Genomic DNA, 231,441 nt, shown 5'->3' with positions numbered 1-231,441 from the left:
CATATTTTCATAAACAGATCAAAATAGCACACCTTTCTGAAATGTACCTTTATAATTTACCATCTATACTTCATATTGATGGCATTTTGGGAAGCCCCTCCACAGTTTACCTCAGCCCTCCTCAGCAACCCCCCCCCCAACGAAAATAAAATATCCTGGCGCCGTCACTGAATATTTCTCTGAATTACACCAGCACCATTTTGGTCTCTAACAAATTCCCACTGAAATGCCTTTTCTAATAAAGGCCCAAATGGATATTATCTCCAAACTAACATCTTTAACTTGAACATGACGTAACCCACATTTCATATATAAACCCACTTTTCTCATCTCCCTTTAATATTCTATTCACATTAAATAGCCTGAAATTCTCTGTTTGAAAACTTCTGTACCAAAATCATCTACGTTCAGCTATGTTTCAGTTATTTCCATTGTATCAAAATCCTCTGTTTGAACCAGTGCTATAAAGTCATCTATTTTATTTCTTATATTTCGAGCATTATAATAATAACAATTAAGCTTATTACTCATTCAAATTCCTCTACTAAAGACTTTCTTTTATTGTACTTCAGTTTAGTTGTTCCTGGTCCTCATTACTGTTTAGTCCTATTTTAAATCTTCTCTTACAACTAAGTAGCCTTGTTAAACAAGCCTGCTCCTACCCTATTTTAACGTAAGCCATCCATTTAAAAAAATCTCCCTTCTTCCACTGAATTGATCCAATAAGTCCAACCAGCCACTGTGTTCATCCTTACATACCAACTTCAGCCTAGCATGTAGTCCTAATTACCTATTTATAACTTAATCTCCACAGTTAGTTTTGCCGAGTATCCTTGACAAAATTTGTTGTTTTCCTTTAAACTATTTTATCAACTAACTACATTTCTGCTTGCTCCCTTTATTAGATTTTTGCTCTGTCAGTTACATCATCTATCTCTGGCCTTGTGTCGTATAACCTTATTCTTTTCTTCCTATTTACCACACTGGTTATTGTACCCACATGCCTTTTCAAGCAATGTCTTATAGCTATAACCTTCTTATTATCCATACACTTCTCTGACTCTTTGGCTTTCCTTCCATCCAACAGTTTCTAATCTGCATAAGCCAAAGTCTGAAGTTTATTATTCAACAAAATAGGCTCATTATAACTAATTCCGTTACTTTTCACTCCAATAGTGCTCTTTCTGCCTTCCTGAAAGTCATCGTTAGCTCATATGTCCCTTGTATGTAAAAGCTTAAACTCCTCATGAAATTGTGTTTCCATTCCTCACAGTCTGCTCTTGTGTTTATCTATTGTCTCTACTTCATTAGTATTCCTCTAACTTCTCCGATCTACAAAATGTACAGATAAATTGCATATCTTCGTTACTAGTTTTCTTAAAAGTATATGACCGTCCAACATTCCTAAATGAAACCCACACATTACACTCGTTACATCTAACAAACTGTGAACACTTTACTCCTACACTGGTCTTAACCACTGCATGTATACTTGTGGCTTGAAAATAACTAGCCAGTACCAAATGCTAGTAGCCTATTCTTAACACTGTTCCTGCTAAAACTAATGTTTAAGAACCAGTTATTAACGAGCTATTTACATTAAAATATTTCACAACAAAATCATGAACAAAGTATCATTATTCTGTCTGCGGGATCTAAATCTATATAGCGCTTTTATTTTGGCATGTCGACCACAATAATATATACACTGTATACAATATTGTCCACATTACAGCCTTTGCAGTACATCTAGGTTGTAAGTCCACTTTAAACAGTTCTTCTTGACGAAATTTCTTATTTTGAGATTATGTGAAGGTAGTCATAATAGATCAAAATGTTCTCCTTGTTTATTTTAACTGGAGTGAACACAGGCCTAGTGATTACTGAGTTTATTATTTAGATCACGATCGACAATATATAACAGTTATTCTGTATGGTCAGTTGTTGATTACTGAGTTTATTATTTAGATCACGATCGACAATATATAACAGTTATTCTGTATGGTCAGTTGTTGATTACTGAGTTTATTATTTAGATCACGATCGACAATATATAACAGTTATTCTGTATGGTCAGTGGTTGATTACTGAGTTTATTATTTAGATCACGATCGACAATATATAACAGTTATTCTGTATGGTCAGTGGTTGATTACTGTGTTTATTATTTAGATCACGATCGACAATATATAACAGTTATTCTGTATGGTCAGTGGTCAGTGGTTGATTACTGGTAAAGATGCTTCCAAACTTTTTTCTTGTACATTTTGTGAGAATATTATAAAAAATCTCAGTAGTCTTTCATATGTCAGATAAAAAGTTTCTATGCTCATGAATTTCTATATTATAGTATTAGGTAAGGCACAACCAAGTCGTATTTCAATTCGTAAATTTCCATGTTTTACCACGTTAAAGTGAGAATAGCCAACAGATAGATAAGGTGTAAGATCAAAGACAACGACTGTATATCCTTCTGAGTATTAGTTACATCCTATATCAATTCCTTAATCTTAAATTCGTTTTCCTCTTCCAATACATAATTTATAAAATTCTTTTAGCGTTGACTCTCACTCAATGAAAGGCATCTTGTACATCAAGACAAGAAACTTTTGTCTGGTTCTCAATGAAATTAATTAAATCTGTATAATTAGGTTTCATTGTCTTAAACATTTGCTTCCATATTGTTACGATCTTGTATCCCTGAGCTTCGAGCTGTTTCTGTTTCTTAAATATGCGATTTATAATAAACCACAGGGGAGTATTTTGAACTACGTTCTTTGTGTCATTGTCATAATATTTATTGCAGCCATGACAATATCACCCGTAAAGCTGGTACATCATGTTTTGTTCCATGCAGAAACCACCTACTCAATAATTTAGGATTTGTTTCTCACCACTATTAAGGGCATGTTGGATTGTTATTTCCTCGGATTTTTGTACCTAATATAACCGTTAAATATTTATTTGGCTGTACTTGTTCGTGGTAAAGTAAGTATCCATGATTAGGCAGGAGAGCTCTCAATCTTGGTGATATAAACTTCCTTCTATATACAGCCACACATAAAGAAACAATGGTTGAGTACATAAATGGACCTACGTTATCGATTGTGAGTAATCTTCCCCAGACCGAAAGCAGCACCATGGATTACATATACATTTGATCGACAGTATCTAAACATTAATAAGAATCAACACCGAGTGTTCTCTTTCGTTGTTAACAGTACATCTCTATTTAAAAGACGTGCTCTTCCTCTCATTGCTCAAAGTGACGATCCAGAAACTTTTGTCTTATGGATGTTAGCATTGGGTCAGAAGAGTAAAAACCTGTATCTAGTGTAGGTTCCGAATATTCCTGGTTTGACCCTATATTGAAATGATGAGGAAAATATCCTATTTCTAGTTCCTCTAATACAAATATTTTTGGTAACAATGACAAATACATAGATATAAAATCGTGACTTTCAAAAATTCTAATTCTGAAGTTTTTGGACAACCATGATCATAATTTTTCATTATTTAATATAATTTCGAGATTTATTCCTTGACGAATAAGATAAATTAAGATAAAATGTCCGTCTCAATCTTTCTTATTATGTACTATAGCTGCATAGTTCGTATGTTATTTCTGAAATAAGAATGAACAGGATTCGTGAAATAAATTACAATAGCATTTGGTTTCCTGATCTCTCCCAAAATAAAACTTTAAAAAAGTGTGTATTTGACGAATCTATGAAATGGTTATTTGAGACACATGTTTAATAACTCACATGTGTGAATATGCCATATCGATGAACTTCATTGTTATTGTTGTTTTTTTGTCAGTAATGAAAACAATATTTTTGTGTTGGCAAAATTATCACACAAATATATCGTTTGTTTACCATTTATTCTTGGATTCATGTCTCTTTTAACATTTTATAAATTTACAAACTCTATTACAACCACTACAAACTATAGGTTGAACTAGCGTGCCTTAATTAGTATCACAAACACTAAAATATTCAGAACAATTATACTCATTTAAATGCCTATATGCGTTGTCACATTCTAAACAGTAATAATTTACACCAAGGTAACTTTTGTCTTGACGTGAAGAACCTCTTTATATTACACAGTTGAAATTTTCTGAAGATATCACATGTACTTCAAAACTTAGCTGACTTTCAAATGTAGAAATGTCTTCAATACTGAACAGTCCTTCTGAACAAGGCCCGGCATGGCCAAGTGTGTTAAGGCGTTCGACTCGTAATCCGAGGGTCGCGGGTTCGAATCCCTGTCGCACCAAACATGCTCGCCCTTTCAGCCGTGGGGGCGTTATAATGTGACGGTCAATCACACTATTCGTTGGTAAAAGAGTAGCCCAAGAATTGGCGGTGGGTGGTGATGACTAGCTGCCTTCCCTCTAGTCTTACACTGCTAAATTAGGGACGGCTAGCACAGATAGCCCTCTAGTAGCTTTGCGCGAAATACAAAAAAACAAACCTTCTGAACATTAGATGAAGTTTGCAAGTCTTTAGCTATAAATGTCAATAAGGGTCACTGGTGGTTTATAGTTCTATTGTATTTTGGGTCATTTTTGGGCAATGCTAAGACTGGTACTATGGGAAAGGTTATTGGTATGACATATAGCAGTCATCAAAAGTAATTCAACAAATTAAAGTGGAAGTGAATGGATCTTTCTATATGAAAAATAATTCTAAGCTCACTGAAACTTATTCAACTGCTAACAATATTTTCGACACTTTTTATAATAACTGTAGGCTAACTGAGTGGCAAAATAAAAATTTACTGTTTTTAACACTATATAAAAGATTATGTTTCCTGACTTTTAAGTTTCAGAAACATAAAAAGACAAATTAACGTATAGCGAGCATAAACTGTACGTAGAGCTAAATTTTATTATAAAATACGTTGTCTTTAAATAATGACATTGTACTATAATTTTTAATTATGAAATGTTCTTTATATATATGTGATGATTATAGTAAGTGATATTCTTAAGTATATATGATAGTATATTAGGTTATGACACTCACTGATTTCTATAATTCACGTTATCAATATCTTTAAAATAATCACTTGATTTATAATTTGAGATACTTGTTTGCATTTAGAAAACCAGGTTTAAAATTAAGGTAGTTTGTTTATTTTTGAATTTCGCACAAAGCTACTCGAGGGCTATCTGCGCTAGCCGTCCCTAATGTAGTAGTGTAATACTAGAGGGAAGGCAGCTAGTCATCACCACCCATCGCCAACTCTTGGACTAACTACTCTTTTACTAACGATGGACTGTCACATTATAACGCCCCCACGGCTGAAAGGGCGAGCATGTTTGGCGCGATAGGGATGCGAACCCGCGACTCTCAGATTACGAGTCGCACGCCTTAACACGCTTGGCCATGCCGGGCCGAAATTAAGGTAGTGAATTAAACATCAAGAAACGAAAGTGTTACTCAGATTATATGAACACAAAGTGAACTTTGCCTTCAAGTATTTTCAAGGTTTAGCTAGTACTAAAGGCAGGGCCGGAATAAGGGCAACTGATGCCCTAAGCACAGCCTAACAATGGTGCCTCCCTCGGCCCTTCCATTGTTTAACTGACAAGACATTAAGGCTCAATAAGTTTTGAAAGTGAAATAAAAGTTTGAACTTTTATAACCCTTCTTCAGTTTTCTTCCAGGTCAGACCTCACAACTATATTAAATAAAAACCTTATTATTTTATTTATTTAACGGATTGGGTGTGGATCAAAATCAAACAATGACTGAGGCCTTTTATTTAGAAATGATTATGGAAATCACTTCTTTGATTAATTATAATTAAAAATAATTATTTTTATTGTATATTTGTTTTCACTCTGAGTTACCAATTCTCACTTTGATGTTAATAAATTCACACTTTGATGTCAACAAATTCTGCGAGTTAAGTATGTTAACATAGATAGAGTCTCGGTGAGTAGTGCTTCTTTTATGATGATCATTTACAATAGTATTTCGCTAGCCATTGAACTCTTCTCTGTAAACAAAAAGCTTACAAAGCAGTATACTGACCCTGTTGAATACAATAACCACTCTCCCTTGTATTGCTCACTATTGGCTTTTACCCCAAAGAAAAGTTTTTACGAACATTATCTCGTTGGTTTGCAGCTATTGAAAGTACAGCAAGATTTGACAAATGGCCAATTGTGTTGACAGTCAGTGGGTTTACAAGCAATCCAATAAGTCACATCATCAGCAGAGAAATCGAGCCACAACCCTGGATCTTTTGCTTTAGTTTCTTCATCTTTTGTAGGCTGAAGCATTTTACCATAGTTCAGTAGATTTTCATTTTCAGCAATTATTTCAACTTCAGACTCTCTTGTAAAACAACTTGCATCAACATTAACACTAAAGATAACAGGAGAATTTACAGACAGAGTGAGATCAGCTGTGAGACTTGTGCCAGTTGAGCCAGCCTGTGACACCTCAAAGTTATCATGATGTTCTGACCTTGAAATGGACAAAATGGTACTTGTAGCTTGGTTCAACTTCAATTTTGTTAGCGTCAGATGCAGCACAAGTGTGAAGGCAGCACAAGTGACTTCTGATAGCGGAGATGGGTTCTGATTTGAAAGATCATGTTGTGTTAGTTGAATGGAAATAATTAGTGAGCTTTCCAGTCTTGCCCACTTTATGTTTTTAATGTGGCCCTGCTATTCAGTTGCAATAGATTAAAGTTAACTGAATAAGTTGTATGTAAGTAACAAAAATAAATAGAAATCATACTTTAAAGATGGAAATTTTGCATTAGATTCAGTTTGATAATACATATGTTGTTTGTCAAGGCGAAATGCGTTTTCAAGCGGAAGTTGGACTTTCATTCTTCGAAATACAGTTACCATCCGGACCTCTGACAAGCCCATTTCCCAGATACTAATACATATATGTATATATAAATTATTGTACACTACTTATTAAATAATTTTCATCTTAAATAAAGTTTGTAATTTTCTGTTGATTTTAGAGAAGTCCTGAGAAACGGTGTTTCTGCAGTATTACTAATTTAACTCCAGATATTTTTTATACAAAATGTTTTAAATAGAGATTTATAGGTTTTACTGACTTCTACTTCATATCTCTCGACTGTTGTGAGTAAAGTATAGGTTTTACTGACTTCTACTTCATATCTCTCGACTGTTGTGAGTAAAGTATAGGTTTTACTGACTTCTACTTCATATCTCTCGACTGTTGTGAGTAAAGTATAGGTTTTACTGACTTCTACTTCATATCTCTCGACTGTTGTGTATAGGTTTTACTGACTTCTACTTCATATCTCTCGACTGTTGTGAGTAAAGTAGGTTTTACTGACTTCTACTTCATATCTCTCGACTGTTGTGAGTAAAGTATAGGTTTTACTGACTTCTACTTCATATCTCTCGACTGTTGTGAGTAAAGTATAGGTTTTACTGACTTCTACTTCATATCTCTCGACTGTTGTGAGTAAAGTATAGGTTTTACTGACTTCTACTTCATATCTCTCGACTGTTGTGAGTAAAGTATAGGTTTTACTGACTTCTACTTCATATCTCTCGACTGTTGTGAGTAAAGTATAGGTTTTACTGACTTCTACTTCATATCTCTCGACTGTTGTGAGTAAAGTATAGGTTTTACTGACTTCTACTTCATATCTCTCGACTGTTGTGAGTAAAGTATAGGTTTTACTGACTTCTACTTCATATCTCTCGACTGTTGTGAGTAAAGTATAAGACTTCTACTTATCTCTCGACTGTTGTGAGTAAAGTATAGGTTTTACTGACTTCTACTTCATATCTCTCGACTGTTGTGAGTAAAGTATAGGTTTTACTGACTTCTACTTCATATCTCTCGACTGTTGTGAGTAAAGTATAGGTTTTACTGACTTCTACTTCATATCTCTCGACTGTTGTGAGTAAAGTATAGGTTTTACTGACTTCTACTTCATATCTCTCGACTGTTGTGAGTAAAGTATAGGTTTTACTGACTTCTACTTTATCTCTCGACTGTTGTGAGTAAAGTATAGGTTTTACTGACTTCTACTTCATATCTCTCGACTGTTGTGAGTAAAGTATAGGTTTTACTGACTTCATATCTCTCGACTTCATATCTCTCGACTGTTGTGAGTAAAGTATAGGTTTTACTGACTTCTACTTCATATCTCTCGACTGTTGTGAGTAAAGTATAGGTTTTACTGACTTCTACTTCATATCTCTCGACTGTTGTGAGTAAAGTATAGGTTTTACTGACTTCTACTTCATATCTCTCGACTGTTGTGAGTAAAGTATAGGTTTTACTGACTTCTACTTCATATCTCTCGACTGTTGTGAGTAAAGTATAGGTTTTACTGACTTCTACTTCATATCTCGACTGTTGTGAGTAAAGTATAGGTTTTACTGACTTCTACTTCATATCTCTGACTGTTGTGAGTAAAGTATAGGTTTTACTGACTTCTACTTCATATCTCTCGACTGTTGTGAGTAAAGTATAGGTTTTACTGACTTCTACTTCATATCTCTCGACTGTTGTGAGTAAAGTATAGGTTTTACTGACTTCTACTTCATATCTCTCGACTGTTGTGAGTAAAGTATAGGTTTTACTGACTTCTACTTCATATCTCTCGACTGTTGTGAGTAAAGTATAGGTTTTACTGACTTCTACTTCATACTTCATATCTCTCGACTGTTGTGAGTAAAGTATAGGTTTTACTGACTTCTACTTCATATCTCTCGACTGTTGTGAGTAAAGTATAGGTTTTACTGACTTCTACTTCATATCTCTCGACTGTTGTGAGTAAAGTATAGGTTTTACTGACTTCTACTTCATATCTCTCGACTGTTGTGAGTAAAGTATAGGTTTTACTGACTTCTACTTCATATCTCTCGACTGTTGTGAGTAAAGTATAGGTTTTACTGACTTCTACTTCATATCTCTCGACTGTTGTGAGTATAGGACTTCTACTTCATTTTACTGACTTCTACTTCATATCTCTCGACTGTTGTGAGTAAAGTATAGGTTTTACTGACTTCTACTTCATATCTCTCGACTGTGTGAGTAAAGTATAGGTTTTACTGACTTCTACTTCATATCTCTCGACTGTTGTGAGTAAAGTATAGGTTTTACTGACTTCTACTTCATATCTCTCGACTGTTGTGAGTAAAGTATAGGTTTTACTGACTTCTACTTCATATCTCTCGACTGTTGTGAGTAAAGTATAGGTTTTACTGACTTCTACTTCATATCTCTCGACTGTTGTGAGTAAAGTATAGGTTTTACTGACTTCTACTTCATATCTCTCGACTGTTGTGAGTAAAGTATATGCAAGAAGACTTCTTTTCTTTTTATCGTACGTGATTTATATCGTATTATGTCAACACTGTTCCAGTTTGTTATATAATCTTCTTCCTAGGCATCACGAGTTACGACATAGTCCAACACGCTTGTGAATTAAAACTTTTCTTGGTCCTCTTGCTTCTCTGATCTATCACAAGGTATCTGGTACATCTTCTCCACTGAATCTTTGTAAATAGTTTTGTGTATTCTAACTGGGAATATTTGTGTTGTGCTTCTGAATGTGTGGTGTTTACACAACCTCTGTATGTTGGCAAAGAGGGTTGTTGTGGTATTTGTTTGTTTGTCTTTTTGACATCTCCAATATTATAAATCCTGTTCATTTTCTAAACTGGGCAGTCAATTACATCCATCTTCATGATATTTAAATTTATGGAGAAAGTAGTGATACGGGCATCTATTTCACAGTTAATTCTTTACAAATCCATAATTGCATTAAGCTATATTATATTGTTAGTTTGTTTTTAATTTCGCGCAAAGCTAGCAGTCCTTAATTTAGCAGTGTAAGACTAGGGTGAAGGTGGCTAGTCATCACCACCTACTGTCAACTCGTGGGCTACTCTTTTACCAAAGAATAGTGGGATTGACCGTCACTTCTAACACCCCCTCGACTGAAAGGGCGAACATGTTTGTTGTGACTATTATAATTTGTTAAACTATATAATTGTGTTTTATTCTGGCCCTGTTATACAGTTGCAATAGATTAAAGTTAACTAAATATGTTGTATGTAAAAAATAAAAGTAAATAAAACTTATAGTTTAAAACGGAAATAAGCTAAAATGTACTCAAGAATAAATGGACGTTTCTCAATATGACTCAAGTATAAGTGAAGAAAACCAACGATTTGTTGATAATGAAAAAACATGGAAGCAAGAACGATATTCGAACTCTTTGAAAAAAAGGAAACGAATATAACTGAAACCGTCAAAAATTAATCTGATTTATGTAGTTCATAAGTCGCAGACCTAGTATGCAAAGGCTTGTCCTTCTGCATAGCCTTAGTAAAGATATCCTATATAAGGTGGTAATTTATCTTTTTACGATATACATGTATTACTTCACGTCGGACTTGAACCAAAGACACCTTCATATCAAGTACTCAACCAACTGATTTAAAACGGTAACATATTGAGGGTTTTTTGTTTTTCTTTTTAATTCTGCACACAGCTTGTTTTTGTTTGTTTTGGAATTTCGCACAAAGCTACTCGAGGGCTATCTGTGCTAGCCGTCCCTAATTTAGCAGTGTAAGACCAGAGGGAAGGCAGCTAGTCATCACCACCAACCGCCAACTCTTGGGCTACTCTTTTACCAACGAAAAGTGGGATTGACCGTAGCATTATAACGCCCCCACGGCTGGGAGGGCGAGCATGTTTGGCGCGACTCGGGCGCGAACCCGCGACCCTCGGATTACGAAGCGCACGCCTTAACGCGCTAGGCCATGCCAGGCCCTCTGCGCACAGCTACACGAGAGTTATCTGCGCTAGCCGTCCTTAACTAAGTAGTGTAAAACTAGAGGGAATGCAACTAGTCATCACCACTCACCACCAACTCTTAGATTACTCTTTTACTAAGGAATAGTGAATTGATCGTCACATTATAACTCCCCACTGCTGAAAAGACGAGCATGTTGGGTGTGATGGGGATTCGAACTTCCAACCCTCAGATTATGAGTAAGCGCCTAACCACCGGACCCTACCCTGAGGGACTTATTAAGCACTCAAACAACTTTATTTGCAAAAGAGTATAAGATATAATATAACCACTTATTGAACATAACCTTCTTTTCTGAATCTGCTAATAACACTTATTAGCACATAACCTCCTCACCTTACCGAGCTTAACGATGAATGAATTTTAAAATGTGAATTAATGTGTTCTAATAGCTTAACTATTTTTTATAATTACATGAGTTTGGTCAGCTGATAAAAAATGATTCTAAAAATTAAACAGATTGTATTAATCATTGAATTAAAAGTGCTTTGAATCGACAATACTTTTGTTCTTAAATGATGTCTATTTACTTTGAATATATTGTATCGTTGATGGAAACCAATATTATACTGATGCTGTTAACCAACACTGCATTTGGTACCGTTAAATATAAACGCGGTTATATTATCAACTGAATATTTTAAAGCATTGTTAATTCGTAATGCCATTGTAATGTTATGATCATTGTAAAATTACTAACTCTTTTTCTTGTTTATTTATTACATGTTTGTATTTTTTCAGAAGTGCACAGGTGTTTCCAGTAAAATGTCACCAGGCAAACCACTCCAAGTGAAAATACCGTGCGAAAATTTATGGATCATAATCGCCCTCCAAGTGTCTTAATAATTCCAATTCTTCATAAAACATAATTTAGGGAAGTAGAGCGGTAAAATATAACGAAATATGTTAGTCCCAGCAAACTGTCTCGAAATAATATTTTATACGTTATGGTATCTGAGTATCATGCTTAAAAACTAACAAACGTTACATCTATTTTACACACTAGCTACATCCACCAATCATTTATGGTGTCAAAATTGAAATACTAATTACAAACAGCTACAGTAAAAGTGTTAGAATAAAGATTATTTAATCCAATTCTCATCGTAACAGAACCATTTACAGAATACGTGAAACGAAAACGGTTCGTACGTAATTATGTAATTTTTCAGCCAATAGCGAATAGAATTTGAAACAGATTTTTAAATTATATTATTGAACGATATTTATTGGTATGCACGTGGTAAAAGTACAACTTAGAGTTTGAATAAATCGTTAAAGATGGAAGTGTTGTAAAACTTCAGTTTGATAACACATATGATTTTTAAATTATATTATTGAACGATATTTATTGGTATGCACGTGGTAAAAGTACAACTTAGAGTTTGAATAAATCGTTAAAGATGGAAGTGTTGTAAAACTTCAGTTTGATAACACATATGTTGTTATTTGTCAAGGCTAGAGGCGTTTTCAAGCGGAAGTTGGACATGCATGCTTGGAAATACAGTTACCATTCGGACCTCTGACAAGCCCATTCCCACAGAAGCATCCAATAATACACTGCAGTGTGCAAAATTTCTGTGGCTCTAAACGATTCTTCAAGACGTCTGCACACGTATAAATACCACAGGCAGATCCACAGGACAAGTAAATTTCATTGGGTTTAGTACACTCTCTTCCATATTTAAGATGAACACCGTGACCTTTTGAAAGGAGGAAGAAGTAATTTTTACTTTCTGTAAAATCTGGCCCCTGGTATATTGTAAAATTGCAAGAACACAATAAATAACCGAAAATAATTCTTGGTATGTATATTATTAGTAAACCTTAGTACCACACATGTGTATATCTTAGTTCTCCAAATAGATATGTTTTTTTGCTTTGCTGTTAAATAAGATATAAATCACCATAAGTTGTGATGACCACGAGAGTCGAACGATTTAGAACGACTTTGCGTGACATGTTTCGTCCGGTCCATCACTAGTACGCTGTCTATCATCTTTATTGGAGTTTATATCTTATAGCTCCTACAAAATTTATGAATTTTCACATTAAAGACTAATGTAATAGGTACTATGATTTGCACTTGCCATAGGTTTCTCAGTTTCACTTAATAGGTAAAGATTAAAGGTAATTTAATACACACGTAAGCTAGTATAAAGAATTTCAAAGTTACACAAGGACGATCAGCGCATAATAATCCTTAATCTATAACTGGAAACTATGGAGATGTTATTGACTGACAGACTAATAGATTTAACAGTCCTCTATAGACCACCCACAGTCCCTGGGGAAGTAAGCTTTTGATACAACATTAAGCGAACATTTTATTCTCAGATTTAACCGTCTCAACAGCTAACTATTAGGTTACGTTCAGTCCAACACAATGGTAGACAAAAACGACAAAAGTTTAGAGACAGATGTGGCCTTACGTTTAGTTTGTTGGACCGTGAAATCAAAGGTTCATGATTTGCGGCACGCTGTTGTTAATCCACTCCCCGCCCTCAGGGGTCGTTGTTACTCTATAACAATGAAGGTTAAATCTCATTGTTCATTTTGAGTGGCTGCTACTGACTATTTATTTCTCTTTCAGTATGTTAGTTCAAAATTAGGAACAGCTAGCGCAGATAGCCCTTGTGTAGCTTCTCAGGGAAATTCTGAAACTAACAATAAAGATATATGTTTATTTGTATTTTAGTTAATTTTATCAGCAAATCTTAACACGTGAAAATAATGTGAAAGGTAATTTTTAAATATATTATGGTGAGTTCAAGTACACTAAATTTTCCTGTTCCAACAGTTAATACATAAAACACTTACCATGAGCTACAAACATCACGACAACTATAAACAGCAAGGTACTAAAAGACTTCATTTCGTATTTGTTCTTTACTAGGTTTCTCCCTGACAGACCAATTTGTGTATGACAGTTATCTATATCAGAACGGGAAACGTCTGTCTTTTTATACTAAATACATAGTCCTGCCCCTGTTACTTGGATTTGCCAATAGGGTTACGAAATTAGCCAAACTAACTGGAAACCAGTCTACAATTTCAAAATCGTGTGAAAGCTATTTTTAAAGAAGAGACGAAACGGTTTTCGTCACCACTTCAGGTCCGCTTTCTGCTAAGTTCCAAATTATTCTCTTTTATTTGTTAAGCATGGTACCGAGTTTTACTCCGTTTTGCTATAGGGCGTTTCCGAATGACAGACGTGTGAAGATGTGTGATGTAAAATCGTATGCATTATTTGATTGCGCAACTCACTGGGACACGTATAGTCGCCATGCCCAATCAGCATTCGCGACACTGACAAGATGTTTAACGTTCAATGTCACCAAAGCTGGCAAGCGTAGCACAATGGCAATAATGTTGTCAGAGTAAAGAAGATCTTAAAATCTACAAACATATTTCGTAACTGTTTTTAAAAACTGTGATTTTTTTTTCATCAAATATGACAGCGTTTGTTAACAGTAAGTTCTTACGTCATAAATGTTTAATAAATTACGGTTGCTTTCTGTATATTGTTGTAAGTTATTTTTAAAGTATTTTAATTTAGGTATGTAGGAAGGTTGGCTTAACCTAATGATGACACAATATCTAGAAGCTTCGTGTAATAAATAGAAAACAAGTAATGATATAAAAATACGAGAGTAAAATAGCTAATTAGTGAGTTATTACTGAATTAATTCAATTAATAAGTTCAGTGTCAATCACTCAGGTAGATTGAGAGTCTATTCATTTGTGATAGAGTTGGTAAGCTAATGGGTAACGTATTCAGCGTCTTGTATGATGTGTGTGCTTGTTATTGATTGATTGGTGAGAAAATCCTACAAGTAAGTTAAACGTTAGTTAGTTTGTTTATTTTTGAATTTCGCGAAAAGCTACATGAGGGCTATCGGCGATAGCCGTCAGTCATTTAGCAGTGTAAGACTAGAGGAAAGGCAGCTAGCCATCACCACCCACCGCCAACTTTTGACCTACTCTTTTACCGACGAATAGTGGGATTGATGGTAACATTATAACGTCCTCACGGCTGAAAGGGTAAGCATATTTGATGTGACGAGGATTCGAACCCGCGACCTTCAGATTACGAGTTGAGCGCCTTAACCACCTGGATATGCCGCGTCTAGGCGTTAGTACCAGATCCAGGACAATGTCTTACCTCCATGATTTCTGACTTTCGCTTTAAAACAGACTAACTTTGATGTAACATTCTTATTCATAATTACAAAGTTTTGAAAAAAAAATTGGTGAATTTGGCATTACTCTGATCAATCATAAGAAACAAACTTTGTGAAAGTTTATAACTATAAGACTTGAGTGTAGTAATCAGTTGAAGTCCACCGCCAAATCTGTTATAATTTTTATAAATATTCATGTTTTTAAACGATTTTTTAATAGTGGGAAATTAAGTTTTTCTTTACATGAACCGAATCGTCATATTTTCTATTTTGTGTTCAGATAAAACTGTTTTTTTTTTTCGTATGTCTTTTGTATTTTTCAATCATTTTTTTGAAAATTTTTGAGTTTCTTGTATTTGACAGAAAAATATGTTTGACAATACTTTTATTGCAACAAAACCATTTCTTTCTAACGAGTCACCGATTTTATGCAACAAATCGCCGAATGGTTTACAACAATGTGTAGTGAAGTATTGGCCGGTGAGGCTTTGTCCGTATACCATTACCATTGGTATTGAAAATTCTTTTCTAATTGTCATTGTGAGCTTAATACCAGCAGTTAATGCAACCTGTAGCAAATTTTACTGAAGAAGTAAAGTAATCCATTATCGTCAGGTAGACTAAACTTCGTATATTTTTACCAAGTAATAAAAAACAGTAAGCAATATACCACTTTACAAAATATTTTTATTTAAAGTTAAACCTTTAGAATAGTACACTAAAATAAAGTATTATGCAATAAATAAAAAATAACTTATGAAGAAGCAATTTTTTTTATTTTTAGTAGTTGTGAGAATAATACACGTTCATTATGTTTTTATAATTATAATCAATTAATAATGTAATTAATAATTTTATAATTAATTTAATAATTTTTTTTTCTCTGTACAAATTATTTTAAAAAGCTAAACTTCACTGAACATGGCCTGGCATGGCCTAGCTAGTAAGGCGTGCGACTCGTAATCCGAGGGTCGCAGGTTCGTGCCCGCGTCGCGCTAAACATGCTCGCCCTCCCAGCCGTGGGGATGTATAATGTGACGGTCAATCCCACTATTCGTTGGTAAAAGAGTAGCCCAAGAGTTGGCGGTGGGTGGTGATGACTAGCTGCCTTCCCTCTAGTCTTACACTGCTAAATTAGGGACGGCTAGCACAGATAGCCCTCGAGTAGCTTTGTGCGAAATTCCCAAACAAACAAACAAAAAATCACTGAACATACACTAACTATGTAGTACACCCGTAAAGAGTGCATGTAAGTACATATTTTGGTACAACATATGTTATACATATTTAAATGCTAATTGTAAGTGGCAATTTGAGATACATATCTGATTTCTTTACAATTTAATGGGCCCGGCATGGCCAAAAACAAATAAATGGTAAGAATGTTTTTCCTTCTGCAGCCTTTTGTTCTGTGATATTTCAACTACCAACGTTCTTTATTGTCCGTTCTAAGAATGAAACCCAACACCGAAATACATACCACTTCTGTATATTAGCAAAGACAGGTGTAGAAATTAGTGTGACTTCCTTTATATTTCTGCAGTAAATCCAGCTATAACAGGCTAATAAGAAGTTATTTTATATTAGATTACTTCCACAAATCATAAACGTAAGCTTTTATTGTAATGTGACATTATACTAAGAAGTGCAAATCATATATCAGGAGCTGAATTAAAATGGTAATTTCTTTACCTATTCTGTGAACTCTTTTATATTCCTTTCACCATGTACCCAGTTATCTGTTGTTGTTTTTTATAAATAGACCCACAATTATCTTACACAGATTTAGCTTTGGAATTTATCGGTCATTTAAACCTAAAACTACTACCACTCACACTATTTAATTGTTAGTTATCCAGTTAAAGAGATGCAAACCTGTTATGTAATCCCCCTTTCAAGGACTTTACTTGCAGGAACATGAGGTGATGTGTGACTAATGCGTTTCACATCCACACTACCATTATCACCTGCACATCATGGAAACTAAATATGGCATTATGCACTTTCCCTCTCTCTTTTTCGGACATGGGGCGTTGTAATGTACGGTCAGTCCCACTATTCGTTGATAAAAGAGTAGCCAAAGAGTTGGCGGTGGGTGGTGATGACTAGCTGTCATTCCTCTAGTGTTCCCTGCTAAATTAGGGACGGCTAGCGCAGATAGCTCGCGGGTAGTTTTGCTCGAAATTCAAAACAAATTCTCTCTCTCTTTCTATATATATGTACACGTGTGTGTGCGTAAACAAACGTAAACGTACGTACGTACTTAAAGAAATTCGCTCCAGTACATTGGCGACATCAAATTGGAAACATGAGAAAGCTTGACCCTTAAGTATTTGTTGACGTATATTGATATGTTTTCGAAATATGCAGGAGTTGTTGTTCCACTTAAAGATAAGAAAGGATCGACGCCTTTGAACAGAAAAGAAAGGTAAAAAACTTGTATAAACTTCAAACGATGCTCAAACAGAATTTACTAATCGACAAAGAAAAACATATTCACTTATTTAATACAAATAATAAAACAAAAACCTCCATAGTTGAACGTTTTAACTGTTCTCTTAAATCTAAAGTGTGACGCTGTTTTTGCCTATCATGGAACATATAAATACATCTCGGTGTTCAAAAATTTTGTCAGTGCAAAATAGGTTGTATTAGCGCAGTGATCAATGTAAGTTAATCAGACTATGGTGTGGAAGTCTCTCTACAAGAAATGCAACATCACTGTATTCTGTGATATCGAAGATGTTGTCAGAGTTCATTTAACTGTTTTGCTATAAAATTAACTAAAATCAACGTGTGCTTAAAAAGTTGTCATTTACTACGTAATATAGTTGTTCAGATCTCCTTAAAACTAATATAAAAAATACAATAATTTTGTTTCGCCTGTTAGACAGGTTACAGTTTCTTTTTTTCTTTTTCTTTCGTTTTATCCGCAAATACGTGATGTTATATAATTTCTGTTATACTGGTATGAGGGCTTTATTCAATAACTTAACATTGCGCCCCACCAGTGGCATGTTTGCGGACTTACACTGCTAGAAACCTGGTTGCAATACCAATGGTGGAAAGAGCACAGATAACATTTTTTTGTAGCTTTGTGCTTAATAACAAAGAAAAACAACAAAATATTTTTGCATATAAGCAAAATCCAATATTGGTTGTCGAACTGCGTTTGTTTATAGGAAAGGAACAAATTCAACATAAAGGATCAATAACCGTGTATTTTACTATATCATCTTGGTGAATAGATACAATATTCCACATCAGACTATTTGGTGTGAGTGATTATATACCCTCAACATAAAATATGACATTCTAACCTTCTTCAACTTATTCAAAGTCTTCCTTTAATTATCATTTATTTTAAAGGAAAGCTATCTGTGCTCGGTCCACCGAAATGAATCGACCTACGAATTTTAGCATTACACGTCTGTAAACTTATCCATGACCCATCACTTTTCATAATAATTCATAGTTCACAAATAATTTTTCCGTTCATGAAACGTTTGAAATTTCTAGTTGATTTAATATAACACTGGGACTATTATAACAGAAAATAATAGGTATGAACATCATACTAAAATATTACTTTTCTTAAAAAGCTTTATTGTATTACTAAGTAAGAAAAATTTGTTTGTTTGTTTTGGAATTTCGCGCAAAACTACTCGAGGGCTATCTGTGCTAGCCGTCCCCAATTTAGCAGTGTAAGGCTAGAGGGAAGGAAGCTAGTCATTACCACCCACCGCCAACTCTTTGGCTAATCTTTTACCAACGAATAGTGGGATTGACCGTCACATTATAACGTCCCCACGGCTGAAAGAGCGAGCATGTTTGGTGCGACCGAGATTCGAACCCGCGACCCTCAGATTACGAGTCGAACGCCTTAACCCACCTGGCCATGCCGGGCCCGTAATAAAAACATTAATGACACATTCAATTTAAAGAGGAAAATTAAACTTCGTTCAATGTCCATATTGGATATCCCGTTACGTTACTGACAATTTTTACAATACACTGTTTTTAATTTAAAGTCCATATTGGATATCCCGTTACGTTACTGATAATTTTTACAATACACTGTTTTTAACTTAAAGTCCATATTGGATATCCCGTTACGTTACTGATAATTTTTACAATACACTGTTTTTAACTTAAAGTCTATATTGGATATCCCGTTACGTTACTGATAATTTTTACAATACACTGTTTTTAACTTAAGATCTATATTGGATATCCCGTTACGTTACTGACAATTTTTACAATACACAGTTTTTAACTTAAAGTCTATATTGGATATCCTGTTACGTTACTGACAATTTTTACAATGCACTGTTTTTAACTTAAGGTTTATATTGGATATCCCGTTACGTTACTGACAATTTTTACAATGCACTGTTTTTAACTTAAGGTTTATATTGATATCCAGTTACGTTACTGACAATTTTTACAATGCACTGTTTTTAACTTAAGGTCTATATTGGATATCCCGTTACGTTACTGACAATTTTTACAATGCACTGTTTTTAACTTAAGGTTTATATTGGATATCCAGTTACGTTACTGACAATTTTTACAATGCACTGTTTTTAACTTAAGGTCTATATTGGATATCCCGTTACGTTACTGACAATTTTACAATGCACTGTTTTAACTTAAGGTTTATATTGGATATCCCGTTACGTTACTGACAATTTTTACAATGCACTGTTTTTAACTTAAAGTCTATATTGGATATCCCGTTACGTTACTGACAATTTTTACAATGCACTGTTTTTAACTTAAGGTCTATATTGGATATCCCGTTACGTTACTGACAATTTTTACAATACACAGTTTTTAACTTAAAGTCTATATTGGATATCCTGTTACGTTACTGACAATTTTTACAATGCACTGTTTTTAACTTAAGGTTTATATTGGATATCCCGTTACGTTACTGACAATTTTTACAATGCACTGTTTTTAACTTAAGGTTTATATTGGATATCCAGTTACGTTACTGACAATTTTACAATGCACTGTTTTTAACTTAAGGTCTATATTGGATATCCCGTTACGTTACTGACAATTTTACAATGCACTGTTTTTAACTTAAGGTTTATATTGGATATCCAGTTACGTTACTGACAATTTTTACAATGCACTGTTTTTAACTTAAGGTCTATATTGGATATCCCGTTACGTTACTGACAATTTTTACAATGCACTGTTTTTAACTTAAGGTTTATATTGGATATCCCGTTACGTTACTGACAATTTTTACAATGCACTGTTTTTAACTTAAAGTCTATATTGGATATCCCGTTACGTTACTGACAATTTTTACAATGCACTGTTTTTAACTTAAGGTCTATATTGGATATCCCGTTACGTTACTGACAATTTTTACAATACACAGTTTTTAACTTAAAGTCTATATTGGATATCCTGTTACGTTACTGACAATTTTTACAATGCACTGTTTTTAACTTAAGGTTTATATTGGATATCCCGTTACGTTACTGACAATTTTTACAATGCACTGTTTTTAACTTAAGGTTTATATTGGATATCCAGTTACGTTACTGACAATTTTTACAATGCACTGTTTTTAACTTAAGGTCTATATTGGATATCCCGTTACGTTACTGACAATTTTTACAATGCACTGTTTTTAACTTAAGGTTTATATTGGATATCCAGTTACGTTACTGACAATTTTTACAATGCACTGTTTTTAACTTAAGTAGCCTAAACAGTTTTATACTAAAAGCTTAATTTCACCTCAATATATACGGATATTTTCATTTAAAATTAACTTACACACAACTAGAAACTAATAAGCAGCAAAATATAAAACGTTACTACACGTGGCACGAGAAAGAGGAAAATAAAATGACCTTCGTTGGTGTTTATTTTCTGATAACAATATCTTGCAGGTAGTCACGTGCTTAAAATGTGACTGATAGAACTGTATACAGTTGACTGAAATACTGACGCTAACAATAAGTATGGGATAATGAGTCATTGATATACTTAATTAATTATTATCATCACTGGTATATAACGGAAATTGACGTCTTTATTTTAGAAGCAAACTGTTATCACCAAAAATTGCAGCGTAATTTCAACAAATCCCAAAAGGCTATTTAACGTTTTTTCGTGTGGTGGGGCCAAACAACATCCGGTACCAGTTTAAGATACGATGAGAGATTATTCTTGCGAAAAGTGACAGAAAAAAGTTTAACTTCGAATTATTTTCCTGTCCCAAGGGATATTTGCTTATCTTACAATACTACCTTACGAGTCACATTAGAGAGAACGCAATGATGAGCGTTGGAAAAACAAATGTCAAGTTTTAACACCTTTTTGTTAACCGTAGCTCAGTACTACCAAGGGCAACATGGCTACACTACGAATGCGCCTCACATCGTTCTGACGGCCCGGCATGGCCGAGCGCGTTAAGGCATGCGCTCGTAATCTGAGGGTCGCGGGTTCGCATCTGAGTAGTGCTAAACATGCTCGCCCTCCCAGCCGTGGGGGCGTTATAATGTTACGGTCAATCCCACTTTTCGTTGGTAAAAGAGTAGCCCAAGAGTTGGCGGTGGGTGGTGATGAATAGCTGCCTTCCCTCTAGTCTTACACTGCAAAATTAGGGACGGCTAGCACAGATAGCCCTCGAGTAGCTTTGTGCGAAAATTCAAAACAAACAAACAAACATCGTTCTGATATCGAACTTTGAAGATAGGTAATATTTATAAGGTTCACTTAATATATGGCGCATTCGCAAACACATAATTTGTGAAATAATTTGGTAAAATAAACTATAAATAAAACTTTTATAAGTTATACACACGATATTAATTGTTGTTTATAATTCAAAAATATATAAACTAAATAATAATGATAAAAAATTCCCTATTTAAAGAAACTCCTAACTTGGATAAATGAGCTAAACTACAAATGTGGGTGCATTTTAAAACGAAGTAAAATTGCTGTCAGTCAGATTTCGCGTTACATTTGCACGTGGTTTGAGTCAACGGTACTCTGTATGAATAAGCGAATATTAATTTCTGATCAAAACAAGTTACTTACACAGATAGAACTAAAATGTATACGTAGTTATAAGCCTACATAAGTAACTATAATATTGAAATTATCCTAATTATAATGTATTATTTTATCAGTTGGGCAACATAGTTTTTAGCAGTATTTTCGACTGTAAATCCAAATAAGATCTTTTTAATCTTTCAGATTAGTTCTCAAACCCATATGCCAAGCAAACAATGGAGAATAATATTTATACTAAAAGAATATACATAAAGTGAAATTTAAAATTATACAAAATAAAGGTATATATATATATATATATATATTACATATTCCAGCCACCAATGTGTGTCTGCTCTGTATTAAACTGTTCCAGCCGTTTAGGCCAATGTCAGAATATAAATTATGATGTTGGAGTTATACATGGTTCGATCAGTTTAGTGGATTTAAATTAGTTCTAAATTTAGATATTAAGCGGACAAGTTTATTTTATATAGTGTAATATTATAATTTATATAAAGATTGATTGAATGAACTATTGAAAAGTAGAAATTGAATAAATATTATATACACAAAAGCTCAAAGATTTTATTCAAAGTAAAAATTACCCATACTATAAGAAGGAAATGTGAGAAGAAAAATAACCTTACTTTATACGAATGGCGTTTCTAGTTATTTTTTACTCAATACAGTGAACCGATATTTATATAGAATTTGACGAATATGTAGTGTTGATGCTATTAATTTATTCTTCTAAGGTATTCAGCAGACAAACTGTTTAAGGTATTAAAAATAAATATGGAGCCTAATCTATCGTTTGATCCATCACTTGTCACCAATATATAGAAGTTTTGAGGAATACTGTCCCTCATCAGTAACTTTTGTAATGTTTGTCTTTTATATGAAAGTAAACAGCAGTTTGCTTGTTGTCCCCCCCCCCAGTGGTAGAGCAAGCCGGGGGCGTAGCCAAGGGGGTTGGGGTTAAACCCCCCATGGGCCCAAACTTTTTAGACAAGTTCAGTTGCCACCTGTGAAGTTTCATAAAGATTCGTGATTGCATGACAGATAATTTCACACACGACAAATGGTCAAATGCAAATTTCTGATTGAACACTCTTTTAATACAGCAAGTTTTGTCAGAACTAGAGAAATACAATCGAATATCTATGAAAGGCTCAAACACTTGTTCGTTCTTGCCAGGACATCTACAACACAGTTTGGTTCAACTTTAATATCACGGTGAATGTAAAATGAGGCCAAGCCATTCAATCGATCTTCAATGGTGGTATTTCTCAAATACATTTTGAGTCTTCTGAGAGTTGAAAACGAACGCTCCCCTGAGCTCGTTGACACAGGCAGCGTGACAAATACTTTCAACAGTCTAGAAATGACTGGAAACATTTCTGCATTGCACATTGCATATGCAGCTATGACATTTTTTGTATATTGTACGCAAGTGAATTGTACCAAACCCTAAGTTCACTTACTGCAGCTAGTGAAGTGCTGTCAATGTCAGCTTTGTATATATTGACCAACTCTTTAATTTGGTCACATTGTTGTGCTGTAGGTTCTGACCGTTCTGTGGTAGATCCTGATGATAGTAGACACATGAAGTGCTTTTGTTTGGGTGTATTGAGAAAGTTTTCAATACCAGAAATTACTCCCATGCAATTTCGCACAGGAACTTCTTTACATGCATTAGAAATTGCCAAGTTTAGGGAATGGGCACTGCAGTGTACATAGGGTGCAAGTGGGAATTTATCAGTTATGTGTCTCTGGACACCATTGAATTTCCCACTCATAGAGGCAGCACCGTCGTACCCTTGTCCTTGCAGGTAAGCCATGTCAATACCATATTTTGTCAGATTGTTTATGATAACATCAGCCAAGTTTCTGCCTGTCACATCATAAACAGGTATAAATTGCAAAAAATCTTCTCTCATTGCAACAGAGTTGTCATTGGCATGCAAGTATCTAACATACAGCGAAAACTGTTCAATGCTTGATATATCTGTTATTTCATCAGCTAATATTGAGAAACACTTTGCAGCATTAACCCTGTTGACCAAAGCATCGAGAACATGAGTATTACAGGCATTGATGATTTCATTTTGAATTTGAGGACTCAGATATGTAGCATTCCTTTTTGTACCCTTAAGGCTTGCTGAAAGCTTCACATAACCCTTTGCCCTGTAGTGCAAAATTGCCCCAAAATTCCCATCATTATTGATGGGGTTCTCATCAGTTTCACCAACAAACATTGGACTAGAATCATATTTTCCCCTCGAAGCTAAACCCATACAGCAATACAGTATCAATAACAGGCATTAAATATTGCCGGTTCTGTTCAATTTCTTGCTTGTATGTTGCATCAAGCTGCAAGTGCACAGATGAACATGTAGAAAATTGTTAGCTTTTTCTTTGCTGTCTTGGTGGTACTGTTTCAATTCATGCGCCTTGAAGTCTTCAACAGCTTTCTTCCAGTTTGTGTATGGAAATTTCACGAGTTGTCCCAATTTCTGGCTTCCAACACCAGCACCATCAGGAGCAAAAAGACAGCAGCAGTTGCAGAAAGCACCCTTTGCATGTTGACTGTAGAGTAGCCATCTCCACTTTGAAAGCCAACGATGCTGAAAACGCAGCTTTCTTGGATCACACTGGGGGAAAACATAATCACTCCCTGGCTTCCAGGCATTCTTAAGAAGGCATTTTTTGGTTTCAGCGTTTATCTAAAAGAGACAGAAAGATATAGTTCTAATTAAATTATTTTGCACATAGGAAAGTTTGTTATGAGAGTATAATAACATCGAAGAGAAAGGCTTAGAGCTGTACTTCACAGAGCAGGCCTAACATCCTGTGGCTGTAGGCCTACAATCACTAGCAGCAATGAATATTCAGTCTAAAACTCATCAGAGTATTTGCATGATTTTTAATACAAAATTATTATAATGAGGAGTCAACTTACCAGTTTACCAATGCTGACATCATCAGAAATGTAATTTCCAATGTTCCAGACTGAACCTGAGGTGGTAGTGGCAGCACTGATAGAAGGCCACAGTGATGACTCTGACAATTCAGTTGACAATTCTGATTCAACCTGATTGGCTGAAGCAGATTGATTAGGTTCAGCGTCATGAATGGGTTTAAAGAACCCATGCAGTGCCTTTGCTTTTTTAAGTTTGACATAGTGAATGATTATTTATCGCAACTTCTTTTTGTCAACGCCACATTCACAGTACAATTGGCTCCATCTATAGTGAATGATTCATTATAGAAGGCGCCAATGGTACTAGGTTAGTGCCATGGTGCTGCAAGCCGGCCACGGTGCCACCCACTGTTTATTTTTGAAGTTAATTCTTAAAATCTAGAAAATCTGAACATACACTGTCCATGATATTTTAATACAGATTATAAACATTATACATATATTTTGCACTGTCATGAGCGACTCTGTATTTTATATGTTGATGACAGGACTGTAGGCCTACTTTTTTGGGCCTGATAACTTTAAGTTATATATTATATGTATAGGCCTATATATTTATGATTAAAAAAATAAGATAAACACCTCAGTGTGCCATTCTGAAATTTGCCGGAAAGGTGGTCTCAAAATGCATAATTCAGGCATTTCTTTTATGTTTTTATTTAAAATGTCCCGAGGGGGCCATGCTCCCGGACCCCCTGTTATGGCTTCGCGTCTGCGGCGCTTGCACGAAGCACTCAAACTAACCTTCCCGATGGCCATTTCTGCCTACGCCCCTGGTACTTTGCGTTGTTTTTACCGAATAATAAAAATTAACCCGTTCAACAATAGTTTGTGTGTTTGTTTTGAATTTGGCACAAAGCTACTCGAGGGCTATCTGTGCTAGCCGTCCCTAATTTAGCAGTGTAAGACTATAGGGAAGGCAGCTAGTCATCACCACCCACCGCCAACTCTTGGGCTAGTCTTTTACCAACGAAAAGTGGGATTGATCGAAACATTATAACGCCCCCACGGCTGAAAGGGCGAGCATGTTTGGCGCGACAGGGTGCGAACCCGCGACCCTCAGATTACGAGTCGCTCGCCTTAACACGCTTGGCCATGTCTTCAAGAATAGAATACGTTATAATAGAAAGTTGTTAAATAATTCATTAGTTGTATTTTTAACACTATGTGTGTGTGTTTGTTTATCAAAGCCATATCAGGCTATCTGCTGAGTTAACACTATGTAGAAATACTTTGTTCTGATACAGTCTGGATTAATATATCGGGTTTCAAAGTTAAGCATCGACGATTAGTCAGCTAGATAACTATAATAATATATTGTAAGAATGGTGTGACATTGCACTTTGTGTTGTGTATAATCCTTTTAAAATGTATAAGGATACCAGTTAAGATATCACATATATGGTAAATATGTTTTAAATCCAAAGTTAAACCATAGACTGTCTTCGCTGTACTCACCACGCGGATCGAATCAGATTTTTAGTTGCAGAAATTTCTACATTTAGTTAGATGATTTTGTCATAAAAGTTGGATAACTCGTGTAAACGTATCTGCATCAGCTTTTGGTTTTCAAGTTTTTTATACAATTGGATTTGTAAAGAATATATATATATATATTTATTTCTTCATGTCACTTTTAATAGTAAATTAAAAATAATCTTTACAAAATTTGGATAAAGATATTATTTATTTGTTCACAGTTTAATTATTTGTATTTTGCAAACATTGAAGACATCTTTTTAAATACATAAAGGAAGCATTGATAATTTTTTATATTAATTACAATTGATAAAATAAGAATAAAAGTTTAAATTATTAAGTTTGAAATTTTAAACTGATAAAACTCGTAATCAGTTTTTAGCATGTAAAGTGCACAAAGTGTATTTAAAACAAACTGAAATATTTGGTGCTGTTGATAAAAGAAGTATCTAAATTCATTGTGAACATTTCGTCTGTACAGTCTCCTGGGTGCGAGAATAACAATAAAGATTAATTTTAATAAATTAAAACGCAGACGTAGTGAATACTTCACTGGTTGTTCAAACCCGTTTATTCATGGAAAGACTCCTGCTCAAAGTGTGAGATGTTTTTATTAATCTGTAATTTTCTTTTACAAAACCTTAAGAACATTTTAAGATATCATATACTACTATATCCTGTAATGTGATTTTTACACTACATGTAGTAGATAGAGGTAAAAGTATTCTAAGAAAAGTTTCCAACAAAAGAGACATTAACTAATGACGTGTATACCGTATTCATCATATTTAGGTATGGACAACGAGCAGCCTTTGTCCTCACAGTGGTATTTCTTACACAGTATGGTTCTCCAAACATAAATTCACAAACACATAAACCACACGAATTTTGTTTTGTTTTTATTTTGATACATGTATTGTTCTGAAACATTCTAAACCCTAACATAATAACAAAAGTGAAACATAAATATTTTATCAAGATACAGAAATAATTAATTTATAATAATAGGACTATCTTGACTTTTGTTATACGCAATTAATTTATCCAAAGCTGGAATAACTGGTCTAACATTGAAGCGCCAAACCACGTACAGGCTCTCAAGAATCTATAGTTGTGTTACAATAACACCTTCCGTGTCTTCACTTGCATGGTGTGTAGGCTTTTTATTCATTCGTAATTTCTCTACCTTTTCAAATATCTGATTCGTAGGCCTATCGTTTATCTTTTCTCTTCTCACATTTTCTCTGAACTCGACTTTTTCATAAATGTGTTCATCGGTTTCTCTGAAAGACAAACAGTGAAATCTTCAGAAACAGTTATAATAACCCGTTAACAGCATCTCTATAGATTGCTGAGCTATTTGAAACTGTGCAAAATATGCACCTAACACGTCTAATCAGTTAGAACACTTGGCGCTAATGCTCTCATTTCATAGCTGTGCGAAGCTCATATCAGAGATCAACGGGTTATTTTCAATATAAATATAAGCGATAGCCCAGGCATGGCCAGGTGGGTTAAAGCGTTCTACTCGTAATCCGAGGGTCGCGGGTTCGAATCCCCATCACACCAAACATGCTCGCCCTTTCAGCCGTGGGGCGTTATAATGTGACAGTCAATCCCACTGTTCGTTGGTAAAAGAGTAGCCCAAGAGTTGCCGGTAGGTGGTGATGACTAGCTGCCTTCCCTTTAGTTTTTCACTGCTAAATTAGGGATGGCTAGCGCAGATAGCCATCGCGTAGCTTTGCGTGATATTCAAAAACAAATAAACAGAAACAAACGCTGTACAACTGTTTTAAAGTAGCAAGTATTTATTTTGACTGTCTGTAAACAGTCACAGACTTAAACATGAAAATATACATATTATGCCATCACAAATATATATTACTGACATTTTCTTCGAATTCCTTCTTCCTCTACCCCACCAAATATTAGACTGGTGATTGATTGGACTTATCGCGCCATAAACCTTCTATACAGTACCGTAATGTATGAGTGATTCACAGAATTTAGCATCTGATTATAGTGACGAATACGGTAGCCATGCTCATCCCATTGACGGTCAGTTGAATTAGTGTCTGAAGAAGATGTTAGCTAAGATGTACAACCGTAGTCACTGTTTTGTACTCTAAAAAAGATTCGGGAAATAAGACCAGGAATTGTCCATTTGATTTGTAAAAGCCCTTTTTTCATCACGATAGAGAAGTACATTACTTACACTAAATTGTCTTACATATTCAAAAGACAATCACAAAACAATCACATAGTCAGACTATTTTGTATATGCATAGTACCTTGTTCCGTATGTGTGCATTAAAGTGTGCGAAAGTATTTGTATGTTTAAACCTTTAGGTTTTACAATTTGTTTAAATGAGAGTGAAACAATTTACTTACGAGTCTTCATATTTGTGAGAAGAATCATTAGACAATAACTCGTCATTACTGGTAGACAGAGGTTCAAAGTTAAAACTTATCCTTTTTGCCAAATTTGCTGTTGTTTCTACGTTTATGGTCTGATAAGATACGTTGGACTGTACCTCACTGCTACCGTTTTCTAAAGCAAGGTAGAAAAACAATAGTAAAGAATTCACACACTTTAAATTAATACAGCATATTTAAATTTGAGTGTAAAACCATAATAGATATTCCACCAGTTTCGTGAAATCAACGTTTGTTCTTTTAAAGATATATTTTATTAATTTTAATAAAAAGTTTTTATTTGGATTTACAGCTATCGTTAAATATCTCCCATGGAGCCACTAAGCACTTTTCTTTTCCATATTTCGATGTCATTTGTTATTTAGTGAAGTTTGAAATTTTCTGTAAACTCTTCGAAAATTACAACATAAGAATAGAAAAATTAGATAATTGCAACACTCTCTTTTAATTATCTTGTGTACATTCCGTTTGTACAGCCATTTTTAATATTCTTCCATTCTGAAAAAATAACTCACTCTTAATAATTATTGTGATTAATATGAGAAAAACAGGTTTTATTTATTGTTAAGAAACGTAATTTTGGAAACTCTTTCTTAGAGTTGGCATGGCCTAGTGTTTAGGGAACTCGAATAGCAAACTGTGGGTCATAGGTTCGGATTTCGTCACAGAATATGCTCGTCCTTTCAGGCATCAGGAGGACATTATAGTTTGACACTAATTCTCACTATTCATTGGTATAGAGTGATTCATGTGTGTGGGTGGTATTGACTGCCTTCCTTCTGGCCCGGCATGACCAGGTGGTTATAACACTCGATAGTCCTCGTATAGCTTCGCGCTAAATTCAAACCAAACCACACCTTCCTTCTAGTTTACCATCATTTCAATATTAGGGACAGCTGGTATAGGTTGCCTATTGTGGAGCTTTGCGCAAAATTCAACAGAAACAAACAAGAACTGCTTAACCAATAACAATACAGTATGCATCAAAAGTAACTTTGTTTTGTGTTTAAATATATCGAAACTCGTTTTTTCGTATATAAGCTTTCAATCGTAAAATAAAATTAAAACACTTTATTTATTCAATACTTAAAGGTAAGACGCTAATTGGTTGGAGACATAACTATTGCATTATGATGTCAACAAAAGAACAAAATAGTCAGTGGAAAAAACAAGCATGAAACAACACAAAATTCCATTAACAAATCTCGACTTCATTGCAATTACTGTAAACCTACTAATTCTTCTTTGTACGTGACCAATCAGTTTGATGTGTTTGTTTGTTTTTTTTTAGAATTTTGCGCAAAGCTACACAATGGCTATTTGCACTAACTGTCCCTAATTTAGTAGTATAAGACCAGAGGGAAGGCAGTTGGTTATCACCACTCACGCCAACTGTTGGTTTAGACTACTCTTTTATCAACGAATAGTGGAATTGGCCACACATTATAACACCCCCCTGCTAAACAAACCAGCATGTTTGGTGGGACAGGTATTCGAACCCGCGACCTTGAGATTGCGAGTCAAGAATCCTAAACACCTTGCCATGCTTAGCCACTGACCAATCATAAATCTTTTTTACAGCTATTTGAAAACTGTTTCACGGGTCAGTAGTCAACAAGTCTTATATAGTTAGGCTTGGTATAAACATAATAGACATGATTTAAATGTTTTTTATCTTTTTTTACAAATTCGTGCCTCAAATGTAACTTACTGGCTTTATGATATATTATCATACCTAGTGATAAATTACTTAAAACAGTTCCTTGGCAAGTTTAGAGTTTAGGACAACATTTAAAACATTTATATAAATATTTATTTATTACGACAGAACAACCTGTTGGTACTTAAATTCTTTGTAACTGACCATAAACTGTATTATCGTGAAATCACTTTTTAAGGAACATAGAAGACACCGTTAAGAGATTTTCTCTAGATATAGGGTTTACTAAATCAAAATCACTGGTAATAGTTCTTATGAGCTTGATAATTACTCTCTTATGTGCTACTCGGGAAAGAAGTTATAATTATACCTTCTTCATCACACCGCTGAGGATTGTCGTTCACCAAATCTACATACGAGCCCACATCTTCTCTGTTATTCGTAGGTTTAAACGTGCTGAGTTCCTCGATGAGAAACTGTTCGTATTCTTTGGTGCCTTTTTTCTTCCAGTGCCTAGTTGTAAGTCTTAAGTTAATTATTAACTTCAGAGAAACAACTTTAAATATATGTACACGCATAAGAATATTACAGGTGCGTTAAAAGAGTGAAAACAATAAGAAATATGATGCATTTCAAAGAGAACGAGGTCGACTGGAATCGTTTAAAACTTTCTTTATAAACATAGAATAAAAATGAAGGTAGAAGAAAAAACAAAAACAGGCAGTGGCGAAAAAAATAAGGTTAATACAAAACAATTTAAAGGAATAAAAACTGTGAAAAGCACTTTCAAAATGAACTGAAACATAAACTATTTATTAATTAGAAAAATAAATGAAACTAATAAAAATTAATTCCGATCCTAAACTAGGATAACACTGAGATTAATTCTTGCATGCAGTTCTCGATAGGTATTTGATTGTTTTTCTTACTGACAAGTTCGCCGAAGGGGGCGCCACCGACAAAATCAGTTCCAACTTAATATCTAAAAGACGACCGATTCAAACAACTTGAACATTATACCCCAGTAGAATTCATAGGCGATTCGTGTTGCTCACCGTTAGTACAGCGGTAGGTCTACGGATTTACAACGCTTATTAAAATTAGCGGTTCGATTCCCTTGGGTGGCCTCAGCAGATAGCCCGATGAAGCTTTGCAATAAGAAAACACACACAACTCGTGTTTTCGTTTTGATAAATGAAATAATTTTATTCTATGATTACTCTCTGGGGTAAAGCGAAACGTTAATGTTTATCCTTATGAAATTATTCTAACTGGTTTGTGTAAGCTGTTTCAGTCAGTGGCGGTCTCGACTTGTAATCCGAGGGTCGCGGGTTCGAATTCCCGTCAAGAGCGAACATGCTCGCTCTTTCAGCCATGAAACGTTATAATGCAACAGTCAATGCCACTATTCGCTGGTAAATGAGTAGCCTAGGAGTTGGCAGTGGGTGGTGATGTCTAGCTGCCTTCCCTTTAGTCATACGCTGCTAAGTTGGGGATGGCTAGCGCGAATAGCCTTCTTGTAACTTCTACGCGAAATTTAAAAAAAAACAAATATTCAAATAAACCAGTCAGTGGTCCTATTGTGGTATGCCTGTGGACTTTCAACACTATAAACCGGGTTTCGATACTCCTAGTGGGCAGAGCGCTTAACTTCAAGAGCAAACAAAAAATTTAATCATTGTTACCAAGTGTCTTATGTTCATTGTACTAAGAATAAACCTCTGGCACTTTGAAGTAGAACTTCGTTATCCAAACGCATATGTTTTAGCTAAAACCACGAAAACAGTTTTTTTAAAGTTTTATTACATCTTGTTTAATATTTTCAAAGTTACAGTCTCTGAAAGGGTGGCAAGTCAGTCATAATGTCCCACAAAATGGTAGGCCCATTATCGTAACGTTCGAAATTTTTCTATTAAAAAAATTCGTTATGAAAGTTATAGCAGAGAAGCAAACAAACTTTGATATATATTTTTCTAAAGATGGTAACGGAGTAAATGAACTCCTTGATAACTTTATATTAAAATATGTGATTGATTATGGACCTAAATATGTTTCCGGATATTCATGACAACAAACTTGAACACCAACTGTTTTTGTTTGTTTGTTTTTCAGGTACAATACCACTTCAGCAGCACTAGAATAAAAAAAAAAAAACGTGGTACAGGAATTTAAGGGGTCTATCAAATATTACATAACGTGTTGGAAGGGGATATCCTGAATGTTATCGAACATCACAGGAGCGGAAAAAATATATTTACGTTACGTAATAAACTTTTGACAAACTTAAAACTCGTATTTTAGACATGAAAGACGAAAATCTACTAATAAAATTTATTCTAGGTTATATTAATCTATGACACGCTATTATCGGACGTCACTTTTTACGTTGCTTTGTAGTGAGACCCGTGCGCTTGTATGTACAGCGCTGAAATCAAAGACCAACGCAAAATGAAGAAAGTTGGGTTAAAACAAGCCAGTTCCTGATAATAACAGTCAAGGCCCCCGCAGTATGATATCATTTGTAGCGTATTATTAGTACGTGTATACGTACTAATAATACTTTGGTCAGTGTTTTTGTTTCGGAATACAACAGGGTGTATTTTTTGGCGCGTAAATTATTTGGAGTCGTTGTTGACCTCTACTATTAAATACTACTGTACTTAGTACGTATCACAGACGTTTGTAATAGATTAAACACAGGAACTTGTTTAATCTTCAGTTTTAGAATGCAACCTAGTTAGTTTTCATTGATTTATGGAAAAAACTTTCTGTTCCAGAACACATATTAGGAATATCGTATTTGAAAAATATCAAATGAGTAATCTTATTGAAAACAATAACAACAATATCTTAAGTTATTATTATTACGATAATTATATATTAACAAAAGGTATTCTGCAATCAAACATAGCTAAGTTACTGAATAATGTGAAGTGTCTCCCTCTGCTGACCACTATGAAGTTTAGTTATTATAATTAATACAGTTATCGAATATTTTCTTAAGTCGTCCCCTACTTTTCGATCGAGATTTGTGTCTATGCGTTTTAGTATTATAGACTAAAATATATTATTATATATTATATATATAGTTTTAGTATTATAGACCTTTAAGTTTACCGATGATCCGTTAGGGTGCTTGCGGACAACAAAAAAACACATGATTGTAAAAAAAAATAAAAAATAATAAATTTGGGATAACTTTGGCCTTAACAAGAAAAGTTCGGCAACTGAAGAATTCAACAAATGTTAACAGTCAACTGCTATGAAAAGTGAACTAATGAACGTTTTATGTGCGGTAATAGTTTTTACTGTTTGAAACTAAACGGAACTTACGACAACTGTCACCCACAGTCACTAACAAATACACAAGCGAGAAGAGCCCATTACAATAACCGTACCCACTATAACAATCGAACACAAACTAGTTAAACCATAAAAAAAAACGTAGAAACAGTTAATATAATTGTCACATTTATTGAAGGCAAATCAGTGTTATGTATGAAGAAAACAGAATAAAACCGGAAGTTCCTAAACAAAGCAGTTTAGAAAACGTGAAATTATTTTACCTGATTAAACTAAGAACGTATTTCCCCCATCCTATTAGGATGAAGATGAAAGCTGAAAGAAGTGAGCAGATGATTCCTCCTATCATCCAATAAGAAACGTCAAAACACGAACAATCTGATGTCTGAAATGAAGTAAATTTGTTTGTTTTTTTAAATTACGAACACTAAAATATGTCGAATTATGTAGGACTAAAAATGTGTAAGTCATGCTACTTCCAATTTTCTTGGATATTTTTTTTCTTACAGAATTGGAATATTTGGCTTTGTTTCGATCAGGATAGGTTTGTTTGCACATTCATAAAATGCCTCTAAATATCTCTCTGATTGTGTAGTTCTAAAGGTTCGATTCAAGGAAGAGTACCTATTTGTCACCTCAACTAAAAATCCTTGGTCACTTCAATGTTCCATTTAATAAAATATGTTTGAATTTTCCAAGATGTATATTTGTTGTTGTTTAATTTAACAGAATCACTTAAATCTAATTGTCGCTGTTTAATATAACTGATCAAAATACGTATACTTTAGTAATTAAAGAGTTATTACTAAATATTCTGATATAGTAAACTAAATAGGCTTAGGAAGTGGCAGATGAACATAAGTAATATTTCACTGTTTGTTACAAATTATACACAGTGTTAATACACACATTTCTCTGACTAGTATCATACATTTTCAAGAGTTATTAAAATAAACTATAACTACACTTGAATCTATTAAAATGAACTGGAATCATTCTTTAAGTTAATTTTCCAAGGTTAGAATGAAACAATACCACATTTTGAATTCTTTGGAAATATTTCTGGTATAGGTTAATTATTTCGAGAAGCTGCATGGCGCTGAAAATAGGAATATTGTTGTCTTCTTTTGTCACGATAACAAATACAATCTTAAACTTTTCCCCATTCTTATCCGTGACGTTGTCCAATATCTGTATATCTTCAGGGCTGCAATACGCATTTGAAATCAATTAATCTTTTAGGCTTAAAAGTCCCATGCTGTTCCTCTTATATTTTAAAGCTACAGCTCTGAAAGAAGTATCTTTGAAACAGAAAGGCCACTAAGCATATAAATAGTTATAAAATAAATTATCTTTTCTCTGTTATTTCAAAATAAAACTGTAATATCGAATACACATATTTTATTATAAAAATACATCTGAATTCTATACAATACATTTTTGATTGATACTTCTAATTGCATAATACCTTTACAAAATTACCGAAGTTTATGTAAATATTAGGTACTGGTTAATGAAGCAAACCATTTACAACTTTAAGTCTGCTATAATCTCAGTTTAAAATAAGTTTAAAAGGACAATGGCCCATAGTATGAGTTTTCAAGCTTAGAACTTAGAAGTTTTAGAACTTAGGACTTATTTTATTAAGATATGATATGTCTAATTTATACCACAATTCAACCCCCTCTCCCCAAAAAGTCACCAAGAAATTGTTTATAATCTTCTGGTAATCCACCCTTATAATTTCACATGCCGCGTATCGAAATATTTTGGTTCGGTCAGACTGTGGGCCGAATAAAATTAGGTCTTTTTCACACATAATTTTATTCTAATACATTGAAGAATTGAGTATACTCAAATTTAACTTACACTATAAAAGGCCTGACATGACCAGGTGGGTAAAGGCGTTCGACTCGTAATCTGAAGGTCGTGGGTTCGAATCCCAATTGCCCCAAACATGCTCGTCTTTTCAGCCGTGGGAGCGTTATAATGTGACGGTCAATCCCACTATTCGTTGGTAAAAGTAGCCCAAGAGTTGGCGGTGGGTCTAGTCTTACACTGCTAAATTAGGGTCGGCTAGCGCAGATAAACCTCTTGTAGCTTTGCGCGAAATCCATGAATAAACAAACAAAAACAATACAATCTAAAAACAAAGTGCTACTGAATGCACGAGATTACTGCCTTTATGAAAGCACAATACACATTCAGTACTATCACCAAACATGTAAAAGTAATTCTTAAGCAGTTAGAGCTCCCGTTTACCACTTCGGCAGTGATAAAAGATCAAAGAGTTCCACTCAGAGGGGAGATGATGTATCTTTTCAAGACCAGGTGGTAACTTAGTGTCATAGGTCTTTACAAATTAATCAGTTTTCATTTTATTTCATACAATAAAAGTCCAGCTATTTGGTATGGTAGAAAAGACGCACTTATTAAAGGCACTTTCATAGTAAAGCGTTTTAAAACAGAATTATAAACAAATATATCATTTCTGGTTTTAACGGATACCCGCCCGGCATGGCCAGGTGGGTTACGGCGTTCGACTCGTAATCTGAAGGTCGCGGGTTCGAATCCCAGTCGCCCCAAACATGCTCGCTCTTTCAGCCTTGGGAGCATTATAATGTGATGGTCAATCCCACTATTCGTTAATAAAAGACTAGTCCAAGATTTGGGAGTGGGTGGTGATGACCAGCTGCCTTCCCTCTAGTCTTACACTGCTAAATTAGGGACAGCTAGCGCAGATAGCCCTCGTGTACTTTTGTGAGAAATTCAAAAACAAACAATTTAACGGATACCATGTGCAGTACCCGTCCGTTGAACGAGTGAAACAAAAACTCGTTTGTAAAAAATGATAGAAAATTTAGCTTTTATTTTATTTTATTTTTCGTAACATAATAAATATTAAAAATGTAATAAAAATACATAAAAGTATCAATACTGAAAAAAGAGACACTGTTCTCAAGAATTCTACCAATATGAAATCAGATGGGGTTCAACCCCCTCCCGCTCATGGACTTCCTCATATCATCCTGTATCACTGTGTCAAGTTCGATGCTGATTAATCAAGACATATAACAGGTCATCCCTTAAGTAATGTCGGACTTTAGGTTCAGAAAAATAGAAATGATTTCAAACGCTTTTAATATTATTTAATTAATAACGTATATTTCATTATTATTCTGAATGTCACGTCCATGAAATTCTTCTGGTTTGGAGGAAAAGAATGTAGAGAGGATAGTTTTGACATCTTCATGTGTTCCAAGCTCTTTTTCGTCAAGATAGTTCTGCAAACTTCAGAATAGATGATAATCAGATGGTCCAAGGTCTGGAGAATAAGGAGGATGTGGAAGCTTTTCCTAGTCTAGCTATTTAATCTTTGCAGATGTGATCCTTGCTGTATAGGGACGTTCATTATCCTGGTGTAACACAACACCTTTACGATTGATCAAAGCAGGCCTCTTTTCTTTCAGTGCAACATTCAAGCACTCTATCTGTTGACAATAGAAGTCTGATGTAGTCGTTACATTGAGCGGCAGCAACTCAAAGTGGATCAAACCAACAATATCCCACCAAACACTTAACAAGACTTTCCTAAGATGGAGGTCATTTTGCGCTGTGGTTTACCTGCAATGAACCATTGTCTGCGGGCTTAACATTTTTATAATAAACACCATAAACACCTTGAATGTTTCGTGTAGATTCTGCTGCACTATTGTCTTTTTAAACTTATAAAGCATAATATGCCTATTGTGTTCCTCTGACTCATTCATCTTCATAATGCCCCCCAGTGGCTCAGCGGTATGTCTGCGGACTTACAACGCTAAAATCCGGGTTTCGATACCCGTGGTGGGCAGAGCACAGATAGCCCATTGCGTAGCTTTGTGTTTAATTCAAAACAACATCTTCATAAGGGTTTATTTGATTAACGATCTGAAAAAGTGCAGTTTGGTTAGTATCTTATTTGTCTGAACATTTTTATACACGTCCTACGACATATTTTAGTCATTCTACAAAAAGAGAAATGATGATGCACTTTCTGTATTAAATTTTCGGACATTACTTATGGAATGACCTGATAGAAACGTAAAAGGTGTGTTTGTGCGTTTTTCTTATAGCAAAGCCACATCGGGCTATCTGCTGAGCCCACCAAGGGGAATCGAACCCCTGAACGTAAAAGGAACAGATACATAAACACACACATAGATAAGTTTAGTTATACAGTTTAGTTTCGATACACATCGATAACGACAATTCACACAAAAGATACAGTATTGTCCACACAGACGAATAAGGTCCTCGTTATACTCTTGTATTGTAAGTCCTCGTTCTTCATGATGAGTCTTCTAGTACCGACGTTATGAGTTGATATTCCATACATATAAAAATTTATCCTTTATTTTTATCTCAACCAAGGTAACTACAAACCAATGGCTGCCTGGTAAGTGGTTAGAGTTCAAATTATTATTTAGATCTGTTTTGCTGCTTGATCAGGTCACTTGCAAACATATCTCTGAGTTTGTCTTGTGAACGCATATACTGTGAGGGTATTGAATACATTTGTGTAACGATATATAAAATGGACTGAAATTCTACACAGACGAGAACATTCGTGTTGCTTGATAATTTTCCGCAAAAGCATATTTGAAGTCGTAAATGTCATTGTTTTACCAAGTCAAAATAAGCATTTTCAGCATATACGTTGGGGTGTCAGGTCAAAGGCAAAGGACGCATAGCCTCCTGAGTATTCATCATAAACAATGTTAATTCTTTGATAATGAAACTATTTTCCTGTTAAACGGAATAGGTTTATGTTCTCCAAACCTAGACAGCTCCCGCTTTCGGTTAACATCATAATCGACCAACCAAAGATATTTTAACAATAACCTGTTCGACTCAGGTTCTATACATAGTACGAAACATTCTTACAGACAAACAAGAGGGCAAACAAAAGAAGCAACTGTAACAAAGCAAAGAAACAGGTTTCCATTACGACAGTGCAGAAACTAAACAGCTAAAAGAAATTAAAAAGACGAATTTATACCGATACAGGAGGTAGAGAGCACATGATATGTCCCGCATACCACAATCCTCTTTGTCAAACCTGTCCTCAGACCAACAATTAAATTTAACTTTAAAACTAATCACATAAACAACACAAAATCTTTAACAAAGAACAAGCAATACACAAATACACACTTAGAGAGACAAACATACCTTTTAATGAAAATAAGAATATAGCACCAAAGAAAGGAGGCTTAACATTGAAGACGCATAGTAAAAACAAACCTTATTAATAAACCTTTATATGCAAGCATATAAAAATATTAAAGCCCTTATTAATAACAAACATTATTAATAAACCTTTATATGCAAGCATATAAAAAATATTAAAGCCTCTTAACAATGAAAATTGCATATCATAGACCTTCTATCACATATAATAAATCAATAATTCATGTAATAAAAAACATATTCTAACTCTTATACATAAAACTGCAACATGCATGGAAAGCCAGAAAACTAAACCCTTCAATGGCGATACCGATATTAGAAGCAAAACCGTTTACCACTAAAATATGTATATAAAATGAAACCATCTACAATGAATGGCACAATAAAATGCACACAAAATATTAGGCAAACAATAATCAAAACAGCTATGCACACACATATATAGGTCAGAATGTCCCATTAAAGTATCCATGTATAAAACGGAATAAACAACTATCAGAAAACTAAAGAAAAATAATTTACCATATAAATAAAATCTTGCACAACTTGTACAGAGTTCCTAAGTAGACGCTGCAATAATCGTCTGATATTTGTGGACTTCAAGCTGTATATCGTTTTGCCTATCACGTGATATGGAAGATGACTGGGATGATTTGAAGTGATTTTTCAGCAAAGCTGGCTTCTCCCCTCCATGATCTTCAAGTTGTGTCAGCAACAAAGAATGAAAAAAAACTGCTGGCTAGCCCAAAACTAAAATAGCTTGACATATCCAGAATTTGATCATCGATACAAAAGTCCAGATTCAGGTCAGAGGAGTTCCACTGTTCAAAATTGCAGCCAGGTGTGTAGGCTAAAGTGTAAGCGTATGGTTACACCCATAAAGTAGGTACATGCCAAGTGATACACCTTAACATGTACTGACGGTCACATTATAACACCCCCAAGGCTGAAAGAGTGATCATGTTTGGTGTAACTGGGATTCGAACCCGCGACCCTCGGATTACGAGTTTAACAGTTATGGCGTAAAATATAAGATTTCACTAAGCAAGTCGTGCCTCTCCTTCTCCGTATTACACTCAAAGTTACCATTTTCATGCTTAAGAGACGTTATTTTCTAATGAAACAATGTTAAGAAAGTAGTCGATGATATTTAATACTTATTAATTATAGATCGATCTGCCTGACAACCAAATAAAACACTGATACACTATGTGTATCAATGAATTCCTTTTATAAAGCAAATTTCATATGCTTGTGAATATTTCTACTAAATGAAGTCAAAATGTTGTTTGCATTATGCTATAAGCAACAAAAATTAAAGTCATGCTATTACAGTTACCGTCAAAACCCCCAGTTAAAATTATGTTTTTCTAAGTAGCCGTAGTCTAATTGTTGTTCATTTTACCTTCTCTATGAAACATTCACTGCCTAACAACATTCTTTCACTAGTGTTAATGAAAATAACAGTTTGGCTTGGTTTGAATTTTGCGCAAAGCTACACGAGGGCATTTTGAGCTAGCCGTCCCTAATTTAGCAGTGCAAGGCTAGAGGGAAAGTATCTAGTCATCATCACCCACCGCCAACTCTTGGGCTACTCTTTACCCAACAAATAGTGGGATTGGCCGTACATTATAACGTCCCCATGGCTGAAAGGGCGATCAAGTTTGTTGTGACGGGGATGCGAACCCGCGACCCTCGGATTACAAGTTGTGTACCTTAACCACCTGGTCATGCCGGACCAGAAAATAACATATGCACTGAATTTCCAATAATACCATCTACGTCAGTTATCCCAGTTAACCTTGTACTTATCAGTCATTAGCACTGAACCCAGTTTTTATCTCCATACACTTGCAGATGATTATTCTGTTTTTAGAAAACACATAACCTTCTCATATCTTGTAGGTTAGGCACACTTTTCAGGTAAACAAGTGCAAAAATCTAGATATTCCACATGAAAAAATCACTTATTGGTTCAGAAAGCAATAACTCGATCATCGTAACTGATAGGTGTAAATCACACAATGTAGTGCGTATATTATAGTGTGTAAAACTTGATATCTTGGAAAACAATGAATGCACTTTCATTCAGTCATAAGATGCTCAACGTAATGGTTTTCCCACCTTTTATGATCAAACAGGAACTCTACAATGTAGTGTATAAGTTCACTATTGCTCATTGGCTCAGAAGGAAGAAAGGGGTCACTACACCCTTACAGTTAGCTGTATTCTAGTTATCTGATCATCCCAGCTTTGAAGATCGAGTAGGAATCATAAGGTGTTGTACATACACCGTATGTCACGTTACAATTCGGGGTTTAAAAAGCGAAGGTAACTGGACCTTTTTCGTCAGCTATCCTTCACCCACCTAACAGTCCTAGATATGAGACGTGGATACTCAATTACTCTCCTAGAAGTGAATTAGCTTTAGCGTATGGATGTCATCCAGTTTCTTTTGTCTGATCATCTGTGGTTTGGACCAGAGCTGGAATAAATTGGTTTCCTATATTCTCTACCTTAGTTATCATGAGTACTTCTAGAATCTTAATAAACAATTCTTTCATTAGAAGCATTCTTTCGAAACGTTCCAACAAAAATTTTGAGACATTTCACAGTAAATGCTAATGATATGGAACCAAAATGTCTTCTTCCTGTTACTTGTGGCATTTTTTAATAAAACCAATTTCCCAACAACTGTCAAAAGAGTAAACCCACAGTAACAGCAGATTCTATGGACAGGTATGACTAAGTATTAATTATGGCAGCTTATTTGTCCAAATCAAATACAGTGGAATAAAATCTCTTGCAAAAGTACAATTAGTTGACTGTATTGTTTTCGTTACAGAAAAACAATATTTTTCCAAACCCCAAAATGTAGACTTGTCAACACGTGTTTTACCCAATCATTTTACTTCTGCATGTGTGCTCTCACTCGCACACACACACAAAAACACACTAAGATTTGTTTCTACTTTTGTACTGAAGCATATTATTGCGTGGTAAAAATCGTGTTTAAGATTTATTGTTTGTTAAATTAATAAGTTTATTCTATTGCAGTTTCTTTGGTCTTTAATTATTGGCTCTATAATCTAGCAAGGATTGGTCACATTGTGTGGTCTTTAATTATTGGATCTATAACTTAGCATGGGTCTGTCACATTGTTTGGTTTTATTATTGGCTCTATAATCTAGTAAGGATTGGTTACTTTGTTTGGTCTTTAATTATTGGCTCTATAATCTAGCATGGGTCTGTCACATTGTTTGGTCTTTTGTTATTTGATCTATAGTCTAGCATGGATCTGTCACATTGTTTAGTATTTTATTATTGGATTTATAATCTAGCACGGGTCTGTCACATTGTTTGGTTCTTTATTATTGGCTCTATAATCTAGCAAGGATTGGTCACATTGTTTGGTCTTTTGTTACTGGATCTATAGTCTAGCATGGATCTGTCACATTGTTTAGTATTTTATTATTGGATTTATAATCTAGCACGGGTCTGTCACATTGTTTGACATTTTGTTATTGGCTCTATAATCTAGCACGGGTGAGTCACATTTTTGGTCTATTATTATTGGATCTGTAACACTATTTAACAAAATGTTTAATTTTTATTGTTCCCCATTGCTTATGCTTACAGTAAATGGAAATGACCTATTTTCTCTTCAAACTTTGCATTTGTGCACTGGGTAATGAAATTTTCAAATTTATCTATTTTCCAAAACTTTCCAGGTAGATTCAGTGCTGAGGAAATTGGAATTGCCTCTAACCCAAACGAGTGGCACCTCTCACCTCTTCATTGATAGTTCATCCAGAAGCCTCAAAGTTGTACTGCTCCATAACGGGAATAAGTATCCGTCTCTTCCCCTGGCTTATTCGGTGCACCTCAAAGAGGAATACAACAGCGTCAAGACCTTGCTAGAAGCCTTGAAGTATGATAAGTATAGCTGGAAGGTTATCGGATACTTCAAAATGGTGGGATTCCTGATGGGTCTCCAAGAAGGCTTTACCAAGTTTTCCTGTTATCTCTGCCTTTGGGACAGCAGGGACACCGCAGCACATTACAACAGAAAGCACTGGCCACAACGAGCTGAGTTCTCTGCATGGAGGCACAATGTCATGTGTGAGCCACTAGTGGACCTCCAGAAGGTGTTGTTCCCACCATTGCACATAAAATTGGGTCTTATGAAACTATTTGTCACAGCTCTTGATAAGGAGTCTGCAGCCTTCAAATACCTTCGAGACTTCTTCCCTTAGCTGTCTGAGGCAATGGTCAAAGCTGGTGTTTTCGTTGGACCACAAATAAAGATCCTGGAGTACACAAAATTCCCCAAGAAGCTCAGACAGAAGGAAAAAAAAGCTTGACGCAGCTTTTTCGCGATGGTTTGGGGCTTCTTGGGCAATCACAAGACCGAAAATTATGTGGAACTGGTTGAGGCTCTCGTGAAGAACTACGGCAAAATGGGTTGCAGAATGTCCCTGAACGTCTATATCCTTGACGCTCATCTTGATAAATTCAAGGAGAACATGGGAGCACACTCAGAGGAGCAAGGCGAGCGCTTCCACCAAGATATACTTGACTTTGAACGCCACTACGAAGGAGCGTATAACGAAAACATGATGGGAGACTATATTTGGGGGCTGATACGTGAAAGTGATTTACATTACAGTCGCAAATCTCGAAAACTACTCACTTCTAAACATTTTGTTCATTTTTGTATAACTTTAGTATAAATACTTGTAAATATTGATTCATATGTTGTTTTATTCAAACCTCATGTAAATGAAAATGTACAAATTTGCCTGTTTTTACATAAAAAAATAGGTTAATTTCTAAATTTCATTATCCAGGCCACAAAAGCAAAATTTGAAGGGAATAATGACCATTTTCTGTACTTTTACAACATGAGCAATTAAGAAATAACACATACTATCCAGGAACAAAATTTGTGTTACATAGTATACTCTAGCATGGGTTAGTTACATTGTCGTTGGTTTTATTGCAAAGCCACATTCGACTATCTGCTGTGTCCACCATGAGGAATCGAATCCTGGATTGTAGCACTGTAAGTTCATAAACTTACCGTTGTCTCACTGGGGGTACCCAGTGGCATAGCATTTGTCTTCAGACTTACAATGCTAAAAACTGGTTTTTAGTACTCGTAGTGAGCAAAGAGCAGATAACCAAGTGTGTAGTTTTGTGTTTAATTACAATCAAATAAACAAAGTCACTGTGGAACAAGTCAGTTACAAACCACTTTCAATCCACGTGACTTTTGCAGTAGCAAGGTATATCACCCATGACAATATGATGCGTAACAAATATTCAACTTCGAATCGTCCAAAAATAGTCTTAATACTTTAAAATATGACAAAAGACAAATCGTGAGACTTTAGCACAAATAGTGAAGAAAATAGATATCGACACCTTTCAAATTCTTTGCAGATATATATCACGTCTTATAACGTTTCGAAAAATAAAGATGGCGACCATATTGAAAAACGAATTAAAAGTTGTTCAAATGAACTTCAACTGTAAACGTCCACATACAATTGTATTTGATACATGTGTTAAGTACATATATTATCCCATAACAGGCAGAGCATTGTGATTATATTAAATGAAAAAGGTTTTCATTTAGCACTAAAGATTTTTTGTTGTTTGTTTTAGTTTCCAAACAACATAGTTTTAACCGTATTAACACAGATTGTGATTCATCAGAAGCTCTACTTTTTACAAACATATTTTGTTGATTATTTACTGAATTACCTGAAGTCTGGAATTAGCATATTTCTGTCCAAGGCATAAGTCTTGGCAATCAAGGTCATTTCGAGCTTGAAAAGGGTGATGGCATACGTTTCCTGGTGGAGAACGCGTGGAGAAGAAATGATTTAATATGTATTTCAAACTACACACTAAAATCAGTTTGTTTAATCAAAATACACACGTATCTCGATTATAAGATGTTCATGTTAATTAAGTGCTTTAAATTAATTTTACATGTGTAGTAATAATATTACTATCTGATAATGAAAATGAACACACACATATATATACTGCGATTAGCGTCTTCGATAGGGGGGCGAAGACCACTTGCTTATCTGTTTTACCTACAGTAGTGTGTTATCTAATGGCCTTACATTATGTCACATAACTGACGCTTAACGTTGGAATTTGTAATGTCGTGACAATCAGTAAAACATGAATGCTGTATGAATTACACAAATAATTATGTACTCTGTTGGCTGTAAACTTCAACAGCAAGAAATAAAAAAAAAAATATGTGTTACTTTTAACACCCCAGTGAAGTTAAAACTTTAAGTTAATCTATGAACTTAAAATTATTTCACGGATTTTAAATATGTTGTGTTGCACTCTTGGTTTCACTTTGAGCCTAAGCTCTGAGGTACTTACATACACCGTCCACTACTAAAAGTAATTGTTGTTGAATATTTTAGCCCTGCTAAGAGTCACTCAACAGTAACATATGGTTAATCTACACTCAGTTTTCTTTATGTTACGTCACAGTTTGGAACTTGAACGATAATGTGATGAGTTCCTAACAGTTTAGTGTAGAATATCCTGTTTGTGAAATAACATTTGTCATCAACGTTATTAATGTCTGTTCTCCTGTCATTTCACAAATGAATGTTGAGTTTTGTCTGCGTGCACAGCTTTTCTATCGGGAGGCAGAGTAACGATCTGATAGACACTACGGTTCGAAATATAATATTAGATCATATCATTCTTCAATGTTCTCGTAACTTCAGTTATTGTGAAAATGCAACACATAGAATCGTTTCGGAACAATCTATGTTCGATCAATCGTGATATTGACGGCCATGTTTTCTTTGTCAAGTGATGTCCGTCTTTATTGGATCTGAATTTCTTAGTAAACAGAAATGATAGACATGTTTGGCATCTTATGTTCTCTTCCAGGATATTGAACCACCCTTTCTCGTGGACCATCTTAACTATTTCTGAATATAAGATGTTAATAAACAGAATAAAATTTCCTACAATCCCTTAAGTATCACATGATTCAAACATTGTTCGAAACAAAATGCAAAATAAACTGAAATGGACGAAATACAACATTCATTGTTTGGTTTCTTCCCTCCTTCCGCTAAACAAACGGAAGTGGACTAAATACAACACACAGTCTTTCGATTCCTCTATCTTTACGCTAAAGAAAGGGATGATGACTAAATACAGCACCCAGTGTTTGGATTCCTCATCTTTCCGTTAAATAAACGGCAACTGACGAATTACAACACTCAGATTTAGTTACTTCCACCTTTCTGCTAAATAAACGGAAATGGACGAAATACAACACTCATAATTCGATTTCTTCCCTTTGTCCCATCAATAAGCGAAAGTGGACTAAATACAACAGTCAGTGTTTGGTTTACTCCATCTTTCCGCTAAATAAATTGAACTGGACTAAATACAACAATCAGTGTTTGGTTTCCTCCATCTTTCCGACAAATAAACTGAAGTAAACTAAATACAATAATCAGTGTTTGGTTTCCTCCATCTTTCCGCTAAATAAACTGAAGTGGACTAAATACAATAATCAGTGTTTGGTTTCCTCCATCTTACCAACAAATAAACTGAAGTGGACTAAATACAACAATCAGTGTTTGGTTTCTCCATCTTTCCGCTAAATAAATTGAACTGGACTAAATACAACAATCAGTGTTTGGTTTCCTCCATCTTTCCGACAAATAAACTGAAGTGGACTAAATACAATAATCAGTGTTTGGTTTCCTCCATCTTTCCGACAAATAAACTGAAGTGGACTAAATACAACAATCAGTGTTTGGTTTCCTCCATCCTTCTGCTAAATGAACTGAAATGGACTAAATACAACACTTAGTGTTTGGTTTCCTCCATCTTTCCGGTAAATGAACTGAAATGGAATAAATACAACACTTAGTGTTTGGTTTCCTCCATCTTTCCGGTAAATGAACTGAAATGGACTAAATACAACACTCATAGTTTGGTTTCTTCCCTCTTTCCGCTAAATGAAATAAAATGGACTAAATACAACACTCATAGTTTGGTTTCTTCCCTCTTTCCGCTAAATGAACTGAAATGGACTAAATACAACACTTAGTGTTTGGTTTCCTCCATCTTTCCGCTAAATAAAATGAAATGGACTAAATACAACACTCATAGTTTGGTTTCTTCCCTCTTTCCGCTAAATGAACTGAAATGGACTATATACAACACTCATAGTTTGGTTTCTTCCCTCTTTCCGCTAAATGCACTGAAATGGACTAAATACAACACTCATAGTTTGGTTTCTTCCCTCTTTCCGCTAAATGCACTGAAATGGACTAAATACAACACTCATAGTTTGGTTTCTTCCCTCTTTCCGCTAAATGCACTGAAATGGACTAAATACAACACTCGTAGTTTGGTTTCTTCCCTCTTTCCGTTAAATGAACTGAAATGGACTAAACACAACACTTAGTGTTAGGTTCCTCCATTTTTCATTACCGATTCTTATCATCAAGTTGGTTCAACGTCTAATGTTTTATTAAAATAGCATAAATATATAAACATAAACACACACATGTATTTCTTGGATTTTGTTTATATATACATACTGCTATAGTTTCACCTATTTTAACAGTTTCGAAAAGACTTACATTTATTTGGTTGTTACTATCTGTTGCATGGTTCTTACGAAGAGTAAAACACACACAAATTGCTTCCCACAGTAAAGACGGAAATGCAGTGTTGGAGGACACTTCTTGAATGACAGTTGTTTTATGAGACTCTGTAATCCAGACGTTAATAAAATCTATTTATCTAGGATCCTTACCCGTTTGTTTAAATATTCATTTATCTATTTCAGATTTTAAAGCATTGTAGGTGAATTTGTTTGTTATCTCTCTATTTGTCTAGCTATATAAGTGATAGATTTCTATGAATCTTACCAACAAGTTTCTATTTCACAAAGATTAACACACTAGCTATATAAATGATACGTTTTTATGAATCTTACCAACACGTTTCTACCTTACAGAGAAGAACACACTAGTTATATCAATGATATATTTTTATGAATCTTACCAACACGTTTCTACCTTACAGAGAAGAACACACTAGCTATATAAATGATACGTTTTTATGAATCTTACCAACACGTTTCTACCTTACAGAGAAGAACACACTAGTTATATAAATGATATGTTTTTATGAATCTTATCAACACGTTTCTACCTTACAGAGAAGAACACACTAGCTATATAAATGATACGTTTTTATGAATCTAACCAACACGTGTCTACCTTACAGAGAAGAACACACTAGCTATATAAATGATACGTTTTAATGAATCTTATCAACACGTTTCTACCTTACAGAGAAGAACACACTAGCTATATAAATGATACGTTTTTATGAATCTTACCAAGACGTTTCCATCTCACAGAGAAGGACATGTTTTTCAAGGAGTTCCTGGTTCTGAGAATGCAGTATACATCTTGTTCAGATGGTAGAAAAATTATCTTATCTTTATGTTCACCTGTCATGAACAACGATGACGAACCATTCAGTATTTCCCCTATTTCAAAAACAAATCTTTATTATTACTTTTATTATTTTTCCATCAAATTGGTTTCAATAGAAGATTTCACTTTTCTGGAGATACTAACGTAGAAATACTGTTTTCTCTTTCGTGTCTGAAAAACTAACTTCAAACGTTTTAGTGTTACTACTTTTTTAGATAACGTATAGATAAATTTAAGTTATTACAGCGACAGACAAAGAATGTGGTTATTTCAAATTATCCGTAATAACGTGTCAGTCATAAGATCTAATAAGCGCCACCTCTTGGTCTTTTAGGGATTTATGGTTCTTACGCATCAAGTGTTTGACAGAAATAAACAACAAAACCACTTTCAACTATTACTAACCAAATTGTTCAAAAGTTTCTAATATCAACCAATATTTTCATTAATGTTTACAAATGTTACCATTGCTAAACGCCAATTAATTTTTAAAAAATCGAACTTTTTCACACTTACCCTCCATTTGAACACTATCTGCAAAACCTGTAGATATTAAAAAAGCTTATAATTTTCGATCGAATAAAGGTGAGTATATTTTTCACTGTTCTGTGATTTTTGACTCTTACCATATTTTTTTTCGATTTTATGTTTTCCATTATTGCCTGCGGACTTACAACGCTGGAATCCGGGTTTCTATACCCGTGGTGAACAGAGCACAGATAGCCCATTGTGTAGCTTTGTGTTTAATTACAAACAACCATTACTGCGCGTTCCTGTAGGTGCACTTCAAGGACAAGTGCTGTGTAATCTATTTTTTGAGCAAAGTACTAAGTTAACGATTGTTCTGATATGTTCTGTTTTCGCGCAAAAATCATACAATAGGTTATCTGCGTTCTGCCCACCACAAGAAATCGAAACCCTGATTTTAGCGTTGTGAATTTTTAAAACTCACAGCCGATTCACTGGGATACGAGTGTAACGAAGAGCACGCCAATGTCCATTTATGACCATAAGAGATATATAAGACCTAAAGAAATGTAAGCAAATAGACAATTGTCTGTATTTATAATGTATTTTAGTGCTTTTGATTTTTTAAATGACGTAATTAAAAAAATAATTATGAGTCTGGCAACCCTGACCTGAGCCAACAATAAACATATCTCCACTCTTTTCATCAAGACTGAGTGAATCAACTTCGATTAGGTTTTTTTCTTGTCCAACTGTAGAGACTGGTATTCTCCAAATCAGCAGAGAGTTCATGCTATACCTCTTCCACTCAGTCTCTGATAGGAAATTTTCAAATTCATTCACACCCGAGAATATTTCAGAATCTGCGTATCATAGAAATAAGTTCGGTAGATACATTAATAATTCCTCAAAGGTTCACATTAACATGTCAAGGTTTTAACATTAAAAATGATAATATTGTACTGAACGTACGGAAATACTTTTTTATGTGTTTGTTTGATATCCCTCGTGTAGCTTTGCGCGAAATTCAAAAAAAAAAAAAACATTAAAAAAAAGGATAAAGAAGTTAGCACTTCCCTCGGTATGTATTTAATACTTTCAGTATTTTACCTTTATAGAAAATGTTTTCTTCCAAATTTTGATTGGGAAACTCCGTTACAAGAGTTCTTCAAATTATTGCATGGTTAAATATGTTACACTAAATATACACACGTGAAATTTTAAACAAATATGTATATAACAGAAACACCACATGTTTAAAGAAAAAATGCATTTTCTTTCTATTCCTCTTTTTATTTTATTTTTGTTGGAAATAAATAAATTTTTGGGTTTTTTTCCCCCAGTCTTTCCTGTCTTTCGATCCTGCACTTTAACCCTTTACTGATATTCTTAGAAGTACCAGCGACACTCCTGATTTTATCAGAGCAGGGGTCGACAACTTGTTTAGGCACAGAGGGCAGAGGCCATGTCTGTGAGCGGATGGAGAGCCACATTAAGATACAAACTTGAATTTTTTTTTTTAAGGACTACCACGGGCCGGTCGGATGTGATATTTCGTTTGGGGACTAAGAGAGGGATGGATAATTTCGGCTGGCGGGCCGTAGGTTGCCGACCCCTGGATCAGAGTATATTTTAAGAACTTTCTTTGTTTAATGCAGTTAATGAGAGAGAGTTATTGAAAATACAGTATAAAATATAACAAGTGGAATATGTGTCCTCTCAAATTCAGTCTTCATTTAACATGTGTATCATGCACAGATGAGAGCCACCTAGTAAAAAGTAGACACCTCTTACGCTGATACATTCTATATTATGTGTTTATTTACTAGGGTAACCAAATTTAATACACGAAAAACTGGGACTTATTTGTGTTGGTGAATGCAGATCCTTACCAGGCCACGAAAATTTCTGAAACTTCATACTGTGAATGGTGAGAGTTTTCTGTGTACATTTCTCGTCATTTAAAAAACAAAAAAGTCTGCCATATTTTGATTTAATCTTTTTTCTAAGTTTAATGAAAACTTTACATTTTCCTTCCCTTTCCAGCCCCTGAGTGGGACAGCAGCAAGCTTCCCTTTCCAGTTCCTGAGTGGGACAGCAGCAAGCTTCCCTTTCCAGTCTCTGAGTGGGACAGCAGCAAGCTTCCCTTTCCAGTCCCTGAGTGGGACAGCACAATTACAGACTACAACTCTAAATTCCGTGGTTCGTTTCCTCGCGGTGGACAAAACAGATAGTTCAATGTGGTTTTGCTCTAAAACAAATAAACAAATCCAGCCCTCCAAGTCTGATATTTTTGTTATCTCTACAATATGTTGTGCAACGCATTTTATTGAAGGAAAAATTACTAATCGTTTGGATACAGAACGAACAGGTGGTTTGGGTGCTCGACTCGTAACTTGAGGGTCGCGGGTTTAAATTCCTGTCCTACCAAACATGCTCACTTTTCGTCGTAGGAGTGTTATAATGTTAAGGTCAATCTATTGTTCGTTGGCAAAACACTAGCCGAAAAATTGGGGGTAGTTGATAGTGACTAGTTGCCTTCCCTCTAGGCTTAGACCGTTAAATTAGGGATGACTACTACAGATAACTATAGTGTGGCTTTGCACAAAATTAAAAATAAACAAAATACAGTTTCGTTCGATAAACAACCAACTTTCGACAGTTATGATTGTATTTTTTCAAGTCGGTTTAAATATTGAATGACAAACCTTCGTAGATTTGTGATTACTTGCGTCTGTAGCGATTCTAAACAAACAAACAAAACGTTTTTCTATACTTCTTTAATTTACTGTGTACGGAGCAAAAACTATTGTTATTAAAACTGTAGTCTTGGTTATTGCAGACTAATATTCAGTTGAATATTTAGAATCCGGATACAATGCACACACGTGCTAGTCATTAGTTTAGTTTAGTGTGAATTTCGCGCAAAGCTATTCGAGGACTATCTGCTCTAGCCGTCGCTAATTTATCAGTGTAAAACTGCAGGGAAGGCAGCTAGTCATTACCACCCACCGCCAACGTTTAGCCTACTCTTTTAACAATTAATAGTGGGACTGACCATATATTATAACGCCCCCACGGCTGAAAGAGAGAGCATATTTGATGGGACGGGGATTCGAACTCGCGACCCTCAGATTACGAGTCGAATGCCTTAACCATCTGACCGTCATTAGTTAAGTCTATCACACTTAACTGCATAAAGATTAAACAATGTAATAGACAAGGGTGACACAGTCAACAACAAATCACATACATTGAATATATGTAAAGAGAATATTCATACTGAAGACTTAAGTACAATAAAACAAAATCAACAGGAAGGACTGCATTAAAAACAGCAAATCAAAACCTCTGACTAATGGTAGTTTGTTATAAACAAAATCAAATCCAAACTAAAATCCAAAATGTTGCACGAATTGCAAGGATCCTCAGGGTACAAACTATAATGTGGGATAGAAAATGTACCCTATGTTTTGGAGCTGACACTGCTTAATTTTGCGCCCGGCATGGCCAAGCGTGCCTTTTCTTTAATATATCATCTCTAAATTAGAACCAGCTTGCTCTAGAGCAGTCTTGTATGATATTAATTTCATATCCCACATTATAGTTTGAGCCCTGGGATAGTTTCAATTAGTGCAACATTTTGTATTATTTATTTTTGTTTCAGCTTGTTTTTACTGATAACAAACTGATATAATTAGTCAGAGGTTTGGATATGCTGTTTTTAATGTAGTCCTTCCTTTTCATTTTGTTTTAATTTACCTAACTCTATCACCATTAATATTCCCTATTATATATATATATATAAACACACCTGTTGTGTATATAATATATATAACTTTGACCTTTACAATAACAGCAAAAAGAATAGTGTAGTAGAGGGTTTCTGCAAGTGTCTAGTGACGTCATAGTCCCATAAAACTCTTACGCTTGTTTGGTTTGAATTTCGCGCAAAGCTACACGAGGGCTATCTGCGCTAGCCGTCCCTAATTTAGCAGTTTAAGACTAGAGAGAAAGCAGCTAATCATCACTACCCACCTTCAACTCTTGGACTACTCTTTCAACAACGAATGCAGTGCGACTGACCATCGCATTATAACGCCCCCACGGCTGAATGGTAAGCATGTTTGGTGTGATGGGGATTTGAACCCGTGATCCTCAGATTACGAGTCAGGTGCCTTAACCACGTGGACACACTGGGTATAAAATTCTATGTAAAAAAGATTTCATGAAATATAGCATGGCCATAAAGAGTAAATTTCAAATGAGACCTAGGCATTTCTTACAGAAATGTATGCTTAGCATATAATATCTTTCATGTTTAAAAGTAAAGTCAATAATCAATAATCATTTGAAAAACCATGTTTCAAACTTAGTGGTTAATAACATAAATTTCTGTCTCTACTTGAGGTAATCTAAGGGTTGCGGGTTCGAATCCCCATCACACCAAACATGCTCGCCCTTTCAGCCGTGTGGGCATCATAATGTGACGACCAATCCCATTATTCGTTGGTAAAGGGGTAGCCCAAGAGTTGGCGGTGGGTGGTGATGACTAACAGACTCTGCTTGAGTTGTTTCAGATATTCAAATCTATTACTGGAAAAGTGCAAGCACAAATTTGGAGAGGCTCAGCTTGTCATTGTTTCTTAACTTCCAAGCATGAGCTGTTGAAACCAGCAGGATTTTTCATGTTTTGTGAATTGTTTAATCGTGTGAGTATCATTATGCTGATTCATTATTACTAATTTTATGAGTTTGTATAAAATACTTTGTTCTCTTTGAATATAACAGATGTAGATTTCGAAAATAAAATAAATAATTTTTATTTTCTCACGTACTTCTTTCCTTTTCCTCACATCCAATTTGAAGCTTCTTCATACATCCACCTGACCTGACTATTTTAATCCACGCATCATTTGTCAAAGTAGCAAGTTCTAGACGAGTGTTGTTAATTCCAAAAACTCCAAGTAAGGATGTTATATTATTCGGATCAGTTCCATACCCAATGTATAGTTCTTCACAATATTCAACATCAGTAGTATAAGCAACATTGAGAAGCATTATACTTGTCTTTTTCTCCAGTTTTATCTTCCACGTTTCATTCTTAAAATGAAATTATAAAATGCAATGTTATTATAATAAAGCACGAGAGAGGAAACTGTTTTAGACAACGACTACATTCTTACATTAGGAAAGTACAGAGAAACAAATGACTAATTATCTTGAAGTAAGTAGATCGACCAAAAAATAAGAGTAATATAACAACTTATGAAAGAGTTAGGAGTAACACATTAAATTTACAAAAAAATAAAAGAAAATTGAAAATATATTTGTAGAAAGTAATAAGTAGATGTAAAAAATACATCTAAATTAAAAAAAAGAAATTCAAAGAAGGAGACTTAATATTTAAAGAGGGATTAATGGGATAAATATGATTGAAGGAAAGATCGTAAAGACTACTGGAGATGCACATTACAATAAGAGGAAGAAGCAGACATCAACAAACTATAAAGATGCTGCAAGGATAAAATAAAAAAGGCACAGAAGTCAGCGGCGAAGTCAATCACAACCCAACTGGTAATATAAATCTCTTATCCTCCTTTTAGGTAATTCAGTAAAATAATTCTATTAAATAATTCTGTATAAACACCAGAGAGTTTTCATATGTGATAAGATTACATTTGGTGTTTGGCAACAGTTCTAAACTTCATTATTGGAAGCATGATTTAATTGTCAGAAACGAAATGTGAAAAACGTAAATACCTCTACGTTATGCAAAATATAAGAAAACTATTATTGTTAAAGTTAAGCCCATCCCTCAATTTTCCTTTGTGTCTCTTCACCTTTTCAGTGGGCCAATTAGTTCTGCTAAGCCACTGATAGAAAGGCTTTGAGGACAGATTCAAACAAGTGCAAAAAAGAAATAAATGGTAGAAAAAAAATTTAAAAGTAAACATAACAACAAAGCCATCGATTACTCGTTCTACATTTGCCCAAGGGTTCCACTCTAAGATATTATTTACTACGAAACATGAAGTAAGAGAATCTATTTGGTCAACACCTGTTATCACTACTGCTGTGCCATCTGTTACTGCAGCACCTTCCTCAACTACTATAGCTGCAACACTATCATACAGAATTCCAAAATATCTCAGGACAACGTTTCGATCTTCTTTAACCTTTTTTTTTTACCTGAATATGACCTAAGAAGGTCAAAACGTTGTTTTCTGCTTTATTAGCAAAAATGTTAATACCCATACCTGCCGTCCTGAGATATGGACTGTGATGAAAATGAACCATGGGAGGCTAGCAGTCTCAGTTCTAATGAATTTCCAGAGAGAACAACATATTATTTATTTCATTTTCCATTTAAAAGGACAAATTTTAAATATACTGACTAACCTTCCAAATGAGAACTGTTACAATTAGCTAACACTGTTAAGCTGCATTATCAAACATATTTCGAGTAACATAACAGAAACATTTTCCAAAGCAAATTTCCATAACAAGATGCAGAAAAGAAGAAGACATCTTAGCTGAACATGCAAGACGTAACTAATTATCTCACCTAGATACTTTCCATGAAGTGATGAAGTTGTTAGCACAGAATCAAGGTATAGATTCCAATGTAGTATATTTTTAAAGAAAGCTCAGCAACTGGTCACAGAAAATTAATCCAGTAAACTATTTAAAAAATCATTTTGAAGTTACGGTATAATCAAACATCATCTTCTACAGACGATGGATAAGTCTAGGATAACTGAAAGGATTAGATAGACAACTAACTAGGCGGAATTGAAGAAGTAAACCACAAGACAATAAGTTTCAAGTTACACTTGGAAGGTCATATTACCAAAATCCCAAGATAAAAACAAGAATGGAACAGCACATTTTCCCAAAAAAACGTCAGTAAAAAGAGCATTGCAATCAATGTAGAATACATAGCCATTACATTGAGACTATGAGGATCACCAAATGTTAACACACCAAGAAATTAATAATCTAAGAAGGAATCTCCGATCCCAATTAGGTTAAAGGAGTAACAAAGAGTTAGCCAGAAGTCGAAAAATAGTAATTAAAAGGACTTATTAGGCAAATTTCAGCTTCAAATACCTCATATGCTTCAAATGAGATAAGAAGTTCATTATTTGAAGAAATCAGTCCATGGATGTATTGACGAGAAGCCTTGCAGTATGTTGACCATCGCTAGTTCTAAAGCTATGTCAACCTCACCTGGTAATGAAAGGTGGAAAATTTTCTATAACTGATAAAAAAAAGATGGAATGCTGTGAATAGGAGGTGGATAAAGAGTTCCAATAAGAGGTAAATTGGATGTTACCCTTATAATAAAAAGCTTCCTGGCTTATGATGTGTGAATAATTGACACTGAGGAAACTGACTTCATTTGGAAACACGAATGGAGGGTTAGGTCCACTTCAGCTACTTTTACAGTCTGTGACCAGACAAACCCTGTGCACTATATGGCAGTTACTTCACTAGAAGGTTAACTCCCAAAGACAACAATATGAGTAGTCATGGTACTACCAATAAATGAAATAATCAGACCAGGATTTCTTGGGAATAAATTTACAGCTGGTAACTACAGTGTAGCAGAATATAACATTCAGCCATGTCCTGAAGGATTAATGGTTAGAAGAACCCTCATAGCTCTGAAGAATAATGATGTCGTCATTAGTGCCATCCTTCATGCAAGACGTGGAATTTTATATGTAAAATCTTCACATAAGGACAGTTTAACACCTCACTTACAAGAGGTTGTATGACTGGATCTCTGGAGTTCTTAACGCTAATAATTTATACAGATTACCTGACTTGCTCATAAAATATCAATACGCCTTCTGTATTGGACCTCACAACTGAGGCCAAATAAATAAAATATCTTATAAAACGGATACTGGTGATACAGTCCCAATTCATCAGTTAATCAGATGACCAACGTGCAAAACAGGCTGAGGGCTTTACAGAGATAGAAACCACAAAGGAACAAGAAGTAACATATTTGAGCACCGGTGTGTAGTCATTGCATATTGTCCTTGTGAAAAAAAGGATGGATTCATAAGTTGTGAATGAAATACTGAAAGTAAATGAAGTTTCTAAAAGGGATATTAACCCATTACCAAGTGCACTTTGATAAAGCAAGTACAGATAAAACGTTTGGAAATGAATTGTGTCAATTTGTTGTATTACTATTACATTTCCTACACTGTAGTATCATACTCATCTACTTGTATTACCTAATCACACAAGGAAATTGGTTAATAATACTTACGAGAAGTTGAGGAAAGTTCTGGATTGGCTAAGGAACGAAACAATTCAAGCTGAATCCCAAAAACATTTAAATTGTTCTGTCAGCGAGTTTCTGAAGCAAATAGTCAATGAAACAGTGAAAAGCAAGAGTCTACAGACCCACTAATGACTGATCCTGTCCAAAACTGACTAATACCAAAGAGATTATATGAAGTGAGAGGATATCTTTGACTATTCTTTTACTATCATTGTTTTGTAAAATCAAATTCTGAAATAACTCCTCTTCTACAAAGATCACTTGAAAAAAACATATTTGTTCTTATTGTGAACAAAGATTTGACAAGATGGGGAAAGAATTAACCACCACTTCTGTATTATCATATCAAACTCTTGGAAACCTTTCATATTACATACAGATGCTGGTGAATTTCCAGTGAAAGCAATCTTATCATAATTCAATGTCAATAACTGCTGCAGAAACAAAGGTTTCGCTTTGCTGTAGTAGGTGATGATATGTTCATTTAGATGTTGAATTATGATAACATTTTTTCTACTGTTGTTCGAGTTATGTTATTATCTCTAAGGGTAAAACTTTAGATGCTGGAAATATTATGTGGCAATGAAGTGACTTATGAAAATTTATAATCCCAAAGATTAAATATCAACATGGTTTCAGAAACTTCAACACAGTGCTGGACATAACCATGGAAATACTGATCCATCACATCAAATTCCAAAATTACTGAAGATTACAAAGACTGTGAAAAGAGAGAAGCACAAAACTATCAATTCACAAGTGATGATAAATAACAAATGTGATCCAACACTCAACTAAAAGATGCTCAAGACAAAGAAAGACCTTAGATTGAAACTAATTAGTTAGTGGGTCAGAAATAGTACAGAAAAATCCACATGCTAAACAGTCTTACCTTACAGCTCAAGTATAAAGATATGCAGAGCATAATTGGATTCGTCAAGTCTACAAGAGAAGTTGTTATTATAGAAATGGAAAGACTGGTGAACAATGACTGCAGCTGTCATTTCCCCAGTATTTACATTCCACAGTACTCTATCATCTACACAACCTTCCAAAAGATGGACACCTAAGTGTTAAGGAAACATAACAGAGAGTATGAGAGCACATGTTGTATACTAATTGGATGCTATTTTGTAAGCAAAAATCCACAAACAAACAGCGTAAGCAGGTACAGCAGTATTAAGTTGTTGTACAGCTTGAGAAAGTTTCTGTCTCTGTGCTTGATCGTATATCACACAGAGATAATAAATATATCACAGTTTTCATTAAATATTTCACCAAATTGACAAAAACACAAGCTGTTCCCGACCAAAAATTAGAAGCTCTGTTAATATAACTCGTCAATTAATTCTGTCAAGAAACTTACTTTTTGGTATGAATATATTAAAGTAAGTACGTGGGTGCGTTGGGCTAAGGTGTCTGGGACTTATTGGCGATAAGTTCGACAATGAACAAATAGCAATAACTCCATTTTTTGAAAACAATATATATGTATACATATTCAAAATAAGTTAAATGTATATACAAAAATTATTTACACTATGGAAATCGTAGTTATATCTTAAACACTATTCAATTATTTTCTTCTTGTCAAAAGTACACTTAGGCCAATTAAATTGCTTTAGAATACATATACATGTCAACTATTTTTCTCTATTTCTTATTACTATAGTGTTCTGATATAATTCACTTATGTTGTCGTTAAATTAACATAGTTGTATCCTGAACTTCAAAGAGAATCGCCTGCCTTTTGTCAAAGGTCACTTGGAGAGGTTCAGTTACTTTAGAATACTCTTTAACGAGACAGCTTATTCTCCTTACCTCTTTCAATATTGTTAATCTCACTCAAACATATCAACTATTAGACCTTTCACTCCCGCGATGGTTAACATTACATTTAACCTTTCTCTCATCGATCTTCTCTTTCACATGGCTTTACTTTTTCTCTCTGTTTCCGCTGATCTGGTCTCCGTTATACATATGTCTATAACTTAGGCCTTCAAGAAATCTCTATAGACTCGATATCAATGGATTGCACACAACATTTGATAGCCTCGACATAAATGAATTACAAACATAAGCATCAATAAAAAATAATACTTACAATGAACAATATTTTATATCTTACATAACCCCCTCTTCAAAAAATACAATACTTGTTAATATATATACACAAAGGCTGTTCTTAAGTCATATACTAAATCCTCTCGTACAGTCTAAACGAACATTTGTAGTTCCTTTGTCGGTCTCTTTTCACATATTGTCTCCAATAGGATTTCACCTTGACAGAATCCCTTGTATTCATTTCGATCTTGTGTTATCTAGGATCTGTCTTTCCTAATCTGTATTCTGATACAGTAGATGTTGTTCCTCTTTCTTCTTATCAGTCAGTTCTTAACTTATGTTGACATTCTTGTACGTCTCATCTTCACTCAATGCTTTTAGGCTTAATAGGTTATTATCTTCTGTAGCAAAGTCATTGTATTCAGATTCTGCTTCTATGACAGCTCCATTTGCCATATCCATCTGCACATCAATAGCTGCATCTATAAGGTCTTCCTCTATTTCGAAAAACCTCTTCAACAGATTGGTTGTTCCATCAACTTTCACTTTATGGTGCATCCTGTGCATTTCTTGTACTGTGAAATGTCCTATCCACTGCCAGGTGGAGTTGTTGTGGGCTGTGAGTACCAGAGCTAAAATATTCTGTCTGACCTTGAAATGTTGACCCTCAGTCTTCTTGTTATAGAAGTGTTTTTACTCTCTTTAGGTTTGGCTTTTCCAGTAAAAAGTTGTTTGATAGGTCCAGTTCAAACTTCTTTCTGACCCTTTAGTTTGTAAGTCTCTTGTGCTTGACTTTCTCTAAGAAATATCCCAAATTTCCTGTGGTGAAAGGTCTTTCCTCTGTACTTCCTTCAATTTTTACTAACTGATGTGTTTCCTATCACCAACTCATATATTGGTTCCTTGATACACATGGTCTCAACGTTTCCTACATAATATGAAGTATCCACCTCCATTTTTTCTATGGAAAACTTTCTTACTGTTCCACCAATTAGCACGCAGAAGCATACTTTACCTGTCATCTGATCATCAAATACTAGATAGATTCTCATTTCTGCACTACTGCACCCACTGTTTCGTACAGTCTTCATTTACTGGCATATTGTGATTTGGTATCACCTCTTGATAATATCCTTCGATCACTATTGGCACTATTGATACATTTTCTAATTTGAGCCAATCATGCAATGATCAGTCATGGTAGTGGTACTTCCTTCTTGTGGTAGACCTGACGAGTTGTCTCAATTCTGTTTCAGACCTGACGAGTTGTCTCAAGTACTTCCTTCTTGTGGTAGACCTACATTCTGTTACATCAGTCACCTCTTTTCTTGTTCCTTACCAGCAATATCTTTATAAACAGCTCCAGCTCCTTTATGTTGAGATTCTGCTGTTACTTGCTGATGATGGACTTGAACTCCTTTGCAATATATCCTATTTTATAACAAACATAGCGTCTTTTCTCCTCAATGTCTAATAACCTCCTGACTCCACTGCCATTCGTGGATCTTTGTTCCTTTGGTTGGGTAAGTTATACAATCTCAATTTGTGCTCTTATTTTTTCTTTCTATTGCCAGTCTTTCTCTCGTTTTCTTCTCTATCCATTTCTTCTTTCAATCTTTCTATTTCATTTTCTTCTTCTTTTAATTTTTCTTCCTTTCTTCTCTGCCTATCCTCGTCTCTCTTAGATCACGTTGTTGTTTAACAAACTCTCGTTGTTCACTGTTTTTTTAACCCAAGGTCCTCTCGTTCTTCTACCCATGAACAAAATCACCTGACGTGGTTATGTAGCAAAATTTCAATATCTACACTATTTGCATGACTTTTACAGTTGTGAGTATATACATGTAGGCCTACTTATTTCCGCTGTGGTTAACGTTTACTTCTTCTGACATTTACCGCTGTGTAACACTGGCTCCAGCTCGTCATGTGTCAGGAAACTTACTTTTTAATAATATATATAGTATGTTAAATATACCGATGTGTTGGGCTAAGAATTCTTCTACAGTATATGTTACCAACTTGTTGGCGATTTATGAATTACAAACACAAAATAATTCAATTAAATAATACTACTTATGCTAAACAGTCTTTTATATCTGATAAGTTTCTTTCAAGACTTAGGCTGCCTTTAAATCAAGTTTATTTGCAGAAATTTCTCAAATCCTTGAAATATAGAAGACTTCATACATCTTATGACAGCATTATGGAACAGCACAATCATACAATAATAAACCATTTAACCATATATATGTGGATGAACACGAGAAAACATAATATTAAAGTATTATACTGCTATTCATGAGTTACTGAACACTATACATGAAACTACAAATTTTTGGGAGAGAATTTAAAGTGCTATTGGATCTTCTGTACTCACATCCAGAGGTTATACATACGCTCAGCACAGCGTTACGTATTATTCTTTATTTTGGACGAATCTCCGATCTATTATGCTACTTATGTTAATGTATTACTATTTCAAGTCACAGGAAATTCGAATTTAGAAGTTAATTAAATGTTAACATCTATTAAGTTTATGTTATTTGTCAACAAGATTGATACGCACAGTTCCCTTTTTAACATAAATATATTCTAATGTACAAACATAAAAATAATACAGTTTACAATAACAGTAATTACTAATAGTTATTAGAAATTATGGTTTATATACAAGTTTTACAAACAATATTGAATCTTCTATCTGGTTTAGAACTGAATAGGGCCCAGCATGGTCAGGTGGATTAAGGGGTTCGACTCGTAATCTGAGGGTCGCTGGTTCGAATCCCCATCGCACCAAACATGCTCGCCCTTTCAGCCATAGGAGCGTTATAATGTGGCCATCAATCCCACTATTCATTGGTAAAAAGAGTAGCCAAAGAGTTGGCGGTGGGTGGTAATGACTAGCTTCCTTCCCTCTAGTCTTATACTGCTAAATTAGGGACGGCTAGCGCAGATAGCCTTTGTGTAGCTTTGCGCGAAATTCAAAACAAACAAACAGAACTGAATACTATATCGATGGTCCTGGTCCACGACGAGCAACTTAATTCTACTTGATTTTGTTACACCTCGCCTAAGCTAACGACGTCTTTTCTCGGCTAGCCTCACACTCTTACAAGCTCACTTCTTCCGGTGAACATATTTAACGTCTGCGTAAAAATAATAATAATGTCAGAAGTAATTTACAATACTTTGTAATGTCCGAAATCTTAGCTGGTCCAATTCTGTAGTTATTAATAGCCGTTAATTACAGTTATAGCTTCCTAAGCCTACAACGTACTGACTGTAGCTGTTCAATAATAATACTCTTCTTGTCTCTTGGCGCATCAGTTTTTATATGAAAATCATACGAAACTCTAGAACATTCGCCATAGTTCGCTTGCAACAATACTGTCAACCACTAGTATTAAATACACGCCCAGTACATTGTTGATTCTTATGCTCAAGAACGTTCTACAGATTTTGAGAACAGGCGGAACTTGCGCAATACAGATTCAAGAATATACATCACATTTAGAAAAGAAAACTATACAGAAATAAGCGTAGGCACTAAAAAAAATGTATAACGGTAAATCCGTTACAACAGTCTTGTACATAATATGCAAAGAGACTAAAAAACACTTTCGATGTGAAAGATTACTTTACCCCAAAATGACTTAGCTCAACTAATGGTAAAATGAAAAGTTGGCATGATGTTAATGTTAAAAAAACATTTTATCAAGAAGACATGGTATGGGCTGTACAATACCCGTCACAAAAACAATGAACTCCAAAGATAAGCAGGAGCTGGGTAGGGTCAGATGTTGTACTGATAAGAACTATTAACATGGTTTACAAAATACAAAATAACAGCTAGTCCAAGTCAAAGGTCATTCACTGTGAGTGTCTTTGAAAATACATCAGTAGGAGTGTGGTCAACTATGACATTTCAGAAAGGAATCTGCCTACTAAAGAGTGACCATGTCAAAACTACTGCCAGATCATCAATAATAGGACATCAGTGTGATGTTTCGCCTGCCAATCTAAATAAAATTTCTGCAGTGAATGGACAGTTTGGTGTACTGTTTTATTTATATATTACGATTGTTCAAGGGATAATCTCAGTCTGGGAAGAGACTGTTGTCAATTATATTTTCGTATTTATAAGACAGTTAGCTGCTAAATAAATCTGCTTATGACGAAATTGTAATAACCGAGAAATTTCATCTAGGGAGATTTAGTTTCAAGAGTACACTATTTATAAATACATGTGAATCAATTAGTGAAGGTCACACGTATTCACTGAGTTTATGTGATTAACGTAAGAAAAGTTGTTTACCATTCAATGTTAGAAGTGAGATGTGTTGAGTCTAGTTATTCGAATAATTAGAGAGGAAATTATATTAGTCTATTTGTTGAGATAGGCCTACTTACCACTAGCCTCGGGAATTTCTGTTGAAATGTTTGCGCACTTAGCGCCAAAATTCAGCAGCGGATTTAAAGCTGTGTAGGCCCAGGGACTAATAGTTCTTGTGGGCCCTACGTTTCATGTGATTTTATATAGAATAACATTATCAATCGGTTCTCGCTAAAAACCATGAGCCCTGGGCTGAGCCCGCGATTGACTCTACCTAAATACGCAACTAATACAACTTGGGCCAAAATGAATGTAGCCTATAAAAACATTATGGTATAAATAAAATTACTTTGCATTATTGTTACTAAATAATTCAAAAGAGCCTGTCCAAAATAGAAAATATTACAACAATGATTTACAATACGAAAGACCGGAGTTTTAAATACGTTACTAAAAAACAAAACATAATAAACTTAGGGAATTTGATATTTCATTAGAATCGAGTCACTGTATAAGACTCACTTGGAATGGAATAGAACAGGATCTTGCCTTCATGCAGAAGCAAGATAACACGTGTAGGAACATATTTTTAGGAGAAGAACCACAAATAAATTGCAGTTAGATAATGAATAGGTGTGCACATACACAGAAAGGAAAACAAAGTACAATAACATTGAACATGGTATTATAAAATGTACATCATTGGTAAAGTTATATTTGAAGAGCTTACCACAAGTGATTCTCCTGGAAAGGTCATATTTTCAGAGCAATTGACAACTTTCGACGGGTCAGCTAAATGAGAAAGTTTTATTTAGTCACTAACTTATTTAAAATGTTTACAGGAAGCAAATGAGATTGAAACATATTTACTGGACATTCATTTATACATAAAAATGAGGTTTTGTAATTCAAGAAATTCTTCTCTAAATATAAAGAAAAACATGATTCATCTCGTTTTATCAAATGAAGTTTCCATATTCTACAAATTCCAATTAGTAAAAAAAATTCGGTTCTCATATCTATTATCTTAACAATATTACGATGAAATTTTTAAATGTTTCATATATTAGAGGCCCGGTATGGCCAGATGGGTTAATGCGTTTGACTCGTAATCTGAGGGTTGCGGGTTCGAATCCCCGTCGCACCAAACATGCTCGCCATTTCAGCCGTAGAGGCGTTATAATTTAACGGTCAATCCTACTATTCGTTGGTAAAAGAGTAGCCCAAGAGTTGGCGGTGGGTGGTGATGATTAGCTGTCTTCCCTCTAGTCTTACACTAGTAAATTAGGGACGGCTAGCACAAATACTCCTCGAGTAGCTTTGTGCGAAATACAAAACAAACCAAATCTAAACTACAGATGTAGTGATATGCAAAGTACTTTTCATGTTTTCTGACTTCCTTAGTTTAGAAATCAAAACAATTCACTTTCTTCGTCAGCCCCCCCCCCTGCTAGTAGAGCGGTAAGTCTACGGATTTACAACGCTAAAATCAGGGGTTCGATTCCCCTCGTTGGGAACACACACATTCTTCATCAGTTTAAAAGTTATTCCTACTTTCTTTTCACCTCACGATTTTGTATGGAAGGGTTTAGATAAAATAAGTTAAATCACTATACTGTTATGATTCGTTTTCCTACAGTCTCTCGTGCGCTTTCTTGTTGGGAAAATTAGGTATTAGTAGAAACCATTAACTAAAGGAAAATGGTGGCTCTTTTGTGTATAAAGTATTTTATCCTTACTGATTGTCCCCCCCCTAGAGTGGCCCAGTGGTACACTACTGGACAAAATCTTAAAGCCAACGAACATAAAGAAAAAATATGCATTTTGCGTTGTTAGACTCAACTACTTATTTGAGTAGAACGTCGAAAGATGAAAATAAGAAAAGGGGAAAAAAACCTTTTAGCATTTAATAGGGAAAATGTAAATACTATGAAATTAGCCTAAATACTAGCTGGTCAAAAGTTTAAGACCATACTGGAACAAAGTGTTAATCGGTAAACACGTACCGAAATTTAGTCATTTGTGTTCAAGCATTTGCCTTTTCAACATCTCCCACTGACATCTCTTGTGTTACATTGGGTAAAAACTTAGCAAAGGCTAAAAAGTTGACAGAGTTTGAACGTGGCAGAATTGTCGAACTGCAAAAGCAAGTTCTCTCTCAACGTGCCGTCGCTGGTAAGATTTGACGTAGTAAAGCTGCTGTTGCAAATTTCTTAAAAGACCCTGAGGGATACAGAACGAGAATTTCAAGTGGTCGCCCCAAGAAAATTTCGCCGGCGTTGAGCAGGAGGATTCGACGGGTTGTCCGGCAAGACACCAGCCGATTGTCGAGCCAGATTAAGGCTCTTACCAACGCAGGATGCAGCTCAAGAACTATAAGACGGCATCTACGAGTGAATGGCTTTAAAAACCGTACGAGTCTTCAAAGGCCACGCCTCCTTCCACACCCCAAAACAGCTCGGTTAAACTTTGCTGAGAAGCACCAAACATGGGATGTAGAAAAGTGGACGAAGGTTTTGTTCTCTGATAAGAAAAAAATTAACCTGAGTGGTCCAGATGGCTTCCAACTTTACTGGCACGATAAGGATATCCCACCGAAGACATTTTCTACACGACACAGTGGAGGAGATTCCATCATAATCTGGGGTGCTTTCTCCTTCCATGGAATAATGGAGCTTCAGGTTATACAGGGGTATCAAACAGCAGCTGGCTACATTGGCATGTTGGAGAAAGCATCCTTATTTACTGAAGGCCTTCGCTTATGTAGAAATGAATGGATCTTTAGGCAGGATAATGCTGCAATCCACAATGCCCGCAGGATAAAGGACTTTTTTATGGCGAATAACATGATTCTTTTGGACCATCCAGCATGTTCGCCCGAACTGAACCCCACTGAAAATGCTTGGGGGTGGATGGCAAGGAAAGTCTATAGAAATGGATGTCAATTCCAAACAGTGCATGATCTTCGTGAAGCCATCTTCACCACTTGGAATAACATTTCAGCCAGCTTTCTGCAAACGCTTCTACCGACCATACCAAAGCAAATGTTTGCAGTTTCTCGCAATGACGGCCGTGCAACTCACTACTAAGACCTCTTGTTGGGCATTTCCTACCCTGTTTAGGACTTTTTTTATGGTTTTAAACTTTTGACCAGCTAGTATTTAGGCTAATTTCATAGTGTTCACATTTTCCCTATTAAATGCTAAAAAAGTTTTTTATTTTTATTTTTCCTTTTCTTATTTTCATCTTTTGAAGTTCAACACAAATAAGTGGTCGAGTCTGACAACGCAAAATGCATATTTTTCTTTATATTCATTGGCCTTAAGATTTTGGTCAGCAGTGTATGTCTGCGGACTTACTATGCTAAGCACAGATACTCCAATGATGATTTGACAGTTATCCCTTTCTTCAATCCTTGTTATGACAATTGTACTATTGTTTATTAAATAACCTCGAGCTATTTATTTCCAAACAGCGTCGTTATTTAAAACTATTTTGACTTGTAACTTGACACTGTATTACATATTTGTTAAAACTTTGTGTAGTCTGTCTCGTCCACTTTTCGTGATGGTTATTGTTATTTTGAATTAAGCACAAAGCTACACAATGGGCTATCTGTGCTCTGCCCGCCACGGGTATCGAAATCCGGTTTTAAGCGTTGTAAGTCCGCAAACCTACCACTGAGCCAGTGGGGGGCTGTAGCGATGGATAAATGTCTAACATAGACAAAAGTTTGTTTGTTTTTGAATTTCGCGCAAAACTACACGAGGGTTATCTGCGTTAGCCGTCCTTAATTTAGCAGTGTAAGACTAGAGGGAAGGCAGCTAGTTATCACCACCCACCGCCAACTCTTGAGCTACTCTTTTACCAACGAATAGTGGGATTGACTGTAACATTATAACGTCCCCACGGCTGAAAGGGCGAGCATGTTTGGCGCGACGGGGATGCAAACCCGCGACCCTTAGATTACGAGTCGCTCGCCTTAACACGCTTAGCCATGCCGGGCCCATAGACAAAAGAATTTTTATCAATTTTATAACGAGTGTAGAGATATTTACTTGACTGGATTGAAAAATTCAAAGTTGGAAATAGCCAGAGTGGCCTAAAAGGGAAGAAAGAGAGAATATATATGATATACAAATCATATTTCACGTTTCTTGTTTTTGTTTGGTTTTTAGGTTATGAGATAAATGTATAATATTAACTTTGACTTTTCAGATTTTTTGTTTGTTTTTCAGGTACACTTTTCCGGTCGTATTTGTAGTGTTGGCAATAAAAAGTTGGTTAAGAATATAGCTATATTTATTTCACTCTCGCTTCCTATTGTTCTGGGTCATTCTCCTATTCTAACTAAAATTTGTGCTTTCTCGTGGGAAAGACTATTGTATAGTAGTGCTCACTATGAAAAGAAGGACAGTGATATTTTCCACTGTTAGATAATGTATACTTTCTTATATTACTAGTACAATAACCATCAGTAACGTGAATCGTGCATTCTCACTGAGGGGAATCTTAATAAAATTTTAAGTATAATGATATGTTTAATCAAGACAAGTAGACGGATAAAATTCTTCAGTTTACAAATAAAGATCTGCCGCAGACGTTCTCTCGTCCAGTACACTAATTTACCTCAAGTTATTTTGCTAATAAATATTACTTTCCAGTTTACTTTGACATTGTGTTTGATCTCTTTCTCCGAACCCAGTCAATCAGAACATGATGATACAACTCCATGATGCACTTCCTGATGCTCTAAGAGTTACTGCAGTACAACTCTTAACATTTGGATTATCAGGGCATCTGAGACTACCACAGATAACCCTAAATAAACAAATTAATCTACTAATACTATAACTGAACAATTGTCTTTTACTACTTAAGTAAATTAGTAATTTATAATCCTAATATACAATAAGTTGAACCGTCAGTGTTATGCGTAACAAAATACAATAACTTTTTATTACTCTACCCAAATACTCATTTCAAACGTCTTAATATCTTGGTAAATATATTACATAAATAACTTTAATATTATAGCGTATTTATTTACTTAAAAATCCAATATTCAAAGTAAGCTTATTAATGTGAATATTGTTATTAAGCTACAGAGAATAACTGAGCAATTATTTGATACCAGTAAACTTCTTAATCAACAAACAATTTAACTGTTAATATTACAATGAAAAAGTCATTTGAACATCCATTCGAAACCTACAGTGCTCTAACTAAATATATATTTGGTATTGAAACATACATATTCAAGTCTAATAAACGTTTACTATTTCAGACAAGTACACAGAAATGTTCTTATAAAAATTGTAAGTCACTTAAAATACTCTCCCTGATATTCCAACGAAACACTTAAACCTGAATGTTATAGTTATGTAATCAACTGGGGTTTTATCATTCTCTTGAATTTAGAAGAATCTGAGTGTGACTTAGTAGTTAATGTACGGAGCTACGAACTGAAAGGTCTAAGACTCGAGTCACGATACGGCGTTGAATACACTCTGAATTTTCACTGTGGGTCGATATAAATCTTAGCCGTCAAAAAACACGTTTCAAATCCCCGTCAGACCAAACATGCTCGCCCCTTCAGCCGGGGGTGTTATAATGTAACGGTCAATCCCACCATTCGGTGGGTGGTGATGACTAGCTGCCTTCCCTCCAGTCTTACACTACTAAATTAGGGACGGCAGCGTAGATAGCCCTTGAGTAACTTTGCGTGAAATTCAAAAACCAAAACCAAACCAAAAAACACGTAATACAAATACTACCTAAACCTTTAATCTAAGCCATCAACTAAAACCTAAACTATATACTATCCAAATCATTAATTGAAACTTGTAATATTCTATCTAAACCCTCAACTTAAACTTAATGTGTATGTATGCCACTTAAGCTCTTGGCTGAAACATAATGTATACGGTATACAAGTTCTAAACTGAAACATTTAATATTAAATCTAAACCATAAACTAAAACCTAAAATATATCGAAACATTAACTGAAACCTAATATATATATATATCCAATTTAAACATCGGGTCAAACATTTAATGGCCCGGCATGGCCAAGCGTGTTAAGGCGTGCGACTCATAATCACGGAGAGTCACGGGTTCGCATTTCCGTCGCGCCAAACATGCCCGCCCTTTCAGTCGTGGGGGCGTTATAATGTGACGTTCAATCCCATTATTCGTTGGTAAAAGAGTAGCCCAAAAGTTGGCGGTGGGTGGTGATGATTAGCTGCCTTCCCTCTAGTCTTACACTGCTAAATTAGGGACGGCTAGCACAGATGGCCCTCGAGTAGATTTGTGCGAAATTAAAAAAAAAAAACATTTAATATTCCAATTAAACTACTTATAACTGAACAAACAATTAAACTAAATAATGTTCTTCTATGTTTATCAATAATCTTGACGTCGAAAAACCATATTCTCTAGATAGTCTTTCATTTCAAATTCACGCCCATATGCAGAATATTTTAAAGAGTGGTTCTCTTTTGTGGGATCAAAAGGCAACACACTGTACTAAGGAAAATCAGCTTGCAAATCATATTCACGTTAAGGGGGTCTGGGGGCATGCCTACCAGAATAGTTGTAAAAAATAAGTTTTAATGAGATTAAAACTGGGGGCAATTTTGCTTGAAGTATAGCTTGAACAATGTCTGTTCATATAAAGTACATAAACATCCAATGAAGAGTCAACAAATCATGATTCTAATAGTTTATTTTGAGTTTACTTACTGGTTATGGAAGTCATGTTACAATTTAGAGCTTTTACAGTAAGTAAGATTAGTTTTTAGAACAGATACGACGTTTCGATCTTTGGTGCGATCATTCTCATATTCACAAGTTTTAACGATAAAGAAACGTTTCAGTTTTTAAATCAACAATCAACTACCTACCAATGCCTTTAAATTTTAAAATTGATTGTAATTTTCAATTTTTAAATCAACAATCAACTACCTAACAATGTATTTAAATTCTAGAAATGATTGTTATATTTCAATGTTTAAATCATCATTCAACGACCAAACAATGTATTTAAATTCTAGAACTTATTGTTATATTTCAGTTTTTAAATCAACAATCAACGACCCAACAATGTATTTAAATTCTAGAATTGATTGCTATATTTCAATGTTTAAATCAACAATCAACGACCTAACAATGTATTTAAATTCTAGAAATGATTGCCATATTTCAATATTTAAATCAACAATCAACGACCTAACAATGTATTTAAATTCTAGAAATGATTGTCATATTTCAGTGTTTAAATCAACAATCAACGACCTAACAATGTATTTGAATTCTAGAACTTATTGTTATATTTCAGTTTTTAAATCAACAATCAACGACCTAACAATGTATTTAAATTCTAGAATTGATTGTTATATTTCAATGTTTAAATCAACAATCAACGACCTAACAATGTATTTAAATTCTAGAAATGATTGCCATATTTCAATATTTAAATCAACAATCAACGACCTAACAATGTATTTAAATTCTAGAAATGATTGTCATATTTCAGTGTTTAAATCAACAATCAACGACCTAACAATGTATTTGAATTCTAGAACTTTTTGTTATATTTCAGTTTTTAAATCAACAATCAACGACCTAACAATGTATTTGAATTCTAGAAATGATTGTTATATTTCAATGTTTAAATCAACAATCAACGACCTAACAATGTATTTGAATTCTAGAACTTATTGTTATATTTCAGTTTTTAAATCAACAATCAACGACCTAACAATGTATTTAAATTCTAGAAATGATTGTCATATTTCAATGTTTAAATCAACAATCAACGACCTAACAATGTATTTAAATTCTAAAATTGATTGTAATGTTTCAATTTTTAAATAAACAATCAACAACCTAACAATGTATTTAAATTCTAGAAATGATTGTTATATTTCAATGTTTAAATCAACAATCAACGACCTAACAATGTATTTGAATTCTAGAACTTATTGTTATATTTCAGTTTTTAAATCAACAATCAACGACCTAACAATGTATTTAAATTCTAGAAATGATTGTTATATTTCAATGTTTAAATCAACAATCAACGACCAAACAATGTATTTAAATTCTAGAAATGATTGTTATATTTCAATGTTTAAGTCAACAATCAACGACTTAACAATGTATTTAAATTCTAGAAATGATTGTTATATTTCAATGTTTAAATCAACAATCAACGACCTAACAATGTCTTTAAATTCTAGAAATGATTGTTATATTTCAATGTTTAAATCAACAATCAACGACCAAACAATGTATTTAAATTCTAGAACTTATTTTTATATTTCAATTTTTAAATCAGCAATCAACAATGAATTTAAATTCTAGAATTCATTGTAATGTTTCAGTTTTTAAATCAACAATCAACGACGTAACAATGTATTTAAATTCAAGAAATGATTGTTATATTTCAATGTTTAAATCAACAATCAACGACTTAACAATGTATTTAAATTCTAGAAATGATTGTTATATTTCAATGTTTAAATCAACAATCAACGACCTAACAATGTATTTGAATTCTAGAACTTATTGTTATATTTCAGTTTTTAAATCAACAATCAACGACCTAACAATGTATTTAAATTCTAGAAATGATTGTTATATTTCAATGTTTAAATCAACAATCAACGACCAAACAATGTATTTAAATTCTAGAACTTATTTTTATATTTCAATTTTTAAATCAGCAATCAACAATGAATTTAAATTCTAGAATTCATTGTAATGTTTCAGTTTTTAAATCAACAATCAACGACCTAATAATGTATTTAAATTCTAGAATTGATTGTAGTCACAAAACAAATCTAACCAAAAATTAATAAATATAAAAAACTATGGAATATATTATGAAAATCTCCCTTATGCTAAAAGCTGTAACTTTCAATAAAACAATATTTCTGTTGTAACACAGCATGGGGAGCTAGACTTAAACTGGTATAAATATTTATGATTTTTTTATAATAGAGTACTGTACTATATACATGCATGTTAATTTTTAATTGTTAAATTATATTACCAATTTCAGTAACTCTGCACCTCAATAGTAAGTTGCCTATTTTAATCATAAGCTATTATATAGGGTGTTCGGCTGAACCTTTTCGACACCCTCCCTCTTCGCGTGAGAGGATCAACTCCAATTTTGGTATAAAATTGAACAAAACTTTAAATATTTTGTTTTATTATTTCATTAGAAACACCTAAACTTCTACCGAAACAATAAAGTAAAACCCACAACACGTTTGCTCTTCGTAACCGTAAAATAGCCGACTTAACTATACTTTCAAGTGAAATCCATTATATCTCAACTATAACATCTGACGAAAATCCTAGTATTCAAATTAAACAACGAAGCGGAACCTTACCATTTGTCTGTCTAACACAAACAGAAACTGGTTCACTTATAAACTCTAACTAAATTAAAGCAATTAAAAGTGCCAATTAATTTCCAATAAAACTTTTATTTTTAATCAAAGGCATGTTAATGTACAAGAGATAATAAACGTTATTTAATTAAAAACTAAAAAAAATAACTTCCCTTTCTTTGCAGCATCCGGCAAATAATGTTATTTTATTAGCAAGTTCACTGAACAAATAATTTCTTAAACTACAATGTTCAACTTGTGAAAAATTCATTTACTTTCCTGCTTCATAAATACTTCATCCTAAAGGCATAAATGCCAGTTCCGTCTATCTTATGTCTTAATATTAAATTATTACAAAATATAAGTAAATTGTTTATTTGATAAATATCAATTCACAAAGATACCTAACTTAAGAATAATTTCTTTTCAAGTGCATTATTCTACTATATTAAGAGTCGACAAACAGAAAACCGACATTTTTTGGCACAATGAAAAGTAACATTTTTATTATTAGACACTAATCTTGATAAAGGCAACTGTTTTACCAAAACTAGTCGGTTGTAATTAATAATAAACAACTTACCTTTCTTTCTGCAAAAAATAAAAAAGCTCGTTTGGACTTTTTTAATTTTTAATTTCCTAAGAGTGTTAAACAATTATCCATAACCAGTAATTTATTTAACATCCGCAAAACTTCAGAATATCCAGAAACGTGTGAGGATTATCCTAATATTTTACCTAACTGTGGTAACGTCGTTGCTACTGATGTTCCTTCTGATTTTGAGAGAGAAAAAACAAAGCAACCGACAGAAACTGTCCAGCTTATAAACTTCATTATTATTATTTTACATTTATTTTAATCCGTAAGCTTGCCTAACCTAATTTTTAGTTTTAGAGTTAACTTATATGAGCAATATAGAAACGCGCGATGCACAAATAACAATATTGGCTCATACAAGAGAAATAACTTCAACCAGAACGTGTTTTCAGTTTCAACTATTAAAAGCAATTAAAAAAAGGGAAAACTAAGTAAAATATGATTATTCCCTGGAAATACAGCCCGAACAATTTAAACAAATACAGCCATCCTCTTAATTCAGATTTAACGGATATATTAAACTCTAAACATACTACATAACAATGTCAGGTACACAGTACCAAAGTTTATTTTGAATTTTGCCGGATATTTAAAGCACGTGATCGATACAGTTGTGGCAGATAATCTACACAAAACCTTTTTTAATCTTCAGCCGTGAACAATGTACAGGTAAAGGTACGTATATTTCCTTACGTAGAAAATTACACAATAGATGAACTCAATATTTACACGAAACATAGAATTAAATTGTATTATGATTTGGACGATCAATCGTTTTGGGTATAACCCTTGACAAATAAGCAGCTTGAAGACAAAGATATTTTTAAAGTATATTTGTGTACGTTAACCACCTCTTTTCATTAAATTAATTTAAGTTAATATTATTTAATTGTTTTAATGATTACTTGTAAATTTCAAAATTAATTTATTATATATGATAATGAACAAAATTCAAATTTCCGTTATTATTATTATTTTATATCTGGTTGTAAAAAACATCGATTGTAACCAGTACCCATGATATAAACTGAAGTGGTACTCTTAGATAAGTGGCTTTGTATTCCAGGAATTCTGGACTGATCATAATTGATCTTATCAGCTTTTATTATTGCAAGTAAAGGTTCTACATTAAGTCTGTAATATCTGTTATGGGTTTGCTAATGTATATTTATTTTAATGTCGATGTTTGTTTTGATTAAATATATATTTAGAAGTGCATGCAACTTATATTATTAAATCTGTATTGTTCTATGAATTTGTAGAAGATATCAAGCGTAAGGACCAACAATGCACGATGTGTGTATACAAAACACCAGTATTGTTGTATTGACTGAAATTTCTGGAAACTTTCCTCTCAAGTTTATAAAAGGTAACCAACGCAATGAAGAGAGACAGTTTAATAATTTCTCGATTTCTTGATGACGAAAAACCCGCTTGAAATAAAAATGTATCTCATAATGGCTGGTATGGGTATTAACACTCTTATTGTTAAGCAGACAATAACGTTTCCACCTTCCTCGGTCATCTTCCGGTTAACAAAGACATCAGAGAAAAAATAACCAATATTTGGAAAACTTATAGCAAAACACAACATTCCAGTAAACACGAAATTTAATCACAAACCAGGTACAAAACTAAAGTCCATACTATGTAAAAACTACACTGACAAACACAACATCAACATAATTTATAAAATACAATGCAACAACTGCCACGACATCTATACTGGAGAAACAAGCAGAAAAATTGAAACTAGATTCAAGTAATACAAAAAAAAAAACCTCACACGTTTTTGAACACTGCAAATCAAATAAACACAACATAACCATAGACAACTCCCAGATACTAAGTAGAGAAACAAATATAAACAAACGCAAAATCAAAGAAACCCTCCTTATACAACAACTAAAACCAAAATTAAACCAGTATAAAGGAACACTTTTACACCTATACTAATTAATAACCTAACATCTAACTACAATGTTCCCTACAGTCCGGTACCCGTTTATACTCTCGTCCCTAAGACATGTGTCCGGTAACGGTCAGTTACAAATTCTCTCTTTGTTAACCTGAAGATGACCTAACAAAACGAAACGTTGTTCTCTGCTTATCAATAAAAGCGTTAATATCCATACCAGCGCTTCTGAGACACAAATTTGTTGGTTTGCTGAAGTCAGTATACTACAAAACTCGGAAGCTATAATTGTGATAAACGCTTCAATAATTAGAAAACTACAGACATTTCACCAGGAACGTTTAACTGCAGTGAATTAACTGCGAACGCTAATATTTCTACGAAAAAATTAGGTAATGTCGGCTGTGAAAAACTCACGTAAGGCCAGGCAGGAATAAAACCAGCTAGCTTCTCCGTCAAGTGATTGTACCTGTGTATCAACATAGAATTAATTCGCTCGTCGTGAACCTTCAATAAAATACTCAGATCCGGACCAGACAGAAACCTTGGTATTGTTTGTAAGTTTATATACAAGAGTTCTATAGTAATGGTTATTCTTGATCACAAGAATGATTATTACTATAAATTGTATTATTGTTTGTATATTAAAATATATTTGTGTTAAGAAAGGAAATTATGTTTATCAATCTTGTTGCCATGTGTCATAAATTTGATACATAATTAACTTCTAAATTGAAATTTCCGGCTATATGAAATTGTAAGACGTAACATAATAAACCGGAGACTCATCCGAAATAAATTATAATACGTAACATGTTATTAATTAATTAATTTTCCTGTGGAATTTGTTGCTATCGTTTTAGTTTTTTATTATTACGTAATTCTAATAACTTAGATCATAAAATTTACTTTACACTGTTAGTACTTCAAATTATGCAGAATATGAGGTTGGTTTACGATATCACTTACTTTATGACAGACACGGTAGGAACAGGTGGTTATAGCACTTGATTTGCAATCTGAGCCCTCGAGCAACTAACTCTACCCGAAATTAAAAACAAATAAACTTACATCTGCACAAAATGAGAAAGAGATCTAATTAGCACCTGACCCTCCGAGATGATGAATGAAGATGTTTGAAGGAAGCTTGAACAATGCAAATATCAACATATATGAGACAAATAATTACATTCATACGTATGTTCAACAATCACTATGTTCAAAGATCCTTTCGCACTCTATCATTAAGTTGAAGATAACTTTAACAAGGATTTCACCAGAGATCATACTCATGAAGCATCGATAAGGAGGGAACTGCAAGAAAATGAAGCAACATTGAGAATAGATGGTCTCCAATGTTCATAATTAGGTCTGCCAGAACGAGGTCAACTGGTAAACTGTGATCACGAAACCAACACTATTAAGGAAGAACAATTCAAATAGCCAATTAGAGAGAAATGTATTTAAACAAATAGTACAAGAAGTCAGTGATAAACAAACAAATTAACCATTCTTTTTCTTGAATGAATCTGGAGGAAAATCTGTTTATGTGAACTTATTTAGTTTTACCAGAAAAATAGATTAAACTGTCTTTCCTCTTGCTCCTATTGGAATTGCAGATTTATTACTAAAGTGAGGAAACACAGCTCACGGCAGATTTAAACTTCCTATACCAGTCTTTGAAACATCTACTTTGCCAACGAGAATCCCATCAGATGACTCAAAAAGAATAAGAATAGCAGCTTTCTTGACAGTTGATGAAATATTGATGTTATCTGCAAATGGACTGAGCGTAAATGATGTGCTGCTGAAGGATATTACGCAAAATGAAAAACTGTTTGGCAGAAAGGTATTGATGTTGTGAGATGTTTCAGACCGACTGCCAATGTTGTATCGAGAGGATCAACTGCAGACACTATTGAAATATACATTAATGGTTAACCATTGTGGAGACGTGTTGAAATGGTGAAACTGAAAAACATGATAATTACAGGTCAGGAACAGACAGTATTTGAATTAGTGAAGCAATGAACTATAATGTTGGTTTACACTCATCAGTAGTAGAAATGCCAGCAGCAATGGTTGTGGAAAGAAATACTGTTCGTGCTATCTATAGTGAAGCAAATGAGATAAGCACTGATCAAGCAGAAGTTGAAATTTAAAGAACGATCATCTTAACTCCCAAACTAAGGATGGGTCACCTTTGAATAATCAGGTATTTCCATTACTTCCAGCGGAGCCAGTAACATACAGGGATATTGGTTCAGTTGCAACTGACAATAGTCAAAGGGAAATCAATTTACCAGTTCAATTCTTGAAGAAACACACACAGACAGGAATGCCACCACAAACATTACAGTAAAAAGTGCGATCCATTGCAATGCTTATAAAAGACTTAAACTCTGAGAAAGACATATTAATTACATGGATGAAAAGTGATCATAAAAATCTACATATTCCTTTTACAGATACAGAAACTGAAAGCAATGGAGGGGAACATGTATTTGTACTAAAAATCAAATTAGCTCTCAGTGAAACGAATTAGTCATTTGATATGAAGAGACGATAGTTTACATTCATACCAGCATTTGTCATTACAGCAAACAAACTGCAGGGCAATCTTTTGATAGATTTTTTGTATTCTTTACTAAACCAACGTTCAAACATAGATAGGCGTATGTTGTATAAACAAGAACTAAAAGTTAGGACAACTTGAAAGTGTTTGTTGGCAATCAGGAGAATCAAGGAAAGTTATTGAACAGTCTTTATAAAGCGAGTCTTTACAAGAAATGTAGATTTGAGAGAGCTTCTGCAGTGACAAATCGTAAAATTATTGGTATAAAAGTTAACCTCTTTATATCCGTATACCAGAGTTGTATTTTGAGTAGTACACTGGAAGATCTTTAGAAAAAAAATTTAAACTTGGCATTTAATGCACTTATTTGACAAAAAAAAGTCCCAAAATAGGCAAAAAATGCGTTGATAATCAAATAATATAGAACCAAAACCTTCAGTAATTGAGTTGGAGTCATCAAATTTTGTCACAATTCTGCCCACAAGGCTCTTTGAAAGCAAGTTTAGTATATTTTTAGTATATTTTTAACATTCAAAACCATTTATATTTTCAATGTAAAATTTATTTCCCAAACTACAATATTCTTAGTTTTCCCCTCACCCGAACGATCTGGGTTCGAATTGGAGTGTATACATAACTTTATTTGAAAATAAATTCTAAATAATATAGTTACACTTCTTCCTGCTATTTGTAAAACCCATATAATGGTACAGTATATTTGATAGCTTGATAGCATAACCTTAATGCCTTAATGGGTTATACGACATTTGATATTGCTAGATATGAATGCAATGGGAGAAGCTTGGGTGACAGTACTTGCTCCATCGCAAACTAACGCAAACTAAGGTGGCAGGGGTTTAGTTTAGAGAGAGAGAAATCGTAAGAATTCTCTCTCCAACTGGGGTGTTCAGAAACGTTGTGGTTCCTCTTCGTCCCCTTTCGTGGAAGTTTATTGGATTAAGTTGTCTATTTTAATTTTATTTTTTCTTTTAAATAATTTTAGACTCTTTTTTTGGGTAAAGGAGGTCACTCTTAATGTTATCCATGACCGAGGCAAAGGCAGCACCGGAGAAAACGGCCAGGTCCCGTCCCGAAAGGCAGATGTCAAAGTACTTGCTCCATCATTTTTGGTATTACGACTTTATATTCTAGTCACGCCTTTATCACATTGAAGCACCCAATCAGAAGGCAGTTTCTGAACTGCTGGAATAACTGTTTGTGTCAGTTGAGAAACAGCTATTGGGCTTATAGCAGTAATGGTTCTAAATCTCAGTGTCGGATTTAAGGTTGTGTGGGCCCAGGGCTGATAATTTTTTGGGTCTCACATCCCATGAATTTTCCATGGAATAAAATTATCGATGCGCTCCCGTTAAGATCAAGGGCTCTGCGGCTGAGCCTTCCCAGCCCCTACCTATATATGTCACTACGAAATCTTACACAAATAACCAGCAGTGGTTTAAGAGAACAGCTTTGCCAAAATTAAGGGATTTACATTAATTATTTATGGCTTAAAATCGGGTGTTTAAACTGGTTTATAGTCCAATATTTTGGTATATAAAAATGTATTATAATGTATTTATAGTTTAATGTATTATAATTTGTGTAGAAATTATATTCCTTGGTGAAGCAGCAGTAAATATAAGGACTTAACTTACAATGCTGAAATGCGACATTCGATTTCCAGTGGTGAACAGTGTGCAATTAGCCTGTCATGTGAATTTGTACTACAAAGTAAAATAACAAAAACAAATTTAGTTACGAAGTAAAACTTCCCAACCCTACCCAAAAAGCATGGCCCACTGAGAAAGGAAAACACAACCCCAGGTGGGATGCTTTGGTAAAGAACGAAGTTTCGAAGCATACAGTAAAGACAGATACAAGCGGCAGAGGTGAAGAGGAGGTTCATGAGACTGTGTGTAAAAGCTCTGAACTGGGGAAGTGCAGAAAGCCCTGGTGCAGTGCCAAAGTCCCTGATGATGAACGGGGTCCAACATCTTCAAGGTCAAGGTCTTGGCACAGCATAGAACATCGATTCACTACCCAAATGGTGGAAGAGAGGACACGAAGGATGTTCAGTGCTCTTGCACATTTGACCTGTAGCTGCTTGATGTGTGGTATAAAGGTCAGCTTACGGTCAAGGATAAGATAAAAAAAACTTTGTTTTAGGGACTAAAGGAAGCACAACTTTACCAATACGAAGTTCGGAATCAGGGTGAATACCCCACTGGCAGAAAAAGTGCATGCAAACAGTTCTAGAGAGAGAGAAGTTAAAGCGTTTGCTGTGGTCCACTTCAGTAAACAATTGAGGGCAGTCTGTAGCTGCTGCTCAATATACCTCATGTTCGACAACTGACATGAAATGTGAAAGTCGTCGACATAGAACCCATTTGCAACAGTAAAAGAGAGTTGTTCAGTGATGGCATTAATCTTTATACTGAAAACTGTGACACTCAAACATATCTTTTGCATAAAACATCGATCCACCACAGTGGAGCAGCATACGTCCGAGGTGAAGTGGTGGTCAGCAACTTTCGAGCCTCAGGGTAAGTAATGTTTTGAATCGTATTCAAATGCTGCACCTATTTTTCTTCCAACCATTTAGGGCAAGAACGAAAGTAGAACGGGTGAGAGCCATTGCAATTGACGCAATAAGGGTCCATTTCACACTCACAGGCATCGTGGTCCTTGCCACTGCAACGAGCACACGCCAAGGAACCATGACATGATGTTTTTGAGTGACCAAACCGCTGACACTAGAAACATCTGAGAGGGTTTGAAATGTATGGCTGTACCATGCAATTAAGATAACCTGCCTTGACGGTGGCAGGTGGACGTGGTGATGAAAATGTTAGAATGAAAACATTGGTCAGTACCATAATTCCATCTTTGCGAGTGGGGATATGCCTCACTACAGCGAGAATCTCTGATTCAGGGATGTTCTTCAAACCCCCCTCAACAACAACTCCTCATGAATAATTAAAAATAGTATGGGGCATAACCTCAATGAGTATATCCCCAATCGCCTTTGAATATAAGAGGAGTTCATTGCGTTTAAATGTGGATTTTTTCATCAATATGTCACCAGAGCAAAGCTTTTGACTGATTTTGGAGAGCCAGCAAGTCCCTATAGTCTCTTCTGAACAAAAAAGGGAGACACTTGCTCTAAAGGTCTGTCTTACAGAGAATGTAGTATAAGAAAATGAGGTACAGGTGTTACAGATGTTGAAGATTTGCTGCTCAGAATCTTCAAGATGTTGTCATTTATCTATGGACTGTTTTTGACTATTTAAGTTTTGATTTAGAGGATCCATAATAAAAAAAAAAATTTCGGTGTCAACTGACCCCACCCACCATGGAGCCCAACGAGAGAACACACTACAATGCCAAACAAAGACACTCCAACGACGCCAGGGTTTCGTGAGCACTATACCCAAACAGCAGCATCAGATGCAATGTCCACACCATCTTTTGAGAACATTCAACACTGGTACTTGGTTGACCCTAGTCCAAGCGGACCAGCCGATTGGCCATTGGAGGACACCCCAAGGCCGCCCGCTTACAGAAATTCAAGGCCAAAGTGGTTTGTTAGGGTTGGACCCCTCAACCACCAGGATTCTCTCTTCCCCTTCATGGGTCACCACGCACGGCAAACACGTGGGTGGATGTTTAAATCCCAGAGGAGATAAACTGAAAGAACAGAACCATCCATAGGAGGTCCCCTCACCACGTACAGGTGTCCACAACGAGGGGCACAGCGGCCTAGATGAAGTACCCCGACTGTTAGATAAAAGCAAACGAGTTATGTTTGATCATTTTGTAAGCTGACTGGAATAACATGTAAAAAAGAACAGCAGATATACAACACTTTTTATGAGAAAATGTTACTCAAACCATAAAAAGTTTAAGTACTTAAGAAAGCCAGTGTTAAAATTAGGATTTGAGATCATATTTGAACAGATCTCGTCGAGTGCGTTCTAAAAACACGTACGTTTATACATTTTTCCGTTATCTAATACAGTGCTACTCAAGGGGTGGTCTGCAGGTCAGTACCGGTCCGAGGCGAGTTTCAAGAAAGAAACAATAGTTTAATCACACCGAAAATCCACTAAGAATAATTATCAGTCGATAAAATCGACAATATTATATATTATGTTTTCAGAAGTACACATTATAATGTTGATAATTATCCCACAGCGCTACAGTATTACGTACTTTCGTAAGAAAGCTTGTTTTGTTTTTTTGAATTTCGCACAAAGCTACTCGAGGGCTATCTGCACTAGCCGTACCTAATTTAGCAGTGTAAGACTGGAGGGAAGACAGCTAGTTATCACCACCCACTGCCAACTCTTGGGCTACTCTTTTACCAACGAATAGTGGGATTGACTGTAACTTTATAACGCCCCCACAGCTGGAAGGGCGAGCATGTTTGGTGAGACCGGGACTCGAATCCGCGACCCTCAGGTTACGAGTCGTACTCTTTAAACTCACCTAGCCGTGCTGGACCTCAGCTCATAGGACAGAATAAAGTAGCAAAGTACTTTCTTTACAGCTTCATGAATGTACTAATATGGCAATTCTGATGATGTGCGTGCACTTTAAAGATGAAAGGAAGAGGTTTTAGTTTCTGCTTCACTCCCAACAAAAACAATTGGTTTCTGAAGTGTTTATGGCTGTGAGCGGCTATATTATTAACAAATGTAGGTTAGATTTCACGTTCTGTGTAGGCTTATGTTCTGATGGCGTTGCCGCAATTATAGGAAGGCATTCAGGGCGGTTACCATATTAAGGGGTTTGTCCCAGAATGCAAATTGGCACACTGAGAAAGTTTTGCACGACAAAAAAGAAGAAAAAAGTCAAAACTAAAGATAATGCAGAAGTGAAATATGAGAACAAGATAACCAGTCTTCATGCGTGAACTACTGATTCCTGACATACTGAAAAATATCAGTTGTACAAATATTTTGCTGATAATACAATAATTAATAATTACACACAGTTGGATTCTACACATGTGTACCCATTTCATACAAGTAGAACTTCACCAGCCCTGGGCTAGTGTGTATGGAATACATGGTTCCTCCAACACAAAATTTAATAGTTTCATATGTTAGTTTTGTCAGTTTTTACACCTATAGTGTATGTACATACACATCACTTTTTTTAAAATTATAAAACTAACATTTTGAAGAAGTGGGTCAGTTTTCATCATGGGAAAAGGCAGACATCACTAGGATTTTATCTTTAATAAAAGTGTAATTACCGGTTTGTTTATTTCTTTTTTGAAATAAATCATTATACAAATCAAATTTTCTAGATGGCTCTTACTTTCAAGATTTTTGTACTTTTGGTAATTTGTATTGCTTCTTCCAAAATAAGTCCCCCATGAGTACAGCAGTATGTCTCCACATTTACAACGCGAAAATCAGGGGTTCGATTCCCCTCAGTGGGCTCAGCAGATAGTCCGACGCGGCTTTGCTACAAGAAAAACACACACAAAAAAATATATGATGCTCACCATCATCCAAAGTACAAGAATGACGAACTAAATGAAGTAGAAATATTTCAGCTTTGGAAGAAATTTGATTTCCCAAGTGACCCTAATGGAAATGTTTATTTATAATTACTGTTTTGTCATTTCTATAACTGTTTCTTATCATTTTTTATAATATCAGAAATTGTATTTGGTATTTTAGTTATGTAGCATGTGGATTTTGGCTTATTCTATTTAGCAAATAAATTATATCACATATATAATACACCTAAATTCAAAAAGTTACATAACTATCAAATCTAAAGTTAACCTCAACAGAAGGTTTATTTATAATTACTGTTTCTGTTATTTTTATAACTGTTTATTACCAGTTTTTACACTATCAGAGATTGCATTTGGGAGTTATGTAACGTGGTGAATTTTGATATATTCTATTTAATAAATTAATTATGTAAAGAATATATCTTAATTATCTCTACAGACCTTCTTAGTTTTGGAACTGTTTTTTTTTAATAAATTATTTGCTTAATGTGTTTAATAACTTGTGGATACTTATGGTGAGTAACTGATTGACTTAATAAATAATAGAATTATCTTCTCCTCTTAATTCTTTCACAGTTTTCTAATTATAGGATTTTTAGATGCTCATATAATTTACATTCTTTGGTTTTCCTCACTTAGGTCACATGGGAAGAGTTCTTAAGTTATTATTGTAGAGTAAGTGTTTCTGTTGATTAAAATGCTTGTTTTGATCCAGCGATGAGGAATGCCTGAAAGTTATGATAGATTCAAAATATTTCTTATTCTGATGTTAGTAAAACTAAATTGGTTTGATTTGTTGTTTTGAATTTCGCACAAAGCTACACAAGGGTTATCTGTACCAGCCGTCCCTAATTTTGCAGTTAAGACTAGAGGGAAGGCAGCTAGTCATCACCACCCACTGCCAACTTTTGGGCTACTCTTTTACCAACAAATAATGGGGTTAACCATCACATTACAATGCCCCCACAGCTGAAAAGGCGAGCATGTTTGGAGTTATAGGGATTCAAACCCACGACCCTCTGATTACAAGCCGAGTGCCTTAACCACCTGGCAATGCCGGGCCAGTAAAACTGAAATGTTATTTTATTGCTGTATTAACGTTGAGAAAATTACATGGGTTATCATCTCAGTTGTTTGACATTTCATGTACTACAAACCATGAATAAAACTGTCATTACACTTTCCTAAAACATGTACTAAAGAGTATATTTCAGGTGTACATTTGTGCTACATGTTTCATAAGTGATAGTTAACCATTGGTAGAACTTTGGTTTTATTGTCAACATTTTTCCAATAAGTAATTTTAGAAACTTTTAGAAGAAAACATAATTTTCAGTATAGCTTTCATTGCTGATAAAATGTGTAATAGTAAAGTTAGTACCAAATTTCAGTGCTAGAGAAAAATTGAAATAAATACTCCACTAGAGAACAAATAGAAATTAATAAATATCTTGTGAAGTTATTCAAAGAATTGAAAACAGAAATCACTTGTTTCTGGTTTTTTTGTTTTGTATTAAAAAAAATAACTTTTTACAAGAAATTATTTCAGTTTGAGAATAATGTTTCAATACAAAATCCTCTATAACACAATGTAAATGCTTTATGTAATCCTTTATTAATCAAATAAGTTTAAGATGCAATAAACTCTTACATAATGTCAAAATTTAATTATCAAAATCCCAGAACAAAAATTTTGTACTTACTGACCCAGATATACAAATCTGGATTCCTAATTGCTTTGGTTTACAAATATCCCACTAAACAAATCTAATTATCTGGATTACATCCTGCAATTCCAGCTCATCTCTCTTTCTTCATATGTTAAAAACACCATAGATACTCTAAGTCACCTTTCAACACAGAAAAATCTCTAACTTACATCTTCACTGTAAATATATAGTAAGTTTACACTATTATTCTTCACAGTGACAGCAAATTAGCTATCAAACACTTTAATAAAGTCTCAACAAATGAAGCCTTTCTTAAATAAGCTTAACTATTTATCACTTTGAATTCAGTGATTCATCAGGGTTTCCATGTACATTGAAACTGGTTCAGTCTTTGATGACCTGTCCACTGGCTTCCTCGAGGAACACTTTTATGCAACTTTCAATGAAATTCTTCCAACTTATTTACTTGTTACTTTGACAACATTTTAGGTTTTGTACAGTCATTCATCCACCTTATATGACAAATTCACTTAGCCCTTAAATACACTTACAAAGATTCTGTTACAAATGCCTCATTTTCCAACATCAGTATTAACATACCAGATGGCTCACTTGAACCACTGGACACTATAAAGGTACACTTACTTAGACTGCCATTCACAGCAGAAAACTTACACAACTAAGATGGTTATGCTCTGTTTATTACAGCCTTTTCTGCAAATCCACCGAGTTGGCAAGTTTTTGCACGTGACTACTTGGTTGAAGTCAAACAAAAAGACTCCCAGTTATATACACACTGTAGTACATGCTCAAAGCATCCATACTGAAGACAAACTTATAGAATCCTTTGATATTAATCTAACATCACCTCAATAAGTTAGTAACAAGTTCCATACAGAAAACTTTTAATATACTCAAAGTTGAGTCCATCATTGCCGAGATATTCGTTACACTTCTTTTAATCCCTAATAGATATAACTCAGATGTTAAAGACTATTTGGTCCACTCAAAGCTACAAAACAACAATTCTGTCATTATTATTAATATTTAATTTACTGGTAAAAGTTACTGTAATGGTTTACCTATCCACATATTTCAAACAATGCTACAATAAGTAGCCATAGTTTCACATTCCATTTCAGAATGTGATATACCGTATCTGATAAGTACATGAAAAAAGCCTCAACCTCTACCTTAGTACCAAATCTCCTTATCAAATTAACAAAAGATTTACTTTCAAATAATTTAATTTAATCACATTTTTCTCTCTGTGTTTTACTTTGTAATAAGCCTCCCCCTTTATTAGAAATATTGCACTAAATTTTTATTATTTTAGAAAATTATTATTTTTACATGTACATTAATTTTTCAAAATACAGTTGAAGTGGCTCTAACAAAATGTTTTCCATGTTCTTGCAAATTTTAATAGCGATTATGAAGAATCTCAAGTGTGTGTTTTTTTTTTTAAATGTTTTTGTTAACGTGCCCCACATAGAAAATACATAAGTAAAATGTCTTGAAAATTCTAATCATTTAATGCAGGCATGCCAATGACATTTATGAAAAAAAGAGGAAAAGGTATATAGCCTGGTGCCAGAGGTGCCACAGCACAGCAGCGCCTGACTAGGGGGGTCCGGGGGCATGCCCCCCCAGGAAAGTTTTAAAAAATGGATGCTATTTGGTGTGAATTGGTGCAATCTGGGACATAATTTCTTTATGTTTTTTGACATTGCAATGTTGGAAAAGTACACAATATATATCATATAAAATAACAAAAGGAAATTAAAAGACTAAATCAAACTAATAAAACTATAACTTTCATTTACAGTTTTAGCAGATTGATTTATTCTTTTAATTTGCATTCATTTTTTAGAAGATATATCAAAATATCTAAAATTAACAAATAAAATAAAAAGTAAATAAATGAAATTTAAGATTGTTTATTTGCTATTTATTCAGTTTATTTCTTTTCTAAATCAAAATATATTAGTAATATGAGTTAATAAAGCCAAAATAACTCAGTAAATATTTCAAATACAAATCATTTCATTATTATCCTTTTTGTCATCAATAACATCATCAACTACTGGTATGCTGCCAATTAAATGTTTTACAGTCATTGCCAATAACTACTTCTCTGCTGCATATATTCCATACAATTTTCAAATCACATAAAATTACTCTTTTGACTAATCATGACTACCTACAGTTCAAATTGTTCATCTATGCAATCTTGTCATTATACTACTGGTACCTTAATGTCAGTGAATTTTCCATTCTTTCACAAATTGACAATACAAACTAAAACAGCATATGAAGGAAAGCTATGACATTGCTTAAAAATTCAACTACTGATATGGTTCAATATTAAACTACTGATATCAGTGATATGCCTCAGAAATTAAATTTTGTGCAGTCACTGACATCAACAACTACTGCTCTGCTGCATGTATTCCATTAAAATTTCAAATTACTTAAAATTACTCTACATGACTACCTACAGTAAAACTTGTTCATCTATACAATCTTGTTAGTAAATTACTGGTACCTCAATATCAGTATATTTTTCATTCTTTCACAATACAAACTGAAACAGCAAATCAAGGAAAGCTTTGACATTGCTTCAAAATAAAATTAATGATATGCTTTAAAATAAACCACTGGCACTGTATGCTGCAGATAATACTAAAATGTTTTTCAGTCACTGATAACAACTTCTGCTCTGCTACATAAATTACAGTCAAATTTCAAATCACTTAATTTCCTTTAATCAATCTTGGCTACTTTCCTCTTTTTCGAGACAAGGGTTTCCAGTGCTCTCTTCCGAGCTTTTTTTCTCTCCTTCTCTGAATGGGCAGCTCTCTGTGCCTCTGCGGCTTTCTGGACTTTTTCTTTAGCCAAGGTGGCTGGGCCAGATTTCACAGAACCATAGGCCTCAAGCCTTTCTGCCCTTTTCTTCTGATTCTCCCTCAGCTTTGAGGTATACTTTGAAGCTGCTGATCTAATGTCCTTACACATTCTCTTGTCTACAGGATCAAAATAAACATCTTTCCTTTTAAACATTTCAATCGCTGTTGTTTCTTTGGAGCGTAGAGAATATTTTATCATCTGGTATGCACACGATACCAGACCACGAGACCTGCAACGAGACGAAACGAGACTGCCTCCAAGATAGCGGTCAGATTTTTTTTGTCTGCAATAAACATTGAAAAAATACGATTTCTCCTCAAAAACCACCTACCCGGCCCCCAAATCGCTCATATTTTCTCCTCGAATTTACACGAATCTCGTGGGTGATCGTTGGCCGTTTGAAAACCGTGGAAATCCGCGTTTCAGCGGAAAAATGGCACGCATCTTAATGACACTTTCTCTGACTTGTTTCTCCGTGACACTGTATTTAGTGCCTAATAAAGGGCATCTGCCCAAAACATTACACAAAATAAAACAGAAAAAAGGTTTTACAAAAATGTGTTAATTTCTTATTTGTTACCTTTTACGCGATTTGTTTCTGCACACTTTTGTCAGCCAAAAGTCCATGTCTAACGTGTCATCTTAAAGAAATTTAATTTATTTAACACTTATCAAGCAAGATCTTTTAAAAATTTACATTGTTGACAGAGTAATAAGCGTGGACATAACTAAACTCGAACATCACATTTCGAAACAAATAAAACGTTTGTAATTTAGTATAATTCTGTATAAACAGTTACTATGTTTAAAGTACATACACTTCAAAATTAATAGCAAATTTGTGTTTTCTTTCTAGGAAAGTATGCTAAAATAATAAAGTCAATTACTTTACTATAAAATGTACGTATTTATTTTATAATTAGACCTAAGCCGTTATGATCTTTAATTTTATTTAATCTTTAGCCTTCTGAGAAAATACTTCTTTACAGTTTCTCTATATTTATAAAGAATAAATTTAGTTTTGGCCTTTGTACATGTGTTTAAGTGAGAGCTTTGCTGATTTGTTTACATTAAAATGAAGTACTTATGGCATATAACTAAACCATTTGTTACATGTGGTGCAGTCACTACCCAAGTATTTCTCATCGAATATTTTGAAATTACAATGAAATATTTTGAACGGTACATAAACATGGGCTTTGTTGAAAATTTTAATTCAATTACTCTAACTTACCTAAACGACCGACTGCAACAGTACGTTTTACTCAATTCCTTCGTTGTTTAACTATTAAGCTAGTATTCATTTACAAGTGTTCTATTTTAATAGTTTGATGACATATTTTCGTTAATATATAAAGCCAAGTTTATGTCGGTGTGTTCGTACTTTTCAGCCGTCTGTTACTTGTGTTTCCACATTTCTTGATCAATCAGCACCAAACTTGGTAGAGCATGCCTTTCATTTTTTGTATTGGTAACTTTATGAATTGCTATTGTACGTTTAATATATGTTATGCTAAGAAAAAATTAGAAGCACGTTTTCCTTTCATTTGTCATAAAACGTGACGAGTACTCCACTTAGTATTTAGTAAAGATGTTGAACTTCCCGTATCTGTCGTACCTTAGTGTACGAGTGTCCTAGCTTTTCAGTAGACGGTAATGTTTGTTTTATTTTTCATGTGAAAATGTAAGATTATGTTCTTTTAACTAATCAGGCGAATTATAAATCACCTTACCCTCAAGTAAGATTTAACATAAAAGACACCGGGTTTTATTAGTAACATTTTAGTTAATCTATTTTTCAATTAACGTTGACTGGTATTGTCTGTAGCTTATTTGTTTAAAACAGCAGAAGATTCTGTATTATAAAGAGAGTTGAGTACGTTATATTACAGCGATTTTTAACGTCCAATTAACTCGAATAGTCGCCAAAAAATGTTGCGTATCAGAACTACATTTTTACCGTTCGTAGATAGCGTCCTCTGGATCTCTGTGTGGAAAAAACGGCACAGCTCACATGTACATAATATACTTCCATAATATATGCATTGAACTGTATGTTATTCCACACGAAGACATACTGGTTCAGTTGCTAGACACGGTACTTCATATTTCTTGTGGTTGTACTATTGCAACAGTAAATTAGAAACCATCTTCCTCTTATATAAATTATATAAAGCAAGTAAGCAGAGGCGTCGATTAAAACCTACGTGACTCGAGCCCACAGGCACGGGAATTTTAGCATGATATCGATGATGGTTTTCAGTTCTGATTTTGTAAGACACCAATCAAGATTCAGAGCACGGCCGTCATATGACCCCACCTAGTGACGCGTCTGCAAGTAAGTAGTGGTATATTTTTGATACGACGGTTTTACGACAGTCTTGTGCAATGTAAGTTGCGCTGCAAGAGTGAAATCACGGTTGTCAAATAGAGCATTATTGGACTTGTCGACACAGATTATATAACGACTTACTGAAGCTTCAAAATTATTTTAATACAACGTATTCAGCCTCTATAAAATTATTCGTACTTTCATTATTATGCTACCAAATAGTTCAAATATGCAAGGTTATTTTTCCTAATTAAAAACCCCCTCCAGTGGCACAGCTGCATGTCTACGGACTTACAATGCAGATATTCCATTGTGTAGCTTTGTGCTTGATCACAAATAAACTTAATTAAAAGTTCATTAATGTTAAATAATGTATTTTTTCAACTTCGTCTAATTTATCTTCAACTGTATGTACTTCTATTCTTCAAGGTTTTCATTCCTAGAACAACCTTTACCGGATCTTCTGCCTTTACATGTTTCTCGTAACAAAGAAAACCCAAGTCCTTCCTTGATTAAGTTACAACCTGAAATGTTGCAATACTAACATTCCTCGAATAAACCGTCATTGTAGTTGTTCAAGGTAGTCTAGAACTGGTAATTATGTAGTTTTGTAATTTCCTGTCGTCAAAAATTTTGTTGTTTCGTTACATCAACAATACTAACAAAGAATGAAGGGGAAAATGTTGTAACTTCATGAAATAATTTAGTACTGTCCAAACACTTTAGACCTTATGTCACTACATAGTAATAGATCAACAGCTACATTAAAGTCATAGTGCTGTGCTCAAACACTTTGAAGGAATTACGATGAAACGAAACATTGGCAGGGGTTTAGTTTAGAGAGAGAGAGAAGTCTGAGTAATTCTCTCCCCAACAGGGGTGTTTAGGAACGTCGTAGTTCCTCTTCGTCCCAATTACTATGTATTTTCAACTTCCTTTTTCACTTGTTACTTTGTCCAAAGTTATCCGATGGTTATTTGCACTAAACGTCCGTAAGAGAGGCTGCAGCTAGTAAACACCACCTAATGCCTACTGTTAGGCTACTCTTTACTAACGAATAATAAGATTGACTATTCAGTTATAACGACCCGTGCTGAAGGAACTAGTATGTTCGAAATCTAAATTTATGTATTCCACGATGGCCAAGTAGTTGAAATGATGTTCGGGTTATTTTGATTTCACATTTGGAACGCTTGTCTCTGAAATATTTCTTCCAACGCTAGAAACCGGGTTTCAATACCTGTGGGGGGGGAGAGCACAGATAGCCTATTGTGTAGCTTTGTGCTCAGCTTTAAACAAACTAAAATATTTAATTTACTTAAAGGCTCTATCGATTACAATAACTTGTTACTAATTGTCATTTACAAATGTTATAAACGAAGCCTGTTAACCAAGTTTTGTATTTCGAATAGATTTATGATAAAAAAACAACAACTATCACTTGTCACATAAATATATTAAAAACATATAAAATGAAATTGTTTTTTTTTTAGATTTTTAACATGCACCAATGTCTTCCGAACCTAAAGAAGGAGGCGTGTCTTGATAGTTTAGAAGATCCAGGTGAAGAGACAACCAGTATTTACATATCCGGACTTAAAACATCATGGTGGAAGGGGGCGATTTAAAAATTTTGAGACTCACTTCCGTAAGCTTGTAGAATTTCAATATTCCTATTTTAGTTTTAACAATATATTTATCTCAACATCTTTTATTACATCGTGGGAGAAATCACTAATGCTGAAACATTATATAACATTATTTATACTTTCGTTATTAAGATATTTTCAAATATACTGATTACCTAATTTTATAGGATTGGTAACGCAATAATTTGATGCATACAGAAATTATATTAAGTTATAGTTCTGAAAAACAATTAATTAATTCTTCTTTTATATGATTAAAAAAAACACTTTAGTAGGACGTGTAACAGAGAGTGCTTCAGAGCAAGAAAGTATGAAACATGAAGACATAATATTAACTAATATTGATAACACTATTTAGGTAGAGTATTCAAGAGAAACAGTAGTTGAATGGACAGCAGTTTCATTAATGATGACAATATGTGGGAAGAGGTGTAATTTAGATGAACACCTCTATCACATATCAATTAGTAGTGCAACTGAAACATATTCAAAATTATCGTTAATACAATTTATGGTTAAAAAAATCAAAAACAGGTTCCAATTCTTAGTTTTTGGAAGTTCCGACAGAATTAAAGCTCTGGCTACAAAACGCGCGAACAGATGACTCAATACATGTGCTGCAAGAAATGTAGGTTTTGAAATCCAAGATGAACATTTCTAAATTAAAGGGGTGGGGATTATGCTATTTGGCATGTCCGCATACATCAATTGAACAAAACTTGGCCCATTGAAAAAACGGGGTGTTTATATTAATGAGAAGCACTTAGGACAAAGACCTTTCTCGAAGGCCTGGTATGGTCATAAGGTAAGGATACTCGACTCGCAAATTGAGAGTCGCGGGTTCGAATCCCCGTCACACCAAACATGCTCGTCCTTTCAGCTGTGGGGATGTTATAATGTTTGGTCAATCCCAGTATTCGTTGATAAAAGTGTAGCCCCAGAGTTGGCGGTGGTTGTTGATGACTAGTTGCCTTCCCTCTTGCATTTCATTGCTCAATTAGGGATGGCTAGCGCAGATAACCCTCGTTATTTAAATGCAAACCAAACCTTTCTCGAAGAAGATAATATTTGATTATTTTTCTAATACTTTAGATTCACCGGACCTTTTATGTTAATTTTTATTTTTTTTTTGTTTCTACTACCCACAAAATGAGATTTTTAAAACAAATTTTTTACCCACTAGACACCACGATTTATTGAAATATCTAAAACCTTCCGAAAATTAGTGAAGAAAACTACAAATAACATCTTGATTCTTAACTTATATCATGATTAAGGCTTCTGATTTGTAGTTTTACTTGTACAAAAAATAATAAACGAAATCAATGTTCTTAAAGTAAATACGGGAGACAGTTATTCAATTTATTGGGTCCCAGCATGGCCACGTGGTTAAGGCACTCGACTCATAATCTGAGGGTGGTGGATTCGAATCCCGGTTACACGAAATATGCTCACCTTGGGACGTTATAACGTGACGGCCAATCCCACTATTCGTTAGTAAAAAAGTAGCCCAAGAGTTGGTGATGACTAACTGCCTTCCCACCTAGTCTTACGCACGAAATTTAAAATAAACCAAACCTTCAGAGAAATGTAGTAATAAAGATTGCTGCATTTTCTAGGTCCAGTAAATTGCTTTTTGTTTTAAATTTCGCACAAAGCTACATGAGGGCTCTCTGTACTAGCTGTCCCTAATTTAGCAGTGTAAGACTAGAAGAAAAGCAGCTAGTCATCACCACCCACTGCCAACTCTTGGGCTACTCTTTTACCAACGAAAAGTGGGATTAACCGTCACATTATAATACCTCCACGACTGAAAAGGCGAGCATGTTTGGTGTGAAGGGGATTGGAAACTGCGACCCTTGGACTACGAGTCAAGTGCCTTAATCACCTAGCCTCCTCTGAAGGTAAAAAAACTTTTCGTCCATTAGTCGTAAGTTTGTATTTATAATTCAATGCATTACCTGCTCCTACAACACTTTATCATAAGTATAATGTTTTGTAGCTGTTGTTACTCCCATAAAATAAATTAGTATGCGGACAATATACGGTATATTAGTATATTAATTACAATATTAGAAGCGACCATCTCGAAAAACACTGATTCTAAGATATCTAAATAATAATGTAAAACAGCTAAAAATAAGCACCGATTTATCAAAAAAACAGGAGCCCTAATCGTAGATTTGATGGAATACACTATTTTTGTAATCTCATAGTAATTGAGTTTTATCGTACTGCTCATAATCTATGTAAAATATATTAATTTAACACAAATAGTGAATGGTTTTATAACAAAAAATAAAAACATTAATTAATATAGGGTATTTAATACACAAATTAGCATTAAACACACAAAACGGTGGAATATGTTATATATTTTCCTTCATATTAATACAAAATTCCACTATCAAAACACTGAAACTAAAAACTTGTTACCGGATCTTTTCTCATTCGAACAACTTTGAGAAACAACAGAATCGGCTTTCAGTTGCTATTGGTAATGTTTTAACCTTGTGAGTCATATTATGAGTATAGTCACGTGATATTTCAGGGTAAAACCGCGCTAACCGGGTAAAAACTGCGTGTGATTGCTGGCTTCAGTTCTATTCGGTACGAACGACAGAGATCGAAAAATCTTGCGTGAAATAACTCATTTTTAATAAGATAACGAAGGTATCAAAAAGGTATGTGTTTATTTTAAATAGTATTTTATTGGTAATATTTCATTTTAAATGTAAATACTGAAATCATTACACTTTCTTTTTCTCCTAATTTTTAATTTGTAATAAAAATCAACTTCTTTAGTGTCGAATGATATCGTAGATTTGAACATACAAGTGTCCGTAACATTATGGAATAACACACTAGTGAGAGATTTTATAACCATTGCAAACATTTAAAATTACAGATAATTTTCGGTTTACAACCGTTAATGTCTCCCATCTTGAGGCATATGTCCCTGTTAATGGTTGGTGAATACGAAGTAGTAAAATGTATTTTATTTACCCTTAGAAATTTAGCATCCTAAACTTTTCAACCTTAATAGTAGCCTCATGAAGTAATAAAAATATGTGAAGCCAATATTTTGTGTGTAGCAATATATTAATCGTTCTGTAGCAGAGCTACATATAGTTCTAACGAGACCTTTCGCCCAGTTAACATTGCTTTTCACACCGGCTGAGAGAGAGTATTAGATATTTGACAATGGTTTAGAACAGTGATGGCGAACCTTTTAGAGATTGCGTGCCTCAATTGTTACCCAAAATTATTTTGTCTGTCCGAACGTGCCAGGATTTTCATAAAAATGACAGTTACTTTCCAATAAAAAACCGACTTTTTGATGAGTATCTTTATTTTTAAAAAAGTCGAATTACAAAAGTTTCAATGAAACTAATAAATAGCCTTTACTTAAAATTTGTATATTTTGTCTTGAATTTTATTAAATCAATGCGATCTCTGCTGTTGTGAACACTCGGATAACTTGTTAATTGATTGTTCATATTTTGTTGATTTGAGAGCAACACATGCAGCACTCAGTTCATCTGTAAGCTTGTTTCTTCTGTCTGATTTGATGAAATTCAAAGTTGAAAACAGCTGCTCACAAGCGTAAGATGATCCAAAGTAAGAAAAGCTATTCCAAGTAATTTCATTGACTTAAAATTAATTGGCAAAGAATTCCACGCTTTAAGAATTTCATTTTCACAACTCTTTGCAACGTTTTCTTCCAAGATCTCTCCACACTCTATTTTCTCAAGTGTTTTACGCAGGGCACAGAATTTATTAGGCCAAGTATAGTTTTCCTGAAATTCTACCAGCTCCATTTCTAGAGTTTTCAAACTCAACCAGTGTAAACAGGAAAGATCGAGATCTTCAAATTCAGTTTTATCGGGAAATGTAAGAAAATACAAAGTTTTTTTTATCTTTCGAAACTGCATAAATCTGTTACTAAAATTCTCCTTCGCTACCGCGATAATGCTTGAAAATTCTTTGGAGATTTCCTGTTTGCTTAAGTAACAGTCCGCAAATGTTGTCGAGTTTTCTAAATGCATTTTCAGATTTGGAAAATATTTGAGTTCCCCACCTTCGATGTCTTTTTCAAAAACTTGCAATTTTCTCTCAAATACCTTTATATCACAGAACATTCTTTCTGCTGTTTTTCCTACTCCTTGTAGTTTTGTGTTCAGTGCATTGAAGTGTGATATAAAGTCTGTAAAGAACATGAGGTTATTAAGCCAAGCCACATCAGTGAGCTGTGGAAAGTCTTGTCCTTTTTCATGCATAAAAAATCTAATTTCGTTCAAGCAAGCAATAAATCTTTCCAGAAAACGTCCTCTGCTCAACCATCGGACATTGTTATACATAAGTAAAGTACTATATTGTGCTTGAACCTCATCAAGAAGTGTTTGAAACTGACGAAAATGAAGAGCACGAGTCATAATGTAATTCACCATTTTTGTAACATCTTTGAGTATATCATCTAATTTTTTGCTACTTTCTTTTGCACAAAGAGCTTCTTGATGTATAATACAATGAAACTGGATGACTTGATGTTTTATTTTGTTCTCAAACAACTTTATGAAACCAGATGTTGACCCAATCATACATGGTGCTCCATCACTAGTGATCGAAACTGTCTTTTCGGGCTTAATACTTTGTGTCAAAAAAACATTCCATCACAGCATTGTAAATATCTACTCCTTGTGTTCTTCCGGGTAAAGAAATCAGTTTCACCAATTCTTCCCTCATGGAGTCACCAACAGCATAACGCAAAATTACTGCTAACCTTGCATAATTATTTATATCCGTACTCTCATCCAAACACATGGAGTAACAAGAAGCCTTTTGTAAATCAGTACTGAGTTGTTGATTGACATCATTTGCCATACGAAGATACGATCTTTCACGGTATTTCTGCTAAGTGGTACCTCACAGATTCGTTGTAAAATTTCACGTTTATTTGAAAAATCACTAAAAAGGGAATCACTTCCAGCTAACATAGTCGTTTTTATGAAATCTCCATCAGATAGATACGTACCATGTTTAGCGATACATAATGAAATTTGAAAGCTGGCCTTCGTCAAATGATTAGGTTTAGAAAAAAGTTTCCAAGATTAAGACATTGAGAATGATATTTCCTCAGTTCGTTTGCAAGAAATTCCTCCTTTTCTGTTTCATCAAGTCAGCAACATTTTTGTGGTTGGTTTCAAAATGCCGTTTGACACTTGAAGTACGACACGCAACTCTTTAACCACATAAAATACATAACGCTTGTCCGTTGCGTTCAATGGTTCTAAATAATTTTGTCCAATTTTCTTGAAATAATCGTCCACTATCCATTAGCTTTGCATTCATTTTTGGTATAACTTAAACACACAAAAGTAAAGTTTAATGAAACAAACTTTTAAAAATTTACTTAAACAAAGAACAGTTAAATATTTAAACAAATTAAATTGGCCCGTTTCGTCAATGTAGCTTTTTTAATGCCATGATAATGTGGAGTGCAAAATTTAAAACTAAACACGATTGGTTGAAAAATATTCTCAAGTTAATCAATAGTTTATAATGTTTTGCATTTTTAGCTGCATTTAGCTTGTATTATATTCAAATTTTCAATAAAATTACAAAGAATGATTTATGACAAGTTTTCTGTATAATTCTTCATGACTGCAGAATAATAAGTAACCGATATAATTATTTATTCATTTTGGTTGAAGACCAATACGAATAGATGTAATGACTTACGATGCCACCCCCGTCGTTTAAAAGGTTCGACATGCAACCTGTAGGGATAATATCCCTTGGATATATTATAGTATTAATCTAACCCGAAGTAGAGACAAGGGCTGACGTTAAGGCACATTAAACTGGGAACAACGATTTCCCAGGCTTTACCGATCCTACCGGGAATATCCCTAGGTCTAGTGTTAGCTACACTTACGCGCATTGCCTCCTCTGCACCACGAGGAGGTCCTGAAAATCGAAGTACTTGAACCCTAGTGCTCTCAGGTCATGCCACCTCTCATAATTACCTAGCTCGCTACATACTTCTTAGCAAAGATGCGGGAATCATATCACGTGCCAGCAATCGTGGCCTTGCGTGCCACCTCTGGCACGCGGTTCGCCATCACTGGTTTAGATGTCTAGCATATTTTTTGTTTGCCTGTTCTTACTTTCATGCACTAAAGAAATGACTGCAAGACGTGGAACAAGTAATGTAAGAATGTTAAAACACACATGTATAACAAAAACTTATTACGTACAATCAGTGATGACGAGAAACCCACTTGTTGAGAAATTTATATGCAAAACGGCTCGGTCTGAAAACACTTTTACATAGAAGGTCGAAACGTTGTTCGCTCTTCTTCTATGTAAAAGTGTTTTCTCAGCCCTACGTACAACGTTTCGAGCAGGCATTATAAAACGAACAGTGTTACGTGTAAAAATAGTCTTGTTGCATAAAGTTAGACACTTAAACCTGGTTTAAATTTAATGTTAACGTTATTCATGTGTCACAATTACTGTTATAGAATTGACGGTATACTTATATCTCAACTTAGAAACTTTGTTCAAAATTACATGTAAAAACGTTACAGATTTTCATTGTTTAATGTATTAATATCAGAGCAATCTTACTGCTATACTATTTTCTTTCATGATAACGTGCAACTCTAAGGAAATAAGCAGTAATTTTGATTTTGTCACAAATAGGAGATCGTAATTGAAGTGACCTATATTTGGTAGTGTCAACATACTGGGTAAAGTTTGATTTTAGAATCCATGTATAAATACTGATTGTTTAAAATGCAGATTTACTAAATAATTGTTGAGAATATTGATGTAACAGTAATTAAACCAATATGTCTATTCAGAACTAGTTTCTTTAACCAAGAATGAAAATGGAAAATATTACTTTGAATAAAGCCGTCCAAAATCAAAGCTTTTGTATTTCACTGCTCCAAAATAAAATAAAGATAGAAGTTAGTTGATTAAGCATAATACTGCCTGTATTAGTTTATAATTGTTTATATAAAATTAACAGTAACAAAGCAAACAAAATCAAGAGGAAGAACTGCGTTAAAAAAAAAAAGCAAATCCAAACCTCTGGCTAATTATATTAGTTTGTTATAACTTAAAAAAAACAAACGAACAACACGCTACACTAATTGAAACGACCACAGTGTACAAACTCTGATGTGGGATATAAAATATATTCTAGGTTTTGGAGGTGACTGCGAAAGTATTGGTTAGGGACGTTTTATATTCCATATATAGCCTGTACCCTGGAGTCCTGCGGCGTGTTTTGTTTGTGGTTATAACAATATATATAAACACACAAAATAAATAAAAGAATTTGAATAGTAAATTACCAACCAGTGACAAATTGAAGGTTAATCTTACTAGCCATTATATCTGAAAATTAATCCATACTGATGTTTGAACGTCCATTTAGTTTTGAATGTTTCAATTACTGTGCGTAAGATAATTACATATGTTGTCAAAATCAGTTAACAAATAAACAGTATTATATCCTATTATTCTGGATTTTTTTAGAGTGCAGGTTTTTTTTTATGCTGTTTCCCCTCTCATAAGCAAAAGCTTTAAATTTTATATATAACTGCATCCTTATGACCGAATGAATAAGTAAAACTAGAGGGACAAATTTTCATTATTTGGCTAATCTCATGGGATACTACTGCATTAGTGAATTATATATTTCCTGTATGTTTGTCTACTACTAAGGCATGAGATAAGGTAAAAAGTTTACATTTTGTCTGCAGGAAATAATAAAATCATGACTGGAAATCTTCCTGCTCTTACCAAGCCTGCCCCAGACTTCAGTGGGACAGCTATAATAGATGGTGAATTCAGGGAAATCAAGCTTTCAGACTACAAAGGAAAATATCTAGTTTTATTCTTCTATCCACTAGACTTGTAAGTTCAGTGTATTTATAAGATTGTAAAACATTTCCTTAAGTACTAAGGCATATCTTAACCTATAAATTTGGTTACTAATTGATATGCTTAAAGTGCACGAAAGTCAAAAATTGATGGTTAAGTTTATAAATTTCTCAATAAAAGTGTGGTACAAGTGTTCAGATAATCTAAAAGTTTAGTTTGTGAAATAAATTAGATGGTTTAAAAGAAAGCATATTTGAAAAAGTCCATAATGTTAAGTGTTATACAGTTGCTGATCACTTAACAGGTAGTGTCGTTTAAAAACTTGTTACTTTCCAACTATTCCTTATATTTTAATGATCTATAGGCTCGAATAATTTAATACATTAACTGGGTTACTTTTTGTTGACAGCACTTTTGTGTGTCCCACTGAGATCATATCATTTAGTGACAGAGTAGAGGAGTTTAAGAATATTGGATGTGAAGTAGTGGCATGCTCCACAGACAGCCACTTTAGTCATCTAGCTTGGTAAGTAAAATTAATTCTTGAGTAATTCTTTTCAATATGGTATCACAAGATAAAGTGCTGAAATGTCACTTCTGTCTGAGCTATCCAGGCTACTGACAAATAATATTAAATTTCTTGGAACATTCACATTTTTCTATGAAAAGTTATGGTTTTAAAGAAAATATTACTTAAATTTCTATATTAATCACAACAAATTTATTTGTCCCTTATGTAACGGCTCCTAGGTTTTGCTGGGCTAGTCTCAATGGAAGGTTGTGGGATTATAGTTTAGAACAAGGGGCATGTTTATAGGGTTTCACAACCATTTTCATCCTACATTATTAGACATTTATTATTCACATAACTAGATAGACAGATGTTCCTTACAAAGTTTCTATAGCACAACATACACAGTGTGTAGGAGGACACACGTCTCAGAGACTGCAATAATACAAACTCGGATGAAGTTAATACAACAACCATCAGAAGGTTGATATGAAGAACAATGAGTTATACTCACTTCCTTCTTTGATCAACACCCATCAAATAATTACACAACACTGTGGAAGGATGTTAAAGAGTGGGAACAGAAAGCATCCATCCCACTGCTACCTTGGCTGCTATCTATATATATAAATTCACTTTGACCATAGTCATGTACTATGTTTTAACTATGGGCATATTGTGTTAATAATGAATGTTGTAATACAACAATGTGAAAGCTAGGAGTTTTGTGTTATTTTATCATAACATTCACCCCCCACATTTTTCAAAGTTCATAACCAAGGTACTTCATGCTTGGTTGTTATTTAATTTACTGAAGTAATAGAATAATTAATCATGCTAAACATTGGAGAAGTGACCTAATTCTATAGTGTTACTTGGCTCTCTTGCAAGTAGCTAGTTAAACAATTTAAGTTTATAGCAAAGTTCCTTTCAAACACAGTTTAAAAAATGTAATAGAAACCACAATATTTTAAACTGTTAAAAGTTCATCCATAACTAAGGTTGACTGAATTTAGTGAGTATAATTCTATTGTGCCAATATCTTAACATACAAAATGGTGAAATAACTACAAAATCTGTTGTAAAGCAATTTTGTCCACACAAGGGTGAACACTCCAAGAAAAGAAGGTGGTTTAGGAAACATGAAAATACCTTTGTTGGCAGATAAGAGTTTAGATATTGCTAGAAATTACGGTGTCCTGAAAGAAGATGAAGGAATTGCATTCAGGTAAGTTCTTTCCTTTATCAGTTGAAATCTAGTTCTAGTTTCTTGTCACTGAAATTTTTCTTATTAATGAACAATTAAATTTAACTGACCAGAAAGTAGCTCTAACTTTGTTTTTCAACACATGTGCAGAGGACTTTTCATAATTGATGAGCATCAGAAATTGAGACAGATTACTGTGAATGACCTTCCTGTAGGCCGATCAGTGGATGAAACTTTACGCTTGGTACAGGCATTCCAGTTCACTGACAAACATGGAGAAGGTCAGTCTTGCTACAAATCTTAAGATTTCATTTTAAATTCAAACAACTATTTTGCAACTTCCACAATATTTTCATAGTTTGTAGTTTAGTATGTGTTCTTCATTGTAGTTATAGTGTTAACAAACTGTGTTCATTCAGGCATTCTGTAAATAAAATATTCTTTATATAGTGTGTCCAGCTGGTTGGAAGCCAGGAGATGATACCATGAAACCAAACCCAGTGGAGAGTAAGGAGTACTTCTCCAAACAGTAAATAATTACAAGAAAAACTCAAGGAATGGAGAAAGTTTTGCATTTCTGAAAACCTTATTCTGTTGGCAGTGGTGTAAAACAGACAGGAAACTCACTGCATGCATATGGTTGTTTCTTTCTGAAATAAAACGTCCAGCAGTCTCTGACATCATGTAGTACATTCACCAATAAATCGTTTAGGCTGAATTTAACCTTAAAGGCCTGTGGTGCAGAAGTCTAATTTATAACTCTATAACCTCTGCCAACAAAGAAGCAAATTTAACAGAACAATGAAGTTTATTGAGCTAAAACAAGCAATTTTTTCCAAATACAGCTGATCCATTAATCAACAATTTGTACTTATGTTAAACTTACAGCTATCATTTCCTTAAAGTAGTACTTACAATTATGGCCCCAAGGTCTGGAGAGTTTAATAGCCTATTATGATAACAATGATGAAAACACACATTCATTCCAGCACAATGACATAAAACAAATGTATGAAAAATCAATATTTTTTCAACATGCTATATGAAATAGACAACCTAATTTTACTGCTGCTATAATGACAATGTCACATTCAATACATTATCCTACAAAATATTTATATATTTTACAATATTAAAATTAAGAGGATATAGGATGACAGACAAACTTTAAAGTTTTATTTATGTGGCCTTGAGTACGGCTGCTCTCCATCATACATTGCACTTGTTAAACACTAATAAAATAAACATTGCTTTAAGTTAACTGAAAACAACTACTGAATTTTTTTACAAAACTTACTTATAATTTAAATGACTGATTTATATTAGAAAGACTAGTGTAATTTAAGTATGGCCTTTTCTTATACAGCTATCAATACCACCTAGCCATAATTTCTAATAACAACATAAGGTAGTTCAAAGATGCACAGAAAATACTTTAAATGCATAGTTTAACTATTCCTGGCTATAGGTTAGAACAAGGTTTAAACTTTATGAACATGTGACCAGCTTTATTAAACCTACTATTTCACAATATTTTATAGTGTAGTTCCTAAAAATCATTTTCAAGTTAACAATAAGAACTACTTAAGAACTGCAGAAGCAAGCAACTAATGTAACACTACCACATCCTAATTTTGTTTAGTACTCTATATTATATCAAAATATCTTTTTAACAGGATGGTTAGTACTTCTAAAAACCAATGAACACTATTAGAATAGGGAAGTTACAAGATTATTCACAGTATTAAAACAAAAATAATGTACATTTTGTTCCTCAGTTTACCTCGTATGCTTGTAATAAATGAATATCCACCTTAACTACAAAACTGTTTCTGTACATTTCTGAATCACTTTAAAAATCATTATTAGTTACCACTAGTTTTGAACAAACTAGTTGAAATAGGAAAACTAAACTTAAAACAACCAAAAACTGAAATGTATTATGAAAAGTGACATACTATGTATTACACACCTCTTTACAAGTACAGAATACTGTTACAAAAATGTGTGATTGTATTATTTTTATTTTTTGTAAGGAAAAGTTTTGGGCATTTCTATTATTGGCCTTCAATGACTTATTACAGTTGTAACACAACTGGTGATGAAGATGCATAGTAAATCAAGGGTAAAGTACTCACACATACTGTAGAACACACACACACACACACACATACATACAAAGCATAAAGATGGGGTTACACACACACACAGTCACCCACCCACCCACCCTTTTTCATATATGATCACTTAAAAGAAAAAAAGGTATTACATCACAGCCTAAAAAAAATATCACTTCTGACCAGCATAATGGTGCACCAGCACCTAAAACCTTTTAAAATGAGCATGACTGTGAGGTTATCTAGAAGAATTAAGTACAGTACTTCAAACATGTATCACCAATATAAATAGACCTCAATCCTTTTAGCTGAGACATGATTCTTAACAAATAAAACATGCATGTTCCTACTCCTGCTAAAATCACCACACCAATTTAAATCACTACTTTCTGATTGGTTACATAAAAAGACCAATTAAAATTACATTTTAGCATTATAAGTAAAATGTAATTTCCATCAAATTGACTGTAGTAAATCATACTCTACAATTTAAAAAACAACAAAACGTTTCTGAATAAAGCATTCTCCATAAGAGGTACAAACTGTACTGTTTGAAGTACCTTTTTCACTATACTAAGAACACTCACCAAGGGTTCAATGATTAGTTATGACATTAAAATCTTTTTGTTATGCAGAACTGACTTTGTCCAGATACAATACAATCTCAGAGTTCAAACATGTTGATGGGTATATAACTCCCATCAATTTAAAGTACTTTTACACTTTCCATTAGTACTGAACTTCAAAAACGATGCTACTAAAATTACAAATTAAATTTAAAACAACTCTACTGCAAATACAAATCTCACAGCTGCTCTAATCCTTCATTTATATCACCAACTAATATGTCTCTTTGGGGTACTGGCTTAGGAATACATGCAAGTGTTGGATTCAGTTGAACTTCTGAAGAAACTTATGCTTAATTATAACAAATTAATTTACATCTGCATCACAACCTGCACTCACCTTGAGGAGTGAAGAGCTTGTGATAAGTTTTGTACCCACAATTAAGCGCTACTTTATCACATGTATATAATATATTCTTGAAGGCTCATTTACCTGCCCTCTAATTAATTACCTAACTCCCCAGGATAAAATCTGAGTTGAGCAAACCTCCCCTATCCACTTTGCTCCCCCTTCCCCACAGATGTGCCAATGGGGAACAAGACAGGAACATAAGGCACTTGACATCAACACGTAGACAGCACATGTGGACAAGATGAAGTTGGTGTGAGGCTATCAGGACAAGAATGAGGCAACAAATAAACACTTTCTGAGGAACTGGAGCTCAGGTTTCTATTACATTCCTTCATGACTGGCTGGATTTTGCATGAATAATAATTTTCCTAACACCTAAATACTTAATAAATCATAGTTGAAACCATTACCAGTGGAAATATTTAATACCATAGCTGGTATATTCTCCTGTGGAAAGGACTTAACCATAGCTTTATTCCTCAGAATGTGCAAGTCTTACTTGCTAACTTAAACCTATTTTAGTATAGACTTACAACAAAACTTAACTACTAGTGTTGAGAACCTACTTTCAAACCTAGAGACAGCCACTTAGCAGTTTCTATTGCAACAAGTAACTATAAAATTACCTACTAGAGACAAATCCACAGAGGACATGGCATGTAGTACCATATGCCAAAATAAGAAATTGCTAAAAACTAAATGGCTGTCACTGTAGTCTTATATTATCATAGATTATCTATAAATAAACATGACAAAGCAACTTCTTAACCTAACATCCCATCCGTCTTCCCACTGATGCCCCACCCCTTCCCCTAACATGAAGAATTGTCCCCTTCCCCAGTGGAGTTCACTAATTATGTTCTGTTCTCCTGATGCTTTCAGTGATCTAGTAGAAAGTCCTAAAACAGGAAAAATAAAGATAGGCTATCAAGATTAAATGCATGCAAACTTATATATCACATTATTACTTTTCATCACATATGAATTAAGATCAAAATTTAATAACATGCAACACTAATAAACTACTATAAAATATTCGTTATAAGAAATCCATACTGTGATGGAAGTTGTATTGCAAATATTTTACCTGCAACACCCAGTTTTTACTAGAAAAAATGTATATATTAATCAATAACTACAATATTATATCATTACACCTTCACAAAATGTGAGGTACAGGTCCATGAATATTTAAGATTCAAGTAAATATGGATCAGGCTTTCTAACTTAAAAAATCCTACTGCTCAATTTAAGGAGCACCATGAACAAACAGTTAGTTATATACAAAAAATATCCTATATGCAATCATGTTTTTTTTTGTTTTTTTGTTTTGGTGGAGACTTATTTCATCTTGAAGTATTGACACTTTATCAAGTTATTACAACAGTACAGTACCTATTGTACAAATGATCAATTTGTTTTGGACTACAATAATCATTTAGAAAAAAAATCTTTACCTATGGCTTCAGACACCATAATTGGCTAACAGTCTTTCTTTCAAGGGAGCTGGTAGCTGTTCAGAAAACCGCTTCCAATTAGCTTCACCAACCTGGTTTTTAAATCCATGAAAAATCTAAAAAATTGGAGATGCACATTGTACTCAATACAATGACTATCAACATTGTAAACAAATGCTTCTTAATCCTAAAAAACAAAGAGAGAAAATTCCAAAACAATCACAAATACAAAAAATATAAATCAATAACCACAATTTTTAATAGATCTTTGCAAAATGTGAGCTACGGGCCCATGGATATCTTACATTCACATAGATATGGATCATGCTTTTTAACTTATAAAATACCAATGCTGAATTTAAAGAGCACCATAAACACTTCTTTGCAAAAAATACCTTAGTACTTGAAAGACATACCTCATAGAACATCTGCTTAAGATCTGCCTTAGGGTTAACCCAGGATGCCACTGCATCACAGAAAAAAATAAAGTCTTGTACTACACCTCCAGGATTAACTCCAATCATGCTACAAATTCCTCGAAAGGCAGAATCTTTCTCTTCATTGTCCCGAATGTTACGGAGAGAAGCACACCTTATAAAATTACAAGGGAAAAATATGTTCTAAGATACTTAAAATGTATTTAAGTAAGAATGAGTTATCTGGATAAAACATATATTTTTTTATTCAACATAAAAATTCTCAAACATCTTGACAATGAAATTACCAAGTTGGTCTGGTGGGGAAAAATTTTAATTCAGAAATCAGATCAAATGCATTCCATTATATAAATTATTTTTTTAAATCATATCAATTTTGTACTGTGTTAAACATAGCATTTAATTAACAAGGACAAAATTCCTGTGCAAATTCCCAAAAAATTATAGAATGTAAGAAATCTTTTACCATAAACCTCATATTCAAAACCTTGTATCAGTGATGTTTGATAAAAACAAATTGTAAAGAAAATTAAATTTATACACACAATCTCTTCTGTAATCTTTTACCATCATTGGACTGTGTAAATGGGAGAATATGGATTAATTTATTATTTTAATTTAGCATCCTTGGTGTTTTTAAATGTACAGTCATACCACAATATGTACTAAATGTTAAGACAAGATAAAAAACCAGTACAGTCAAAGTGTAGGCCTCAATCTTTGCTCTTAAAGGCAATAACAAATGGTGGCTACTTTATTTTTTCACCTATTATAAAATTTGAATTTGCTATCAGTAACTACATTATTCATTTCTAAAACTAACTATTATTTTATGAATTAAATGTGCATACTTACAAAGAAATATTTGTCATGTTTTCACATACTTTCAAACAACAAAACCTTGTTTTCATTACATTTAACAGTTTATTTTAACCTCAAGAGTTAAAATATGCTTGGTAACTAGTGTAGCTGGGCCACAAAGTCTACAGTATCCCATTGTTAATGACTATCCTGTACTAACAAAGCACTTTATTATTAAAAGTTATGGTTTAAATGTCAAAAGTTAATTATGTACCAGAAGCTACCAGGTCTAATATTTATGTTAATCATGGACTAAATGGGAGGAAAGAGAAAAACAATTATCCACATTTTGCAGTTTATATTATTACCTCTAATAAGCAACACTTAGATACAGCAGTCATACTGTCAGCAAAATGACACTGTAGAGGCCAGATGGTAAAAGTCAACTGAACCACATGCTTGCTGTCTTAGCAACCAATAAAATGAGTTGTAACTGCATTCTCACTGTACCCTATTTCCTGACACTTAGCCTGGGTATATCATACAGCTCAAACTGATATCACAAAGCCAGCATGGCACCAGTAAGTACAACAACCTTGTTAATTACTAATATATTAACCTTCTCTACTCAGAACCTTGTAACATAAATGACTGATACTTGACAGTATGAATCTACAGATCTTTCTTCTGAGAGGTGTACTAGTGATACTGCAACACTAACTAACAATATGCTTGTATTAATTTTGATACTGCAACACTAACTAACAATATGCTTGTATTAATAGTGATACTGCAACACTAACTAACAATATGCTTGTATTAATTTTGATGCATGACAAAACTGTTTTTGTGTACAGTGTTCTAAGAGAGACAATTATTAGCACTTCATAAGTTTTAGTAATGATCCAAATATAATTTTCCAAGTAGTTCAAAGAATACTTATTTCTTATGATTTTCACCAATTGAAAAAAATTAAAAAAGAGACTTCTTAATTTCTATATCCAAAGCTATTTCACAAACGGCTACTATAAATGTACGTTTACCTTCAAACACTCAGACGAATACCTACAGATATGCAACTTCAGAAATACTATACTGTACAGCAGCATGTTTATATTAATAACTTAATTAGGTGGGGTTTTCTGAAATGAAGTATGCATCCCCTCATTGCACATCGCTGTTGTTGAACACTTGAGATAAGTGTTTTGTGCATATTTTACTTGACAATTCATTCAAAGAAATTCCCATACATAGTCGAGAAAGTGATCAAACTTGGTATAGATCAATGTTCACTTTATTCCATCAGTAACAGTCCTAAACATGTGAGTAACTTAGCCTATAATAATGTAACTTAGTTGTAGGTCATAAAACTAAACAATCTGAACTTAACTTTAACAATGTCTTTGTAAGCATTGCATGGTTAGATACAAAGGAGGATTACCTGACTTATCATCCTTAAAGGGTAGAGAATTTTATAATTTGCAATTATGGTTTAAGCAAAGAACTTTTTCTTTAAGCTTCTAAGGACAGAATCAAAAAATTTCTCCCAAAGCTACCATTCAGGAAAATATACTATAAATTTATGACTTGATTTTTTTTTGCAAATTATTTCTTTATAGCTAAACCTACAAATATAACAATAATTTGTTTCAAGGAAATGTTTGAAAAGACTCCATTTTTATAAAGAAAAAAATTTGATAAGCTGTTACATGACAATGTAAGATAAGATGTGCTTCTGAATTATTTTAGCCACACAATTATTAATTTTTATATCTGACACTTTTATAAGATTTTATATATATACACACACACACACACACAAAGTTTTTACACATTAAAAATTATAATTGTTCAATACCTCAGGCATAAATCCACTTAGATTGCTTTACTACCAAGGAAAGGATTATTTATTTTTCATTATTTCAATTAAAAAACATTTGACATTCATAAAATATGGACAAAAGTACTTCAAAATATATCTTTCAAGTTCTATAACCCAAAAATGATCAAACATTTATACTAAAACTTGAAATGTAATCAAATACTCAGACTTACAAGTTAATGAATTTTCAAATTTTTGTTTAACATTAAAACTATCTAAATGTAAAATTTTGTAGATTAACTTGCAATTATGATTTTTTTCTTGTCTCTGCCACATCTTCTGTTAATCCCTGACTTTAGTCACTTTATAAAAATCAAACTAAATAACTGACAGAGATCTAACTCCATGTTTTATAAAGTTTCTTTCAAGTTAACTTATGACAGCATCTTTCAGTAATTAAAAACAATCAGAAAGAACAATGTAACCACTTTTGAAAAATTAAGTTCCATTTCTATTACATATGTGCTTAATAGGAACTACAATAATGATTAAAAATTAAATTTCAAAATCTACCAAATAAAATTATTTGTGTTCTTCAATAACCAAGTTTGGACATTCTTCAAAACATTTCCTTTGAAATTCCACAATATTTGTGGGCGAGTTGGAACCTGTTTACACATGAACGTTTCTACCTACTGTTTATTCTCCAATAAGTAATGAAATATCTTTTTGTCAACCACAAATCAGTCATCCAAATTTTAAAACTACTATTTTAAGGTATACTATATAAGCTCCAAGGCAATATTTATCATTCAGTTATTTTTACTTCATTCAATTTTTGAACAAGAGGGTATTTCTCATGGAACATTTCCTGCACATTTGGTTATTTAAATATATCTATTCAATAAAGCTAAAGACTAACAAAATGTAATGACCAAAATGGGTTAAATATCACAAAATCCATACTAACCTTACTATTTCCAGTTGTTTTCTATTAAGACATTTGTTTTTATACTTAGATAATATTTAACCATTTTTTTTTTAAAGCCAAATAATTTCATTGTATTAAACATCTAATGATTTGTTGAAATTGACTATACTTGTAAAAGATTTGAGCAATCTCAAATACAATGTTCTATTTAACAGAACTAATTTAACACGATCACCTTTGTACTTGTGGTGGCAAAATACCTTTAACCTTGTGGATGAAATTTAAAATGAATAATGGAAAATGAATGAATAACACTGAGTAGAGATTCACCAAGATGAAACTGCATTACTATATACTCTAACATGGTACAGGTCCCATCACTTTCCAAAATAAATACTTTAAATACACTCAAATGAAATACAGGAAACAAAACTTTAGGGTATTGTTACAAATTAAAACAGGAAAAAAAAAAAAACATTAACAAGAAAAATGTGAGTTACAAAATCAAAACTATAATATGGAATTAGTCAAACATTAGGTAAAGGACTGCATTACATAGACAGCCAAAAAATATCTAAAACAACTATTCACATAACACTGAACATTCCATTTAAACTATTTTTTTTTAATTACTGAGAAAAAATTAAAAAATTTCTCTCAATGTTTGAAAAAGAATAAAAAAACATTACACACCACGGGCGTATAAACTGCTGTAACATAGGGGCGACTTCTTCAGGACATACGTAACCAAGGCGGCCAATTGTTATGGCTATGTTACCAGGAAGACGGAACAAGACGAAGACGGTAAGCAAAAAATGGGAGAAAAAAGCAAATGACAACTCATAAACAAATACAAGAACAATTAAGAGCCTTAAAAACATTGAAAAGGTTATTAAAGAGAAAAACTGAATAGAATAAAAACCTGCAGTGGTTTCACCCTCACAATCTTTCTTAAAGACTTGTATCTGATATACAGAGAGATTCTTGTAAGTGCTTAATACTGGATGAACTATGGGTAACAAATTTGAATAAAAACATTAATAAAACAATCCAACAGACACATTCATGTATCTTCAGGTGCACAAATATGTTATAACTGAAAGTTATATTAGTACATTTAGTACAAATACAAAATTAAACAATGTTTAGTATATAATATTAACAAATATATTCCAATTAAGAAATATCTTCACTCACTAATGACAAAGTTTATAATTCTCATTCAGATTTTACAAAAAATGTGCATTGTGTTTTGATCACAACATTCTTCTTCTGGTGTAAAATGGAAGCTTAACTTTCAAAATTACATGAAAAAGCCAGTAAGAGAAAATGGACTTCAACCCAAGACAGCTGGCTAACAAAGACCAGAACTGTACCAGTTGATCTATCAAAGTATAAAGTTTGCTAATGTTCATTTACAAGGCTTTTTACAAAAGTATGTTTACCATAGTACTTTGTGATCTGCACTTAGCAAAATAATGTAACACCACCCAAACATATTATAGTCTCTATGATAATTTAAAACGTTATATGTTTTTTAAAAAAGTGCAAAAAAAATTTTAAAAAATTGTCACATCTGAAAAAAAGAAAGAACACAGCACTCAAGTTTAGAAACTAAGCACTTTTTATCACATAGTGATATAGCAAAATATTACAGAAAGTGGCAGACACTACAAAGGAAACATTTTAATAGTATTTAAGCATCATTATCTGTAACAATAATAAAACAGATTAATTTTAATAACTTTTAAATAATCATGTTCTTAACCCTAAAATTGTGAGTCTAGTGGATGTTTTGGTACAATAACCAACAAATGACAAAAGGCATTTAACCCTTTAACTCTCTCAACGCAGGCTTGGTAAATTTGACCAACAACATGACTTTGACTCATTTAAAGTCTACAGATTTGATACTTCTAACTTTCAATGCAGTATTTATACCTTTGAACTGTGGCTCACTACTATCTGCATCATTATAGGTTGTAAATCAGTTAACATTAGGCTATTAAATTATGTCATCTATATGCTACTTACATGTGTGCTTCATGAAATATTTTATTATATTATTTATTTTACCTAATCTCATCTTAACTAACCTAAAAAGATTCATATTTTTATACTTTAGTTACTTTCATAATAATAAATAAAGTAATTACCAAACACTCTTTCTTGCTGTTAAATGTCAATGACACATAAGCCTACTATTTTATCCTAATGGTAGTAATGCATTAAAGTTTTAATTAATTAAAAAAGCATCAAATAACACTAATGACTTTCCCTAATTCTCAACATGTTTTTCGCTTTCTTTGTGCCAAGAGCTGTTAAAAATTCATTGAAGCTATCTGCTGTGATTTCTGTGGGAACCAAAGTTGTATCATAAGTATGAACGATGCTTATCTATTCAGAACACAATGTTATACATCATTTGATAAATTAATATCTTAACTTTCTATTGATTATATAACTAAACAAAGAATAGAACTATGAATAAAGCCTGAAGAAGATATGATAGGCAAATGTGGTAACAGGGGTCCAATTTTCTATTTGATAGCTCTGTGAACTAAACAAAATAGAAAGCTGCAAAAATTGTGGTTTGTCTGAGCAATAATGATTCTATATGGAGCAACTTGTGTTTAACTTCATACATTTTGAATGGAAGGTGCACTGAGAACATGTTTACTGTGTAACATCAGGGGAAGTTCAGGATTTTTAACACTATTTCCTTATATAATTAAAACCTTAAACCCTATATGTTCTTAAAAAATAGATTATAAGCTAAGTGTTCATGCCATATTAATTGGTATAGCATAAACAAAAATTAGTTAAATAAAACTTTAAATATAAGATAAAAAGTTTGTGTAATGCACAGTAAAGGATACCTAGGGTGATAGTTAAACACAGGCCTTGAAAATTAGATTTAAAATTTAAATTTTACTATCAACATATAACAACAAAACTAGAATCTGAACATAGTTTATAATTCAACTTATGTTATCCAGGCTTAATTTCTTATCTTAAAATTAGAATATTTAAAAATTTTTCAACATTCACTTTGTTGTCAGGTGATGTGTATATGCTCTCAATTCTTCCCCTTTTAGTTTGTATAGCTTCAGTACAATACCGGCTATCCTAAACACTATATATAAACAATCTAAGTAAGTACAAGGTTATATGTACAATTCAGTTACAAATGGAAAGTGCTTATTTTATATTTCAAGCTTGTAACTGACTGTCCTTTTGAATTTGCCATAGGAAGTGACTGGTATGTGTGTAATTAAAGTTGATGCTCTTACAATTAAATTTTCTGTTATATATTTTAATTAATACTTCATAGGTAAGAAAGACAGTTGTTTCTGTACAAACTGTTCTAATGATTTATGTTTTAAAATGAGTACTTGAAAGACAAATTTTTGTTTCAACAATGAGCTTGTGTATATATAAACGTGCTTCAAGTGTTGAATTTTGTGGTATGTAGGTGTAAAGGAATTTCTTAAGGTTTCTCCTGTGATGTGTTGTTTTTCATGTATGAATAAACTGTTATACATAGTAGGCAATAAAGGTATAAAATTAAACTATATGCAGAAAGGTAAACAGCTGAAATTGCGAGTAAAAAAATTAAAATTCCCCCAAATTGATGTCCATAGTGTTATTCATTTCATTACACAGTTTTCAAAATTTTATTTTACTGTACACTGACGATTTAGCTTAGTTAGTGTTAAGGTAGGTAAAATAACAGATAAACTGTAGTTTATATTTGATATTTATTTAAGGAGGTTCTAATGGTTATGCAAATGAAATATTAAAATTGTAAGATGGAAAAAAATATTTTTATTCTTCGTATGAGAATCTGATTGACCCAGTAAAGATTTCAGAAATTCAACATTAAATATTTATTAAAAATTGATGTTTTTTTTGCAACATAAGGTTTAAAATGTTTGCTAAAAGCCTGTCAAACTTTGGGAAGATACTTCAATTCTAGCACACAGCTTCATGCTTTTCAAAGTTACGTAACATGACAAACCCATATACATGAAAGTTAAACTGCTTTCCAACGATAACTTTGTAAGACATCAACCAACAAGTTCGAAAGTTGTAATACAAAGATATCATATGAAAATGAAGCCTCCACCTATTTTCAGTGCTAAAATGATCAATATATACTTCAAAATGTTTGAAAAGTCTTGTTTACCCTAGTTAATGTTAAATGTGCAAGGTTAAAAGTTTTGCTGATGGAGGCTTTTAAAGTAAAAGTAACTAGAAAGAGCTTGCTCAAAAATGTTAGAATCCAATCAATATCAGGCAAAAAACCTGCAAAGCAAAATAAATAGTAAGAATAAGTTACTTTAATTAACTGAAAATACAATTATGGCAATTTTTACAATAAGGAGATTCTGATTTTAACATGTTTGACCTACAGTATTGAGTCAAGTATGATTATGACTCAATACCCCCAAGTCAAAATGTTGTAATCATTAACTAAACCCACAAACTACCTACTGCAAAAGTTGCTGTTATTGTACATTTGATTACGTATTCTGTTCAGCAGACATACTTAAATAAAACTGATTATATTCAAACTACAGTTTTATTTGGGTTTACAAATTTGGGGTGTTCAAGAATCAGTCAAATCTCATTCACTCCAAACCTGAACTAATCAGCTTCACTACATATTTCACAGAAAAATCAAACCCTAAAAACTATGGAAAGTTTTACATCAAGCTGCTCTATCCATATTTCTGCTCTTGAAATTTACCACTGAAACATGCTAGTTTCTGTCTAATTAACTCACAATTTTAGGATTCAAGATTTGATACAGGTTCTTCACACATATGTACACACATTTGCTTTATAATTCTTTGATTACACGTACTTTTATTTGTCAATATAATAGTGCCTTGTAAATGAGAAGGTAAAATATGTATAAAAAAATTATACGTGAAATATCATGAAGTATTTTTAAAACATTACTTGTCATTCATTATTTAAGCAGATATAAAAAATACTAAATTCTTTACAAAAAGTAATGTTATCAATCTTCTAATGTTTTGTAAAAACAAACTCAACATGATAAAAAAATACATAAAACATTAATATCAGTCACAACAGTATTGCATCTATTTGTTTTTATTTGAATTATTTTAAATAAAATGTATTCATCCATGTTCTATATTTTAAAGTTGTGGTTAACGTATATAATCCAAAGAAAAATTATACAGTTTAATTATTTTAAACTTTATTTCAAGAACACCACTAAATAGGAAATATTTCACTTTTATAAGCTGCTAAAATCTTTAGGTAAAATAAGAAAAGATTTTAGCACTAACTTGTACCTATATCTTTAATTTTTCATAATACAAATAAAAATGTACCTGTATTTTCTAGCAGTGTTTTAGGTGTGGTTGGTTTATTGATTATCACAACCAACTGATTCAACACCATTGGAACATATGGTTTCATATCAGAACCTATAACAACAAATATCAAATAAAAGAGTGTTAAGATTTTTACAATTCCATTAATTTAGAATGTTTAAACAAGGCCTAATTCTATAATATGATATTTTCAATTGTGCTTAATACTGTTAACCTCTTCTAAGCAAACTTAATTTAAGCAATAGTCTTAAGTAAACTCTATAGTATTCTTTAGTTTACATACTAATAACTAAATAGATGTTTTATGTATTCACACAATTTGGCAGAATAAGTAAACATTACAAATCTTTTGTGCACAAAAGAGTAGATGTTAATGATTTTACTAAAGATTTCTCCATGAAATGTATACTATTTCTTTTTATAATTGTCTAAGTGACTTCCACATTAACAATACCTTACTTCATCTCAAATTTTATTTGATTAATATCTCAAACCTTTTAAATAATTTTTGAATGTTTTTTTGTTAAGTTAAAACTACATTTCAAACATATTTTCTCTACCCTAACTTTATACAAGATTGGTCAGTTTGACTGCTCTTATAACCACCAAGAAAATCTAAATAAATGTAAATTACCTTTTTTTACCTACATCTATTTATCCTTGCTTTTATTTTAACCCTTTGAACTCTTAATCATTACCTTATAAGTTGTAAATCACTCAGAGAACATGCAGCTTAAACTAAATTACTTCAAGCATACCTTAAGAAAAGATTTTACTTTCGTATTTATTTTACCAAACCTTAAACAATTTCCTATTATTACATTTTAGTTACTTTTACAATAACAAATAAAGAATACACATAAAAAACAAGAAAAAAGCTCTTACCCAGGTCTCTTTTTTTTTGCTTTCAATTTTTGATGACACCTAACCCAACTGTTTATGATACTATTGTACTAAACTTTTTATTTAATTAAATAATGCACCAGAGAGCACAAAATAACAGACAAAAAGCAGCAAATATACCATAACCACCACAATTCTTTTAGTTTTCTTACTATGCAACAAGAGCCATTAGGAATTCAGCTAAACTCATCCACATGCTTCCCATAGGAATCAAGCTTGAACTAGAGGAGAAATTGACAATTCCATGTATAGTAAACATAATGTAATATGTAACTGGATAGATGAAAACCTCAGCTGTCTGTTGGTTATAAATAATATAGTATTTAATACCAGAGAGAACTATGGGCAATTTCTGAAAAAAGGATGTGACAAGTGGGCAAGTCTGGTTGTCTATTTCATTGCACTGTAACCAAATAACATTCAAGATTCAGAAAAATATGCTTTGCCTGAGTGATGATAATATTATAACACTATGTACCATAAATTTTGTTCCTGAATAGTAGGTGTTATTTCTTAATTGCTTATGTTGTAAAAGTACAGAAAATGGTCATTATTCCCTTCAAAAACTTTCGTTATACGCTACTTGGTAGCAGCGTTTAAAAGTCTAGTATATCATGGTGGAAGCACTTGCATTGCTCCTCTATGTATGCTACCATGCTCTCCTTAATTTATCAAGATAAGCATCAAGGATATAGACTTTCAAGGACATCCTTTAGCCCATTTTGCCGTAGTATTTCTCACCAGAGCCTCAACCTTTTGACCTTGTGATTGTTCAAAATGCCCCGAACCACTGCAATAAAGCTTCCACAAGCTTTTTTTTCTTCCTACTGAGCTTCTTGGGGAATTCTGTGCACTCCAGGATCTTCTTTATTTGTGGTCCAACAAAGACACCAGCTTTGACCTTTGCCTCAGACAGCTTAGGGAAGAAATTTCAAAGGTTTTTGAAGGCTGCAGACTCCTTATCAAAATCTGTGACAAATAGTTTCATAAGACCCAATTTTATGTGCAATGGTGGGAACAACACCTTCTGGAGGTCCACTAATGGCTCACACTTGACATTGTGCCACCCCACAGAGAACTTGGTCCGTTGTGACCAGTGCTTCCTGTTGAAGTGCACTGCAGTGTTCCTCCTGTCCCAAAGACAAAGATAACAGGGAAATTTGGTAAAGCCTTCTTGGAGACCCATCAGGAATGCCACCATTTTGAAGTATCTGATAACCTACCAGCCATACTCATCATACTTCAAGGCTTCTAGCAAGGTCTTGACATGGTTGTATTCCTCTTTGAGGTGCACCAAATGAGCCAGGGGAAGAGATGGATACTTATTCCCGTTATGGAGCAGCACAGCTTTGAGGTTTCTGGATGAGCTATCAATGAAGATATGCCACTCGTTTGAGTTACAGGCAATTCCAATTGCCTCAGCACTGAATCTACCTGGAATGTTCTGGAAAATGGTTAAATTTGAAAATTTCATTACCCAGTGTACAAAAGCAAAGCTTGAAAAGAAAAATAGGTCTTTTCCATTCACTGTAAGCATAAGCAATTGGGAAATAACACTTTCTACTCAGGAACAACAAAAAAGTAAAAATTTTGTTAAATAGTGTTACAGATCCAATAATAAAAGACCAAAAAATGTGACCCACCTGTACTTAGATTATAAATTTGATAATAAAAAGACCAATGTAACAGACCTATGCTAGATTATAGATCTAATAATTAAAGACCAAAGAAACTGCAATAGAATAAACTTATTAATTTAACAAACAATAAATTTTAAACATGATTTTTACCACACAATAATATGCTTCAGTACAAAAGTAGAAACAAATATTAGTGTGTGTGTGCGTGCGCAAGTGAGAGCACACATGCAGAAATAAAATGATTGGGTGGAACAGGTGTTGACAAGTCTACATTTTGGGGTTTGGAAAAATATTGTTTTTCTGTAACGAAAACAATACAGTCAACTAATTGTACTTTTGCAAGAGATTTTATTCCAATGTATTTGATTTGGACAAATAAGCTGCCATAATTAATACTTAGCCATACCTATCCATAGAATCTGCTGTTACTGTGGATTTACTCTTTTGACAGTTGTTGGGAAATTGGTTTTATTAAAAAAATACCACAAGTAACAGGAAGAAGACATTTTGGTTCCATATCATCAGGATTTATTGTGAAATGTCTCAAAGTTTTTATTGAAAAGTTTCAAAAGAATGCTTTTGCTGAAAGAATTGTTTATTAAGATTCTAGAAGTACTCATGATAACTAAGGTAGAGAATATAGGAAACCAATTTATTCCAGCTCTGGTCCAAACCACAGATGATCAGACAAAAGAAACTAGATGCCATCCACATGCTAAAGCTAATTCACTTGAGTATTTGAGTATCCACAGCTCATATCTAGGACTGTTAAATAGTTGAAGGATGGCTACCAAAAAGACCCAGTGATCATTATTTTTAAATCCCGAATTGTAAAGTGACATACGGTGTATGTACAACAGCATATGATTCCTACTCAATCTTCAAAGCTGCAGACTCCTTATCAAGAGCTGTGACAAATTGTTTCACAAGACCCAATTTTATATGCAATGACAGGAACAACACCTTCTAGAGGTCCACTAGTGGCTCACACATGACATTGTGCTTCCCCACAGAGAACTCGGTCCGTTGTGACCAGTGCTTCCTGTTGTAGTGTGCTGCAGTGTCTCTACTGTCCCAAAGGCAAAGACAACAGAGAAACTTGGCAAAGCCTCTATAGAGACCCATCAGGAATGCCACCATTTTGAAGTCTCTGATATCCTCCCAGCCATAATCATCATACCTCAAGGTTTCTAGGAAGGTCTTGATGCTATTGTATTCCTCTTTGAGGTGCAACGAATAGGCCAGGGGAAGAAACGAATAGTTATTCCCGTTATGGAGCAGCACAGATTTGAGGCTTCTGGATGAGCTATCAATGAAGAGGCACCACTCATTCAGGTTACAAGTAATTCCAATTGCCTCACACAGACTGGATAATCTCCCCCTGCTAGTACAGTGGTAAGTCTATGGACTTACAACACTAAAATCAGGGGTTTATGTCACCTCAGTGGGCTCAGCAGATAGCCCGATGTGGCTTTGCTATAAGAAAACACACACACAGACTGGATACATTGTGGGAGAAACGGAGCCCATTTTAACAAGTGAAGTTCTACAACATTCTAGAAAGTTCTTGTAAATTTGAGAAAATTTTCTATCAGCTACTCAGCATTGAATCTACCTGGAATGTTATGGAAAATGGGTAAATTTGAAAATTTCATTACCCAGGTCACAAAAGCAAAGTTTGAAGAGAAAAACAGGTCTTTTCCATTTACTTTAGGCATAAGCAATTGGGAAATAACACTTTCTGCCCAGGAACAAGAAAAAGTAAACATTTTGTTACATAGTGTAATTAGTAATTATGTTAACTTTCATACATTTTGATGGGGTGGTAAATTAGAGAAGAGGGCTAAAACATCATGACATGCTCAGAGAAAATGTCCATGAAAAGAGTGTTAAACAGTTCTGTATTTGATGCATCTTACTACACGTAATCCATTAAAATGAAAGAAAATTTGAAAAAAGCAATAGGTATAAAGATATTAACTGTCTTCTTAAAATCTCCCATAATTCTGGAAACTACAGCTAATTAAACAATATATTTAGACATAAATTATTCAAGTGATTGTTTCCTAAATTAAAAACTCCACAGGTCAATCTCACTTAAGAGAAGCTTAAAGTTTTACATATGATGTCAATAATTTTAACCATTTTGGAATGAATAAAAATTACTTTCCCTGCCTCTCATAAAAGAAATAAATTATCCAACTGCTTTTTGATGTCTAAAGTTTGATGAAGAGTATATAACATTTATACTTAATATTTTCCAACCAATTGTCAAATATAAACTTATCTGTCAGTGTACTACCTCTTGAAAACTATGAACCTTGACATCCAAAAATATGAACACAAAATAAGAGTTTCAACTATTAAAAATATTATATGTAATTAAAACCAAAATACAGATGTTTAGGTATTATTTCATTTCTCCATATAACAACTATAAAACCTTCAGTAAGATGAGTGTATTAGAACTACATAATATTGTAAACCAAAAATATGCTATATTTTAAAAACTTAGAGTAGTTATAACAATGAAATCACAAATATGATTAACAAAATCAAAATCTAATCCTTCAGCAGATGTATCCTGTTTTAAACATTTCTGCACATTTTTATAAAATAGTTTTATACATTGAATCAATGGATGTATAGCAGTCAATGATAACTTAAGTTTACTTCACCTTAACTTTAAAGAATATAAAAGATACACTCACATGACTTACCAAGTTTCACAGAGATTTCACCAATGGCCCAGGTTGCATTGTTACAGACAGAAATAAACTCCGGATTCAAATTCTGACCAAGGATAGGCACAAAGTCAGCTAAAAAACAAAAATAAACATTTCAGATAATTGTTTAAAACATTTTACTTCATACAACAATGAAACTGCTTGTAACATGTCACCCCATTATGACAAATTTCATCAAACAGACAGTTTAGACATAATTCATCATGCAAGATACAGTATATATTGAAAATTTATTAGAACACCTCAATTACTCCTGTAGTTTTGATTTGTTTAGTCTATGAAATATAACCACTGAAATTTAAAATATTACACATTTAATAATAGAAAATCTCAATGTGCAGAGGGTTTTTAAAACTGTTCAAGTTTTCTGATGTAATTACTGTAAACATTGCCTTTAGTTTCTGTTCCAATAATCACCAACATAAAAATGATATTTTTTCACCCAAAACATGTTTTATGGAGGTACACAAGTATATTAAAGAATGTTTTTCAAAACAACTTCTTTATTACAATGCATATAATGAAATGTTACCAGAAAAGTATAAAATGGATAAAATTAAAATGTCTTTTGATAGAGCCATTTAAACTGCAACATGATGTAGGTTGTAGTTTAAGAAGAAATGCAAAACAAGTTTGTTGTTAAGTAGTTTGTATAGTGTTATATACAGCTAGAAAATAGGGTAGGATGCTATATAAAGGAGCACAATGGTATACAAGTGACTCATTAACTTTAAGGCATGTGTGTCATGCTTTACTTTATATGCATGCACTGGAATAATGTGAAAGTTAATTTCATTATTTGTATAGATGTAAATGTATGGTTCTGTAAGTAATAAATATAAAAAATTCATTTTACTGATTTTTTTTAAACAAAATTGAAGGCTATAGAAACTATGATTTTTCTGAGCAATATAGATTTTACAGTGAATACTTTACATTTCATAATTTTTGAAGTGGTGGGGAATAAAATTGATAAAACAAGATGCCTATAGAACACGTGTCACACTAGGGAAAATTTAGGATTTTGTTAAATATTGCCTGGTAAAATTAGGAACTATAACATTATAATGTTTCTATACTATTAATTTCAACAATTACAAGCTTATTTCTTAGCAAATCATTGACTTTTATACATAAAGCTCAAAATGTTGAGATGTTCTAATAAATCAGCATAATAAACACAAGTTGTTTTTTTATAATTTAAATGAAAATGTGTGAATCAAACTATTGGTTACTATTTTAATTGTGAATTACAAGGTCAGACAGTACGAATACTTGAAGCTCACATGAAACATTTCAAGTTCAAGTAAATGTCATCATTTCCCATCACAACTTCATAAGGTGCACACTTTCTTCTTACAACTCAGTTAATTTTTTTCTTTCACCCAACATAATGACAAAAAAGAGCATTCCTTTTTACAGGTATCAATTTTATGAATAACAATAAAAAAAAATGTAACTTTAAATAACAGTTTGCCACACATTACATTTTAATGTCAGTACACAACTGACACTTTTAAACATGTCAAGTACAAACAAAAGGCTTTCACAACTGAGAAAAAGAAACAAACCTAAACTTACAGATACATGGATTTACATGTTGAAAACATGCTTTGCTGAGATCACCAAGAAGAGCAAAGGAGCTTTGCCTTACTTCAGGTATTGGATCCTGTATGTTAAAAAAAATAATCAAGAATTCAAGGCAAATAAAGATTAATTCAAACTACTTGCTGAAAAAAACCTAAACCTATTTAGTTACACATACAACTGCACAATTTTACACCTTGTAATGCATCACTGTTTTCCTACTGTGACATGTTGCTTTTTAGGGATAAATACTGGACTTAGTACAGCTAGGTAATAAAATCATAAAAACTACAATAAACTATATATAGAAAGGTTAGCAAAGAAATAAAATAATCTCTCAAAATGATAGCTTCAATGACTAAGAGACTACTTTCATTTTATTTCATAATTTTCAATTTTCATTTTACTGTACATTAATGATTTAGCAACAGTTGGTATTAGGAGGATAAAATAATAGCAAAATAGTTTTACCTTAAAGAAATTTTGATATTTATTTGCAAGGTTCTAGGAGTTATGTAAACTAAACAAATGTGACAACCATAAAGTCAAAAGAAGTATTTTTATTCTTATGATGAAAATCACCTACAGGAATATTCTACTATGAGATGATGACAGGTAAGGATAACTTAGATACGGTAAGCTTGTCTTCACCAACAAATTACTTTTGTTTTCATTGTCTGTACTGTTGAATGTAGTTTTTAAACAACACAGATACAAACATATAAACTGAAATTAAAAAAGCATCAGATATAAATTGCCCTGTATCACATCAACAAAAATACTGTTGGCAAAATATACTATGACACCTGACAAGGGTAATGGATAAAATAATTATTCACCTATAAAGGCTTATCAGTCCTATAATGCTTGTATGAATTTTCAACATGAAATCAACTGCACCAGCAAGTAAAATATTGTATAAATATAAAACAAGGTAAAAAAATGGACTTATAAACTTTGAATAATAACTTAGTCTAAGATAAAAGAATATTCCTTTTTCAAAACAATTTTTCATGAAAATTCACAGCCTAAAAACTGATACATAATATATCATACACAATTTGGATAAATATTTTTTACAATGATAATGAAGCACCCAGGAGATATCAGCGATTCCTCTCTGGTATAGAAAGTAACAAGATACTCAAAAAATTTAGATTTGGTTTTATGGGTTAATGTACTGCTTCACAACACCTCAACTTGCAATATCATTATTGTAATAATAAGTACAAATACTACTGGTTTCACCTCTGGTGCAGACAATGTCAGACTAATCCCATAATTCATCAGACTAGCTGGGATACGACAGATGTAGTAGTCCAGCAGCTACATATACAAATATGTCCTAAATTTCCATGAACATCTGTTACAGTATGAATCAGATTAAGCAAGTGAAATGCAATAATCAATTTTAATTCATGTACAAAGTAAGAACATATTATTTAATAATCTATAACTGTTTATTTACAGATCACTTTTATAGCTAAATGAAGAGATCCTAGCCAAAAGATATGCCTGTACAAACTACTATATAATAACCCCCTATATGACCACGAAGACCTTCTGTTACACTAATAAACAGTCCTAAACAAGACGTACCTGCATGCACTGGAACAGAAGCTGCATAATATTGCTGGACAAAACCAACTGTTCCATATGACCATTGAGGCCTTCTGCTAGACCACTTAGCAGATCCAGAGCCACTATCATAAAATCTTTGTCTGGTGCCTCAAACTGGTCTGGATGTGCTGCATTGGCCTAAACAATTAATGGCTACATTGATTAACTACATTTGATCTCTGTATATCTTACACAGTTTAATAGCAATATTTTGTGGTATATGAGATATCTTTTCTATGACTTTAATATTTTTTCTCACTTAATTAAGAATCTGAATAACTCGTAGAAATCACAAATAATTAAAACTATATATTATAATGTAAAAGCAATTTTAACAGTTAACTCTATTGCCATGGGTATTCTTTATCGTACATGACATAAGGTTTTAGCCTTATATTCAAATTTTTATTAAACTACTTTTTATGCTGTACCAATTAGAATAGCATAAAACATTAGCTAATATTTTACATTTTAACAATATAAAAGTTCTTAATTCTACAAGGCAATATTTACAAAATTCCCGAATTTCTCTTAGTGTGACGAAACATTTTCTCTTAAGCCTGTCACACCCTCTTATTTTATCCACCACCCCTAAAAGAGCAAAGTTAAACATAACTTACTCACTATAAAATCATCATTGTTCAGACAAATCACTTTTATTGTAGTCTTCAACTTTAGTTCCAGAGCTATCAGACAAAAAAATCACACCCTCTCCTGCCACACCTCTCTTTCATAAATTGTTAACAGTTATGTTTAAATTATATATTACCAATAATCAATGGAAAGTCAAGATATTCATCTGTCAACTGACATACTGTGTAACACTGTGTTCTAAACAGATAATTGTAAACTTCACTCAGAGTACAAGTTTTGTTCCTATAAGAAAGCTAAAGATTAGTTATAATGAATTTGTAACAGTTCTTGTTATCTAGTCAGAAAACCAGAAAATGTATCTGATTTAGGGGATATTGTTTACTTTTTTTCATGTTATTAATCTGTTCTTTGATACATTATTTAATTTAAAAAAAAAGTACATTTCTACCATTAGTTTAAGAAAGTAGGGTTAAGTGACACTGACAATTGACAGCAAAAAAAAAGATTGGGTAAGTACTTTATTTCTTGGTTTTCAGGTTTATTCTTTATTACTATAAAAGTACCTGAAATGAAAAGATATGGATCTTTTTAGGATAATTAAATTATTAAGTAAAACAAATAATGATAATGTTTCACGAATCACACAAGCGAGCAGTTTGTAGTAGCTCATGGGTAACGTAACTCAACAGTGCAACATGAGCTGCATGTGATTTATAATTTACAATGGCTTAGGCAGTAGTCAAACACTTCACAGGTCAATAAAACAAAATGTAATTGTAAATAAATTGTACTGTTATGAACTTAGAGCTACTTAGGATAAATGAATGAAGTTTCATGTGACAATATGAAGTTGTTATAGAAAGAAGAAACAGTAACTTAGATTTTTTTTAAATTTTTAGGTTGTTACAAGATCAGTCAAATTTACAGATTCTGTTTTGAGATAGGGTAGCAAAAACAAAGCTAAGCTACAAAGTTTTACTGAAAAAAAATTTTAAATGTACTGAGGAGGTTTTCAGAAATTACAAAATGTAAATATGCAATTTTTGAGAATTTTAAACACAAATTACCTTTCACACGGACTATTAAAAATATAGTATATTCATGGACAAATATATTATTTTAGTTTATTAAAAATACATATAACTAAAAATATTTTTGGTACATGAAAGAAATAATATTAACTGAAAAACTGCCAAATTATGTGAAGTTATACACAATATATTAAATCTAAAAATAAGACTGTGTGAAAAGAGGTAATGTGGTCAAAGTCACACAAACCAAGTTCACACTGAGAGAGTTAATATTTAAAGAATTAACCCAAGCTGCTAATCCCATACCAGCCATCTAACGGTCATTTGGATGTAATAATATGGAAAGGTATTTAATAAATTCTAAACATTTCATTTTTTTTGTTTTACTAAAAATACTGAAAATGTACTTGAACACAATACAATTCTTCAATAACTTTATATATCTATATAATCCTTATTTTTAACAGTTCTTCAGTGACTTACTATACAATAATTACTTGTTATGCTACCTCAACAATAACAAGCACAATAGAAACTATTTTCAAAACAGGAAAATTAATTGTATAAACTTAAAAAGGTTTTAGTATTAATATAGTGAAATGAGGTAACAAAAGCCTTTAGTCACAATAAAAACATTGTTTCAGAGAAATTACTTTATAAAAAGTAATAATTGCAATTTTTTTTCGAGGATTGTACCCTCTTACTACTTATAAAGTGTGTGACAACTTCAACTCTATGTGTGAATTAGTGTGTTAAACATTTTTACATAATTACATTTTAAATTAAATAATTTCATTATCAATGAATGTTAACACTGAAATACAACCATGACTCGGTTGCATACTACAAAGTTTTACAGTTACATTCAGAATTTAACACTCACTACTAGCCTGATAAAATTGACCAAGTTCATGGCCTTGGATACTGTAACTTACAATATGTTTTGTAAATCTTCATGAAATTTTGCAAGCTTTCAGTTACTATTAAATCTTTTACAGAAAAAAAAAAAAAAAATGAATTCTTAAGTATTTTCACTAAATATTTCTTTGTTAATGTATGGAGTCCATGTTGACTGCTCTAAGTACAATGTGATGATGTTACAATTAAAAATAGTTTTCTTCATCTCAAAATTGTCAAATGTTTTGTGTTTTTGGGAAAAAAAACACATTTTATCTGTTATTTCCTTATAGGAGGTTGATCAAATTGACCAGTCTCCTACAACCCAGTAAAAAATAATATAAATTACCCATTTTCTCATTCTAAAATGCCTTCAAATTGTAATAAGAAACTGCAAAATAAATAACTGAAACCTCATACCAGTATACATCTGATTCTAATTATAATGGCTCACTGACTTTTAAGCCATTAAATATCCCAAACAAAAAGGAGAACGTGCAGTTCAGGTTAACCTATCAATTTACATAATGCAGAGGCTGCTCTCTAGTTTATTTCAAGCATGCCTCAGACATTTTGTATTTTTTTGTTATTTTACCCAATTTAACCTTATATAACCTAAATTTCTATTTGTTATATTTTAGTTACTTTTATTATAATAAAATGTACACACAAAAACAAGAAAAGGTACTTACCTGGCTCTTTTTATTTTTTTGCTTTGGACTATCGATTACACTTAACCCTACTTTTTTGTTTTATACTAGTGGTACTACTGCATTAGATTTTTATTTAGTTAATGCACCAAAAAACAATAATCACATGTAAAAGGCAGACAATGTCCCATAAGTATAACAAGAACCATAAGTACTTCATCTAAGCTTGGTGTGTTTTGCATCAGAGCCAAGCTTGAATTGGAAGCAAAACTGACAATTCTCTTTACAAATAATAATGTATTATAATACATCATTTAACAATATTTATTGGTAATAAATAATATAGTATTTAATATCAGACAGAACAACTGGCAATTTTTTGAAAGAGGATGTGACAAGTGGCTGTGGTGAGAAGGATCTGGTTGTCTATTTCATGGCTCTTTAACTAAATAAGATTAAAGGCTAAGAAAATGATGCACTGCCCAAGCAAGAATGATACTACAATAAGTTAGTTCAAATGAAATTTTATATTCCTTGAAGTGGTGGTAAATAAATTAGAAAAGAAAAGATGCCTAGAGAGTGAATGTCACAATTCTAACAATAGGGGGAAAAAAAAATATACTGCCTTGTAAAAATAAGAACTTAAAACTTGTGTAATATTAAAATATGGATTATCAGCTATGTTTTTATGCTATATTTATTTTTTAGACCTCACAACATAACTGGAGTAAACCTGGTATGATTCACTGGCATTATAACTAAACTGTTAAAAGTTTTCACTGTTACAATTACGCAGGAAAGAACAGTGGTGTAAAAACTAACAAGTTTTGTATCAAGAATCATTATTTCACTCTTATAAGTAAAACTTTTCACACTTCAGTTTCTTTTATTACTTTAAGTACATTGTATGTGTAACTGAGTCAACTTTAACATTGCATGTACACCGGGAATCACAGAACATTTTTACCATATTTTGATTAAGTGTCTGTTCCACAAGAGAGACACAACGCTTGAAAACTGGTTCACAGTATGGAAGAAAACCTGCCTGAAGAGCTGTTGCAACACTGGACAAACACTAATTAAAAAACAAAAATGTATATACTTTCATTAAAAAACAGTGACTACTAACTTGCAAACAGTACACCTGAATCTATGCATTCACTGTAACAAAATTTGAAGAAACACTAACATGCAAGGCATAAAACAGTTCAAGAAAAACATTTCCCTATGTAACAAATGCTTCTGTGTAGCATGTTTGTTTTTTAATATCAGATTCTCATTATTTTTGTAATATCTACTTCAGAAAAATGTGGAAACATTTCACATCTGGCAACTGTTGGCATTTTCAATCTAAACAACACAATGTGACACCTTGTATAAATGGCCCTTAGACTTCCCTAAGCATCAGACATAGTCATTCCAAACTGTAAAGTACTGTCTAGGTTGAGGTCAGCAGTTCTTATACGATTGTATGTCATGGGTACAATGTCCAGCAACTGAACTTGGCCTTACTGTTTGCTTGCAACACAAAGAGGTTTTATAATGAGAGTTGTACTGTTACGTTTTTCTTGAAGCTTGTATCCACACCATTAAAAAAAACAACAAAAAACAACTTCACAAATGAACTTACTTCTAGTAGAGGAAAGAGATCCTTGTCATCATCTTTTAGAATATTCCATTTCTGAATTAGTGGGGGCATTAAAAGATTGATGTATTCCTATAAACATACAAAAACAGGTGTTAAGATTCTTGGACAAGATAAATTTACATTTCAAGGAATGAAATTGGTAATTAGTTGCCAGATATCACAAGAGTTGAAAGATCAAAGATGTTTACTATATCTACTACAACATACATAAATTTATTACTTTATTCCATACTTTACCTGCTTATTAAGATGATGTCCAACAGAGTCAGCCAGAGTTCCAATAGCATCATAGAGAATTAAGAGGTTTTTGTGCTGCAAGATTTAATAATATGAACATAAACCATAAAAAAAAATTCTTTATTTAATAAGACATATGCACCAGTTGTTAAGCCTAAGTGAATAACTTTTTTAACCATAGTTTTGAAACCATTTTTAAATTATTTTCTGCATATGGTATTATTACATTCAGAATTTAACTAATTCTTTTCAATGAAATTACCATTTAAATTTTTGTTTTCTAACTTATAACTCCTTTGTTTTGAAGGAAATGTTTTAAAAAATACTTAAACTGCAGTTTTCATGTCTTGACCTCAGCAGAAATTAATTCTTTGCCAAATAAGCTGGCAATGTAAATGAGCACCAACACTAATTTATGTATTTCAACTACTGTCATGTAAGATACAAAGTCTTACAACAACATTCACTGGGAAAAAGTTGCCAACCCTTGATCATTACTTAGAACCACAAGATTCATAATTACAATTCCTATCTATACCATTACCCTCAAATGCTCTGGATCACATTCTTGCAAACTGCTTGCAATTTCATTCAGGCAAAACTTTGCACAACAGATATTTTGCAGCTGTAACTCCAACCAAAACAAACTACTACAAAAATCTCATGTCACACAACTAGAAACTTTAGTATACAAAAAAAAATTGCATTCACAGGGTGACAGCTCACAGAATTAATGTACAACAATAAAAGAATATCTGTTTATACAGTCATAGCCCCTTTGCTGACTGACATGTTAATTAATGAATCAGTAGGCCTAACAAACAAAATGACTTACCAGTTAACACATCATTATCAGCAAATGTACTAATATTATCCAGTTTCAATTTCTTAAATTCAAAAACATATTTGAATAAACTCTCAATCTTGAGCACTGTATTGCATAATTTATATGGTGTTCTGATTTCCCCATTTTAATATTTCTTTCTACTCTTAAATGCATTTCAGTGTTAAATGAATTAGATACAAATACTATACACATTAACAACCCAGAATATAAAAATTCAAACTCCAATCTTCTGTGAAGTATTTTAAAGGTAAATAAAGTGATTCACTGATGACTGATAATAATAATACATTTATAATTAACATGTTTTAAGTATTAAGGAATCAAAATGTTCTTCAGGTTTATTTTTCAGATCTCACACCTTAGCTATACATAACTTCAAATATTTCACTCACAATACAACTACACTGTTAGTAGTTTTCAGTATCTTAATTCCACAATGGTGTGAAAAAAACAAAATTTGTTTGGATAATCACAAACTTTAGCATGTTGTTTTAAACTATTTATAGCTTTGCTAGAAAACCAATTAAATTAGTAATTTTTCTAATTCTAATGCCATATATATCTTTTGTGTTACAAAATGTAAACTTCAAGTGAACTTGAAATATTTTGTAAACCAACATAATGTGAAAAAAGTCTTATCAAAGTACGTTATCAAGCAATAGGTTCATTTGCTCAGCAAATTTTATTTTTAACTTGTGTGTTTATTAAATGTAAAAATTAGAAAATTATTAGGTTAGGAAAAAACTTAAATGAAAAAAATTTATAGGGCCAGTTTATATCATATTATAACATATCCTGTTTACACCATGTTCTCTTACTATGAAGAACCATTTTGCCATGGGCCTCAGCTCAAAAGCCATGTCATTGTATTTGTTGATGGGAGTTCAAAATTTTACTGAACTACTATATAATGAATTTATGCCAGTAAGTCTGGAATCAAATTGTAGATTATAATTCAAAAGTACATGTTAAAAAAACACACCTAAACACAGATTATAGTAAATCTATGTTTAGAGTGTTTAATGCAACACTGTTTAAAATTAGATGTTTGTTATGTCAAAATACTATGCCTATAGTTTTGTACAAATTAGGAACTCAAATTACCAATATTAACAAGTTGGAATAAAAAATAAGAACCTCACATCTTTATTCTGCTGAGATAGGGTTTATGTAACGAATCAAATACAATGTGCACCATTAACCTCTTTCAATTTTGGAAGCATTCCGTTATATACACTTACTTCAATACATGATGTGAATAAGTACACATACAGTTATAAATGGATGTTTGTCAACAGCTAAGGGTAAATAACACCTGTAATTTAATCCATATGCCAACACATTAACTATAAATAGTAACTTAAAAATAAAAACATTTAGTAACACAATTATCCACAGGTGTTTTTCTATTTACTGCATCTACTTGCCATTTTTAAGAAACGTTCAAAAATGCTTCACAATTTTTATTGATAGACATATACAAGTTAAAATTCACTAAAGATAAGATATTCATTTTAAACAAAGCTTTAACTTAAGACAAATAACCTTTTTGGTGTTCCATATACAAAACTTCAAACATACATTATAAGTGAAACAATTTAAAAATATCTTTACAAGTTCTTTATTGCTTTTAGTTTAAATACTATTTTCATATTTTCCATGATACTCTACACTTTCTAAAATAATGTTCACTCTGACAGTTACTTAACAATGAAAAACATTCCCCAATTTTTGTTTCCTATCTTAAAGTTTTTTGTTTTTTTAAACTCCCTCTGTGTTAAACTATGTAACATGTAATGTGGGTTTAAATTTATTAAAAAAATAATTTCTCATTCTTTTCACAATAGCAAAGTAGAAATGTTTAGGAAAAAAACATGTTTTTCTTAAAGTATCATACTTTTCTGCAATAGACTTATTAATGCATATGTTAACATGTAATGGGCTACTATAACGAAACAAAACATCGAGTACTAATCTTCTAAAGAACTACCAACCTGATATTTGTTAAATGCAAACACGAGTGTTTCTAGGATAAACCCAAGGTAAGGAACCAGTTCTGTGCATGCCTCTTCTTCCAAAGTGGCAAATGCACTACAAGCTGCTTCTTGTACTTTCTTATTGGGGTCCAGAATTCTTTTTAATAGCTATAACACACAATTAGTATATTCAACAAAATCATCATAGGACAAAGGTTTTCTTCAAATAATGTACAACATAAGAACTCAGTAACTTAGTTACTTTCATTAATTTTATGTTCAAATTTGTTTCTTCAACAATATGTACAAAACAAGGTCTTATTTATTTTTATATAAAAATTTGATACAATATAAAACAATACACTTAACTATTTTTCTTGTAAAATATTATCAATAGATAACATCACTAAACTGTCAGTTAGGTTGCAAACATATCAATAAACACTAATATTATACTCATTTTTAAGTTACAAAATAGTAAGTGCTCCCCTAATAAAGGCTCATATTGGATGTTTTGATTAAAATTATATTTTATAACTCTCTCATACCTCTGTCATTAAAGGCTTGAGGTACATGTCATGAGGTTGACCCACAACCCAATGGGAGTAACGACTTAGGGTCCAGCAAGTAATTGATCGAACAAGTGCTTTCTTATCATTCAGACAAGTGATCAAATATGGAACCAACTCAGAAAGGTGTGGAACCATGCCATTCATACAACCTAGAAAATGAAGTACTGGATTAAAATAAAAGCAGAAATAAAGTTTTGATAATAGTGTAAAGCTTTGATAAAGTGTCAGTATATAAAACACTGGTTAGAATTAATAAAAAGAAATGTGATCAGGATGAAATTTCAAATGACTATTTCAACATTAAACTGCAAACTTAATAGTTTCTATTTACCACAATAGTAATTTTGAAATGCCAAATTTTATTTACTATCTGCTTCTTTCCAACTTCAACCAACCTGTTTTGCTTTTCAAAACTATGTTTGAAGTAATTAGTCAAACTCAACAATAATTATAAGCTTAGCTTGGTTTTTACTCACCTTTACCTTCAAAGTACCAACTTGTTTTTTAAAGCATTTTTTAATTTGGGGAGGGGTGTTTTACCAAGACTGCATTATCTTCATAATATTGTTTTTTTTACCTGTTACAACACTCACTGTATTATTAAAATGCTGAAGAAAATATTGGGAAAAATAACAAATTCTATGTTGGACAAATGTAAGATTACAGAAGTAATTTGTTGAAATGAAAGTACTTCAGTTTTCTTTAAATTCTTGTGATTTATCCTGTTAGTAGAGTTTATTTCTTTCAATCTTTATACAAAGCCACACACTGATCTCCCTAATTTTGAACTGATAAACTAAAGGAACATCAACCAGTCAATAGTGCTCATTCATAATTCCGAAGCTACTAATTTGTGACTGAATAGTAGGATTCGACTATTATCCTTAAAACCACCCACAGCCCAAAATTGTAGAATGTGTTTCCTTGACAGCAAGCCACAAACAATAAAATATATTTCTTTGCATTTGATAAAAGAATAAGAAGTGAAATAATTTCCTCTGAATTGGCAGTAAACTTAGAGAACATAGCATATGACTGGTTTTTATGCACGAGTAGGCAGAAAATGAATTGTCAGTCACTTTAACATCAGGCAAGACTAGCATCCTAATTTATTTTAAGTTTAAACTTTTTTTAAAAATAGGATGTGTGTGTTCATATTTCATGATAATGTTAATTATTAAATGAAAAACAATGTTGTTCCATGTTTTTGTTGCTTCAGTTTGTGCTTAAGTGCTACAAACAATAAACTTTTATAGTTTGTGTTGTAGTTTATCATTAAAAATAAGGGTTCAACGGAAACATCTGATTTATGATTACCATTGTCAGACCAGAGCTGAAGATGACAAACTCTTATCAACAAAGTTATTTATTGAATAAACAGTTTAGAATACTGTTTTAAAAACCATAACAACAGAACTAGATAAGCTGGTGATACCTACCTTCAGCTATTGCACCCAGAGCCAGAATTCCAGACTCCTTGATCTCCCAGTCTTGATGAAAGAGAGTTTCTTTAAGAATGGGGAGAAGTACAGGTAAAAGTTCTTCATGGAAAACATTAGCAAGTACATCCTGTAAAACAGGGGTTATGTTCATGCTGATCAGACAGAACACATGTTTCCTGTAAAACAGGGGTTATGTTCATGTATAAAAATCAGACAACCCCTGTAAAAACAGGGGTTATGTTCATGTATAAAGATCAGACAACCCCTGTAAAAACAGGGGTTATGTTCATGTATAAAGATCAGACAATAAAACAATAACATTATTTAACATTAAAAATAGGTTTTACATTACTGATATATGAACCTACACAACTAAATATACCATGTTACCCTTAAATATATAACTATACATTTCAGGTCACTAATGTTTTTATTCTTATAGCTTGTACCCTGGGATCTTTTTAATTAATATAGTGTTTTTGTTTATTTTTTAATTTATTTTTCTTTTGGATTGTTTTTTAAATTTTAAGAAATGTACATATGGAAAAACATAATAGCAACTTAAAGAAAGACCAGTTGACCAAATAAGGTTATGAAAAACGTGAAGTACACATTAACTGGAAACACATTCCAGACAGGAACATGAGAAGGAACAACAGTAATGAGTGTTGTTTTATTTTTACCAGCACCAAACAGATGTAATTCCATAACAAAAAGCAATGAATGTTTATAATATCAAACATCACAGTTAGAGGAAGTAGCCTGATAAAAATGAATAACATAACTGTGACAGAAACCTATAAATGGAAGAATGTATGTAAAAAAGACCAAAGTTAAGTGCTTTGTATTCCAACATTTTGAGCTAGTTGACTTGAATGTCTACACATTAATGAATGATCAATGCATAGTAGTTCTCTTACACAGAGATCAAACTAATTAACAAGCAGTTATAGTTTGATACAAGATCATGAAACTACCAATCAAAGTAAAGGTATCAAATGCAGAATTTAGCAATTGGAACTTCTTGATAAACTACAACTATATTAACTAAATAATATAAAATACTTTACAATAGCTGTACTACAAAATATTAAAGTTCAATATAGAAATATCTTGTATACAATCATTACTATACATACCTAGCCTAACAACATATGTCCAAGAAAAGAACAGTAATAAGAGCTAAGCCTTTTCCATGCAGGTAAAAGTCAGGCCAGGTTCATATTTTATAGATTTACATTAAAAACTTTATTAAACTACTATTTTATGAATGTGAATATATGTTCATAAATTTGGAATCAAATTCTAGTTCAAAAGTAAATATTAAAAAATAAATTTAAAAAATGCCACAAGGAACATCACCTGCATTGTGGGCATTAGATATAATCCATACTTAAAGTTGAAACACAAATTATCAATACTGATATGCTAAAACACAAAATAAGAAACTCCCATGTTTTCTGTTTGCTGAGATATCACTTAATGAACTCACCACATTGGTCCACTGACCTCTTCCTCTACTGAAAATATCTGTTAACCTATGCCTTTATAAGTATGTTTATAATCAATCAAAAGCACTCATTTTAAACCACACAATCCTCAGTCTTTCTACAGTATTTACACAGATAAAGCCATTACAAGCATTGGAGATTTTGAAGTGTGGCAATCAAAGTGATATGTTGAGCAGAAATAGTTTAGGAGACCCAAATACAGGTTAGTTAAGAAACCAAACAAGGATTGGCAAGTGAAACATACAGGTAAAAAAACATCTTAATATTGTAAGTAGTAAAGTTCTCTCTTTCTCCATCATCATATATATATAGACACACACACATTTTCATTGTTCTGTTTTAAGAAAAATAACTCAAATCAAAAAACTTGTATTCAAATGGAAATACCACATGCACATACATATATACCAGCAAAAGTATTGGTTTTTCTGGGTTATTAGACTAATATATTATAGATGACTATATCGGTGTGTGTGTGTATTTTGAATACATTTCAGTATGCCACAGGTGGACAGTCTTCAACTTGGAACATATTGAAAAACACACCCAAACATTGAGTCATATGTCACATGGTATACTGAATGCAATAATAATTCAAATTTGATATTTATGAAGTCAAAATAGAAAGTCTATAGTTTCATACAAATTAAAAACAAGTCACTGATACTAACAAGAAAGAATATAAAAGATGAACCTCTTATCTTTCCTATTTACTAAAACATCACTTATACAGTGACTCAAACAATGACACCATTTTTCATTTTTAAAAATGCTTCAGTATATACACTTACATCTGTATGGCATGTGAATAACCCATTGAAAGCCCAGAATGTCCCCTTAGTGGTTTTCTCAGTGAATATCTAATATTATGATGTAACCTCATTCTTTAAATACAGCAACACAGCCTTGAAATTAAATGAAATAGGTGAGAAAATGTGAACAGCTGAAACAGATAAGTAATTTGTAACTTTCTGATCAAAACTGAAATCAGTGCAGAGGAAAAAATGGTATTACTTTTATTTCATATTTTTCAACTTTTCATTTCACTGTATATTTATGATTTTGCTAAGTGGTAGGGTAGAACAAATAAAATATAAAGGTTCACCAACTAAAAACTTTTGATGTTCATTTAAAAGACATTATGTAAATGAAATATTAACTACTATAAAGTACCTTTAATAAAGTACTTTATTTTTATTATTAAAATTATATTTTACTCAAACTAAGTAAAGGCTTCAAACATTCACATACAAATTTTTACTAGAATTACTTTATCAATTAATGTTTAATAAATAACAGCTTGCAAAATTTCAATAAGACACATAGCAAGCTCATAATTATAGTAAACATTAGGACAAAGCCTTACAAATAAAGTGTTAATCAATTTCACTAATAATAATCCTCAAAACAAGTATGGTGTGCAAGTCAAAAATCTCCAATAAAATATTTTAATCAACAATTTAACTATCTTGTAATATTAAAAGCTTTAGTAATGATCACTCCTTCAAAATACTGAGCTTGTGTATTATTCTTAATTTACTTAAATGTATATTATTTTAAACAAAATAAATTTATTTGATTACTCACTTAGGTTCCAGTCTGACAATGAATTATCATCATCTAATCCATCTTCTGAATCTCCATCTTCCTATAAGAAACAACAAGCAGTTTAAATCAAATAAAAATACATCATAATACATGAGTAACTTTGGCATCAAAACAGTTAGTATATCACATTTCAATATTATACAAGTTTCAAGTTCTCAATATTATGAGGAAATATCTAAAAAATCTTCAATATTCCTTAGTATCAGAATTGTGGCATTTGCCTTCATGGTCCTTCTATAATTTATTTATCACCCATCTGAGAAGAGAATTTAACATAAGCTACTCATTACAATATACAGATATTACAAAGCAAAACAACTGTTATAGCTTTCAATCTAATTTCTTTATTGAGAAATAAACTACAAAATTGATTTTCTTGCTACAACTACCTGTCACATCCTTTCAGAAATTGTCAATAGTTTTTCTGATGTCTCACACTATATTGTGTTGTTTTCTGTATGGAGTATAACCTCCAATTTAAAAATCTCTTGTGGTATTCACATCACAGTCTTTGCTACATTTTAAAGACTTATTGCACAGATAAAAAGCCAGATAAATTACCTTACTATTCTCTGTTCTTATGTGCATTATTTAAGTACATAAAAATTGAGTGTGTTAATAATATTAATATAAAAAAGTTAGTATAGTAGCACCATTATTATTAAAAAATAAAGTAGTCTTAGTTTCATCAACAGTTAACAGACAAAAAAAAAATTATTTCTTATGCATATTCTCTATTAGCATAGAACTGAAATGGAAACTTGTTAGATTCAGATAGGTTAATTTGAGTAAGATAACAGAAATAAAATTTTACCATGTATGCTCACAAGCTCGTGCATTAAATAACTCTTATAATAATTTCACCAAGTGTATTACAATTTGTGTAGCAAGATTATTAGCTAGGCACAGGTCAAAGTCTAATAAAACAATAAAAGTATAAAAAGATTTGTTATTAACCTTAAGCTACTTAAGATAAACTACAGTTTCCTCTTACAATACGTGATTGATCTAAAAAAAATGAAAGGGTAATTTAGAATTACTTTGTACTTTTGTTTCACTTTCAAGGTCAGTCAGATTGACAAATGTGTAGAGTTAGGGTGGAGAAAATGGCAAATAAAATAGTTTTATTGAAAAAAATAGAATTTTGATATTTACTCAGAAAGTTTTAGAGAATACAAATGAAATTCAACATTTTACAAATGAAAAAAGTATTATTTCTAACCTTACATGAAAATCACTTTGCACTCAGAGCAATTAACACTGATTATATAATCACTGACAAACTTTATAAATATTTTAAAAATCTGTTTGTCTGAAAAAGACTTGTAATGTTTACTGAAAATTTGCCAAATTTCACGGAGATTCATAAAACTACTTCACAGAAAACAAGTTACCTTGAGGTTACGAGGTTAGTCACATTGTCCAACCCCATTGTATTGAACAAGGAAATGTGTTACCAATTGCTGAATAACACAAAAGTAGTAAACTAAAAGAATTATAAAAACACTCACTTCTACATTATCATCCATGTGTTTCTGACTATGTGTTTTAGACTTATGAAATCTTGGTTTAATGTCTTCCTCACGGTCTGGTATCATTTCATCTTCTTCAACATCTCCCTACACAAAATGTTTTACTTAACAAAATTAAACTTTTAACCAGAACACAGTTGTTACAAATCCCATCCTTTTAAACATTTTATAAAGTTATAACTTACATAAAAAACAAATAGAAAATGCCTGTATAACTGTCACATTTTCAGATATATAAATCTAATGCAAACTAAAACTTTCATTAAATTTTTGCTTTTCTCCAAACACAGAAAAACATTTACACAATCAATACTTTAGGAATTCTAAAAAATGAAAAGGGAAAATTAAGTCAGACACAGTAACGCTTGAAATGCTATCTGCTGTGGTGTGAACAAAACTAAGTTTGTGAAGTGTAATTTTCATAGATTGCATATCATTTATTTTTAAACCAAAATTATGGTACAGATTAACAATGTATTATTAAAACACCCATTACTTACTATTATTATTATATATTTTTAATTAAATTAATTTTAAATATTACTCAGAACTGATGAACCAGTGAACTAGTCTTACTGTTTCTGAACAGGTCAAATAACAAGAGTTAGACAAAATACACCTACAACTTTACTATAATTTTAAAACACTTTACAATCTAATCACACACTGAGTGTTCTTACCTTCAGCAAAATAATATCTATTTCACTGTATTTCATTCCTCTGACAAGCACTGGAATGAGCCGTGGTAAGTGGGGTGCCAGAGCATCTTTACAAATAGGTTGTTCAGCTAGAGACAGCCAGAACTCACACCCTTCCAGTGCCACTCCATCATCTGAATCTTGACTTCTCATCAACATATACTAAACAAAAACAATATTTTATTCATACACATTTATACCAGTACACTTATTCTGTGTTGCAAAACAAAATATAAATGGAACTTGTTTACAAATAAGCTTAAACAATTTCCTTTCCATAATTGGACCAGCTTAGCTACACTTGTTCAATGACCAGCCTATGTACCACTGAAAATCATTTTAATGCCTTGAAAAGTGTGTGTGTATAAACTTCATGCACACCAATCAAGCTAGTAGTATTTCTGCCAACCTCTCATAACAAGTAAAACTTCTCTGAAAACAATTTTCTTGCATATTTTCATTAGCCATACTTAAACAGGAATATACAGTACTTTACAGAAAATTAAAACCTACAGTGTTTTCCCAAATTTACTTAGAAATGAAAAATTACATTGAACCAGAAATGTGCATCACAAATGAAATTTTTGAATAATTTTAAGAAAGATGTACTTCTCATTTTTATTAAATTTTATTTATAAAATCACACACACAAAGGTTGAGTATGTTACACCAAAATGATTTTGAAACCTCACTACTTCATTAGTTTGTCACCCACATCCAATCAGGCTCTATTTACAAATTGTGCATCTTAAACATATTTTCCTGCAGTGTAGTATCCATAGTAATAGGCTCTATTGTAAGGCTGTCATATCCAAACACATTATTCTTCCCATCTTGCTTTCACAGTCCATTTCAATAATTCGACCATAAACAAATCCACAGGTCCTGCATCAAGCACCTTCACCAGTATGGAGCAGCATAGATACCCCTTTCAATCTTAGCTGTTTGAAATAAGCAACTGTTAAACAGTATATCATGGAAACAACTAGTGTACATTTGACTTGTGTTGTTTTTTCACAGGGAAATCCTTCTTAATTGTATCTTGCACTTCTGCCTGGGATACAAACAAATTTCACCACTAACCTCCACACTTCACTTATCACAAGTTGTATTTCAGAGGATATCCTTTGTACTTAATGATATTAGGAAACATAGGAGTATGTGTAACTATGGGCCACAGGGATATTCCAATCTTGCAAATTCTAAGTATTTAACACTGATTTATGATCTTATCGTAAGAATATTTTGAGTTGTAAGAGGCTGTTACACATCCTACACAAAACTTGTTAGTTGATATCTAATATTAATTTCTTTCAAGAAAGAAGTGAGATTTGAGTTAAAGCTTTCATGAACCATTCCTTACAGGTAGTAAGAACAACAATCAATATTTGTAAAACACAACGTACAGCATGAATGAATTTGTCATGAATTGCCAATTTGGATATTCCACATCACTTTAATATAATGTACTTAACACTCTTGTGCAACTAAATAATTCTGATAAAAGAAAACAGGTTTGAAAAGTTAAAACACACTGTTGAACAAATGTAGATTCTAACACTTACAATTATTTACACACTTATTCAGTGTCCAAGGTTTGTTTTTTCCCCAACACAATGTCACCTCAAGTAAGATACAGTTTACTTAAAACAACAGCTATCCTTTAGTGTCATTATAACTCCATAAACATTAGTTTAAAAGATTAATTTTTAAATATACAACTCCAAAACACTTCAATGAGTTCATTTTCAAAGCATATGTTTAAGATTTTTTTTTATTGTGCAGATACAGTATATGAAAGAGGAACAAGTGAAACAAGTAATGATGCAAAATTTTAATTCAAATATCAAACAGAAATATTCAGTGGGCTCTACATGTCATTGTAAACTGTCACTTTTAGTTATAAAATCATAAAATGTAAAAGAAAATAGTATAATGTTAGTTTTGAATCATCATATTTTGTTGTTTTGAACTAATAAGCTGGACTTTTTTTTCCCAACTGCTCATGTATACTTTGCAAATCTGAACAACCTGCAAATTATATTCATGGAAAGTAATTAATTTACTCATTTTCATAATTTTAAAGAAATTAAATTTTTTTCATTCAACTTATTAAATAATTACATGTATAATCTATAAAATTTGAATTCATCCATAATATTATTGTGATTTTTCTAAAACAAAATCAATAACTTTCACTTCAAGTTATATAATTTCTTTGTGTTAAAATAATGTTATTAGGAGCACAGTCACTTACATTTATATTTGAACTTAACTTTTTTTTTTCAATATCAAACTAATAGCAACCACTATGTATTTAAACAACTTCTCCCAACTAGACAATTTTAAGCTACATTATCTACTGATGAACAATAACAGTACTATACATAAAATAAGTCAATAATGATAAAAACAATATTACTTGTTTCTAACCTCAATAATACTGTGCATGTGGGGTATGAGACGATCCATACGAACTTCCAATAACATGACTAGAGCTCGGCACACATTCTTCCTCACCTCTGGATCTTCATCTGATGCCAAATGGAACAAATTCTTTAAGGAAGGAGAGAGAGAGAGAAAAAAAGTGTATAACAAACTGATTTGAAGGCATTCAAAGTATACACATAACATACATCCAGAACATTAAAACTAAATATTACCTGATAATAAATAAACTCCATTATAATTAAACAATCCTGGAATATCCATTCCAGCTTCACTGGCCTCCAGTGTAATCCAAAAATTAGAGGAATGTACAAAACTGATATGATATTAACAAACTAACAATGTTTAGAGACAACAAAAGACTTGTTGGTCCATCTCAGCTGTCCCATCCTGTGAATCCAAGCTATTAAATATATGAATTGCAAAAAATATGACTTCATCATTCATACAGATGTAAAGTTTTTTCTTAAGCTCACTTAAATTTACTGTCTTCACAACATCCAAAGGACACCCACCCTGTTAGAAGGATAAAAAAATCTTAGCTGAATATTACTCCTACATGGCCCAAAATTTGTGTCCCCTGTTCCTATTATTCTCACCATTAAGTATAAAAAAATTCATCAACACTATCTATTCCATTATAATCTTAAATGGACACCTAAAATCTGAATGACACACTCTATAGCACAACACAATGAAATGTTTAAAATTAAGACACAGGAAAATGTACATACCTTTTAATATTTCACAAAACAATCTTAAAACATCTTTTTTCTTGCATGTTTTTACATTTTCCTACATAATTTACTTTAATAATTTATTTTCCTGTCATTTATTATCATTATCTACCACCAGGGCAGAAATAAATTTTCAGTAGGACACATGTCCTGCTGGACAGTGAAATTTGCCGGACATTTGAAATTTTAGCAGGACACCTCAAAATTGTCACTGGACATTACCGAAAACAACAAACCAAGTAGAGACAATTATTATATAAAACAGAATCATTTTATTTATGACACTGAAACATTATTTCAAAGCAAGTGGCAACAAGCCTTGTATCCATTAAAAATGACACATCAATCAAACTGGTAGATTTAGTCATCCAGCACTAAGACATCAGCTAATGTAGACTCAGTATCTCTATTGCCTCTACACATGCGAGTTCCATGTGAACTCACAAATCGTCTGATTGTTTTACTGTCCTTCCACCAGGATTCTACAGATTTGCACAGTAATTCTGTGCTTGCAAGATCACAGGTCTTATTCTTAGCTAATTTTATTGTCATCAAGTCATTAAGAGAATCATTTATTACTTTGGACCACCAGTCATCCTTAATAACTGCCATCTGGGAAAATCCCCATTTTGGTTCAGCAGATGACACGGAAATCACCTGCGTGAGGCATACCAAGGCCAACACTGTTGATCCAGGGAAAGGTTTACCATTCTCAAGAGTAATTTGACTTAACATGTGGTCCCACAATCCACTTGCACTACAAGCCAGGGACTCATCTGATTTGGCAAATCTTGTGGCTCTAAGCAGTGTCTCGTGTAAGTCAGCTTGGCAAATATCAGCTGCAATGTTGAAACCCTTAGCTTCTAGCAGAGCACCAAAATGGTCCAATAGTGTCTGGAGCTCATTATGGCCATAAGACAACAATGCTTCCTCGCTTTTAGGCCAGTTGCTTGGTTCAAAAATTTGAAAGGCACCAATAAAACCCTCATCAAATTCTTCAAATCTCTCATTCAGGTATGTGACAATTTTACCTATGAAAATGGCAGTTTTTTCAGCCAAAGATTGAGCAACTGTCTCTTTTGTGGCATGTTTTGAGCCTCTGGCCCTTGTCTGACTACTAATAGCAATCACCTTTCCTCTAAGTAACCACTTGCCAGTTTGTTCACATGTTGTGAGCTCTTTAACAATTTTCTGGGATCTCTCAACATGATTCAGATTGCCCAGATTCTCTTTGCAAACAGTGAGTTTGTCAGAAACAATGTTCACAGGAGCAGAATTATTTTGCATTTTGAGACTAAGAGATGTCAAAACAGGCAGAACTGCCAAGAGTATGTCCATGTACAGAATGAATTTAAGGCTTGTCAAAGTACTGCATAACCCTGCAGCTTTCTGTCCACGTTCCCCTTTGTCATGCAGCTTTACTTGATACAAATGCTCTGCTAAAGCTGACCAGTTATGAGAAACTGACTCCAGAGCACGCTCTTTGTAGGCCACCCACTAGGTTCCTGTACCTTTTGTTGGCTTTCTAACAACAATATTGTTGGCTTTACCAGCTTCTTTGAGGCAAGCCCAGTCTGTGGCAAATTGTCATAAAACTTCCATTGGTTTTCTAAAAAAATTTGGATACTATCAAGGTAAGGGATGTCCTTGATGGTCTTCATAATTGCAAGTTCCAATCTGTGACTAACACAGTGGATCTCTATCAAATAAGGTTTTTGCACCTTCAAACTGTTGACAAGTCCTTTATTTGTGTCAAAATTGACAGCTGCCCCATCAGCTGTCAGGCATACAATTGATTCAAGCCAGTCGGGAAACATGCCATGTAAGGACAATGCTGCAAGTACAAAAAATTAGTACCCAATATTAGTTACTTTCTGTAATAAAAAAAAAAAATGTAAATTTGTACTCTGGAAAATTCAATTGCTCCATTATCTATTTTGCTAGTTTTGCAAAGTTAAGCTCCAATTCTGTCAGTGGTAAATACATGGTTCTTCTTGGTTTAAATCACTTGCAAAATGCTTGAGTTTTCACTGATGTATATTAATAATGGACTGACTATGTAAACCTGAATTAAAACACAAATGTACTTGAAATATTTTCCATTTTATTTTTTCTCAATTAGGAATTCAGGATAAATCCAGAATATTCTCATCCCAGGTAATTAAGAAACCCTTACCTGAACTAAGTGCCTGTAGCAAGTGTTCAGAATCAGCCTTCTCAACTGACTGCAGACACAGGAAGTGGGTTACTGGGTAAGAGTCACTGTCCAGGTATCTTTCATAGACTATCACCTGATCAATGTTGGCTGTGTCTGTTGAGCCATCAGCCATAATGCCAAAGAATAATGAGGTGTGCAGACAAGATCTGACATCAATTCTAATTGTTTCTGCAATATACTTCATAAAGATAACTGCTTGTTTGTCATTGGCATAATGTTCTGTTAAGTTCATACCAAAGCTGTGCTCCTGCAGCAACAGAAGCTCTTGAAAATCGCTGAATGGTTTGGCATTCAAAGCCATATAAAGGGCAGTCCTGAACAGCATAAGCAAACGATCTTTCTCAGTCTGGTTAAGTTTACTCAATTCTTTCATCATGGGAGTTAAATCAGGCATTTCTTTTGCTGTCTTAGCTTGACAACTTGGACTGTGGGCACGACTGTTTTCATGCTCCTTAACAACACTTGCTCTCAGGTTGGAAGATCCTGTTATGAAGGTGTTCTTCTGCCTTCCACTATTTTAGTCATATTCCTGACAAATTGAGCAAAACATCAGTCCGGTAGCATTATTATGCTCCAGCCATGGTCGGTCCCTCTATTCCATTCATCCTGGAAACGACGAATAGGCTCAGCGCCAGTACTAGCAGTAACAGTTTTTGCTTTTACACTTGGGCTTGGGTTTTTCACTCGGGGTTCCGTAGTATTGTCTTCTGATTCACTAGTCTTGCTCGTGAAGCCAAACTGAAATAGATCGTGGGACTTTCCCATTTTTTTTTACTATCAGATGCCAAAGTCAGATCGTCATGAATGTTTGGCAGTCACGTGACTATCACGGACGGTGTGGATAAGACGACCTAAAAAGCATATTTTGTGAGTGTTCACGACTGTTTTTTAAAATTTGCTTTTTTTTGTCTTAAATTAAATCTTAAATTTTGCAAGTTATTTTCCACTCATTATAGAATATACGTTTAAGCAAAATCTTTGGCCTGTGCATACACAGCTTTTGCCTCGCTTATTTTTGAGGAGACGATGTATTTGTGTTCAATATGTTAGGAATATGACCACCGGTCACGATGTCCTGTGATAGATGGGAAAGTGCTGGTCAAACTTGACTTTTTTAACAGACGTGTCCGGGTTTAAACAAAAAATTTACCACAACACAACCCTGTCTACCACAACACAAATCAATGGGCATCCACAGTCAATACTACCATTGAGGAGGTAGATAAACTAGCTCTTTGCAGAACATGGTGACATTCACATGTTACACTAATGCCTCTGAGCCAAGAAAGCATTGTTTTATATAAACAGAAAATAAACAAACCTTTCAAACATGCATCTTAAAACATAAATAACAAGTAAAATCCAGAAATCTAGATATAATGCAAATATGTCTTATTAATGTATATTTAGGTGAAAAATAACACTTAAGTGTCAAGGACAAAGCAGCAAAAATTCTAAGAGCAGTTTAACTACTTCTGTATACAATTCTTTACTTCAAAGTTAAAATAACAGGACTTCAAAAGCACCATTTCATTCAGTTATAAACATATACCTCTTAAGTATTATAGGCTCTGAAAATGCAACTGTGTGTAGAGGAATTGCATCTGTCATGAATTCAGGTTATTTCTCCAAACATGTTCTAATCAATTTAACTTCAATTCTTTCTATATACAGAAGGTTAATGTCAGTCAAGAACTGTCCAAACTTCAAAGATACAAATTTAACAGTTCACTTGCAAATCAAAAGAAAATAAAACAAAACAAGAAATGTTTCTTTGAACTAAAATTTAAATGTCACTAAGTAAAATTTGGTGACATGCACAGTAAAAGGTACCCGTAAAAAAGGGGTAAAGAGACTAATCAACCATTACAGCAAGATTTCTTTCTTTTGGGACACTTAAGGTTATTCCTATCCAAATTATACTTATAATTCAAATTATTATAACCCACATATAATATCTTGCATTTATTATAATTAAAACTCATCTGCTATTTATCTAAATGATCTAATTTTTTTTGTAAAGCAGCAGCATCCTCTTCACAGCTAGCAACAGCCAAGAACTTAACCTTTGTAACAGATGTGGGTGAATTTCACCTGGTCCATATTCTCAAAAGTAACCATAAAGCAGTTACTTTGTAACTTTTTAAAATGTGCACATCTGCAGATTAGTAAATATTACAATACACTGGTATACATAAAAATATCAGATTTTAAGATAAAGTTTTCAGATTTCTTAATTACTGGCTCATGCATTTATTTGACTATCCAATATGCTAAGTAATTTTCATTTTAAAATTAAAAATATTTTTACATATCGGAAAATTGACAAGTTTCACAAGCAATACTTTATAACATCAAAATTATAATCAAATGCTTTTTTAGACAAAACATTGTTATTTTCACCACTGCATCTCTATATGGGTTAGGTCAACTACACCAACCTCATATCCACCATAAAAATTTAGGAAATAAGATATAAATAACACTTTTCATTCTATAATTACTATAAAGGTATAACATGAAACCAAAAATGTTTAGTCTAAACAGCTTAAATTTCATAACATTATACATGTATATTTAAATGTTACCAACTTTTAACATTGTCTGACTAACATTACACAAGTTGCAAGAATGCAGGAACACAATGTACATGCACTCACATTACTGTATTCAGTAAAATAAAACTGGACTTTACAAAGTGACCTGTCTTAGCTTTATTCTAGTGGACCAGAATTCTGTAGTATATAATCACATTCTGGTTATGACACATCGTGTGTGCATAAAATATATATACTAAAACATAGAACAATAAATAAAGAAGTATAATCTCTTCTATTTACAAACTTGTACTTGCTTCCTGTAATATGCTAAGCCTTGTCAAATTTTGCATGTGGAGCACATAAAACTAATTTTTAGGTTGTGTGTGTGTGTGTGTGTGTGTGTGTGTGTGTGTGTGTGTGTGTGTGTGCGCACTTTGAAATTAAAAAAAAAAAAAATCACAAATTACTATATGAATACCACAGAATTGCATATCAATGGATCAAACTTAGCAACTATTCTGTATTTGGGTCTAAAAATTTTTAGCTCCATAATGTCTTACCTTACTGCTTGAACTCAACTACAAAAATAAATTCCTCATGTTAAACACTTTACAGAGGCTAAAAAAACTGAAGGACATTCTAAACTATCAATTGGTTACACGCCATTGGATGAAGTAGGTGTACGTAAGCAAGTATTTCTAAATGTGGAATAGACAAGTGGGACCATCTTCGTTGATTTATTAAATATATCCCAGTAAATAGAAAATATGAGGTTCTTATTTTATATTCTAGATTATCAATATTAGTAATTTCAGTTCCTAATTTGTAAAAAAAACTATAGACTTTGTGTTTAGTCATTTTAAACTTCAAAGCTTAACCAAAGCTGCATTCAACATACCAGGTGACACAGAATATTTAAGGTTTTTATTTTAATATGTACTTTTAAACTAAGAAATTGATGTATAATACTAAATTATGAATTATAATCTACAATTTAATACAAAACTTACTGATATTAAATTCATAACATAACAGTTCAATATCCTTTTTAATACAAGTCTATAAATGTGATGATGTGACCTTTGACCCCATGCTGATAGGAAAACCTATCTCATTTGGGTTAATATCAACAAATTTATGAAACCTGACTATTGTTTCATGAATGTCATTGATGTAAATAAAAAAGAACAAATGATGTAAGGTTGGGCCCTGAGGTACTCCACTTCAGACATTAATATATTCCCACTGAATTAAAAAAAATAAAACAAATTCACTTATCAATCTGCTGAAAAACTGTTTAAAACTAATGAGGAAATAAAATTTAAGCAAGATATAGGGATGGGTATGATAAAAAGTACAGGAACAATGAGTACACAAAACTATACAAAAATCTCTACTTAATTAGCCAGTAAGTACTGAGTCAATATTATAAGCTTATGTTTATTAGTCACTATAAGGTTCCATAGCACTATTTGGTTTAAATACTTTTACTGAAACCCAAATTCATAAAAGTGACAGAAATTCAACATAACAGTTTTCCTTGGAAAGATATGATTACTTGTGTAGTAATTTTAGTAATTTGTTTTTCATTAACTTGTTACATACTGAATATAACTTTTTAAAAAATTGACATGCTCATTTGGACTTTCTCAGTACAAAATGATTAAGGGTAAAAATTCCTTCAAAAACTAATCCATTACCACAATCTGTTAACTACAAAAAAATATACACTGATAAACACAAATAACTTACTTCCAAAAACTGATCTATATGCATCATCAATACTTGGGTTCTACTGATAATAAACTGGTTGACACAGGCAATTGCATGAGATCTAATCTTTGGACTACTGTGTCTGAAAAACTGTAGGAACTTTGGAATGAGAACATTTAGTGGTCTGTCTAAACCTTCACTGTCCAACACTTCTGCTGAATCTTCACAGATTTTCTGCAAAGCTCCAAATGCACCCTATAATCAAAACACCACAAAAAAACTTGAAATAAATGGTTTTCTATATATCACAAAAATACAACAACTTTTGTTAGGCAAAAATTTTTAAAACATTAACAGTCATTATCCAGATTAAATACATTAGAAATTAATCCATAATAAGTAAAATAAAAATATGCTTAGTCATAAGTAATATACATGATGCCTTAAACCAATTAGTATTGCATAATAGCTAATAATCCATAGTATACAAGTTTTAAGTTGTGGATTTTATAAAGCTAAAAACATTTTGCATTTCCCCTAGTGTGAGAAATGCAACATTTCTCTTTAGACATTGCCTCTTCCATTATTTATTCGCCAACACTAATTAGTACAAAATTTGATGTAAATTATTCACAGTAAAATCATCATTGCTCATACAACCTTTTTTATAGCCTTCAGTTTTGCTTAGTTACAGAGCAATCAAATAGAAAATCAATTAATAGTTAACAGGTAGTTCCATATTTTCTTATGTTTTAATATTATTTATAACCAATAGAAAATGAAGGTTTTCATCTTATTATATTACATTATTTTCTGAACAAAGAATTATCAATTTCTTTTTTTTTTTCTTCTTTTTTTTTTTTTTATAAGCTTTATTACCCTGGGAAAGATATCAACAAGTGTAGATTAATTTGTAGGTTATAATTCAAATTTTAATATTATACATTAGTTAATTTATTAACTTAAAAATATTTTTAAAAAAACAACAGTAAATATTGGTTTCTGTGTGTTGCACGGTATGTTGAATTCTACATTGATTCAAATTAGATGTTTGTGATGTCCAAGTAGAAAGTCTTTAGTTTTTTACACATTTAACACGAACAAAAATAGTAATTGAATGTTTAATATATATTACTAAAAACCTCATGAAATGTGTAGTAAGCGTGTCCACTGCAAAAGGGTTAACAAATAATTTAAATCATACTTTGGTCGTAACTGAAAAAACACCAAAAACTGGAAAGTTAAGTTTAATCATCACATTTCAAGAACCTGTATAAAAACTTCTGTAAAGAATGCCATGCCATTCACAGTAATGAAATAAGAAAAATTAACTTAATATTATGTAATACTTCAAAACATAATTCACCTCACAAACATTGTAATCTTCTGAATCTAGCATTTGACATAATGCAGGAAGAAGTTCAGTCCAGTTTGTCAGTTCTCCCTTGTACGCTATAGTGGTTATGAGAATCCCTACTGTAGCACTTATTAGAGGAGAAGGATCTCCTACACTGCTGAGGCATTCAGACTTTATGAATTCTGCCACTTGTGGAGGAAACTTATGAAAATGTGCCTTAACGTTGTTTTTCAAGATCAGTCCACTCAGAGACCTAGTTGGCTCATCTACAATAATGAAGTGTAAAAATTAAAAAAAAAGAACTGCATTTTAACAACCCATCTCTGAGCAACATAACATCTTTAAAACAAGTTTCTATAATCCATCTCTGAGCATCATGACACATCTTTACAAGAGTTTCTATAGCTATTTGCAATGTTACATACTACTGATGTGTCTATTTTGCTATTTTCAGAGGCATTACTTAAACACACATTATTGAGCAGTCCATAGCACTGAACTGCATTTGTCAGAAGTCCTGCTACATTAGAAAAAACTTAATCCTTCATGAAATTTATCTGAAAAAAAGATATATAGTTTAAATTCCCTGATGTTAAATTTTCATTACAGTAAGATTTAGAAATACAATACACCAATATGTATTAACTACTTCTTAATATTAGTAAATTTATAATTTAACTAATTTTTGAACTAATCTAAAATTCTATCTTTTACACTCACGCATTCACAATGAACAAAATATTTAGATACTTCCAGAAAACAATTACATGGGTCAAAACTTAATGTCATTCCATAAACACAAGAAATTTTCTATCTGAACCTTAAAATTCTCCACTTACTAGAACTGGCACAGATTGAAAGTTACACCTTGTATCTTAATGGATATTCAAAAGAAACACATCCAAATGTGAGCATAAAAAGTAACTCTGATACTGTACTACTCTCACATTAAGGTGATCAGTTCTGTATCATCCAGATAAATATTTAAATAGAGATAAAACATGATGCATGTGAATTTCAAACTTTTGAATACTTGTCTGCATGAGTGGACTGCATTTCTTCAACACAAACACTTTATACATATGCAAGGACTAAAGTCCTGGACTAATGGTTAAAATATAAGCATCCTAATTACTGAACTACTTAACTGATGGAAAATGGCCAGCTAGCCAGAAAAACGTACCACCAAATAGGCTTTATCTAGTTTTCTGAATCAATTAACATCACTTCTTTATATAATCTCCAAAACTGAAATAGTGAAGCCTATTCAGCAACACCATATCTCAAACCCTGAACACTTTTATTCACATTCTGCCACACTAATCATTAGAATGTGCTCAGCTCGACCAGTGATCATATTGAAATCAACCAATAACATTTCCAAGTTAATGAGGTTCTCATACTTAATGAACAAATAGTACAGCTAGACAAAATTAAAAGTTCATCTCTACTTGTAACAAGACAGATCAGTTTAAATACAAAATGTTTAACACTCATAACTATGTTAAATGAACAAATTATTAACAGAAATAGAAAATGTACTGTTTTTAAAGAAAGAGAAGTACACTATACAACTGATAGTTTAAAAAATTGTTCAATATTTATTAAAACCAGAATAAGTTATCAAACAAATAGGCTTTATTTGAAGATACTTTATTTGAATAAAATTCTTTACTTTCTCTCTCATCCATACTCTTCAGCTCTATTTGAAACAATTATAACAAAAGTTAAAAAATAAATTCCCTTCAATTTTTATTTTTAGTCTGAATGTTCTCTATTTCATATGATATAAACTGCTGCAGAGCACACAGGATATTATCACCTATTGATGCATACCAATATACAATACCATCATTACTTTATATAGCTTCAATCGCTTCAAAATGCAACATTCACGAAGCAAAACCTACTTGGAAGCCACTAAAAATACAAATACTCAAAAGCAGGTACAAGGAAGATAATATCTTTAATAGCTGGTGTTCAAACCTAAAAACACATTCCATATATTCTTGAAAACAACTTTTGTTTCACTCTTTGTAGTTTTAACTCTCTTAACACAGGATTGTTCAATCTAACCAACCACTTGATATCTCTATTCATTTAAGAGTCTATAGATTTAATACTTCTAACTTTCACTAAAGTGTGTACATCTTCAAAACATGTCAGTCTTTCAGTTAATATTACTACTCTTCCACATACAAAAAAATCATTTGTCCATGAATATTATTACTTGTTTTGAATGTGTGTAAAAAGTAATTTTCCTATCAAGAATAAAAATAATTTTCCTCATCTCATAAATCTCAGTTCCTTTGTGTAATCACTAACACCTCCTCAATACATTACTGACTCAGTAAACCTTAATATTTTATGTTATTTTCTCCACCTTATCTCCATATGATATCAATTTGTCTGACCTTGCAACCACACAAAAAAAATCTATATTACCCCCTTTTATTCTTTCTAGAATGACTTTAATTAAATTGCAATATTAAACTACATTTGTTTATCCTTAGTAGCTTTAAGCTTGTAACAGTATACATTTATTTGTAGTTGCATTTTATTTTATTACACTTTGAAACATGTATAATATAATTACTTTCCTCACCATTACAAGCTGTAAATCACTCTGGGAACATGCAGCTCCATTAAGCTACATTACTCTTTACATGCTGCTCAAGTGCATGCCTTGTGAAACATTATTATAGTATTTCACCTTATCTTAAACCTAAAAAGATCCATATTTTTATCATTTCAGGTACTTTTATAGTAATAAAGAATAAACCTGAAAACCAAGAAATAAAGTACTTACCCAATCTTTTTTCTTGCTGTCAATTGTCAGTGTCACTTAACCCTACTTTCTTAAACTAATGGTAGAAATGTACTTTTTTTTAAATTAAATAATGTATCAAAGAACAGATTAATAACATGAAAAAGTAAACAATATCCCCTAACTCAGATACATTTTCTGGTTTTCTGACTAGATAACAAGAACTGTTACAAATTCATTATAACTAATCTTTAGCTTTCTTATAGGAACAAAACTTGTACTCTGAGTGAAGTTTACAATTATCTGTTTAGAACAAAGTGTTACACAGTATGTCAGTTGACAGATGAATATCTTGACTTTCCATTGATTATTGGTAATATATAATTTAAACATAAGAGAGAACTGTTAACAATTTATGAAAGAGAGGGTGTGACAGGTAGGTGTGGCAGGAGAGGGTGTGAATTTCTATTTGATAGCTCTGTAACCAAACAAAGTTTTGAAGACTATAATAAATGTGATTTGTCTGCATGAAATTGACAATTATCTGTTTAGAACACAGTGTCACTTGATATATGAATAATTTGACTTTCTATTGATTATTGGTTATAAATAATTTAAATATAAGAGAGAACTGTTAATGAATTATGAAAAAGGGTGTGACAAGAGTGGTCTGATTTTCTATCTGATAGCTCTGAAACAAAACAAAATTGAAGGCGATAAAAATTATGATTTCTATGAGCAATAACAATTTTATAGTAATTTATGTTTAATTTCATACTTTTCAAGAAATGTTGGATAAAACAGAAGAGATGTCTAGAAAAAATGTGTTATGTAATAGTAGGGGAAAATTAAGAATATTTTAAAATACTGCCTTACAGAATTAAGAACTTAATACTTATACACTGTAAAAATATGTACTATTAGCTAAGATTGTATGATATACTAATTGGTACAACAAATTAAAAAGTACGTTAATAAAATACTAAATGTAAGATAAAAACTTTGTGTCATGTTCAGCAAAGGATACCTGTAGTGAGAGGGGTTAACAAAACATGTCAAAGCTTTTAGTCTGTACAATTTAAAAATGTTACAGTTTTATACTCAGTAAGTTACGTTGGAAGTAGAAGCTACATTATTACAAATCCAGAATAAACCATCCTCAATTTTTATCCAGAAATCAAATATGAAAATGTATAATTAAATCTAAAAGTGTGTAATTAATACTATTTGGTGAAAGTTTTAATACATCTCTGATTTTTAAAAGACATTATTAGGTTCTCTGTTCTGTAAACAAGGCAGATTAAGAGTCAGTAAAATACAGGTTATCAAGTCTTTTCATTAAAAATATAATAACTTAGATGTAGTGGAAACTGGAAAATAAGATTATAAGAACTACATGTAAAAAACACATCAATAGAAAGGATGTTTCATGACAAAGAATTTTAAATAAAATGCATTTCATGAAAAACAAAATTGTGGCTATTAATTCAAAGCTTGTACAGTAACACTTTAAAATTGATTTGAAACAATTAGTGTTAAGTGGAAAAACTTTTTGTTTCAATTAGTTACCCAGCTTAACTTCTATGAAGGAAGATCACTGAATACAACTTTTCATAGAAAGATTTACAAGTCTCAGTAAATATTTAGCCACAGTATAGAAGTACATAGAATGGCTCAATGTTTTTTTTCTTTCATTTTAGCTCATAGATCAATCTTTTAATTGATTTGAGATTAAGTGAATCTGTGACTATTGAGGATTATCTAGCTTCTCAAATACAAAATTCAAGTTCACAGTTCCATCTCTTGAACAATGAGATGTAATTATAGCTGCAGCTACTGAGAATTCCCTCATTTATTCTTAACCTTTTTTTCAATCAATCCACAGTCCTCTATTAACACAAACTTTAGTACTCTCATATAACTTAGTCTTACAATGCAACAGTTTTATACCTCATATGGGCATTATTTTCACTATTTTGGTGATTACATTTCATGTAAAAGTATTCTATTTACCATACACTTTAGTCTACATATTATTACAAAATTGGTAATTAAAAGGAATTTACAATTTGCCATAGGTTTATTCCCTGAAGATCATCTATTTCTATTCTGAATAATGAATTGCTATAAAATTAATAAATGAAAGTGATCAACAAAATTCTACACGTACATAATCTAGAGAAAACATAAATCAACAAACACAACTTTAAATAGACCATCCCACCAGATGTCCTTTATCATAAATTTTAAAATCACCTGTCAACATCCAGATATAGTAACTACTCATTACATCTAAGCCTCATCTTTCTGAATTGCACAATATCTATAACCAAAAGGTCTATGACAATCAATTTCTCTATTTTTTGCTGATGTAACATAGACCAAATTTAAAATAAACATAACTTACAAAATTATCTCAACCTGTTAACACATGACTGCTGAATAATAGCTTGACAAAATCACATTTTCAGTCCACGTTTAATTCATCATTCACTTCTTAATAATGGAGATAACTTGCACTGATTTTATTTCAGTGTTTCTCAACATTTGTGTAACAAGGAATTTTATTTAATGTTAAAAACTTCTATGCTAATACCCTCACAGTACTGTATAAAAACAACTCACCTTCAGATTTGAGCTTTGTTAGCACAAATATCAGATAGTTGTTGAAGTCTGGAAATTTGTTCAGCTCCTCCAACTTCTATCAGAATGTTAAGATCAAATTTAGTATTGTGCAAAGAAAACAATAACCTACAAAAACAATCTACAGCAATTAACCACCATTAGAGCTGGGTGATTAACTCAATCAGTAAAATATGAGAAGTGATTCAACCAATTAACCCTTTGGTTAATTTATTTGGTTAATAACCCAATTAATGAGTTTGGTATAATATACACAAGTTGGTCTACACATTTGAACACTAAGTATTTGCACTATAACTTTTCATAGAGTATGTGTATCTTCATAAAATTTGGTAGACTTTTAGTAAAGATTACAAGTATTTTGTATAGAGAAAACCACATTTTTTAATGAAATGATTTTACTAAAAGCGTGTTTCATTTCTAGTCTATGTGCAAAGTGATTTCATGTAGTGATTTACAAAAACTATTCTTCATCTCAAAAACCTCAAAGATTTGTGTAATCTCTAAAATCTCCTAAATAGGTCATTCCATACCAACTCACCTAAGGCTTCCAAGTTTATATCATAGATTTTCTTGAAAAAATTCAAACAAAACTTCATTTTGATTTATTTAGTCATTCAAAATCCTAAAGCTGTCCTTCACATTTACATTAAAATCCAAAATTACCATTTGTTTACACAAAATAAATGGAATATTTTCATTTTGCTGAGATAAACAATAACTCCATAACCAATCGGCTTGATTATGACAGCTGTAACAATAAGATCACCCCATATATATATTAGTCAGGACTAATTATCACATGTCCAACAGTAAATTACACCAGTAATTGAACTGCAAGTTTTTTGGCAATAAGAAGCCAATACCTGTGAAATTTTGCCACTTTTGTTACAATTCAGTCAAAAGGATATGGATTATACTATTTGTTATACATCTTTAGAACTGTTTAAATTCATGTACAAAGCAATTGCACATTGATTATAAATACTCATCAATGCTCTATATCAAAATCAGACTAGAATTCCTTCAAAGAGAAGCATAACAGAAAAATATATGCCTACTTAAAACAGACTTGTACCAAGCTTGTTTTGTAGCTTATAACAGTGGTTCACAAACTCTTTTAGTCTGAGGTTCCCTTTTTGTGAATAAAAAAATGTAAAATCTTTGTATTGGTCCTATGTCTTCTAAACTTATCAAAATTCCTTTGTTCACTCAACAAAAGCTTCATATATCAATATCCCATGAAAACATAAATTACAGGTCAAACCAATGTATAAATTGATAGAAGTTAAAGTTTGTTCTTTACAATCACATTTAGCTGTTAGTTCAAGCAATTTCTGAAAGAACTTTAACAGTAATTGTTCAGACCATATTCTGAGAGGACATAAAAGGCAGCAAAGAGCTGTAGTAACAAAACCATTAACCAAAATATGAATTATTATAGTTTTAAGAGATGATAGCAAATAAGAACAAATACCTCACAACTGGCAGAAACATCCTAAAAATGAAAATTGATAAAAGGATTATTTACAAAGATTTCTCATGCCAGCAAATAAAATGAAATGTTATACAATGACTAAATATCAAATCCAAAATATTTTTGACTTAAAATCTGATGCACATTTAAAATTTGTGCAGTAATCTAAACAGGGTTAATCCTTCTGCTATGGGTGGGCAGATTTCACCTAGCCAGTATTCCCCAAAAGTAACCATAAAGCAGTTATATTGTAACTTGTTAAAATGCATATGTATCTTCAAGAACTTTCTCAGGTTATCAGTAAACATTACAAGGCATTTATATACAAAGTATCATAAATTTTAAATAATTATTTGCTTCTGCAATTTTTATTTTCTTATGTTAACTATCCAACATGCATAGCAAGTTCATTTTATGATTAAAAATACTTTTATATATAGGAAAATTGTCAGATTTTAAAAGCAAAACATTATAACCTCTGGATTAAGTTCACAACTTTTCCATCATCTATGTAACAAGTAACACTACACCACCACCAACGTTTAGCAGGTTAGTAACATGTTACTTCTCTTAAAAGTCTCCATGTTGACTATTTTCTATATATCACTAGCTTTAGTTTCTTGCATAATTCTGCCCAAAATTTGTCTAAAGTAAGAGTTATTTGGTCAATAACTTCAAGGGCAACTCTTATAATCTCCCTTTAAAAACAGGAGTAATGCTAACCACTTTTTAATTGTCAAGCACCTTTCCATTGTCTGCAAACTTTTAGGTTATTCATATTTCATCTTCACAGCCTATAATACCAAAGAAAAACCTTTCCTGAACCAGGTGCTTTATTTACAATTTATCCACTTACTACTAAATGACTAACGGTAACATGTACATAATTCAGGCCTAATTAAATCAATAAATGAGTATAGTTTAAATGATACGGAAATTTAGCACTGAAATGAGAGTAATTATTGTTACAGTTTATCGAACTAGCTATGTTACAACTAAGTACTAGTACTGTAATAATTTGTCTCTTTTAAATTTAATTTAAAATCAACGGTTACTAAAATTTATTTTTTGGTAATTATTACAGTTAGGCCTAAACACAATCCAAGTTATATAGTTCGTTACGAAGTTATTTGGTAATTCAAAATCAGATACCGGTAGGCTTAACTTTCCAAGCAGTAAATTATACAGTTAATTAACTGTGCCACTTTATACGAAAAATAAAACGTATCACTGCTATTTCAAACTATATTAAAATTAATAAAACACAAAATAAAACAGTTAAAATTTTAAGGATACTTGTTGAACTGCTCTTTGAGTAGCTGTATCTGGTGACTGTGATTCTTTCAACAATGTTAATATTTGTAAAAGTCCCTCTTCTTGAGGTTGCCATGCCAGAGCCATATTCTCACGCATTATTCTATTATACTTCTTTCTGGAACTGTAAGAGTAGTTAGAATACAGATCAGACTACCGGTTCTTGCTTTCTAAAAAGTAAAAGTACGACTAAAAAAATAAACCCACGTACCACTTCTTCTTTAAATGTATTTTGACAAATTAAGTACAGTAATATTTAAAAATAACATAAAGACAGTATTTATAAGTACCATTTGCGTTTATTATATTATGTTACAAAGCTCAAAGTTACAAAACGAAACTTCGCTCACAGTATTAAATTCTAATTTCTCGCAGTGCAATCTCAATGCGCCGAAAGAGCAAAATGGCGAATAACTTTTAATTTTTAGTTTATCCGTATATCCTAATTGTGTTCAAAACAATATATTAAAAATTATCAAATTTGAATCTATGGAGATAAACAATTTTATTTCCTAAAATTTCAACTAGTTTTTAAATTTATTTAAATGACCCACGACTGTTGTCTATACAGTAGAGGTCTTTTTTTGAAAACAATTCGAAACTTATTTTTTGTTAAATATTTTGAATTTTCCAGAAATTTCGGATAAAGTTCCATTGCAAGTTATCTTTTTTAAAAAAATTGATGATATATTTGACATTTCAGCGACTATATAAGTGCACGAGAAAAGAAAGACAACTAGATTCGCCAACGGAACAAGCTCATATAGCGAAAATGATACTTTACAACATCTCGATACGTTTACCTACCGCCATCAATCCCATATTAAGCACGCATGAGTGAGTGTTGGAGAATTAAATCCTTTACTTCAGTTTATGAAATATTTTTAAGTAAAGCAACAGCTGCAAAATAAAATATGAGACGTCTGATAAAAAATATGTATATAAATACTCTAAAATCAAATACCCTGATTCTTCACTATAGTTATTTATTCGTGGTATTTCAGGTGCTTTATGACCAGTTAATTTAATAAACTGTTATATTCAAATACAGTTCTCTAACAGTCATTTATGCGTCGTTATCATGAGAACGACTTTTATAAGCTGTTAAAGCATGATTATAATTAAACTTATCATAATAAATTAGTATCAGGCCTATTATATTTTAAACACTAATTTTTTATCTAGCCTCCAAGGGATTTTGAAAAAATGAAAGAGTTTATAATAAAAGTATTCCCTACAGATCTCTTGATTAAGCGAAACATATGATCGGTTTGTTTGTTTTTTGAATTTCGCGCAAAGCTACACGAGGGTTATCTCAGCTAGCCGTCCCCAATTTTGCAGTGTAAGACTAAAGGGAAGGCAGCTAGTCATCACTACCCAGCACCAACCAACTCTTGGGCTACTCTTTTATCAACGAATAGTGGGATCATCACATTACAATGCCCCCACGGCTAAAAGGGTGAGCATGTTTGGTGTAACGGGGATTTGAACCTGCGACCCTCGGATTACGAGTCAAGTGTGATAACCACATGGACATGGCAGGTGGAAGGCAGCTAGTCAACATCACCCACACTCATGAATCACTCTTTACCAATGAATAGTGAGAACTAGTGTCAAATTATAATGTCTTGATACCAGAAAGAACGAGTATATTCGGTGACGAAATCCGAACCTATGACCCACAGTTTGCTATTCGAGTTCCCTAACCACTAGGCCATGCCAACTCTAAAAAAGAGTTTCCAAGATTACGTTTATTAACAATAAATAAAACCTATTTTTCTCATATTAATCACAATAATTATTAAGAGTCAGTCATTCTTTCAGAATGGAAGAATATTAAAAATGGCTGTGCAAACGGAATTTACACAAGATAATTAAAAGAGAGTGTTGCAATTATTTAATTTTTCTATTCTTATGTTGTAATTTTCGAAGAATTCACAGAAAACTTCAGACTTCACTAAATAACAAATGACATCGAAATCTGGAAAAGAAAAGTGCTTCGTGGCTCCATGGGAGATATATAATTTATTCACACTACTATGGGATTCCCATAATCTACACACAAAATGAAAATGCCATATATTTTTGTTATTATTTTCCACTTGTTAAAAAATGGAATTATGACAAAGATGGTGCATTTATTTTTTTGATTTACGTAAAAACGTAAATTTTAAATTCGATAGTTAATTAATTCGTATGTTTTGTTTAATAACAACAAATTTAATATGACTTACTTGTAAAAGGATCTTTAAAACTAAGCGTCCGACACGCAATCCACAGGTCGAAGATTAAAACCTCTGTCACAACGAACATGTTCGCTGTTTCAGCCGTGAAAGAGTTATAAAATTATTGACAGTCCCGCTATTTGTGCGTAAAAAGTAGCCTAAGAGTTGTTTTTGGGTTGTGTTTATTAGCTACCTTTCCTTTTGTCTATCACTGCTAAATTAGGAACAGCTAGCGTGAAATTCAAAAGGAACGAAACTTTATTAACTACCTCTATTTCTCCAAGACTGAATTCAGTTCCTTTGTTGTAAACGATAACTTCAATATTTTAGTTGAGAAGTTAGTCAACAGATACATGATAATAAGATCAAAAAAGTTTATAAAAGAAAGCCTAGAATATTCTAGATAACCTTACGAGAGTCTGTAGTAACTTAAAAATATCTAAAAGTGAGACATTAAATTTGAATACGAGTCGAACACTCAATTAGTGAGCTAGTGTTGAAGCAGCGAGTCAGTTATTTTTATTACCAGTTATTCAGTAAAGTATTTTGATCAGTACATGTTTGTTCTTGCGTATATTTAGTTATTTTATCAATTAGTTGTGACATTGTAAAAGTAAATCTTTTTCATTAGTTGTAGTACCATTAGTGAGGTATTTTCGTTTGAACCTAATTTGTTATTTTAGGCCTACAAGTTATAACAATGTACATGTGAAAGAAGTTTGTACACACATTGAGAAGGAATTAAACTGATTTGTTATCATTATTTGCCTGTGTGTTTTCTTATAGCTAAGCCACATTGGGCTATCTGCTGAGTCCACCGAGTGGAATCAATCGCCTGATTTTAGCGTTGTTAATCCGTAGACTTACCGCTATACCAGCGGGGGGAAGGTGTACTACACTTTGAATTATTGTCACCAGTAACATAAAGGTTACAGCATAGATATCACAAGTGTGATTCATTATACTTACAAGAAAATGTCCAAAATTTAAAGATACCAGTTTACAGAAATGACAAAAGATGGTTCCTCCACAGCCTCTATATTCTGAAATATTCAGACATATCCACAAACTTTTAATGGCTGGATACTTGAGTATGAAGAAGTCACTGAGTGAGTGAGCAATACTTTGCCTCTACTGGATTGCATACCAAGGTTTGTTGATAATTGGTGTAAAACACGTCTGACTATGCTAAGAGTCAAAAGATCTACAAAGGAACTGGCACAGCTAACTACAAGAGTACAGTGTTGGAGCACCAATTGAGAGAGTTGCTGTCATTGTGCTTAGGATTCTGTCACTGAATAACTGAAGGAGTATATACATTATACTTGTGGTGGACTCTTTTACAAAATAAATAGGAGTACATCTTTTCCAAACTATAAAACAGAAAATTTCAGACTCTAGGAAGGAAACTTATCAACAAATTCATTTCAAGATTTAATGTGCTTATACAGTTTCATTGAGAGCAGGGACATAACTTTGAATCAGATAGGACAAAACTTTGTATAGGCACATTTAATCCTGAAATGAATTTGTTGATAAGTTTCCTTCAGAGAAGGGACATAACTTTGAATCAGCTTTGTTTGTGAAAATGTTTAACATCCTTGTTTTAAGACCAGGACAGCAGCCCTTAATTAATTCCCTGATTACATGATACAACTGTATACTGTTAAATCTTTCACTGTTGCTAATGGGTTATTATGTAGCAGTATATGAAGATACAAGTAACACACCATGGTAGGCAATATATAATTATTACCAAAGTTTGGAAGAGAACCTACAGTATCATTAGATATTTTATATTCCTATATATATCAGGGGTAGAAATACTCTAAATTTTCAGTAGGACACGTCCTGCTGGACAGTAAAATTTGCCAGACATTTGAAATTTTAGCAGGACACCTCAAAATTGTCACTGGACATTACCGAAAACAACAAATCAAGTAGAGAGAATTATTATATAAAACAGAATCATTTTATTTATGACACTGAAACACTATTTTAAAGCAAGTGGCAACAAGCCTTGTATCCATTAAAAATGACACATCAATCAAACTGGTAGATTTAGTCATCCAGCACTAAGACATCAGCTAATGTAGACTCAGTATCTCTATTGTCTCTACATGTGCGAGTTCCGTGTGGACTCACAAATCGTCTGCTTGTTTTACTGTCCTTCCACCAGGATTCTACAGATTTGCACAGTAATTCTGTGTGTGCAAGATCACAGGTCTTATTCTTAGCTAATTTTATTGTCATCAAGTCATTAAGAGAATCATTTATTACTTTGGACCACCAGTCATCCTTAATAACTGCCATCTGGGAAAATCCACATTTTGGTTCAGCAGATGACACGGAAATCACCTGCGTGAGGCATACCAAGACCAACACTGTTGATCCAAGGAAAGGTTTACCATTCTCAAGAGTAATTTGACTTAACATGTGGGCCCCAATCCACTTGCACTACAAGCCAGGGACTCATCTGATTTGGCAAATCTTGTGGCTCTGAGCAGTGTCTCGTGTAAGTCAGCTTGGCAAATATCAGCTGCAATGTTGAAACCCTTAGCTTGTAGCAGAGCACCAAAATGGTCCAATAGTGTCTGAAGCTCATTATGGCCATAAGACAACAATGCTTCCTCGCTTTTAGGCCAGTTGCTTGGTTCAAAAATTTGAAAGGCACAAATAAAACCCTCATCAAATTCTTCAAATCTCTCATTCAGATATGTGACAATTTTACCTATGAAGATGGCAGTTTATTCAGCCACAGATTGAGCAACTGTCTCTTTTCTGGCATGTTTTGAGCCTCTGGCCCTTGTCTGACTACTAATAGCAATCACCTTTCCTCTAAGTAACCACTTGCCAGTTTGTTCACATGTTGTGAGCTCTTTAACAATTTTCTGGGATCTCTCAACATGATTTAGATTGCCCAGATTATCTTTGCAAACAGTGAGTTTGTCAGAAACAATGTTCACAGTAGCAGAATTATTTTGCATTTTGAGACTAAGAGATGTCAAAACAGGCAGAACTGCCAAGAGTATGTCCATTTACAGAATGAATTTAAGGCTTGTCAAAGTACTGCATAACCCTGCAGCTTTCTGTCCACGTTCCCCTTTGTCATGCAGCTTTACTTGATACAAATGCTCTGCTAAAGCTGACCAATTATGAGAAACTGATTCCAGAGCGTGCTCTTTGTGGGCCACCCACCGGGTTTCTGCCCCTTTTGTTGGCTTTCTAACAACAATGTTGTTGGCTTTACCAGCTTCTTTGAGGCAAGCCCAGTTCTGTGGCAAATTGTCATAAAACTTCCATAGGTTTTCTAAAAAGGTTTGGATAATATCAAGGTAAGGGATGTCCTTGATGATCTTCTAAATTGCAAGTTCCAGTCTGTGACTAATACAATGGATCCCTATCAAATAAGGTTTTTGCGCCTTCAAACTGTTGACAAGTCCTTTATTTGTGCCAAAATTGACAGCTGCCTCATCAGCTGTCAGGCATACAATTGATTCAAGCCAGTCGAGAAACTTGCCATGTATGAACAATGCTGCAAGTACAAAAAATTAGTACCCAATATTAGTTACTTTCTGTAAAAAAAACAAAACAAAATGTAAATTTGTACTTTGGAAAATTCAATTGCTCCATTATCTATTTCGCTAGTTGTGCTAGGTTAAACTACAATTCTGTCAGCGGTAAATACATGGTTCTTCTTGGTTTAAATCAATTGAAAAATGCTTGAGTTTTTACTGATGTATATTAATAATGGAATGACTATGTAAATCTAAATTAACACACAAATGTACATGAAATATTGTTTATTTTAATTTTTCTTAATTAGGAATTCAGGATAAATCCAGAAAATTCTCATCCCAGGTAATTAAAAAACCTTTACCTGAACTAAGTGCCTGTAGCAAGTGTTCCGAATCAGCCTTCTCAACTGACTGCAGACACAGGAAGTGGGTTACTGGGTAACAGTCACTGTCCAGGTATCTTACATAGACTATCTCCTGCTCAATGTTGGCAGTGTCTGTTGAGCCATCAGTCATAATGCCAAAGAATAATGAGGTGTGCAGACAAGATCTGACATCAATTCTAATTGTTTCTGCAATATACTTCGTAAAGATAACTGCTTGTTTGTCATTGGCATAATGTTCTGTTAAGTTCATACCAAAGCTGTGCTCCTGCAGCAACAGAAGCTCTTGAAAATTGCTGAATGGTTTGGCATTCAAAGCCATATAAAGGGCAGTCCTGAACAGCACAACCAAACGATCTTTCTCAGTCTGGTTAAGTTTACTCAATTCTTTCATCATGGGAGTTAAATCAGGCATTTCTTTTGCTGTCTTAGCTTGACAACTTGGACTGTGGGCACGACTGTTTTCATGCTCCTTAACAGTACTTGCTCTCAGGTTGGAAGATCCTATTATGAAGGTGTTCTTCTGCCTTCCACTATTTTAGTCATATTCTTGACAAATTGAGCAAAACATCAGTCCGGTAGCGTTATTATACTCCAGCCATGGTCGGCCTCTATTCCATTCATCCTGGAAATGACGAATAGGCTCAGCGCCAGTACTAGTAGTAACAGTTTTTGCTTTTACACTTGGGCTTGGGTTTTTTCACTCGGGGTTCCGTAGTATTGTCTTCTGATTCATTAGTCTTGCTCGTGAAGCCAAACTGAAATAGATCGTGGGACTTTCCCATTTTTTTTTACTATCAGATGTCAAAGTCAGATCGTCATGAATGTTTGGCAGTCACGTGACTATCCGGGACGGCACAGATAAGGTGACCTAAAAAGCGCATTTTGTGAGCGTTCACGACCGTTTTTTTTTTAATTTGCTTTTTTTTGTCTTAAATTAAGTCTTAAATTTTGCAAGTTGTTTTCCACTCATTATAGAATATACTTTTAAGCAAAATCTTTGGGTTGTGTGTACATAGCTTTTGCCTCACTTATTTTTGAGGGGACGATGTATTTGTGTCTGATATGTTAGGAATATGACCACCGGTCACGATGTCCGGTGATAGATGGGAAAGTGCCGGTCACACTTGATTTTTTAACGAACCCTGTATATATAGTATAGTCACTCAAAATATGTAGAGACATTAAGAAACACCATCATTACATACTTGGTTTTGTTAGGAAATACATTCATTGGCTAGTGGTAAAACAAAAACTTGTTAAGACGTTATTACTGATAAGACTGTATTCTATCAAGTTGACATAGGATGGTTGTAAATCCATGACAAAGACAAAACACACTCCAAAATTAAGCAGGTGCTGAGAGAGGCCATATATTGTGTTGAAAAGAATAGGGAAGTGTAGGCATCAAATTCAAAGATCATCCACTATGATTATTTGGAAGTAATTTTGTGAGAGAACAGTCAGTTTGGTAACTCCAAGAAAAACATTTCAAGTGGAAAATTGACCTTTAAGGCACATAGGATTTCTGTTGAGACCACTTTCAGCGATTTATAAAAAATTGAGCCATCAGTGGAGATACTCAGGAAGAACTCTCACATCATCAACAAAACAACTGGTGATAACAAGAAAGGAGAGGCCATCTTATTTGTATATACCATAGGCATTGGAAGAGACATTCTATATATAAGTATTGCACTGACATCCAGTCCAAAAGTCCCTTATTTTATGTGCAGACAGAAAAGGGCACCTTCAGTGTTGATTAGAGTATAAGTCATGAGCACTAAATAACCATAAGCATGTGATTTGATCTAATGAGTTTCTTTCTAGCATTTTAGGCACTGATGAAAGAACAAAAATACAGAAGTAAACAATGAAGTACTTCACTATGCTTATGAATTTCATGATATTGTAAGTCATGTGAGAAGTAAGTTATAAAGAATTGTCTTATGATAAAAGTTCAATCTTTTGAGTTTTCTAAAAGTGAATACCAATTAAAGTGAGCTTGAACGTTGTTTCTGAATATTTCTAGTAATATATCGATGCCCTACTGAACAATGGATCTTCCAAGTTAATAATGTAACAATACATGAAATTCATATTTTTCAATACTGTTTTGGAAAGGCTGAAATGATTTCACCTATTTTCCTTGGGCAGCATTAGGTATGTGGGGTGACTTAGAACATTACACTTGCCACAATAATACTGTGCTAATATATGTAAGCCAGATGTAGACTATATAATTCCTTGAACGGGTTAAAATCTATCAACAGAGTTTCTAGTGTGTTTTAGAATCTATGCAATGCAGATTCCAGATGATAACTGCAAAAGACCACTCAACTCTATACAATTTGATATAGGAACTTAAAAAGTGGTCAGTCAGTGTAATATTCTTTCAGTTGCCAACATATTTGTAGACTATTGTTGTAACTAAAAGCAAATTACTTTTGATAAAACTTATCTAAATTAGACAGAGATCTGGTAGACTCAGCTTCAACCATTCAAGTTATGTAAATTTATTTTTATTACTACAATTTTCTTTACATAAAGTTTGAAAGTGCAGTGTAGTTTTTCAAATCAGGGGTTTTCTGGCAAATATCATAATGTAATAGTCTGTAGAATAATATCAGTGAGTGTGAGTGAGCAATACTGTTTCTTACTTAAACAAAAGCTGACTCAGCTGGTCCAGTTCAGTTTAATTCAGCAATTAGCTTAATGATTATTAAAAACAAGAGAGGAAGCCAAAGTTGTGACTAGATGATCACAACTATGCCACAGATTCTGTTATCAGGAAAAAACATTGATATTAATTAAGGAAGGATCTTTGTGCTTGGCAAGAATTAGGTTGGTTGCAAAAGTTAATTTTTACAAGGAAGATTACACTATATATTCAAAACTACTAAGATTGAAGTTGGTCCAAATGCTGTTAGACAAAAAAAGAAAGAGACAATCAACACATCTCCAGAGTAGGTATATGGAAAGAGCAGAGGCTGTATGGGAATGAAATGTTGACCCATTATAGAAGCCATGATTTATACATGGTATATGAATAGCAACCATATTCTGACCAGAAACGACTAGATATGGAAGTTAGATGCTTGTTTGTTTTTAAACACAAAGCTACACAACTGGCTATCTATGTTGTGTCCCCCACAAGTATAAAAACCCAGTTTTAGCAGTGTAAGCTCTTAGCTTTGCTAATAAGTTACTAGTGTCATCCCTCTCTAAAAGAAGTACAATCAACTGGAAGATATCAGAGATGGCACCCAAAAGACATGAAATCTGTTATTTTCCGACAAAAAATGATCAGAAGTCTAAGCAAGTCACTTGCAGTAAGTGAATGAGTAGATTTGTCTACAAGTCATAAAACGTTTGTTGAGAGCTTTGAAACTCCAATTCATGCTATTGTGTCCCACCTAAGTTCACTGAGCAGGAAAGTAAATAAATGATCATAACCAATTGTTTTTGTAAGGAACAGGGAATTTGTATCACAATTCATATAACCTTTAAGAATGTATACAGTGTTAGATACATGGGCATTTTCTTCTTACCATTTACCAATGAAAATCTGAATAGACTGAGATAATTTTGTACCATTGTTCTTTTGTTGCACAGTTATTTTAAATTATCAGGTGAAAATAAGGTTGAGTCCAGCTGAAGTAATGATAAAAAATTAGTATACTTCTTCCTCAATGTTTTTACAAGCTGCATTCACTTGTGATACTTCTGTAGGCCACCTTTACATATGATGCTAACTGTAATACACTAACACAAATAATAAATTTATTTGCACAGTTTCATGCTAATCAATTGAGTAATAACATGATAACTTACACAAATCCAAAATTCTTAACTAAAAATACTGATTGTTTCACTGTTATATGAAAACAACAACAAGAAACATTAATTCAATCTTTATTCATTCATTGCAACCTTAACTCATCTGATTGACTAACCCATATTTATAATTAATCTTTCTTTCAAATATTTTGCAGTGTTATTTGATTTTCATGGCATCAAATTTAAAATTTTCTAGTCTTAATTATACAATATTATCTGATCTTAACGTTACGTGCCCTTTAGTTAGTGCCTAAATTACAATACTGAAAACATATCTTACAATACTGTCCCCTTCCTGGATTGTGAAGTCCATATAACACTCCTGATATAAAAAAAATAAAACAGTACATTAAGCTTTTCATTTACCAAGGTCCATGATATACCAATGGTGTGACCTCTTGTCCTTTGTTGTTACTGGAGGAGTTGTTTCCAGGTAAGTGATCAAGAACATCTACTAGTAGCTTCATCCTTGATGATTTTCTGGAAGTAATTCTGGGGTATAACATGTTGAGATTTTGCTGAAAAATTCTTCTATAGAGTTACCTATCTGATTATTCTCACCAATGAAATTTTAAAGGCGATCATGGTGGATGATCTTTGGTTTGGTTCATCTACTTCTCTGTATTCTGTAAATCTCATAATTGATTATTTTCAGCATAACATTTCACTTTTCCCAATACTATTTTAACTTTGAAGTTCATCTGTCCCTACAATATGGAATATACAGTCATACCATATCACTTTGAAAGACTTCAGTCTTATCAACATTAACATCACAGTGAGTCTTAATTTTTTTCAAAAGCTGATTTAAGTCATTCTCACCTACAACCATCTATAACACTTTTATTCTTATCCATGAAAGGTCTTCCAACCACAAATTTCTCAAGACATGCTGGAGTATTTTGTTCCACTAAGATCCAGCCACTTGTTGAGGAACTGTTGTTAATAACTTCTGGTTTGAATATTTCACTTCATTAATAGTGCAATGGCTACTGTCAATATTTCCACTGGAAGCTAAACCTTGGCATAATAACTACCATGTTACTGTGAAACTAGCCAAAGCTAGCTTGATGTCACATCAATGTGTCCAGATGAACTCAACTTTCAATATGCACTCTTCTTCAATGGCTTGTTTGTTTTGGAATTTTGCACAAAGCTACTCGAGGGCTATCTGTGCTAGCCGTCCCTAATTTTGCAGTGTAAGACTAGAGGGAAGGCAGCTAGTCATCACCACCCACTGCCAACTCTTGGGCTACTCTTTTACCAACGAATAGTGGGATTGACCGTAATATTATATGCCCCCACGGCTGGGAGGGCGAGCATGTTTAGCGCGACGCGGGCGCAAACCCGCGACCCTCGGATTACGAGTCGCATGCCTTACGCGCTTGGCCATGCCGGGCCATCTTCAATGGCAATTATATATACATCATGTGGTACAAATAAACTTTCTAAATTAAAGATAATTTCCAACTTTCCTTTTTGTTATGATTTTATGTTCATCTACTCCTCACATCGATTTCTCTTCTTTCTTCATCCATGGAAGTAATTTCTGGTCTTTCAATAACAAATTGGGTTGAACAGTTATAGCTGTAGAACCAGTGATACCTTGAAGGGACAGTGGTAAGTTCATGAACTTACATCTCTAGAAGTTGGGGATTCAATTTCCTGCAGTAAGAACAGCAGGTAGCTCCAAAGTGGCTTTGTTCTAAAACAAACAAAAGTTGAGTGACAAACAACGTAGTGCAAGATTTTGCACCAATGAACCTATGGACTTGCAGATGAATTTCCTCAACTAATGTATTTATTTTCTCATTTTGGATAGATGAGTACTTGCAGATGAACTTTGTCTCATAATTCCAGCTATTTGTTGGAATCTTGTTATTCATGTGTTGTTTCTCTATTCTGTCTGTTTGGCTTGATAACATCTGTTGATTTCTTATAGTTCTTGGTTGTAATAATCAAGGCTCTCACAAATACAGTAGTTACATCTACATAGTATTGTTTGAAAGAAGTTCTTATTCCCCACAGACCTTTGTTTCCAGTTCCTGACAGTATGTCCATTCAAGATACACTTAAAACATGTATTATTCAGTGGATTATTTCCTATGTCAAGTTTAAAATTTTATCTAAATAATATTTTCAGCTCTTCTACATTATTGATAACATAAACTGATATTTCAGTATCATAGGGTACATTCCTGTAACTTCTAGATGCCATTATTAATAGTTTGTCTGTGATAGGTTCATGTTTCATTTCCATCTGCAGATATTTCTTTAAAAATATAGTTCTAATTTCATTCAGTCTGATTTTCATATTATTATGTACTATAACATCTATAAATTGGTCATGTACCAACACATCAACCATTTCATGAGGAACATCCAGGTATGACAACTGGATTAGCCTTTTCAAATCTTTTGCAAGTTTGGCCAAGGTTTCTTCTTTCCTCTCTACTTTGTTTAGAGCATTGCTATGAATAATTCTTTCTGGAGGGAAAGTCTAATGTTGTTGGATAAGGCAGCTACTAATTCTTGATAGTTGTTACAGCTCTCATTTGAAATATTAGTTAAAGAAGTCAAAGCTGTCCTTTTAGACGGATAAGACAGGCAGTTTGTTGTTCACTATTTCATACATTGACTTTTTAAATGATTTCAAACTAAGCCTCTAATGACTCCCATAGTATCTTCCTATGATAGCCTATTGGGTTCTTGATTGAATGATATTGAACTAGCCAGCTAAATTCTGGAACTTATTTTGTTAATGTTATGACTGAGGTAGTCCAATAAGGTCCTCTGTAACACATCCACAGAAATGGTGTTTTAGGTTAGAACTCTGCATTGAGCCAATGCAGAAAGAGATGTGACTGGTTTAATGTTAGCATTTAACAAATAATTTTCCAGATGTACAATGCTGTCATTGATATTCTTTTCTATGTTTCAAAAATCATTTGTTGTGCACTTCAGTTGTTGTGAATTAACATCACGTTACTCAAAACTTCTAAGTTTTTCTTGTTCTTTCACTGAGCATTTTTACATAATAATGTCTTGTAATGTGCAGAAAGTTATTTGTTTCAGTCGGGCAATATATTGGTAAACAAGTCAAGTGAGACTGCATGTGAATTAGCTGTAATGGGTAATTTTGAAAGTGAGTTTCAAAGCTTGTATTGTAATAATGAAGATAGAGGAGAATGATTTGTCTTGTCAACAGGTGCCCCAAAGCAATTTATAACCTGCCTGTGTGGATTTTGATGAAAAGAAGGCAGTTGTTAAAGATCTGGATACACTGTGGAAGCCAACAGTACAGTGGTGATTTTAAAGTGACTTTCACAGCTTTGTATTGTAATAACAGTTTAATGTTTTGTTTATAGCAAAGTCACATTAGGCTATCTGCTGTGTTCACTGAGGGGAATCAAATCCCTTATTTTGGCATTGCAAACCTGAAGACTTGAGGGACTGTAATAAAAGAGATAAATAATAATAATTGGTTTTGTCAAAGGATGTTGTAAAATAATTGAACTGCCTCTTTTGGACTTTGACAAAGAGGAGACAATTATTTATATCTCTAAATACAGCTGTGATAACCAGTAGTGTAATGTGGGCCAAAATGAAACCATGTGAACCATAAGAAAAACGAGCCAAAATGAAACCATCTGAACCATAAGAAAAATGATTTTTTTTAAGTTAAGGTTAATACTGTCAGTAGCAATAGAATATTACTGTCCTTCTTACATGCTGAAAAAGTTCAGTTTGTTCAAAATATACTCATATGAAAATCTACATATGGGTACTTCTTTAAATAACATGAAAAGGATATGAGAAAAAAATTTAAACAGATGTTGCAAATGATCAAGTTGTCCAGTGGGCAATCCTTATATAAACTGAAAAGAAACAGGAATACATGAAAGTAAAAATGAGACAGTACTTTGTAGTCAGTGAATAATACATAGAACTGTAGCTATGTTACAGCTCACCACTATGTACTCTTGTTAGTGACTTGGTTTGATTTGAATTACAAGAGGACTATCTGACCAAGTCATCCCTAATTTAGCAGTGGGAAGGCATCTAGTTATGACAGCTCACTACCAATATTTGGTCTACATTTTACAAATTAACAGTGGGATTAACTGTAATATTATGATGTTTATACAGCTGAAAGGGCAAAAATGTTTGGTGGGACAGAGATTCGAACCCATGACCCTCAGATTGTGAGTCGAGCACCCTAACCACCTGATCATGCCACACTCATCTGTGCTATGACCATAATGGGTATCAAAAGTCGATTTTCAGAGTTGGGATTTGCAGGCTGGGGGGTTGTTGAGTTTAAAAACCTTGATTACTTCATTTTATTACACAAGATTGTTTTATCTATACATGCAATTTTCTATCTTTACATAAATATATTCATACTTTTACCTCACAGTAATTCAAGCAGATTTAATATTTGTATAAATTACTCTTTTAAACTGAGGGTTTATCTATAAAGGTCTGTAGATGAGAAAATTAAAGACAAAAATGTTAATGTTTTTAACTTTTCTGTAAGAATATCATCATATGTATTTGAAGACATGTTAATATAAATTTAGAATTGTCCAAGTTTCTCCTTTTCAATAATATTCATGGTTAAGATGCATTGAAATTATTTAATAGTCTGAAAAAATGTGTTCAGAAAATTTTTAAAACACTAACCTTAATTTTCTTAAAGTGTTGAAGGATATTCATGACTGAAAGTTTTAGATATTTCTTTCACCAACTGTTTCCAGAACAGATTCTGTATCTACCTGCTGTTGATCATTAGGTAAAAATAGTTAAGTTCTGTATGCTTTTGTAGTTGAAAGTGCATCAGTCTTTCAATAAAAAATGCAAATTATTGATGAAAGCATTGTCTTTCTTGAATACATTTCTTAAGTTATAGTTTACCATAAAGATGATCTGTAAGTGTGTGTGTGTTAGCTCCCATTACCATTAGCTGGCTGGCTCAATTACTTTAACTTTTTGTATGGTAACTGTAAACTGTTTGACAGTGTGTATGGACTATTTTGTTTTGCCTGGGAAGGGGTTTAAAAACTTTGAAACAGGGTACATTTCCATACTTTGTAAAACTTTTGGTTCATATCATTCAGAATTAGCAGGTTCAATTACAAGAAGGGGAATAATAATAATAATAATAAAAATATCCTGAAAGAAGACACATTTCCACTTTTTTCTTTTTACATACTTTTGGCTTTCATCAACCACAACTGGTTGCTCATCATATTTTCTACAGCAACTTCAAACTGTCGGATGATGTACTTGGGCTATTTTTTTTTAAGGATTTTTGCCCAAGAAGTGAGGACAAACAAACAAAACCTGAAATAAGGCATTCCACTTTTTAAGGACATTTCAAAGAATGCATGAGTTTCCAGCTTCAAATGCAGAAAGTTAGTGAATAATAAAAACTTGTTTCTACAACACGGTTAAGAAAAGAATTGTTTTTCCTCTTCAATGGTATATGTAATACAGAATGACTTTTCTCATTAGAATATCTACTAAAAGTGGATTCAGTGTTTTAATTGTAATGTTTATTCATAACTTTGGTATTTTTATGATTTCAATCTTTCAGTACCAACTTTATTAAATGTTGTACAAGACTTCTATATGCATTTAAATGTTATTTTTCCTAGCAAAGATGAAAACTAATATATAAATGCATCTAAATAATACATACTGTGGCATCTGGCACAACATGGAAGTAATCATCAACAGTATGATGACACAAGCTATTTATTACTTCAGATGCATACATTATACAAGACTTTGGTATTCTCAGAGATAATATAAAACACTTCTCAAGCACAAGGTATGACAGTCACAGTGGGGCTCTTCCATGACTGTCCAATACAAGTGCTTTACACACATGACAGTAACAAGCACAGCAGTCACACTTACATATACAGACTTGGCAATATAAACTTTGTCACATATAAATTTATTCACAATGGGTATAATAATGATCTAGGTTATTACACACAAAAAGACACTCATGGATTGTTGCAATATTCTGGAAAAAATTAGAAAGTGAGCTTTCTTAAGATTATAAAAACTGTATGAGCTGTCAATAACAGAAGGAAATGATGTGTAATATCAAGAACTAGAACATGATAGATTCACATCACAAACTTCTATCAATCATAACTGAGACTGTTTTGTACCTTGTGTAAATGAACATATTTACTGAGACAAAGCACCACATTCCTTTGACAAGAAGAACAGAGAATTTATCTTTTAATAAATTAAAACATCTCTTTCCAGAAACTTAAGTCAAATCAAGCATTTCAAAAACCACTGATTTTTTTCTGATGACACATTAATATAGTGGTAAAAATATGTCAAACAACCAAACTTACTCTTATGATATCTGTAGAATTACAACAAACTATTAAATACAAATCAAACAACTTTAAATTTATTATAAAACTAACAAGCTAAAAAGAAAAAATACATGTGGAACATATGTAACAATATTTTTGTATAATCAACACTAATTCATTTACATTGTAATTTACCTAATGACCAACTTGTTTTTCATATCGCTATTGTGTCTTAATTCCATATCAGTAGGAGTCTGGGTCACCATACGTGTATTCATACCAGTAGGTGTCTGAGTCACCATACCTGTATTCATACCAGTAGGAGTCTGGGCCACCATACGTGTATTCATATGAGTAGGAGTCTGGGTCACCATACGTGTATTCATACCAGTAGGAGTCTGGGTCACCATACGTGTATTCATACCAGTAGGAGTCTGGGTCACCATACGTGTATTCATACCAGTAGGAGTCTGGGTCACCATACGTGTATTCATACCAGTAGGAGTCTGAGTCACCATACGTGTATTCATACCAGTAGGAGTCTGGGTCACCATACGTGTATTCATACCAGTTGGAGTCTGGGTCACCATACGTGTATTCATACGAGTTGGAGTCTGGGTCACCATACGTGTATTCATACCAGTAGGAGTCTGGGTCACCATACGTGTATTCATACCAGTAGGAGTCTGGGTCACCATACGTGTATTCATACCAGTAGGAGTCTGGGTCACCATACGTGTATTCATACCAGTAGGAGTCTGGGTCACCATACGTGTATTCATACCAGTAGGAGTCTGGGTCACCATACGTGTATTCATACCAGTATGAGTCTGGGTCACCATACGTGTATTCATACCAGTAGGAGTCTGGGTCACCATACATGTATTTATAACAATCTTTAAGGAATAACCACTTAATTTTAGTCGTTTAAATTGTGCAAGAAAGTTCAGTACAAAATATGAAAGTATTTTAATAATCCAATTGAAAACACAGACCAACCTGGCTGAACCCTTTCAAATGTGCAACTTTTATTCACCAGCGTGGAATAAATTAGTTTCTTTTCAATTAGTATGTTCATAACAACAACAAAGAATTATTGTAATTGTAGAATTAATCATGTATAAGATACTATAGCAAAGTAAAAGTTACTAATAGCTTTTAAGTGATTATAACAAAATATTTTGTGGTTTCTACAACACATGGTGACAGTTAACCAACTATTTGCAATTACTAAAGGTAAACTCGTGACACATGGCAGTGTCTGTTTTACACGGCATATAAAAACTCTTAACTTACTCAGATAACCATAAATATTTTTTAATAAAAAAGTACTTCTCTTTTACTCAAAACATTACATGAGTAATTGAATGTTATTACCCAGGTAGCAGCTTTCCTGACTGAGTACCCATTGAATTTGAGCTGACAAATTTAGATAAAGAATCAAAATTTTATGTCGAAATTAGCTGCTTTACAGCATACAAACCATATCTCCCATTTTAAAACTCAAAAATCTCACAGAAACATTATTTTCTAAATTGGAACATTTGATAACTGGTAAAAGGTGAGAGAATACAACTAATATGGAATACAGTAAAAAAAAGTCTAACAATATGAAAAGTAACATTGCATTCTTATATTTTCTGCTCTTTTATTTTTCCTTCTTTTTTTCTGTAGTTAAGTTAAAGAATGGGAGATCAAAAAATAAAATCACATCAGAATATTATACAGGAACTCTTTTCTCTGAAAGGATTGGCTTTTTGAGAGTGAAATCCCACTAGAAGATAGTCATCATTTTCATGTTCCTGAATATATTTCTGAAAAACAAAACAAAACAATAAAAAAGATGATGAGAGCGATTTCAGTTTAAAAGTTTTCTAACAAATGTTTTACTAATTGATAATTGTACATACACTATAGACAGATGTATACAGTTAGCCACATACAACGCTAACTTAGAATAACACATTTTATAGGCTACGTTTAAACAGACATTTACTGAAATTAATTGTAAGAATTTAATAATTGTTTTCAGCTTTTTCCACAAGTGATTCTTTCCCCATGGGTATGATCAAAATATTTCAATACATTAGAACGAACAAATAGGAAGAATATCAGAATAAACAGTAACAGTAATCAGGAAAATGAATAAAAGGGTTCCAGTAAATAAACAAAAACCACCTACGAATGTAATTAAATTATCAGTAAAGTACAATACAGTAAACTGAAAAACTGTCAATTAAATTATCATTGAAGTACAATACAGTAAACTGAAAAACTGTCAATTAAATTATCATTAAAGTACAATACAGTAAACTGAAAAACTGTCAATTAAATTATCATTAAAGTACAATACAGTAAACTGAAAAACTATCAATTAAATTATCATTAAAGTACAATACAGTAAACTGAAAAACTGTCAATTAAATTATCATTAAAGTACAATACAGTAAACTGAAAAAATGTCAATTAAATTATCATTAAAGTACAATACAGTAAACTGAAAAACTGTCAATTAAATTATCATTAAAGAACAATACAGTAAACTGAAAAACTGTCAATTAAATTATCATTAAAGTACAATACAGTAAACTGAAAAATGTCAATTAAATTATCATTAAAGTACAATACAGTAAACTGAAAAACTGTCAATTAAATTATCATTGAAGTACAATACAGTAAACTGAAAAACTGTCAATTAAATTATCATTAAAGTACAATACAGTAAACTGAAAAACTGTCTAAAAACATCAATCTCACTGATCCACAAATGTTTATTAAACATACATTATGCAAGAAAAAGGTCAAATGATCATGAACGTATTCAAGACAGATATAACAAAGTAAAAAAACAAAACAGAAACAGGTGTTCAATAATGAAATAGATAATATCTAAACATAAATAACAAATCAATTTAAATAAAGATATCAAAAAATATAATGGTATAAAGTAAAATATTCTCAAGTATGTAAAATTCATAAAGAAACTGGTGCTCAATTAAAAAAAAAACCTTTAAATCTTCAATAGCAACTGAAACGTTCACTCTTCTAATGGCAGCTTCTTGACGCAACTGTTCAACAACTTTCTTCTGCTGTTGTAGAGTTGACATCTGAAATTATTAAACATAAATTCTTGTAAAATGCTAAAAAAGATATAATTATTACTGAAAATAAGAATTGCAATTAGTACCATAGATACAAACCATTGTTAAAGTTTAGTTATTATCATAATGCCAGAAAATAAGTTACTTAATCATAAACAAGAATACATTACATGGTTTAACTGAAGATTATTTCATTACTTTTATAAAAGACACTACTTGTATGTATGTATTGTTATTGCCATTAAGTTAGTTGATATCTGGATTGGAGGTTTCAGGTGTATAACAATACACTTAAACCAGTACTTCATTGTTCTGTGCAATATCTACACAACAAATTCCAGGAATTTGACCAGGAATTCAAAGATAGTTTTTTTTTTTTTATAAGTTCAGAGGTTCATTAGGTACCATTCAAGCAGTGTTATATGTTTTTCTCCTGTTAATGCAAACCATTTAATAATGATTGAACAGTAATCACACATTAAATACCACAGACATGGAAAATTTGATCTTTTGGTTTCAATACTGCCTGTTACTTAAATAAAAGTTGTATTAAAAAAAAACAACACACATGCACACCATCAAAATGCTATGTGTAGAATCTCCATCTGTGCAATGGTATTGCACAATGGTACATTATGCTATTGCACTGCTTCAATAAAATATACTGAATACCTGGAGTACAAGGCATAAGGAAGTGTTATGGTAGAATAAATATGAACCATGTTTGAGTTAACACTAATTTCAGTTCTAAACAGCTTAAGACAAAATGAAAATGGTGGAAGCAAAAATAAAAAATAGTGATGGTGGTAAGTCCACTTTCACACACAGTACCCCAATACCTCAGATTCCAAGTCATGGGAGAAGCCAATAAAAACCCTATATTTAGATCTCCTAGCAAGAAAAGTAAGGTCTTGTAGTCTAAACACCATAAGACAGAATTACTATCACCTTATGACAAAATGAGCCAAGATTTATTGGACTGAGTAAAATTTCATTAACCAGCAAACCTCTAAGAACTTCAGAAATCCATTAAAAGCTAACTTTTCAAAGTCCACACCATTTCATTTATCCAGATAAGCAACAACCTTGATAAAAGATAACAGATTAGTAAGGCACAATTTACTTTTGATGATTTCAAAGAGCTTTCATTTATAATATCATATATCAGTAAATGATTTTTCTAAAGCTCCTTTTTATCAGATTCTAAAGTCTACAATTTTTACCACTACAGAAGTGAAGACTAATCAGACAACTCTTATCACCACCTTTCAAAATGGAGTAACACATGATACTCTCCTATCCTTAGGCACATATTGTACTATTAACAAATAATGAGTCTAAATATGTCTAAATCTTTGACCTCCCTTAAAATGCAGAGGAAATTCATGTCTGACTCTATGTGTTACCTTTTTTTTTAACTTCTCAGTCTTCCTACTTACCATTTGCTACTAAAAATTTGTTATAATCCTGAAAGAGTTTTGTGGTCGAAGAAACTTCAGCTGTAACCTTTTTTGTGTCTTTTCTTTGCATCAAATCAGTTTTGAATAACTTTTAAGCCATCTTAAGTATATTTGAATAAGTTAATAGTAAGGAAAACATAGCCTATCAATGGATGGTATACTGCCAGCGTCCACATGTAATGAAACATGTTTCTAATTTAATCAAAAAAACATGAAGGTGGAGGTTTTGAAATTTTCTACATAACTGCACCTACTTCAGAGGTATTGTCATAGCAACAAAAAACAACAAAGATGTTAAAATGATTGTTAGTACAAACACAGCCAAAGCAGGTAGATATATAATGTAAATTCATAATTCATTACCTTTCTATACTCTCATTTCTATTTAATTTTTCTCTGAAAAAGAGGCCAGAAATTTAAAGAAATGGTGTTTTTGAGAGTTTTGATTTTAGATACTTTAATAAGAGAGATCATATTCTGTGATCATTCAGGGTGATCGTGCCTTTAGACAAGATGTCAGGGATTAAACCTAAGCTTTACCCCACATGTAACGAGTTACTCATCCTAGCTAAGTTGTATAACCCACTTACTCTTGTTAGATAATGAAAACACGCTGTCCTACAACAGCAATAAAAACTAATATGTATGTACTAGGATACATCATTTTAGTCAAACTACCAACAATATATGTCACCATTGAATGATTATACTAAACTACAAAGCTATTTATACCAGTAACCAGAAATTATTAGTGTTTGTAGTAGATGTAATAATTATATTCCAAATGTAAGTACTATTATCATTTGTAACAGTCACAAAATGACTACATAAACATCCTCATAAACTACTACCACCAACTTTAAGTACTAAAGTTTACAGCAGTGATCACAATGAAAAGTAAACCTTTAGTGGAACAGCATGAACTGTTTCAATCATACTGTTAGTAACTTTATGTATAGCAATATAAATAGTAATAACACCATTAATTTAATGTATGACAGAACATAAACACTCAGATCATTAACTGCATTTACTGGACTGCAATATATTAATATCTCTATGCACCACCTGCTACGGTTAATCAACATACTCAATAAACCTTGGACTTCTTGGTACAACAAATACTTCACTTCTAGACATCTTAAAGTTTTGGTTTTATATTTCAGAATGAAAATGGATTTCAAACTGGGAACTTACCTCTCAGGTACCAAAAGCTTTTCATTCATCGTCAAATTTCAACTCGTGCTGTCAACAACACAACTCAATTTCTGAATACCCTTTACATAATTGCATATCACATACATCAGTTACCCACAACACTCAACTGTCTCACCTTTCAATAACTGTAGTGGATCTTATACAAGTTCCACTTTCCTGTGATAAATTAAATTTGTTTTAAAATTGCAGTTGTGATGAAAATTTGATTGTGGAAAGGAGAGTACTTCAGTCATATGTATCCCTAAAATTCAAAAATAAAACTGTTGAGACTTACCTTCAAAATACTGAAACCCACAATACACATCACACCATAAAGGGGATAGAAATGAATGACCCACCACTCCAGTGCAGAAAGATAAACTATCTAAACTGCAAAAAGCACAGAATCCAGAAACAGTGAGTGGATTAGATTAGTCTTAAAGAACAAAAAGAGTGGACCTGCATCACATTAAAAAAGAAGGCATTATTTTCAACAGGGTACCATTTCACCTTTGAGGAACTTGTTGATATGACGCAGGAGTCAGTTCTGTAAGCATTAATAACATAAATTTAGGTGTATTCTATACAGGTATTGTGGCATCAACCAGTAGGAGTAATACTATAACCTACCCTTTTTTTTTTTTTGACAGAACAGTCCACACATACATTATAAAAGTACATACTAAAGAGACAGTAGCCCCTCTTAATTTATATCTCAAATGGCTAACAAGTTACAACCCATCAAATCAGTGACTGCTCAGGCATAACCAGGAAAGACTCAGCAAGTACCAAGGAGGGCCTCAATAATGCAAGAACAGGGCAATAGAAAAACCAAAATATTAAAAAACATTGGCAAACCCCATCTTTGTTAGAGTGAAGGTATTGAGTAACATCTCCAATGTTGCAAACACATGCACACAAAATAGGTGACATACCAGCTAAGACATCATCATCCAACTTAGTTCACATCCAACTTTATCATGAAGTGTCACCTTAAAGTATGTCTAGAATGCAAATGAACAGGTGTAATGCCTTTATCTTTTTCTTTGACATATACACACAGACATATACACATTTGAAAAAATATCAAACTGTCAGATATCCCAAGATATGTGAGAAGGGTTGTTGGTAGTTCAGTGGAAGGCAACTACTAACAAGAATCATCTGAGGAGAGCACCAATACTGAATATACTCAGGAGACCAACTGAAGATGTGAATAGATGCAATAATACATAGGGTGCCTAATACACACCAAAAGGGGAGGGTAATAAATGAGAGTGAATCAGAGATAACATTTACACTTCAGGCAAATTCTCAAAGGTCTTACTTACAGCAGAAAGTGCAGCTTACTTAGGATCCAAAGGTACATATAAAATAATTTACTTGGAAGGTGGGAGAGTTGAATATCTTGGGTGACATACAAAACATTTAAGTACATAAAGGAAATCAGAATATTCTCAGCCACATTCTGTTGATAGCATAAATTCAAACTCAACAAGACTTCACATACTTCAGATGTAAGTTTGCCAATTTCAATTGGACTTTTTACATTTTTTTTTTTACAGTTAGTAATCCCTCAAAATTCACTTGTCTACTTAATTTTTTTTATGTTACATTAGTTGTTTTGATCAACTCTCTTTATGGGTATGATATATATATAGATAGATATCGAACATTCTACAGTTATTTACTTGTATGGTACAACTTGTATCCCTTGCCATCATGTCAAGCTTGTACTTGCAGTAGTAACCATTTTTAAAAAACATGGTTTCTATATCAATTACTTTCACAAAAATTTTAATGACTTTCTTTTTATTAAAATTTACAATGTAATAACTAATATTCTACATTAAAATTAGAGTATTACATATTCACACTCAAACCTATTGTATTTTTAGAATATCTTAACTTCAGGCACTTCATTTTTCGCGTGGGACATTGATCCCACACATGATGCGCAAGTGTCCACTTCTCCCCGCATTATGACCGAAATGTTAATTGTTACTAATAATAATATTACTTTTATTAACTCATGAAAACATTTCACTGTAAATTGAAAATATGCTGTAACTTAAGACACACGTGTTTAAGTATCATAATGTTAATAAGACGTGTACATTAAGACACGAGTAAATGTCTTTTCTCTCTCTCTTTCATTTTTTTTTGTAAGTTTTACCTTAAAGGATGAAATTTTATGGTCTTGTACACTGACGCCAGTACTGGCACAAACATTAACCTAAAATCTTTACGAGATCATTAATTATTTAAAAATAAAATGAGATAGAAAATAAAACGAGAACGCTTTGCTGAAATGCAGGCGTTCATTCACACTTAAAGTAAATATTATTGTTTCGTAGAAGTCACAGCCATTACTTACTTTAGTGAAATAAAAGGCAAATATAATGAGAAATTAAATTAACACCGAATATAAAACTTTTCACTTTTCGTAAGGATAATACTGATAATCAAATTGTCTAAACACGTGAAGCCTCTCTTAAAATCTAAATTCTACGTTTATTGTCATAATACAATGATGGCGCTTCAAAAAGAACTCCCTCTTTATCCTTAACCTGAAATAACATTTATTTGTGATTTATAATACAGTCTTGTTACTAGGAATATATCACTATAAGTCTGTATTTTAATCCAAGTGTGTAAACAATAAATGAAAATACTAATGAAGCTTCTAATTCTTAATTTATGCTAAAGTTTATGTGGATCATTAAAACAAAGCGATAAAATCAAATGAAATTTTCTTATTGGATTAGAGATTATAATTGAAATATTCACCAAAAGATGCCAGCACAATCAAAAATGTCATTGACATTTTGTTTTACTTCCTGGTAAAATGTTCGCAACTAAGTGTACGAAGTAAAGTGAGGTGTCATAATCGTGTATCGAAGGTAAGTATAACATGTTCAGAGTTATTTCCTGGGTTAGGTTGACGAAGGTATTTCAAAAGAGGAGAGTTACTAACTTCCAAGAAAGTGGGCGTCGAAATTTGTGTGCTTATTTCCAAAATATTAAGCGTGAACAATCTAAATTAGTAGTTAAAAAGACAGTCTTCAGAACGTGTTGGGAATTTCGATATATCGCCGGAACAAACACAGATAGTAAAAGATTCAGAAATTTGGATACGCTGCCATTGACATTGGTAAAGTTGAACAGTAAAAAAGAAAACGTTTGAATGCTGTTAGTTTTAAAATAGTTAATACTTAAACGTTAAATGTAAGCTAGAAAACACCTTTTGCAATAACTTCATTTGTCGCATACACTCGCTCAAGTACTGAAGATAGAGTGAAATTGAAATGTTAATGTCATTAAATATATTAATTATGGAGTTAGTTGCAATTGATGCATGGTATAAGAAAACCACGCTTAATTAAATTTTAGACGTTAAATAACACATTTGCTGTATCGTTAATAAATTTAAAGTTGAAAAAATGTTACGTTTATAATTAATTGGTCTACTGTACTGTACTTTTCATCATTATTGCAATGTTTGTCTTTTACGTAACGAGTAAAGTTTACTCAGATTGAAGTTAAATCAAAATTTGATCCAATACAAACTCTTTTCTCCTTTTATTTTTTTTTCTTCAAAAGAAAATAAATTATCAGATATTAACTTATTAGTGTAAGCTAACTCTACAACCAAATACTGTAGTAATTCTACTTAGAAACCAATTTCCCAGTATAATTTCTTAGATAAGAAGAACAAAGTTACACAAAATATTCCATATGAACCCTAAATGAAGAAATTATTTGTATAGAGAGAATTATCTATTGACATAATCAGTATGTATCTAAACATATCCGAAAGTTATATTAGCTTTACTTGTAACAATAGAATTGAACTTCAGAATGTTGAGTGATTTACCCATCATCATGGAAAAAATTGGTGTGGGTAAAGGCTGGAGATAGCTCTTAAACTGTGTTCAAACAAACAAAATGCCTTTTTCTTGTACTTCCAAACTCTGTTGTGCAAATATTTTCAGCCACTTTAAATCAACAATGCTTCCTTTGTCGAGTTTGGGTGCTCCAACAGGTTGGAGGGTCTGAGGTTGATTTGAAATGTTTTTTTGTACCTGTTGATCTTGGAAGCAGTTGTCAACCTAAATTGGATGAAAATACACCACCAAAGAGTCTGTGTGAGGAAAAAGCATTTTGTTTGTATAAATACATTTTAAAAGCTACTTCAACCTTTACCAATTACTCAAAAAAATCCTTTTCTCAGTCAATCTTGAGTGGATCCCTTCTACATTATTATGAACATGTAAACAAAATTATAACCCAAATGCATTACCTTGAACTTATTGTAATTAAAAGTTCACTTGCCTATAATTTGATGAACTTGCCAATTGTTCCAATAGTTTAGTGTTATTAGCAAACTTTACTATTTATCCTGTTAATAATATTAAAAGCCCAAACTAGCATTATCTTCTGAGGCACTCAACTAGTAACTAGAGCCTTGCCTCATAGGACAGTGTTAATAACTTCTTGGTTTCTTGCTTCTAACCATCTTGCAGTCCAATGAATTAGACTTTCCTAAACTGGACTAGAATTTCTTAGGTAGTATTTTCTTTGTGGCACTCCATCACAGGCTTTTCTAAATCTTCAAGTTCACACATTTTCATCAGATGGATAACAAATATCTGTATTTCAATGTATACAAGACAGTTAATAATTTTCAGATTTAGTAATAATTAAGTAGTATTACATGTCCTTTCTTAATGATATAAAGTAATGTTTTACTTAAAAATATTAGCTATTATTAAGGAATAAGATTCATATCTTGACACTGAGAACCTTTAGTTCCAACTAATGTGATGTAATGTTTTCTATTATTGGACAGTTTCTGTTTAATTTATTGTTGAAAATAGTGCAAAGTCCAATTCACATAATGAGAATAGATTAAATTATGTTTTTATTCATGTTTACTGGAGCCACTTTCACACTTAGGCATAACTTCAAATACAGAACTTTTGAACAAGTAATACTATAACTATTGTAGACCTAATACTAATACACTTATAATGTTTAACAGAAATTTCCTTGATTAATTGTAAGTATATCTACCTTACAAATAAATTTACTTAGAAAATTTCCTTACTTATTGTTTAAGTAATTGAAAATATATGGTCACTCTTACCTCCAACATTGAACAACATATCTGATGCCAAACTCATAAACTTACTAAATACTACAAGTCACTGTCTACTTGTATTTGTAAGTGATGTATTCTTGTCCATCAATATCAAATTAAGATTCTTGGTTATTACATCATCATGATCTTTGGCTTCCTCTAGCAAACTAGTAAATGATAGCATTGAAAATAGCTTAACAATAAGTTTTCATCAGTTCAGCTATAGTTAAGTTTATGCTAGAGAATATAGCACAATCTGTAAGAAATGTTTGAATATCTTGCACAATCTATAAGAAAGGTTTGAATATCATTATCTTATACAGTGAAAGTATATATATTTATGCACAGGTGTAGGTATTTGTGCACGTGTATGTGTGTGTGTGCAAATAAAAAAGTACTTCTGGCTTTATAAAAAATTAGAAAGAAAATCATTGTGTTTGGCTTGATGTATGGGAGAAAGTTGGTGGTTAAAAATTCAATTTGTGCAATTTGGTTGTGTAGCATATATATGTTCAGTAAAGATCTTTTGTTTATAATGTATTGAAAATGTTTGGGTTATTGGTCTATGTTCTGTATCTGATATACGTATATCCTTTAGCTCTTAATGTCTTTGCCAAAAAAATGCAAAAATAATACATATGTACTTGATTGAATTTAACTTACCATCAACTGACTTTTTCAGAGGTGCAGAAATTTTGAGGAACCTTTGTCTTCCCAGTCCTATTCTGTGTGGCTTTCAACAAAGATGTCTGATGCTGAACAAGATGATTATAGGTATATTTATATGTATACCTTAAAGTAGAGATACCTTTATTATATGTCCATGTATGTGTGTCTGTATTTGTAAATTTATGATGCTCAAAGCTATTTTGATACCTTTTGTGTATGGGTTCAAAGTGATTGATACTTCTGTCTTCATTTTGTTTTTATAATTATCTATATTTTGATCTTAAAAGTCAGTTACCACAATTTGAAGGAACAAAGTAACAGAACTCCATTTAAAACTTCAACTGTTACTCACCAATGCTGAGCAATAACCAGTTCAATCCAAATGTGGTCCTGTGTTTCTGTCTCCAAGCAAACTATTGAAACAAAAGAAAAATAATTGTGTCAGATTGAAACACCTGCCATGTAATCAGAAAATCTATTTCAATAGTTTATTATTATTATTATGAGAAAAACAATACTGCTAATGTAGAGGCCTCGTTCTGAATTTGCCCCCCACTAGTACAGCGGTAAGGCTATGGGTTTACAACGCTAAAATCAGGGGTTTGATTCCCCTCATTGGGCTCAGCAGATAGCCTGATGTGACTTTGCTATAAGAAAATACACAGTTCTGAATTTTTTTAAAGTTTGTTTCCACCATTCAAGTCTGGTGTTTCTTGCATTTCAGGAATGTAATTTAATCAAATTCAGCATTGGTAAACATATAAGTTGACCAAACTCTCACTCCTGTACAAACATGCGAGTTGACCAAACTCTGTACAAACACACTCTCTCGCTCCTGTACAAACACGCGAGTTGACCAAACTCTCACTCGTGTACAAACACGCGAGTTGACCAAACTCTCGCTCCTGTACAAACACGCGAGTGGACCAAACTCTCAGTCCTGTACATTTCAGACTAACAAAGACCAAATGTTTAGGTTTTTTTTTATGGCTTAGTGTTAAATCATTTTGCTTATTCTATAGACCTCACAGTTTTATGCTGTGACCATTGTTTTAAGATGAAACATTGTGATGTTTTATTCATGAATTAGGTCTGTTCAAACTTTTGTGATGTGCAACTTCTTACTTATGAACTATATTTTAGTTCATCAGAGACTATCATTATGTGTAGTAAGGTTTCCTTCAGTGTATGTGAACTCCAAACACAACATTTTATACTAACAGTTCTCTAGTCAAGGTGCCCTTTCGTTTGCTTTGTGTTGATTTCTTTGTTTGTTGTTTTTTTATTGATGAGTTTTCTCAGTTTTTTTTTTTTTGGTTTTGAAACATAAATTCTTTTTGTTATTGTTTTAACTGCTGAGAAGTTTTCACTTCTTTCTTTCAAAACTCCCACTCCCACCCTTTTATGTTTCAGTTGTGATAGACCTTACTGAGTTCTTTACTGTCTTTTCTACTTCTCTGGTAGTTCCAAAAGGGACTGTTTTTAACCGAGGAGACTATTTCATGGTGTGTCATTTAAAACTTTCATTTGTTTTTTTTTTTTGTAACTGAGTGCAGCCTAGGCTCTCATGTATTACATTCTTTATTGGCCTAGATTGTCTTTTGATAAAAGTTTCCTTCATCTACCTCATGAGGATCATAAGTTATTCTATGAACTTTTGTTTTATTTAAGTAATGTGGTGCTGCTTGGGTACTTTAAAGATAGATTACATATCTATGCTGGACAATGTCTAACCCACATTCTTTGTAGCATTTTATTCTTTGTACTAACTTCTTTGTGGTACTTATTTAATTCTTGAGAATTTTTTTCATCCAAAGTTAATCTTTGAAGCCTCTTCCTTATTTCAAATAAACTGAGGTTAGTTGTGAATATCCTGTTTTACTACTCTCCATTCTTCACAAGTTTTAATTGTTCATCATATTAAAGTACAGTGTGTTTCTTGATTTGATTTTGAGCTCCTACCCTTCATTTGTGAATGATATAGTTCAACATCTGTGATGTATGTTTTCATATTAGCATCTTTATAGACTCATGAAAGTTTCATTGTTTAGTCTGTAATGATGTTGTTAATCACTTCTTAGTACACTGTTTAAACAGGCCAAAACACCTCTCATATTCATCAGGACAATCTTGTTAACTGGCTACCTTGCATGTAAATGTTTTGTCACATTATGAACAGCTAGCTTAATCTGACACAATTGTGGGAAGTTGTCTTACTGCTGACTCGGTTGTTTCTTTAATAGGGTAATTAGCAGAGTTTTCCAAGTTTTCTACTTTCCTCATTGAGCAGTCTAGACAGAAACTGACCCTGCATAGGATGCTAAAATAAACTTGGTTTTCCAGACATATGCAGCAGTAACAGTTAGTATATTATCACATAATCTGTTAAGCCAGAAGCAGTCTTTAACACCATTTGTGGTGATGTTGGAAAAGGGAACAATTATATTAAATATTGCAAGTTATTGATTTTATCCCACAATGAAAATGGGAGAAGAGACATGGTTTTCCTTGTTATAAAGCAAAGCTATGACCTACTGCAATTAAGCAAGATACATGCAACTACAGGGTGGCTCGTAAGTCCCTACCCATCCATATATCTTATTTTATACAGGGTGTCACCAGTATTGTGCTCATGTTCCCACGTACTTGTCACAATACACTTTTCTAGTGTAAATGGGCTTACATCGGCCATATTTCTCTGAAAAAAAAAAAAAAACGTTTATAATACATAGTAATTGAATGCAACATAATAAAATATGGATGGATAGGGACTTACGGGCCACCTGGTAGAAACCAAGCAGGTTAAGCCTTTACTCTAAGTTTGCATCTGTGTCATTTTAGCCAAGGATTGAGTATTTATTGATAGCCTACAAAATACTGATACTGAAGTTTTTGCAAACTTGTTTTACCTTCTTGTATGAAATAATTAATCAGAAATTAAATACAGCAGTGGGGGAGATCCACATTCTGAAAGTATTAAACCCAGTTACCATTGCTAGGTACCCACAGTTGAGATGGGGTTTTCTCAAGGACTGCTTTGGTAGTATATCTAGACAGTTGATATATCTACTTTCCTACCTTTTGCAAAAACAAAACAACACCAGGTTTGGTCTTGCCATTAAACCTGTCTTGCACTTCTTATCTTTACTCATGGCAAACCATTACACTGTCTTTCGGTGGGTTTCTAGTTCCAGATGATTGTGCCTGATAATAGTCGTCCATGTAAGCTCTGTTTTCCTTCCCTACAAGTATCACCCCTCATCATTATTCTAGTGGAGCATAGGAGAACCCTTACTTCCCCAATCACAAGCCTCTATCAATGTTGATACTGAGAGTTTCCTCTATGAATGAGTAAGAGACTGGTTTTGCACATTCCTTGTTTGTAGTTCAAAACACCTCACAGTATCTCCCAAGCAGTTCTAGCTGGATATGTCTAGCCAAGTGGGATTTGGGCCTGCCTTAGGATGGAGGTGCAGGCTCCATCTGTTGTTGCAACATTTACCACTTATAAATATCTTCCCAAGACAGAATGGCTTAAAGCCCTAACCGTACTATGCATTATAATATTCCACCCACCTTGGTGACATTTTACCACCAATACTCAATTTCCCTAATTTTCTTGAGTTTTCTCTCTCTCACAACACAAAAATAGATGACCTAGTAAGGTCAAAATATTGTTTTCTGCTTTATTAGTAAAAGTGTTAATACCATACCAGTTGTTCTGAGATACAAATGACAAAACAGCTCATATAATTACTAATTGATTTAATCATGTTCTTCTTGTTTCTAAAAAAGATAGTCCAAAAGAATATTTTATCTGTTCAATTGTGTTCATATATGGTGTTTTAAGAAAAATATCTTTCATCCTCAAGATGATAAAATAACCTGTTAATATATTTAAAACAAGTCACTAAGTATAGCTAACTGGTATCAAAGACCCACTCAAATTTCCTACAGAAAATCTTCAATTGGAATATTTTTCTTTTTTTCTCTCTCTTTTTTTTTTTTTTTTTCATTGTGTACCTAAAACCAAATCATCCTTTCATTCTCCAAGGGGAAATTTAGACTTTTCCTTAAACAAACAAACAAACAAACAAAAAGATTTTGTTAAGGTTATTAAGTTGTGTGAGAGTTCAAGTACCAGTGCATAAAATGTATTAAGAAAATTTTTTAACCTTCCTTGGTCACATGTTCTTGTAATTGTTTGTGTGTACATGCAAGTTTTTGTGTGTAGGTATTCATGAAAATAATTCTTTTGTTATATGCATGTATACATTTCCAAATGAGTTATATATCTTATTTATAATGTGAATTACAGTTCATAATATTCAGGTTGTTAATGTGATTAAGATATTTGGAAATTGCTTCTGGAAACATGAATTCTAGTTTGATGCTAGAGGCTTCTGGCTAATTCTACAAAACATTGTGTTACCAATCCTCTCTGCTTTTCTTAATGTGTCATCATATCTCTTATTTACAAACTAGTTCTTCTACACCTATCTTGATGTGTAACTGTGTGATGTCATGTTTATGAACTAGGTCTGCTCAATTTGCTTTAATGTATAACCTTCTAATGTCATGCTTATGAACTAGGTCTGCTCAACTTGCTTTAATGTATAACCTTCTGATGTCATGCTTATGAACTAGGTTTGCTCAACATGCTTTAATGTATAACCTTCTGATATTATGTTTATTAACTAGTCTTCTCAACTTCTTTAAATCTACAACTTTGTGGCATCTCATCTATATGCTATCCATTAGTTTACAAGAAACTTCAGTTTTTGAAATTCAAATTTTTATGTTCATGAATGATGTCACTTTTAAGACTGTCAATCTGTCTTCATCCCCTTCTTATTAATTACCATTTCCTTTTGAGTAACCCCTTTTGATGTATAGGTCATCAGATGTTTGAGTTTGTGGCCTCTGCTGTTTTATTCTCACCTTTTGGACAGTGAAATAATAGTTTGTAATACTTTAAAAGGACAGTTGCAGTATTGATGTGCTTAGGGATTCCAAAGGAGAATATGATATAATCCTTCCTTTCTAGGAGGCTATTTTGTGATGCTTCCTTTAAAACTATCATTGAAAAGTCTTTTACAGAAAACATTTAACTTCTGAATCAGTTTTGAATTCAAACCTTTCCACCAAGGGGAGATTTTTGTGCAGGAGGGAATATCCCCACTGTAAACCCCTTGAATTCAGGTCAGCATAAATCTATTTTGTTTAAAAAAAAGTTAAAACCTACACACTTTGATTAATTACTGTTTTACATACAAATTGTTCATGATAGGTTTTAATCTTTTCATACAAATAAATGTTTTATATCACTTTAATGTCAAATAATTTGATTTTCAGGAAAAAGAATGTTCTTATTGAGAGAACAGAACAACAAGAAGTGCAAGCCTTTGATCAGCTGTTCCAAGAAATTGTGGCAGAACTTACAGAGGAACAGAAAGAGTTGGAACTTCAAGAAGTTTTCAGGTGGTTTAAACAGGTACAAATAAAAAATCTTGAATTGTTTATATTGTTTAAACTAAAACATTAACTGTTTAATTAATTTGATAAGACTTGAAACATTATCCATTACTAGAACTAAATGCTGGAGCATTTTATATCGTCTTTCAGTTCATAGAAGTATGTTCTCTACTTTGTTTATTGCAATAAATTTTGCTATATTTTATTAATAAATAAAGTAATATTTATTATCAAGTCAGATTTCGAACCGTGAACATAACTATGTAATAATGACAGACTAGCTTTAAGGATTTTGGTGAATATGAAGTTACTTGATTTGTAGGGTTGTAGGCTGTAATCTAATCAATATAAACTGTTCAACTTATTATAAAACTGGTCAACAGTAATATACAAGCTTTTCACAATTAATTAAAGCTTGGTTAGTTATTGTGTACATCTTCATAAGGATTTAAGTTATTAAAGATTCTGGAAAGTTGTGACTTTGGAAATGTGAAATATAATTACACAACTTAAGTACATGGAAAATTAGACTTATGAAGCTTAAATAAATCAGAAGGCTGAAATTCACTGATCATGTTTTAAATTAACATATCCAGCCTTTCTAATGATAGATAAAGGTCTTCAACCTGTGGCTAAAAATTTAAGACATACCAAGTATTCTAAAGAGAGATTTTCTAAAATTGAATTTAAAATTGATCATGCGTGTAAGTGTCAATCAACTACTGCAGATTGATTATAATACTGGATAGGTGAAGACAAGCTCACATGATGAGTTTTTAAAATTGATATCTAGATAACTGGCCAAGCATTATTGGGTAAGCTGTAATACCAAATGTTATCCGAAGTCTTATTTGTAACAACAATGCATGCTAGTTTTGCACTTTGAGTCTTACTTTTTGTTTTTATTTACAGTTACCTGTTATCTTTACTGACTTCTTTCAAATGTTTTTCCTGAAAGTTAGTTAAAACAAGTACTTTCTGGAGCTTAAGTCATTTTTGTTGAAAAATAAATTAAGATATAAGATTCAACCAGTGCAAAAGCTGAAATTGAGGCACAGCTGCAAATATGGATAACCATTAAATATTTTTTGCAATTTGCAATATTTTCTTTTGTATCTCAGGACAGCTGGTATGGGTATTAACACTTTTACTAATGAAGCAGAGGACAATGTTTCGACCTACTTAGGTCATCTTCAGGTTAACAAAGACCTTGCAACTGTGCCAGACACGTGTCTTAGGGACGAGAGTATCAACGTGTTCGGGATTGTAGGGGGCGTTGCAATTAGATGTTAGGTTATTAATTAGTATAGGTATAAAATGTTCCTTTATACTGGTTTAATTTTGGTTTTAGTTGCTGTATAAGTAGGGCTTCTTTGATTTAGTGTTTGTTTATATTTGTTTTCCTACTTGGTATTTGGATGTCTTCTATGGTTATGTTGTGTTTGATTTGCAGTGTTCAAAAATGCAAGGTGTTATTTTTTGTTCTTTGAATCTGGTTTCTATTTTCCTACTTCTTTCTTCAGTAGAGAAGTCATATCAGTTGTTGCATTGTATTTTATAAATAGTGTTGGTGTTGTGTTTGTCAGTGTAGCTTTTTTACATAGTATGGACTTTAGTTTTGAACCTGGTTTCTGATTAAATTTCGTGTTTACTGGAATGTTGCATTATAAGTTTTTTCCAAATGTCGGTTATATTTTTGCTGATGTTGGGAATATATGGTATGCAGCAGTGTAAGGTTTTGTAGTTTGTTGTATTTTGAGATTTAGTATTGTTTATTTGTCGTTGATCTAGGTGTGTGTGTGTGTGTGTGTGTGTGTGTGTAATCCATGATGTTTTTAGGAAATTTGTTGATGTTGATGAAGTGTTGTTTTATTTTGTTGATTTCATTGTTAGTTTTATCAGGTGAACATATTTTTGTGGCTGTTTATTTTGTTTCTTAATATGTTGAGTTTGTGTTTTGAGGCCCAGGGAATGTATAGTCCAGTATAGGTGATTTTTCTATGGATTTATGTTTTGAATTGTATTATTTCTTGTTATCTTGAGGTTGAGAAATGCTCTTTGGCTAGAGTTTCCTGTTCACTGGTGAACTTAATATTGGGGTGTATAGAGTTAACATGGTTGAAAAAAATGTGTTATCTGTTTTATTAGTAAAAAGTGTTAATACCAATACCAGCCATTCTGAGATACATTTTTACTTCAAGTTGGTTTCTTATCATCATGAAATACTTTTTGTTAAACTATAAATTTTGGCCTCTCAGCAGGATCCTGTGCTACATTTTTTGTAATTGAAGGTACAGTTGTTTGAAAAACATTCTATAAGATATGTAATAGTTACAGACTTGTTGATTAGTTTATATTTCTAAAACAAACCTCCACTACTATTTATAACTATTACTTGACTGCCAGAGTTTTTTCCTTTACCAATCTGAGCATTGGTCTGAGTTTCTTTTCTGCTGTCCTTTATACCCCATTCATTTGTTCTTGGTGATATTTACATTTTGATACTCTTGACCTATGTAACTGCACCCTTTATCTTGTTGTATGTATTTCATTCTGATAATGTTATCACTTTTTACTCGACAAAGCATCGGTAAAGGGTTTCACAGTATTACGAACATTTGTAGGGACTTTGAATGCTATTTGTGTTATATAGTTCATTTTTGTATTAATATTAATCATAAATAGCTAACTAATTTTTAAAAAATTATTTCAGTTGGCAAGCCAATTTTATGGTTTAAATACCCAAATTATTATATGCTCTGGCATGGAGGCAAACTGGGCCTCTCCTATGGCATTTCTATGTTGCATTGCACCACAGTCAGTGGTGGTTTGAGACTATCTGTGAGATTGAAACATGTATTTGGCTCTGTGGTAGTTCTCTGGAAGGGTGTGTGAGGTTGCAGTTGAGGGTGATCCTTCATATATTGAAGAAACCGTGTTTTTTTCAGTGCCTTCTTTTAGTTTGTTGCCTTTTCAGTCCTCCTGTAGGATAATGTTGAGTTTACAGACCTGCAGCACTGGGGCTCAATTCCCAAGGTGGATGTTACAGATGGTCCAATGTTGATTTGTTCTAACAAAATACATTTGCCTTACAAAATAATTCATGATGATGAGAAAACCGACTTGTAGAGAAAATTATATATTTAAAAATGGCTGGTATGGGTAGAGAAAGCACTCGTAGAGGAACAAACAACGTTTCGACCTTCTTTGTCATGAACCTGATGATGACCGAAGAAGGTCGAAACGTTGTTCGCTCCTCTACTAGTGCTTTATCTATCCATAGCAGCCATTTTAAATATATAATTACCTTACAAAATGCTGTTCCAGTCAGTGTTAATCAATGCAGTTTTTAAATGATCTCTGAAAAACAAAAGTAAGACTACTTTGAAATAAGCTGCCTTTGATTTGTTTCTTCTGTTCGTTCTTTGACTATGTAATGTTTTGGGCCTTTTCCTAGTTGCTTTTGAGCTTACACCATACTTTATGGCTGAAAGGTTTAGGAGTAAATTTCAAGATCACCAACTTTATTAATGATGAGCTAGATCCATTGTTAGCATGCATGTTGGTTCAGTTTTTGACATCTACATTCCTCCCTATGCATGGTTCCTGATTCTTGACATCAAACTCTCAGTACATTGATACCCAGAATAGATTTTGTCTATATCCAAGGGTTGTAGGGCTTAGATGGATTGTCAGCAACATAGGTCATTATTGTATGCCTTCAGGGTCTGGCTCCAAGAGTTTCTAGATGTGTAGTACCCTTTACCATGGATCCAGGTACTCTGCAGTATCATTTTAAACAATACTATTAATGAAGGTTATAATGAAGAGACAATAGAGTATGCCTTAGTTGAATTAAGAAATTCAGTGCTACGTATATCCATAAAGCAGATTCATTTTATGAGTTAGTTTCTAAAGAATAATGTGTTACATAAGAAACTTGTATATTTCTGCTTTTAGTTCACAAGTTAATATTTCTGTTTCCTGAATACAGGTTTTAGAATACAATGTGTTGGGTGGGAAGAGGAACCGAGGCTTGGCAGTGGTTATGTCATATAAGCTGTTAGCAAAACCTGAAGAACTGACAGCAGAGAATATAAAATTAGCTCAGATCTTAGGCTGGTGTGTGGAAATGGTAACTAATAATATATTTATTGTGTGAGAGAAGCTTTATGTTGCTTTTGTTTTGTTTATTGTTAAATATGAGGGTATGTTGGAAGTAAAACATTTGATAACTTATACTTAGAAGCCATTATTTAATTCAGTAGTCAATGCCTTTTTAAAGTGAAATGTTCAAAAATATGTATGGTTTAGTATAAATATTAGAGGTGTATTATTAGAACAAATTGAATTGAGTCTTTCACTTGTGTTATTGATTCACTTTAAGATTGCATATGTAGTGAAACTGTGTATTACCTGGCTTGATATTAGCACACAAACATCTGCATTATATTTTGTTTGACTGCTAACTACAAACCCAGTTTCTATTAAGTGTGACTGTTGACTACAGACCTTATTACTTTCTAGCTTCAAGCCTTTTTCCTTGTCAGTGATGACATCATGGATCAATCCATCACAAGAAGAGGAAAACTTTGTTGGTATAAGAGGGTAAGTAGACATTCAGTTAATTTATTCTACCTTCTGATTTTACAATTTGTACAGAGGTTACTGTTTTTACATACAATAAGAACTGTTACATTATTCTTGTCCAATGTTGTAGATTTTTGTATATACAAGACTTGCTGGTTTTTGTAATTGTACAGACATTGTCACTTTTCATCCTTGAACAGCAGAATTAAAAGTTCAGTGTGATAATACTTGAAATACTGTATAGGTTTCTTTTATCCTAGATCAGTGAATCAGTGATATATCTTGTTTGAAATTATAAATGCCAAGTTTGATACTGGAACACACATTTTTATTAAAAGTTACCATAGAATAAAATTGTTTTATTAACCATAAGAATAGACATTCATTATAAACAGTTTAAGTTTTTCTTTCTTATTGAAGAAAGTATTTATTTCATTTCCCCTCTTAAAAGTACATCTTGGCTTCACTGTGCAGTAAACTTTCCATTTAGTATCTTGCTATTTAGAAAATAGCATTTCATTACTGTTGATGTGTAAAAAATACTTTTCCTGAGAAATATCTATCATTACAGGCCACGTGTCACATTATTTAAACAGACTGACTGAAGAGTGTGTGACATTGTCTTGTATAGTCAAGGCTGTGACCATTTGAAAAAAGATCCTAAATTTACATTTCAAACATTTGTTTTCAGTAAGACTTCATATTTTTTCTGTTATTTTCTCTAACCTAACCATGTGGGGTTTGTCAGTTGGACTGACCTAGTAACCATCATAAATATGTTGTTTTTTTCATTCTAGAATGATCACAGATTATAACATGAAAATACAAGTGTTTAGTTTAGGTGGCTTATGTCTCATAATGTTATTTGTTTTATTTTACTAACCTTCCAGTCATGCCTACCTAACATTACGTAACTTGCATTGCTACAGTGCACATGCACTCAGGTCACATATCCAATAATATAAAACTGATCTTCAGTCTTTACAAAGTGACTTCGCTGTGTTTTAGTGGACTAGTGTTTTGTAATATGCAGGGAAATTTTAATTATTATACATTATATACAGATTATTACTATTTAGAAATAAGTCATTAAACTTCTTTCTTAAAATGTAAAACAATAAATCAAGAAGTAAAGCAAACAATTATTTCTTAGCTATGACCTTTGAACTTGTTTGCTGCTGGGCATAGAACCTTTTAAAACTTTACATGTAGAAGATATGAAACAAAATATGATTGTTATATACAGTTGAATAACAAAAAAAAAAAATCAAATTACTATATCAGTACAACAGAATCCACTATAATTTACAAGTTTAGTAACTAAGTTGCTTTTGGGTCTAAAAAACCATGAAATCTCGAGTGGACTAAAGACACAACCTACATGTTTGAAATTTTGCTTTTAAATAATGTGGTAGCCTTTTTAACAGATTGAAATGGCTGAGAAAACCACTAGGGAGACAATATAAGCTGTTGATTTGTTATTCACATGTCATATATTGAAGTAAATGTATTTAAAGGGCTGTTTTAAAAAATGCAGAGAGGTTAATGGGGCTGTGTGTTAGTGATACGAGTCATATCTCAGCAAAATAAAAAGATACAAGGTTCTTATTTTATACTGTAGCTTGTGAATATTAGTAATTTGAATTTCTAATTCCTGTTTCAGCATACCGTTTGACTTGCATAAATAAATATTTCGGTGTGTGCTTTTAATATCTACTTTAAATTAAGAAATTAACTTGTTTATAATACTAAAATTTTAATTATAATTTTGTTTGATACCAAACTTATTGACATAAATTCATTAAAATTTTGAATGCGAGTCAACAAATGCAATGACATGGCCTTTGTTCCATGAGCTGTTGCAAAAAGGTTAATGGAAACATACAGTTTTTTCTTTGCATAGCCTGGTGCATATGATGCTTGACTTGTTATCTGAGGGTTACAGGTTTGAATCCCTACCCAACCTAACAAGTTCACCTTTTCCTCCGTACCCCTCAGTGGCACAGATAACCCATCATGTAGCTTTGTGCTTAACTTCGAATACATACATACTTTCAGCTCTGAGGGCATTATAATGTGATGGCTAATCCCAATATTCATTGGTAAAAGAGTAGTTCAAGAGTTGGTGGTGGGTGGTGATGACTAGCTGCTTTCCCTCTAGTCTTTCACTGCTAAATTACAGACAGCTAATGCAGATAGCCCCCTTGTAGCTCTGTGTGAAATTCCAAACTAACATTTATGTGCTTGGTTTTGTAAAAACAGATTTAATTGGATTTCCTGAAAATTAATTCTAGGCTTTAAGATTTACCGTTAGTTTTTATATATAAACTTTGCTAACACTTTGTGTCATGCTAGACTATTAAATAAATGTTCACAGTTTCAAATACACCTTTCATACTGGAAGTGAAGATCGTAAGAATCCTTTGTATTAGATGTATTTTCATGATTATGTATTGCATCTGTTCTCCATTATTCCAAACATGAAATAGGAAGGGAAACAAACACTACATATTTAGAAGAAAGAAATGATAAAATGACAGAACAAATTATTTTATAGTAGTATAATATGAAAATCTTCTGTTAAAATGATTTAAGAAAGAACAGATATTTTGTAATAGGCTTCAGAGTATTTTCTGATGGTAGAAAGCTAATGGTAGTATTTTTCTCTTTCTACTAGAAAGAAGTTGGACTTGTTGGTTTTAATGATGCTGTTTTATTAGAGAGTAGTGTGTACTATGTGCTGAAGAGATTCTTGAGAAATCACTTTTGTTATCTTAACATCCTGGAACTTTTCCTAGAGGTGGGTCTTTCAAATTTATCATTTTTAATTAGTGTTGATAACAACAAAGTGAAACTTAAGAATTCAAATTATGCATATAACCAGTTTAACAAACAAATTTTGTTTGTTACATTTGAAATATGTAGTTGTGATATATCAGTATCATTAAAGTGATACAATGTGGACAAAAGTAAAGTATTTTATATTAATAGTTGTGTGTGAAGCTAATGTTTGATTTCAGTTATATCTCATGAGGTGGTGCTGTGGACCTCTTTTGATTACCAAAACAACTGAAAAAAAAAAACTTTTTAATTCTGTATTTACTATAGACTTCTAAGAAAACGGCTCAAGGTCAATGTCTGGATATGTTATCGACACCCCCTGGAACTCGGCCAGATTTTTCTTGCTTCACTCAAGACCGATATAATGCTATTGTAAAGTACAAGACAGCATTTTACTCTTTCTGTTTGCCAGTGCAACTTGCAATGCATTTGGTGAGTAAAGCAATTTATGGTTTAATTATGTTAATTTATGCAAAAGATATAGATAGTAAATATACAAGTTTTCCATTCTTTGTAGTAACAAACTTTTCTCCCTCTCTTATCTGTAATTTTTATCTTACCCATCTATTGAAGCTTTTCTCAGTTCCAGTGAGACTATTTAACATAAAGTAATTCAAAATTGGTCTGCTGTTTTCTTTGTATTAACCCCAACGCTAGTGAAAAATGAAATGCTATTCTACTTTAAAAATATTAATGATTTTAAATTTCTCAGAATCTGGCTTAGATTTAGACCAGAAGGATCAAGTTACATGTATTATATGCAGTTTTCTTTCATAGTTTTCCATCATTTTGAAATGGAACCCTTATTGTCGATATTCCATTAATTTTGTTTTACAAATAACAATTTTGCTTGTTGTACTTCATCCAGTGGTTTCAGTTTTGATGATAAATGTATGAGTAATCCATGTATCTCTAGATTTATAATATTGTGTAAGTGCAGATGTATTTGTTTTTTTCCAGAGTGATGTGAGTATAAAGAATGATGTTCTCAGTTTCCTACAAAACTTTGCTGCTGCTCAATCAGTAATTCTCTTTTTTCATAAATTTAGTTCATAATTAAAGTGCAAAATTTGTCTAATTACCAAAGAAATATGTTAACATTTATAAAGGTTAAACACACTTATTAATAAACACCAAAGGTAAATCTTGATTTTTCAGGCTGGGTGGACAGACCCTCATTTCCACAAACAAGCTGAAACTATCTTGTTGAAGATGGGACATTTTTTTCAAGTCCAGGTAAGTTTTCATTACGCAGCTGCTGAATAAATTGTTAATAGTTATTTGAAACCAAATTAGTGAGTACTGTAATTTAAATTGTTTTTGAATTAGTAATACTTAATAGTTCTAGTTTAAGTGAAGTGTAACTGTTTTCAACTTTTCCCAATTTTATGCAGTTAGTTTGCTGAATTTGTTCAGTTATATTGCCTAATGTGTGTTTACTTGCTATGGTATGCATATATATGTATTTGTTGAGATTGTTTAACTATTCCAGTGTGAGATTGGTCTCTGAGATCAACTTTGTAACCATTTTACATTTGTTATAGTTTTTATACTATAATTTCTAAATTAGTAAGTGTGTGTTCATGAAACTTGGCAGATTAACAGTAAACATTAGGTTTTCATACACATGATGTCAGATTTTTTAAAACAAGTCTTAAGATTTGTTAAGCAGTCTTTTTTTTCATGCTTTTTATCTATTTTGCATTTTGCTTATCCAACAAGAAATGTAATTTTCATTTAATGAATCAAAATTTCACAAAATATTTATAACTTCCACATAATTATCAAATGTTTTTTATGAAAAAAAAAGTATTTTATCTATTATTTTTACTTTCACTATTGAATCACTGTATGGGTTTGGAAAATTTGACCAATCTTGTAACAACATTAAAAAAATTAGAATTTTTTTTAAGTTTTGCACAATGCTACATGTAGGCTATCTGTGCTAGCTGTCCCTAATTTAGCAGTGTAAGACTAGAAGGAAGGCAGCTAGTCATTACCACCTCTGCAAACTCTTTGGGCTACTCTTTTACCAAGGAATAGTGAGATTGACTATCCCTACAGCTGAAAGGGCGAACATGTTTGGTGTGACGGGGATTTGAACCTACGACCCTCAGATTACGAGTTGAATGCAGTCGAATGCTATAACCCACTTTGCCTTGCTGGGCCAATTAGGAAATAAAGATAAATTATGCTTTTCTTGTTTGAGGATGACTGTTTATTATAACTCAAAGATAAATGTTTAGTCTTAATAGCTTAAGCGTCATAACACTATAAATTTATATATATATTTATATATATAAATTTATATTTATTTTTATTACATTGACCTTTCAGCCATGCCTGGCTAACAGTACAGAAGTTACAATGATGCAACACATATGCACTTATGTTACTGTATCCAGTGTTATAAAACTGAGCTTTAGCGTGAAGAGGGTTGATGGTGGCTGTTTAATTAACCACTGTGACAGTAATAATGGTTAAAAGAAGTCATTAAAGGATAAGTTTATTATGATCTCCATATGTTTATTGTGTTATGATAATTGTGTATATTATAACTATTTAACATATCTTTGGGTCAGGGAAATATTAAGTTGTTTCACAAGCAAGATTCTCTTGTACTCCTTTATTCAGAAAAACAAAACAATATATTTTCCATAAACACAAGTTGAATTGTTCACTGGTGTCCAGGCTATGGAGAAATAAAATGTGTATCAAAAACTCTGATTAAACTTCCCAGTACAAAACATAGTAATAATTATACATGTAGGACAGTATGATGTGTGGTTTTGTCCATGGGAGGATCAGCAAAGCTTAATTATCACTTAGGTACTGTACCTAACAGTCACATTTAACAGCTGAGTTATTTTGGCTATAACTTGAATACTAGAAACTGTAACACTCCCTTTCTAGTCCAACATGTCTTCTTATTTTTACATTTTACATTTGTTAAATTAATACTAGTATACATACTGTCTGTAGCTCATTATTTAGCCTGAAATTATGACATTGTCATTTTTAGAAGGATATGGTTTTGTATTAATTGTGTTCAGAGGCAACATCTGGAACTATTATTGGTAATTTTTATGGTGATTGTCTAACACTTTTTGATGAGTTCTATATAATTAACTGTCTGAAAGTTTTATGCTATAATAACTGAGTCTGTTGGGGTATACAGGATGACTACTTAGACTGTTATGGCGATCCAGCTGTTATTGGCAAACAAGGAACCGATATTGAAGATGGAAAGTGCAGTTGGCTGATTATATCAGCTCTAGCTCATGCCACGATTGAACAACGCCAAATTCTTCAGGTAAGCGTTTGCCCATCTACAGCTTGGTGTACAGTTTAATCATTTTCTTAAAGTTTCTACTATTCCTGTGCATGCACTTTATTTGTTTATGGAGTTTAATTGTTCAAGAGTAGTTTTCTTTGAAGTGGCTTCATGAAACATCATTTTTACACTTCTGACTGCATGATTTGGTGAAAGTGTGCAGTGTGTCAGTGTGTTACAAAGACAAACTCTTTCTTCACATACAAAACATTTTTTGGTTTTGTTAATTTGTATGCATAAATTTTATAAAATGTAATGTGTGTGCTGTGTATTTGAAGTAACTAAAACATAGAGGTGGCCTACCTAGACCACTTGTGTAATAGGTTAGGTGCATAGAGTTTTGAACAAATCAGATGGCCATGTGAGCCACTTTAATGATTACAAGGTTTCCACATCACATGATACCCACTAAATACCTTACATCACAACAGACACTTCTGATCCATTGGTACAATAACAGACTTTTGACACTTTAGCAATCTAAGTATTGGGGTCGAGTACAAAACTTGACAGAATGGCAGTTCTGGTTTTCCAAGTGTCTAGAAACTTAAAATCTTAAAACAAGGTTGACAGATCCATACTTCAAATACCTTTTTCCTTTCCAATGCATAATATTATTTAAACCTTCCTTATGTTTATGGTAATGTCTTTAATTTCTTTTTACTCCTAGTGTCATTTTTGTATAATTTAATGAAGTTTAAAAAGTTTCCCATGCACATTTCTTTTTGGATGATATAGATAGTAATATTTAGTGAATGGCATACAGTAAATTTGTTGTAAATACGACTTGCATTCTTGGTAAATTGTGTCAATTGCTTCACAACTACACTTCATGGATATTGGATTGTTGACAAATTTTATATTCATTGGGAACATAGCACATTTTATATTCATTGGGAACATAGCATATTTTGCCTGAATTTAATGGCTTAGATATTAACAGAATTTCTTTCCCTCTTGAATATTAAGTTTCTTAAAACAATTTTCTTTTTCTACAAGCAGCAATTTTTATCTTTGTTTATTCTTGTATATTAAAAGTTTTTTGTTTTTATTTATAATTGTAAGGTTCTCTTTATCGTCAACTTTCTGAACGCTGAGGTTTTTCTGAAGCTTTTGTTTTTTTCTCAAAACTTCTTGGCAATTTTTTTTGATTGTAGGAAAATTATGCACTGTCAGACTCAGCTTGTATCCAGAAAGTAAAGATTATCTACAAGGAATTAGGACTTTCAGATCTTTATCACAGTTATGAAGAGAAAAGTTATCAGGAACTGACGTCTCTCATAAACGAATTAACCAATTCTTCTGAGCTTCCAGCTGCCATCTTTCATGGGTTTATGAAAAAGATTTATGGGAGAAAAAAGTAACACCATAAAATAAGAAATTGTTATTTGTGAATTTACACAAGAGACTCTTTATTTAATATTAGTTTACTTTATGGTAAATGAATTGTCTCATCGAATACTGTTTTTACATTAGACGTTTATATTTTACCCTTACTAAAGTGATTTTGCTTTTTCTAGCAGTTATCTTTATACTGAGAGGGTCACATGTGGGGTTAAACTTTGTTTTTTTGTTCTTTAGTCTTCACTCAAAAATGTTGGTTTTTGGTTGAGGAAGTTTTCAGTAACAAAGAAATACAAGGGTGTTTCTTTATATGACTTAGTGCAGTGCATTTATGTGAAGTAGGGAAAAAGAAACATTTTTATTGTTGATCAGAAAATGTTAATTTTTCCCCATGTTTAATTTTGTTATGTAGAGTTTTTCAAGAGACATTTGTTGTTTTTAAAGATTTTTCACTAATACTGTTTTGTTGCTTAGTTGGAACATACTGATTGTTTGAAAATGTAATGTTTTTGAGTCATTCTGTTTTTTACTGCAGGAAGAGATTTTACTGACATTTTGGTGTTGTTGAATCTATTTGTTTTATTTTTATTCTAAAGTTTTAAGAATGGATGATTTAGAAAAACAAATTCTCTTTTGGCTTCCTTTCTTCTTATTTAAGATTTGGCCTAATTATTTGAAGATATTTTTACTGGAGATGCAAGAAAAAAGTTGATTTTGAACAAGGATATAATACAAACTGTTTTTTTACTGATGTTTCACAATTCTTTCATTTATTAATTTAATTTAAAAAATCTATGTTGTTACCAAAGTTTGATATCTAACAGAATATGTGAAATTTTTATTGAAATATCTTTTCACATCATTGTGTGTGTGAGAATTTTGTTTTACTTTTTGTCTTTCAAGAATTTTAGGTCCTAGATGTTAGAAAGTAAACTGCTTGTTTTTACATAAACTCCTTAAACAGAGACAGTTACGTAACTGAGACAGTAAGATCAAAGTATGTTAGAGTACAAATGAATGCAGCAAAATGAGCTGCAAGAAAGTTTTAATAAGAATGATCTCAACTTTAGTTCATTAAGAATGAAGCTTAATTATCTACATAGTATTTGGTGTAGACATTTACATCTAATCCATCACTACTTTTAAGTATCAAATAAATGCAGTTGTTCCCAATATTTCAACACTTATTTTTGTTAAAATAAATGCTAATTATACTGCAACATGCATGGAACTAGCTACTTCTGTGCTTTGGTAAACTCGCACAGAAAAAAGCAACAAGAAAACATTAAGAATGTTAAATTTTTGGGGTGTATGTTTTTATCAAAGTGTCTTGAATGTAAATAGTAGTGTGAAGTTCTGTAAAGTGGATTTTGTGGTATAAGTTATGATGTAGTTTGGTAAAGAGTAAGAGACAGTAGGTTCATTGTCACATTGCAAAAATGTATGTTGCAGAATAATTAATGCATTTTTAAAAGAAAGATACTCGGTGAAACTTCAACTTTATAAGGTTGATAGGTCAACAGACTGAATGTCATTTTGGTAAGTCTAAACACTTCAGAAGTTACTTTCAAGGGAATTATTAATATCATTTTAAGAACAATGATTATAACTTTTTGGAGTAGATACTATTATTTTTAAAACAAAATAACATTAAAGTTAGGAGTGTCAAATGAGTTAATTTTAAAATTAATTTATTTATGTAAACTGTGAGGATTTGCACTTACAAATCAGAAGCTGTGTGATAAAATTTATTAGAAAATAAAAACTTGTTTGTTAAAATACAAGATAATTTGTGTTTAGATTGTGACAGTTGGTAGATGAAAAAAATTAATGTTGTATTTGATTAAAAAAAAAGAATAGCAAAATAATGATTTATTAAACAAGAAAGAAATTACTTGTATGTAAAAGAGACTGATGGTAGTTATGGAAGAATGATATAAAGGTTGAAATGAACAGTCATTTAACATCTACCTCAATTTGCATTGTTATAACTTAGAGTAGAGGTAGATAATATTATGTAACTAAAAGTATTATTTGATTATTTGAATATCTATAAGAAAACTGTGTTGTCAAAATTTAATTGTCCAATAATTTTTTTCAAAACCAAACAAATTACTGATCAGTATTAGGCTTGCACATATAGTTACTAAAGAAAACATCCTTTGTCACTCAATTAACATATATTAATGTTATTTACTAATAGGGATTAATCTTGTTTTACTAAGGAATGTTACGTTGTCTATAAGATAAATGAACAAGTAAAGGTTCGAAAGAAAACTTGTTAGATATTCCCATATGGTACCTTTCCTCCACTCAGAAGATTAACTTTTCACATTTTGTGCTGTCCTCTATTTGTGAATTTCTCTTTAATGCATGCCACAAGCCTTCAACCTTCCCTCTGTTGGAATTCAGTTCTACTCATCAGCTCTTTCTTGAAGCTGTTCATGTGGAATGGGTGATCACTTTGGAAAGGTTCTTCCTTCATTCTCCCCAGTACTTTGTACATCTGGTTGTTTTCTTCAACATCTGTCTTGGTCAGGCTTCACATTCTTCTCTCAGACTCCATTCTATGGAGTGGCCATTTGGACTGCCCTGTCTGTTCCTTTACTTCATACTGATGAGGTTCTGAAATAAGAGGGATGACACCTCTTATACCCTTTGGCAGGGCTCATATGAATTTGCTTCAGTGGACATTTTATGACCAGTGGAACTTTGCACCAAATCCCTTGGATGCTCCTATTCATGTCCTCCCTCTCTGCTTGTATATCCTTGTTGGTGTTGGACAGGACCCACATGCTGGTGTGAATCCCACTTGTTCCTCCATGGTCTGAATTACATCTGTTTATGGATGCTCTCCTTCAGAGCTAGGGTGCATGGGTTGATTGCTGAGGGGTTTTGGATCATTTGTTTCTTCTTGCCAGCCACCAGTTGGCTATGACCCATATTAACATTTCCACTGGGTGGCTTCTATTGATCACCCAGGAGGCAGAAGGTCTCATTTCCTGTGTTTTTGCACTATGGATCTTTTTTCTTGGACTCGTAACATGAAATTTTTAATGGTATGTCAAGTGTTCTTTCCTTCTCTTGGTTGATTATTTTTCCTGTCCAAATCTCATTTATTCTACATATGGTTCCTACATCCTGCCAGTTTTCAGTGGCTCTTTCTGCATTTGAATACACCCCTTACCAATGCCTTTGCCATCATCCTGAATCCCAATCACCTTTGTCTTGGTCCAGTTTCCCATCTTCCAGCCATGACTGTTAATGTCTTCAGGCGTGACTGGTCTTGTGTTTATTCTTCTGTCCATTTACTTCTTGGGGTGGTCTTCTTCATTCATGCTACTCCAGGCATGGTCATTCTGGTTACTCCTTCCTGGCCCACTAAACCTTGGTTCCTTCAGTTCCTCCAACTGCAGGTGGTCCCTTCCTATCCTCTTCCGTTTCTGCCCCAATCAGCTCCATCAGCCCAGTCATCAGCACTGTATATCCTCCATCTTCACACTTGTGCCAAATCTTTGGCTAGATTTTTCAGTTTCTTTTGCAGAGTAACTTCATATTAGGCTTGTTTGCCCTTCTTTGGCAATATATCTAAGCAAGCTGTCCATTTGTTGCTCTTGGACATTGAATCATGGTTTCTGGTCTTTTCACCAAATGGTTGTCTGTATCTTTGAGTATCTCACATAGGTCTTTCAGATGGTGTTCTAGAGACTTCTCGATTTTAGGTGTTGGGTGGCATTTTCCCATACTTTCCATTTTTTCTATTACTATATGATCCTTCTTTTCTATGCTTTTTTCATGTTGACCTATTCCATCCAGCTTCATCGGCCACTGAAGTGTCAATCATTTCTGGTCTTGGGACATTATTGTTGTTCTCCCAAATCTCAGCTTACTTCTATTAGCTCCTCTGCCTATCCTTAATTTCTCATGTTGTTCTCCTTCTGGCCAAGATGGACATCTTTTTCTTTTCCTCTCTGTACCCTCCATTGTTATATTACTCATTCAGCTTTCTTTCAGGGTCTATGTTCCCACCCATTTCTTCCTTTGCAACCTTCCTCTTCCTGTGATCTTTCCATGGTTACTCTAATCACTTTGGTTTAATTTTTTAATGAAGTGGCTTATTCCTCCTTGTCTCCTTCTGGGCATGATCTCATTCATGTTTCCTCATGTCAACTAGATCACCTTTCCTTCTTCCTTGCCTCTCATCCTTGTTGGCCATTGGAGGAGATTTTATTATAGGGCATGTGGAGGACTTTGCATGTGCTCCACTCCCACTACCTACACCACATCACTCATTTTGGTTCTTCAGGATGTTGGCTACTGTCTGTGGCTCTTTTCCCAACTGTAGCAAGGATATGACATGAGGTAAGTGTTTATTAATGCTTTCTTTTCTTTCAGGGACCCCTGCTTCAGCTTCACCTTGATTCCACTCTCTGGCGAGTAATGCCTCACCAGGTATTTTGTCTGTACTCTGAATTGGTTCTGCTTAGATGGCTATAACCATTCACAGACATTCTTTCATGAAATCTGCACTGTAGACCATGTTGATTTCTATATTTCCATGGTTGTGTATGTTTACCCTTGAGATGGGTTGTTTCACAAGATCACTTGAGTGTAAATTCTTCGTGATACTTGCATCATAATATGCCCATCCCAGTGTGCACACCTGTGGACAGCATGAGTAGAGCAGAAAGGGATTCTGCTCACCCTGGCCATGCCTCTGTTGAATAAATCGGTCTTCTTTTAAAAATAGAGTTATGTAATCACCCTTTGCATTGTCTCGGGTGTTGCATTCCCATCCAGAATCCTCAATGCACTTTCCCCTTTGTTCAAGTGGAATACGGGAAATTCTTACAACTTACCATTGTTAGGCTGGTTTACCATGTAGATAACCTGCTGAACGGGTTCCACAAAGAGGGAGTTGCAAGATCCTTGGGATGTGCGATTTTCCCCTCATTATGAGGTTGTTAACGACCTGGGTCGTTTCTGGCTTGATCACGGTCGCAAGGGCTGAGTGCATGCAACGGACTTTTTTAGATTTCACATGACGTTCTCAGATCCATGTCATTAGGCCACTCTATGTGTTCCTAGAGTTTTCTGATAAGTTTCCTTTAAACTCTAGGACTTGAGGGGAAGATGGTAGAGGTCCTCATCTTACCCTCGCTAGTATATTAGTACCCAGCGAGTGAAATTTTGCATGTAGTTGACTTGCCGAGTGTGGTCCGTCACGCCATAGCCACTTTACACTTGGAGACATTTCTTACCAATCATCTGTCGTGGGATTGAGTGAATTTACTTCTATTACGTTTCTTTGTTGCACTGTTCTTTCCCGTGCGGAAGTGCTCTCTTGTTTTGCCATGTCTGGTTCTTTTGACCTTATCACTTTTTATTGTGAAGAGATACCTAGGTCAGATGTGCAGTGCCTCTCTTCAGACCTTGTGATCTGTTTCTCTCAATTAAGGGGTATCTTTGACAATATCCCAGGGAATGCACCTATACTTTGTCGCACTAGTCCATTCTTCAATTCAGTGTGGGATTAAAGTTAATTTTGTGAGCTGAGTGGGAGTACCGTGTCGGAAGTTTTAATTTTCTTAAAAGAAAATGCATTTTGGATGGGTACTTCCCTCCTCTCATCTTTTTCCCCAGTATCTTCCGGTGCTTTTGTCTTCTGCCAGACTTCGAAATGATAGTTTGGTGGTGGCGCATAGAGGGAGTCACGTGATGTAGTGTTTTCCTATTGGTGGAGAAGTAATTTACATGAGAGACGTGTTGGAACTTTGGATTTCAACCGAGAAAGGATTGAAGGCTTGTGGCATGCGTTAAAAAAGCGTTTGCAAATAGAGGGCAGCACAAAACTAGAAGTGCTAAACTTGACTGAAGAGAAGTACCAATTGGAAATATATTTTAGTTTAAGAAAATTATAATTTTTGAATGTTATGTTCATATGCAGTATTAAACCATGTTTGACATAGTTTTTCTTTTTTGTTTTTATTAAGCTAAATAGTATCAAATCTGTGTCTACGTATTGTGATATTTTAGTCTGTTGAATCATTTTAAAAAAGCTAAGTGATTCATAACATAACATATTTGAAAAGACTTCAGTTTTTATTTTGTAAAAGAATGTCCAGGGATTATAGAACTTATTTTATCTAAATATCACACCCTAGCTATTTACTGTAACTTATTTCTGACCAAAAGTAAGTTTATTGTTGTTTCAAGAACTTTGACCATCACCGTCGTGGAAACATCTTTATTCTGAAAAACATTTATTTCCACTTCCGCATTATTTTCTTTTCAAACATTTGAAATTTCAGACTAAAATGCACAAAAATAGAAAACCCAAAACAATATTAAGAAGACTTGTAATCCAGCAGAACTTTCCGCCCTATTGTGGATCTTTGTTTAATTTTACTTTAGTCCCGAGGCATTATAACGCTTCAAAAGTGTTTTACGGGAACTTTTGCAACAGCATTAAAAAAAAAGTTGGTATGATGTAGCTGTGAATTAATAAAAACTAACAATCAATAAATATGTTTTAAAAATACTATTCAACAATTTCATACCACAGCACTATGCATTGCACATAGAAAATAGATTAATTTGTTTGGGTTGTATTAGAAAACCCTATGTCATAGAAATATCATGATTTCGGACAATAACTGGTATATACATACATAGGTACATACGAATTTACTAATAGCATGATCTACCAAATTACTGCTATTACCTGATTGTATATCTAAATGTGAAACAAAAAATATTATCAACAAAATGCTTGGAAGACGATGGGGCTACAGGACATAATTATTGGGGAGAGTGGTTCCCAATTATAATCACTGTGAAAGTTAAGGTGAGATAAAGAGTAGCGATCAAATACTTTCCAAAGAAAATAATATAAACATCCACAACATCACGAGTGAAAACTATGTAGAAAAGATACCTTAACATATTACGGTAAAGTTCAATGGCTTCTGGAATAAACAGATAAAAAAAACAGCATTTCATGGCCCGGTGGGTTAAGGCTTTCGACTCGTAATTTGCGGGTTCGAATCTCCGTCGCAACAAACATGCTCGCCCTTTCAGCCGTGCGGATGTTATAACGCGACGGCCAATCCCACTATTCTTTGGTAAAAGAGTTGGCGGTGGGTGATGATGAATAACTGCCTTCCCTCTAGTCTTACGCTACACAATTAAGGACGGCTAGCGCAGATAGCCCTCGTGTAGCTTTGCGCGAAATTACAAAACTAACAGCATTTTGTACTTTTGTGTTTTGATGTTGTATCCCTAGGTGGGACAGTGGTAAGTTATTTCAATGCTACAATCCGGGATTCGATTTCCCTCGGTAGACATAGTAACTAGTCTAATGTGGCTTTTCTATAAAACTAACGCACCCATTTACTGTAATATATTACATCAGTAAACTGTTTTATTTTCAACAATATCTATGCTTTCATTAAAGCATTTGCTTAAATGATTCTCAAATACAACACGTAAATAATTAACTAGTTTTGTCTTGAATTATTTATAATCTTCTTCCTCTAGTGTTGTCTTTCAAAACTAAAATCTAGTTTAACCACTAATGATGCTTTTTGGCTTAATTTATAGCACATATGACAAATGGGTTATTAACAACATCTTATGTAGCAGAGTAACAAAATATTTTGAAAATGTTATTTACAACAATTGTTCTCTGTTGGGAATTTCTTAGTGTACAGTATAGGTAATATGGCGCCATATTTAATTTAGAACTACTAACATCAGGAAGGAAGACATTTGTATTTTTAACAAAACTGTTGAGGCTTTTTTCTACTGTTCCTAATTTTGCATGACCGAACAGAGAAAAGGCAATTGGTAGGCGACACTTACCCACAACTCTACCACACGGGCACTTAGTATCCTTGGGTAAAGGCAAATGATCGGCAGAAACCTACAGTTGTTTTATCTATATCACTTTGTTTTTAACAGATTTATTTTTGCTTTATTTAGTCGTTTATTATTATGTTGTGTATTATTTTTAAAACCAAGTTTCCAAGGTGAATAAGAGGTAATTGCGTTTTTTAATACAAATAAGTGAATATTAAACATTGCTAACCGCTCTCGATGTTACAGCAACAGGACAAACAAATCTAAGCCTTAGTTAGTATGGATAGTGTTTTAAAAAATTACATAATCTAACTAAGATGATACATAATGACTGTTGGATACTAAAAAATAAAAGAATATTTATACGAAATCAATAATGATATTACCTGGGCGTTAACTAAATAAATGACTTCCGAGATATAAGCTTTTTATTGTCTATAACAGTAGTGCACAAAGTCCACCCCGCGATGTCTAACGGGAAAGTAAAACATAGAGAGTTCGCGCCTGCGCGAAGATTAAGCGCTACAGAAGAATATGAATTAGATTAGATACTGGATGGTTCCATATTTGTGCCGAGCAAGAAAAAAATTAATAAGTAAATCTCGTTAATACATAGACATTTAATCATTGGCTCAATGATGTAATTACGAAATCTCACGCGTTCCAATTGTTCTTCGAGATTTACTTACGAGCCCTATTTTGATATTATTTCGTAACAAAAATGGCAGCTAATCGTAAAAGAAAAGGTGACGACGAAAACCGGCAGTTTCATGATGATTGGACTGTACAATATTGTTTTGTTCAACAACAGAAGAACGTGATTTGTCTGCTGTGTCATTCGACAGTAGCAGTGGCGAAAGTATCCAATATAAAGCGTCATTATGAGTTGAAGCATAAAGATTTCCACAACGCTGTCGGTGATGAAGGAACAGCTCGAATTGAATCTCTGTGGCAGTTGTTGAATCACCAGCAGAACGTTTTCTTAAAACAGTCAGCAGATTTAGGTGCAGCATGTGAGGTCAGTTACAATATAACGTTGATGAAAGCAAAATCTGGCCGACCGTTCACTGATGGTGATTTTGTCAAGCGATGTATGATTACTGCATCAGAAAAGTTGTGTCCGGAAGCAGTTCGCAAGCTACAGACGGTGGCTTTGAATCGTATGACAGTTCAACAAAGAATTTCACACCTATCAGCAGACATGACAAGGCAGCTTACAAATAAAGCAGCCAACTTTGTCTACTTCTCTTTGGTAGCAGACGAGTCGACTTACATCAGTTCATCAGCACAGCTACTAGTTTTTGTTTGTGGTGTGTCGTCATCGTTTGATAGCACAGAGGAACTAATCGGCATGGGTTCCATGAAGGGTTAGACAACTGGGTCTGCTCTATTCGAGGAGACAGTACGACTGTGTAGTAGTGTTTTATTGGATTTCACGAAACTGGTAAGTGTGACAAATGATGGAGCACCAGCCATGACAAGAGAAAGTAGCGGGCTGGTTGCACTGTTGATGAAGCATTGAGGAAAGCAGAACAGACAGTTGGTGAAGTTGCACTGTATTATTTACCAACAGAACCTGTGCAGTAAAGAACTTAGTTTTCAGGCACTGATGGCATTATTGACGAAAATCATTAATTTCATCAAATCAAGAGGACTCAATCACCGTCAGTTTCGAAGTCTTCTTGAAGAAATTGATTAAGACAATAGTGACCTTATATATCACTGTGAAGTACGCTGGCTGAGTCGAGGGAAGATGCTCAGAACATTCTAAGACACAGAAGTGATTTCCATGACTGATCCAGCATGGCAAGCTGATTTGACCTTTCTGGTCGACATGACACAACACTTGAATGATCTGAATTTGAAGTTGCAAGGCAAAAAATCAGCTTGACTGTCAGTTTGCAAATCACGTCTCAGCTTTCAGGACAAAGTTGCAGTTGTTCTGGCAGAAAGCAGCATCAGGCAACTTCGTGCACTTTTCATTCACAGCTACAGAAGAATCAGTACATTGACACACAAGTTTATGTTGTGAAGCTAGATACCTTGATTCAATCTTTCAACTCACGGTTTCATGACTTTGACCAATGCAGATTGTTGATGAAACGTTTTGCTGATCCGGTCAGTGTGTCAGTGGATGACTTGTCAGCAGAATATCAGCTCGAACTTACTGATCTCCAGGCATCTGATGAACTGCGTGCTATTTACCGAGAAAACAGTTTGCTTGACTTCTATGAAACGTTGCCTGATACAGTTGCTAATCTGAAAGAGAATGCACTTGTCCACACCAGCATGTTTGGCAGCATGTACTGCTGCAAACAGGCTTTCTCGCATATGAAACTGAGCAGAAACAACACTCGCAATCAACTGACTGATGATCATCTGGAAGCAGTCTTGCGTCTTTCAACGTCAAACATCAAGCCAGATATTTCTAAGCTCGTAGATGATATGCAGCACAATCCATCGCATTGACTTTCTGAAAGTTGACACATAACATTTCTTAGAATTATGTGCAAAATTTTTTATGTACTCGTTATTTGTGTGTTCTTAGATGTGATGTCCATCTTGTGTGAAACAACTGTGGACGATTTTAATCTTCACCATTTTGTGGCTCCTGACTCAAAATGTTTGTGCACCACTGGTCTATAATGTTATTTCGAAGTTAAGCACAAATCTGTGTTCTGCCCACCATGGGTATCCGAAACCTCGATTATAGCGTTGTAAGTCCACAGACATAACGCTGTGCCACTGGGAGGCCGTATATAATAACCAACGAGATGGTTTGTGGAACTGATAATAAAAACGATATTTTTATCACTATAATTAGTAAGTAAATTGTATATAAGTATATCGTGCGGATAAATAACAATATTCTTTATATAATGAATAAACTTTTCTGTAATTTTCGTATATGATGTGTGTAGATCATGAAAGTCTAGTCAGGCCTAGCAACTCAGACCTGATGGTAAACTGCTGAAGAAGAATGGATGAAGAGCCCAGCATGGCCAGGCGGTTAAAGCACTCGACTCGTAATCTGAGGGTCGCGGGTTCGAATCCCTGTCACACCAAACATGCTCGCCCTTTCAACCGTGGGGACATTATAATGTGACGGTCAATTTCACTATTCGTTGGTAAAAGAGTTGGCGGTGGATGGTGATGACTAATTGCCTTCCCTCTGGTCCCACACTACAAAATTAAGGACGTCTAGCACATATAGCCTTCACGTAGCTTTCTGCGAAATTCATAGAAACAAACAATGGATGAAAATATATGGAAGTACCACGAATAATTATATGTACCACCATCGCCATTCTAATGTACATAAAATAAACAAATACTCAAAATGCCATTAACGTACATGACAATAAATTAACACCGAACATCTTTACACCGTACGATATTCATAATAACGAATTTAGAAACAAAAATTTTACAAACATAGGAATTCATGGTTACTACAGACAAACCAAACGACAGAATGTCAAACGTAAACAGTTTCGTTCTATCATAACATATTACGAAGTGTTGTTTTCATTTTTTACTGGTGTTTAAGCAACACTAACTTTAAAACTGCACCCGTACCTTATCACCACTAACTTTCTCTGTGTACATATTAAAGGCATGATGCATCCTTATATTGCAGTAACAAGATAACATATTTTATGATCTCGAATACATGGTTATTCTCTGGTGTCGTATGAAACATAAGAGTTGAAGACTGTAGTGTATGTCAGTTGGTGTAGTACCAATGTCGTGACTGTTGGTGCCATGTTTGTGGTGGTGGTTTAATACCATTTATCTTTAAAACCTGTTGAAAACATTTCTCCATCTTCTCGCACACCTTGATGACACTGAAGAAAGCTTTGGCCAACCCACTTCTATCTTTTTGGTCCAGAAGAGAGAACTTTGGCATAGATTTCATAGCGGTTACATCATTAGCATATAAAGCTGCTGTATAAATGGGGCACTGAAAACGACGTTGGACCACAGTGACAACATCAGGACCCAAACATTTTAGACAAGTTCAGTTGCCATCTGTGAAGTTTCATAAAGATCCGTGATTGCATGGCAGATAATTTCACACACAACAAATGGCCAAAGGCAAATTTCTGATTGAACACTCTTTTAATACAGCAAGTTTTGTCAAAACTAGAGAAATACAATCGAATATCTATGAAAGGCTCAAACGCTTGTTCGTTCTTGCCAGGACATCTACAACACAGTTTGGTTCAACTTTAATATCACGGTGAATGTATAATGAGGCCAGGCCATTCAGTCGATCTTCAATGGTGGTATTTCTCAAATATGTTTTGAGTCTCCTGAGAGTTCAAATTGTCCCAATTTCTGGCTTCCAACACCAGCACCATTAGGAGCAAAATGACTGCAGTACTTGCAGAAAACACCCTTTGCATGTTGACTGTAGAGTAGCCATCTCCACTGTGAAAGCCAACGATGCTGAAAACGCAGCTTTCTTGGACCACACTGGGGAAAACATAATCACTCCCTGGCTTCCAGGCATTTTTTTGGTTTCAGCGTTTATCTGAAAGAGACAGAAAGACATAGTTCTAATTAAGTTATTTTGCACATAGGAAAGTTTATTATGAGATTATAATAACTTCGAAGAGAAAGACTTAGAGCTGTTCTTCACTTAGCAGGCCTAACATCCTGTGGTTGTAGGCCTACAATCACTAGCAGCAATGAATATTCAGTCTAAAACTCATCGGAGTGTTTGCATGAGTTTAAATACAAAATTAATATAATGAGGAGTCGACTTACCTGTTTACCAATGCTGACATCATCAGATATGTAATTCCCAATGTTCCAGACTGGATCTGAGGTGGTAGTGGCAGCACTGATAGAAGGTCACAGTAATGACTCTGACAATTCTGATTCAACCTGATTGGCTGAAGCAGATTGATTAGGTTCAGCCTCATGAATGGGTTTAAAGAACCCATGCAGTGTCTTTTGCTTTTTCAGGCTTGACATAGTGAATGATTGTTTATCGCAAATTCTGTTTGTCAACGTCACATTCACAGTACCATTGGCGTTATCTATAGTGAATCATTCACTATAGATGGCGCCAATGGCACTAGGTTAGTGCCACGGTACCACATACTGTTTATTTGTGAAGTTAATTCTTGAAATTCAGGGAATCTGAACATATACTGTCCATGATATTTGAATACAGATTATAGACACTATACATATAGTTCGCACTCTTCTGAATGACTCTATATTTTATATGTTGATGACAGGACTGTAGAACTACTTTGCTGGGCCTGATAACTTTAAGTTATATATTATATGTATAGGCCTATATATTTATGATTATAAAAATAAGACAAACACCTCAGTGTGCCATTCTGAAATTTGCCAAAAAGTTGGTGTCAGAATGCATAATTTAGGCTTTTCTTTTATGTTTTTTATTAAAAATTTCCCGGGGACAAGACCCCGGATCCCTCCTAGCATAACTTCGCGCCTGCGGTACTTGCATTAAGCACTCAAACTAAAAAAAAACAAACCCAGTGGCCATTTCTGGCTACACCCCTGGACAACATAACCTGCGATATATCCTATCGAAGCTCCCTTAACATTTGAGAGAGAACTGAAGTTAGGAGCTTCTTTTACTTCGTGATCACTTTCCTGTTCTGTTGCAGATATCTTCAAACTATACTGCTTTGCTGTTGACAAGTCATATCTTAGTGTTGTACATCTTTAGTAACATAGAGTATACTGGTGTTATCTGTTATTATGCAATTACATTTGGAATTCTTGACTTCATGTCTTATCAGAAGGCGTTTGTAAACAGCAACAAACTGATGAACCTTTGAGCTGTTGTTACATCCTCCTGCCGATCGAACCACCCCTAAAGAAAGCTCCAGATTATCCTGGTTCATCTTGTGTATTAGTAGGTATTTCAATGGAGCTTTGATGTCTTTTGCCAACTCGTTGTACAAGGTAATTACACTTGAAATTGCAGTTATAAAACCAATGAATGTGGTCTTTTTTTTTCTGGTACTCGTCATGGACTCTCCAGTCGAGTCCTACAGTTGGGATATGTAAGTATAAGCAACATCTAGAAAAGGAGACGAAATCTACATTGGGTGGTCTCACTGGCACCTTGTAATATTTTACAATTGGTTTTCTTGAGTTTAGTATGTTAAAGAGCTATCACAAATGTGAATAAACCCTGAAATTGTTCTAAATTTCTATCATTCACATAAAATTGAATGGCATCTGCTATGCTGGGGCTTAGAGCTTGAGCAGCAAGGTTTTCCTTTATTTTCTATTTATGCTACATTTGATATGCTGAGTTCAATTTATTGCCTTTTCTCGATTTTTATAACTATTCATCTTCTCGAAAAATGACCATCTGATGGTGTTATTGTTGTTATTTTTTAAGACAAGAGTATTTCTAGTGAGCTTTAGCATATGGCCTACATCAAGTAATATGAGAACCTTGGTGGACTGGTCAGTTGGATGTGGAAAATGTGGAATGATATCTGATTCTTTCAGTGAAGTTCCCAACTCCGCCATTATTTTGAAATGAGAAGATGGTCCATCGTATGTCAGAGACACGGTCTTCATTCTAACATTGTGCAATTACATGAATTACTTTATCAGGTTAGCATGATTTGTGACTAACATACCCTTCAGAAGGAAATATACACATGGAACTTTCCAATTGCTGGTCAACTCTACCACCATGAAAACAAGAACTTCACTTGCTATTGGAGTGGAATCATTTTCTATATTTTTTCCAACCAAGAAATGGTTTTTAATCCCATTACATATGCTTTCTTGTGGTTATTTCATCTATTATTGGGACTACATCCTGGCCTTTGGATTTGGTCTCCTGTAGCTTGTGACACAATGCACAGAATGCTTCTTCAGTGAATCCTGATTTACCATTCATCCTTCTATACCAACCTATAATGACTGATGAATGGGGCAATGCCAAGCTGAATGTCTGACAGATGTAGTCGTAAGCCTTAGTTGAATAGAATTGTAGTGTAAGAGCAAATGAGCTCAGCATAGTTGGATAATGCTTGCGAGTCACTCGGCCATTCGTTTGGCGGAACAGCTTCTTAATTAATGCCAGTGGAACTCCAGAAAAATTTCTCTCCAGAATTTCAGTATCATCATCAGATACAAGTTGTTTGTTCTTCAGAAATTTGACGTATGTTTTGAGAGAAATAACCTGCTTACATAGCCTGCTTGATTTTTGCTGGGTAAACTTCAGTTTTTCTTCGTATGAACACACTTATCCTATGTTTTATTCAGTTTTATTTTCATAGATCGCAGACTCTCTTAAACATGTTAGCTGTGCTCTAGTTGTATCTTTGGGATCTGTAGTTGGTTCTGGTGTAGGTGAAGGGTTTAGGGGGGACCTACTACTGGAATTTTAAGGGATTTGAATGCTGAAAGTGAACACAAAATATATATAAGATTTAAATTGTGAGTTTTAATTTCCAAAATCTCAATAATCGTACTAACTTCAACACGTATTATTTATTGTCTGACTGGTTTTGTAAGAAGCTCTGGGAATTGAAAGATTGTTGAGACAGGATAGAGACGTAGTCCAGTAGTTGTACCTGTGCGATCAAAACATTTGTTTTCATTGAGACTCGAACTGAGTACAGCACACTTTCAGGGATATAACTCGTTTTTCTCTACATGTTCACAATCCTTCTTTTCATAAGGTCCGGTTACTAAGAGATAATCTGCATTGATTGAGTGATAAAACGAATAAATAGCTACGTGGAATGTTGACTGGTATGTACAGTGTAATTACTTCAACAAACACACAGATAAATAACTTCAAAGCGTATACTTACATTGAATAATAATTATATGAAATGGTTCTACATGTTATGACATTGAAGATTATACACTATCTGATTATCATTACAATGTATTATCATCGATTATCGTAGGTATTAACAAAGAATCTGAAAACGATACACATATTAGTTTAATTGTATGTAAAATGTAAACATTTTTAGAGTATAGAAAATAGATAATTAGATAGCTTTCATTTTATGGCCCGTGCAGTGATAGATTTTCTTGTTGACTGAAAATTAAACATACTACACATGAATGAAACCTAACGAGTTTTATTAACATAAAGCTTACAAACAGGTGAAAGGTATTGCCACGTATAGCCGTTTGTTTACTAATACAATTCAGTGCTTTGCACAATTCAAATGAAACAAAACAACATCCAAGCAAAATAACTTATTAGCGTGTAATAATAGCGACTACAGGATAAATTTTTGGAGTGGTTCAATGGTTGCCGAACTGTTTCATGCGACATCAGACGTCAGGAAGTAGAAATGCGATCCACGTCAATTACAGATCAATGGTGTGAAATAGCAATAAATGAAAGCCTATTCAAATACGCAAGAAGTGTTTGTATCGGACGTTGGTAATACGTCTGTTCCAAAAGATTTTTATTTTGCTCAATGAAATGCTTGATTTTTTTGGTTCAAAGGTTAGTGTGCGTGTGAAATACATTGTGGCAATTCTAACAGTACTGCTTTGCTAAGTGATGTTACAAGTACCAGTAAAAGTATCCACCCTCCGGGCAGACATTACAGTTCCTGTGGAAGATTATTGAGTTAGCGGCCCTTTTATTGGAATTATCTGACAATTCTACAACAATGTACTCATATTTGTCATTCAACAATATCTAACGTCTCTGAGAAAATGAGCTATCATCACAACATTACATCACAGAGCAGATTTTATTGAAGTATTTCTTTGTAGACACGGTTATCAATTAAAGTTGCCTTGTTCTTCTGTTGCAACACTCATGAGATTTTCACTAAAGGAAAACGAATAATTTTTTTAAGTTTGTTTATAATTGTTTTATATTTGAAACTTACTCCTTTTTTACAACTATTATTAGTTAAACCTGAAACGTTATGCTGTTAGTATTTATAACTACGGTTTAAATTTGAGCTTGAACTCGAATTTACAACCTATATTTTTATTTTGAAATTCTTAACATAGAATTAACAAAAGTGCAGTAAATGTGTTTTGTTTGTTTTTGAATTTCGCGCAAACCTACGCGAGGGCTATCTGCGCTAGCCGTCCCTAATTTAGCAGTGTGAGACTAGAGAGAAAGCAGATAGTCATCACCACCAACCGCCAACTCTTGGGATACTCTTTTACTAACTAATAGTGGGATTGAGTGTAAAATCATAACGCCCCAAGAGCTGAGAGGGCTAGCATGTTTGGTATGACGGGGATTCGAACTCGAAACCCTTAAATGAGGAGTCGAGTGCCTTAACCACCTGACCACTCCAAGCCTAGGTTTTTTTGTGCTAGTAATTAATAATCGTAGTATTTATACCTCATTGCATGAAAATAATTGTATACACACAGTTTTCATAATAGTTTTACTGATGTAAACTGTGATGTTTTATATATTAAAATAATTTTTAAAATAACTCCAGGTTTTAGTATTACATCGAAAAATGACATCAATAAAAATGTAATTAAACCCTTACGTATAGTCCTAGTGAAACTCATGTTTGTGTAACAGTGTGGGGGGGAGTATTTTTACTTAAACTTGTGTTCTGTAATAAATAAATGGTTGTTGCACCCACCGTAGTTATTTTTCTAAGTGTCTGATTCTTGAACACTCAAACTGTAAATTTTTTGTGGAATTTTTTTATTGTAACATTAAATAGATGACGCTACATTTCATAAGCCTCAATTCGCCACTTCTGGCAATCAGACCGTGTTGGTGTTTCTTTGATGTGCAGATTTCAAGTATGTCATGTGAAAACTAAAAACATTCGTTATTCACCTCTCATTTGTTACTTCTTTAATAAGACTCATTGAACCTATTTCTTACTAAAAACTTGTCTAATGAGGTTTGTTTCTGCCTGCATTTTAAAATGTTTCTGAAGTAAGACATGGCATTGTCATTGAAAAGGTTTATGCTGCGGTTTGCTACAGCTTTGTCATGGTGAAATTTTTCCACAAAACTTTGTAACTCTCCCCATTTTCCACACATTTCCTTGATTAGTGAACTAGGAACATCGTCTCTTCCCTCCTCCTCATCTGAGGACACTTCCTCAGCTGCCTTCTGTTGCTGCTCCTTCTGAAGGTCTTGGAGTTCTTCCGTGGTGAGCTCAGTGTTGTAGTCTTCCACCAACTTTACCACATCATCACCACTCACATTCAAGCCCATACACTTGCCTAGTGAGACAATATCCTCGACAACAGGCTCAGCCTCAAAGCCTTCAAAGTCTCTATCTGCTACTGAGTTTGGCCACAATTTCTTCCAGGCTGAGCTCATGGTCCTCAAAGATACTTCCCTCCAGGCTTTGTCTATGATCCTCAAGCAATGGAGGATATTAAAGTGATTTTTCCAGAACTCTCTGAGGGTTAACTCTGTGTCAGAGGTCACTTCAAAGCACCTTTGAAACAGTGCTTTGATGTAGAGTTTCTTAAAGTTCAATATGACCTGCTGGTCCATGGGCTGAATGAGAGGAGTCGTGATAGGGGCAAGAGCTTCACCGTAATGAAATTGTACTCCTCCACCAACCCGTCCTCCAAGCCTGGTGGGTGAGCAGGTGCATTGTCCATCACAAGAAGGGCCTTGAGTGGCAGCTGTTTTTCCGTGAGGTAATTCTTTACACTTGGAGCAAACACTTCATGGACCTACTCCATAAAAAATTGTCTGGTTACCCATGCTTTACTATTAGCCTCCCACATGATATTTAGTTTACTTTTCAGAACATTATTTTTCTTAAAAACCCTCGGGTTCTCAAAATGGTACACAAGCATAGGCTTGAGTTTTAAGTTCCCACTTGCATTACTACATAACAATAGAGTTAAACTGTCCTTCATTGGCCTGTGTCCAAGCAGTAACTTCTCCTCCTTGGTGATGTAGGTCCTCTTTGGCATTTCTTCCAAAAGAGGCCTATCTCATTCATACTAAACCATACCAAACTGTGTAGCAAGGTCAGACACACGAACACCACTCTCATACTTCGCTATAAGATCTTTTTTCACCTCTATTGTGGCTCTAACAACTTTTCTTTTTGGTTTGCTGCTTTCATTATCCTTCTTTGACCTCACGGTGGCGTATTTAATCAGAATATTTAGAAAAACAACAGAAAAAAAACAAAAAGGAAAACGAGAACGTTCACAGCAGATTTTAGCGGTGGTGTGGACTGAGCGACTAGTGCGGGTAAAATGTTTTGGGCAAGCTTGGCGTGGGCCAAAAACGCCACTTCTCTTCCTAAATTTTTCAAACCACCCCTACTAGCCTTAAAAGCATCATTTGTATCAGCACTCGTTCCAGGGGTGTTTTTCAGGAGGTCAGCATGCAACTGCTTTGCTTTCTCACAAATGATGGTCTCAGAAATGCTAACACCAGCTAACAGTTTTTCGTTTACTCAAATCAACAACACTTGTTCTACCTCTTCCATTGTTTGTGATCTTTTTTTCGTAAGCACTGTCACTCCTTTTGCAATATCAGCTCCTTTGATGACCTCTTTATTTTTCAGTATGGTACACTGTACTTTAGTGTTTGTATATACAGTGGTACCTTGGTTCTCGAACGACTCCCTTCTCGAACAATTCGGTTTTCGAATATATTGTTTGAGAAAAAATGTCTGGGTTGTCGAACATAAACTCGGTTCCCGAACCAAGCTGTCGTGGCCCGAATCCCCGAAATAACCCAATTAATGACACAAACGACTCTTCGACCATTTTTGGCCCACGTCATCTGGCCATGCCGGGCCTACCAGCGGTGGAAGATCAATTAATTATGTGACGCTTCGACCAGGGATGGAGACAGTTACAGGTTAAGAAACACTAAACACTTAACCACCCGGCTCTATGGAATATGGATATTACTTTAATTACATGCTGTGTAATTGTTGATTGTAATACATGTTATAAAATGTAATCTTGTATATGCGGCGAATAATAGTTAAACTTGTTTCGTAGTTTGTACAGAATATATTACAGTTCTGAATTGTATTGTTATTTTATATATTTTATTTAATTCACTGTATTAAACTGTTATAACACTACATACCACCACATAACACTACACTACATATGTTTGTACTGGAATATTTGAAGCTCTTTCTAAGAGAAGGCCCGGCATGGCCAAGCGTGTTAAGGCGTGCGACTCGTAATCTGAGGGTCGCGGGTTCGCATCCCGTCGCGCCAAACATGCTCGCCTTTTCAGCCGTGGGGGCGTTATAATGTGACAGTCAATCCCACTATTCGTTGGTAAAGAAGTAGCCCAAGAATTGGCGGTGGTTGGTGATGACTAGCTGCCTTCCCTCACTGCTAAATTAGGGACGGCTAGCACAGATAGCCCTTGACTAGCTTTGCGCGAACTTCAGAACAAAGTAAACAAACCAATCAGAACCTGAGAGCTTAAAACTAAAATACTTGTCAAGCAGTCTATGTTTTTGCTAGAAAATCTTCATAGCAAACTACCAAACATCTAATGTGCAATGTTCAGGAAAGAGCAAGTCCCCAGTGGTACGGCAGTATGTCTGTGGACTTACACACCTAGAAACCGTAGCTTTGTAAGTCCCCAGTGGTACGGCAGTATGTCTGTGGACTTACACACCTAGAAACCGTAGCTTTGTAAGTCCCCAGTGGTACGGCAGTATGTCTGTAGACTTACAAAGCTAGAAACCGTAGCTTTGTGCTTGATTACAAACAAAAAAAACCCGGCAAAATCTTCATAATGAACATAACGTGTAACGGTTCACATCTGTGTTTCATATCATTACATCTTTGTTTTAAAGAATGGGTCTACTTAAAAACACAGTTCAACACAAATTTGTCTTTAGTTATGGGTCTACTTCAGAAGTCTGCACAAAACAAATTCGTCTTTAATTATGGGTCTATCTGTTCGTTTATATTTAATGAAATTAAGCCACTTGTCTGGTTATAGAGGATAATAAGCTGTTGTGTTGAGTACATTTAATCACTTACGGGTTTTTTTCTGTAGATTTAACAATAAGTTAAGATTCTAGAGACAACAATATGTCCACAGACATACTGCCATACCACTGGGGACTTTATTTAACAATAAGCTAAGATTCTAGAGACAACTAATAAACATTGGAATATTTATGGCACTGCATGTGAACAAAGAATTACTAAATGGATATTTTTTTGGATGTTTCATTAAATAGAAATGTTATATTTTTAGATGTACCTGTGGAGTGTGATATTACTATGTTGGTTTTATTGTTGTCTATCTACATGCATGTTCACCGTAAATAGTACCTTAGTTATTAGTAAACTGTTTCAAATCACATGGTGGCAGGTAACAGAAAGCAATTTAATTTTGGCTACGCTTAAATAAAATCATTTGTTTTTATTAAGTTTGTTTGTTAAATCTACACGTTATTTACAACATTTGAAGCGCTAGTTTCGAATACAAGTTATTACCAGTGATATATACATTTTGTGATGTTAATCATAGAAAATGAATATAAAAACACACTTAGAAGTTCTTAGTATATTTACAGCTGAGAACTCTAATTAAATGGAAACAAAAATATCAGGTTAATAAGCTAAGGTAATCAATTTGCACAAAAACATGGTTAAGTCATCACAACTTTTACAACCACTGGATGATGTACTTTTAAGTTAAAAATTAATACCAAGAGGTGGGATCCTCAACCCCTCATACTGGGCTTGAAACTGCATTTGAATAAAGTTTTTATTTCAATAATTACCAAATGTAAACCTAAGCTGTTAACATTTATTTTAATGTAGTACGTGTACAATCTTAATCAGTAGTTAGTTACAAGTTAAACAATTGTACGGATATATATCATATGTCTTTAGGTACAAGTTAATTACAAGTTAAACAATTGTATGTATGTACATCATGGCTATGTATAATTCAGGTAGTTACAAGTTAAACAGATGTACGTATATATATATCATGTCTTATGTATAAGTGAAGTAGTTACAAGTTAAATAATTATATGTATGTATATCAGTGCACCAATAACAATCCAGTTGTAGAAATTTGTGTGTATGATGTAATATTATTTTGTTGTACTATAGCCACAGTAAATAGGGATTTGTTAACTATGAGGAAAATGCTAAACGAATTAAGATATAAAATATCCTTACCTTTTAAAAAGGTTATTTAAGAGAGATAGTTTTATTTAATGGATATTGAGTAAAGGATCTAAAAGAACTGTCAAACAGGACTGAATAGATATATACGTTTCATTCCACAAGCTATAGAAATTGATTGGTTGGTTGGCGTTTGTGGGCACGAAGCAACTAGGCTATCTGCGTCAAACAACCGGTTAAAATATAAATCAAAATAAAAGTAAACTTATTGTCACAACATGTAAAAAGAAGTCAAGTTAAAACAAAACAATGGCCAAAACTCGGATAAAAGATTTAAATAGTATTTAAAAGTTTAAAATCATTAGTAAGGCGGACATTGTCACCATCGCCGACGATACTGTCCAACGTTGGGGCAAACATGGAAATAATATCTAAAATGATACCATCGCTCACGGTCATCGACGGTACGACAGTAAAATGTGAGCTATTGTAACTTGAGTGTCACACAGATCACAGATTAGTGCACCAGTCCCAATCAACGATGAGTTAAAAAACTGTGACCGATGCGTAGCCGAGTTAGAACAACTTCCTCTTTCCGATCCTTAGGAAACGAGACAGACAAACAGAAGCAACGGAAGGGTTGATCGAGAAAAGCTTGTTATGACGTTTCTCATTCCAAGTCCACTGCCAAATGGCGTGGAGTCGAACCTTGAATATAGGACTCCAGTCCATGTATGAAAAAGACACGGTAGTGATAATACCAGATAATACGGACTTAGTTGCTGTGCCAGCGAACTCATTCCCACGAATACCAATTGGATAGAAACGAAAGATAAAACAAAATGGGCCGTCTGTTTTGGATATCCACAAGAACATGGTTAGAACTAACGTGAAGCGATCCAGGGACCAGCAGAGAACTAAAAGAGTCGGTATAAGTAGTACAATTGGTATATTCCATTGCTTCTACGTGATACAGGGCAAGAGAAATAGTATACAACATGTCAGTGAACACAGAAACTATAGAGGGGATCCTGTGAGCAACCACTGAACTGCAACAAGCCATAGCAAAGCCCACAGAGTCACCTGAATTCAAAACATCTGTATAAATGGAAATGGAAGGATAGTTCGAAAAATGTTCAGCAAATAGAAGAAGTTACTTTCAATCGGAAATATCTGCTTTCCTCAGATGACTCAAAAAAGGTTTTCAGGTGGGATGGTAATAATCCATGGTAGAATGGGCTGACCAGTGGAGAAAGCAACATCATCCAAGGACAGACCCAATTCAATCGGCTGCATCTGGACACAAAGGCCAAAAGAAAGACTAGCTTACCATATATTCTAAAAGATCATAGCCCACTGAAGAAGGAAACACAATTCCAGGTAGGATACAGCGATAAAGAACGCAGTTTAGTAGCATACTGCAAAGAAAGTTGCAAACTACAGAGATAAAGAGGAGGTTCGTGGAACTCAGTGTACAAACTCTGGACTAGAGAAGTGTGGAAAACTCTTCTGCAGAGCTGAAGCTCCAGATGATAAAAGGAACCCAACATCTTTAAGGCCTAGATCCTGACAGAACCATAGACCAGAAACCCATAGTTCAGTTTTGATTGAATGAGGGCACGATATATTTTGGGCATGGAAAATTGAACCCTTCCCCAAGAGATGGAAGAGAAAACACAGACGATGTTCAATGCTCTTTTACACTTGACACATAACTGATTGATGTGTGGAATGAAGGTCAGCTTACACTCAAAGACAAGCCCCAAGAACTTTGCCTCAGGGACACGGGAAGAACAACATTGCCAATGTTAGAGAAAGAAAAGGTAACACCGTTTGCTGTGGTCCACTTCAGTTGAGGGCAGTCTGAAGCTATTACTCGATAAACCTTATGCTCGATGACTGACACAAGATGTGGAAGTTGTCAACACAGAGCCCATTTTCAATGGTAGAAGGATGTTGTGCAATGATAGTATTAATCTTTACACTGAAAAGTGTGACACTCAGGACACAGCATTGAGGGACTTCAAGTTCGTGTGAAAAACAATCGGAAAGCGTCGAGCTCACATGGACTTGGAATCGCCAATCCATTAAAAAGTTCTAGATAAAAGTGGGTAAATGGCCATGCAACCTAAATGGGTGGAGATCTCGCAAAATGACACACCTCCACATAATGTTGTAAGCCTTCTCAAGGTTAAATAATATGGAAACAAGGTGTTATTGCTTGAGAAAGGCTTCCCTGATTGTAGTTTCAAGTCGAATAAGTTGGTCCACGGTGGAGCGCTATCGTTGGAACCCACACTGGATGGGTGAAAGGAAGCTGTTTGATTCGAGGAACCAAATAAGACAAGAAGTAACCGTCATCTCTAAGACTTTACAGAGACAGCTCGTCAAAGCAACTAGATAACAGTTAGAAGGAATCACGGGATTCTTCCTAGGCTTAAATAAAGGGAGGACAATAGCACAGAGCCAAACATCAGGAAAAATATTATTCTGCCAGATCCAGTTAGAAACAAGTAGACGAATAGCAAAAGAGGCAGAAGAGATGTGGAGCAGCATCAAATGGTAAATATTATCAGATCCAAGTGATGTACTGCCAGACAAATGAAGAGCAAAATAGAGTTCCACAGTGTAAAGTGGTGATCATAGTCATAGAGACAATCAGCCTGAAAGGAAAGAGGCAATCGTTCTGTCCAAGACCTGATGGCCAAAAAGGTGAGGGTCAAAACAGATGTACTAGATGTACGATAAAAGCGCTCCCCAAAAGTATCGGTGATGCTCTGAGCATCTGCAACTTCCTGGTCATTGTAGAGATGAGAAGTATACTGCCTACTGATCTTTTGAATCTCGTCCTAAATGATTTTGGATCTGGTGGTAGAAGAGATGCCAGTTGTGAATTAATCTAAGATTCCTTTCGGCTTTGACGTCTAACCTGTCGAGCATGGGCGTGGGTCTGTTGGAAAATAATGCAGTTCAAAAGTATGGGATACCTGCAAAAGATATCCCAGTTCGCACTCATAGGCATCATGGTCTTTGTCACCACAACGAGTACACTTCAAAGAACCACGACATGGTGCCTTTGAATGTCCCAACCGCTGTCACTGGAAACTTCAGAGAGGGTTAGGAATGTATGGTCGAAACTTGCAGTTCAGATAACCTGTTGGACAGAGATAGGTGGATGTCGTGATGCAAACGTCAAAATTAGAATATTGGTCCACTAATGATTCCGTCCTTGCGAGTTTATATATGGTACACAGCAGAAACGCCTCAGAATCGAAGATGTTTTTAAAATTCCTCTCAACAATCACTCATCGAGAGGAATTCAGACTACCATAGGGAGTATCTATCCCAGTGGCCTCAGGAGTCAGACTACCATGGGGAGTATCTATCCCAGTGGCCTCAGGAGTCAGACTACCATGGGGAGTATCTATCCCAGTGGCCTCAGGGGTCAGACTACCATAGGGAGTATCTATCCCAGTGGCCTCAGGAGTCAGACTACCATGTGGAGTATCTATCCCAGTGGCCTCAGGAGTCAGACTACCATAGGGAGTATCTATCCCAGTGGCCTCAGGAGTCAGACTACCATGTGGAGTATCTATCCCAGTGGCCTCAGGAGTCAGACTACCATAGGGAGTATCTATCCCAGTGGCCTCAGGAGTCAGACTACCATAGGGAGTATCTATCCCAGTGGCCTCAGGAGTCAGACTACCATAGGGAGTATCTATCCCAGTGGCCTCAGGAGTCAGACTACCATGGGGAGTATCTATCCCAGTGGCCTCAGGAGTCAGACTACCATAGGGAGTATCTATCCCAGTGGCCTCAGGAGTCAGACTACCATGGGGAGTATCTATCCCAGTGGCCTCAGGAGTCAGACTACCATAGGGAGTATCTATCCCAGTGGCCTCAGGAGTAGTTTAGTGTGTTTTGGTGTAGATTTTTTCCACTAAACTGTCGCCATAGCTCAACTTTCTGATCGATTTTCAAGATAGATTGACAAAAAGCAGGATTAGGTACAACAAAGCACGTGAAAATAACTTGTATATGGTAAAGCTATCTTACTGTCAGCTTGTCAACGTTGAATGGTAGTCAGGGTTGTAGGTGATAAAAAGTTAAGTTGTATTATGTGTATATTCATTACACTACAGTTTCTTACGGCACTGGTATTCACTCAAACCATCGAAGCTCTCAGTTGTATACTGTTTTATACTTCAATGGTTTTACTGTAATTCAACTTGGAGATAGTTTTCTAAGATCTTATGCGTGAAAGTTAAGAAGAATGCATAATTATATTTCGATCACATATATCTGTTATATCCAGTGTCTACCAGGCATTTCGCTCAATACCACGGTCCCACAGCCTAGTCAGGATACAACAGGCACCTGTTGTGACGTCATTTGTATTATTAAATTGCATGAACAACAACTGTTATGATGTGAGCTAAGTTAGGTTGGCGAAGCGTAAATTTTATCAATTTCGTATTAGTCATTTACAAATTAGAAATATGGTGGGGATTAACACTAGAATTTTATTTATTTAGTTTTCACTTTAATTATCTCCATTTTTCATTCAGAAGGAACTACGAACTAACAAGCCAGTTTTGTTGTTCTTGGAATGGGTCTTTTTTTTTATCCCAATTTCAACAGATAATAAAGAAGAATCATGGGTTTTAAGACTTTGTCCTTCTATTTGATGTTCGTTCTGTTAGAAATCTGGTAGTTGTGTGCTATCAAGCTGTGTGCTCTGGTGGTGAACATCTCATTTTAAACATTCAGCCAGAAGCTACAGAAAAGGATGAAAAGAAACGAACCCTTGATAAGAGCCAACCATCCTTTGTATATGATATGAGTGTTAGTGTTGTTAATAAAAAACCAGAGCTAAGATTTTATAGAGGAACTTTAGCAGACCTACAACTCGAGTTTTCTGATAGAGCTGGTAGTTATGCAACGGTAGTTGGCTCCAAGCTAGCTATAAATGATGTTAATGATTTTAACAAGTTAACATCTTGAAACAAGTGGCTACCAGGGTATACAACCAAGTTTGTTTTTTTCAGTTTGCTAGCTGGTTTAAAGATTAAAACGTGTGTGAGGAGTGTAACATATAT

General features: G+C 33.3%; 7 protein-coding genes across 19 annotated transcripts; 2 read left to right on the top strand and 5 right to left on the bottom strand.

The window, feature by feature from the left end:
- Positions 1-12,175: 12,175 nt before the first annotated feature.
- LOC143223655 (chymotrypsin inhibitor-like) lies at positions 12,176-14,065 on the bottom strand. The gene is made up of 2 exons (XM_076451896.1): positions 13,675-14,065; positions 12,176-12,557 (listed from the first exon to the last, which is right to left on the bottom strand). Exons 1-2 carry the CDS (start codon positions 13,727-13,729, stop codon positions 12,325-12,327), a joined length of 288 nt encoding a protein of 95 aa, XP_076308011.1. The 5' UTR covers positions 13,730-14,065; the 3' UTR covers positions 12,176-12,324.
- Positions 14,066-27,124: 13,059 nt separating this feature from the next.
- Positions 27,125-90,813, bottom strand: LOC143223652 (uncharacterized). Of its 10 annotated transcripts, none has more exons than XM_076451887.1 (13): positions 90,424-90,813; positions 83,676-83,825; positions 64,588-64,649; positions 53,994-54,258; positions 49,827-50,018; positions 48,588-48,740; positions 47,821-47,951; positions 44,933-45,024; positions 34,967-35,138; positions 34,195-34,316; positions 30,999-31,141; positions 28,924-29,083; positions 27,125-27,815 (listed from the first exon to the last, which is right to left on the bottom strand). In XM_076451887.1, exons 3-13 carry the CDS (start codon positions 64,612-64,614, stop codon positions 27,638-27,640), a joined length of 1,635 nt encoding a protein of 544 aa, XP_076308002.1. In that variant the 5' UTR covers positions 64,615-64,649; positions 83,676-83,825; positions 90,424-90,813; the 3' UTR covers positions 27,125-27,637. The 10 variants fall into 10 exon arrangements, with proteins under 10 accessions (XP_076308002.1, XP_076308001.1, XP_076307999.1 ...); XM_076451886.1 differs by lacking the exons at positions 83,676-83,825; positions 90,424-90,813 and adding exons at positions 67,916-67,959; positions 74,001-74,424; XM_076451884.1 differs by lacking the exon at positions 83,676-83,825.
- A 1,608-nt stretch (positions 90,814-92,421) lies between these two features.
- Positions 92,422-102,791, top strand: LOC143223654 (peroxiredoxin 2-like). Of its 2 annotated transcripts, none has more exons than XM_076451895.1 (6): positions 92,422-92,443; positions 100,223-100,376; positions 100,753-100,869; positions 101,960-102,082; positions 102,212-102,342; positions 102,512-102,791. In XM_076451895.1, exons 2-6 carry the CDS (start codon positions 100,237-100,239, stop codon positions 102,592-102,594), a joined length of 594 nt encoding a protein of 197 aa, XP_076308010.1. In that variant the 5' UTR covers positions 92,422-92,443; positions 100,223-100,236; the 3' UTR covers positions 102,595-102,791. The 2 variants fall into 2 exon arrangements, with proteins under 2 accessions (XP_076308010.1, XP_076308009.1); XM_076451894.1 differs by lacking the exon at positions 92,422-92,443 and adding an exon at positions 94,996-95,128.
- Positions 96,023-96,880, bottom strand: LOC143224034 (general transcription factor II-I repeat domain-containing protein 2B-like). The gene has a single exon (XM_076452496.1). The coding sequence runs from the start codon at positions 96,878-96,880 to the stop codon at positions 96,023-96,025; it is 858 nt and encodes a 285-aa protein (XP_076308611.1).
- Positions 102,792-102,847: 56 nt separating the features above from the next.
- On the bottom strand, positions 102,848-159,312 carry LOC143224033 (transportin-1-like). Its single transcript, XM_076452495.1, has 23 exons — positions 159,281-159,312; positions 158,913-159,100; positions 156,122-156,197; positions 150,739-150,995; positions 149,412-149,627; positions 142,150-142,272; positions 139,699-139,878; positions 138,998-139,105; positions 137,462-137,526; positions 134,365-134,543; positions 132,902-133,074; positions 132,372-132,521; positions 129,531-129,605; positions 129,276-129,362; positions 128,613-128,720; positions 124,453-124,611; positions 122,848-122,935; positions 121,240-121,338; positions 115,974-116,069; positions 111,298-111,373; positions 107,030-107,204; positions 106,614-106,729; positions 102,848-106,055 (listed from the first exon to the last, which is right to left on the bottom strand). Exons 2-22 carry the CDS (start codon positions 159,027-159,029, stop codon positions 106,622-106,624), a joined length of 2,715 nt encoding a protein of 904 aa, XP_076308610.1. The 5' UTR covers positions 159,030-159,100; positions 159,281-159,312; the 3' UTR covers positions 102,848-106,055; positions 106,614-106,621.
- Positions 159,313-174,640: 15,328 nt separating this feature from the next.
- On the bottom strand, positions 174,641-182,954 carry LOC143223651 (guanine nucleotide-binding protein subunit gamma-1-like). The gene is made up of 3 exons (XM_076451882.1): positions 182,693-182,954; positions 178,252-178,350; positions 174,641-177,057 (listed from the first exon to the last, which is right to left on the bottom strand). The coding sequence occupies exons 1-3, from the start codon at positions 182,765-182,767 to the stop codon at positions 176,956-176,958; spliced, it is 276 nt and encodes a 91-aa protein (XP_076307997.1). The 5' UTR covers positions 182,768-182,954; the 3' UTR covers positions 174,641-176,955.
- An 853-nt stretch (positions 182,955-183,807) lies between these two features.
- On the top strand, positions 183,808-210,368 carry Fpps (Farnesyl pyrophosphate synthase). Of its 3 annotated transcripts, none has more exons than XM_076451880.1 (10): positions 183,808-183,904; positions 186,827-186,918; positions 192,169-192,307; positions 196,283-196,423; positions 196,816-196,896; positions 199,556-199,678; positions 199,987-200,151; positions 200,878-200,955; positions 202,898-203,032; positions 204,211-210,368. In XM_076451880.1, exons 2-10 carry the CDS (start codon positions 186,890-186,892, stop codon positions 204,415-204,417), a joined length of 1,098 nt encoding a protein of 365 aa, XP_076307995.1. In that variant the 5' UTR covers positions 183,808-183,904; positions 186,827-186,889; the 3' UTR covers positions 204,418-210,368. The 3 variants fall into 3 exon arrangements, with proteins under 3 accessions (XP_076307995.1, XP_076307993.1, XP_076307994.1); XM_076451878.1 differs by having other exon boundaries at positions 183,832-184,155; XM_076451879.1 differs by lacking the exon at positions 199,556-199,678 and having other exon boundaries at positions 183,832-184,155; positions 204,211-206,181.
- Positions 210,369-231,441: the final 21,073 nt, after the last annotated feature.

Source organism: Tachypleus tridentatus, chromosome 8, assembly GCF_004210375.1.
Source record: "Tachypleus tridentatus isolate NWPU-2018 chromosome 8, ASM421037v1, whole genome shotgun sequence".
Taxonomy (NCBI): domain Eukaryota; kingdom Metazoa; phylum Arthropoda; class Merostomata; order Xiphosura; family Limulidae; genus Tachypleus; species Tachypleus tridentatus.
This window is presented reverse-complemented; position numbering and strand designations above follow the sequence as displayed.

Coding starts and splice junctions, on each gene's coding strand:
- LOC143224034 (XM_076452496.1), bottom strand. CDS start 96,880: ATGACTCGTGCTCTTCATTTTCGTCAGTTTCAAACACTTCTTGATGAG.
- LOC143223652 (XM_076451883.1), bottom strand. CDS start 74,097: ATGAAGTTTATAAGCTGGACAGTTTCTGTCGGTTGCTTTGTTTTTTCT. Junction 64,650..74,000: donor AACGACGTTACCACAGTTAG/GTAAAATATTAG, acceptor TTTCTCATTTAG/CTGACCCGTCGAAAGTTGTC. Junction 54,259..64,587: donor TTCCAGGAGAATCACTTGTG/GTAAGCTCTTCA, acceptor TTTCATTTTAAG/AATGAAACGTGGAAGATAAA.
- LOC143223655 (XM_076451896.1), bottom strand. CDS start 13,729: ATGAAGTCTTTTAGTACCTTGCTGTTTATAGTTGTCGTGATGTTTGTA. Junction 12,558..13,674: donor CGTGATGTTTGTAGCTCATG/GTAAGTGTTTTA, acceptor TCCTTTCAAAAG/GTCACGGTGTTCATCTTAAA.
- LOC143223654 (XM_076451895.1), top strand. CDS start 100,237: ATGACTGGAAATCTTCCTGCTCTTACCAAGCCTGCCCCAGACTTCAGT. Junction 100,377..100,752: donor TTCTTCTATCCACTAGACTT/GTAAGTTCAGTG, acceptor TTTTGTTGACAG/CACTTTTGTGTGTCCCACTG. Junction 102,343..102,511: donor CACTGACAAACATGGAGAAG/GTCAGTCTTGCT, acceptor TTCTTTATATAG/TGTGTCCAGCTGGTTGGAAG.
- Fpps (XM_076451878.1), top strand. CDS start 183,916: ATGTTCAGAGTTATTTCCTGGGTTAGGTTGACGAAGGTATTTCAAAAG. Junction 200,152..200,877: donor TGCAACTTGCAATGCATTTG/GTGAGTAAAGCA, acceptor TTGATTTTTCAG/GCTGGGTGGACAGACCCTCA. Junction 203,033..204,210: donor AACAACGCCAAATTCTTCAG/GTAAGCGTTTGC, acceptor TTTTGATTGTAG/GAAAATTATGCACTGTCAGA.
- LOC143224033 (XM_076452495.1), bottom strand. CDS start 159,029: ATGCGTGAGAATATGGCTCTGGCATGGCAACCTCAAGAAGAGGGACTT. Junction 134,544..137,461: donor TCAGACTGGAACCTAAGTGA/GTAATCAAATAA, acceptor CCTGTTTTACAG/GAAACATGTGTTCTGTCTGA. Junction 111,374..115,973: donor AACACTGCTAGAAAATACAG/GTACATTTTTAT, acceptor CTGGTAACATAG/CCATAACAATTGGCCGCCTT.
- LOC143223651 (XM_076451882.1), bottom strand. CDS start 182,767: ATGTTTTTTAAAAATGGTTACTACTGCAAGTACAAGCTTGACATGATG. Junction 178,351..182,692: donor ATACAAGTTGTACCATACAA/GTAAATAACTGT, acceptor TAATAATTTCAG/ATGTCAACTCTACAACAGCA. Junction 177,058..178,251: donor TTGCTATTGAAGATTTAAAG/GTTTTTTTTTTA, acceptor TTTGTTTTTCAG/AAATATATTCAGGAACATGA.